At 42.4% G+C, this 259,340-nt stretch overlaps 1 protein-coding gene across 11 annotated transcripts; it reads left to right on the top strand.

Moving 5' to 3' along the window:
- The first annotated feature begins 39,271 nt into the window (after positions 1-39,271).
- Positions 39,272-223,279, top strand: ADD3 (adducin 3). 11 transcript variants are annotated; one of them, XM_074959380.1, is made up of 18 exons: positions 39,276-39,426; positions 54,010-54,078; positions 100,459-100,504; positions 135,879-135,980; positions 163,192-163,415; positions 175,244-175,382; positions 179,972-180,123; positions 180,276-180,356; positions 181,897-182,046; positions 183,122-183,265; positions 183,355-183,453; positions 185,801-185,983; positions 188,032-188,289; positions 189,573-189,692; positions 191,000-191,089; positions 208,361-208,484; positions 219,973-220,068; positions 220,953-223,279. In XM_074959380.1, exons 5-18 carry the CDS (start codon positions 163,221-163,223, stop codon positions 221,249-221,251), a joined length of 2,130 nt encoding a protein of 709 aa, XP_074815481.1. In that variant the 5' UTR covers positions 39,276-39,426; positions 54,010-54,078; positions 100,459-100,504; positions 135,879-135,980; positions 163,192-163,220; the 3' UTR covers positions 221,252-223,279. The 11 variants fall into 11 exon arrangements, with proteins under 11 accessions (XP_074815480.1, XP_074815479.1, XP_074815488.1 ...); XM_074959379.1 differs by lacking the exon at positions 54,010-54,078 and having other exon boundaries at positions 39,272-39,426; XM_074959381.1 differs by lacking the exon at positions 135,879-135,980.
- Positions 223,280-259,340: the final 36,061 nt, after the last annotated feature.

Below are 259,340 nucleotides of genomic sequence, written 5' to 3'. Positions count from 1 at the left end.
ATTTGTAAGCACGAGGTGGATAATAGGGTTATAAAGAATAGCCAGCCTCATTACTATGAGGTGGTGCACAACTGGTTGAAAGACCATGCTCAAAGAGTAGTTATCAATAGTTCACTATCAAACTGGAAGGGCATATCTAGTGGGATCCTGCCAGGGCCAGTCCTGGGCCCAGTACTATTCAATACTTTCATTAATCATTTGGATAATGGAATGGAGAGTATGCTTGTAAAATTTGCAGATGATACCAAGCTGGGAATGGTTGCCAAACTTTGGATGATAGGATTAGAATTCAAAACAACCTTGAGAATTGGAGAATTCATCTGAAATCAACAAGATGAAATTCAATAAATACAAGTGCAAAGTGCTACACTTTGGATGGAAAAAATCATATGCACAGCTACAAAATGGTGAATAACTGGCAAGGTGGTAGTACTGAAAAGGAATTGGGGGTTATAATGGGTCACATATAGTGGAATATGAGTCAACAATGTGATGCAATTGTGGAAAAGGACTGAGAATATCTGGGGCGTATTAACAGGAAAGTCATATGTAAGGCCCCTCTGCCATGTACATTGGCCATACTGGACAGTCTCTACACAAAAGAATAAATGGACACAAATCAGACGTCAAGAATTATAACGTTCAAAAACCAGTCTGAGAACACATCAACCGCCCTGGACACTCAATTACAGACCTAAAAGTGGCAATTCAACAAAAAAAACTTCATAAACAGACTCCAACAAGAAACTGCAGAACTGGATTTCATTTGCAAACTGGACACCATCAAATTAGGCCTGAATAAAGACTGGGAGTGGATGGGTCATTACACAAACTAAAAACTGTTTCCCCTTGCTAATTTTTCATCTTACTGTTACTCACACCTTCTTGTCAACAGTTTGAAATGGGCCATCCTGATTACCATTACAAAAGTGATTTTTCCTCCTGCTGATAATAGCCCACTTTAATTGATTTGTCTCATTAGAGTTGGCAAGGCAACCCCCATCTTTTCATGTTCTGTGTGCCTATATCGTCCTACTGTATTTTCCACTCCATGCATCTGATGAAGTGGGTTTTAGCCCACAAAAGCTTATGCCCAAATAAATTTGTTAGTCTCTAAGGTGACACAAGTACTCCTCATTCTTTTTGCTGATACAGACTAACACGGCTACCACTCTGAAACCTGTACTCTAGTCTAGTATTCCTTAAACTTCTTCTGTATATCAAGACACATGTTCTCTTGTGGACACGTCCCTTTCCAGTCCTCCTCACTGCACACTATTCTTCTCAATCCTGATCTCACAATTCTCTGAGGCAAATACAGTATTTGATTATTACATGAAAAAATTATTAAGGAGACAAGGTGAAAATAAACTCACTTTCATGCAACAGGAGTGACTGAATCCCACTTCCCTCCTCTGCCATTTTATATCTCTCCTGTATCCTTCCTCTCAGTCTTCTCATTTATTAGGACTGAGTCTCCCTTCGTTACCTGCCATTTTCTTCCTCAGCAAGTTTGCAGATGACACTAAACTGGGAGGAGAGGTAGATACGCTGGAGGGTAGGAATAGGATATAGAGGGCCCTAGACAAATTAGAGGATTGGGCCAAAAGAAATCTGATGAGGTTCAACAAGGACAAGTGCAGAGTCCTGTACTTAGGATGGAAGAATCCCACGCACCGCTACAGACTAGGGACCGAATGGCTCGGCAGCAGTTCTGCAGAAAAGGACCTGGGGTGACCGTGGACGAGAAGCTGGATATGAGTCAACAGTGTGCCCTTGTTGCCAAGAAGGCCAATGGCATTTTGGGATGTATATGTAGGGGCATTGCCAGCAGATCGAGGGACGTGATCGTTCCCCTCTATTCGATATTGGTGAGGCCTCATCTGGAGTACTGTGTTCAGTTTTGGGCCCCACACTACAAGAAGGATGTGGAAAAATTGGAAAGAGTCCAGCGGAGGGCAACAAAAATGATTAGGGGACTGGAACACATGACTTATGAGGAGAGGCTGAGGGAAGGGGGATTGTTTAGTCTGCAGAAGAGAAGAATGAGGGGGGATTTGATAGCTGCTTTCAACTACCTGAAAGGGGGTTCCAAAGAGGATGGATCTCGACTGTTCTCAGCAGTAGCAGATGACAGAACGAGGAGTAATGGTCTCAAGTTGCAGTGGGGGAGGTTTAGGTTGGATATTAGGAAAAACTTTTTCACTAGGAGGGTGGTGAAACACTGGAATGTGTTACCTAGGGAGGTGGTGGAATCTCCTTCCTTAGAAGTTTTTCAGGTCAGGCTTGACAAAGCCCTGGCTGGGATGATTTAGTTGGGGATTGGTCCTGCTTTGAGCAGGGGGTTGGACTAGATGACCTCCTGAGGTCCCTTCCAACCCTGATATTCTATGATTCTAAGGTTCAATTGATTATATTACATTATAAAACTGTAACGGGCAAGGACCATGTAAAGGACCATGCGCACTGAATCTTTACCGATGTGACGATATCTGATCAATACAACCTAAGCTAATAAATATACTTACTGAACAGCATTATTGTTGACAGATTTCACAAGGGCAGACTGAAGTATGGCTATGTAAACGTTCGGACTCTCCCCTACAGCGCCTCCTGCTGGTAGTCGTCAGGAATTAGCTCATCCAGCCACCGGAGCGCCCTCTGCAGGCCAGTGATCCACCTTACCGCCGGCCCCTGTGTCCCTCCCAGGACCTGGTGCCCCTTTCTCTGGGGTGCTGCCCCCCTGGCAGTACTCCTACACTCTGCCTCTGGGTCTCCCCTTCCTGGGGAACCCCCAACCCACTATCCTCACCTTGCCTCAGACTGGGCTACTGCCAGTCATCACCAAGCCCCTGCTCCCGGGGCAGCCTGCAGTGTAAAGGCCACTCATCATAGGCCACTCATCATCCTTCTATTTTAGGAGTAGGGTAGCCACCCCACTACAGGAGAGGTGACATGTGGGGCCGAGCGTCACACTGGAAGTTGATGGAGGAGTCAAGAATGCAACCCAAAACCCTTTACTGGCAGTGGTATGCTAAGGGACACCACTTCCTTCTTAAGTATTGTAATGAATAAGGTGTTACACAAACTAACCAGTTATGAGGCTATAATTTAGGGCAGCACCGTGATTCTAATCCTTTAGGTTATTAAAACGTATTTCCTGGAGTTATTCTGCATCTCCAGAAAATTCTTTTGATGTGGGTTCTTTTGCATGAACCCGGTGGGGGCAGGGCAGATGCAGCCAGCTATTTACAGCAATGAACTGGCAATGCTGATCTGCACCAGCAACTTCAGAGTTCACACTAGCTAATTATCCTTTCCTCTTTTGGAGCAGCCATTCCACATCCTGACTGCAGGCAGATTTGTACTGCATTTCACCAAACCCCTCCATGGGAAAGTGCAGCTCCTCTGTAGCCTCATACATGAAAGGTGAGGAAGAGAGGAAAGACTGAGATGCTTGATGCCAGCCACATTGCAAGACTAAGATCTTGCTTCTCTCATTGATCTCCTTGGTTGAAGCTAATTGCTCTTCCCCAGTTTTTCTCTCCATAGTTTCCTATCTTTGCCCAGAAGGAATACATGTAATTGTAGTGCTCAGAGCTGAACAAGACCTCTTAGATCATCAGGTCTATGTCTCTGCCAGGGCAGTATATAGCTTAATGTATGTGTTTGTATCACAGAGTTTATTACACTCACCATGCAAACTATTTGCTGCGAAGGCAAATTTATTGAAAACATGACTAAACTGAGTGACAAGGGGGCCATTTTTAAAGCACATGTTATGACATTTTCAATGCACTGGAATATTCACTTAACAGCCCCAGAGATAATTTGCTGATGTTGAACTGTGCAACAGAATCCCATCAGCATCTGAAAGCATCAGCTGATCTGCATTGTAAAATGGCCTCTTTCATCTTCCTCTCACTCATAATAATGCAGGGTGAGATTTGGCATTGAGTCACAGCTCGCAGTAAAGGGCTATTCAGAGTTGCACCTTCCGGAGCTCTGTCATTGCCCTGTGGGGAAGCACATGCACCGTGAGAAACGCTCCTTTAAGGGGGTCGTCATCCTCCCCCATATGGCTGTGCAGCTCAGCAAATTGACAAGTCCAGCAGGGAGCAGAGACTTGACTCGGCCTTCTCCCTATCTGCTTAAAGGTGAGCTGTTCCCAGGGAGGGGTATTTTGGTAGCAGTCTCTGTGCTGCGACTCTGACAGACTATTACACAGACTACATAAGGTGGAGTGAGGCTGCTTATTCCTTCCCCCACGCATAGCATGGCCCCATATCTAGCCCACATTATATAAAACATACTGGCCATAAAAATATTGCTCTGGTGGGAGTTACTGGATGGCTCTGTGGTTATACATGTTCTTTTTCCGAGCATTTGACCTGTGTCCAGTCTTTGAAGAAATGCTGCATTGGTGTTAGTTCTGTAATGCGGATCTTGTACGGGGAGCTGTTGCAAACATCCAGAGTTTATTTTCGGCCTCTTTCTCTCTAACTGGAATTAATTCACGGGGCATAGGTGCTTCTTGGGATGCAGGTATTGGTGTTTGAGCAGAGATTTCTGAAAGATGGTTTTGCCTACACACTGTTTGTGACCATGTTTGTTCAGGGACTGGTGTATATAGTGTAAATAAACAAGTTGCACCACTAAAATAACCAGGTCCTGCATCACTCAGCTTTCCTCACCTCACCTCAGTCCCTGGAAAAATCATGGAGCAGGTCCTCAAGGAATCAATTCTGAAGCACTTAGAGGAGAGGAAAGTGATCAGGAACAGTCAGCATGGATTCACCAAGGGCAAGTCATGCCTGACTAATCTAATTGCCTTCTATTGCCTAATCTAATTGCCTTCTATGACGAGATAACTGGCCCCGTGGATGAGGGGAAAGCGGTGGACGTGTTGTTCCTTGACTTTAGCAAAGCTTTTGAAACGGTGTCCCACAGTATTCTTACTAGTAAGTTAAAGAAGTATGGGCTGAATGAATGGACGATAAGGTGGATAGAAAGCTGGCTAAATCGTGAGGCTCAATGGGTAGTGATCAATGGCTCCATGTCTAGTTGGCAGCCGGTATCAAGCGGAGTGCCCCAAGGGTCGGTCCTCGGGCCGGTTTTGTTCAATATCTTCATAAATGATCTGGAGGATGGTGTGGATTGCACCCTCAGCAAGTTTGCAGATGACACTAAATTGGGAGGAGAGGTAGATACGCTGGAGGGTAGGAATAGGATACAGAGGGCTCTAGACAAATTAGAGGATTGGGCCAAAAGAAATCTGATGAGGTTCAACAAGGAGAAGTGCAGAGTCCTGCACTTAGGATGGAAGAATCCCATGCACCGCTACAGACGAGGGACCGAGTGGCTCGGCAGCAGTTCTGCAGAAAAGGACCTGGGGTGACAGTGGACGAGAAGCTGGATATGAGTCAACAGTGTGTCCTTGTTGCCAAGAAGGCCAATGGCATTTTGGGATGTATATGTAGGGGCATTGCCAGCAGATCGAGGGACGTGATCGTTCCCCTCTTTTCGACATTGGTGAGGCCTCATCTGGAGTACTGTGTTCAGTTTTGGGCCCCACACTACAAGAAGGATGTGGAAAAACTGGAAAACGTCCAGCGGAGGGCAACAAAAATGATTAGGGGACTGGAACACATGACTTATGAGGAGAGGCTGAGGGAACTTGGATTGTTTAGTCTGCCTATTGCTTGGCAGAGGGGAGACAATAAAAATGTTCTATTGTTCTAAAAGCATGTGGTCTGCTAACTATGTATGGTGATTGTTCAAAGCAATGACAGCAACAGAATATTAATATATTTGTTCTGTATCCGACATGGAAATTTAATGAAATGTACAAATATTCTATATAATATGGATCCCACTGCCACCGTTAATTAGCTATTCTTAGGTAACTGGTGAACAGTGACAGCACATAGGATCAAAATTAACAATGCTTAAAAAGAACAAATGCAGAAATAAAGATAAAAAAAGGAAATTTATTTTCCATCTGGAATAGCGGATAGGGGAGCAGCCATAGAATTAAGTAGCCAGATTGCTCGCTGAGCTAAGGGTACTGGGCTATACAGAAGGACTGAGAATTGATGGGCAGCTGAAAAGCCTGGAGCTCTGTACTACTGCTTTGATCTCCAGTTCTGCAACAATAAGGGTTAGAAACATGTGCTGTATATTATAAATGGAAGTTTAGTTTCTGGAGCACAATTCTAAGGCATGGGGTAGATTCTGCATCAAGTTCTGGAATAGACAGGGCCCCGGTTATCAAATTAATCAATTTAGTTCTATGTTTCCTCTGATATCACATACAAGACCATGAAATAATGAATCTGAGGTACATGTTCTCATGGATGTGGATGTAATGAAGGGAAAGAGAGCAAATACCTGATAAACTATAAATAACATGGAACCAGGCAGCAATCAAACCTAATGATACCGCATTAATTCTTCCAAGTTTGCAAACACTTAGACCTGCATCCACAAAAGGACTTAGGCACCTAACTCCAGGAGACGGGTGAGGCTTAGGACATACTCTTCTCAACAGCATCTCCCATTGGCTGACTCCCCACCTAGCAGGCTGGCTTTTTTGGATCCCATACTTAGGTGCATATGTCTCCCCGTTCATTGTACAGAGCCTGGGTGCCTACGCTTTGCAGATTTTTCCAGGTGTCTAAAAGTTAGGCACTGTGACAGTCAGCTTCGCAACTCCTGAGACCCTTTATAGATCCAGTCCTTAATACCATGCCTGTCACTAAGAAGTATAAGAAGCTATTACAAAAATGGGGAGGAAACATTTTGAGGGTATTGTCACGGAGTCCCTGGGCGATGCTCTGGAACTGCTCCCCCCGAAGCCAGTCAGGACTCTGGGGAAGTCTCCTTTCTGTGAGCAGACTGTCTTCAGGACACACAGCTCACACGGCTTCCACCTTCCTGGGTCTGACCTCGGAGCATTCAGCATCCTCTGCCCCTCCGTGCGCTTCCCACAGCGAGTCCGCCCAGGCGTGGTCCTGGGGAAGCCAGAGGGTCCTGCACCCCAACTTCGCAGTCAGACGTGACTCTCAGCCAGCCAGTAAAACAGAAGGTTTAATAGATGACAGGAACATGGTCTAAAACAGAGCTTGTAGGTGCAGAGAACAGGATCCCTCAGCTGCGTCCATTTTGGGGGGGGGGGCAGTGAGCCAGACAACCACATCTGCACTTCACTCCATGTCCCCAGCCAGCCCCAAACTGAAACTCTCTCCAGCCCCTCCTCCTCTCGGCTTTGTCCCTTTCCCGGGCCAGGAGGTCACCTGATTCCTTTGTTCTCCAACCCTATAGCTCTCACCTTGCAGGGGGGAAGGCCCAGGCCATCAGTTGCCAGGAAACAGGGTGTTGGCCATGCTCTGGGTCCAGACCCCTGCACACACCTGCCCTCTAGGGCTCTGCAACAATCATACACCTTTATCCCACCACCTAGATACTTAAGAACTGCATAGGGGAAACTGAGGCACCCCCACAATATTCAGAGGAAACATTAAGAACAGCCCCGCTTCGTCACATGTATAAACACAGCATTTAAATTGGTCTAGTCTGGATGGTATTGCTGTTTATACAACCTGGAGATCCTGTGAAGCAAAACTACAAGTAATATCAGATTTTAATTAACAAACTTGCTCTATGTTGATTTTTGCTGAGTAAATCCTAATTAATGAGCCTCACAGCAGATATACTATCATCATTTTACTGATATCTCTCTAATTTAAGATGAAGGAAACTAAGCCACCCTGGGAAGCATCTTAATACATTGTTTGGTGACCAATAGGTGCTCGCATTATTCTTGTTTCTTCCTGTTTAAGGTCTTGATATAAGAATCTATATGCACTGAGTGATAATGAGGCCAATTTCCTTCCCTGCCTAGTGAAATTAATAATGACAAATTGATGTGGTACTTTGGTTAGGATCTTGTATGTCATTTCGAGGGGACTCAACTACAGCAAACTGTATTTCATAAGAACATTTATATAAGAATCTGAAAGTATTTTGCAAATATTAATAGATTAAGCATAAAATCATCCATCTAAAGTAGGTAATATTATGCCCTTTTTACAGATTGAGAAACAGAACAATAATGTGAAATAATATGTTTTGCCCAAGATCAAACAGGCAACATAGCCTAAATCCAGCAATATAACCTAAATCCAGCAGGCCCTGATCCCTATTCCAGCCACCAGATGACAATCCCAGTACTGGATGTAGCCAACATTTTTGCCATGCAGAAAACACTTACACATGTGCTTAAACTTTAAGCAAAGTGACCAATCCCACTACCATCAATGGATCTACTCACATGGATAAAGCTAAGCATGTGCATAAGTGTTTGCAGAATCAGAGGTTCATTTAGAGCTCACACATAAGCATCAGCCAAAGGGACATGGGTGGTGGACAATGATGAACTCGACCAGGGAGGAGAGTTGGTCAGAGCTTGCTCAAATGAACACACTGGCAGGTGGCATTGCTATTTATTTTATTTGAATAATACATGGATAAATTAAATAACAGAAAGTGGAATTAGATTTCCAATTAAATTCAAAATGTTTGATATTGGGTCCTGTGCATTTAGAGCCTTTGCTCGTCCTTGAACTGGCCTAATGAACTATCCGGTATGTATAATGTAAAATACTTAATAATTCATTTATCAAACAGTACTTTATATCATATTTAATCTTAATTATTAAAAATTTGAAACTGTACTTTTAAGCAGTTACTTGATCTTGACTAAAGTGACTGGGGAAATGTACCATTGAAAGAGATATTTCGTGAATGTAATCCAAAGTGTGTTGCTTTTTTAGTTTGAGCTGTATTTGTTTGAGTTGTTTTTTTCAATTCTTCTTATAAGGGTATCTGATTTTTTTTTTTAAAAGAGGGGAAGATGTAACAGAAGTCACTGGAATCAGCAGAAACTAATCTCTGTCATGTGACGGGGTTATAAACCTTTCATAATCCTGACCCATATCAGATGTACAGAGCCTGGGAATAAAAACCAGCCTATTATCAACGCACCTGCATGTCACACCTTTATTATCACTGGAACTTCCATTTCCCTCAGCCTCACTAGTCATGTCATCACATCTACAATGTAGACCTTGATCCTGCAATCTAATCCTCACGGGTGACCCTTACACCACTGCAGAACCCCATTGACTTTTAATGAGATTCCATTCAGACATAAATTTCTGCATGCCTGGTTCAGATTGCAGGGTCAGGGCCTTAGACTCTCTGCTCTTTGAGGAAGGGGCTTTAATTCTGAATGAGAGTGTCCACATGGGGGTTTAATGCAGTTTAACTAATCCACTTTAAATTCACACCTTTAGCTCATTCAGATTAATTGTCCTGAGTGTCCCCGTGTAGACTAGCTCATAGTTTCAAGTTGTTCAACACTGAGTGGAACAGAAACTTTAAAAACTTATTTTAAAATAGTAAATTTTTGAGTAATAAACAATAATCACTCAAAAATGTACTATATATCTCACTGCATGTTTGGGGCGGGGGGGATTACCAGGCTAAGAAAGACCAAGTGTATGTTTTTCTTGAGAGTCCGGCCAGCCCCGGAAACTGAAACTAAGCTTTTGTGTGATTCCCACCGTTTGTATTTGTACATTCAGGGGAGTGTTTCTAGGTGATTTTTTATTAGGAGTTGGTTCTTTTCAACTGACTACCAGATGTGGGGATTTAACTCCTAAAAAGATAATGGCAGTGATTAAAACTAGAAGTTTACTGAATGCTCTGCCCAGCTCTGATTTCATATAGAACAATGACAATGCACCTCTGCTCACCTGTGTTTTGTAACTGAAATGTGAGCTTGGTGGTAATTTCCAGAACTCTTTTAGCTTTCCCAGATTTGCCAGGACAGGAAAAGCCCACATATAATATAAGTAAAATGTTTTAAAAAGAGAACAAGGTTGTCACTGCTTCTATAATAAGCCACTGTACGGGATAATTTGTTCAATTATCATAAAACTTAGTACTGCTAGGGACGTAGGTTCTTATGGATTAGATATATTGTGTCTTTAACATTTAAATACTAAGTTATGCTTATTATAAAACAAAACCTTTTATTCAATCCAATCACGTCCCCTTTCCTTAAGTGTTTGTTAGCACAAATGTAAATAGCCTTCAGTGACAGGCAAGCCTGTGTTTTGTCCTGCATACCTGGAAAGCATTCTTATTACATGAGGTTTCCGTACCTATTGTGGATGGAATACATAATCGGAACAGGCAGGAGAATAACAAAGTGGAGGTAGATGCAGTGTAATGGCCCAACCAGGCTCCTACCTCATGTTCAATCCTTCAAACACTTAGGCACATGAGTAGCTTTTCACACATGAGTAATCCCCCAAATAAAACTGTGCACATGTATAAGAGCGGGCAAGATCAGGGCCTTAACTGCATCGTACATTGAGAGAGAGAACCATCAGCCCCAGATTTTGTTTGAAGTTATTATGAATCCTTGTATTTCAATAGCAACTAGAGGTTCCTAGTAAGGTCAGGGTCCCAGGCTGAGATACTACAGTGAGGAGCACTATAAAAACCTATATCGAATAGAATAGTGCGAGGCATTGCACGTACACCTAGTAGGAAACAGTCCCTGTCCCAAAGAGCTTACAGTCGAAGGCTATGTCTACACTATGAGCAAGGAGTGTAATTCCCATTTTACACACACATACTCTCACTAGCTCAGTGAGAGCTAGCGTGAGCATAAATATCAGCGTAGCCACAGGTGGCAGCAGCTCAGAATAGCCCTGCCAAGTACCCACCCACTTGAACCCAGGACATATGTACTTGGCGCGGTTCAGCCAAGCTGCCGCTGCTGCCCATGCTACTGTCACTACACTAGCGTTTATACTCTCAGGAGCGCTCATCGAGCTGGCGCAAGTCCATTGTGGGAGCTGGGAATCACAGCCCTAGCTCATAGTATAGATGGAGTTTAAGGGCCTGATCCAAATCCCACTGAAGTCAACGGGAAGTCTTTCCATTGACTTCTGTGGCCTTTGGATTAGGCCAGGGATCGGCAACCTTTGGCCCGCGGCCCGCCAGGGTAAGCCCCCTGGCTGGCCGGGCCGGTTGGTTTACCTGCTGCGTCCGCAGGTTCGGCCGATCGCAGATCCCACTGGTCCTGGTCCTGGGGGCTGTGGGAAGCGGCGGCCAGCACATCCCTCGGCCTGCGCCACTTCCCGCAGCCCCCATTGGCCTGGAGCGGTAAACTGTGGCTAGTGGGAGCTGCGATCAGCCGAACCTGTGGACGTGGCAGGTAAACAAACTGGACCGGCCCGCCAGGGGGGTTACCCTGGCGTGCCGCATGCCAAAGGTTGCCGATCCCTGGATTAGGCCCTAAATAGACAAGACCAGAAAAAGCATGGGAAAGGAAAAGTCACCCAGAGGTGGAGTGACTTGCCCAAGGTCACGCGCATTCAGTGGCAGAGGTGAGAATAAAACCAGACCTCCTGAGTGCCACTCCAGTGTCCTATCCACTGGACCATGCCTCCTTTCACATTCCCGATCATTTGATTTAACTTCAGGAACTAAGGACAGAGTCTGCAAACCCTCGCTCATGGGTGTAGTCCTTCATCCCATGCGTAATCCCATTGAAGTCACAGGCCTACATGTGTGAATAAGAACTGTTCACCCCAGTAGAGATGATGTGGATCTAAATTTGTCAAAATAACTTAATTCTGTATAGAATTTTGAATGAACCCCATTATTTTAAAAGGAGGTTTATTGTAATACACACACACTATATTCATACACACACACACACAACTATATTATTCATATGAATGAAGGGTCATGAGAAAACTCTGGCCCTTTGACCATCTTGTCTTTGATTCTTATTCCCAGTTCGGGCTCCATTGTGCAAAATAAGCTGTAAGGAGAGCCAGGTGGCAATGTGCGGGTTTGGTGAAGTCTCAGACTGGAGGGGATGGCCAAGGAAAACAAATAACCTTAGGACTGGGAAATGAATGGATAAATATTAGAACTAAAGTCAACAGTACAGGATAATAGCAATCTAAGCCCCTAATTCTCAACAGTTTCAACATGTGTGAATTGAGCTTTGAAACTATGAAACTTCTTTTTTAAGACACAGTCAGAGTGTTGCACACCACCAGGAAAAAATTCCAAGTGAACATAGAAAAATAGGAGTTGGGCAAGGGTATTCAGGACAGAATAGACCCATAAGTGACTACAAAATTTGGCCCCCATCCTGTACTTGTATCTACACAGGCGGATTCTTGCATTCCCAAAGCTGTGATCACTACTTATATTATGCAAATCATAATAATTTCACTATTACTTTGTGTTCTGCTATCTGTTGCTAAATCCACCTGTTGTCTCCTGTCATATACTTAGATTTTAGACCCTGCAAGTCTACTCAGTCCTACTTCTTGTTCAGCCAATCGCTCAGACAATCATATTTGTTTACATTTGCAGGAGATAATGCTGCACACTTCTTATTTACAGTGTCACCTGAAAGTGAGAGCAGGCGTTCTCACGGCACTGTTGTAGCCGGTGTCGCAAGATATTTACATGCCAGATGCGCTAAAGATTTATATGTCCCTTCATGCTTCAACCACCGTTCCTGGGGACGTGCGTCCATGCTGATGACGGGTTCTGCTCGATAACGATCCAAAGCAGTGCTGCCCAACATGTTCCTTTTCATCATCTGAGTCAGATGCCACCAGCAGAGGTTGATTTTCTTTTATGGTGGTTCAGTTTCTGTGGTTTCCGTATCAGAGTGCTGCTCTTTTAAGACTTCTGAAAGCATGCTCTACACCCCGTCCCTCTCAGATTTTGGAAGGCACTTCAGATTCTTCAACCTTGGGTAGAGTGCTGTCGCTTTGGAAATCTCACATTGTTACCTTCATTGCGTTTTGTGACATCTGCAGTGAAAGTGTTCTTAAAATGAACAACATGTGCTGGGTAATCGTCCAAGACTGCTATAACAAAGTATATAGCAGAATGCGGGTAAAACAGAGCAGGGGACATACAATTCTCCCCCAAGGAGTTCAGTCAAAATTTAATTAACGCATTTTTTTAACAAGTGGCATCAGCATGGAAGCATTTCCTCTGGAATGGTGGCTGAAGCATGAAGGGGCATATGAATGTTTAGCATATCTGGCACGTAAATACCTTGCAATGCCCTCTATAACCGTGCCATGCAAATGCCTGTTCTCACTTTCAGGTGACATTGTAAATAAGAAGAGGGCAGCATTATCTCCTGTAAATTTAAAGGTTTCAGAGTAGCAGCCATGTTAGTCTGTATTCGCAAAAAGAAAAGGAGTACTTGTGGCACCTTAGAGACTAACTCACTTCATCGGATGCAGCTGTAGCTCACGAAAGCTTATGCTCAAATAAATTTGTTAGTCTCTAAGGTGCCACAAGTACTCCTTTTCTTTTTGTAAATTTAAACTAACTTGTTTGTCTTAGCAATTGGCTAAACAAGAGTAGGACTGAGTGGACTTGTAGGCTCTGAAGTTTTACACTGTTTTGGTTTTGACAGTTTTGTTTTGATAGTTATGTAACAAAAAAAATCTACATTTGTAAATTGCACTTTCACGACAAAGAGACTGCACTATAGTACTTGGATAAGGTGAATTGAAAAATACTATTTCTTCTGTTTATCATTTTTACAGTGCAAATATTTGTAATAAAAATAATACACACTTTGATTTCAATTACAATATAGAATACAATATATATGAAAATGTAGAAAAACATCCAAAATATTTAATAAATTTCAATTGGCATTCTATTGTTGAACAGTGAGATTAAAACTGCGATTAATCATGATTAATTTTTTTGAGTTAATCACGTGAGTTAACTGCGATTAATCGACAGCCCTAGTACACATTAAAATCCGTGTAAACTGATAGACCTCCACTTGTGTGTAGTGTTTGTCTGCATGAATATGTTCTCTTACAAATCTTCATTAATTATCCTCTTGTCAGCAATGTCCCCTGATGTGGGGAGCTGAGAGCTTGACTCAGAGAAAAGGAAAACCTGCTGCTTCTTCCTGTTTGCATCTAGGAGCTGCACTTGAAATATGCCATATCCTGTTTTACATCTGGCTTTTTATTTTTAAACAAACCTTTCCATTGTTTGACTCTTTGGTTGTGACTTATGCTCCTCTGAAGAAATGTGGCCATTGTTATGGAAAATTTAGAGTGGCACAGAGATTGCATCGGGTATTCATTGTGAAAGGCAGTAAAAGGATGAATACTTTATAACATCAGAGTGAATGAAACTACAGGCAGGCCGTATCCTGGACAGAAGACACACATTTCTGGGAATCCCTCCCAATTTCTAATGTAGTACAAATGTAATGTACACTCCATTACCAAAGATACCCTACAGTACTTTAGTAGCCATAAAGCCTTACTTGCTAAAATGCCTATGTTGCAAATTATAAAGCTGCTCATCTAAACAATGAATGAACTTCTTGAAACATCTTGGCTTCGGTTCTGAATTGTGTCAAAGCAATACTTGGGATAGGTTGGGGTTAGAGGTTATGTCCCCATGATTCTAGGGACTGTGCCTGTCCCAACGTAAATTTGAGCAACTTTAGAGCTGCTCTAACTTACATCCATTGCCCCAACGGGCCAACCCAGCAGCTAAAGGTAGATGACTAGCCACACCCCTTTTTACCTCGACATGTCTCCTACATGGAGGCACAGAGGGGAGTGGCATAGAAGCGGCTACCGTGGTTTTATGCCACCTGGGAATGCCTCAACACTGCAGCAATCCTCCACCTGCCAGTAAATTCAGTGTCATGTGGATGCCTTGTGCCGCTCTGAAGCACAAAGCAACCATAGCTGAGGCCAAGAATATTGCTGCTTGGCTAAATCTACATGTGAAGGGCCAAATTTCGTCTTTCTGTCTTCATCCTCTCCAGGGATGTTTTCAGACTCAGAATTTTACGTCATTGTTGCGGAACATTCATGGAAAGCCATTTTCAAATTTGTAATCACAACGGTTAGCACCCGAAACCTGCTTTCTTTAAACATTATGTTTTTCCAGACTGGGAACAAAAACATTGTGACGTTCATGTCCAGTCAAAACGGTAAGCATTTTGAAATGTCGAATCGTTGGAGCAACATTAACAGAGAACAATTTGTGAGTGGCCAATGGCTCAAATGTGCTGAGGAATTTTGGACAATGAGGGAAATCATGATCTCTCTCTGGTCAAACAGACAAACAAACAAACAAACAGAAAAAGGGCTTACCACGACTAACAAATTGGTTGGTGCAAATAGTTCACCCAGATCTACGTTTAATTGACTTTTGATTGTTTCAATTCCTTTATTAAAGACAGTCATGACTTCTAAAAGGAATCTAGTGGACTTCTGTGGCTCAGATCATGTGACCGCATACAAACTTCTTTACACTGGGATTTTTTCTTAATATTTTTTAGCAGTAGTTCAGCCCCTGTCACAGGTCGTGGCCCCTCTCCTGCCTTCTGTCTGCAAATACTGCACAGACTCCCTTTGGCTGTGCTTTCACTGCATCTATTTATTTTGTGTTCCCTCCACTAATTTCATAACAGTCCTTGTGAAACAGCCTATTTAGAATATTCAGCCTCACTTTTGGCCCTCTCACCAGGGGCCGAGGGTAACAGAGTCTCTGTCTGGCTAGGCTCAGCTAGCCCTGTTCCTCCTTTTCTCTTTCCCTCTGCACTTCCTTCCTGTGCCACCTGTTAGATACAGTAATTGGCTCTTCCAGGCAGCCCAACTGAGTGATTACCCCCATCAGCTTCCTAGTGGGGTACTAATTAACATTTAAGTGATCAGAGTGCAGGCTCACCTGTTTGCGCCCTGTACTCTGTCACAGCCCCACTGGCATTAGCAATAATGGCAGAACTAGTGCAGAGAAAGCAGTGGGGGCCAGTGACATTTGTGTCATGCAGACCTGCTTTGAACAGGGTTACACAATGCAGGACTTAAAGCACCAGCAGCCACCAGGATCTCTGTCTACACTAGAGCTCCCACCATTGCTACCACTGGGGGAGCTGCATGAGTGTTAGTGAGAATGGGAAATTTCACAGAAAAGAGGCTAGCAAGGACACCGTGTGACATTACCCAGGGTACAGCCTGGACTGATGAACAGCTGTGTCTCTCAGTTCTCCAACATGGGTGCCTTTTACATTGCTCTGCTGTAAAAACTACCATTCCTGGTCTGCTCACACCCAGCCTCCAGCATGTAAATTACTCCCAGTAATACTGCAAGAGTGCTATGGCCAGCCACTCTTGAATTACACTGCAGAGTAACTCCAGCAAGTTCCAGTCCCAGACTTTCCCCCAGAAATGTGCATCTTATACTGCCCAGCCCTCTCCTGGACAATACAAGCTCATATAAAGTCTGTCATTTTATTACTAGTAAATTATATGCACAAATCCTGTTATTCCAAATGGAGTTTCCCAAACACTTCAGTCCAAACACACTGGTTTAGATAAAACAAGTTTATTAACTACAAAAAAATAGATTTTAAGTGACTACAAATAATGAGGCATAAGAGTTAGAATGGGTTACAAGTAAATAAAAAAGTATAACGCAACAAATTCCTAACTTAAACTAAGGATATGTCTACACTTGCTGAGTTTTTGTGCTGTAAGTTTCACCAGTGATAGGGAACTGGTGAAAGTAAAGCGCTGGTTTGTGTCCTCACTTCATTCCTCAGGCATCAGAGTGTTTACCTTAGCAGCACTTCCATCGCTGATGAGAGCAGCGCTCTAGGGCAGCTATCGCACAGTGCAGCTCTCTCCATTTTGACGATGGGTCTTGTGGGAAGGGGGCGGGGGCAGTGATGAGCTGCCAAAATCTTAACAACGGGTTCCTTCCTCACCCCACGAGGGGGTCGTTGCCCACCCCTGCCCCTCGGGACTCCTGCCCCATCCAACCCCCCCCCCACGTTCCTTGACACCCCCCCCAGGACCCTTGCCCCATCCACCCCCCTCCCCTGTCCCCTGACTGCCCCCAGAACCAGGCAGGAGGGCCTCGTGGGACACCGTAGTGGGTGCCCACCCCACCCCTAAGAGCCAGAGGCACCTGTCAGGGGGCGAGGTGGGGAGTCCCGGAGGTGCTTACCTGGGGCAGCTCCTAGGAAGCATCAGGCAGGTCCCTCTGGCTCCTAGGGGCAGGGGAGCATAGCTCGGAGGGGAGCAGGGGGAGCGGCCGCTCTCCCCACTGATCACATCAAAAGTGGCACCTTAGGTGCCGACTCCCTGGATGCTCCAGGGCTGGAGCCCCCACTGGGAAAATTTGATGGGTGCAGAGCACCCACCGGCAGCTCCCCACCCCGCGCCCGGCCCCAGCTCACCTCACCTCTGCTCTGCTTCCGCCCCTGAACACACCGCCCCGCTCTGCTTCTCCGCACCGCACCCCACCGCCGGCTTCCCACGAATCAGCTGTTTGGCGGGAAGCCTGGGGGGGCAGAGAAGCAGGCGGTGGCTTCACACTCAGGCCGAGGGTGGCGGAGGTGAGCTGGGGTGAGGGGCGGTTCCCCTGCGCGTGCCCCCCTCCCCCGGGTTACCTGCTGCGACGCGGCGGCCCTCCTCGCGCCCCACCCCCACCCCAGCTCACCTCCACCTCCCTGGGCCTGAGCGGGAAGCCGCCACCTGCTTCTCAGCCTGCCCCGGCTTCCCGCGCGAACAGCTGATTCGCAGGAAGCCTGGTGGGGCGGAGAAACAGAGCGGGGGCGGCGCGTTCAGGGGAGGAGACGGAGGCGGAGGTGAGGTGAGGTGAGCTGGGACCGGGGTTGGGGCGGGGAGCTGCCGGTGGGTGCTCTGCACCCACCAAATTTTCCCCTTGGGTGCTCCAGGGCTGGAGTACCCATGGAGTCGGTGCCTAAGGTGCCACTTTAGGCTGGTTAAATTTAGAAGCCCTTTTAGAACCGGTTCTCCCTCGCGGAACAACCGGTTCTAAAAGGGCTTCTAAATTTAACAACCGGTTCTAGGGAACCGGTGCGAACCGGCTCCAGCTCACCGCTGGGCGGGGGTGATGGTGGGGCATCCTAGGTCCCTGCACAGCCCCCTCTCCCCAAACACTGATCAGCTCCAGTAGCTCAGCATTGCTCCAGCAGGGGATCGTTTGCTCCGTGGAGCAGACATTGTCACCTGGCCAGATGATAAGTGAGCACTTGCCAAGAAAACAGGAAGGGAAGTTTCAAAGTTCCCAGGGCTTTACAGGGGGAGGGGTGTGTGTCTGTTTACCTGACATCAGAGCAGCAGAGGTTCTGGCCAGAATGGTCACCTAGGCATTGTGGGATAGCCTCAGGAGGCTAAAAGCTGTGTAAACAGGAAGAACGTGTCTTCATAAAATCATAGAATATCAGGGTTGGAAGGGACCTCAGGAGGTCATCTAATCCAAACCCCTGCTCAAAGCAGGACCAATCCACAATTTTTGCCCCAGATCCCTAAATGGCCCCCTCTAGGATTGAGCTCACAACCCTGGGTTTAGCAGGCGAATGGTCAAACCACTGAGCTATCCCTCCCCCTGTCCTTCACTTGCACATCACTGCAAAAGCATCACTGGTAAGAACTGTACGCCTCTTGTGGAGGTGGTTTTCTTTCTGTGGTGAAACTTCTGAGTTTCACCGCAAAAAGTCATTGGCAAGGGTAGATGCTCCCATGGTTTTGGCACAAAAAAGGGACTTTTTCCGCTTTAAATGGCAAGTGTAGACTTGCCCTAAGTGAATTCAAAGCAAAGGTCTCTCTCACCACGTTTTAGCAGTCTTAATGGCTGAATTCCTTTCAGCCAGGATCCCTCCCTGTCCAAAGCTATGTATATCCTTTGTTCTTCAGGTGTTGTGGGTGTCTTGGGTAGAGAGAAAGGAGGAATAACTTGCGGCATCTAACACTTTTTCTTCTTCTTTGAGAATCATCATCAGCTGGGGTTGAGGAGACAAGTCTGTGTGGATGGGAACCTCCAGCTGTTTCTTTGCAAAGATGTCAATTTCTCGCTCATACACTTTTTCCTGCCAAAGAATGGCCACTAACCAGGTGGTGGTCCATTTGATTTTGTTGACACCTGGCTGAGTCAGTTTGCCTTTTGTCTCTGAGGAACTGGTTTGTGGCTGCTTTTCTAAAATTGGAATATGTCTCAGTAATATCATACAGTAGCATTTTATAAATTTACATACACTGTTGCCATACATATTTTACCAGGACAATAATGACCAGTGAATTATGAGTTTTCAAATGCATACTTTGTACAACAGTTATCATAGTCCTATAACAGGGGTGAACATAGGGGGACAGACTGTCACACACAGCCATAAATTGCCTCTTTTGTTCTCCTTCACAGGGCACTCATAGTACTGACTGATCTGGTCAAATGAGACATTTCCACAAGCTAAAGCTTTCTGTGTCCAGAGGGGGGGCAGGGGAGAAATCAGAGGACAGTCACAAAGGGTCTGATCCTCTGAGAGACAAAGCAGTCTCAAAAGATACTCAGCATCCTGCAGAATGGAGCCCAAAGTTTAGAAGGGTCTTGGGAATGCAGATTAGGTTGCATGAACACACTGTGCTAACAGATTAAGCTCAGTACTATACATTGTACACACAGACACTTAGGCTTTTGTTTGTTTGCCCTCTTCCTCAGCATCTGCAGCATTGGCACTCCCATTGTTATGCTCTGCACTGCTTTACTCTACTATCCATTGAATTAATGACCCAAATTGCCCATCTAGCTCCTTCCCATTTCTTTGATTATTTAATTATTTGAATCATTTAAAAAAAACCCTCAGACCTGGGATTCACATAATACAGACCCAGATCATCTCGGAAACTAACAGTAAAAGTTACTGAATTTAAAGCAGAGAGATGAGTTTTATTGTTAGTAGTTGTCATGGCAACCTGATGTGCTGGACAGTAATTCATGCTGGGCGCACATTGTTACAGACTCTGACAAGTTCAAGGCTGGTGACTTGCTGCTAAATCTTGTTGCCACGGCAATGCAACATAAGGCTAGAGCCTAGTGAAGTGAATACTACTGACAGCTCATGCCAGCAGGCTCTAGCTGATTAAAAGGGAACTCTTTAAAAAAAGAAGGGGGTAACCTAAAGAGAGTAGAACAGGAAAAAGGGGGACACGGAGATGGGGAAAAGAAACCAAAGAAACAGTGGGTTAATGACAAGAAACAGGTAAAGAGAAACATTTGTTTTAGAGGCAATGTTACTGTTTATAATGCTCCAGCCAGTCGTACGTATGAAAACTTGCAATGTACACTGTGAGGGTGCAAAAATTCTGAGATCCTTAGTCAATTTTTATTCTTTTTTTACTTGACTTGAATGAGCGTTGTAAATGAGTAGGTGCTTTAGGATTTGTCTCATGGCATTTTTAACAGGAAAAAAAATGAATCCTTAGTCTAGTTCTCCCATGACATGGGTAGTTTTGGCTGCTCTCGTTCATTCCATGGAACAGTTTAGTTAACTTTCAATTCCAAGTTAATTTCCAGTCTTTTTACCATACTTAATGGAAAAATGTCAGCTAGAAAATGCTAACGCTTGAAAGCTGGTCAGATCCTCATCATTCATTAAACGTTGACAATGTGTTTACTACAGAGTAGGAGAAAAGAGCTCTGTCGCAGGCGAAGTACATAAGCAATAGACAACAACTCAGAAACAACATACATTAATCTCATCTACTAGTATGAGACTTTACTACATAAAACCTAGAGCTTAGATACCAAGAAATAGGTGTTTCAGAAATACCTGAAATAAACAGTCATCTCAATCTATGATGTTGTCTTATTTTTTAAATTTGTGATGTATATAGCATAATGTTACTTATATGGGTGACATAGAAGTCATTTGTTTGGCTCTTACTTACATCCCATGTATCATAGATTTTCATGGCAAGTCAAGGGAACAAAGTGACACTACGTAGTTTTTTTGCTCAGGAACATTTCGGCTAAATTCTGACATCAGATTCATGTATGCATCTTGCATTGAAATTATAATGCGATATTGTGTATCTGAGGACAGCATTTGGCCCACTCTTGGTATTTGTTTTCCTGGATTTTGCTGTGCATTGTGGGCAACTTGTCAAGTTTGCAAGCATTTTGTGCATTTTAAAAATTGGCTGGAGAAACCAGGAAATGGGAAGAAGCTTGCCAGTTGTGATGAAGGTTTTTATGTAAGATCACGAACTTAGTTGACACAGGTTCATCTCTAGTTGTTCATTTTAAAGAGGCCCTTCATAAAGCTATCACTAATATTTAAATATTGAAACCTTAGCTACGAACCGGAGGTTCCTAAACTGTGGTCCTTGAAGCATTTGCTGGTGAACTGCAAACAGCTAACTGGTCACATGCTGCTGGCTCTTCCTTTCCCAGCTGTTAACTTAGAATCATAGGGTTAGAAAGGACCACAAGGGTCATTTGGTCTAACCTGCTGCCAAGATGCTGGATTTGTTATGTCTGAACTATCCAAGACAGATGGCTATCCAGCTTCCTTTTGAAAAGCTCCAGTGAAGGAGTTTCCACAACCTCCCTTGGCAGTCTGTTCCTTTGTCTTACGGTTCTTACAGTTAGGAGGTTTTTCCTGAGATTTAATCTAAATCTGCTCTGCTGTAGTTGAACCCATTACCTCTTGTCCTGCCCTCTGTGGCAAGAGACAACAACTTTTCTCCATCTTTTTTATGGAAACCTTTCAAGTATTTGAAGACCGCTATCATGTCCCCTCTTAATCTCTTCTTTTCCAAGCAAAGCATATCCAATTCCTTTACTTATATGGCTTGCATTCCATCCCTTTGATCATCTTTATCACTTGTCTCTGGATCCCTTCCAGTTTCTCCACATCCTTTCTATACATTGCTGACCAAAACTGGACACAGTACTCCAGCTGAGGCCTAACCAGTGCTGAGTACAGCGGTAATATCACCCCCCATGACTTGCATGCTATGCCTCTGTTAATGCAATCTAAAATTACATTTGCTTCTTTTGCATCAGCATCACATATCTGACTCCTGTTGAGGTTGTAATCGACCACAGCTCCCAGATCCTTCTCAGCAGTGCTGGTGCCAAGCCATTCTGTATTCGTGCATTTGGTTTTTCTTCCCTAAATGTAGCAACTTACATTTGAATTTGCTGAATTTCATTTTGTTGACTATAGCCCAGTTCTCCAGAATTATCAAGATCCCTCTGAAGTTTACTTCTGTCCTCCAAAGGGTTGGCAACTCCCCCAGCTTTGTCATCTGCAAATTTGATCAGTGTGCTCTCTCTTCCTACATCCAGGTCATTAATAAAGATGTTAACACCAGGCCCAGCACAGATCCCTGTGGAAGCCCACTTGAGACCTCCCTCCAATCTGACATCATTCCATTATTAGTTACACTTTGTTTGCAGTGGTTTAACCAATCATGTACCCACTTAATGGTAGTTCCACCAAGCCCACCTTTCTCCAGCTTACGTAGCTTTCTTTACTGCAAGGAATGACATTCTGATACAACACATTCTGCTCTTTCCTATGACTACATTTCTACATGTAACCCTTCTGCCAGGCCAAGTTGATAGCAGCAAGGGCCGGGTTCAGTACACAGGGGTTCCCTCTCATCAAAGCAAATACAAAACTGGCTCGAGCCCCCACCCAGTGACCTGGGAAAATCTTACACACCCCCTGGGCGCCTCAAAGAGGCATTACTTCCCCTCTCGCAAGCACGGAGTCTCGGTGTAGTAGAGAATCTTTAATAACATGAGGTAAACGACATCAGCATTAAATTGGGAAAACACCACAACTAGTGTTCATTAACCAAACCATGAGCAAAGACCCACCCCAGAAAATTGGGCCACATCCTTTCCCTCGGGTTCTTGAGTCCCAGAACCCAAACGTCTCTTGAGTCCAGCAATCCTCAAATCACCCAAAATCCAAAAGTCCAGCCCCAGAGTTCAAAAGTTCATCTGCAGAGTGTTACTCCCCAGTCTGGCTAAAATGTGCCTGTGTGTGGGGGGAAAGAGGTAAGGGGTACCTTACGTGTCCTGAAGCTGACTGCCCCACAGGGCTCTGCTCTGCTACGCTGTCTCACGAACGGCTCCGCTCCACCACGACCGGCTCCGCTCTGCACAGCTCGCCGTCTCACGAACAGCTCTGCTCAGCTCGCCGTCTCACGACCGGCTCCGCTCCACCACGACCGGCTCCGCTCTGCACAGCTCGCCGTCTCACGAACAGCTCTGCTCAGCTCGCCGTCTCACGAACGGCTCCGCTCCACCACGACCAGCTCCGCTCGGCACAGCTCGCTGTCTCACGAACAGCTCGGCTCAGCTCGCCGTCTCATGAACACACCGCTGTCTCACGAACGGCTCCGCTCCACCACGACCGGCTCCCTCTGCACAGCTCGCCGTCTCACGAACACGCCGCTGTCTCACGAACGGCTCCACTCCACCACGACCGGCTCCACTCTGCACAGCTCGCCGTCCCACAAACAGCTCTGCTCAGCTCGCCGTCTCGCGAACCCGCCGTTGTCTCACGAACAGCTCCGCTCCCCCACGACCGGCTCCACTCTGCACAGCTCGCCGTCCCACGAACAGCTCTGCTCAGCTCGCCATCTTGCGAACGGCTCCGCTCTGCACAGCTCGCCGTCTCACGAACAGCACCACTGCACTCTAGATCTTCCGGCTCCCCACTACTTGACACAGTGCTCAGTGATTTCAGCTCTTAGTGATTTCAGCTCATAGTAGTGGGGGCCTTAGTGCTGGTGCACCATAAGGCCAAAGTGAATGCAGCACAGTACCTGTAGCAAGACTCTTAATAGACCCAAAATTAGCTCTGACATTCCACAGTGGAGAGAGACAGAGGTGCAATTGGTGCTTCAGGCCCTCACAAAGGGGCCCACACCACCAGGTACTAATACCTGTCTCGAGTCTCTCTCCCCTCACAGAGTTTTGGAACCCATGTCCCTTGCCTAGCGAGTGCTACTCAGTTGATGGTGAGTCCCTCCATCATAACAAAAGGCCAAGTACAGTTCCAAGCACAGTTCCCATAATCAGGGTAATAACAATTTACTCTTCCCGCCCCAATAACAAAGACACTGGGGATCCCACAACAGCCAAAGTGACCATTTGGGCAGTTATGGCCTCATTCTAGGCGGGGTGGGTGTGCCTATGCAAATTGAGATCAGCCCCTGAAGTTCTTTTCCACTACTTGCCACACCTCACCACCAGATGTCAGGGTGGAGCCCATCCTGACTCTGCTTACATCCATAAGTGATGGCTGTAGTTGCCACAGGAATGCTATGTGATTGTAAATGGGAGAGAAGGTGGTTCAAGAGAATGCCTTTATTAGGATGTGGTCCACACTATAATGAAATTTGAGAACCCCTGTATTATTAACATTTTCTTTGATTATTAAAGCAGAAATGAAACTATATTTTTAGTCTCTGTTGAATTTCTGTACTGGTAGTGTCACTAATGGCATTCCTTCTTCCTTATTTGTCCAGAAGAAGGTTTCAAAGTATCACTGAAGATGTTTACTTGACTGTGGGTAGGATATTCAAGCATTGACCTAACTCTCTGCTCACACTGAAGTTAATGGTAAAACTCCCATTGACTTCAATGGGAGCACAGTTATACCAAATCTGAGTGCTTTCGAACATCCCATCCTGAAGGCCTTATCACTCTACCATAAAAGGTGCATTTTCAAAAAGGTTCACCTTGAGCAGGGAATATCTGTTGAAATACAACTGCCCTGTCTACACTAGAATTCTGAAATGTGTTAGTTAAAGCATGTACTATACTGTTTTAAAAGTTCACCCTAGTGTGGGAAGTCCTTCAGCTAGATAATATTATAGATGAAAGATGGGAAATTTAGTTAGTATTTATAATATTTTTTCCCTAAGAGTTTAATTTTGATGCTCTTTCTTCTCATATGTAAATACCCTCAGGTCTGTGATGATAGTGAAAGGAACGGTATAGTGACTACACAATACTCTCGTCTACAAAAATGTTTGTGTAATTAGTCATGGAGGCTGTTTTTTCAGTTAGCAAAATTGTGTTACAATTCTTTAAAAATAATTTTTCCTCTTCTGATTGGAGACATTTTGAAAGATAAATGCACCAATGCCCGATGCACTAAAATTTGGGTGCCTATTAGGGCATGTGTTTTAAAGTTTAACAAGTCCAAAGTGTTTCTGTGCAGTAGTTGATTCATACTTTAATTCCTCCATAAGGTCCCCCTTACCTGTTTTTCCTTATGTCCTCTGTGGAATGTAGCAAATGGTTATAGGGGAATTACTAGATCTTGGCAAGACTTGTTAACATATTAGCAAAGACTCGTTAGGGACCAAGACATCAGTGTCAAGCTATTTTCTCTGACACATCATGGCATGTACAGTAGCTTTTCAGTCCTGTGTCAACAGAACCTCTTTGACTGACACAAATGAAAGCTACATACAAAGAAAAACAGCTATGAGAATACAGTTTTTAGGATTGACTGCTAGGGAGCTTTTAAAGAAAACTGAGGTGTTACAAATGTTTAGAAAAATCAATGACAAATCAATCATAACATCCAAATCTAGTGCAGGATAATGGGACACAAGAGTACAAGAAGTGTCAGACAAGATTATCAGGTACTGCATTATGACTTGAAAGTTTTTCTTTATATTAAATCAGTGGGGGCATCAGGTGCTCAGTACCTCTGAAAATCAGCACATATGTGTCTCAGAATGTGCGCCCGAGTCAGTGGACAAGTTTTAACTAAATGACTTGCCTATGGTCATATAGGAAGTCTGTGACCGAGGTAGAGATAGAATCCAAGTTTCCCACACCTATTCAAGTTTTTCCGTTCAAAACTATCATTCCAGTACCATAGGAAATTTGAGAGTGGGCATCATATGTGTGGCTGGATTTGTTTGCTAGGCAGCTGGTTGCATAGCATGGAAATACTTTTGCTAGCATGTTTTGAACCACTGATAACAATGTCATAGGTGAAGTGTCCATGTGCTGAAATAGGAGTAATCACAGCTGCCACCTTTGTGTACATACATCCTGATTCTCCACTCATATGGGTGTAAATCAGCCGTCGTTCTATTAAAATGTCAAAGGAGTTGCACTGGCAAAAGTGAGAGGAGAATGATGTCCAGAGGCGGCAGACCATGAAGCTGATTCATCGCTGTGCTGGTGAAGGAAAAAAGGGCCATTCCCCAAGCTATGCAGGTGAGGGCAGCCTTGAGAGTTGCCCAAACTTGTGCCCATGTCCCAAATGGTTCCTATGGGACACTGCAGGGGTACAGAATTACTAGGACACAGGACCTCCCCACTCAGGCCTACTTCTGTCCCCCGCCTGCCTCTCCCTCCTTCAGCCTGCCCTCCCCTCACTTAGAATGGTCACTGCACCAGTTGGAAGGGCTTCTGCAGAGATGAAGTAGGACCACTAGAACTGGCTGTGTGCCTGATGGGATATGGGGCCCTGTTACACAAAGAATTTACTAGAGAGGGTGAGGGGTGGGAATGCAGTTCCTTTCTGGTCACTTTGCAGTACAGGGGTGAGTTTCCTCCCCACACACATTATTCTACCATAGCAATATTATTCTACAGCACACAGTCCAAGCTAGCACTCCAGGACACCTGGACAATCTCTTTGAACCTTGTAACTTGGTACAGAATGAAGTGCAGCTGAGAGAGACTAAGCAGTTTTTCTACCCGGAAATGCAGTTCGTTGTGAGCAGCAGCAATGCTCCTTCAGACACCAGGTGTGGCTGGAAAAACCAGTTATAGATAAGAGTATCAGTCAGACTATTCAAAAATTCCCAGCAGACTAAGAGCCCTTTTGCTGGCCTGCATCCTGGCCCCTTTACACTATTCTATTGTTGTCAAGGGGGAGGAAACCAACCAGAACTTCCCATTTATGTGAGCGTGACCCCTCCTTACCCCAGAAGTGTGCAAAGTCCCTAAAATGCAAAGGTGGAGCTGAGCTGCAAAGTCTGGATCTGGAATCCGATCTAGCCTTCCTGAAAGTTCAGGAAGGAGTTTGGATCTGGGGTTCTGGGTTGGCTCATTATAGATAAGGGACCAGCTGCAAAAATCCAAATTTGCTCCAATTTTCCCATCCCCACTGAAAACCCACTGCATGTTTCTTATGTCACTTCACATTTGTGTCCTGCTGTACGTTGTTAGTTCACTATGCTATCTAATTTCTGTTATAAGGATTGGCAGCATAAACTGCAGTCTTGTACAGTACCATTTGGTGTCACCCTGCTTCGCACTTTTGGCACTGGGTCTAAACCCAGGTCCCAGTTCAGCAAGGTACGGAAATCCCATTGGGACTACTCACATCCTTTAAGTTAGGCACATGCTTAAGTAACACTGAATCCAGGCTTAAATGTTTAAATATTGATAAGTGCAAGTGTAGAAGGAAGGAGAACCAATTTAAACAAGGGTACTCAAATAGACAAGTTTGAACTAGCTGATTGATAATCCTGTGGATACATGCAACAAAGCCACAATAAAATTCACCTTCCTGTTGAGAAAAATAGGGTCATCACCTCTTGGGAAACAAGCATTCATGATCAAAGAATCTCTGTAAAGTAAACAAGCAAACAAAAAAAAAAGGTGTGTATATAAATAAATACACACAATACTCATGGATTTATATGACATGTTGCATATGTTTATGCCAGTCCATTCTTGTGTGTGGAAACTGAGGGTGAAATCCTGGCCACAGTGAAATGAATGGGAGTTTTGTTATTGGCTTTAGTGGGACCAAGATTCCCCACTCAGAGATTATCAAAAGACAAGCTTCTTATGAAACCTGATAAGTATCCACTAGCTTGACCTTTATCACTAATCAAATCAACAGTAAATATATGCACATTTTAATCTAGACATCTAACATCTCTAACATCTTTCTAGATAGTTTGCAAAACTGTAATGGGCCAGATGATTAGCTGATGTCAATCACTGTAGTTCCCTTGAAATCAGTGGAACTATGCCGATATATACTATCTCTTCACCTCCCTTCTTTAGATAAACATCAGGAAATTCTGGATTTTCCTGCAAAAATCAGTGCTTGTTTCTCTGTACATTTTCTGCCACCTCCCCCACTACACAGAAATTATGTTTTTTTAAAACTTTTGTCAGATGATATGTTTTGTAGCATACAAATTATTCAGTTCAAAACTGTCATTATTGTTACGGAAGGTGTTTAATTCCCCCTACCCCCCTCACCCATGTCTTATGTATTCTACTTAAATGGCTGCATCAGTTATGTCTGGTGGGTGGATTTGTGTGTCTCCTCCAAATGGGAGATATGCCGCTCATTTGAGTTACAGCATCTTTGGAGCTGGATTAGGATCGCTGCTCTACTCCCAATAAGGGAAAGGACTAAGTCTGAGCATGGTTAAAACACATTTTGAAAAATGACCTGGACTTGTTGGACAAAGCAGAACAAAGCATTTTAACTCCCTCACTGCATGCATGCACACATACACCTTAACCATTGATCTGCTCTGTTGGAGTTTCCCTCTCCCAGCCCCTTAAATCTCCTGTTTGTGGCCACATTACCCCCCTCTTCCTACTGCCTGAGAGCAAAATGAAGATGTCACTCGTGGAGATCCCAGCATCACTGAAAAGTTATTCACTGTGGGCATGATCCTGCAAAATGCTGAATGCTCTTGCTCTAATTCAGCAAAAAAAGTTACGTGCAAGTATGTGAGTACTCCCGTTGACTTCTTGAGAATGACTTTGAATGGTTATCTGAGTATGTGCTCAGTGACTTCTAACATCAGGAGCTGTATTAAACTGAGCACATGCTTAAGTGCTTGCTGTGACACAGCCAGAGTGCTCAGCACCCAACAAGACTGAGACCTATTGGTCTGATCCTGCACCTCATAGAATTTTAATGGCAAATCTGACTTTGGCGGTATAAGTTTGAACTCTAACTAGCTGAGAAGAAACTCACTCCTGACATTAACAGTCACTGGGCACATACTCAGTTAAACCCATCCACAAAGTCTGTTTGGAGATATAGGGCCCTTGAAACTGTGATGAGCTAAAGATCTTAGGTTGTGATTAGTCGATTGTCAAGGAAACTGCAGCTCTTTCTATGGTACATTACCAGTTTGTTAGCCTCCAAAGAATAAAGGATTTAGTATCTCTAAAAATTGTTTACTCTTGTCATTGGAAATCACGCTAAAATATGGGCTTGAATTTTACTTGCTTCAGATGGACTCTAGGAGTAGCATTTGAGTTATATGTGCAGAATCTGAAGTCAAGCATTACTTCTCTTTGGAGCAAAACAATGCTATATATTGTCTTAATGACAAAAAAGAAGCAAAACTTTTCTTCACTGTGAAAATAACAATTTAGGCAATTCATCTATTTTTAAAAGCATTTCACATAAACTTATTTTCATCTGTGACAAAAAACCAATAGATGTCAGTGCTGATTTTATCTCTGTATATTACCTTCAAGTAATACATCAAAGATAATAAGAATTACCTTACCCAGAGGGCCTTGTGCTTAAATTTATGCTCTAAACTCGGCAAAGTTTGTGTGGTGAGGTGTAACGTCCAGGTCCCTGATGTATCCAGAGTAGGGCTGTCAATTAGTCGTAGTTAACTCACGTGATTGACTCAAAAAAATTAATTACGATAAAAAAATTCATTGTGATTAATCGCACTGTTAAACAATAGAATATCAATTGAAATGTATATAATATTTTTGGATGTTTTTCTACATTTTCAAATATATTGATTTCTATTACAACATAGAATACAACGTGTACAGTGCTCACTTTATATTATTATTTTTTATTACAAATATTTGCACTGTAAAAATGACAAAAGAAATACTATTTTTCAATTCACCTCATACAAGTCTGTAGTGCAATCCCTTTATTGTGAAAGTGTAACTTAAAAATTAAGGGTTTTTTGTTATGTAACCCTTCTGCCAGGCCAAGTCGATAGCAGCAAGGGCCGGGTTCAGTACACAGGGGTTCCCTCTCATCAAAGCAAATACAAAACTGGCTCGAGCCCCCACCCAGTGACCTGGGAAAATCTTACACACCCCCTGGGCGCCTCGAAGAGGCAATACTTCCCCTCTCGCAAGCACGGAGTCTCGGTGTAGTAGAGAATCTTTAATAACATGAGGTAAACGACATCAGCATTAAATTGGGAAAACACCACAACTAGTGTTCATTAACCAAACCATGAGCAAAGACCCACCCCAGAAAATTGGGCCACATCCTTTCCCTCGGGTTCTTGAGTCCCAGAACCCAAATGTCTCTTGAGTCCAGCAATCCTCAAATCACCCAAAATCCAAAAAGTCCAGCCCCAGAGTTCAAAAGTTCATCTGCAGAGTGTTACTCCCCAGTCTGGCTAAAATGTGCCTGTGTGTGGGGGAAAGAGGTAAGGGGTACCTTACGTGTCCTGAAGCTGACTGCCCCACAGGGCTCTGCTCTGCTACGCTGTCTCACGAACGGCTCCCCTCCACCACGACCGGCTCCACTCTGCACAGCTCGCCGTCTCACGAACAGCTCTGCTCAGCTTGCCGTCTCACGACCGGCTCCGCTCCACCACGACTGCTCCGCTCCACCACGACCGGCTCCACTCTGCACAGCTCGCCGTCTCACGAACAGCTCGGCTCAGCTCGCCGTCTCACGAACACACCGCTGTCTCACAAACGGCTCCGCTCCACCACGACCGGCTCCCTCTGCACAGCTCGCCGTCTCACGAACAGCTCTGCTCAGCTCGCCGTCTCACGAACGGCTCCGCTCCACCACGACCGGCTCCGCTCGGCACAGCTCGCCGTCTCACGAACAGCTCGGCTCAGCTCGCCGTCTCACGATCACACCGCTGTCTCACGAACGGCTCCACTCTGCACAGCTCGCCGTCCCACGAACAGCTCTGCTCAGCTCGCCGTCTCACGAACAGCTCCACTCTGCACAGCTCGCCGTCCCACGAACAGCTCTGCTCAGCTAGCCGTCTCACGAACGGCTCCGCTCTGCACAGCTCGCCGTCTCACGAACAGCACCACTGCACTCTAGATCTTCCGGCTCCCCACTACTTGACACAGTGCTCAGTGATTTCAGCTCTTAGTGATTTCAGATCTCAGTAGTGGGGGGGCCTTAGTGCTGGTGCACCATAAGGCCAAAGTGAATGCAGCACAGTACCTGTAGCAAGACTCTTAATAGACCCAAAATTAGCTCTGACATTCCACAGTGGAGAGAGACAGAGGTGCAATTGGTGCTTCAGGCCCTCACAAAGGGGCCCACACCACCAGGTACTAATACCTGTCTCAAGTCTCTCTCCCTTCACAGAGTTTTGGAACCCATGTCCCTTGCCTAGCGAGTGCTACTCAGTTGACGGTGAGTCCCTCCATCATAACAAAAGGCCAAGTACAGTTCCAAGCACAGTTCCCATAATCAGGGTAATAACAATTTACTCTTCCCGCCCCAATAACAAAGACACTGGGGATCCCACAACAGCCAAAGTGACCATTTGGGCAGTTATGGCCTCATTCTAGGCGGGGTGGGTGTGCCTATGCAAATTGAGATCAGCCCCTGAAGTTCTTTTCCACTACTTGCCACACCTCACCACCAGATGTCAGGGTGGAGCCCATCCTGACTCTGCTTACAGTTACATAACTGCACTCAAAAACAAAACAATGTAAAACTTTAGAGCCTACAAGTCCACTCAGTCCTACTTCTTGTTCAGCCAATCACGAAGACACACAAGTTTGTTTACATTTACAGAAGATAATTCTGCCCTCTTCTTATTTACAATGTCACCAGAAAGTGAGAACAGGCATTCGCATGGCACTTTTGTAGCCGGCGTTGCAAGGTATTTACTTGCCCGATATGCTATACATTCATATGCCCCTCCATGCTTCGGCCACCATTCCAGAGGACATGCTTCCATGCTGATGATGCTCATTAAAAAAATAGTGCGTAAATTAAATTTGTGACTGAACTCCTTGGGGGAGAATTATATGTCTCCTGTTCTGTTTTACCCACATTCTGCCATATATTTCATGTTATAGCAGTCTCAGATGATGACCCAGCACGTTGTTCATTTTAAGAACACTTTCACAGCATATTTGACAAAATGCAAAGAAGGCACTAATGTGAGAGTTCTAAAAATAGCTACAGCACTCGACCCAAGGTTTAAGAATCTGAAGTGCCTTCCAAAAATCTGATCAGGACGGGGTGTGGAGCATGCTTTCAGAAGTCTTAAAAGAGCAACACTCTGATGCGGAAACTACAGAAACCGAACCACCAAAAACAAAGAAAATCAACCTGCTGGCGGCATCTGACTCAGATGATGAAAATGAACATGTGTTAGTCCACTCTGCTTTGGATCATTATCAAGCAAAACCTGTCATCAGCATGAACGCATGTCCTCTGGAATAGTGGTTGAAGCATAAAGGGACAAATGAATCTTTAGCGCATCTGGCATGTAAATATCTTGTGACACCGGCTACAACAATGCCATGCAAACGCCTGTTCTCACTTTCAGGTGACATTGTAAACAAGAAGCAGGCAGCATTATCTCCTGCAAGTTGTAACCAAACTTGTTTGTCTGAGCAATTGGCTGAAGTAGGACTGAGTGGACTTGTAGGCTCTAAAGTTTTACATCGTTTTATTTTTGAATGCAGTTATTTTTTTGTACATAATTCTACATTTGTAAGTTCAACTTTCATGATAAAGAGATTGCACTACAGTACTTGTATTAGATTAATTGAAAAATACTATTTCTTTTGGTTTTTACTGTGAAAATATTTGTAACCAAAAATAAAGTGAGCACTGTACACTTTGTATTCTGTGCTGTAATTGAAATCAATATATTTGAAAATGTAGAAAACATCCAAACATATTCAAATAAATGGTATTGTATTATTGTTTAAGAGAGCGATTAATCACGATTAATTTTTTCAATCGCTTGACAGCCCTAATCCAGAGTTAGCAAACCTGACTGCCCTAGAGGGGAGACTTACCTCTATAGAGGACAGATGGTGATTTCAGCTGTCTCCTATGTTGAGTTTCTACAGAAGGCAGGATTAATTTACAGCAAACTCCAATACAAGCATGCTGGAATGAACCTCCTCACAGAGCCACTTAATCAACATACATTCCACTGCCCTGCTCATGACCTTTTGCACCAATACTTTTGTGCTCTTCTCCCACAGCTCACATGCAAATGTAGGTGTGTTAGACTTCCCACGGGCAACCTGCTCCCCAGGTGCAGTACTAGATATGGCACACTCTAATTATGGGTGTTGCCTTTGTTCAGAATCATAGCTCTCTTTCAACAGATAACTGTTAAAATGGTTTACTGTTGAACTGATATGAACTTTTGACTGAGTTTATATGTGCTGTGTTCATTAATAGGGATTCCTGGACGCAAAAAGAAGTATTGTGCTCCTAATACATTTATTGAATAATCTGAATCCTGGATTAGAGTTGCCTTTAAAAAATGTACTTTAAAAATGAATTTTTTTTTGCCAAAAATAACTACTATTTTGCTCACAGTATTAGAACAACAGGATGTTCTGTCCTGCCCTAAAGGGACAAAGCGGAAATGAGAAGTATGTTTTTCTTACATGATCTGAGATACTATTCTTCTGGGCCAGTGCTGTGAACTAGTGGTACTGCTTTGAGAAAGACACAGGCTTGATTTTTTTTTCAACCTTGGTATTTTGCTCCCTACGGGTCTGTTTCCGATTCTGCTCACATTGATGTTACACCAGTGCAACTCTTTTTGACTTCAGAAGGATTGCTCCTCATTTACACCAGTATAAATCAGATCCTAATTAAGACAGGAGTCATTGGAAGCACTCTGGCAAGATCTCACACTGGAGAATAGTGGTTGTATACTTCTCAGTTATAGCTACTGCTGGTGCTTGGGTGTCTAGTACTCCGCATCCAAGAAACGTAATTCTGCTTTGGCTAAAAGAACGTGCAGTGGTTTGTAGAAGAGAATACAGAATAGCTTGAAGAGAATACAGAATTGTCTTGCTTGAAGAGAATACAGAATAGCTGTTTTAAATTTATAAAATGCAATTGATAGACGACGGTGGAAGCAAGGGGGCATCCTTCCTGTCCTCTTTATCCATAGGAAGGGGTCTGTGGTTTGGAGGAAATGTGAAAGTAATGATTTGTACCTTTGTGGTCTGTTATACTAAAGTTTGACAGGAAACACTTAGGACTTGATTTGGGAAAAAGTAAATCAGCTCTCTATGGTATTTACACACCCCCCATTACTGTAGCATCTGAAGATCTCACAGTCCTTAGTGTATTTATCTTCACCACACCTATGTCTCCCCAAAAGCCCAGGAAGAAATCTGGGCTTTGCAGGAGCAGGGGAAGGGAGAGCTTGAGCAGCAAATTCCAGAGTCAAAGGGCCTTCAGCAGAAATATCCTGCTAGCTGCTATCTTTCTTTTAAACCAAGGAGACTCCAGATAAAGGAGACGCCATAGATCTCAGCTGTGGCAAGGTATGTTGGGGAGAGAGGCAATCCCCCAAGTAACCAAGTCCCTAACCATTTAGAGTTTATAAATTAAACCCAACACCATGAATTTCACCTTGAAGCCTGCTGGAAACCAGTGCAGTGTGTAATATGCTCTGAGTGCGAAACTTCCTTTAATAAGTGATCTACCACATGCAGCAGTAGCTGTGATTTCTGAATGGCTCCCACACATAGCCCATCCATAGCGCATTACAGCAATCTAGTCTCAAGGTGACAAAGGCATGGATCACGCTGGCAAGATCTCACACTGGAGAATAGTGGTTGTATACTTCTCAGTTATAGCTATTGCTGGTGCTTGGGTGTCCAGTACTCCGCATCCAAGAAACGTAATTCTGCTTTGGCTAAAAGAACATGCAGTGGTTTGTAGAAGCTTAGTGTTCACCTGAGAGACGCCTCTCACATCCCCCTGATGATGGCTGCCTTTATATGACCATTAGTAATGACGTCAAGAGAGAGATCATGCTTGGGGAGCTTTTGAGGTCATTTGTGCAGAGAGAACACACAGCACCATTACTGCTTGGCAGTTTGCCATACGGCTGTCGAAGCTGTAATGACTTCAAAAGAAACCAGAAAACAGAAGAGATGGATTGAGGACACAATGCCCTTGATTGGAAAAAAAGACACCCAAGAAACCTGATAGTAATTTCTTTTTAATTGTACTAGAGTAATTCTGCAAGAATGTCCCCTGAGCTGCCTCCTAAACCACAGCTGTGTGAGGAATTATCCAGCTCTTCGTTGAAGTAACTCTTTACAAAAATCTATGTAGGTCATTAAAGTGCTAATTTTTTTTTTTTTATGAATCTCTGGGTAATGTTCTGATTATGTCTCCATGGGGAATGAAGAACTCAACATGAGATCCATGCCACTCCCTCCTCCTTTCCTGGAGCACTCTCCAGACTGGCTTGGCATAAAGCAGAGAAGCAAATGTATGTGGCCTGGCCAAGTTTCTAATGAATAGCTTAGCTACATCCACCAATTAGATGCAAGGCCTTGTACCGTGTGAAAGGGTTTCAACACCACATAAAGTGGCACCTTATTCCTAAGAAAGGTGAATATCGTAATTGCCTCTTGGATTTTTTTAAATACATTTTGCTGAATACAGAAAACGTGCCAGGAAAGAATGTCACTGACAGCAAAAAAAAAAAGGAGAAATGGGAGTTAACTTCCAAGGAAGTCTTACAGCTGTATTTATTTCTGACTATATTATTATTAGACTCTGTGATGATGTGCTTCTATCTCAGTCTACAATGGTTTTGATTTGTTTCACTTGTAAAGGATTTTGAACTTTGAGTCTGAACCTCAAAGAAGAACACTTCTGGCTGGAAGAATCTATTACCAGGTCCTTTTATTCTGGATCAAGCGGTTGCATTTCCCACACAAGGCCTAAACAATTATTTTTCCTGGTATAATACATCCCTACTATCCTCCAACTGGACAGAGATAGCTATAAAATATCTCTATTTACTGCATCACCCAAAGAATGCATTGCATAACATGGAATTTGCCAAACTAGAACAGGTCAAGTTTAGCTAATCTATGGTGCCCCATGACAAATCCTTATAATGAAGGAGCAAAACCTCTATAATATAACTAACCGTGAAATACTATACCATGCAGGGAAAGTTTCTTCTTGGGATCTGCTTATAATCAGCCTATGTTCTGAATAATTAGCATTGGTCATCCCTGTAAATTTGTTCCCCAATTAATGTAACTGCAGAAGCTATCTTATGCACAGGAGATGCAATTTCATCCTATAGTAAAAACCCAAGCAAGGACCTTCACAATATTAAAGCCCCGCTGTGAGGCTGCCTACACGTGAGAGGGATGCCTCTGAAAATCAAGTTCTGAGGGGCTTGATCAAGGTCACACAGGAAGTCTGTGTCTCAGCCTGTAATATAATCTGATTCCCGGCCTACTGCTTTAATCACAGAACCATCCTTATACTCACAACCATGATTGAACTTCTGCATTTCTCAAGTTTTTCATGGTCAAAGTTGGAATTTTAATATTTTATGAACATAGGAATTTGCAGTTGATTTCTTTTATTTTTAAAGACAAAATAAAAAGGGAGGAAATAAATGTGCAAGATGCAGTGATATTATTTTGCACAATTCCATAAATTTTACACTGCATTACTCTACGAGTACGCAAAAATCCTCACCACTTCAAATCTGTACAGAGCAGCAGGTGAGCTCGATATTGTATACATATACATATTTACTGTCCATGCCAAAGGTGGATTTTAATTGCTTGTAACTTTAAAATATGTAAATGTTTTAATTTTTAAATATATAACTTTATTTTCAACATGTTTCAAACTTCTCTCTATATATTCATTGTAAATACTTTTATGCCCCATTAATGCAGTATCTTAGCATCCCATTGGGATCTAGCCACACGTGAAATTAGAAGTTTTTGTCCTTCATCCTACAGTTTTGCATGTGAGTCATTTTACACGTGAGCTGTCCCATTGATTTCAATAAGCACTGGTGCATGTTTGCAAGAATGAGACCTTTAAGAGCAGCTATTTTTATGTCCCATGTGTAAAAAGTCTCATTTTTTAAAAACATGAAGAGTATATTTTTTCCACCTCTCAAAATGGCTTATGGATATTGCTCAAACTTTCAAAAAAACACAACAAAACAAAAATTTAGTTTGAAAGAAATCATAGACAATTTCAGCCCCAAACTGGAATTTTGAGAAAGTTATAAGCAACTGAAAATGGTGTTACAGTAAAGGCTACATTACCATTTCAACTACAGAGCCTTTTCTATAATGAGAATATTCACATATCTTACACATTCCTTATACATTTAACCACCTTGCCTTTTTTGCGTGCCTCCCCACAATGTCACCACTTTTGGTGCCAGAGCCTTCTCCTCTGCAGCTCGTTCCATTTGGAACAGCCTTCGGCTGGCTTTCAGCTTCATCAATTCTCTATCTCGTTTCAAATTTCATCTCAAAACTTTTCTCTCTATGCCTCTTAATGTCTTTTTCCCTCTACTATTGTGTAACACAGTGTATCTCAAAGACCGGTCCATGGACAGGTGCTGGTCTGTGGTAGCTTCCTTACTGGTCCCAGAGATTTCCCTGACACAGTTTAGGAAGGCAGCAAGTGAGACTCTGGTATCAAAAGGCTGAGAAACACTGTAACATATTGCATATCACACGTATATTACATAGGTAACTTTTTATTATTAAATTTATAATTGCTTATGTCCATAAGTAGGGCCTTACCAAATTCACGGCTGTGAAAAACGAGCCACAGACCATGAAATCTAGCTATTGAAGGGGGGGTCTCAGTATTGCCACCCTTACTTCTGTGCTGCCTTCAGAGCGAGGCAGCTGCCAGCCAGGCGCCCAGCTCGGAAGGCAGCACTGCTGGCAGCAGCAGTACAGAAATGGGGGTGGCACAGTATGGGGGTCGTCACTTTTGGGGGGCCCTGGACTAGCCTTTTGGGTGGGAGATGTGGGCAACCACCCAGGATGCCTTGGTCGGGAGGGGGCATCACGGTCACCCACACACACACACACAGCTAAGGCTCCTTTAACCCCTGAGCACTGTGCCTGGAGCCGGGGAGGGGCAGGGCTGGGAGCTCTTTCCATGCACTGGGCTGCAGCTGCTAGTCCTGGCTGGACTGGGAAGGGACAGGACTTCCTCTTCCCCTGAATGGGTCACAGCCACCTCCGGGAACTCCTCCCAGCTGCAGGAAGCTCTGCGGCTGCTGGCTGGGAGCTTAGCTTTGAAGGCAGCACCACCACGAGCAACAGTGCAGAAGTGAAAGTGACAATATCATATCACGCCACCCTTACTTCTGTGCTGCTGCTGGCAGCAGTGCTGCCTTCCGAGCTGGGCGCCTGGCCAGCAGCTGCCTCGCTCTGAAGGCAGCACAGAAGTATAGGTGGCAATATTCAATAGCCCCCCTTCAATAGCTAGACTTCATGGTCTGTGACCCGGCCAGCAGCTGCCACTCTGTGGCCACCCAGCTCTGAAGGCAGCAGCACAGAAGTAAGGACGGCATGGTATAGTATTACCACCCTTACTTCTGTGCTGGTGGTGGTGGTGGTGGTAACTCAGGCCTGGGCTCCCAGCCAGCTGCCGCCACTCTCTGGCCACCCCGCTTGGAAGGCAGTGCCACCATCAGCAGCAGCGCAGAAGTGAGGGTGGCCATACTGCAATCCCCTTACAATAGCCTTGCAACCCCCAACAACCTGCTTTTGGGTTTTCTGGGGACCCCCTCAGTTACGACATCATGATATTTCAGGTTTAAATATCTGAAACCGTGAAATTTAAGATTTTTAAAGTCCTACGACCCTGAAATGTACCAAAATGGACTGTGAATTTGGTAGGGCCCTATCCATAAGGCAATTCATTCATATGGAAGATGATACATATTATTGTTTGTTGTTATTCCCTGGAACTGCATTGCACTGTCACTATTCTTTACCCATACACAGTAATTTAACAAGTAAAGATGGCAAGGAAAATATTCAGGCAGCATATTTGGCAGTTTATAAAGTTTATCTGAAGAGTAGCAAAGATTCTTTTGAAAGTGGGCAATTCCAGCTTTTCATTGAGTCATGCTCAAGCTTTTATTCAATTACTCCCTTAATATTAACCTTGACCTCCTCTGTTTATGCCATTTTCCCAGTCCAACCTCCAACTGTTTCCCGTATTTTGGGAAGGAAGTGGGGACGGGGGCGGGGAGCGGAGGAGAATCATGTCTCTTTAAGAAAAATGCTTCTTTGCTCCTGCCAGCGCCTAGTGGTAATATAGAGCCTCTCTAGTAAGTAACACACTTTACTATCCTCCAGCTTTGGAGCTGCTGCAGTGTGTCTGTGCAGCACTGCAGAATCCCCACCTACAGAAGAGAAAAAAACACACACACACACAGACAGACATTGGCCAAACAGGAAGCCCTGGACGGCCGTTTGGTAAGTAAACTAGCAAATCTTGTATTCATTTCTTAAACAAATATGTAAAAGGTGTGTGTGGGGGGGGTGAATGGGAAAGGTTGTTCATACACATTTGAAATAGATTATGCTGCATGCTGTTTTCTGCCGCTCTCCCTGTGTCCCTCAACTGCTGGAGAGACAACTCCCCCTCGTCTGCCCTCAAAGCACTTTTTGCAGTATTAATCAGCATAAACTTTCATGCAACAAGAAATTTGGGAAGAGCGAGATTTTTTTTTTTTTAATGAGAGAAATATCTTGCTTTTTCCTCCAATCGCAGAGCCAAACATGGCAAGTCAAACGACATAATGCCATCATGTGCCTGGCAAAATCCCCATGTCCTAAAGCATCAAAAGGATGTGCTGATTTCCCGCCCCCCCCCCCCGCAATTTTCTGAAATAATCTGGGGGTAAAGGGGAGAATGAAGGGGAGTTGAGCGCTAAAGTCCCACATCTTAGGGTCAGCAATCGGGGGGGGGGAGTGAAACTGGGGGGAAGATCGGTGTGCCAAGACAAGCCTTATGCTTTCCTCCACCCCCTCAAAATACAAGAGGGTTGGGAGGGGGAGTTGCACCATCCTGTGAGGGAGGATGGAGCGAGTAGTGAGTGCTGGGGGAAGGAAGTGTGGGTGTGCCGGTGTCTATGTGAGTGGTATCTGTGCATGGGGGAGATGGAAAGAGTTGTATATGGAGGAAATGGAGTGCAGTGTGTGCATGCTGGGTGTGAGCTGTGTGAGGCGGAATAAAATTGTGAATGTTATTTAGGACGCAAGGGAGAAATGGATTGAATTTGGGGGAAGGCAGAAAGGTGCCTGGGGAAATCATTCGAATTTTGGGCAGGGGTTGGACGGTGCCTGGATGAAATGGCTTGAATTTGGAGAGGGGGAATGAAGTTTGTAGGGGGAATATGAAATTAGATGGGGTGGGGGTTGATTCAATATATGCGGATAGAGTGTGAATAGGAGAAATGGGAGAGAAATTAAGTGAATTGACAGCTGGATTGAGGAACTGAGTTGCGTGTGGGGAAAACGGTGTAACAGTGGGGTTTTTAGGGGGCATGGAGTAAGCGGTAGGAATACAATGGGTTGGGGTAACTGAAGGCGGCGTGCAATGAGGGGTAGGAATCAACTGGGACGAATTAACTGGAGTAACTGGAGGGGTTGCGGGGGGGAGAGGGGGTAGGAATTAACTGGCTGGGGGTAATGAGGGGAGGGAGGGGTAGAGATGAATTGGGTGGGGGTAGCTGCAGGGCTTGGGGCAACGGAGGTGTAGGAATTGACATGGGGTAATGCAGGGCTAAGGAGTGGTGGGGCAATGGATGTGTAGGAATTAAGTGGGGGCTATGGGCAATGCAGGGGATGGAGGGGCAATAAAGGGGTAGGAATTAACTGGTGGTAGGGGCAATGGAGAGGCATTGGGGTATAGGGGCATTGCAGGGGTTGGGGCAGTGCAGTGGTGGAAGGGGCCTGGAGGGGCAATGCAGGGGATGGGGAATGGAAGAGCAATGCAGCGGCTTGAGGGGTCGGGCAATGCAGGAGCTGGGGGGGGGGCAGGAGGAGCAATGTAGGCGGTGGAGGGATTGGGGCAATGCAGGTGCTGAGGGGGGGAGCTGGAGGAGCAATACAGGGGTTGGACTTGGAGGAGTTGGAGCAATGCAGGGGCTGGGGGGCCTGGGAGGGTGGGGCACTGGAGGAGTAGGAATTAACTGGATGATAGGGGCAATGCAGGGGCTGGGCAGGGTGTCTGGAGGAGCAATGTCGGTGGTGGAGGGATGAGGCAATGCTGGTGCTGAGGGATGCGCTGGAGGGCCGGGGGGGGGGGCGATGGAGGAGCAGGAATTAACTGGTGGTAAGGGCAATGCAGGGGCTGGAAGTGGTGGGGCACTGCAGGGGAGGCTGGGGGGCGGGAGGAGCACTACAGGGGATTGAGGTGGTGGGGCAATGAAGGGGTAAGAATTAACAGTGGTGGGGGGGGTTGGGGTATTGCACAGGGGCTAGGGGGAGCACTGTAGAATCTGGAGGTGGTGGGGCAATAGAGAAATAAGAATTAACGGTGGTGGGGGGGATTGGGGCAATGCCTGGGGGGCTGGGGGAGCACTATAGAGGCTGGAGGTGGTGGGGCAAAGGAGAGGTAAGAATTAATGGGGGGGTTTGGGGCAATGCACGGGGGGCTGGAGGTGGTGGGGCAAAGGAGAGGTAAGAATTAACGGTGGTGGGGGGGATTGGGGAAATGCACAGGGGCTGGGGGAGCACTATAGGGGCTGGAGGTGGTGGGGCAAAGGAGAGGTAAGAATTAACGGTGATGGTGAGGGGGTTGGGGCAATGGAGAGGTAAGAATTAACGGTGGTGGGGGGGTTGGGGCAATGCATGGGGGGCTGGGGGTGCACTGTAGGGGCTGGAGGCGGTGGGGCAAAGGAGAGGTAAGAATTAACGGTGGTGGGGGGATTGGGGCAATGCACAGGAGCTGGGGGAGCACTATAGGGGCTGGAGGTGGTGGGGCAAAGGAGAGGTAAGAATTAATGGGGGGGGTTGGGGCAATGCACGGGGGGCTGGAGGTGGTGAGGCAAAGGAGAGGTAAGAATTAACGGTGGTGGGGGGGATTGGGGAAATGCACGGGGGCTGGGGGTGCACTATAGAGGCTGGAGGTGGTGGGGCAAAGGAGAGGTAAGAATTAACGGTGGTGGTGGGGGGGTTGGGGCAATGGAGAGGTAAGAATTAACGGTGGTGGGGGGGTTGGGGCAATGCACGGGGGGTGGGGGAGCACTGTAGGGGCTGGAAGCGGTGGGGCAAAGGAGAGGTAAGAATTAACGGTGGTGGTGGAGGTTGGGGCAATGCATGGGGGGCTGGGGGTGCACTATAGAGGCTGGAGGTGGTGGGGCAAAGGAGAGGTAAGAATTAACGGTGGGGGGGGGATTGGGGCAATGCACGGGGGCTGGGGGAGCACTGTAGGGGCTGGAGGCGGTGGGGCAATGGAGAGGTAAGAATTAACGGTGGGGGGGGTTGGGGCAATGCACGGGGGGTGGGGGTGCACTGTAGGGGCTGGAGGCGGTGGGGCAAAGGAGAGGTAAGAATTAACGGTGGGGGGGGATTGGGGCAATGCACAGGGGCTGGGGGAGCACTGTAGGGGCTGGAGGCGGTGGGGCAATGGAGAGGTAAGAATTAACGATGGTGGGGGGGTTGGGGTATTGCACAGGGGCTAGGGGGAGCACTGTAGAGGCTGGAGGCGGTGGGGCAATGGAGAGGTAAGAATTAACGGTGGTGGGGGGGTTGGGGCAATGCACGGGGGGCTGGGGGAGCACTATAGAGGCTGGAGGTGGTGGGGCAATGGAGAGGTAAGAATTAACGGTGGGGGGGATTGGGGCAATGCACAGGGGCTGGGGGAGCACTGTAGGGGCTGGAGGTGGTGGGGCAATGGAGAGGTAAGAATTAACGGTGGTGGGGGGGATTGGGGCAATGCACAGGGGCTGGGGGAGCACTGTAGGGGCTGGAGGTGGTGGGGCAATGGAGAGGTAAGAATTAACGGTGGTGGTGGGGGGGTTGGGGCAATGGAGAGGTAAGAATTAACGGTGGGGGGGGATTGGGGCAATGCACGGGGGCTGGGGGAGCACTGTAGGGGCTGGAGGTGGTGGGGCAATGGAGAGGTAAGAATTAACGGTGGTGGTGGGGGGGTTGGGGTAATGCACAGGGGCTGGGGGAGCACTGTAGGGGCTGGAGGTGGTGGGGCAATGGAGAGGTAAGAATTAACGGTGGTGGGGGGGATTGGGGCAATGCACGGGGGCTGGGGGAGCACTGTAGGGGCTGGAGGTGGTGGGGCAATGGAGAGGTAAGAATTAACGGTGTTGGGGGAGGTTGGGGCAATGCACGGGGGCTGGGGGAGCACTGTAGGGGCTGGAGGCGGTGGGGCAATGGAGAGGTAAGAATTAACGGTGGTGGGGGGGTTGGGGCAATGCACGGGGGGCAGGGTGAGCACTGTAGGGGCTGGAGGGCCTGGGGGTGGGGCAATGGAGGAGTAGGATTGAGGAGGGGCAGGGGTAATGCAGCTGGCTCAGGGGAGGACATGCGGCCCCTCGGAAGCCGCCCGCCCGCCGGGTGTGGAGGGGCGAAGGCCCCAGCGATCTGTGGGGTGCGTGCGGGGGGGCGGCTGTGCCTGTGAGGGGTCAGAATTAACGGGCTGGGTAGGGCCAGCGGGGGGGGAGGGGGAAGAGGCGGGAGCGAGGGGCGGAGCTGGTCCGCCCCGCAGGCCCCGTCCTTGCAGAGCTCCGCCCCCCCGCCGCCGGCCGACAATAACAGACAGCCCCCCCGCAGCTCGGCTCCTCAGCCCGGCGCGGGGCCGGGAGAGATTCAAACTCGGCCGAGCGTTGGCGGCGCCCGCCGCGGAGAGGGACGGGCGCGAGCGAGCCAATGGGGGAGGGGCCGCTGCCAGATAGGGAGCTGCCAGCGCGGGTGGCGGGAGGAGGAGCCCAGGTGTCCCTTCCTGCCACATCCGGAGCTCCGCCGCCCCGCCCCCGAGGTGCGCTGTAGCCGAGGAGCGTCGGGGACGCACAAAGGCGCGCTAGCTCCTGAGGTAAACAAGCGTCTCTCTCCTGCCCCGGCCCTGGGGGGCGCTTCAAGACTCACCCCCCCCCTCCACGGGGGGGAGCTGGCCGGGACGCCATGTGCCCCCTCCCCCCGCGCATAGACTTCTTTCCCTGAGGGATGGTCCCCCAGCGGGGGGCTGTGTGGGGGGCCGTTGGGAGGGAGTAAGGGGGTGGTGGCGGGGGTGTGAAGGCTGTGCTTATCCCTGGCCGCTCGGCGGGGGGGCGTTCACATTGTTACACGCCCCACGCGGGAGACGCTGTGCCCGTGCTCTGCGGAGCTGTGGGGTGTTTGCCTGGGAAGCCAGTGGGGCTGGGGGGAGAGTTTCAAGGGGGGCACCTAGAGAGGCATTCACATTGGTGTATCCCACCACGTGGGAGATGCTCCCCCCCGCCCCCCCCATTAGCTCTGTGGGGTGTTTGTCTGGGAAGTCAGCGGGGCCGGGGTGAGGGTTTCCTAGTGTGTACGGGTGAGGTGTGATTTACTGGGCATCGCATGTGGAGATCCCCTTAAGGAGGGTGTGAGTCAAACGCTTCCTGTTCTCCCCCCTCCCCATCATTCAGTCCTGGGAGCTAGTTACCCTAAAATCCAGCTGGGATGCATGTTCTGGGTGTATTTTTTGGGGGGGGGGTGGATGTTTGGGTGAGAAGGATGGCTTTTGGAGGAGGGAGAGGAGAGAAGTGGGGCTTTATGGCTCATCCAAATTTAGTTCAAAACATTGGCTCACAACCCCACTGGGTTCAAAATTAATGTGATGGTTTGTGGGTAATCATCTTCGGGCGGGTGGAATTGTTTCTGGGGCTGTTGCAAGATGTTGCAGTTTGGATGAGGAAATCCTAAATAAAAAGGAGGTATCTAAATGTCTGAAACATACCTAACAAGCTTCCTTTGTGTTCCTTTATAAAATAATCTAAAGTCTGTTCCCTCCTGTTTCTTCCCAATTCATAGATTCATAGAATATCAGAGTTGGAAGGGACCTCAGGAGGTCATCTAGTCCAACCCCCTACAATTGAGTGTTTATGTTTGGATAGATCTAATGCAAGCATGTTGTGTTTACATGTATGTGTGCATCCTGCTGGGGCTGTTGGGCTTGGGGCTATGTAAATAAGTGGACTGAAGGGATTACTTGATGCCACCAGTATTTAGGGGAAAAGAGCATATCACTGTGAATTGGATGATCTAGGGTCCCTTGCACCCTCTGTAATTGTAAAACCTTTGCTCGCTCTATTGTTTCCATAAGTATAAGAACCTAGTAGTTGCCCATGGGCCAGAGCCATCACTTTCACAGGTGTGAATGAATCATTTCCCATCCATATTCAGAAAAGAAGTGGTATTCATGTCGGTCCTTCCCCCCCATTCTTGTTAGGCTGAGTAATATGATAGAGGTTGAAATGCAGTTGTTACTTTCATAGATATGAGTGTTACAGGGCTAATGTGGAACTTTATCTCAGTGAGGGTGTTTTCCTAGAGAGGAGCTGATGATGGAAGCGTCTTTCTCTTTACGGCAGTGCTGATCTAAAAAAAATGTAGGATTTAAATAAAATGTCATCTCTGTTTGGAAAAATGTAGTATCAATATGTTGAGGGTCTTTAAGCTACAGTGATGGGAAACTTTGGAGAGCTTGTAGGTCTGTATCTAGGAGAAACTTTTCTAAACCTATGTTCAAAGTGAGTAATAGTTCTTATTACTTAAACTTAGCAGCAACTTTTTCATTGGCATGGATACAGAGATCTTAAAAATTCTATTCTATTATATATAGGTTCTTATACTCTGCACCATAGTATCTGAATGGCTTCCAGTAATGCATTAAGTGATGTGACTAACATCTGTCATGTACGGTTCATTCTCCCTTATCCCCTCCCCAGGGGAAGAACTGTGTATGTAGAGCAGTGTTTTGGTAGGGTTTGGAGTCTCATTTATTTTTAAACAGAAGGAAAGGTCGAAGTGTGCCTGACATTTGGAATGCAAGGTCGCGAGGTTTTCGATGGTCCTTAGTTTCTGTAGGAGTTTGTTCCACAGTCTCGGCTTGGACCCCAAGAAAGCTCTGTCTCCTCCAGGCCAGAAGTTTCACTGTGCCTGAGGAGTGGATATATCAGCTATGGTTTTCATTGCAGAGCTCTAGGCAATCTTCTAAATATGTTGGGACCACCAGCCTATTGATTACGTTTGAATACAAGTATGGAGACTTGAACTTGACCAGAGATTCTATGGGAAGCTACTCTAGAGCTCTCCTAAACTAGGAACTGAATTGGCCAGCTGTGGCTATGTATCTTTAACCAAAGGAGACTGAATAGTTTACAACTATGGTGCAAAATGCTTTCCTCTACCTACTAGCATCATGTTGTCATACTCAACTCTAGCTTCTACCAGCTTTTTCTTCATCTGTGATCTGATCTTGTCCAAGCACCGGACTATCTTGGTGGTAGTGCTATGGTTGTGTGGGGTGAAACAAAGGTAAAGCTCTATGTAATCCACATAGTGCTGGTACTGTAGTTTATGGCATTTTACCTGTGTCCCTTGTGGATGGATATAATTGTTGAACAGGACTGAAGAGCGAATTGATCCTTGTGGGACTTGACAAGTGAAGGGTCTAGTGGCAGAGGCATAGTGATCCATCACGATTCTTGGATTTAAATTATTTTAGTATATTCTGCTGGACCTCTGCCACCTCTCTTAAGTAGGACAACAGTTTCTTATGGTCAACAGGGTTGAGTGCTGTAGAAAGGGGAAGCCATTCATTTTCATCCTCCTGGACATCATCCGTTAACAGCAGGAGATCATCCTTCAGTGCCACTAAAGCTGTTTCTCTCCCATGTCCTAGCATGAATCCGGATTTGTGCCAGGCGTAGCATATTGACTTCAACTAGATAAGCTTGTACAGTGGAGTCGCATCTTATGCGCGGGTTAGGTTCTAAAGTCAGCGCATAAGGCGAAAATCGGGTATAGTCAAAAAGAGAGAGACGGAAGAATGAAAGAATAAAAAAGGGAGAAAGACAACTTCAGCGTCGTTATGTGCAAACCAGAGTGCCTCAGGATGGCCAGGAGCATTGTCTATGATCAGTAACACTTTAAAATCAAGTCCTTTCTCTTTGAGGTACCTCTTGAGCTCCGGAATGAAACACTTGTGGAACCAATTCAGAAATAATGGTGCCGTCACTCAAGCCTTTTTATTTGATTGCCAGAACACAGGCAGGAGATATTTGTTCTTGCCTTTTAGGGCATGGGGATTGGCAGCCCTGTAGAGCAAGTCCAGCTTTCTTAAATGCCCAGCTGCATAGCCACAAGACAGCACAGTCACATGGTCTTTAGGTGCCCTGAAGCCAGGGGCTTGTCTTTCTGATTTTTGAAGTGTAAGTGCAGTTGGACATTTTTTTCCAGAAGAGCCTAGTCTCGTCAGCATTAAAAGCTTGTTCCAGAAGATATCCCTTTTCGTCTATGATTTTCTTTACTTGTTCGGGGTAGGCTTTTGCTGCCTCTTCTTTGGCAGATGCAGTTTCACCAGTAGTCTGCACATTTTTGAGGTTGAAGCAGTTTCTAAAACTGTTAAGCCAACCTTGGCCGGCTTTGAATTCCTTCTCATCGGAAGGCTGTCCATCTTCAGCAAGAGGTTTGAACAGCGCGTAGAGGCTAAGAGCCTTTTCTCGCAACGCGTTGCCATCAATAGGCACACGTTTATGATTCATGTCTTCCAGCCATAAGTTTAATACCTTTTCAGTCTTCACTAAAGTCTTATCACGCACCTGGCTCATCACCTTAGCAGTTATTGGAGCACTTGATGCCACGGCTTGATGAATTTCTCTCTCTCAAATCTTGATGGCACGGATGCTAGATTCGTTGCGGCCATATTTACATGCTATGTTGGAGACTGACGTACCATCTCTCAATAAGTCCAACACAGTCAGTTTTTCCTCCAGCATTGGAACAGATGACTGTTTCTTTGGTTGAGCACCAGATGAGGTAGTTGGCTTGCGTTTAGGGGCCATGTTGTACGAAAAATAAGTATCTTTAAACAATAGAATCACACTCAGTGCGGCGAGATGCTCACCAGATCGGTGGGCAGCGATCGATCCAATGGGGGGCAACTTATTGCGTCTAGTCTAGACATGATAAATCGACCCCTCGAGTGCTCTCCCGTTGACTCCTGTACAGTACTCTACCGCCGCGAGTTACTGTTTTTTCTTTTTTTTTTTTTTTTCCTGCCGAGCTCATATAGTTGAATTCACGAAAGTTAAATGTACGTATGATGCAACTCCACTGTAGTTGGCCTTTGGCTTGATCCTCGGAGCTTGCTCAGAAATTAGTCTGATCCTGGGCAGTAGCTAGCTAGAACTGAGGTGTCCAGGTGAGTTTGCATGTTTGAAGGCAGAAAGGAAGATTCTTTTTCTAAATGAGGCATTGGCTATTTCAGCCACAAGTGTCATTGATTGCTCATGACCTTTTCACCTGTTAGGGTATTCACAGGTCTTGGGTTGAGACGCCGTTAGTGTGTCCAGTATTTCACAAGGAATGAAAGTACCGGACTTGGAGAATGCAGACAGGTTGGTTGCTGGCTGATAGGCGGAGTGAAGCCATGCTGTTTGAAAAGCCTTTCTCTGTGTGTGTGATCTGATCAGTGAAGTAGGATGATGGATTCTGTTGTGGCCTGTAGGTGCTCCAGTTTCATGAACCGGTTTATCACCGTAGGATAGCTCCTTAGGTGGGATTTGGCAGCTTCAGTGGAGTGATAGGAAGGTTCTGTTGGTGGCTGTAATACTGTCTCAGCACAGGCTTTGAGAAATTTATATTTTATCCTGTCTGTTTCAGCCTTTGATTTCTGCCATCAGTCCTTGAGTTTCTGACCCCCTCTCTTCACCTGGTGCAGCGTGTCAGAAAACCAAGGAGATCTATATGGGAGATGGTGAGGGAGGGGCTATTTGGGGGGGGGCAGTGTATTGATGGTCGAGGCTAGTGTAAGTGATGATGATTCACTAGATCCTTGATTCTTTGTCCTACAGGCAGAGTTCTTGCTGTACTTTAGCATGCTTTGGAATTTGATGAGTGGCTAAGAGTCTTCATGGTCTAATCAGAGTCATTGGTCTTGTTGCCTCGGAGGTCGGAGAGCTCCGACTACTGTTTTAATGAGGTGATACGGTGAGTCCAAGACCGCGTCCTCTGTTGACATTTAATCCAAAAACCAGGTCCAGACTGTGACTGGCTACGTTGGCTGGAGCAGAGGTAACCCATGAAAGTTATAGGGAGGCAGTAGAGTTTTTGCATCTGCAGTATTGTTTGTGTGAACGTTGAAATCTCCTAGGATGATGAGCCTGGGATATTACCTTGTCAGCTATGGAAATGAATCGGGGAGCCCCTTTATGAACCCTTTAGTCTTTGGTGTTCTGTAAATGAGCACAGAATCTTAGCTATGGTTCTGTTTCTGTTGTTCATTCAAATGTATCCACTGAACTTGTCTTACCTGAGGCACCTCTTTTGGATGTTTGAAGAGAAGATGAGTGCAGTGATTCTTGCCTTTTCTGAGTCAGTGATAGGCTGAGCAGCCCAATACTACTCAATAGTCATGAATTAGCACAATGATTCTAGCCTTGAATTGCAAATGATGCAGGGGAAACTATTTTAAATCCAGATGTAGTCACTGATTTTTAAAAAAAAATATATATTTCATTAGTGGATTTTTCCTAAAAGCTTTCTTAAACAAAATGAAAATTTTTGTCTTAACCTACCCAGCCATGACTCATTTCCATTGAATCCAGCCTTTAAATGTACGTGTGACTCACCTGCTGGTGCATCCTCTGTTGGCTGGGCATGGTGTAGCATGCTTTCCTGTTTTAGCACACCCTGCTGACTGATAGCCCTTCCAGCCATGCGGTGGTCTGCTGCTTCTTGCAAATTGGTCTTCTCTCTGGGTGTCAGAGTTCCACCCCCCCTCCTAGTGTATCAATAGTCCAACAAATAGTAGTCTGTCAACTTCACATTGGCCCTTCAGTCTGAGTCTGGGCTCATTAGTCCTTACCCCCATGGTACTGGGGGGTGTGTGTGAATGTGGTTTTTGCTCAACCTTTCTTGGTAGGGGAACCCAGGGCTTCCCTCTCCACTATCTTCTGATCCAGGGAACCTTGGAGAAGCAGTCAAGGCCTGACTACACCAACCCCATCTGCCTCCCCAGACCACTTTCTACCTTGCTGTTTCTTGGACTTTTGCCTTAGCCTATTTGTGGGCTCCCTTAGCCTCTTCCAGAGCTGCTTAGCATTTTCTGCTATCCAGCTGGTTCTGCTGGAGGGCTGTTTTCTCCACTCACCTCACAAGATAGCCCCTACTCAGCAGGAGTCTTCTGCTCTCTGTATGTCCCTCCATCAATGTAAAGAATCCTGGGTGTAGTTGAGTGAGGCTGATTGTGGCCACAGGCTCTCATTAACCTCTTCAGGCCTAGTGTGAGGTTGGTACACCCCATCACAAAATTGTTCAGTTTTGTGTAGCAGAAGATGATAGGGTTAAGATAGTGCCTTATATCTCAAGGTACACTACAAATTTCAGATATACAGGAATCATTTCAGATACCAATGAAATATAACCACTTCTGGAGGAGAATGTTAAATAGCTGCAGTATTACACAACACCACTACATAACCGCGTAGAGCAGAAAATGGAGAAATCTATCCATTTGAATTTACAAAGGAAATTAGGGTCCCAGTCCTACAAACTGACCAAGTGGCCAGACTTGAGGCTATCACAGAGCTTTCCTGCTGCATCAGCGTTTTCCTTGCATTATGTTTTGTAATGTCGGTTGCCTTATAAACAAAACAATGTGTTTGCTATATAATTTGGCACAAAGTAATGAATAAAAGCTATATGATGACTCCTAGGGAATGAGAATTTATGACTTGAACCATTAATGTGCTTCGAGTAACCACTGTGGCATATGGTCTTGGTTGTGTATCTACTTCTTACAGTAACTTTCAGATAAATGGCATGTAGAGGAAATGCTTCCATTCCTGCCTCTTTCCCCCCCCCCCCCCCCATTTCAGATGCACTAGTATTGTATGTTGCCTAACCTCTAATGAAAGTGTAAAGTGGTGTTTGTTTTAAAATATGTCTCTAATTACCTTACTCATGTGTTTTTTATGAACAGTTTGTGGCTTGGGTTACTAGTTAGCTGTGAAAAGATTATTAAACAGGAAAATGCTTAGAGGCTAATAGCTTCCCCCCACCCCCATTTAAAAACATTAACTCTTATTCTTGTACTAACTTCTCAGTTTATACTTGAAAGTTTCAACCTGTTTGGGTACTAGGGTTGGATTTCCCCCTACTCCTCCTCATACCTTCACAATTCAGTATCTTCCACTTAATCAGAATAAAGAAAAGGAGGACTTGTGACACCTTAGAGACTAACAAATTTATTTGAGCATAAGCTTTCGTGAGCTACAGCTCACTTCATTGGATGCATTCGAATAGTGTGCATAGTGATGCATACTATTATTTATTACATGCTCTTTGTGATATAGGTCAGAGGCCAGCCAGTTCTGGGACTCGTGGTAAATGCTGTACAGATTTATGGTAAATGACTGTCCCTGCCCCCAAAGAGTTTACAATCTAAATGCGGTTGCATGTGTATTTCCCTTATAAATGGTACGGTGACTACCTTGTAACTCTCAAAGTTGTACTCTTTTGGTTCAAATTTGGTATGCTTGCTCTTTAGCAGGAAGGGGTTTCTTTTAAGTTTAATCAAAAACAGTCAAGCCCTTTTTCAATATAAAGTGGTCTGGAAAATGCTTATTGTCCTTTGCAGAAAAATACTTTTGAATTTAACAGCCCTACCATATCAGTGGAAGTTCACAGAAACTTGAGATTTGGTAGTGATATAAACCCTAGGATGTAGATTTGCCTTTTCTTGGTCTGGGGATGATTTTGCCAGATTATAAAAGCCTATAAATGTTTCATTTATATTCATTGTTACTCTTAATATTTGACATCATTCAATCTCCCAAAGTTTCTTGGCAGTGTGTATACATATGTATATAATGCACAAAATATGATGTGTACGGTTGCTCTAAGCATAACATGCCTAACACACAACCACCAAAGCAAAGAAATAATAATAAAAAAAAAAATTTAAGGCATCTAACATGACATAATTTATTCCTCCAACCAGACTCTCTCACTTTACCACTAGAATAACCACCATGCAGCATGAACAATAAACTGTAGCAGTAACTCTGTTCTAGTAGGGATGCCAGCCTTCCAGCATCCCGTATCCCAAACTGCCTGCCACCATAAACAGCCAGATTTCTCCTAGCCTTCTCCTCTGTTTTGCACTATTCTGGAAAATTACACTTACACATGTTTGTGAATCACACTTACACATGCCTGAACGCCGCCCGAGTAAGGTATGTTCTAGTCATGAATGCTCTCATGGAGCTCCTGGTCTCTGACAAACCAGCAGTTACTTCAGAGGGGACCACGGTCACTTTGAAATTGTTCAGTGGGCTCAGGAGCTTTGCTCAGGAGCCCGCAGAGGGTCTAGGTGAAGCTGTTTAACCCATTCAGTGACACATCTCCTAATCTAGTTGAACGGTTTCCCATAGATCCTGGTGGTCTTCAGCAAAACAATACTGTGTTGAAGAACCTGGTCTCATGGACTGAAACTATTCAGACGATTCAGGAGCACTAGTGAACTCGCTGAATAGTTTCACTAAGCTCCTGGACAACGATGAGCCAACGGTAGCTGCTTCGTAGAAGATGTAGGTTGTCGTCATAAATCATAATCTCCCTCAGCTAAGTGTGACACAAACCAAGTTGTGATGTAAAAACCTAATTATTTTGTTAATTATTCCATAACCCAAGAGAATCCACCAAATTCTCACAATGTACTTTTTTTTTTTTTTTGTAACTCTCTACAGTTTGCGGTTTTTAAATTAATGGGGCTCAAAAATTTTGAGACTCAGAATGTGAACTTCTGGGAGGCCAATTTGTAATTGACTAGAATGCAAACTAATTAACCAATTTAAAAAAAAAACTTCAGAAAATGCAAGCTTTACTCAGAGAAAGTGGTAGAGATTTGGGGGGCAGATATTCTGTGGGTTTTTTTGTTTTTTCATACAGAGAGCTTGAACTTCTGCTTTAAATGCAAAACTGAACATAAATTTAAATAGGGTGATGCGTTGGCACTGCCATAACAGGAAAAAAACTCTGTTGAATAGATGATATTTTGGTCTAACGAGGTCTTCGATGGTTCTTTCCACAGGGACGACCTGACCATGTGCAGCTATCTACAGTGGGTGATCCCAGCATAAGCCCAATCTACCAAAAGGGGGCAGAGGCAGGGGTGGCTCTGCCCTTGGTGGGCCTTCTTAAGTTTCTCCAGATAGGTGATCAAAATGAAAGTCACAAACATTAATGTATTCAGGGATACTCCCTCCCTGTGACTCCAGCAAAGGGGGGGGGGGGGGACAGTGAGTCTACAGTGCTGCCTATGATTCAGCTCCAACATGGGGGGAGGTGGGGTGGGTTGTGGAAGTTGCTCTGGCTGGGTTTCTGAGTCAGGGTCAGTGTCCATCTTTTCCTGGTAGTCCGTTGTACTGTCCTCAGGGTCTGGGTGAAGGTCTCGTGGGTAGGAGTTGGGAGGCAGAGCCAGCTCTACCACGAGGGCCTCTCTGGCACCTTCTGTGTCCAGTGGGATCTATACACCCCATCACACTTGGGATTCTGCTGAATGCACACGTGTTTAATAAAGTAGAGTGAAATTTCAGGTTTAATGGGTATTATAGTGGTGCTCAGAGGGTCCAGTCAAGATTGAAGGCTCCATTGTGTTAGATGCTATACAAGCCCTGTAGAGCTTACAGTCGATCAAAACCATGCTGCACGGTTCTAGAAGCAGATGTGGTTCTTTGGGATTTCATATAGCAAGAATCCTCAAATGCATCTTTTGACTTGAGTGTATACACACACAGAGACAACGTTCTTCAAGTGATTTAAAATCTGTTATTTTCCTAAATCTTGCAGGATGGAATTCAGAAAGTTCACTGTCTACAATATTTGCCTATCTAACTGCCGAAGATATACTCTCCAAAGGTGACTCTAAAATAAAATTATCATACAGAAATTCATGCTGTCTTCTATTCTCCATTATGTAATCTCTGTCCCCATCAAAAATTTAAAATGATTTTTAGGGTATGAAAGAATATATCTTTTCTATTTGATGGATATTATGGTGAATACAAGTTAGAATTCTTGCTGGCCTGCTGATGGTACGGATTGAATATTTAAAATTTGTTGTTAGTCTTTTATACTTGATGCATGGCTGGCTTGGCATTCAAAGAAGGTATTCATATTCTATGTTAAATATCTTTAAAAGACTGAAAGAGCACAGTTAAAATGCTTTGCAGATCTCTCCAAATATGTGCTTAGTTGGAACAAAGAAAATTCAGTTTCTAAGACTGAAGGCCAAATGTCCAAAGTACATCATTCTAGTAAAATTTTTATTATTTTTTTGTAATAAAAAAGGACAGTTAACTCGAGCAACTGATTACAAAAAACTATATCCAGATGTCATGTGTTTTCTTCTGCAATAATAGGCAGTGCTGTGCTTTTGAAAAACAATTGGTAAGAGACAGGCCAAAGTACGCCTATAGCCAGCAAAACATGTTTTGAGTTTTTTCTGATCAACATAATCAAACATCAAATAATAAACTAAACATTTGAGGGAGGGGAGCAGGGAGGAATCAGCAAGTATATCAGTTTTTTATTTTATTTTTGAAAATCGTAACTTCTTTTATATTATCTTCAGTGCATTCATGTTGCTGGGCTCCAGATAACATGATGAAGAGATACCTTTTGAAATAAAAGACATGCTATTTAGATCCCAAATAAAAGCTTCCTGGTGAGGTTTTGCAGGATGTGGGGTTTTTGTTGTGTATTTAAATAGTGTTCTATGATGTTGTGTACCTGAACACAGCAATATAGTGCTAGCATGAGAGAAGCATGAATCAAAACTGACTAGAAATAATATTTGAAACTAAACAGTGTAGCTTTCTTGTCCAAGCAGAATGAAGTGTAAATTATAAACAGCATAAAGTAAATTCAGTTTTTAAAAGTCTAAGGTTTTGGTGTTACACTATTCAGATCTAAGATTCTTCCTGTATCCTTAAACAGGTGGCATAGTGGGAACGTGGATTCAGTTTTTACATCCATTATCTTCTGAGCCAACATACTTGAAAAAACTGAAATGTTTGATTCTGTTCTTCTCTTTCCGCTTAATGTTGACATTTTTGTTGTGTTTTGCTTAAAGCTATGGTACTACTATAAATATTGGTCTGCTACTAATTAAAGTAATTTAATCACTAGGGGAAGTTAAATTCATTGTGTCAGGTAATATCTGATCTAGCTCATAAGAGAAAATATAGCCTGCAGCTTTGCATATATGTGTTATGACACCATTCTTTTTCCAAACTGACAATACTGGTTGCTGTAAGTCTGTAGTACTACTTACACAATAATCCACCTTTGTAATATAAATCTAATGTTGTTGCCATTCCCGGGAGTAAAATTGAATTTCACCGACTCCCATCTCTACCTGTGCCAACAAAGGTTTTGTTTAAGTATACATGCAAACAATAAGGCTCTTTCATACAAGGTGACCTTTGATATATTTTTGCCTTGAGATATCACTGGGACATGTTGTAAAGATTTTAGTTACAGCCCCCACTTAACTATACCGTGCCAGTGGCTAGCTGTCAAAACTTGTTTGAAGATGACAGTAAAACGTTTTATTTGCCTATTAAGGTTATGTAGAGGTCATTTGTTACTTTTTTTTTCTCCCTATAGTATACACGGAGCTCCCATTGATGCTAATGGTTATAACATGAAATATACCTGACCAGGTTCATAATTACAGAAAATACATGGGTTCAAAGTACAGAACTGGCAGGTGCAATATTTGTATATCTTTTTAGACTGATCTGCTTATTGATTAACATGGGGAAATGTGTATGATGCCTATATTTTAAATGAAAAGCTGTCAAGGGTGACGTAGCACAAAATGCAACCCTTCCATTCCCATCTCTAACTCCCTTTCCTTTTCCCCCATTGTCCCCCAGTAAAAGAAACTAAACATAATCCTATTTTTTGTTCCAGAAACTTATTTGCTCTCAGGAACAGAATGGGCAAAGAGAAACTTGCAAATGAGATTCACAATGTCAATAAATCCCAGATTATTTTTTTAAGTTGCCCATTTTAATGCTGGAATTTCAGCAGTGCTAAAGCCCTTCGTTGAAAGGGCTGTTAAAGGTTTTTGTATCCTCATTGGAGACGGAAAGGTTTATTTTACCCAGTTTATTTTAAAAAATATTGGTTCTACCAATCTTTAGACTATACCTCTGAAGTTGCTACCATAAGTCCCCATCCTGAAATCAGATACACACAGGCGCAAGGGTCTACCTGCATAGATAAGATTGTAGGACTGGGATATAGTTTGTGAGTATAAGAATGTAAAGAGATCAGTTGCTTAACTGTAATAAAGATTGAGTCCTTTGTGAAACCCAGCCAAAATATGGAAAGAGTCATTGCTACGTGTAGTTTGGTAGATTTTTTCAGGTAAGAAGGGCTTCCAAAAATGGAAAGGCCTGGCCACTTATATGAGGCATGGAGATGTAATATGGCAACTGTTTGGTTAAAGTTGTTCTTGGTACAGGACGCTGACAGAAAAGCTATTTTGGTGGTGGTAGAAGCACTTTTTGGTGGGTCCATATGGATAAAAGATCCCCCCCTCCCCCAATGCAGAGGCGGTTTATTTGATTTCCCCATCGCTTGAAAATGCAGCATGGTGGCAGGCTTATCAGAGTAGTTACTTTAGGACAAATGTGACACTGGTGAATCTATGAAGGTTTGAGATTACTAGAGGAAAATCCACAAGGAGATGCATGGCAGCTTTCAGGAGGCTGAAAGAGAGATGGCACTTTCTTGCAGAGTTTGAAAAGCCAATTCTGCTCTCTGAGTTTGTCAGAGTTTGGAGAGTTCATTCCTTTGGAGCACTGGGAATTTAAGGGGAAAGTGTGAGAGAAGTTTTGGTTCTCCTCCCAAATACCAGGACTGGCTGGGCAAGAGGATATTCAGGGACTGAAGAACCTATATGTATTGGCACCAATGTGGGTGGAAGATAAGGAGTGGTAAAGCTGCCATTTCTGTAGTAGTAAGTGTTAGAGCATGTATAGTGGCTTTACTCCAGTCCTTTAGCGGTTGTATCTTTTAATGGTTGGTTTTTTGTTTTGTTTTGTTTTTGTTTGAAGTTTTCTGTATTTCTAAAGGACTTGAACCAGGAATAGGATCTGAAATATATTTTATGTGTATTCTGGAAAATGTTTGGTTTACTTGTGGTCCTCCGCGGCGCTGCCCCCCCACATTGGAGAGTGAAGTTTTTTCTATAGAAAAGGAGCTACAGTAAACTTTCTCTGGGGTAAGAACACCATCCGCAGTGAAGAAGTCCATCAAAATTTTTCTAACTGTTCCATTCATTCAAGTCTGTCTGTACAGGATCTCCGCTCATCCTGGTTAGTATGAGGGCAGGTAATAGCACCAGAAAGTGGCAGTAAAAAAATCGGTCCCTTCTTACTATGAAATACTGTAGAATTGAAGTGTGTTCGTTATTATCAAAACTGTATAGCTTGTTAGTGATCCTGCGTTTCTTGAAAGTTCTCCCTGAGTAGATGGCAGAATCAGACCCACATCTGACTGTTACTTTGCGTGCTTGATATCTTCATTTATGTGTTTTGCCTTGAAATTTTGTGTCTGGTTACAGCCTGCTGACATTTGCTGCAATGACACTTCAGAATGCATTTGTGTTTGGAGATTATGGTGAGAGATATTGAGCTATAGCATGTGGATGAGCAGATTAATAGCTTGCATTAGAACTCCATCAGACACTTCAAACTGCACGGGAGTTAAATTGACATGAAGTTATAGATATACATTTTCAGAATCCAGCTACAGCTGAAATACAGACAAGTTTGATGTACATGAGTAGAAATTTTTTGCTTGGGTTATTTTTGGAGATGCAGACATAAAATACGAGACTCAAATGGCATATGAATGCATATACCAAAGTGTAATACTTTGTCTTTTGTCTGCATTATCCACATAATTGAAATCTTTCTTCTACAGCCCAAAGGGAAATCCATAGTGTAACTTCTTGGAAATAGCAGCAAAGAGTCCTGTGGCACCTTATAGACTAACAGATGTATTGGAGCATAAGCTTTCCTGGTTGAATACCCGCTTCGTCGGATGCATATAGTGGAAATTTCCAAAGGCAGGTATATTTATATATTGCATATTTATACCTGCCTCTGGAAATTTCCCCTCCCTCCCCGCACCTCCTGATCAGCTGTTTCATGGCATGCAGGAGGCTCTGGGGTGGGATGCGGGAAGAGCAAGGGCACTGCAGGCTCAGGGGAGGGGGCGGGAAGGGGTGGAGTGGGGGCAGGGCCTGTGGCAGAGCCAGGGGTTGAGCAGTGAGCACCCCCTGGCACGTTGGAAAATTGGCACCTGTAGCTCTAACCCTGGAGTCGGTGCCTATACAAGGAGCCACATATTAACCTCTGAAGAGCCGCATGTGGCTCCAGAGTCACAGGTTGGCCACCTCTGGCCTAGCGTATATTTGCTTCCTTTGCTATTTGTCTCTACTCCAAAGAGTGTATCAACTAAATTAAACATGATAAATGAATTAGGGTCATAAAAAACCAATTGGGCGAGTAGAACAGTGACTATCACATGGTTGCTCAATAAGGCATGTAGCTATCTTGTTGGCTCAGTGGTGTTTTTTTGGTTTTTTTAGGTGCACATGCACATGTGACTCTCTTGCTCTTCCTCTTGCCCCATTTATCATGTTCTTCCCCATCAGAGGAGATGGCAGGTTTGAGTGTTCATACATGCAGGAATAAGGAGCGCAACGTGAAGAACACCTCTTGGTGCAAATATATGAGGAACACTTTTTAATATACAGAGATCTGTCAACTCTTTGAGGTCAACTTACTGTTACAGCAAAATAGCTTTAACTTATTGAAACATTTGGTTTAAGTACAATGGTACTTCCCAACCTGGAGGCTGGTGAATTTTCTGTAGAAGAGTGGATTGTGGGTGGGGAGGGGGGACTGAGAAAGCTGCATCATGAGTATGTGTACTCCTCACTACTGGAAATGTAATCTCCGAGATGAGGATAAGGTAGCAGGTAGTTCTGTATTCTGTCCTTCCGTTGTGGCCAGCAGAGTGATAGCATTTCACATGCACAGGGCCACAGACTACATACTGGGCCAAACATTTCTTTTTTTCCCCACAGAACTCAGCTTGTTTACAAGCTGTGGAACCACCAATGGATGCCCCTCTTGAGCAGCATGTAGCTTTCTGGAACTTGAGGAAGTGAAGATGGGTATACAATTGATTGCCTTGTTAAATTTTCTTCCTGAAATAGCCCATTCTTTGCTTTCTTTACTTTATCTGTCTTTACCAGTGTACATAATTTATTTTTCCTTTTTGTAGATTTGTTTTTATTCTTTTTTTGAGCAATACATAGCACCAGGTCCTTTTCCCTTTCTGTTGCACACATTCATTTGTGAGAAGCACAGGCTAACTATTGCCGTAGCGAAACTTTGTTGCATCTTGGTAGCTGAGTGAGTCTTTGTCCACTGTGTAAAATGTATTCTGCAACATCTAGATAAAAATAATTTCTCTACTTTTTCCTTTGGTCTTAGGAATGGATGTGTAGTTCTTATTTATATAAAATTGGTTTAAAACAATGAAATGAGGTAAATTAGTACGCGTAACATTGTTGAAGACAGTGCTTTCCTATAATGTTAGTCTGATATCTCACTTTGCTTGAGTTCTGTATTCGCTAGGTGTTAGCATTTTGTCAGTAATGTTTTTTGTGTGAGTTCAGGAATCTGCTTCAGAGTAGCATACAACCAAAACTACTAATGGCATGTATGCTTCTGAAAGTAGTGAAAATCTCTCTTCTCTTCCCACCCAGACACTGATCCAAATAAAAGGAATAGAGGCTGGTAAATTTGGATTCTCCTATTGTTTAACACAATTTCTAGAGATGACAGACAGCTGTTAATTGTTTACTTTCCCCAAGTTAGGTCAGTTAGTCTCTGTGTATGTGGCGAATGACACTCCCAGTATTTATACTGAATGTATTATCTGCCCTATAAATAGACCTTCACATCATTCCCATTCCCATTGCCCCCAGATTTCCAATGTCTCTTTTCTAAAGTGGGAACCCCTTCAAGAAGGATGTGGTGATCATCTTGCAGGCATGAGGTGTGAATATTTTTTTATTGCTCCTTGTGAATTCATTGCATATGAAAAGTCCTGGAATATCAGTCCTAGAGACTTGTAATCCTTTATCTGCAGAACAGATAGAACATGGACAATGGCTTACCACTCATCAGCAATATACCTCAATTTTATTTCTGAAGAGACCATCCTAGGGTGGGGTAAAGTAATTCAGTATGCATGCTCATTCATTCCTTGCCATAGCTACCAAGTACCAATATTGGTATGATACAGACACTAATGTCCTAGGAATTGGATTTGAAATTACCTACCTTAAATTGCATACGTTGGTTTGTCTGAATGATGGTAATGACATTGTCCATTTCTGACTACACATGGATTTGAACTAGTGACCCTAGAAGTGAAAATGTCATGTAAATTTCTTAATAATTCTGTGTCATCCTCTCTCCTCCTGAGACAGTGGTTTTATTTGCTGTCCCAATGAGAATTTAGCAGAGTTTCTAGCCATATACTTGTAGCCAGTATAATTCACTATACACATTTCTAAAGCAAAAGACAGATATTAGGAGCATGAATATCTGCCACCAGTGCAGACAGTGGGTTTGCTGTTCTCACATGGTAGGTATTTAGAGATATTAATAATTCATAGATTGTAAAGCCAGAAGGAACAACTGTGATAATCTTGTATGACCTTGTAGCAGGGTGGTCACCTGCTTCAGCCTTAAAGGGCTTAAAACAGCCCAGGAGAGGGCTGTGGCTGGAAGCAAGCAGTTCCCAGGCTGATTGGGGGAAGCAGGCTCAGCTGTGGCCATGCTCCAATCAGGGCTCAGTTGGCCCTTATAAGAGGGCAGTGGACCAGGAGCAGACACTCTCACTCTCTGCCTTTAGAGGGAGAAGGGCCTGGCTGCTGGGGAGCGTACCAGAGTACCTGAGGTGCAGCAGGACTGGAGGAAGGTCAGAGGAGCTGGGGAGCTCCGGCCTGGAAACCCCCCAGGCTGCAGGCCTAGTGGAAGGCCAAATAGGTACTGGGGTTGCAGAGGGCAGCCAAAGGGGTAGGCAGAGGCAGCAAGTCCAAACCACCTCTGGCTGTGATGATTGGCTTATACACTGCAGTCCGCCCCAGTGTGCAGGGGATCAATGGTGACTGGCAGTAGCCAAAGACTGAGGTGAGGTGGGGATAGTGGGTGGGGGCTCCCTGGGGAGGGGAGACCCAGAGACTGGTGGGGGTATTTCCAGGGAGCAGCACCCTGGGTAAAAGGGGCACCGGGGTCCAGGAGGGATACAGGGGCCAGCGGCAAGCGGGGCACTGGCCTGCAGAGGGCGCTCCGGAGGCTGGGAGAGCTAATTCCCTGAGACCAGTAGGAGGCGCCGCAGGGGTGAGTCTCACGCCACTCCAGACCTCCTATATTACAGACCATAGAACTTCCCTGAATTAATTTCCATTTGAAATGGAGCATATCTTGTACTTAGCACCCAGATATCTTTCTTCTTTCCCTATCTCATCCAGCAGAAGGGCTTCCTTAGTTGGAAGAAAAAAAGATCTACTTCAGGTTAAGGTAGATCCTCTGCCCTAGAATGCGTTTGGATCAACATGGGGCTTATAAAGGGAAAAAAACAGAGGAGGAAAGGGAGAAAATGCTCCTCATGTTTCTCTAACTGCCTCTTTTCATCGTGAGCCCTTTCTGCTCTGTCCAGTATCGGTATTTATCACGCTTGTCTGGGCCTTCTCCAGTCAAACTACAAAAGCAGCTGCAACTGGCCACAGTGAGAGTGGTATGTTATATAGAGCAGTATAAACAAGTCATTGTCTGTACTGACTTTGCTAGTTCTTTTTATGTAGCCTATTGTAAAACTAAGCAAATATCTAGATAAATTGATGTACTCTCCTGAAGACCTCTGCATACTGTGGTTGAGAACCACTGACCTAGAAGGTTCCTAAATCTTCATTTATAAGTTCCTTTTGTTTCTGGAATATCCAACACCAGATCAAAAGTAAAAACTGGAAGGCGCTGATTAATTTTCACCTCATGTCAGCAGAAAGCTCTTGACTAATAGAATCAAAATATTGGTAATTATGGAAAATAGGCTTTATAAATGTGATAGCTAAAGGCTTTTTTGTCAGAAGTAAGGATGGCAATGGTGTTTGCTGTCAATTACATTCAACAAAAATTAATATGCTGTCAAAGAGCTAGTCTCTGAAACCTGCTGCTGAGGTGTCAATTTCTGATTGTGTTTCAGGGTCTCAAGAAGTTTCACTGTGTTGTATTATTTAGTTAGACTATACAGTCTTCAGTGTAGTTGCTTAAGGAACATTACCAAAATAATACTGGTTCAGTCAAACAAAAGATGCTTTAGTTAAATAGACTATGGCTGTGTCTTAAAAATAACAGCCTTGTCTGTGTCAGCACATTTTACAGCTTTGGACAATCTGCTACTGACTTCTAAAGGCAAGAGCTTCTGAAAATGGTTTTGTTTTGTCACATGTATTACCTACGGTAAGCATGAACTTGTTTTCTGTTGGTAAGCATTTGGCACTAGTTGAATCAAAAAGGCAGATTTTGAAAATTGACACTGGTTGACCCACAGTAGCTGAAATATGCCAAGAACTTGACTAGATTGTTATAGATGTGGCCTAAAAGAAAACAAGGAAATGCCAAATTATAAACTTAATATAGTGACTTAATACACTTTTGTTTACATATTGCTTTTTTTACATTAAATGAAAAAGGTTGATTTAATAGTCATTTTCTTTATGGCTAGGTATAAGAATTACTTGCATTCTTGAAAGCATAATACTGAAAGGAAGAGAGCATAATAAAATACAAGTTAAAAAGCAAATTTATTGCATGTTAACTAGCTAATTAACTTTAACACAGTGAAGCCTAACTTGAGTTTCAGGCAAATTGGTAGAGACTATAGTAAAAATAGAATTATCAGACAGATAGATGAACACAATATGTTGGAAGAGTCAACATGGTTTTTGTAAAGGGAAATCGTACCTCCCCAATCTATTAGACTTCTTTGAGGGAGTATATGTGGGCTTTCAGAGAGCCTTTGACAAGGTCCTTCACTAAAGGCTCTTAAGCAAAATAAGGAGTCATGAGATAAGAGGGAAGGTCCTCTCATGGATCAGTAACTAATTAAAAGGTAGGAATGAATGGTTAGTTTTGATAATAGAGAGAGGTAAATATTAGGGTTCCCAAGGATCTGAATGCTACTTATTTGTAATACAACATGGGAAACCCAAAACTGACTCTTTTCCATGTTGAACATAAACAAACCACTTTCAACTTAAGTAACCAAGAAATGTTGAATGTTCACAACTCTAATATTTGCCACACACTAACGATTATCCGGCTTCTTTGCCACTCTGTAAGTGGATTCACATTTATTTGATCTTATGTCTTTTTGTTTGGTATTTTTCTCTCCTTTTGTTCTCTGTTGCTTTCCACGGTCTTCCCCCACCCTACTGCTCTTCTTGACAGTGGCTATAGTACAGACACAATGTAGATAGCGAAGCTGCCTGAGCTGCTGGGTTTTTTTATGGCCATATGTTTATCTTTCTACTAGGGTGTGGGTGGTGGTAGACGGAGGGTAACGGTAGATAACAAATTTTCTCTAGGCATACTTAGTGTACTGTTTAAAATATTTTATTTTTAAATATTTATAAATAACTCTTCTGCATGAAAATTATTTTCTTTTTAAATTACATTTTGATATCTGTGTAATAGTACTGTTAAAGGGGTGACTGGCCTCTTTAAGGGGAATCAGGGCCCAATTTGTCTTCTCAAGGCCCACCTGGGGGTAACTGGCAGCCCAGGTGGCTATTCAATGGTTAATTGGTAAACAATTAAGGAAAAGATTAACTATCTTAACCAACCCTAAGATACTTTCAGGGAGAAGGTGTTTCTAGAGAAAAGGCTCTTACAGAGGGGAGGTGTGAGTGCCATAGGGCAGTGATCCACAAACTTTTGATGTCAGGTCCCTTCTTACCCGTAATGTAATCTGTCTGCAACCCTGGACTTGTTTTTTCAAATTGTCATACTTAACTGGTATTTATTTATGATCTTCTTGCTTTGTTCCTGAAATTTTGGGTTTACATTTCATTTTTATATCAAGCAGTAGTGTATTAAGGTCACTACTACGGAGTAGCTTTTTATCATCAAAAGTAGTTTTTCTTCTTGCCCAATGCAAATAGAATGTTTGGCTGCTGTTGGACTTTCCAGTAGTTTATTTTTAGCCATTCATTGACTTTGCTTTAAGTGTAGATTAAAACTGAAAGCAGTGCAAGTGCCTGCAGTAAATTATTGGGAAAGTCCAGTGGTAGCCAAATCTAGTATTACTCCCGTCAACTTATGTGGCATCATTGTATCATGTCTTTGCTTGTTCATTATACTCTAATTTCCATCTTACTTGGGAAGTCTCCCATGTAGATGCCCTAGGAGCAGTAAATTCAGCAGAGGGCATTCAAACTACAGTAATACCTCAGTTACGAACACCTTCAGAATGTAGACTGTTCAAAACTCTGAAATGTACATAACTCTGAACAAAACTTTATGGTGGTTCTTTCAAAAGTTTACAACTGAACATTGATTTAATACAGATTTGAATCTTTACTTTGCAGAAGAAAAATGCTGCTTTTTAACCATCTTAATTTAAATGAAATAAGTGCAGAAACAGTTTTCTTACCTTGTCAAATCTTTTTTAAACTTTCCCTTTATTTTTTTAGTAGTTTACGTTTAACACAGTATTGTACTGTATTTGCTTTTTTTATTTTGTCTCTCCTGCTGCCTGATTGCATACTTCCTGTTTCAAATGAGGTGTGTGATTGACTGGTCAGTTCGTAACTCTGGTGTTCATAAGTCTGAGATTCTGTTGTAGTCACAATGATTGCATGTAATTGAAGCCAGCCTACAGGATATGGCTATGTCTGAAGTCTTCATAAACTTACTCCCAGCATTCCATTTGCACTGGACAAGAAGAAATTATATATTCTAGAATAGCATTGCCTAGGAGTTCAGTTGCAATAGATTCCTGCTTTAGCTCTCATTTATTATAGATGTCAATAAGCCATTAAATCATCTCTTCCACTGTAGTAAAACAGTATCATATTCCAGTGAATGTTTTACGGTAAGGGTAGAAACGTATAGCTCATACTTCAGGGTGTAAACAGATTGTGGAGGGGATCAGTAAAGGGATGTTGGGTTTTTTTGTTTTACTTTTTCCTTATGTAAAAGCACAGCATTCCACAGTAGGCTAAGTGTAATCCCTTCCCTTCCCTCACCACCTTCCTTTGAAGCATGAGATTGGCCACTGCTGGACAAAGGAGGCTGGATCAGTTGTCTTTGTTTAAAATGTTTTGTGGCATTGCAGGAAAACTTGACTTGCTAAAGTGAATGTGTCTTCAGCCGCTGTGGTGGGGAAACATCAATTCCCAAGAGAACTTTTGAGACAAAGATTTTATGGGCCTAAACAGCTGTGAACTGGGATTGACTTCAACTAGATTTGAGTAGAGGATGTATGAATTTTAGAAGTACAGTAGGGCTGTTATACTTAAAATCACTGGTGCCTTTTTGTTCATCTATTTCTAATGTTCTTTAAATACCATCCAGAATTTCCCTTTGGGTACAACATTTCTCATGTTTAATCTTAATCCAAAAGAGGCTTTTGTGTGAATGTTTCAATAAGAACAAGTGTAATATCTTTGTAAAATGCATACATTCAAATCACAAATCCATCCTTTGCACAAAAGCCTTAGTGGTTTCCATCACTGAAAATTTTAGCCAGTGGTTTTGCTGATCCTTTCTTTTTTGGTTCGTGTCAAACTCCATAACTGCCTGCCCTAAAAAGTTGAAACTTTGAATGACTCAATCCTGCAATGATCACTGTGCAAGTGTGTGATTCTGCCTACATGGAAATCACTCTTGGAAGTGGGTCTGAGTTAAGAGAAGGCAGTATGGCGATAGGTAGGGCGGGGAGGGTAAGTATGAAGACAACATGTGGGTCACTTATGGTAGTGTCTGTGCTAATGGTTACACATTTTATATCTTTTTAACTTTTTAGATCTTTTTAAATTTGTAGTTCACCTCTTAAATTACGGTGTGATCCTGAAAACATGAGTAAATTAACTCATTTGAGTAGTCTCATTGATTTCAAATTAACAGATACTCTTAAATGTTTGCAGGATCTTGCCCTCTGCTAACAGTGGATGTGAATGTATTCTCAGGGCATAAATTAATTTAATATACTATTAACACAAACAAGATTTGGCTTTTATGTAGCTTTTAATAAACTTGGTTAAAGTGGTGCTGTATATTCTACACATCTTGATTAAATTGGTTTGTAAATATGGAACAGTAATTTCTCAGTCTTTCACTTGTACGAAGATGATGAGGTGTGTTCATTGTGCTTGTGGTCCGAGCATTGGGCTGGGATCCAGAATTCCTGAGTATGACAATGTCTTTCTTTGGCCAAGTCTTTCTTATGTCTCTGTGCAGCACCTGGCACAGTGGTGTCCTCATCCTTGATTTGGAGTCCTAGCCCCTACCATCAGAAAAGAAATAGGTTACTAAAATCCTGTGTCTCTATCCTTGTTTAGTATAATTCAGGTCAGTATAATACTTAACTACCTTGCATAGATGTTGAGGATTGAGTCACATGCATTTTTTTTGTTTGTTTTTTTGGAAGATGAGCATTATTTAAATGCTGAGTTATTTGCTTTCTCAAAATAAAAAGCTGCAGTGATTTAAATGGAATCTGCCAGTGCTCAGTACCTTTGCACATCAGAGTACTCTTAGTTACATGTCTAACTTTGGGCACCTAGGGTGAGATCCCTGGCCCCAGTAAAGTACAATAGGAGCGATGCCATTAGTGTTAATGTGGCCATGGTTTCACCCCTAAATTTCAATCTGATCCATTCCTTTGATTAAAAGAAGTCTTCTTCTAAAACTAGAAGTAGGCAAGCAAATCAAAGTTTGAGCTAGACTTACTGCCACTCTTCAGGGCAGGAATCATCCCTTTCTTTTGCTAGGTGCTTTCCAGATACACATTGGGGGTACTACTACAAACAAACAATAATTGCTAATTCTCATTTCTTGTTTGGCTCTACATTTCTGAATGAAGATGATTCATAATTGAATTGAACCAGACTTAATTTTTATTCATTATAGAGCCAGTAGCTGGGCAAAGTCGCTAGCCTACATCATGTGTCCTGGCTGCCCTATGGTGTGTTTTTATTTTTTTGTTTTGAAAAACTTAAGGCTTGAATAACTGCATTATTTAGGATTGGCATTATACTGACTAAACAGTCTGCCTCCGGCTTAAGTAACTCTCTTGCTTACAGACCTGAGACACATGCTTCCCTCAAAGATTTTTCTAGTTTGTTTGTTTTGTTTTGTTTTTTTTGTTCTAGTGTAAATTCTGCTTTTGAAAGCACATCTAAAATCAGTTCTCCTAGTCATGATTAAAATTAATTTGATTCTGCCACTAAAGCAAAGAATTCTTTAAAATATATACAACCTTCAGAATCTACTGGTGGTAGAACAAATGTGAAATAAATTTTAGTTGCCTATTAAAAATAGGTGTTGGGCGTTTAAAGGAACAATGGAAGAAAGTTATTGTTTGACTTTTTTCACAACTAAATATAGTTATACATCTACTGGCTCTAATTTTGAAGTATTCTCAAAACTAGGCTGTTGAAAGTTCAGGATGGGACTTTATATTCACCTAGAAAATTTCTTGTGGGATGAAGAGGTCTTTTTAGGACCATAGCAGTGGGAATCTTAGAAAAGAGGATTCCCTGTAGGGAAAATAATTCCTTACACAAATAGAGAAGAAAAGTCTCTGGTAATGATGATCAACAATACAGGGTCCAAATTTGATTAGTTTTTTTTTTTTTTTAAGACTGCGTGGTGTGACTTTAATCATTGTTAGCCTTTCAAATGTAAGACTGACCTTATTCTTCCAACTCATTTTTCTTCTAATTATTTTAATATTGGCCTTTTCTTCCTGGTGCTCATAAAAGTAATTTTTATGTAATTAAATTATTTAAAACATTTGCTTTGATCCTTAAAAGTAAAAAGCTGAACTTTCACAGCATGCTTAAGTGATTCATTTTAAAAAGATTACTTGATTTTCTTCTTTAAAGGCTCAAATAAAATATAATTGCTCTTGTTTTAACTGCTAAATTAGGTGATGTAGTTGTGGCAATTTACTGACTTAACTTGATTAAGATAATTGCAGCTAATAGAATAAATACTGGGCCAAGGCAGTAACCTCAAGAATACAACAATCTTCTCTCTCTTTTTTTTTTTTTAATTAAGCATTTAAAACTGTCTAATCCAATTTGGAAGTGCCCTGGTTTCAGGTAAGGATAAAAATTTTATATATTAAGTACCTGGATAGCTAAAAATAGAAGGCTTTCACTATATTTGATGTTAAACTCTATACAAAGCCTTGCTCTGCTGTCTCCAGCATGTTATCAAGGCATAGTATAACTAATTTATCAAACTTTATGAACATTATTTGAAAATAATTGCTACAAAAATGTAACGGTCTGTAATGTTTGATAATTACCATGTTATAATAGAACATTGTTAAGCATTCTTTCTGAAATTGATTTTAATGTAATAGTTTTCTGTAAGAAAGATTAATAGGGACAGGTTAGTAATTTTTCGGACTGGTCAGGTTTTTTAATGTTTCATAATCCAGAATTCAGAAGAAGAAAGAAAGTAAACCAATATCATATTTTGAGTTACTCAGTTTATTAGTCAGATTTGATAAATTAATGTTAATCAACTTTTTCATAATTTTTCTTACCTACAGCTAGCAAATGAAGTTTCACCATGCTTAAGATTTACTGTTGGTTTTTCTTACGATCGCTGATAATAACTGGACATAAGATTTTAAGTGTTACAAGATTTCTTACTTTCTATGTTTACTTAAAAAGATTTCTGTAGGAAGGGAGTTTCCAGACTGTTACTTAAAGGTTTTTAATCCTTTACTTAATTTTTAAAAATAAAAACATAGACTTATTTTAAGAAAAAATATTTTAAATGTTCCATTAAATGGTACGGAGACAAAATAAATACTTTTTAAAAATAAGTCCATTTTGACCATTGATTTCCATATAGACTGAAATATCTCCTTGTTGTAGTTGATGATCTGAACTGCAATAGAATGTATTTCATAAGAATGGCCCTACTGGGTCAGACCAAAGGCCCATCTAGCCCAGTATCCTGTCTTCTGACAGTGGCCAGTGCCAAGTGCGCCAGAGGTAATTAACAGAACAGGTAAACAAGTGATCCATCCCCTGTCATTCATTCCCAGCTTCTGGCAAACAGAGGCTAGGGACACCATTCCTGACCATTCTGGCTAATAGCTATTGATGGACCTATCCTCCATGAATTTATCTAGTTCTTTTTTGAACCCTGTTATGGTCTTGGCCTTCACAACATCCTCTGGCAAGAAGTTCCACAGGTTTACTGTGCGTTGTGTGAAGAAATACTTCCTTTTGTTTTAAACCTGCTGCCCATTTGGTGACCTCTAGTTCTTGTGTTATGATAAGTTGTAAACAACACTTCCTTATCTACTTTCTCTACACCAGTCATGATTTTATAGACCTCAATCATATCTCCCCTTAGCCGTCTCATTTCCAAGCTGAAAAGTTCCAGTCTTATTAATCTCTCCTCAGACAGAAGCAGTTCCATACCCCTAATCATTTTTGTTGCCCTTTTCTGAACCTTTTTGAATTCCAATTTATCTTTTTTGAGACGGGGCAACCACATCTGCACACAGTATTCGAGATTCAGAGTAACAGCCGTGTTAGTCTGTATTCGCAAAAAGAAAAGGAGTACTTGTGGCACCTTAGAGACTAACCAATTTATTTGAGCATGAGCTTTCGTGAGCTACAGCTCACTTCATCGGATGGGCGTACCATGGATTTATATAGAGGCAGCATGATATTTTCTGTCCTGTTATCTATCCCTTTCTGTTTGCTTTTTTGACTGCTGCTGCACATTGAGTGGATGTTTTCAGAGAGCTATCCACAATGACTCCAAGATCTTTCTTGAGTGGTAGTAGCTAATTTAGACCCCATTTCAGAAGTGGCATGCTTAGCTTTTCATAGGATGGTGTTTACTTCATCATTTACATGCTCTTTTGACTGATATATGAAATGGCTGTTTCTTTGACTTGCCTCTAGTTGCAGGAAATTCACTGTATTTTTATGTTTAAGAAAGAATTAAAGGAGAGATGGGGAAGAGTGAAGGGATTATATTGAGTGAATGCTTTGTAAACACTGGATATATGTAGACCACATTTGTAGTACAGTAATGTTCTTAGAAATCAGTCCTATTTTAAATCAAATTATCTGCCAACAGCGTCTGGTTGTACTTTATATAAAGTGTTTGTTGTTTGCTTTTTTTCCCCACAAAAAAAAAATCCTATGACACATTCGTTTTTATCTGATTGACGTTGTTTATAATAATGCTTCTGCAATTATTTATGCAGCACCACAAGATGAAATAGGTTATCTGAACATCTCAAAGTGCTTTACATGGGTGAGCAAGTAGTGTATCCGTTTCAAAGATGGGCAGTCTGAGGCACAGAGATTGTCTTTTGCAAAGGCGACATTCAGTTAGTTCAGTGGTTCTCAAACTTTTGTACTGGAGACCTCTTTCACATAGCCTTTGAGCAATTTTTAATATATTTAACACCATTATAAATTCTGGAGGCAAAGTGGGGCTTGAGGTGGAGGTTGACAGCTCATGACCCCCTCATGTAATAACCTTCCCTAACCCCTGAGTTAGTGGCAGAGTTGGAAGTAGAACCCAGATGCCCTAACAACTAGACCAAGTGAAAAAGTTCTGAAGTAGCTAGTGCAGTGCTAACAAGATGCATGAAGTGTCATGTGGCCTCAGACAGTAATCTTTCCGATGGCAAATTTTGTAAATATTTGATAACTTTTTAAGATTTACAATAAACCCCTAGTTTACTACTCATTAGAGTTGGGGGCAGTTTCAGAGGCTGTAATCTTTTTTTTTTTTTTTTTTTTTTTTTAAGAGATGTAGGTTGCAGAACAGTATTTCAGGTGGATTGATGGACTAGGTTAAATATTTAATCTTAGTTTTTCCCATTTTTATTCTGTGTAGCTTGCAGTTTGAGAGCACTCTAGACAGTGAGAGATTTCTCCTTATCCACAGATTCTGGAGCAACACAAACAAAGTTTTTGTGAGGAGACCCAGAGCTCCTTCACCCTTTGAGACTGAAGCAGGTGGCAGCAGCAGAGGGAAAGGGGAGAAAGTAACTTGTATACGTCACAGGAATGATTCCTGTGACAAAAGTGCACATGACTGTGATGGAACCAGGGAAAACCTTGTAGATGTCTGTCATCGTAGTTTGTCAGCACTGCCCTTCTTCAAGATTGTCCATCTCTGTCTTTTTAGCATACAAAACATGAGCAGGTCATTGTGTGGTATGGGTTGGGGCCAAATCTTTTCTAACTTGAGAGTAGATCACATACATTAGAGGAGAAACCTGTGAGTGGAGTAAAGAGTCAGGGAACATACAAGATTCTATTTTTTTTCTACATCAGTCTCTCTAGTAGGAGAGGAGTTGAGGGGGGTGGGCTGTGGCATTAGGAAGAGCAGTGAAACTTTTCCAAATATATGGTTCTTGGGGATCCAAAGAAAAGAACACTTCTAGATCCACAGAGGCTGAATTGCTCGTGTGAGGTTCTACGTGCTGCCTCCTTGCTTTTGGCAAGGAAGAGTTATCTGCTATTGATATTGGAGGGAAAACATGAGGAATTAATACAGCTCCGAGCTATGTTGTTCTTGACTCGATTGTCATGGAGGCATGACAGAGAGAACTCCCTTCAAAACTAGCCAGTCTTGTTCAAACCTGGCCTCTAAAGACACATCTACACGGGAATAAAAGACCCTGTGGCATGACCACAGTTGACTCAGGTCAGCTGACTTCGACTTGTGGGGCTCAGGCTATGGTGGGTTGGGGGGGCGTGGGGGAGGGAGAGAAACTGTTTAGAAGCTCGAGCTGGAGCCAGGGCTCTAAGACTTCTAGATGTCATGTCTTATGGTCCTTCTTTCCAATTCTTGTTTTTTGTATATGTTAAAATCTAATCAAGGATGCTGATAATATGTAATGCTGCACAAAGGAGTGTGGAGCAGTTCCATTTCAGCTAATTGGGTCAACTGCTCAAGAAGAGTACCATGTGGCAACTTCTTTTGATCCAGTGTTGGAGAACAGACTTACCTGTTTGTATAGGGTTTTTATATACAATATTTGCATGGTTTTAGTCCATATATTTCAATCACTGCCATGTAAGTGTTAGACCCAGCAAGATTTGGTATCCAGAAAATAACTTTAATAGATTGTTCAGTTATCAGTCAGATGGAAACAATGTAATCCTTTTGAATACATACTCATTTCTCACGTTTTGTAAGATGGCTAGCCAGAGACTTTCAGCCAAGTACCAGCTTTTTTTGGGAGTGGCTACCCTTTAAAATACTTTGAGACTCCATCCAACTGGCAAGTCCGCATTACTGCGTAAATGTGGCTAGTCTCTGGACAGCTGAACTCTACTGCTCACCATGTGAATTCTTGAAATGTATAGAGATCTGTGAATCCAAACAAGGAGAACAAATGTAAATATCTTACAAAAGTGATGTTTGTTAGAGCATTTCAAGTTAATTGTTGTGTGTTTTTAAGATACACTTGGCAGGGCCATAGGCCTAATATTAGCCTTTCCAGTTTTTACTTGGTTTGTGGGTATGTGCCCATTGTGCTGTCTCTTGGTTTCGTGTTCCATTCTTACAGGTTTACGTGGCATTGAAATGTACAAAAATCATGCTCTCCAAGCACTTCGGAGACCAGGAGTGTTGCATAATTCAGTGCACTTCTTGTTCACAAGAATGAAGCAAGTAGGGTGGAAGGATGGTCAGGCTTTATAAAAATGCCCACAATTGCCAAGAAACACTCTGCCTTGGGTGACTGTGAACAGGTCTCATTGCTGAGGGGATAGGATTTTTATTTTGGAAAATTATGGTACTAAAAAAGTGAGTGACATTTTGGGCTTATTGACATTACATTTCAATAGTGTACACAACAGCTGCAGTTTTATCCCCTCTAGAACCAAATGTTTTTGATGGGGAAGCATGTATAATAATAACTTATAAGATTAGTGAGCTCTAGACTCAAATCACCGTTACCAGTTTTTTCGTGGTGGTGGTGGTATCCTTTGTGACCGAAGATGATGATGACTACAGGTTTATGTCTTGTGAGTGCAGTTATGGCTAAAAAGGCTACTGGATGAGCGGCAGTCCTTGCTGTGTGAGGAACATAGGTAGCTTAATGCCTAGGAAGGGATTACAGCAGTGGTGGGCAACCTGTGGTCCATCAGGGTAATCTGATTGCAAGCCGTGAGACGTTTTGCTGACGTTGACGTTGTGTGAGGAAGATGCTTGTTTGAATAAATGTTTCCGTTTGAGGATAAAATCTTCCAAATAGAGAGAAGAGCCACAGTACTGCAATAAGAGTTGTCCTATCATGAACCTGTAAACACTGTGCAAGAACCAAAAGACAATGCATGTGACTGCTTCTCAGGAAAGTGATTGACCAAATCAGTTAATGCATCATTATACAGCACAAATCTAGTTTACCAGTGAACATGTAGTAATATCTTTGTTTACATCTCTGAAACTGCACTGAAGAGCCAAATACTGCTAAAAATAAACTGCAGTTATTTTTTAAATTAGAAAAAGATATTCAAGGTTAGAATGAGTTGGTAATTATTTACTTGTCTGATGGTTGAATACATTTTGGAAGTGGTGAATTAGTTCTGTCCCAGATTTCAAAACACCTGTGCGTGCACACTTTCACGTGCCCTGTTCGGTGCACAAATTGCCTGCTGTGATAGTATAATGCATTTAAAGAACCTGTATTTTAAAGCAACATCTCAGAATGGTACAAAAACACAAAATATTGAACATGGGGGTACATGCGTGGTTTATTTTTATTTTCTATTAAATACAGTACAAATATGATGATACAGATGTGTATGGGAGCTCCTGTTTTTTCACCTGAAGAATCTCAAATGAAGGGGCTGGCTTAGCATTTGACTTCACATTGCTACAGTAGAACTTGTTTCACAAGTTGTCACCATGAACCCTTCTAGATCCCTTCACAAAGCACATTAGTCCTCACAATCAGCATGGTAATGGAGGGTGAAACCCAGAAGGCAGGCCATACCCCAGGAGCATTGCAATGGAGCCCCTTCATGCTTTGCTATTTTCAGTTGGTTGCCAGATTTGGTTTGCATGTTGTATTTGAGTTTAGCGGGTATTGGAGTGGTAGTTAATTGTTTTGCCTAGATCAGCTGGATTGAAGCTTTTTGTGGATTTTGTGGTGCAGGTACCCAAGGAATTTGAAGTTAATGACATAGCTATCCAGGGACTTCCAAGTTACACAGGCTTCTGGAAGAGATTTCGTATGGACTTGTGTTCATTTTGTGCAGTACTGTCTGCTTAATCAGTGCAGGGGTTTCTTGGTTTCTTCAAATGTTGTTTGTTTCAAAGGGGATCAAAACTTTAAGCAGTAGATCCTGGTTGCAGAAGTTCAAAATCTCTTTAGAGGGATTGCTATCAGCGGCAGAGGAGAGACATTGCATGGGTTGATTCTTCTTTAACCTGCAAAGGTTGGAAGGGTGTGCTTCAGCCCTCTTTCCCTGCAAATTAGGCATCAGTCCACCTTTCTAAGAAAGGAACATGGGATTTTTTAGGGGTGCCTGAGTATTATTATGAGGCTTTGTTTCACCACAGGAAATCACAAGGATGTGATCTTGTGGAATACTCTTTCCCCCGATACTTTCAGTAGTGAAATATGCTAAATTAAGTATTTTTTTTTTTTAGTGTTAGAAGTATTCAGCAAAGCAGGGTTTTAGCTTATTACTAGAACAAGTACATTTGATAGCCTTTTGTTTACATTTTCTATAATTAGGGCCCTATCAAATTCACAGTCCATTATGGTCAATTTCCCAGCCATAGGATTTGAAAATAGGTAATTTTCATGTTTTCAGATGTTTAAATCTGAAATTTCAGTGTTGTAACTGTGGTGGTTCCAACCCAAAAGGGGATTGTGGGGGGGGGGGATATACAAACCTGTTTTAGGGGGTCATGGGATTGCCACCCTCACTTCGCTGCTGTCTTCGGAGCTGGACTCTGAAAGCAGCAACCGTGGCACTTCCTACAACCCCAGGAGGTTCCTGGAGGTGGGTCTGAGGTCCATCCCCTGCACAACGGCTCTCGGGGGGGGGGAAGTCCTATCCTTCCCCAGCCCCGCTGGAGCTAGGAGCCCCCTTAGCTGGGGTGCTCCTAGCAGCAGGAGAAGATCGGGCTCACCTCCACAAGCCTCTTCCAGCTGCAGGAACCTCTGGGGCTGCTGCCCAGTCCCCGAGCGTCTTGCAGCAGGGGGAGGCACCCAGAGGTGAGTCTGATCTCACCCATCCCTTGCACAACCCCTCTCAGAGGAAGTCCTGTCCCTCCCCAGCCCATGTGGAGCTAGGAGCTCTCTGGCTGGGGCACTCCTAGCAACAGGGGGACATTGGATTTTACAGGGAAGGGCTTATTTCACTGTCCCATGACACATTTTTTTACTGCTGTGAAATTGGTAGGGCCCCATCTATAATCCAGGCAGGCTGTGAAACCACCACTTTATGTATATAGTTTATAGTGATTCCATAGTTTTCTTAAAGTTTTGGGAGAATTTTAATCCCTCTGATAATTTGCAAATAGGAATTACAACAGTAGGCTTCATCTATAGCGGGTTTTGTTGTAATAACTATGGATGATGAAGCAATTTGGATCTGTCCTTTTGCTTCAGTGTGGCCACATCAGCTAGACAAAACTCTGCAAAGTCATTGTGTTTGCACTGAATTGGTTTCTAAACCTGTTTTCATAACCAGTTAGGAAGTTGTGCACTTCTGCGCTTGTGATAGTTGTTTATGGCCTTTTTTCTCTTTGCATTTAATCTGACTCAGGATTGAATTCATTATCTCTCTGCTCCCCATATTATTTCCCATTCTGAGGAATTGATTGCGATTTTTTTTTTTTTTTTTTTTTACAATAAAGTAAAAGATATACATACTTGCTCCACTACACATAATTGCAGACACTATTCTAGGTAAACAATTTTAGAATTGAGTTTCTTTAACTGTCTTTTTATATCTTAATTTTCAGAGGAAAATAGGTAAATTCAGATATACAAATCAATAAAAAGACTAACTATAAACACAACACCCAATTACAAATAATCATTACTTCATATCTAGTTGTTCTTCACTGGCCTGTGTATTCTCATTTATGGGCTGTGTTGCCCTTTGTATTGAGCTGTGGAACTGCCTTGAAAAGCTTTGTCCTCGAAGAGGTACATCTGATATTCTGTGCAAGGGTGATATCATTGCCTTACTTCGTCTCCCAATCACCTCATCTCTTTTTCTGCCACCACAGAGAGAACAGAACTCCCTTCCGTGGCCTCGGGCTAGATTTCTCCTTTGTATAACTTATTTTTTTCTTATAAATAGTGTGGAGCACTATAGAATAGTTTAGCATACATAGCATCCTCTTGTCCTAGAAGCCTTCGGCCCCTCACTGGAACAGTGTTGGGCCCAAGCCCTATTATGGCTTCAAGAAGTGCACTTTCTGCTCATCAATCATGCTGGAGACCAGCACCTGCATCGGGTACCGTCTATGACTGGTTGAGATCTGCTCAGTAATCCAGTGAGTGTTTGGTGTGCCTTCACTCACTATGCTAGGAAGGAAGACACATTTGAGGCTCCAGGCTTATCTGGCTTCTCACTATCAACAGCTTGTTACGGTGACTGTTCCATAGAGTACCAAGGCAGCCTCTATGCCAAGGTCCTGTGACACAGGCCTCAAAACACATTTTGCCACTCCAACCTTGTGCTGCCTTCTGTCATGGGCCTAAGACAGGAATCTCTTTGGCTTTGTTGTGGGAGTGAATTCTTTACCGGGCACCACTGGGGTTAGCCAAAGACCAAACCAACACCAGCTATTCAAGCTTCAATAGCCTTAAGACGGGCCCATCCCAGCACCTACTCCTTATTTGGCACCATTGCCCTTGGTGCTGACTCTGGATCTATCATCTGGCACCAACACTTCTGTCTCAGCACCACAAGTCCACCCAGCTGCCTGTAAGGGTAAAAGGAGGGAGGAGAATCCTAGAAATGTAGGGTTGGAAGAGACTGTGCCCTGAGGCAGGACCAGGTATACTTAGAAAAAGCGGTAGGTCTCCACACAAGAAGGGGAATAAGAAAAACAAGCAGCAGCTACTTCTCCTTTGTATTCTTTTGACCCATGAAGGCCTCAAAGACCATCAGCATAGCAGTCCTGCTCCTCCACACTCCTCTAAAGGTAGACATCTTGGCACTGACTGACTTGGGATCTGAACTGGTAAGAAGTCCAAGAAGACTATCAATCTCTCTGTGCCCGAGTGGGAGTTCACTGACAAAGCTGTTGACCACCACACACTATGCTTTTTTGCTTATCTATGAGCCTGAACTGACTTTTCTGGCTCCAATCCAGAACTGCCTCAAGGTACCTTCAGAGATGAAACTAGGGGGTCTCCTAACTTGACCTGGAAACCCTAATCCTCTTCCCTCACCTCAGATTCGTTCATCGTGGAAGGATTTTATTCAGGGCCCTCTCCAGCTCTTCATGTGGCTTACATACAAGAGTCTATGGAATTCCCTGCTGGAGTCTGCAAGACCAGCTCTGTCATTGACACTAATACCGCTTCCAGCACTATGTCCTCCTTTGGTAACTTTGCCTTTACAGGCGCCTATTCCTTATCTGACACAGAGGTGACTCTCAAAGAGCAATTTTAATTTGCTAAGTAATCTCCTCTGGTATCTTCTTCAAACTGGTTTAAGCTTGTTTGTTTTCAACAGATGCTATTAACAAGTTCTCCAACATAAATCCATAGTTTTCCATCCTAGCAGTAGATATTTTTGGGCATCTGTGATGGGGCTTAATCCCCATCACCGGCAAGGCTAGTGGGTGCACCCAGTGAGTCATGCTCTTCTCCTGGGGAGGTGAGTAGCTAACTGGCCTCCTGGCCAGAACAGGTGGAGCCTAAGCCATAATAATAGGCTAAAGGAGAGACTGCAGAAGAGACAGGTCTCTGACTGAGAGAAGCCCAGGGTTAGGGTAACAGACATCGATAATGGGGGCAGTGTACTACAGGGGCAGAGTAGGCTTATGCACAGAAAGCCCTGAGACAGAGTTGGCGCAAGTACAAGGCAAATATTTCAGTAGCCCCAGGGGGCTGGAAAATTATCCAGATTTATTTGGACTTGTTTGTGATACCCTGGAAGTCATCTGAACTTTGTGGCTTGACCAGAGGGATGACCGACAGAAAATCTGGAGTCAGAAACAGGCATTCAGCAGGAGGCACTGGAGACAAAGATAGCAGCAACATCCCACACCAAGTCAAGGGGATGCTTCAAGGGTGACTGACCATTGCCACAGGGCTTGGCTACACTTGCGAGTTAGAGTGCATTAAAGCAGCCCCAGGCGCCCTAGCTCACTACCCGTCCACACTGGCAAGGCACGTAGAGTGCTCTGACTCCATGGCTAGAGCGCTCCTGGTACTCCACCTCGGCAAGAAGATTAACGCTTCTTGTGCCTTGGCTTAAACACCCGGGTGGCAGTGTGGACAAGGTGTTGCATTACTGTGCTCTGATCAGCCTCCAGAAATGTCCCATAATCCCCTTACATCAAGTGGCCAGTCTTTTTCTCATTGTTTTGGAATCACTGCAGGAATGCGGTTTATGCCCTTTGAAAGCTCCGTTTCTGACAGCTGGCATGCTTATCTGCTCCGAGACAAAAGCAACCATTACTGTGGGGGGGGGGGTTGCTGCTGTTGACGGACATGCTCTCAGCCTCCCCCCCAACCCCACACTCTCTCCCCCCACATATACACAACATGCTCACTGTCACACTCCACCCCTCCATTTGAAAAGCACGTTGCAGCCACTTGCATGCTGGGATAGGTACCATAATGCACTGCTCTCTGTGGCTGTTGCAAGAGCTGCTAATTTGGCCACACCAGTGCGCTTGTAGCTGTCAGTGTGGACAGATTGCAGCGCTTTCGCTACTGAGCTCTACAAAGGCCGGTTTAACTCAAAGCGCTCTACATCTGCAAGTATAGCCATGCCCACAGTGTCAAAACTTTTTTTTTTCTTTTTTCAACAAATGTGACCTGGATTCAGGTCAAACTGGGCAGGGAGAGGTAAATAAACTGGGTTGCACATCCTTTCTTTAAAACAAACTTTCTCCCCTTTCTATCTCTCTTTTTTGTTTAGATACATAAATGCAATTCCTTCTTGAAGGGCTATCCTACAGGGTGCTGAGCACTCTGGCCCAATCCAGCAAAGCACATAAGCACATAGTTAACTTCAAAGCCCATTGAGATGAGAGTACTCAGATACTTAAGTGCTTTGCTGAATCAAACCATGGTGCTCAGCATCATGCAGGATCAAGCCCGTAGAGTTGGATATATTGAGCAGTGTGCAACCATTTTTTTTTATTCATTCCACAGGTATGATTTTTCTAGATTATTGCCTCTCAAATGGGCTTAAATATTTATAGACAAATTTGTATAATATGCAATCTGACTTCAGTTCCAGAGTAATAGGCATGGAGTTTCCAAGTAAGAACCTTAAAAACCGTAAGTTCCTTTCTTCATAGGATGCCTCCTGTGGTTTGCTCATGTCTGGAGTGTTGCTTCGCATGTATCACTCAGAAGTGTTGGTAAAATACCAAACTGGATACCAAATGTCTGAGTTGGGAAGTAAGAAATGATAGGCTTACGTATCTTGGCGTTTCCTTTGTAGAGGGGATGTGGTTATTCTTGAAGTATACTAAACAATTATGGCTAAAGATACTTAGAAAATGTGTACTTCTTGAGGAACTATAGTATTTGAAAGGAGGAGGGGAGGACAGATCTTGCATCCCTGAGTTGAGGCTGTGTTCCCGCCATTGTTATGCAAGTTGTGAAACTTCAGGGCATCCACAGAAGACTGTCTTTGCTCCATTTCCATCGCAGTATTATGGCTCCATTAGAACCTTTTCAGCCAATCTTCCTCTACCTCACTTCCCCTATGCTTGGTCTGAAGGAGTTTTAAGACTTTAGGAACAGGTGCAGAAGTAATTCTCACACCTTTGCTGGGTGATGATGCCCTATAGACTGGCTATGCCCCTCCAAAGTCAGTGCCTCAAACATATAGTATCATGGGGAGCAGTTGCTAATCCAGCAAAATCCATGTCTTTTTACTAAACATCAGGCCAAAACATCATTGATCATTCCAAGTTATGACTCTCTTTAAAAGTTGTTTTAGATCGGTGACCACCCATGCTTAGAATCATGCTCATTGAGTCAGCTTTAAACCAGAAGTGAATGGCCTTTGTACACTATTACAGTACGAAGAGATTGTTTTTAGTTTAAGAAGAAACTAACTGATAAAAGACCATTCACTTTTTTCCACTTTCATTGTTCAATGCAGAGTGCAAACAAAAAGCAGAAATCATCAAAATGTATGTTAAAATATCTTTCAGTTTTAATACTAAGTAAAAGTAACACAGGTAGGAATATTAAAATTACTGAAAATGACTGTGTTCCTTTAAAACAAATATCCCTAGACCAGGTAATAGGTTGATACAGTTGTCAACTAATACCTCCTACCTCTTTTCTTTTTACTAGTTAGTTGGTTAAGTTTGGTTAGTTGGTTGGTTAGTTCCCATTACGCCTCTGGCGTTTATGGCAGTGTCGTAGCTTCTCCACTCCTGTCTGTTTCTGGCAAGTCTTGCAATGGTTTCCCAGCTGAGCCCCAGGTTTTTCAGCTCCGCTTCCACAGCTCTTCGCCATGTTTTCAGGTGGCCTCATTTTCGCTTGCCTTCAGGTGTCCATGTTAGTGTGGTTCTAGTAACAGAATCAGTTTCCATCTGAAGCACATGGCCCATCCATCTCCAGTGCCACCTGGTAATGATGATGCTCCTATCTTCTTGGCTGCACTGTATGAATAAGTCTTGGTTTTAGATTGAGGATTTTTCTGAGGCAGGTTGTATGGAATGAAGAAAGTTTGAACATGTCATGCTTTTTCATTCCCTAGTATTTTGCACTATAAAGTAGCATTGAAAGTACGCAGCTCTGATAAATCTTAATTGTTTTTGGTCTTGGTGTTTTGTATTTTGATTTCCATACTGTATTTAAGCTCCTAAAGGTGTCTCATCTCTGCTGTCACCTGAGCTAGCTTCCCCGTTTTGTACATTGTCTGTACGTTCCAAAAACCAAGTTTGGTTTTTTGTCTTGGTGAGCATTTCAGTCTTCATGCCAGTTGCTTTAGGGTTGCCACGTGTCCGGTTTTCAACCGCAACACCCAGTTGACAAAGGACCCTGGCAGCTGTGCTGACCCATCTGTTAAAAGTCCGAGTGCCGAGAACTGTGGCCACTGGGAGCTGTGGGGGGGGGGGTGCCCACAGATGAGCGCAGCACGTGGAGCCCCTGGCCACCCCTCCACCTAGAGGCCGGAGGGACATGTCGCTGCTTCCTGGGAGTTGCCTGAGGTGAGCGCTGCTCGGAGGCTGCACCCTAACCCTCTGCCCCAGCTCAGAGCCCCCATCTGAACTCCTCAGCCCCAACCTAGAGCCCCATCCTGCACCCCAAACCCTTCATCCTTGTCTCCACACCAGAGCCCGCACCCCCTGCTGGAGCCCTCTCACCCTACCCCAGCCCAGAGCCCCTTCCCACGCCCTGAACCCCTCATTTCTGGCCCCACTTGGAGCCTGCAACCCCAGCCCGGAGCCCCACCCCAGAGCCTGTACTCCTAGCTGGAGCCCTTGCCCTCTCCCAAACCACAATGCTCTGCTCCAGCTCGGTGAAAATGAGTGAGTGGATGAGTCAGGGTGGCACCGCCTCCAGCAGGGGACAAAGAAGGCTTGGTCATACCCCCATTACTGTAGTTTCTAAATGCCTCACAATCTTTAATGTATTTATCCTCCAACACCCTCGTGGCACTGTGAACACACACACACACACACACACACACACACACACACACACACACACACACACACACACACACACACACACACACACACACACACACACACACACACACACACACACACACACACACACACACACACACAGGTTTTTAAGGGTATTTATATACCTAGTGGGCTTTTCAAAAGCATCTAAGTGCCTACCACCCAGTGGGTGTTAGGCATCTGGGTGCTTTGGAAAATGCTACTAGATACCTAAAGCCAGATTTTTAAAGGTATTTAAGAGACTTGCTCAAGATCTCATACGAAGTCTGTGGTGGAGCAGCATCTTAAATCCAGGTCTCCCAAGTCCTAGCTAGTGCCCTAGTACCAGATTAGACCTGGGGTCTATACAGTCAAGTAGCCTGGTACTGGCAGTAGCCAGTACCAGATGCTTCTGAGGAAGGTGCAAGAACATACGCCATGCCCACCAGTAGAAAGATCTGCAATAATCTGCTTCCCATGAAGGTCTCATCCTAAATCTTAAAAGTTAGAAATTGTTTTACACCCTGAAGCATGAGGTTTTCTTTCCCTTCCAAAACTTTTTAACATTAACTATTATACTGCTATAGCTTGGAAATAACCACGGTAATATGTATGCTGGGAGTGTCTCCTCTCAACAATCAAATGACAGCTGGTTAAAAGCCAGGATTTCTACATCCAACCCCTCTTCTCCCAATAGGTGGGCAATCATCTAGCTGTTTTTGCAGTTTTTAAAACTTGGTCTTAAACCTGAGTTTAAATATGAGTAGCTGGCATGTTTCTGTCTTTGCCCTTGTCTATGCTGACTGTAAAATCATGATCTGCATCATGTTGGTTACCTTGACTCTTCAGTATTTGAATGCTAACACAAAGTTTTGTAATGAAGTCAAGACCTCACTGGAGCAGCTGCAGCTGGCACGTTTCTTTCTCCTGGAGTTCTGTCTTTGCCTGCAGGCCTTATCTCCACAGTTTCTGTAGAAAAGCCCAAAGAATCTTCAATAAAAGGAAGGGGAGAAAATGCTCTGCTTGTGCTTCAGCCTTCCGTTAGAGTTCGTTCTGCAATCCACCTCCTTCTGCGTTTCGTTTACTCATGTGGTGATCCTGTAGCCAAGCTCATGAAGTTGGGAACAGGAGCAATCTCGACAGAGTGCTTGCCTGAGCCACAAGCCTAAAAAATAAAACCACAACCAACAATCACATAGAATCATAGACTATCAGGGTTGGAAGGGACCTCAGGAGGTCATCTAGTCCAACCCCCTGCTCAAAGCAGGACCATCCCCAAGTTTTGCCCCAGATCCCAAATGGCCCCCTCAAGGATTGAACTCACAACCCTGGGTTTAGCAGGCCAATGCTCAAACCACTGAGCTATCCCTCCCCCGCCCCTGTTTTGTTCTGTTTTTTTTCCCCCCACCCAATGTCACCTACCCTATATAGGCTGTGTCATGGTAGAAGCATTGGCAAAGTGGAAATGTCCTGTGAGATTTCCATAGAAACGATCCTTTTTCCTCCTCACTCCACACTGATACTCTTCTGGAAGTGGTAATTCTAGGAGTGGCGTACTTGCTTTACTTTCTCTTTCCACTGTGGTGTGCATCAATTAGATGGTGTGTGTTTTAATTGCAGTGTATATTGATCTTCCTTGCTTTCATTGAGTTCTGGAAAAGCAAGCTTAATTTAGTCTGTATTGGGACAAATGCGTCAACATCTGGAAGATGGAGCTGATTAAGCTGTGATTATGTATTCATTTTGATGAGCTGTAAGAACTTGCCATAGCTTGAAATGAAATTTTATTGCCCAGTTGGATAGCTTGCATGAACATCTGAGCTAGATGGTTGGTGTCCCAAGAAAAGGAAATTCTTTTACGTAATTTTATTGTTCATGCCAATTCTGTTAGCAAAAAAAGATTAAAAGTTCTGTTCACGTTTTTTCTTCAACTCATAATAGCTTGAAAATCATGTCCAGGCATCCTTTTGATGATAGTGAAATTCCTCAACTAGTGAATGGAGTTCCTGGGAAATATTATTTTTGATCTCTTGCATTTGCTTATGAAGAATGTGTGAAGTATTGAGGCCCTACAGAGTTCCTTAAGCAGAGAAGTATATCTTCCCTGTTTAGTATATTAACAGGTTTTGTTCACCCAGGTGCTACTTCCTGGGGTGGGGGGAAATAAAGTTGATAAAACAAGCTCAGGAACTGGAAACTTGCAACTTAGGTGAATATCACTGCTTTTATTGTTGCTTTACTCTTCTTTACTCTTCCAGTCTCACAGCAGGATAGTGCTTTGGATACCTTTACAACCCTCACTATACTATACATTTAGCTATCTGTTTCTTGTAGCATTTTTGAGGAACTTCCTCTACGCTTTAGTTTTATTATTTATGGCAGCCTGCCTAGGTTTTGTTCTCTTCCTCTTTTTTGATATTCTCGCTATTTAGTTATTCTGTTCACATCAAAAAATCTTTCTTTTTTTTTTTTTTTTAAAAGAATTGCTAACAGAAAACCAATGGATTTTATTTTATTTTATTTTGGGGGGGGTGGTGGTAATTCCTTATATGGACAAATTTTATCCCATTTTTAAGTTAATTCAGATCTTTGTACTACTTCATTTCCTCTCCTCTCTTCTTGGAAATAAATCACTTTCTAGAATGCAGCCTTCTGCGTTTGAAGGACTGCACACTTCCAATCTTTCAAATTCTAAAAAGAACCAGAAATGAATAACAAAACATTTTGGGTGGTAACTCAAATACGCACCTTTGGTACATAGAATACTTTTACTTAAATGAGGGAACTAAATTGGGGAATGAGAATCAGTTACTTTAAACTTCATTATTAGAAAATTACTAGAAATATTGTAGCAATTAATGGAAAAAGCAATGAAAAAGTTGTGCGTGTGCACCTTAATTCTGTCTGAGCCTTTCTGACTAAAGGATAATTCCAAGTGCAGCACTTCATCATTTTAACTTGCTGAATAAACGCTTTCTGATTGATGATTTCAGTCCAGACTATTATGGATGATATTTAGTGTTTGTAAAATGACTAATAGGACAAAAACTAGAGAGTTTCTTATGTCGCAGTAGAAAACAGGAGAATCTGATGGAAGAAGTCATGTTTCACCTCAGTTGAGATAATAATGAAGGCCCTAAGAGGGTAGCCTATAGGGCATAATAATTCTACTAGGAAAATAAGAACTAATGTAAATAACTGTGCAAACATGACAAGACTTTTTATTTTTTTCATTGTTGATGAGTAAATTTTAACTTCCTTCATATTTAAGTAAATCCAATCCAGATGGTTGGAGAACACAAAGTCCTGGTGGAAGGGGTGGGGTGGTATGGGGAGGGAGAGCCAGCTACAGAATTAAACTTAACGGATAGAGGTGAATTGCTAAGAAACTTGTGGAAAATATAGGTTTAAAGTTAGAATGTGAAAAGTACTCTTGTCCTTCACTGCCCCTCTTGCAGCCCAGGAGCAGATTTGAGCCTTTAGGATAATATTCAAAGTAAATCCAAGTGTATAATTCAGTAATTTTGGATTAGACAGGGTTTGTTTATGTATTCCTCTTGGACTCAAAATAAAGAGATAATACAAATCTGTTAGCTAGGTAGTTGGTGGACAATAAACAAATCATCGTAAGTCTTTTAGCTTCTCAAATATATGCTGTTGAAACAATTGTTTTCTTGTAGCACTTCATCCTTGAATTTTTTTTAAAACCTATACGCATAGTGATTGTCAAGTGCTTTGAAAAAACTAAGTACTGCACTATAAGTGCTAAGTAATAGTCATATTGTCAGTATGTATACTGTTAGTGTACTTACATCGCTTCATTAAAGCTACTTTACCCAGAAATTATTACTATAAGACACTGGTATTTCCATTTAAAATTAATCTTGTAAAATGTTTTCCGGTCATTTCACAGCAATGAAGTAGAGACCACACACAGAAAACATTAATATGTATTGCTGGACTGATCTCATTGTGCGTTTTTGTATTTTTATTTTACTGTTTTAATTTTTTTTAATTGGGCATAGGGGTTGGGAGAGGAATGGAGGGGAGTGGGTGGGAGAGTTAGTAGGGTGAGAGAACAGAAAGAGGGATAGTCTTAGCTCATCACCTGCTTAGCCACCTGCAGGCAGGTTTTGTAAACCTAGCAGAGGTGAGCATTTTCCCTCATGCCTAACACCAGTGTAAGCATGAAGGTATTTAAGAGAGAAGCTGACTAGTGCGCTGTAAATGCTGGCACAGTTGGCAGAGTGAAGCAGGCTTCGACTTTGCAACTAGATCAGATAGATAAGCTATTAGATCAGCTGGGGTGTGAGGCTAATTTATGAAGAACCTAAGGAGCTTGTGTTTGATGTAGTGGTGAAAGGGGAGCAAGAAAAAACATCAGCGTGATTGGTGTTGTCAAGACGACAAGACGGAAAGCAAGATCTTGGCAGCAGCATTTTGAATGGACTTGAGGGGAACAAAGTTGCAGTAATAAAGGCTTGGAAGGAGGAGGTTGTACTCAAGATGTGAAATGAGGGCTGTATGAGTTTTTGCTGTGTGTCGAGACGAATGGTCAGATTTCAGTTATGCTGTGTAGGAAGAAGTGGAAAGATTTATACACAGTCTGTATTGTGAGTCTAGAGAGAGGGCTGAGTCAAATGTGTCCAAGTTACAGGCTTGAGTGTTTGGGAAGATGATTGTGTTATCCACAGTGATGGAGAAAAGGAGGATTGGGGAATGGAGACTGAGAATTCAGTTTTGGCCATGTTGAGTTTGAGATGACTACGGACATCCCTTTTTAAGGATGGCAGAGAGAGGTCAAAGTACTGGATTAGATGAGTGAGGCAGCTCATCAGTAGGGAAGTAGACTTGTGCGTCATTGGCTTAAAGATGGTAGTTGAAGCCATACTTGTGGATAAAAGTACCAAGAGATAAGAGGGGAGCCAAGGACAGAGCTGCTGGCGACATCTACTGAAACAGGGAGTTAAGGCTATGACTTACCGGATAAAACACTGAAGGAATAAGAGGATGAAGTCATGAAAGCCAACAGGACAGGATTACAAGAATCATTGACCACTTCAAAAGCTGCCAAGTGGTCTCAGGTTGAGAATGGAATTGGGAAATGAAAAGGATAGAAGAGAGATTGTATGGTAGTTTGAGGCTGAGGCGTTGAAGGATTGTTGGGGGTGGGGGACGGGGAGGGATGGTGGTTGTTTTTAGTTATGTGGAGAATACAGAATGCTTGTACTGGGAGAGGAAAGAACCGGATGTGAGTGAGAGGCTCACTAGAAAAGTGAGATGGGGTGAGAATATGGGTATGGAAGGCTAGGAGATGTGCAGTCAGAGGAGGAGAGAAGTCAGGAAGTCTCTATATTAGTGACAGGGCTGTTTTGACCATTTTTTGGCAGAAATTAAAACCAGAAAATTGTTGGTTCCTGAAAACTCAGTAGCATTATGTAAAAGGAGTTAGAAAAATTAGTATTGGAATATATGGAAGTTTAAAATAAACTTGAGAGCCAAAAAGGATTAGTTAGTAATTGTATAGCATTTAGAAGATGTAAAATACTATATAAGTTGTGGTCTCTGTGCTACCAATTTTACTTATTTAAATCTGGATAAATATTTGGAAAGTATTTATTTGAACTTAACGTATTATATTGATTCCCCCCATCCCTAAATTAGAATAAAAGGGCACTCAGCCAATGCTTTGGGAGCCACTGACAATTGTTACAAAAATACACTAATAGAAGTTTGTATATTGCCATCTAGCACTTGTCGTCTAGGGATTTCAAACCATTTGACAAATATTAATGAATTAAGCCTGACCAAACCCCCCCACCCCTCTTGAAATCTGGAAACGTTTTCAGTATTTAGAGTCTGATTATAAGCTTATATCAGTAATATTTCATTACAACACTATAAAAGGTTTGTCTTGATGCAAACTATCCCCATGAAGGTACATGGTTTCTCGCAAGAACCCCCAAAATTTCCTTCTTATGAGCAAAAAAAGTTTCGAAAAGCCACTTACTGCACACTTTATCATCATAGTGATGTTTCATTACAATTCTTTTTATAAAAGTGTGGAATTGCCTAATTTAAGATGAAACCTTTGTATTCTTTTACTTCAAGATATCTTATCAAAACACATCCACTACCTAGTTTCCATTTGCTATTGTGTTTAATTCAGACTTGTCCCACAACGTTATTCTCTTTCTGTAGCCCATTCTGTAGCCCAGGAAAGATTAAGTTGTATCCGAGAAAACAGTGTCAGCTAGTATGACCAGCACAGTGTATGTTAGAAGATTCTGCCTCAGTTCATGATTGTACTTTGTATCTCTAGAAATGACTGTTTTCTAAGTCCATAGAACCTTTTTCAGTGAAATCATATGCATTTGAACAACTTTAGTCAAAAAATGAACCAAATCTAATACTTAAGATGTGACAGCTTTAGTAAATGTTTGTTGAGGTAAATCTTCAAGTATTCTGTTCAAAATGAGATCTGTTAATGTTTATGATCAAAATTTTTTAGCTGTTTTAACAAGTTTTTAAACTGGGACAGAAAAAATAATCTCTAGCATGTTTTAAAAACTGTTCAGTATCCTTCTATAATATCAAGCAATTATCTCTCTAAGGGCAAAATTGTGTGGTCTGTAATTAGGAAAAACTTCCATTGATTGCAGTGGAAGCTTGGCCTGAATAAGAATTGCAAGATTTTGCTTAAGTATATGTTCAAAATGGCAAGAAACTATAACCTGGTGTGGTGGCTCGGTAGAGAAAATAGTGGGGGATGAATTGAAATGAAACCAGCAAGTCATTTTTGCATAGTTTTCCATTATCCAGCCCTCATTACACAAAATATGCAGGCTTTAAAGCAAGGCAGTATTTAGAATTCACCACATATTTCTGTAATCTAAAACTGAATAATCCTCAGCATGGCATTGTCAACAAAATGAGATTGAAAAGCTTTGGTATATGCTTTTCCTAAGATATTGGTATTCATCATAAGACTGTTAAGAAGAGAGGTTATAATCACAGTTGCCAACTTTCATGCAGTAAATAAGCACCCCAACTTTCACAATAAACCAAAAATCAAGCTAATCCCATTTCAAAACAAGGCCAAAACAAGCCAATCCCTAAGAACCCCAACACTCTGACTAGATTTCCCCCCTGCATGCAGTCTGTGACTGAGGTGGGTCCACTGTTCACCCCTGACTCTTCTCTTTTCCCCTCCCCCCACCTCCGTGCTCCTACTTGCAGGAGCTGATTTAAAAAAAAAAAAGCAACAAGCCAAACAAGCTACAAGCCAAAAACTAGCCAACAAGCAACTCACAAGCCAATTAAGCCAAAAACAAGCCCAATTTCTGCTTTTTTTTTTTTTTTTTTTTTTTTTGCTGTGGGTTTGGCATATTTGGTTACAATCAGTGGGTTTTGTATTCCTGTAAAGTGCTTTTGCTGATTAGGTGGTGCTTTGTTACCTTAACTATATAGGAAAATACTGATGATACATTGTTTGTTTGTCATTAGATAGTCTAATAGCTATACTCTGTTAAAGTGTATATTTGTCTCTTGCATTTATTACTGGCCTGGGACCTATGGTCTGCAGGACAGACACTTGTTGCACATCCCCCCACTAGTAATGGAATTGGTCCATGCCTCTCCTCCGTTACTGCACGGTTGGCTCAGCAGAGGAGGTTGGACTGAAAGTGGAGCTGGGGGCAGAACTGGGGAAGGGGGAGGAGCTGGGACTGGGGGCAGAGGTATGTGGCACCCTCTCCTCCCCGCATGTTACTCAGTCCCCGCCTAGTGGTCCCACAGTTTAGGGACCACTGCACTAGTGTGTCTTGATGATCCATATTTTAATGAAAAGGCTTCCAAACCTTCTAAAGTTTACCAGCTATCTGTGTAACACAGAACAAACTACTGCCCCTCAATTCCTAGGGCTGCAGAACAGGGATCTTCTTTGCTTTCCTCAGTTAATTTCCCTGTCTAACTCCAGCAAAGTTGTCAAGTGCCTGGGAAAACAGAAAAATATCAGGGAACAGTAAATAGAAAACGAAAAGTAAAAGTGGACAGAAAAAAACATGGAGGCTTCTCCAGGGAAATTGTAATCTTCAGGGGCTCTATCAGACAGTGATATGTGTTCTCCTGTTACTCTGGAGATCCAGGTGTGGGCTTTTTGCTTCTTTTAACATTTTTTAATGACACAGCTGATATTCTGCTTGAGAAGGCTGAGAATCAAATGCTCAGCTCTGGCATGCTGTACTCCTTTACAGGGTGCAATGTCGTCAATCTGTGCTTGTGACTTCTCCCTCTGCACCCACAGATGCTTTCTGCCTGCCTCTCTCCTCTGCTAACAGAATGCCCTGCAATTGTGCTGGTATGGTGTCCTCCTACACCACCTTAATTAAACAATAGTTTAAAAACCACAGTGTAACCCTATATCTGAAGGAATCCCATCAGGCCCCTACCCTCTGGTGTGAAACATAATAGCTCTACCTGTTGTGTTTTTCTCCTAGATCTTTTGATATTACACTGCAGAAAGCTTTTGAAGTTTGACAATTGGAATCTTAAACCAGAATATTACATGCTGATAAAAATTAGTAAACTTTTAAATAGGGTGAATATCCTTTGTCAGTGCTGTTTAGAGTACAATACATGTTCTTTTGACAAAGGTAAAGAGCAAGAAATCCAGAAGTTTAAACAAATTTCTCAGTGTTCAATTTTCCTTTTAATAACCTCTAGCAAACTGCATGTCCTATTTCAAAATTATTGCATATATGGAAGGAATGCTTTTCCTGTTAGCCAGCAAATTAGTATATAATGCATCTTTTCATTTGTAATGGTAGTCTTTGCTTCCCAAGGCATCATCAGAGCATAAGTTTCTCCCTTGTCATATTTAAACTCTTGTGGAAGCTTGTCCATTTACAGAACAGCCGAGCTGCAGTTTCACTTTGGTTTTTGGGGAGAGTCAGGAAGAATTCTTTCCTATCCCTGAACACTGTCAAATGGGGAATATAAATATTTCATATAGGAGGTTTTAATATTTCCTTTGGCTATCAATTAAACTCACACTGTTTAATTAGATTGGGAGCCAAAACACTTTTTTAAATACTATTTCTACCTAAAAGTAAGTTGTTTTTTTGTCTTCCTTTTCTGGCAAATAATAGCTATATAATTGCACGCTCACACACCCTCTCTGCCAGTCTCTTTCCTTCTGAGAATTGTTTGCGTCCCTTCCTGGCAACTTCTCTCCTCTCCTCTCCTCTTATTCTGTTTCCATCATTCTGTTTCCATCTGTTTTCCATTCTATAACCCTGTGCCCTCTCTTGTCCTGTAGGTGTGGTGGAGTGAATATTGTATATTTGCAGTCCTGTGTCAAGCTTTGACACAAAGAACCTCTGCAAATCTGTAACAACAAATGTATATTAAAATACAAACAATATATATCTTTCCCCTAGCTGGTCCCTGTCTGAATCCTGATGCTCTCATTTGACCCCTATTTACATTCCTTCGCTTTCTCCCCATGTCAGACCGAGCACTGAGTGTCATCCTTCTAATGTAGGGGTGGCCAAACTATGTCTCGCAAGTTGCATGTGGCTCTTTCATAGTTAAAATCCACTTGTGGACCCCCTCTCCCATTCTCCACTATGAGACAGTGGGGATGGGAGGGGAGCTTGGGACCTCGTCCTGGTGGTGGGGTGGGGCTTCTGCCCAGTGGGGAGGGGGACCTTGGGGCTTCAGCCCTGCAGGGCGTGCCTTTTGGGGCTTCAACAGGAGTGAGGCTGAAGCCCCAGGCCCTGGCAGGTGTGCGCTGGCTCTCGAACGTCTAAAGATTGTCCCATGTGGCTCAGAGGGCAATAAGTTTGGCCACCCGTGGATGACAGCTGGTTGAAACTCCCTTTATTATTTCAGTGACACGTATTAATTAGCTTCTAAAAAGATGTCTGTTCAGTGTAAGGCACTCCCTATACTAGTGCTCTTTACTATTTTTGAGGTGGGGGTCACTTTGGCAAAAAACCTTAGTGTCAGAGCCACATCAATGCGACACAGACGGTTGAACACTCTGAATTCGTTGTTGATATGGTAATATTGCTTGGGGTGCAGGATGGGGTATGGCTCTGGGAGGGGGCTCAGGGCTGCGGGAGGGGCTTGGAGTGCAGGAGGGTGTATTGGGATCTGGCTCTGGGAGGGGGCTTAGGGCTGGGGCAGGGGTTTAGGGTGCAGGAGAGGGTATGGGGGCTGGCTCTTGGAGGCTGCAGGTTGGGTGGTAGAAGAGCTATTCAGAACCTGCTCATCGAAGGGTGCAGCACTTACTTCAGGCAGCCCTGGCCCCACGTTGCTCCTGGAAGGGGTCAATGCTCCCCTGCAGCCACTGTGGGGGGACGTGGCTCTGCGCGCTGCCTCTCTCTGCAGGCACTGCCCCCGCAACTCACATTGGACACAGTTTCCCGTTCCTGGCCAATGGGAGCTGCAGGGGTGGTGCTTGCAGGCAGGAGCAGTGTGTGGAGATCTCTACTCCCCCACTTATCCCGCTGGGGTGTGCTGGCCACTTCTGGGAGCAGCGTGGGGCCGGGGTAGGCAGGGAGCTTGCCTTAGCTATAGCCCCACTGCACTGCTGGAGAGTGCGATCAACAGGGAGCCGCATTTAGGGTCCATGGGAGACACCACTGGCTCGTAGGCCTTGCAGTGAAGAACACTGCCCAGTATCCTGATGGCGGCTGAGTTGCTTTTCCTCTACAATGTTTTTATCCCTTGTGTCCGAGTACAGGTCTGGCAAATCAGGAGGCTAGCCCAGTGTCAAGTCCACCCGCCCCAACAAAGAACAAACATTCAGCTATCACCCAGCCCTCAAAAACTATATACATATGTGTGGGGTTCTTTGTGCCCAGAAAGTAGTGTTTGCTAATGTGGTGAGTTTGTAGATAGCCTGAGACTGTAGCTCTTTGAATTCTGAAACCTAATGAAAAGTTCGGTAGCAACAATACTACTCTCTTACTGTCAGTCACTGTCAAACATTAAGATAATGGTCTTATCCATTGTAGGATGCATTAGAGATATTTGTATGATACATAGTAAGAGAACCAAAAAAGAGCCACCATGGTTAAACAACAAAGTAAAAGAATCAGTGAGAGGCAAAAAGGCATCCTTTAAAAAGTGGAATATAAATCCTAAAGAGGAAAATAGAAAGCATAAACTCTGGCAAATGAAGTGTAAAAATATAATTAGAAAGACCAAAAAATTTGAAGAACAGCTAGCCAAAGACTCCAATTTTTTTTAAATACATCAGAAGTAGAAAGCCTGCTAAACAACCAGTGCTAAACAATCGAGATGCTAAAGGAGCAGTCAGAGACGATAAGGCCATTGTGGAGAAACTAAAGGAATTCTTTGCGTCAGTCTTCACTGTTGAGGATGTGAGGGAGGTTCCCAAACCTGAGCCATTCTTTTAGGGTGACAGATCTGAGGAACTGTCACAAATTGAGGTGTCATTAGAGGAGGTTTTGGGACAAATTGATAAACTAAACGGTAATAAATCTCCAGAACCTGCTGGTATTCACCCAAGAGTTCTGAAGGAACTCAAATGTGAAATTGCAGGACTACTAACTGTAGTCTGTAACCTATCATTTAAATCAGCTTCTGTACCAAATGACTGGAGGATAGCTAATGTGACCCCAGTTTTTAAAAAGGGCTCCAGAGATGAGCCTGGCAACTACAGGCCAGTGAGCCTCACTTCAGTATCGGGCAAATTGGTTGAAACCATCGTAAAGAACAAAATTGTCAGACACATAGATGAACATAGTTTGTTGGGAAATAGTCAACATGGTTTTTGTAAAGGGAAATCATGCCTCACCAATCTACTAGAATTCTTTGAGAGGGTCAACAAGCATGCGGACAAAGGAGATCGAGTGGATATAGTGTATTTAGATTTTCAGAAAGCCTTTGACAAGGTCCCTCACTAAAGGCTTTTAAGCAAAATAAGCAGTCATGGGATAAGAGGGAAGGTTCTCTCATGGTTTGGTAACTGGCTAAAAGATAGGAAACAAAAGGTAGGAATAAATGGTCAGTTTTCAGAATGGAGAGAGGTAAATAGTGGTGTCCCCCAGGGATTTGTACTGGGCCCAGTCTTATTTTAACATATTCATAAACGATCTGGAAAAAGAGGTAAACAGTGAGGTGGCAAAATTTGCAGATGATACAAAACTATTCAAGATAGTTAAGTCCCAGGCAGACTGCGAAGAGGTACGAAAGGAGCTCACAAAAGTGGGTGACTGGGCAACAAAATAGCAGATGAAATTTCATGTTGATAAATACAAAGTAATGCACATTGGAAAACATAATCCCAACTATATATATACAATGATGGGGCCTAAATTAGCTGTTGCCACTCAAGAAAGAGATCTTGGAGTCATTGTGGATAGTTCTCTGAAATCACCTGTTCAATGTGCAGCAACAGTCAAAAAAGCAAACAGAATGCTGGGAATCATTAAGAAAGGGATCGATAATAGGACAGAAAATATCAATTTGCCTCTATATAAATCCATGGCACGCCCAGACCTTGAATACTGCATGCAGATGTGGTTGCCCCATCTCAAAAAAGATATATTGGAATTGGAAAAGGTTCGGAAAAGGGCAGCAAAAATGATTAGGGGTATAGAATGGCTTCCATATGAGGAGAGATTAATAAGTCTGGGACTTTTCAGCTTGGAAAAGAGGCAACTAAGGGGGGATATGATAGAGGTCTATAAAATCATGAGTGGTATAGAGAAAGTAAATAAGGAAGTGTTATTTACTCCTTCTCATAATACAAGAACAAGGGGCCACCCAATGAAATTAATAGGTAGCAGGTTTAAAACAGACAAAGTATTTTTTCACGCAACACATTGTCAACCTATGGAACTCCTTGCCAGAGGGTGTTGTGAAGGCCAGTACTATAATGGGGTTCAAAAGGGAGCTAGATAGTCATGGAAGATAGGTCCATCAGTGGCTATTAGCCAGGATGAGCAGGAATGGTGTTCTTAGCCTCTGTTTGCCAGAAGCTGGGAATGAACGACAGGGGATGGATCACTTGTTTACCTGTTCTGTTAATTACCTCTGGCGCACCTGCTATTGGCCACTGTCAGAGGACAGGATACTGGGCTTGATGGACCTTTGGTCTGACCCAGTGTGGCCGTTCATATGTTCTTACGTTCTGTCAGAGTGGTGGAACAGCTAGCTGCAGTTAAGTTCTGCTGAAATGAAGAACCAGGAATTCAAGTCCCTCCCTCTTTCGCACCCCTACCCCCCCCCCCCCAAAACACCCCTCACCCTCCCCACAAGCTAGAGGGAAAGGAGAAACATATCTTCTCACCTATATCATATATTTCATTTACCTCTTGGGGGGCCAAAATCCCCATCTGCACCTCCCAAGTTGCCAAAATCTTTAACTTCCTCTTGACAGCTTCTATAATGTTGTGCATTGTCCACAAAATTTGCTGCAAACTGAAAAAGTTTAGGAGAACCTAAATAAATAAAAATATTTAAAAATTAATGCAAGTGAGACTACTAATGGTGGGTACCATTTTTTTATACTTATTTCAGTAACAATCTATTTTTCATTCAGTGATTCTATTACACGATTTCCCATCTTGGGGATAAACCAAGGAGAAACTGTAATGCAAAAATAAATGTTGCAAAACTATTAGATTAACTTCTTCAGTAATTAAACATAGGCAAGTTCTAGCTACTTTTCTCCTTTTAAAAACCCCAGGGTTTGGTGATGGGGTGTTTTTCTGAGTTTGTAAGTCTGTCAGCTGCTGATTTGATTAAGGAAATCTTGCGGCCTTGATGGTACGACACTTCTATATCCTATTCTATCATATATTCTGTATGTTGAGGGTCTAGGAGTGGAAGAGGATGGAACCTTGTTGGGTGGTTGTCAGTTGTTTCCAATGAAGAGATCTCTCCTTGGTGCAGTTGTTTGCATTTCTGTGGTCAGTGGTATAAGGAAATACCATGTTGTAAAAATTTCCAATTGTTTCCTCCAGGGTTCTTCTCAATTGCACAATCGTTTGTTTTTGTTTGTAAAAAAAGAAGAAATTAGTTTTTTAGCTCATTACTTTGAAACTCAGAAATCTGTAAAATCTACTGGTTTTATCTTTGATTTTGTAACCCAATGTCAGGAATCAAACCAGAGGTAATATCTCTCTTTATACTGATCAGCCATTAAATACCAGTGGCTGTAGGATTTCTCTCTTCTCCACAAATGTTTCTCTTTGGGATATTTCCTTGTGCCCCTGAATATCTGGCATCATGATGACTCATCATGGTTACTAGATGGAACTCTAGAGAACTAGTCAGTGTTGCTTTGCCCAGCTTTTATGGGAGAGGTCACTAGAATAGCAACCTCTGTTGCATAAATATTCATCAGGAGGAACAGGCTCTTTGACCAACAAATCCTTTCTTGCCACTGAGTGAAGTACTTCATAAAAAATTTCATTTACAGTCTTATTTTCATTTCCACACAGTGTTAATTTTCAATAATGAATTATTAAATCCATTCCTATTAGAATTGCCTGAGTTTTGAATGAAAGTCTCTGACATTTCTTGCCCAACTTTGATGTGGATGGTGTCTTTCACAAATCAGCTGACGTCTAAATGTGCATCCAAGTTTAGGTGTTAAAGTCCACTGGTGATCCAGTGAATGTGGAGAAAATACCATAATTCTGCCAAAAGTCAGTGGCTTTCTTAAGAGAAAATGAAAATATTTAAAGATATTTGCTTAAACTTAGGCCTTCTCACAATTTCTTCAGACCTTGAATCTTTTTTGTGGCTCTTTCCTGCACCCTCTCCAGTTTTTCAAAATCCTTTTCCAAATCGCTGTACTCCTACTCACTAGTCCCTTGTTTGTGCATCCAAGGATCATATTAGCCTTTTTTGCCACAATATTGCACTGGGAGCTCATATTCAGTTGCTTATCTGCTGTGATCCTTAAATGCTTTTCAGAGTCACTGTTCTCCAAGATACAATCTCCCCATTCTGTAGGTAGGGTCTGCATTCTTAGTTTGATGTGTAATTTTTCATTTGACTATATTAAAACACATTTTGTTGGAATTGACCACACATACCAAGTGAACCTGATTTCTAGGTGACTGTCCTGTCTTCATAATTATTTACAACTATGTCAATCTTGTGTCACATGCAAATTTTACCAGCAGTGATTTTTATATTTACTTCCAGATCGTTGATTAAAATGTTGAATAGCACTGAGCCTAGTACCGATCTCTGTGGAACCCCAATAGAAACACCCACACTAGCTGATGGTTCCCTACTGATTTACTACTTTTTGAGATCTGTCAGTTAGCCAGTTCTTATTCGTTTTAACATGTGCCTTATGATCTAGTATAATACTAATTTTTAAATATGAATGTTGTGTGGTCCTAAATCAAATGCCTTACCAAAGTTTTAAGTCTGCTACATCTACTCAGTTACCTTTTTCCACCAAATTTATAATCTCATCAAAGAATGAAATCAGGCTTATTTGACAAGATCTATTTGTTGTAAAACCACATTGACTGGCATTAATTATATTTTTTATCAGTTGAATAACATATCAGTTTTCCTATTATTTTGTCCATGATTGATGCTGGGCTAACTGACCTATAGTTACTTAGATCATGCTGCTTGCCCTTTTATGAAGATTGCCACATTAGGAGTCTTCTAGAATTTCCTTAGTATTCTAAAACTTAATAAAATTTAACATCAGTAGGCCAGAGATCTTCTCTTCAAACTCTTTTAGGACTCTTGGATACAAGTTATCCAGGCCTGATTTTAAAAATGTTTTTAAAAGTTTATCACTAGTAGGTATTTTATATCCTCAGTTACTAATGGACTAGCGAGAGTACTTCCTTATCCTGGCATGAGAGGAATACATCATCCTGCCTCATTCCAAATACAAAACAGATATTTATTGAACAAACATAGAAACCACAGTAAGCTGTATCAATAGAAACTGCATCTTATAGTGGCTTTGCCTGTCTGTTCTGTGGGTTTGCCCTGATGCAGCCACACCAATGGCTGGCCAACAATTGATGAAGTCCCCCCACTGTAAATGAGGTCTGAATTTAGAAGCAGGTGAGTAACTATCACTGAAGTAGCACTTTGTTATGTATTCGGCAATGAAGTGGTTAGAGAAGAGAGAATTATACTCACTGCTAGGATAGATGGCGACCTGATAGTTTTCATACAATTTCCTATAATATAGACTGCTCTTTTTCGCATTAAATTTCTCACTTGTCAGTCTTACAAGTAGAAAGAGAACAGATGAAGTTTTAAAATGACTATTGCTATGAGATATGTTTATATATTGGGACCGACGGTATGTTACCGAAAAACCTTCACATTTATTTATTCAGAATCTTGCCGTGTCATTAAGTATGCATGTGACTGAGAGTGAGGAATTGGTTTTATCCAGCTGAATAATTGGGGAAAACACATTACTTGATTACACATGGAATAACTGAATTTCATAATTATTTAATCACGTCTTTTTAAAAAAAATAAATATTGTTATGCTCTTGGAATAACTTGTTAATAGTAAGCCTTACCTGACTGTGTACATGGGTTTTTTTATATTCTTAAACTTTGCTTTCCTGGAAGGCCAACTCTTAATACAACTAAAATTATTAGAGAACATTGGACTGACCAAGAAGTAGTAATGGTGGGGTTAGGGCTGTCTAATACAGCCGAAAAACAGTGATGCAAGAAATGCATAGCGTACCGTTGTAGAGATCAAAAAAAATATTTTGGGAGTACTCTGGCCAATTTGTGAAACAGTAAGAAGGAAAAACTGGTGATGGCTGGAATAGGCTGTCACAGCCTTATGAATAAAAATACCATGGTTAATGAGAAATGTATATGTCTGGATTGCTTTGTACAAACAGAGCGTACTGGTTTCATAATGGTAAACCCTTATATTCATTTTATGAATCTATGACTTTATTGCTAAGTTTGAATCCTACAGATGTGCTCTTGCTGTCTTGTGGGGTTTTTGGTTTGTTTTTGTCCCCCGCTCCCCCACCCCTCCACTGTAATCTGCTATATATGGCGTGACTTCAGAATGTGAAGAGTGGTTTTGATTTGTTGGGAAAATGGTAGAAATACTTTGGTTTTTTGCCCCCTGTGAATTGCATACAGAGGAAGAGATTTTTACTGCAGAAAATAGTTCATACCAGAGAGAACAAAGATGTTAGAAACACGGGGATTTTTTTCTTGTGCCCTTTTTTCATACATTTTATTTAGGCATTTCACTTTCACATAAAAAGGTTAATTGGAAGCAAAGGGGAAGTTAATAGCATCCCAGCTGCCTTGAAGGACAGGGTTGAAAAGAGGCAGAAGTTTCTCTATGAACTTTGAACTCTAGTACAGTACTTATGACGTGGCCAAACTTCAAAGAGAAATGTTCCTCTTTCTCTTGCTCCCCACCCAAATTGTGGTCTGCTCACTCAACTACATCTCAGAGGCAGCAGGGCTACTTCACAAGTTTTGTTTTTTGTTGTGCTGAAAGAAGAGTATGGATCATACTTAAAATGGTGGTGACACTTTTAAGTATCTAATATTTTTTTTATTGAATTTTGGATTCAGAATTGTGAGAATTTGGCAAAATGTCAGGATTCATGTACTAATACATTCCTGACTGGATATTTATCAACATTCTCCAATTTTAAGGGTTCCCCTTTTCCATGACTGATGCTGTATAATTAGAGCCTTGCAAATCTGTGGATATCCGCATCTGCGGATGCGGATATCCACGGACCATGATTGCGGATTGCGGCTCGCGGCTCGGATGCGGATACGGATTTTGTATCCGTGCAGAGTTCTATGTATAATGTATTGTTCGTTCATTCTTTTAAATCTACATACATCTTCTCAAATTTCATAGTGAGTTTTTATGTAAATATTTTGAAGAGTTCAAGAAACCTTTTGATTAATACATCTTTAGAAGTAAGTATACAGTATGCTGAAAGGTAACACAACACAATTCCAACAATATAGAAATCCTCTCAGGAGACAATGATCTTTTTGTTTCACTTTACAGGTTAACTACATTAATAGAGCAAGGAGAATTGTGAAAAACATCCCAGGTAATTAAATGTTTTAAATTCTATAGCAATGTGTTCTTGGAGGCAGTTTAAAATAAATCTCCATCATTCTTAGCCAATACTGTCAAGATCATCATTATATTAAACGCCTGAAAAATTATTAAAATTGCTTTAAAGTGACAATGTGATACATTTTACGCCTCTGCCTATCAAACTCACTCATATTCTCTTGTTATATAATATATTATAGTAGGAAGCAATCTTGCATTGTCTAGGGATGGTCTAGAGCTGAACATACCATATAATACTCTTATGGCACCTTTTTATATTTGAGGATCTCAGTGCTTTATAAACAATAATTAAACTTCACTACACCACACTTAATAGGAAAGTATTATCCTGTTTTTATAAATGGGTAACATAAGTCACACAGCTTAAGTGCCAAAGAACACCTAGCAAGTGTTTTGACCATGGTGTGTCACTTTGCTAAATTGAAATAATTTCTGTAGTCAGCTTTACAATGTGTTAAATTCTGCTATTCATCTTATGTTCTTTTCCAAGAGAGTCTTTAGGCAGCAGAACCTGAGCAGTTGCCTGTGTTTTAGATACAAGGTGGCTGTTGTCATTCATACCTTCCTCCCCTCACAGCCTGATTATTTGCTGCCTCTTGGAAAGTGGCCCTGTGTGTACATCTAGGGAGATGGTATGTAATGGGTTTTCATCTTCAGGCTGGTAGGCAGCAAATACTCTAGCAGTGTATTTCTTCCTTTCCCTAAAACCTTGTTTCCACTGAAGGTGCTTCTAATTTTAGATGCCCTAGATCAGTGGTCACCAACCGATAAATCTCAATCGCTTGGTCGATCCTCCATGTCGATCGTGATCTCCAGCGGCGCAGTGTGACTGCAGTTAAGACAGACTCCCTGCCTACCCCGGCCCCATGGCGCTCCCCGAAGCAGCCCGCGCAGCCCTGCGGCTCTTGTGGGGGGGAGGGGCAGGGGTCTCCCCCCGCACACTGTTCCTGCCTTCAAGCACTGCCCCCGCAGCGCCCATTGGCCGGGAGAGCTGCGGGGACGGTGCTTGCAGAGAGGGGCAGCATGTGGAGCCACGTACCTCCTCACCCCCCAGGGGCTGCTGGGGCACATTGGCCCTTTCCAGGAGCTGTGTGGGGCTGGGTTAGGCATGGAGGCTGCTTTAGCCTTGCTGTGCCCACTGCTGACGGGGAGCCTCCAGAGGTAAATGCTGCTTGGCGGGAGGCCGCACCCAATACTCCCTCCTGAACCCCACCCTGAGCCCCCTCCCAGAGCCAGCACCCCATACCCCCTCCTACACCCCAACCCCCAGCCCTGAACCCACTTCCAGAGCCAGCACCCTGTACCCCCTCCTGCACCCCAACACTCTGCCCCAGCCTGGAACCCCGTCCTGCACCCAAACTCTCACATAGAGCTTGCACCCCTCACTCCCTCCTGCATCCCAACCCCCTTCCCCAGGCTCAACCCAGAGCCACCTCCCACACGACGAACCCCTTCCTGAACCCCAACCCCCTGCCCCAGCCCAGTGAAAGTGAGTGAGGGTGAGGGAGAGCAAGTGACTGAGAGACTGGGGATGGTGGTGGCGTGAGTGGGGGGGGGGGGGGGCTTTGGGGAAGGGGCGGGGTAGATCCTGAGCTGCCCTTAGATTCAGAAAGTGATCTTGGGTATAAAAAGGTTGGAGACCACTGCCTTAGATAAAATAAAATAAGCCAAAACACTTCATTATCTGTCTTATGTCCTGATGCCCACTGTGCTGGTAAACCAGCTACTTTAGAATTTATCTTGCCGTAGGGCCTGGCTACAGCCGTACTCTTGGCCTGCTACTCTTGCTTTGTTACTCAGTCACTTGTACCTTGAACAGCCCGTTTTTGGTGTGCCACATGTTTTCGTTCTCAAAATTCCACCTACTTTCCCAAACTCTGTTTTTAGTTACCTTTCTTTTGCTAACCTCAGCCCCAGTGCTCTTGGGCCTGATTTTCTTCACCTTTCTTAAACCAAAAGAAACTCATGTGACCAAACAGCATTTTAATTTCCTGTGATTTGTCCTCCCCATCCCCAACTCTTTCTTGCCATCACTTGCTATGTTATGTTTAATTTAGAATGTGAGCTCCTCTGGGCAGCTTATCACATGCTTCTGTTCATAGAATGCAAATCTGTATGCAATCACTTACCCGTCTTTCCTAAGCTTTGTCACCTACAGGAGTACCATGCCAGTTCATGGAGAGTTTGTAAAACTCATAATTTTAATTATTAAAAAATGTTCTTGGATGTCTATTGGTACTTTTTAATGAAATCAAATAGTGATGAAAACTTTTTAAAAAACAAAAACAAAAAAAGCAACCCCCAAAAAACTGCTTCACCAAGAATACCTGAAATTGTGACTTAGTAGTGATAAGAAAGGCATGATTGTTGAGCTTCATGCTGTATGTAATAGTTTTGGTTAATTATCTAGATTTCAGCTATACAGATTGTTGATGCAAATCGTACAACAGCAACTTCATGTATGTATGTAAAAGAACCATATTTACATATAAATAATTTTGTCTAGCATGAGTAATTGGTTTCCATGGGATTTACTTTGGTGACCAGCCTTCAACTCCCAGTACAACTGGTATATCTGAAGTGAGTTGAATATAGTTGTTTCTTGCCTGCTAAAGTGACATCAAACCAAAGTTTTTTCATATGTTGGAGGGGCAGGGGGAGGTGGTAGGGAACTCCAAATCCCCACTATTTCTCTTCATTATTTAGTAATCTTGAGTTTAGAGTCTCCTTAATTAACAAGCTTCTATACCATTGCTAAAACAGGATTTGACATCTGCCTAATTTCCCCATTTATCTGCTTTCTACCTCTTAGATCTCAGTTCTTGCTACAGTGTGGAGAGTAGCAGTATTAATATTTTGTTCCTGCCTTTTGATTTTTTTTTCCCCCTCATCAAAAGGTGTTTCTCTCTGGAACAGTTTCTCCAACATACAGGAAATCCACAAGAAAAGGCAGGCAGTCTTATGGGGCTTATATATATATATATTGACTATGCCTGAACTCCTGATCTCTTGGTGGGTGTCTCTTCACCGAGGCTCGAGGTTATGCCAAGCCTCCCTTGTAAGTCACTTGTGTAGACTTAAGAAGTCAGAGGAGAAAATCTTCCCCAGAGGTGGGGAAAATGTCAAGCCCACTATCAATAATATGCCTTCCCACTTCTGGAAGCAATAGAAGTATATCCAGTTGACTCTGTTTTGAAGTAATTCCTGTTGTCTTTTCCACCTTTCTTGATAAATTCAGACCTTCTGAGATGCCTGAGGTTGTCTGAAATGCAAGTCCTTTTTCCCCTTAAAACTTAAGGGCCTCCGATTCCCAGCACTCACTCCTTTCAATTCACTCTGGAAATTACCTCTCTCACAGCCTCCCGGTAAGATAAGAAGCTGGCAGGAGATAATATAAAGGAATTATTACATCACTGAAAAGAAAGATGCAAGTGAACCTCAACTCCTTCATTTGAATTTTTCCATTGCTGGAGGAGAGGTTTCTGTCTCCTTGCCTAATATGGAGGAAACAGATTTCTCCAGAGGCTTTTTGCCCCAGGAGACCTTCCTTAAATGTGCAAAACCCTGTCAGATTCTTTTCCTGACACTTCTGACCTCCCATGCTAGTCCCTCAAAAAGACTTCTAAAGAGATTTCCCATATTGCAGAGGAAGACCAGACATGGCCTTTCCTACTTACCCTGCAATTGAAGCATTGATAAGTAACATGTGGCTGGCTCCAAACTACAAGCTTTTCCCTTTTCCAGCCATTTAAAAAAACACTCTCCAGCTGAAAAGTTTGAACACTCTCTCCTGTGTGATTAATCAATTCTTTTTTTGCATAATATAGCTCAATGTTAGTTATTCTTTTGTCTGCTGCAGAGATAGTATCCGTAATCAAGTGAAGGAGTTCACTGTGGCCTTCTCCCTGGTTCATGGACAGAAAATTTAAGTCAGTTTCTCTTTTCTATAGTGTAGAGGCTGTTCCTTTGGGAGATTTCTCAAAGCTCCATTGTGAAATGCCTGTGAGAGACACTAGATACTGTACATTGCTTAGAATTGCTGATAAATTGAAAATATAAATGGTTACTGAATCTTTGGGGCTATGAATGAAAAGCGGATAAGAATATCTTATAACAATTCAAGAGGAAAAACTAATGGTAACCTTCTGGGAGGAGAGGTGACCATTACAATATAAGCAAATATAGGCTGTAATATTTGATATTCAAGCAAGTTTGAAAAGAGCTCTTAAAACTTTCAGGAGATAGGCACCCTACTTATTAATGTAGGGAAATTGTGTTCCATACAATGGTAAATGAAATGAGAACTGTTCTGCAAGTATTGTAATGGAATAGGGTAGAGATCAACCTACTTTCTAAAATAAATTAGACAGGCAAACATCAGTACTCCCAAAGAGAATACTATCTGCAACTCCACAGCTAGTAGGTTCATACAAGGTGTTTAAACTTGACATTAGAGGAGAAAGGGTAGGGAATATCTTATTGATTGGGACAGCCAAAGGTAGATATAGGCAGGTCACTTGATAGTAGGGGGAATCTTTGACACTTTGCAGTGATAAAGGATAGACAAGGTCTCTGATAGCCTGAGCATGAAAAGTGAACGTAGTATTTTTTTTCTTTATTCTGGTACGATAGGTTAGGGAGCCTAACAACTATAGGCATATTTGTGCCATCTCATTTTGATCTTTAACTTTTTTTTCTAATATTTATTTTCTTTAATGCTACTGGCTCATAGACTTTTCACAGTATTCATTTAGCACCTCACGAGAAGTAAATGATGTTTCAATATCTGAGGAGACTTAATAAAAGCGAGTCTGGAATCTAAACCCACTGAGGGTCTCTGAAGGCATGGACCAGATGGTCCTGTATCATAAAATGTAAGAGCAGAGTTCATTTGGGAGGCAAAATTGGCAATGTGCACCCCCCAAAAAAGGCAAGGGGGTTTCTCCAGTTCATTCAATAAACCCAGTCCAGAATATCGCCTCTAATTTCAAATGTGGTGGGAGAGCAGATTCAGTCAACCTTTTGTTTTGTTCTGTTCTGTTTTTGGAACAGGCAGTGGGCAAATTGCATAGCAAAGTGATAACACGGAAGATCACGTGAGCCTGTGTTGTCCAGATGTATTACCTGATTTCAGAAGGAATTGGCAAGAATTGGGACTAAACTGAGTATTGTCCATAGTTTCTCAACCCAATTCAACAGAATTCAATGTCTTACTATTTACATTCCACAAACTGCAATCTCTTTCCTACGTTCTCTTTCCTGATTTTTTTTTCTACAGTCCACAGAAAGGAGAATTCAACAGCCTTAAACTACCTTTGAAGCAGTGTCAGTGAGCCCTTTGTCCAAAAGTCTCAGGAGTCTACTCTAGTTTATTATCCCAGTTATGTCACAGTGGTTACTTTCATTAGATTATAAACTTTTAGAGTGGTGAGTCTCATAATGTACCTTGTATATAATCAAGCACACCTTGGAGCTTAATAAATGATGCTCCCAATTATAGGTTTAAAATCGCTACATGAATCTCTTGTGAAGGAAAAGATGAAAATGGAGTTGGCGAGAACAATTGCCTAAGTATTTTCACAGTTCACCAATGCCAGAAAGTTCCTCTAGGCTGAATACTTTCTGTATGTGCTACTAGATTGGTGTACTCATGAGTTTCTGCGGATTTTTTTGGTTGTACCCTGCCATTAGCATTTTTCTCCACCTTGAAGATCATAACAGAAAAGTATGGTTTCAGAGTAGCAGCCGTGTTAGTTTGCATTTGCAAAAAGAAAAGGAGCACTTGTGGCACCTTAGAAACTAATAAATTTATTTGAGCATAAGCTTTCGTGAGCTACAGCTCACTTCATCGGATGCATTCAGTGGAAAATACAGTGGGGAGATTTATATACATAGAGAACATGATACAATGGGTCCCCCCTGCTCTCCTGCTGGTAATAGCTCACCTAAGTGATCACTCTCCTTACAGTGTGTATGGTAACACCCATTGTTTCATGTTCCCTATGTATATAAATCTCCCCACTGTATTTTCCAATGAATGCATCTGATGAAGTGAGCTGTAGCTCACGAAAGCTTATGCTGAAATAAATTTTAGTCTCTAAGGTGCCACAAGTACTCCTTTTCTTTTAACAGAAAAGTAGTACGTGGTGGTATCACCATTGAGACGATGGACACACCCTCCTTGCAAAGATGGCTGTCGTAGCTTGAGCGGAGCTCCTCCTTTTGGATGTATACCACACCACTCTGTTTGTATCCAACACACTGGACACTGTGTTTTACAGCTGTACAAAGTCCAGGCACTGCCTCTGGGTTTGGGTTAGTATGCAGAGTCTCGGTGCAGATTTTCTTTCAGACACCCTCTTATGAAAGCTGAGACTCCATGGTTTGACTGCGTAGGCCCTGTAACTAGTGTCTACTTCCCCAGAATCCCTAGTCGTTTAAGCATACCCTGTCCCAAAGCTCTAACCTTATGGGCACTTCAATTTCCAATTGACCTCTTGAAGGTCATATGATTTGTTGAAGCAAACAGGCACAGACTTGAAAAAAAAATTGATACAACTGTTCTTTAATGTAGATAGAGCAAGAGAGTTTGCAGATCTAGGTAATGTTGCAGAAATCTCCCATTTTATCCACGCTGGTTAATTGGGATTCTTTTCCACCAGTAAAACTGGCAGTATGGGACACTTTGTGTGACTTAGTCTGATAATGAGTGAATTGGCCCTTTAAACAAAAGGAGGAATTTTAAAAATATGTTGATGTAATAAGACTCATCTTAGGAACATAGGTGGTGAGCGGGAAGATGGATTCAGAGAAAGACAAAACCCTTTTTGTACTGCTGCCTTTTGGTCAAGAGGATAGAGTATAAATCATCCATTTCTGGGTTGTTATCTGTAATGGCATTTCAGAGGTAATAATTCTTTTCTCACCATAGTTACACCCTGTGTTCATACAATTTCTTCATTGTAGTTTGAAAAGATGGAATTGTTACAATGCTGTAAGGACAAACTGTTTTTGTGGTGAGATCTTCTATGGAAAAGGAGAGACCAGTATTTTCACTTATTAGATTAGTTTCCTGTTCAGCTGAAGAAATTATTCTGTAACTTAGCCCATATTTGCTAGAATGATCACAGCCATATCCTGTGGTGTGCATGGAAATGATTTTATATCTCTCTTCCACCCACCCAGTTTTCTGTGCTGATTGTGCTAATGTGTTGAACTATATTATTTACTGTAACAAACTATGTCAAAGGATTGGAGCTCTGCCCAGATGTAAGTGTAAACAGTAGTTAAATATTGGGTTGGAGACACAAATGAAATATAATTTGGGGTGTATATTGTGCAAAAATAAGACATTCATATACACTGTTGAAACAAAAGCAGTATAGGCATTGGTCCCATTTAACAGGTTAAAAATGCATTTCAGCATTTCTCCATTATGTGCAATAAATAAGAAATGCCCCCTTTTTAAAAATACAACACTGACTAATGTGTAAACTGATTTTACTCCTTTAGGAATGTGAAAAATTGGAAAATGTATGTTTTTGCGCCCTCCATACCTCAATTTTATGTAGAAAGGAAGAAGCCTTTAATTAGACAACACATCAGAAAAGCTTCAGAGGAGACACTCGTTAATGTTTTTATTACCAATTGAAGGAGCCACTTTAGGTCACTTTTTAAAGAACCCACCAGTTTGATTCCCACCCTGATTCCAAACTCCTCCTACTAGAGAGAGTGGGACTCCTTTAGCAAATGGCCTTCCTTCAAGGAGTGTCTGACGGAAAGGTTCAGGGAACAACAGGTCCAGGTTTGAGAACTCAATAGGGTGTTCCATTTTTAATATGACCAGTGTCCACTTGTTCCTCATAGCCAAAGCCTCTGTTCAAAAACAAGATGTATCCCCAGTGAGAGCAAGAATGGGGGAGGAGGAGGAGGTTGCTAAGATGAAATGGTCCGAATGTGTTGTCCTGGAATCTTTTATGAGCTGCTTCAGTTGGGACTTACTGCACTGCTATGGGTACCCGCATGGCCCCACAGTATGCCAACATTTTTATGGCTGACTTAAAACAACACTTCTTCAGCCCTCATCTCGTAACACGCTCTTACTCTACTTATGCTACATGGATGACATCTTCATCATCTGGACCCATGGAAAAGAAGGAATTCCACCATGATTTCAACAATTTCCATCCCACCATCAACCTCAGCCTGGACCAGTCCACACAAGAGATCCACTTCGTGGACACTACGGTGCTAATAAGAGATGGCCACATAACCACCACCCTATACCGGAAACCTACTGACCGCTATACTTACCTACATGCTTCCTGTTTTCATCCAGACCACATCACATGATCCATTGTCTACAGCCAAGCTCTAAGATGCAACTGCATTTGCTCCAATCCCTCAGACAGAGACAGACACCCGCAAGATCTCGATCAAGCGTTTTTAAAACTACAGTACCCACCTACTGAAGTGAAGAAACAGATTGACAGAGCCAGAAGAATACCCAGAAGTCACCAACTCCAGGACAGGCCCAACAAAGAAAGTAACAAAATGCCACTAGCCATCACCTTAAGCCCCCAACTAAAACCTCTCCAGAGCATCATCAAGGATCTACAACCTATCCTGAAAGACTATCCCTCACTCTCACAGATCTTGGGAGACAGGCCAGTCCTCGCTTATAGACAGCCCCACAACGTGAAGCAAATACTCACCAGCAACCACACAACAAAAACACTAACCCAGGAACCTATCCTTGCAACAAAGCCTGTTGCCAACTCTGTCCACGTATCTATTCAAGGGACACAGTCATAGGACCTAATCACATCAGCCACACCATAAGAGGCTCGTTCACCTGCACATCTACCAATGTGATATATGCCATCATGTGCCAACAATGCCCCTCTGCCATGTACATTGGTCAAACCGGACAATCTCTACGCAAAAGAATAAATGGACACACATCAGACATCAAGAATTATAACATTCAAAAACCAGTCGGAGAACACTCCAATCTCTTTCGCCACTCAATTTCAGACCTAAAAGTCGCAATTCTCCAGCAAAAAAACTTCAGAAACAGACTTCGGTGCGAAACTGCAGAATTGGAATTAATTTGCAGTCTGAACACCATTAAATTAGGCTTGACTAAAGACTGGGAGTAGACAGATCATTACACAAAGTAAAAACTCTTTGCCCATGCTAATTCTCCCCTCCCGCCCCCCCACTGTTGTTCACACCTTCTTGTCAACTGTTTGAAATGGGCCATCCTGATTATCCCTACAAAAGGTTTTTTTTCTCCTGGTGATAATAGCCCACCTTAACTGATTGGTCTCATTATAGTTATTATGGCAACACCCATTTTTTCATGTTCTCCCTGTGTATATGTGTGTATCTCTTCCTACTGTATTTTCCACTGCATTTATCCGATGAAGTGGGTTTTAGCCCACGAAAGCTTATGCCCAAATAAATTTGTTAGTCTCTAAGTTGCCACAAGTACTCCTCGGTTTTTTTTGGGCTCTTTTGCTGATCCAGAAGAGTGATAGAAGAATGGGGTGCCTTCCTTTAGATTCTTGGAAGTAAGGAATGGCTTCTCCAAAGGCAGGCAGCCTTTCAGGCAAGGAACTTGTCTTATTTATACATCCCCATTCTTTTCCAGTATGTTCCCTTTGTGGTTGTAGGGTTTATAATTACAGACACAAATTCATCATCTATAAGTGCTGTTTCACTAAACTGTAAGGGTGTTCTGACTTTTCTCCCTTACCTTGTGGAGGCATGTCTCATGGTTTTAAATTAATCAAACACTGATATTACTCTTCTTTCTAGCATCTGGAGAGTGTTGAAGAGTGTTTTTCCCCCTCCTCTTTCCAAAACCCTATCATGGATGCAGTTTTCTGGCAGCAGATAAACTTCCATATCACGTTCACGGTCAGATTCCTGGTCTATGAGATAAAGCAGTTTCATGCTAGGCAAAAGGAGGAGGATGACAATGTAAAGCTTCTCATTGACCTGGGGGTGAGAAAAACTAGGCTGTTTCAAGATTGAATTATGCAGGCTTGAGCTGTGCTTGCTATAGTGGGGAAAAGTTCTGGATTTTCACCAAGCAGAAAATTGAGGCTTTTTTCAGGTAAATACTAGTGGATTGTTCAAGGTTAGTAACACAGATGTGTGTTCTCTTATTCATTTAATTCTTAAATCATGAAGAGAAACTCTCAAGAAGCAAATATAAAGGATACCTTAGTTGCAGCAGTTCCTTGTTTACATCCTGAACATTAAGTTTCCAACCATTTCTAAATAACACTGCAATGTGTGTAGAAAATGCTGATTCAGAGCTCTAGGCTAGAGCACGTTAACTTGTTAACATGGCTGATTGCTTAATTTTGCCCTTTGGAGAAAATATTTAAATTTTAAATGTGTATTATGTTTAGCTAACATTATGATAATTATCTAAATTGGGTGAAAAATGGACCCACGTGTATTATTACCACACTATATATTTTGATTTAAAAATTGCTTAGTGGTTTTACTGTCTGAGAAGCAATTATTTTGTTTGATTACAGTACTTACAAAACAAATCTGTATCAGTAGAAAAGAAACTGCAACTTAATATGCAATTGCACAGTGCTATGATATTGGACTGGGGATTGTTTTTTTAACCTATAACCCAGTCTGGCTTATTCAGTCTTATAATTGACAGAATGTGGTGAATGAAAAATAATTGTTTAAAAAATTACTTTTTTCCAAGTTTTAGTCATAAGCCTTAAAGCTTTGTTAAACAGGCAGTTAGTCTGTATTCTTTAGCTTTTTTCCTCCATACCCATTGACATGCAGCTACTAGCAATGACCTCCTTAGCAAATGTTGATATTTAGAAAGGCAGTTTTACAAACATACAGCTTTTTGTGTTTCCTTTTGTCAAAACAGGTTTATCAGTAACAGTTATGCAATTTTCATAAAATGAGGATTTGTTTTTACTACTGACCAATAGCTGTGTGTGGAGAAGTTTGTGTTTAACTACTAAAAGTGGAATTAGCTTAAATATTTGTTTTAGTTAAATATCTTGGCCTCTGAGCCTAAAATGATGTCATTTTTGTAAGCATTGTTCAGTAGATTAAGTCACTTACAGCTGGATGCCTCTCAGTTCTTGGTTTTCTGCAGCACTGGTTTACAGACTTTCTCTAGCTTTGTTTCAGTATTCCAGTGGTGTATTTATTCACTTTTTGCAGTAGAATAATATATCAGTCATGTGTTGGGTGATTCGGAGGATCTGGTGGTGTTGCAACGTATGATCTTAAGGCTGACTTAACTTTTTTTTTTTAAGGAAAAAAGACACTAACCTATTACGTATTTCAGAAACACTTGAGTAAATGTGAGTATGATCACATATGCCTTGTCTACATTCCAGAATAGCCTCATTTCCACAATTAGTGGCCAGCAGTCGTTGTTGCTGCTGCATCAATGCTGACCCTCAATATAGAAGAGAATGTGCAGGGGTTTGTGCTGATCAGCTCAGTTGCACTGTATTTGAAGTAAACTCTGATTGGCTTAATTGGTGTAAACCTCAGCTTGCCCTTGTTTATACTTCAGCGTTAACACTGGTGCAGCTACACAAATTGCTGGCTATTGAGTACTTAATCAAGTCTAGTCCTAAGTTCTCCTTCAAGTGATTGTGCACGTATACATTCCCCTTCAGGTGAATGAGTGCCAAGTACAACTGACTAGGAGATTTCTGCCAGCAGTACTACTAGGTGGCATGTGTCCCTCTGCTCTCCTAGTGCATTGAGCCAGTGTCATAAAATGGGCATCTCCACTACCTCCCTCTGTTCCTTCTCCCCACCCGTGGTGAAAGTCAGAGCTTCCCATAGCTGTTTGCTTCAGTTAGCCAATGTTTTATGAAAAACTTTATCTAGTTTAGATAGCTCTTAGTGTTTTAGTTAGTTTAGTGCTCTGTGTAGATATCTAGCAATTTACTAGTTTAAAAAAAACCAAAAAATCCAGCTTTCAAGCAGTGTGCTATGTTCAGGGCAGTTACCCTTGTCATGGACAGGCAAAACAGCTACGTAAACTACCTGGGGGAAGAACATGTGAGGGACAAATATACAATTTGTACATTAATCCTTCCCTACTAGAACAAAAAAGCAGAGGGCCTACCACCTAAAAGTTCACCTAATAAAGGAAACCTTGTATCCTGCATCAAAACTGGATCCTGAACGTGAAGTGACAGAAGGCGACTGATTCCAAACCAACAAAAAATGCCAGCTGGGGCACTGCTGGTGCTCTCAGTACAGTTGACGCACCCAACACCCTCGATGCAGACACTTCTGGCACTGCTGGTGTTTTTCCCATACCTGACCCATCAGTGTGATCAGCACCACTGAAGTCTTCAGTGTCGTCAGTGCAGTTGGCTTCAACACTGATAGTAGTGATTACCTCGTTGGCCTTCAGATCTCCTTGTCCTATACTATATACATACCCGAGGGTGGCTCCCTATCAAAACCCTCACATATAGGAACAGCCCCTCTGTTTCCTGAGGAGGAATTCTAACTTTCCTCTTCAGACTTGGAACTTGAGGGGCACATGTCACCATCCTGATTTTTCAGATCAACTTATAGACATGACAGGGCACAGGTTGTAAGGACTTTGAATGATCTTCCTACACGGAAGCCACAAGATGGTACGCTACATTGTGGGGGACTCAACTGGAGAGTATCCCTCTTGCCATACTGGTCTTGGCCCATTCCAAAAGAGTTGAGATCTCCTATCAGAAGGAAGGTCCCCAGTCTCCAGGCCAAGAAACCTCTTACCAAACTCCACTGATTGTTTCCCTTCCCATGGGTTTGGACCCTATTGAGGATGGTGAGATACTGGAGGAACCCCTGGATGTCTGTCCACATAATTCTTCCTCTCCACATGAGGCTGTTCTCTGCAGGTGGACTTGGATGACTTTGAGATCTTCCAGAACCTAGTGAGAGGAGTTGCCACTTCTTTAGGAATACAGGTGGAGCTCATTCAAGAAAATCTGCATAATCACCTCAATATTTTACAAACCTCCACTCTAGGAAGGGTTGCCCTTCCCATTAATAATGCCCTGTTGGAGCTGGCAAGAACCCTGGTGGCAGACTCTAGCCTCTATACAACGTACAGCCAAGAGATCACACAGATGCTGCCAAGTTGCTCAATAGAATTTACGTTATTTTTTCACACGTCCTCAACTCATTGGTGGCCACAGCTGCCAATGACCGCTCCCACCTATCACATTCCAGAGCCCCTCCTAAAGATACAGAGCTGAAGAGACTGGATATGTATGGCAGGAAAGCTTACCTCATAGGTACTCTGCAAATGAATGCGGCTAACTATCAAACTTTCCAAATACAGGGTTGTTAATTTTACAGCATTAGCAAAGCTTGCAGACAAACTGCCAGAGGCGTATAAGGAACAGCTTATTACTCTTGTCTGCAAAAGGCACCTTATGTCAAACACAACTGATTTGGCTTCATGGTCCATGGGTACTGTCATTGCCATGAGACATTCTTCTTGGCTGTAGGCATTAGCAAATTACAATCAAGGACTTGCCACTTGAGGAGTCTAAGTTGTTCTCTCAAAAGACTGACTATGTGATGTATACCCTGAAAGACTCCTGGGCAACTTTGAGATGTCTTGGGGTTTACATCCCAAGCTCAAAGAGGGGAAGCATTTTAGACCTCAGCTGTCCTACAGATCACATGTTCATCAGAAATTCCAGGACTATACTAAGACAATATAGGCCCTCTTGATGTTGCAAGACCACTTCGTCTTAAATCAGGCCCTTCTCACCAAACATTGACCGCCTCTGAGCAGTCATTTTGAATGCCTCCTTGAGATCGGCATACTAATCTCACTCCTTATCCCAGCTTTTGGAATACCTGTATCGCTCTTTTACAGTGTTTGGAATGAAATAACATCAGACAAGTGGGTGCTCAGCACTATAAAGGAGGGGTCATGTTATCCAGGACACCTCTCTTCCTTTCTCCAACCCACCTTACCTGTCCCTCTTTGGGGACCCACCTCACAAGACCATGTTGCTTATAGAAGTACAATATTTTCTGAAATTGGGAATGATAGAGGTTCCTGGCATCACAGAAGGAAAGGATTCTACTTCTGTTACTTCCAAATTAGCAAAGTCTGGTGGCCTATGTCCAATTTTTAGACGTCAGGAAGTTGAACTTAATTTAGCAGTTCAAGATGGTTACCCTTGTTTCCATTATCCCTTCCCTGGAGCGTGAAGATTGGTATGCTGCCCTTAATTTCCAAGATGCATGCTTCCATGTGACAATACATTCTGGCCACAAGAAGTACTGTTGCTTTATGGCAGGAGATATCTACTAACCATACACGGTGCTCCCCTATGGCCTGTTGTCAGCCCCAAGGGTCTTCACAAAATGCCTGGCGGTAGTAGTGGCCTACCTGCGCTGCCCAAGTGTCCACATTTTTCCTTACCTGGATGATTGGCTAATGTCGGAACCCAGTCTTTTTTTGACGAGTTTGTTTTTTGTTGATAAAAGTGATCGTGTTGATGTAATATTTAAACTTCTGTAAGGCTTTTGACTTAATACCACATGACATTTTGATTTTAAAAATAGAACAGTTAAAATTTAATGTGACACTCATTAAATGGATTAAAAGCTGGCTATCTGATAGGTCTCATGATGTAACTAGAAATGGGGAATCATCATTAGGTGGTGAGTGTTTTTAGTGGGGTCCTGCGGGGATTGATTCTTGGCCCTCTCCTATTTAACATGTTTACTAATAACTTGGACAAAAACATAATCATTGCTGAAAGTTTGCAAACACACAAACTGGAGGAGTGTTTAATGAAGAGGACGGGTCACTGATTCAGAGCAAACTTAGTGAGCAGAGCTCAAGCAAACAGTAGCCATATTAAAACTCATAAATGTATACTTCTAGAAACAAAGAATGTAGGACATACTTATGATGGACTCAATCTTGGGAAGTAGTGACTCTGAAAAAGATTTGGGGGTTCTGGTGGATAATCGCTGAAAATGAGCTCCCAGGGTGATGCTGTCGCCAAAAGGGCAAATGCAATCCTGGGATGCATAAGCAGGGGAATCTTGAGCAGGAGTAGAGAGGTTATTTTCCCTCTGTATTTGGCACTGGTGTGACTGCTGCTGGAATATTCTGGCCAGTTCTGGTATCAACAATTTAAGAAGGATGTTGCTAAAGTGAAGAGCCACAAGAATAATTAAAGGATTACAAACCATGCCTTACAATGATAGACTCAAGGAGCTTGATCTGTTTTGTTTGACAAAGAGACAATTAAGCGGTGAATCAATTACAGTCTATAAGTACCTACATGAAGAACAAATATTTAATGATAGGCTCTTCAGTCTAGCAGAGAAAGGTGTATAACAATGTCCAATGGCTGGAAGTTGAGGATTGACAAATTTACAGTGGAAATAAGGGGTACATTTGTAACCGTGAGAGCGATAAACTATTGGAACAACTTAGCCTTAGCAAGGGCTGTGGTGAATTTTCCATCACTGACAACTTTTAAATTGACGGATGTTTTTCTAAAAGATCTGCTCTCAGAATTATTTTGGGGAAGTTCTTTGGCTTGTGCTATATCGGAGATCAGACTAGATGGGCATTATAGTCCCCTCTGGCCTTATAGAATCTATGAAGTTTACAGCAGTATCTTCATTATCAGACAGCTGTTCTCTCATCTAGGCCTGAAACTGAATTTGGACAAAAAGTTACAGCCGACGCAGCGTAGGAGCAAACCTTGACACCATAACCACAATAGTTTATTTTCCAATGGGCAGGTTTTAGTTCATAGTCACTCTATCCGAAGGCCTGAAGTCCAACCCAATGACAACAGTGTGTTCCTATATATAGCTGTCAGGCCACATGGCCTCGTGCAGGTACATAATTCCACATGCCAATCTTCACCTTCGCTGTCTAAAGGCCTGGCTTTGTTTGGTCTGTTGTCTGACCAGTCATCCTGTGGGCATGCTGGTTTGTGTACCTGCATGAGTGCTTCAGCCTCTGAACTGGTGGCTGAACCCTTGCAACGTGCGCAAAGTGTCCCTTTTCTATCTCCAGAGCCAAGCTATGACTCTGGTTACAGATGTGTCTACCAAAGGCTGGGTAGCCCACCTCTGCTGCCTTTCTGCACAAGCTCTGTGGCCACCCCAGGATGTCTCACTGCACATAAACAGGTTTGAGTTCCATGCACTTCATCAGGCCTGTGAGCTGTTGTCTCCCATCAACAACCAGGTTGTGCAAGTCCTTACAGACAATACCATTGCCAAATTTTATCCCCACAAGCAGGGGAATGCAAGATCAACTCAGCTGTATCGGGAGGCTGTTCATCTGTGGAACCTATGCATAAGAAACAAAGTTGCTCTGAGAGCTTTCCATTTTCCAGAAGTGAGGGACACCATTGCAGATTCCCTCAGCAGGAATTTTACAGACCACCATGAGTGGTCAATCGGGACATCCTCCTCCAGATCTTCTATCAGTTGGGCTACCCAGAAATAGACTTTGTTTGCTACCAACCTGAACGACAAATGCAAGATGTTTTGCTCCAGGGCAGACCGCATTCCGAGTTAGTTAACAGATGAATTTTTCCTCTCATGGTCCAATTATCTCATATTCTGTTTGGCTCACTGGACCTGGAGTCTAACAGTCTTCAGGGTGCAGTGCAAGACAAATTTATTTGGTGTAACATTTTAGTGTTTTGTTTGTTTGGTTGTCCTTATTTTATTGAATTTAATGTTTCTTTGACTCTAAACGAGTGCCTCACTGCTATGGTGACAGATGTTTACAAAATAAATAATAGTCTGAGGTCCCAAATCCATTTACAATATGCACAAGCTTTAAAATTACAAAAATAAATACATTTTAAAGGCCTTTTACCATCTGTAACAGGTTGTGCGCACCACCACGGTGCCTCCTGCTGGTTGCTCTGGGAATTAGCTCTGTAAGGCTCTGGAGTGCCCTTTGCAGGTGGTGTCTCACCCATTGTCTGCTCTGCAGTTTCCTCTGTCTCGGGGGGCCTGTGTCACTCCGGACCTCAGCATCTACTTCAGGGCACAGCCCTGCGGCTGTGCCCCAACTCTGTCTCCCCCCATTCCAGGGAAACTGGCAGTCCTTTGCCCAGCTTCTCGCCGCAGTGGCGAGCTAGAGTCCATAGTCCAGCCCCTTGCTCAGGGCAAGCTGCGGTCCTTTGGCTCAAGCCTGCACTCAGGTGGAGCTGCAAATAATCAGTTAGGCTAGACTCTGGTTCAGAGCGGGGCAGTAAGCAAGGTCTCTCCGCTCCACCTGTACTCAGGTGGGGCTGCAAATAGTTAACGAGCCCAGGCTCTGGTTCAGAGCTGGGCAGGAAACAGTACTCAGCTTGGGCCTATACCATAGTTACCTCAGGCTTTCCTTCAGCTAGCCTGAGGGAGGGGGAGATTGCCACCCACTACTTGGGTGGAAGGGGGAACTGCAGGCCCTCCCACTCCACTGCGTCCTGGCCCAGGGCCCTAAAGGTGGCGGAGGGGTCTGCCACCTCATCAGCGGGGATCCAAGCTGCAACACACTGACTCACCCTCTGCCAGCGTTGCAGCCCAACAGGGGTCTACTACCCCTGGGCCACTTTCACACTCCCCCTCTAATGGTACCTGCTGGTCCGGTGAGGTAAGGTGATCTGCAGGGGCCTCAGTTGCCAGCAGAAGCTCGTCCGGGTGACCCAGGCCAGTGGTCTGCTTCCCCCGGGATCAGGTCAGTCCAGGGTCCAGGAGGTCCGGGCCAGTCGCCTGCACTCCATGGGCCTGTTGCCATCTCCCAGTGCAAGAGCTCAGAGGAAACATCTGTCCCCTCCAGGGGCTGGCTGCCCACTGAGCTTCCAGGTCCTGCCTTTATATTCCTAGCCCCGCCCCTTCGCTTCTGGGAGGGCAGAGCTAGGGGATAGGGTTCTGCCCACAAGGGGGTGGAGCGACCCTCTTCCTCTGTGTCTGGGGAGGGCCAGTCTACCTCACTACACCATCCCAAACCAAGTTTCTGTTTTTCCTGCACTACTAGTGACCTCACTACATTAAAGCAGGGATTAGCATTCTGTATGATGTTTAAGGTGTTAGTGTCACTGTCAGCTCTTTCAGAGGGGAAATCAGGAGGAACTGATTTTCATATACTTGGTTGTAAATGTTTTTGCATTTAGTCTTTGTGTCCCCTTGATCTTGGCTCTTGCACAATTTTTAAAATGTTAAGTGTTTCATATCACTGTTCTGTAGATGAAAACAGCAGCTGCAAACACTTTGAGAAAGTTATGTAGGATACATATGCAAATTTTATAGTTAATCACTGCCTTTTAACTTTTAGTCTTGCTGTCTTTGCAGGAGCAGAGCTCTATAAGGCTGTACATAAACAGAGGCTATAAATTCGTGGTGATGGTTTAAAAATTCTCTGCAACAGAGTTGTGGATTGACACTTAAAACCCAGAGTATATTTTCCAGTATCTTTTAATGGTTTAAAATGTATGTCCTATATTGGGGTCTCTGATAGTTTCTTCTTAAATACATGTACAACAACTGTTAAAATAATATTGCATTTGTCTTAAAGTGATAGAAATAGAATTCAGAGTAGCAGCCATGTTAGTCTGTATCCGCAAAAAGAAACGGAGTACTTGTGGCACCTTAGAGACTAACAAATTTAAATCTGTTAGTCTCTAAGGTGCCACAAGTACTCCTTTTCTTTTTTAGAAATAGAATTAATGCTGAAGCTGTTTCTCAGCTTTTGTTGTTTTGTCCACAGCCAGTATTGTAGTTAAGATGCTGAACAATCTGACCTGTTCTTAGGTCCCCTGATGTGGGAAAAGATCAGTTACAATATCTGCTCTCACTGAGGCAATTGTAATTGCATGCTTAACCCTGAATTCTCTAGTTCTTTTTTCCAGTTCTTCAGCCCCTTAATATTATTTTATTATAGTTCTTTGAATATGTTTTGGGGTTTATAATGTGAACAGAAACTGAACTACTCTTTCACAGGCTTTAAAACAAACTACAAAGGTTCTATTTTTGTTCCCCTTCCAGTGTCCTCTTTCCATGTGCACAGAGTTTCCATTTGACTTGATTACTTGTAACTGAGGATCAAATTGGATAAGTAGCATTTGCTTTCTATACCATAATGAGTCCATGTGCCCTAGAAGCCATGTAATGCAAAGCGCATATTTAGAAGCAAATACAAACTGTCATTAAAGTGCGTATTTAGAGACTGCAGGAGTGCACCACATTTGGCAGGTAGCTCATAATTGCTCTGAAGAAGCCGTCAGTCTTTTGGGGTTTTTTAAAAAGATATTTCTTCTAAAAGAGGATTGTTTAACGCTGTAGATCAGCAGTTCCCCAAATGTGGTCCACAAAATACTTGTTAGTAGACAGCTTGCTGGTTACGTGTTGCTGTATTTTCTGTATAAGTGGTTGAAGTAGTTACTGGAGGCTGTATGTTCAGTCGCTTATGGCAGAAAAATTATTTTAGGAAGTAAAAAGAAGTCTTTTAGACAATCTCTCCAAGATGTAGTCCATCCTATGAAAATGTTGTGACTTACTACTGTAGACCATAATGGTTTGCCTGGGCACAACAGCTCTAATCATTTACTATGTGGGGAGGTTTATCACATAGATATGCAAGACCATAGCGGTTACTTTGGAGCAGTTAGCGTGCCGTTGTGCTGTCTTATATTCACTGAGACTATGTATTATAATGTCCTGTTAGCTGGGTGTCTTTCTCTTATTTAAAATTATATTCTAAAATTCATATGACAAGGTGTATCTGACATTTCAAGTTTATTCTCTTAATCTTTAGGGGATATACTTAGTGTTGACTGTAGTTATTCACTAATTAGCCAGGATGTGGACCATAAACAGTCTTGTATTTAATTAAGATGGAATGTCTCTAATTAAAATAGACTAAAAGAAATAGTTGCCTAAAATGAATTGTATTACTCTATATGGGTGTACTTGTCTTCCGCAGCCCACATCCAGGATCAATTCTTCCATAAGCTCCAAAGTGACATGCGTGAAGGCTCCTTCAGTATTGCTACAGCTTTGATGTAGGAGATTTTAGCTAATAATTCACCATATCGCACTTGGTCAGTATTAGTGAAGAGTGTGACATGGTTAGTATGTAGACCCAAATAATTAACCTTTCTGCCAAGTTTAAACTTTCTAGGGGCTTCACCCATGATGACATGTTGCATCTGGAGTATGACTTCTTTGAGCGCTCTGAGTGAGGCTGCCAGATAAACGTTCAACAGCAGTTTAAGACCTATAGTATTCCAAATAAAATGAATAAAGCACGAGTCTCTCTTCCCACTGTAAAAATTCTCAGAACAAAGATGATCCAAAAGTAAACTGAGCCTAACTTTATCCAATGTGGTCATAGTTTATAGGGTCTTTGTGAGGTGGCTTCCTAATAAATTCAACATACTACTTCAAGATTGTGTCTAGGTTAAATAAAACATTTGGGTTAGGATGTTGTAATTTGTTTTTCTCCACTTGAGAGATTATAATTATGGAATGAAAGAAGATAAGATCTGTTTATGTGAAATACAAGACTTCAGCAATGAAGAAAAGAACAGCTGAAGAAAGTAAGAGCTGGCCCTATATCCAGTCCCATGTACTTTTATTTACGCAGTATCTTTCCTCAAAAGATCGATAAGGCTATTTGCTAGGAGTTTTTTTAAAGTTAGTTATCTTACTAAACGGCTGGAAATTGTATTTCATTAATGTATATGAAGCAGGATATACCAATAGCATACAAAGAAATTATAACAAGGAAAGAATATATAGAAGAGAAGGACTGTTTTAAGATATCAGGTTTTTCATTGGCAAAAGACATGTTTGACCAAAATCATCCACTAGGCTTCAGTGGAGTTACACTCTGGATCAACTTAGCCCTTTCTCTTACTATATAGAATACAAGATATACGCACTTGTAACTAAAGAATGTGCTACTTTGAAGCAAAGAGATTTGTAGATGGATATTCTAGGTTGGCATACTTTCTAAACAATACAGAATGCCTTGCGCATTCAATGAAATGTATGTATTCATAAATATGGGGTCTGATTGAGTATTTTCCATGAATCGTGTAGAATCATAGAATCATAGAATATCAGGGTTGGAAGGGACCCCAGAAGGTCATCTAGTCCAACCCCCTGCTCGAAGCAGGACCAATTCCCAGTTAAATCATCCCAGCCAGGGCTTTGTCAAGCCTGACCTTAAAAACCTCTAAGGAAGGAGATTCTACCACCTCCCTAGGTAACGCATTCCAGTGTTTCACCACCCTCTTAGTGAAAAAGTTTTTCCTAATATCCAATCTAAACCTCCCCCATTGCAACTTGAGACCATTACTCCTCGTTCTGTCATCTGCTACCATTGAGAACAGTCTAGAGCCATCCTCTTTGGAACCCCCTTTCAGGTAGTTGAAAGCAGCTATCAAATCCCCCCTCATTCTTCTCTTCTGCAGACTAAACAATCCCAGCTCCCTCAGCCTCTCCTCATAAGTCATGTGCTCTAGACCCCTAATCATTTTTGTTGCCCTTCGCTGGACTCTCTCCAATTTATCCACATCCTTCTTGTAGTGTGGGGCCCAAAACTGGACACAGTACTCCAGATGAGGCCTCACCAGTGTCGAATAGAGGGGAACGATCACATCCCTCGATCTGCTCGCTATGCCCCTACTTATACATCCCAAAATGCCATTGGCCTTCTTGGCAACAAGGGCACACTGTTGACTCATATCCAGCTTCTCGTCCACTGTCACCCCTAGGTCCTTTTCCGCAGAACTGCTGCCTAGCCATTCGGTCCCTAGTCTGTAGCGGTGCATTGGATTCTTCCATCCTAAGTGCAGGACCCTGCACTTATCCTTATTGAACCTCATCAGATTTCTTTTGGCCCAATCCTCCAATTTGTCTAGGTCCTTCTGTATCCTATCCCTCCCCTCCAGCGTATCTACCACTCCTCCCAGTTTAGTATCATCTGCAAATTTGCTGAGAGTGCAATCCACACCATCCTCCAGATCATTTATGAAGATATTGAACAAAACCGGCCCCAGGACCGACCCCTGGGGCACTCCACTTGACACCGGCTGCCAACTAGACATGGAGCCATTGATCACTACCCGTTGAGCCCGACAATCTAGCCAGCTTTCTACCCACCTTATAGTGCATTCATCCAGCCCATACTTCTTTAACTTGCTGACAAGAATACTGTGGGAGACCGTGTCAAAAGCTTTGCTAAAGTCAAGAAACAATACATCCACTGCTTTCCCTTCATCCACAGAACCAGTAATCTCATCATAAAAGGCGATTAGATTAGTCAGGCATGACCTTCCCTTGGTGAATCCATGCTGACTGTTCCTGATCACTTTCCTCTCATGTAAGTGCTTCAGGATTGATTCTTTGAGGACCTGCTCCATGATTTTTCCAGGGACTGAGGTGAGGCTGACCGGCCTGTAGTTCCCAGGATCCTCCTTCTTCCCTTTTTTAAAGATTGGCACTACATTAGCCTTTTTCCAGTCATCCGGGACTTCCCCCGTTCGCCACGAGTTTTCAAAGATAATGGCCAAGGGCTCTGCAATCACAGCCGCCAATTCCTTCAGCACTCTCGGATGTAACTCGTCCGGCCCCATGGACTTGTGCACGTCCAGCTTTTCTAAATAGTCCCTAACCACCTCTATCTCCACAGAGGGCTGGCCATCTCTTCCCCATTCTGTGATGCCCAGCGCAGCAGTCTGGGAGCTGACCTTGTTAGTGAAAACAGAGGCAAAAAAAGCATTGAGTACATTAGCTTTTTCCACATCCTCTGTCACTAGGTTGCCTCCCTCATTCAGTAAGGGGCCCACACTTTCCTTGGCTTTCTTCTTGTTGCCAACATACCTGAAGAAACCCTTCTTGTTACTCTTGACATCTCTTGCTAGCTGCAGCTCCAGGTGCGATTTGGCCCTCCTTATATCTTTCCTACATGCCCGAGCAATATTTTTATACTCTTCCCTGGTCATATGTCCAACCTTCCACTTCTTGTAAGCTTCTTTTTTATGTTTAAGATCCGCTAGGATTTCACCATTAAGCCAAGCTGGTCGCTTGCCATGTGTAGCTAGAACCAAAAAGACCTAGCTATGATTAAGGCTACATTTTAGTCATGGGTATTTTTAGTAAAAGTCAGGGACAGATCACAGGCAGTAAACAAAAATGTACGGCCCGTGACAAGTCCATGACTTGTACTATATACCCCTAACTAAATCTTGGGTGGGGGTGTGGCCCAGAGGTGCCGCGGGTGCTCTGGGGGGGCCAGTGGTGCGCAGCCCGGGATCCCTGCTGGGGGGTTTGGCGGGGCCGGCAGGCTCCCTACCCGGCTCCTCGCGGCTCCCCCCCCCCAGAAGGAGGCGTGGCCAGATGGCTCTGCACACTGACTCTGCCCTGAGCACCAGGTCTGCAGCCCCCATTGGCCAGGAACTGCAGCCAATGGGATCTGCAGGGGCAGTGCCTGCGCGCGGAGCCATCAGCTAGGAGCTGAGGGAGAGACGTGTCACCGCTTCCGGGGAGACCCCAGAGGTAAGCGCTGCCCAGAGCCCCCAACACCCTCCCACACCCAAGCTCCTGCTGCTACTGGGGGAGGCGGGCATGGTGGCCCGAGACTGCCCCAGCAGTAGCTGGTGTGGCTGGCCCAGGGGCTGCCTGAGCTGCTCAGGTGGCCCCCGGGCCAGCCACACCAGCCGCTGCAGAAATCACTGGAGGTCCTGGAAAGTCACAGAATCCATGACCTCCGTGACAAAACTATGATATAGTTAAAAGGAGCTGTGCTTAAACATAGTTTCAGTCCATATCTAAACTTAATTGTAATGTGTGTGTCAAATTTTAACATATGGACTAGCCAGTAATTTAAACAAGATTCTTTTATTTCTTCATATGCCATGGGAGATATAAGTGGCATTTAAGTGTTACATAAGCCTTGAATGGGCTCTCTGCATAGGGAAGAATTTCACACTAAAGAAGGAAGGGGTGGGAAAGCTATAGGTGATAATTAGCGCCCCACCAAATTCACAGTCCATTTTGGTCAATTTCACAGTCAGGATTTTAAAAATAATAAATTTTATGATTTCAGCTATTTAAATATGAAATTTCATGGTGTTGTAATTGTAGGGATCCTGACCCAAAAAGGAGTTTTGGGGGGGGGGGAGAGTCGCAAGGTTGTTGTAGAGGGGGTTGCTGTACTGCTACCCTTACTTCTGCGCAGCTGCTGGCGGTGGCACTGCCTTCAGAGTTGGGCAGCTGGAGAGCGGCAGCTGCTGCCCGGGAGCCCAGCTCTGAAGGCAGTGCCACCGCCAGCAGCAGCGCAAAAGTAAGGATGGCATGGTATGCTATTGTCACCCTTACTTCTGCACTGCTGCTGGCAGGGTGCTGCCTTCAGAACTGGGTGCCCAGCCAACAGCTGCTGGCCGCCCACCTCTGAAGGCAGTGCAGAAGTGAGTGTGGCAATACCGTGAGTCGTGACGCCCCCTAAAATAACCTTGTGACCTCTGCAACTCCCTTTTGGGTCAAGACCCCCAATTTGAGAAATGCTGGTCTCCACTGTAAAATCTGTATAGTATAGGGTAAAAGCACACAAGAAGACCAGATTTCACGAAAGGAGACCAGATTTCATGGTCCATGATGCGTTTTTCATGGCTGTGAAAAGGGCCTTAGTGATGATGATACATGAATACTCCGTAAGACTCATACATCTTGATGGTTCCACTGAATTTTTGCCACTTCTTTGCACATTTTAATTCTTGCAATGAAATACTGGTACAATACTATACCACCATTTTTATTTTTACCATATTATACTGCATGCTATTTTTTTTTTAAAAAAGCATTAATGCAAGATTGAGGTTGAGAAATAAAGAACTCACACCTAAGGAAATGCCATCACCTTGTAAGTAATTACAGGAATTTAAAATTTTGGTTAAGCCTTTTTGGAAATCTGGGATATTGTAACTTTTGATAGTGCTTAACCTGGGCACAGCTGGGGAACCATTGAAAGACTTGCCAGAAACAGACAGGCATGGAGGAGCTTGTTTCTGCCATTACACCTCTGGCGTTTCTGCCCTAAACGCCAGAGGCATAATGGTAACATGATGATGACAATGACTTCAGAGTTCCCTCAGTGTTTGTATAGCTACTTTTTACTTTGCATTTTTATATTTCTGATAAGTTTCTAGCATTTGTTTGCGTTACAAAACTTCCATTGCTCAGAACTAGTAACCCAGTTTCTTTCAGACCCAGTTTGTGCTTTAGACTTCATTGTGATCTGTCAAACCAGTCTGACCGCAGTTAGTACCAATGTTAAGTTAGGCACATATGGGAAACAAGGTTCTTAAAATTTATTTTTACATACACAAAACTCAAAAATGGCCATGATTTTTAACCTTTCCAAAAAATTCTCTGGCAGAACTTAGACGAAGCATAGAAAAAAATCATCTCCAAAGGAATTTATTTAAGAAGGTTATGAGCAAATTAAAACAGTGGAGGTGGGGCCAGTGGCATGCAATGGATGTTGCTACCCATTAACTGTGGGGCCACTCCTGCTGTAATATAGTGAGATCTTTTGTGATTACAGGAATTGAATAATTTAAAGATAGAGATTAAATGTTGCTCTCATTCACCTACTACTTTTTGACTGATTTGGTTTTAAGGGGATGACAAGGGAAGGTGATATAAACAATTCATCCTTTTTCTGTGCCTCACTCCATTCCCAGTCAGTTATGGAGACTGATTAGATCCCAAGGGAGACTGTAAACAATTGAAAATTTAAATGACTTTGAAGTTTCCCAGCTAAGGTAGCCCTCCACTCTGAGTGTTTGAGACAGTGTCAGTCTTCTGGAAGCATGTCTGAATTGTACAAAAACTCCATATAAAAATGTACTATTTTAATATAAAATTTATTTTATATTAATTAAAGTGAAAGTGTATTTTTTATGTTAGTCTTTATTCTTTATTTCCTCTGGCACAGACACAATGATACAGGCTATACAATTTCTAACAATGGACATCTTTGTCATTTGTATGTGGGTGGACTGATTACCATATAAAGTACTTTCCTCAAGGTGAGTCCTAAGGTCACTTAAAACTACATGTAACCTTATTTTTAGGTTATTCCCTTTCCCACTTCTGCAAAACATATTCTCAGACCCACTGACACACACAGGTAGTTTACCTAACTAACTATGAATCCAGTAAAACATACAAGCTACTACCTATTGACCTTTTAAAATTAAAGGACACTTCTTTCAAATTGAGAGAGCACATTTTGACAATTACTTTACTGCTTGGCATTGCCTCTTGAAATTGTGAAAATGAAATATTTCCTTACTGCCAACAATTTGTTCTAGGCCGCCTTCTCATGAGTAATTATGCAGTGAGTACCTCTCCTGAACTCTAAGAACCCATGTGATTAAATAAAAAGGTACACTACATTTAGAGCATAATGAATTTGTTCCAATGGGACAAAGTATTGTTTTCAGTGTATAACATGGCTGTGTATGCTAACCAGAGAGAACCTGTATTTTCATGGTAAAAGCACTGGTTCCACATAAACTTACGTACTGTAATGAGATGTCCTGGAATTGACCAGTTTGGCAATGAGCTATAAAATACTAATGTCTTGGCTGAATTTAACATGCCATGGACATGTGGATTCCTGAGAATGTCGCACCTTGTCTTTGCCAGTAAATCACAATAGTGTCCATTCTAGACACTTAATCTGACTTTGCTGGCAATTTTCCATTCTTATCTGGGGGAATAGAAGGAGAGGGATGGGATAACTTTATCTTAATGTAGATATGCAATATGTTGGCAAGCTGTAAAGAGAATCAGATCTGGATTTCATTTCTTCTTCAACTTTGTGATCTAGTGCACATTCCTAACATGTTACAAACAGCTTGTGTCTCTGAAAGCGCAATATCAGTTTTCAGTGGCAAAAGTCCCTAAAGGAAACAGTCTGATTCTTCCATGTGCAAACAGCTGGGCGGTTGTGGATGGAATTAATTGCTTATATATACTGACTGTGTGGGTCTTTTTTTTTCCTTTCCCTTCTCTTGTCATTTCCTTTGCATCTGTGAAAGGCAAGTTTTTTAGACTTTGAAAACAATGTACACTTTTTCAGCAGTAATAATTCAAGATTACTGAAATTATATATTTATTTGGCTAGAAATAGAACATACCCACGACTCTCCTGAACTCTAAGAACTCATGCTATTAAATAAAAACTGTAATGCAAAAACTCTAGCGAAGATTTTCAAAGGTACCTTGTGACTTTTGGGTGCCCATCTTGAAAAACCTTAAGAGGTTTGACTTGCAGAGGGTGAGCACTCAACACTTTCTTAAAATAAGGCAGCTTTAGGGTGTCTTGAGTTGGGCATAGAAAATTAGTAGTTAGTTTTGAAAATCATGCCCCTATATTTGTAGCCTTGAAGCAGTAATAGTAATGGGATGACCCTACTACATTCAGATATGATAGTCACACAAGTTTAATTGTTTAAAGTCAGGAATGCTCGGTACTTAGAACAGTCGGGGGATTTTAATATTATCATGGGATCGGAAAGCCCCACATTATCAACAACATTGCATGCCAAACCAAAGGCTTGTCAACCCTCCATCAACAGATCACAAATCAAAAAGTGGATTCAAGAGCAGCTTCCAGACACCGAAGGTGTGAGAATCTGTGACATGCTGATTTAGTGTTAAAATTCAGTGGAAAAATCTATGTATTGTAAAGACAATACTTTGCTAGTTTCCACCCTGTAGCTCCCAAAGACATTTTCCCCGCTGTCTATAAAATGGTTTTAAATTAATCTTGCAACAGAGGGATTTTTAGGCTTAGTCTACATTACAAAAGGCTTGCCAGTATAGCTTATTTCATTTGGGAAACAAGCAGCAGCTATACTGGCAAAAACATTTTTCATGGTAAATTGCATGTACACTAGAATATCTAGTGTAGATGCAATATAGTGCTGGTATGAAATGTAATTTAAAAAAAAAATCACCCCCTCCTCCAACTGACATTTCTGTTCAGAAAATAGTTTCAAGTGTATACCTGGTCTTATAAATCTGAATAACTTTAAGCTTTATAAGCATTTCACGTTAGAATATGTCCTCACCTGTTTGTGTTGAGTAGCGCATTGTACCTCAAGTGGTCCTATTGGAGCCAGTGGGACTGCTTGCAGTGTGAGATGCTGCTTACTGTGAGTAGGGGTGACAAAATTTGGACCAGAATGCTTTTAAGATTGTGGAAAACTACAGTAGGATTAAGAATGTCCAGGTTAGTAACAGTAAATACTTTCTTTTTAAAGAAGTTGCAAAAAAGTGAATCTGTGCAAAGTTAAAGTCCTTATGTAAAACAAGCTTATGTACATATACAGAATTATTTTATTTTAAACATGCATATATTTTTGAGCCCGCTGTAGTGGATATCTCATGTTAAGTACTTTTTTGGCAGGTAATAAGAGTTATGGAAACAATTAAAATTCTTACGCAACATTGGATCACTTGTTTATTTGGAAGAGTGGGTGGTGTTTGGGAAATAAAGAACAGTTCTTTGCTTTAAAACAAAAATTGTTTGCTTTGGAATGATATGTATCTGGGGAGTTTTCACCAGAAAGCTTTGCCTTTTTTTTTGGTCTTGTTTTATGTGTTCTGTTTTTGTAAATTCCTATCAGACAATCCTGAAAATAAAGCATAGTTTGATTTATGATGTATATTTTGTCTAATAAATACAAATACTGTATGTTGCTTTACTGGTAAGTATTAACATATAAAAGGACTACTGTATTTATTTTAGTTGCTGGTAACATGTTTGTGTTCCTGTTGACTTGAAATCACTACAGAATTTTGCAGACAAGATGAAATTTTCATTGCAGCAAAGAGCATGTGAAACCTGCAAAGGCTCAGCTTAGAAACGGGCCAGTTTCTGTTCAACCTTCTTGTCAGTCCTTTCCCAGACAGTTTTCTTCTAATGCCCTATCTGCCTAACTTAAAGGTCTAAAGGTGGGAAAATGCACTTCTCCTAAGAATTGATGGAGGTTACGAGCAAAAGCCCACATTTTTAGGTGCGGAATTTTCCAGTCTCCTGGTATGCTTGCAGCTGGATGTTCCTGTAGATCACATCAATACTTGGTAGCATTATTTGCTTGCCAAGCTTGCAAATGAATTTGCATTCTGTGAGTCTTGTAGTCGTGGGTTCTTCTTCTGAAAGTGCTCCACCGTTGCTTTTTTTGCATATACAGTACTTTGGATAGTTTGAAAAATGATAAAGGTCATCTTTAGGGCAAGGTTTCTTCAGAATTGCCACACTACATGATATCAGTTTAAACGGCAGCTTTTTTTTTTCCAGAGTAGCAGCCGTGTTAGTCTGTATTCGCAAAAAGAAAAGGAATACTTGTGGCACCTTAGAGACTAACCAATTCATTTGAGCATAAGCTTTCGTGAGCTACAGCTTCACTTCATGAAGTGAGCTGTAGCTCACGAAAGCCTATGCTCAAATAAATTGGTTAGTATCTAAGGTGCCACAAGTACTCCTTTTTTTTTTTGTATTTTTTTTAAGCAACGGGATGTCTGTTGCAATATGCTTCTGTGTAAACAAACACAGGTGGTATAGATTTGTTAATTGTATGGCAACTGTAAACCACACAAATGACTAATACTGTACTTGGGAGGAGTCTGTGGCTTTGTATCTCAGTAAACTCCTTAGTTTCTCCATGCAAGAAAGTGGCTCTGAAAGAGAACAGTTTTCAGTTAGTAGGGGTGAAGCTCTTGTTGTTTTGGGGGTGGGGTGGGGGGGGACTAGAAGAACATTGTAAACATTTTACTGGCTGCTAAGTATCATAAAATGATGGTATATTTTTAATCAACCACTTGATTACAATTTAATTACTTGATCCAATATAGAAATTTCGTACATACTTCAGATTGCTCTGTTTGTAATTTTACCAGCATTAGCAGACTGACAACTCCATGATCTCGCAATACTGAAGCTTGAGACATTGTGGCATGAACTTTGTGTAAGAGTGGGTTCATTCAATAAAAAATAAAAGGAGCATTTAAAGAGCCTTTTATTCCTGCCATAAAGATGCTTTTGTGCTGTTGCTGCTGTGTATTTCACAGAACAGTTGGGGAGGGATGCAGCAGAAAGTTGTTTGAAGCATATTTTGATTCTCTTCTATTTCAAAAATTTTTGTTTTCATCCTTGATGTAGTTAGGTGAATGGTGAGTTGAATTTTTGTGTCTGAATTATTGGTTTCCCCATGCAGTCAGTGTTCAGTTAATCTATGTTTACCTCTAAGATTTTTTTCTCTATTGTTACTGTTCAGTGGGGGGGGGGAGGGGGGGGAACATGGCGCCTGCTTGTGCTTCCATTTCAATCAATGGAAAGCTTTTACTTCAGTAGGAGCTAGATGGGACTCTTGTTTTGCAGTACGTTACGGTGTGCATTTCCACACTATACGTTCAGAAAAGGATTCAGTAGTGATATGGTACAGTGAGTTATTGAAGCTACCTTTTAAGATTTACAGTTGAACGATTATAAAACAAAATGGATGTGTTTAAAACTGAGCAAAACGAGTATATATTATGAACTAAATCCAAATTACATAATACATGGCACTATAAATAGGGACTTATCAGAGGGGTGTGTTCTGATTTAAAAGTATAAGAGAAAGTTGTATGCAAGGAGGGTTTTTTAATAGCCTTGAGCGTTGTACGTAATGCCATGCATTTATATTTCCTTAGTTCTTGTGTCATGAGCAGATTCTAAAAACAAAACTTCTTTTTTTAACGTCTTTTAAACTAGATTTTCTTGTAAAACTGCATTTAAAATTACATATTTCTCTTCGCAAAAATATATTCTATTTAAAAAGTTTTTCCTACAGGTAAATCTTGTTTCACCATCTGGAAATAGGTTTCACTTTTTATATTGCGTTTTTTAAACTTAATTTATTCCATTAACTTCTATGAAGTCGGGCATATAAAGCTGAGCCTGGGAGCTTGATGCTCTGTTTTGGCATAGTTGTTTAACATTGTTTCCACAGTCTAGCACTCTAATCCATTTCCTTGCCTCATTGAGCACTGAAAGTGACATAAATTGACATAACTAGACTTTGCTGATTGGTGCTGAGGAAGCAGCCTGAGAGGTGAACTTTACCCTACCATCCTGCCAATACATTTACATGGTTACAGAAGCAGGAATTTAAATGTCATGATGTTTGCTGTGGAGTGAATCAATTTTTTAAAATGTACAGTGTGTGTATATTTATAATTATGTGTAGGATTGCCTGAAAGACCAGAGTTTCACCATTTGGTTTGTTTAGCCATAATTTCATTACAAAACAAAAGCTGCGTGGGAGTGTCTTTGCTACCCAAAGGTCTGAGCTTCTAAACTGCGGTGTAGGTAGAGGACACTGATTGGGAATCTTCTATGAAAGAATTTTCTCTGTTATAGTTTACCTTTACTCCTGGGGAAATTCTGCCACAAAAAATTAAATTCTGCACATGATAATTTAAAAGGTTGCATATTTTGTTTTGTCAAAAAACACAATATAATTGTGTGCGGTTGGGGCTCCCGCTGTCTACCCTGGCAGAAAAAACAAGAATTAAGAATTTTGGTGGAAATAATAAATTCTTGTCGGGGGGGGGGAGGAATCTGCAGGGAGTATTCATTCTGTGCTGTGCAGTGGTGCAGAATTTCAGCAAGAGTATTATTTTGCAGAAAGTTTGCTTTTTTTTTTTTTTTAGAAGTCCATGCTACATCTCAGGCATGGTGCAATTTAGTTATGCAGTCTCCTGGAGTTTATTCTGCCGTTGATTGCATTTACTTCATTCTCATTAAAACTAATGAATCATGTGTGCATATCAATGGGAGGACAAACCCTTAAAAATGTTGCTGGTAAATTTGATGGAGACAGAGCACATTTTCATTATTACTGTATTATGGCAGACAGTCCAATGTCTTGTTAGCAGGATGTTAATTATCTTTAATGGTCTTGTTAATTGGAAGAGAGTGTATGATGAAAATTTGTAACAAGCAACTTTTTTGATCTTATCATAGTTACTATACTGTTGGATTAATTTGTCTGTTTAGGTATTTATTCCATGGGCTGCATCATGTCTGAGCACTTATCTACAGCATATGTTACTTAAGCAATGTTACCTACTAAAAAGGCACACAATGAATGAATAAATAAATGCTATTTAGTACCAATAATTTCACTGTAAATTTGATACCATGTATATTGTAACATTCTAGAAAGGATACCAGACTATCGTATAGAAATAATTTTAGGTTGAGAATGATTGTCACTAAATTCTAGAAATAGTCAGGTCTGATCTTAATCCTGAGATGTAACATACAGAGTATAACTATAATTGGGGATGCACTTTGATATATTAATTAGGGCTGTCAAGCAATTAAAATGTTATTGTGATTAATCGCACTGTTAATAATAGAATAGCATTTAAGTACGTATTTTTGGATGTTGTCTACGTTTTCAAATATATTGATTTCAGTCTCAACACAAAACAAAGAGTACAGTGCTCACTTTATATTTCTTATACAAATATTTGTGCTGTAAAAAACAAAAGAAATAGTATTTTTCAATTCACCTCATACAGGTACTGTAATGCAGTCTCTCTCATGAAAGTTGAACTTACAAACGTAGAATTATGTACAAAAAATAACTGCATTAAAAAATAAAACAATGTAAACTTTTAGAGCCTAAAAGTCCTCTCAGTCCTATTTTTTGTTCAGCCAGTCACTCAGACTGACAAGTTTGTTTGTTTTTGCAGGAGATATAATTCTGCCCGCTTCTTGTTTACAATGTCACCTGAAAGTGAGAACAGGCGTTCCCATGGCATTGTTGTAGCCGGCATGGCAAGATATTTATGTGCCCGATGCACTAAAGATTTTTATGTCCTTTCACACTTCAGCCACCATTCCAGGGGACATGCGTCCTTGTTGATGTCGGGTTTTGCTCAATAACGATCCAAAGCAGTACAGATTAACACATGTTCAGTTTCATCATCTGAGTCAGTTGCCACCAGCAGGTTGATTTTTTTTTTTTTTTTTTTTTTCTTGGTGGTTTGGGTTCTGTAGTTTCCATATTGGAGTATTGCTTTTCTAAGACTTCCGAAAGCATGCTCCACACCTCATCCCTCTCAGATTTTGGAAGGCACTTCAGATTCTTAAACCTTGGGTCAAGTGCTGTAGCTATCTTTAGAAATTTCACATTGGTATCTTCTTTGCATTTTGTCAGATTTGCAGTGAAAGTGTTCTTAAAATGAACAACATGTGCCCGGTCATCATCTGAGACTGCTTATAATATGAAATATATGGCGGAATGCGGATAAAACACAGAGCAGGAGACATACAATTCTCCCTCAAGAAGTTCGGTCAAAATTTAATTAACACATTTTTTTAATGAGCATCATCGCCATGGAAGCATGTCCTCTAGAATGGTGGCTGAAGCGTGAAAGATGCTAAACATTCGTATGCAATCTGACTCGTAAATATTTGGAATGCCCGGTTCAAAAGTGCCATGTGAACGCCCATTTTCACTTTCAGGTGACATTGTAAATAAGAAGGCAGCATTATTGCCTGTAAAATGTAAACAGACTTGATTGTCTTAGTGATTGGCTGAACAAGAAGTAGGACAGAGTGAACTTCATTTTGTTTTTGAGTGCAATTATGTGTAAAATTTTTTTAAAAATCTACATTTGTAAGTTATGCTTTCATGATAGAGATTGCATTATGGTACTTGTATAAGGTGAATTGAAAAATACTATTTCTTATCATTTTTACAGTGTAAATATTTGTAATAAAAATATAAAGTGAGCACTGTATACTTTGTATTCTGTGTTGTAATTGAAATCAATATATTTGAAAATGTAGAAAAACATCAAAAATATTTAATACATTTCAATTGGTATTCTGTTGTTTAACTCAAAAAAATTAATCATGATTAAAAAAAAAACCCGCGATTAATCGCAGTTATAATTGCACTGTTAATGGTGTGAGTTAACTGCAATTAATTGACAGCCCTAATATTAACTTTTTTCAGGATTGGTAACATAACTGTAGTTGAACGGTAAGTCATGCAGAATACAATGCAATTTGCATCTTGAGCTGCAATATCTACAGACTACATAGTTTGTTTAATAAACGAAAACCATGATTTCTTTGTTATTCTGCAATCACAGAATCACAGAATCCTTCTGTGAAGCAGAGATCTTGGCTGGAGTCACACACAGTGGGAATTCACTTCCTGTCAGGAAATGCTCCCCCCCCCCCCCCCCCGCCAATGTTTTATCTTGCTGAGGCAACCAAGAGTGAACAATAGGCTATTAAAGTATTAGAACAACAAGTGTCATAACTAACCCAATATGTACTTTGTTCTGAGTATTATCCCGAAAGAAAACATTGGCTAGTCTTCAGGATTAATTCAGAAATCAGTAGAAATAGTGTGTAAAGGCCTTAACCATTGTTTTTCAAATATTAAATAAAAACTTAGTTTTGTGTTGAACTTTGAGAGCTTCCTGTCATAGTTTCCTGTAGTAAAAACGATAAAAATAAACTTAGTAATTCAAGAATATTGGCAAAGAAAAGTTTTTTTGTTTCCTTTTTGAAAATCTAAATTCATTATTTTTGAAAATAAAACACAACTATTTTATGGAATTCTCATTGCATTTTGAAGAATGACTCTGACTACATAAATGGTGTCATGAGATTTCATTTTTGGTGTATCAATGTATAATTGAGCAGATCTGATACAGAAATCAGAATATCTTCTAATTACCAGCCCCTCAAATTCCACCTGGGATCACAAAGTCAAGCTGAATTATTTCCATCTCATGGCCCATTACCAGTGATGAAGAGTCTACAAGGCTAATTACTCTTTCACCTTTCTACCCTTCAGTCACATAATGTTTAATGACTTTGCACAGACACAAATGAATGGAATTTAGTAAACAACGCTGCTGAGGCACCAAAAGGAAAATAATTCAGTTTGCTCTGCCCACACAGCCTCACAAGTAGTGAAATGTAGTGAAAGGACATTTTAGTCAATACAACAGAGAGACAGGGACTCCACATTATACCCATGTGAAGTGGATCTCTTGAATAAAAAGGTGTCATTTTTATATAGATGCTTTCTTCAGGGTAGAACTGCTCTTTAAAGAAAGCTAAAGTTAAAGCTTGTTTCACATTACAATCTCAGTTTGCACATAGACACATACCCTTAACTAACAAAACCAATCCTCCTGAAATTTCATACCACATCTCCTTCCAGGGTAGAATTTTTCTGCCTGCATTGTGGTGGATTGAACAGATCTAATCCATGAGTAATGTCCAGACCAGTGGATGCCTTCCATTATGAGAAATAAAAATTAAGGTAAGGAGACTAGTTTTCTGTCTTGCATTGTATTTGTTTGGCATACACATCATAAAAACAAATTTTCTGTTAAATTTTTTTTGAAAATATTTAATATTGTGGGATTGCTAGATGTATTTTGGGTTACTCTCCACACACTAATACTAAGTTGCTCATTTAGACCCTCATCCAAAGTCCATTGAAGTAAGTGGGAGGTGTTTCACTGACTTCTATGGGCACTGGATCAGGCTGTTAGAGATCAGTTCTGAAATGCTGGGACTTTCCCGATTGACTTCATGGGGACCAAAATCAGGCTCTTGTTGCAGGAAAAAGCATTTAAGTCACTGTGTACATACTCTCCAATTCCATATGGGCATATAAAACAAATCTATAGCAGTAGCTGTACCATGAGATATACAGTGTGTCATGCCTCTGCTGTATTGGGCATAGTGAAGGTCGTCATAATTTCATTAGGTGATTGACGCTGGTTGTTGGCCTTTTTCACAAAGGAATTTCTGTTCAAAATAAAATGTAACAAGAACATTCATATGTTAGTAGCAGGTTCCCATGGAAACTTTGTAAACTGATGTTCACAGGCAGAAGCAAAGGTCTTACTATTTTGGGAGCCCTACTATATTTTCTGTACATATTTGATAGTAATTTTCTGTTGTGCTATTCTAGTTCTACATAATCCTAAAACTTTTTAATGATTTTCTTTAGCGAAAGGGCACTAACATGCTTTTTGGATGTATGGATGATGGATTTATTGTCATTATTGCAAAATAAGGACTAACTTTCAGTACATAAAGTATCATAGAATCTCAAGTTTTGAACTGGTTACCTTCATATTTAGAAGATATAATTTAGCAAGATATGGCCAGAAACCTTTGAAATATTTTTAGCTCAGCAGGTATCTGATCTTGTTTGAGTACAGGTCCCTATATACATTCCACCCATGGATATGTATGTGCTCCATACACCTGAGACTGAAGATTTGTAGTAAGTAGTATCTGTTCGCCCGTGCATAAGTAGTTGCTCTCCTCATGCTTCAAAACAAGAGCATAAAGGGTGGCACGGACTGATTCCTCTCTGGTTCCTTCTTACGACCGCATGGCCTGAGTTGGAATTTGCTGCTCCCACTATGATCGTCCTCTACTTGTATACTTGTAAATACATACTAAAAACTACTTACAATAAGTGTAGACTTTGTGTTTTAGTGTCGTTATACTTAACATAGCTTAGTCGTCTTGCCTCAGGAAGTTTCTCCCCATGAAGGAGGACTATGCCAATATTCCAGGGGTTTAAGAACTATCTCCTGCCCCTGTTTTTTCTGTGTCAGTAACTAACCCCAGTGCTGCCTTTATTGCCTAGGGGAGGTTCATATTGCCACCAAGTGTAGCATTTGCTGTTCCTCTGTAACATACCAGGTGTAATGCAGCAGGAGCGTGATAGATGAGAGGTATATAAGCCCTAGAATGATTAGAGCCTTATTCCCTGCAGGGTGATTAGAGCACCTGGAGCCAATTAAGGCCCTGCCCCAGACCTAATAAAAATCCCCTGTTTGTCAGACGGGGAGGGGAAGGAGAGTTGACTAGAGTTGGAGTACTGTTAACTAGAGTACCAGGGGAAGGGAAACCTTTCCCAAGCAGGAAGAGGGTAAGCGGTCCACAAAGCTGAAGAGCAGGGGGTGGACCTGGGGCCCTTCCCCACTGGGCATGAGCAGAGCCCACAGTGCCCAAGAATAGGGGCAAGGGGTTGCACCCTGACCCACCACACTAAGGACAAGCGTGGGATCCACCATAGTAGCATCGGCCATTTGCCACACAGTGTACAATCCAGACTAAAGACCAGCTGTGTCACCTCTGCCCTAAAACCTTGGGTTCTTTATAATGCCTTGCTGAAGGAGCTCCTACCTGTGCTGCTCACAAACATCCTTCCAGCATGCAAGCCATATCCTGAGTATTTGAGTGTAACTGCAGCCTGCGAGCCATACTTGGGTTACACTCTGGCTCTCACCAGCCTTGGTTGAACCCCTAACACACTCACATTTCTGGGGGGGAAATGTAAGACTGGATGTCCTGTACCACCCAGCCTTCTCCTGGACAATAGAAGCTATATTAGGTCCATTTATTTCTTTAATAGAAATAATATGCACACAACTTGCCACCCCAAATGGAGTTTCCCAGACACTTCAATTTAAACACATTAGAGTAAATAAAAAAGTTTACTGACTACAAAGAGAGAACATTTAAGTGAATAGAAGTAATGAGACCTAAAAGTCAGAAATGGTTACAAGAAAAATAAGGATAAAACACTATTGGTGCTTACCTTAAACTGTATTAAATTCAAAGCAGTTTTCTTACCTGGTGCTTTCAGCAGCCTTACTGACCAAACTTCTTAGCTCAGAACCCCTCTGCCAGTCCAACAGCTGCTTCCTTTTACCATTCAGGTGTAATGAATCAATGAGCAGAGAGAGGGGTGTGTTGGGGGTGTTTGTCCCCCTTTTTTATAGTTTGTTCCCCTCTTGAAAAATGTGTCCAACTAAGTAACAGGAGACACAAGGTCTATGTGGAACAGGGATGGGCAAACTTTTTGGCCCAAGGGCCACATCTGGGTATGGAAATTGTATGGTGAGTCATGAATGCTCATGAAATTGGGATTGGGGTGTGGAAGGGGATGAGGGCTCTGGCAGGAAGTGTGGGTTCTGGGGTGGGGAGAAATGAGGATTTCAGGGTGCGGGAGGGGGCCCTGGGCTGGGATGGGGAGGATGAAGTGGGTGGGTGGGGGAGTGGGTGTTGAGGGTTCTAGCTGGGGGTGGGGAGTTTGAGGTGTAGGAGGGTGCTCTGGGCTGGGACCAGGGCTGGGGCAGGGAGTTGGGGTATGGGGGGTGGGAGGGCTGCAGCAGGGGTTTCAGGCTCTGGGGTGGGGCTGGGGATGAGGTGTTTATCTCACTTCCCTGCCACATGCCCCTTTCCCAGGTCCTTCTCAGGGACGACTCTCATGAGGGGATCCTTCATCAGGAGGTGAACTCTCTCCTCCAGAAGGGGGCCATAGAGCAGGTGCCATCCCAACATCAAGTGAAGTGGTTCTAGTTCTCATTTTTCATAATTTCTAAGAAAAATGGAGGATGGAGACCAATTCTTAAGCTATGCCAACTAAAAGTTTTTATTTGCAAATCAAAATTTTGCATGGTCACACTGGCATCAATAATTGCCTCCTTGGAAGAGAACACATGGTTCATGCCCTCAACACGAAAGATGCTCACTTCTGTGGGACTGGTGAATATCCACATTGAAGACTTCTCAAATTCATGGTAGAACAAGAGCACTACCAATTCAGGGTACTTCAATTCAGGCTGGTGACTACCAATTCAGGGTACTTCCCTGAGTCACCAGCCTGAATTGTCTTCACAAAAAGTAGTGGCCTAGATGAAATGCAGTGGTCATACAATCTTCCCATATCATGACAACTGACTAATCATAAGCAGATCAAACCAGGAGGTCCAGTTGGCAGCCCTATGCTTACTCCACTTCTGACATTGCTGAGAGTCTGTAAAAAAAGAAAAGTCCCATGAGGACTATAGATTTCATAGGAGTGACCCTAAACCATCCTCCTGAAAAGCTTACCTTCCTATAGACAGATTTTAGGCTATGAACAGCCTGGTAAACCAAGTCACCCTCAGACCTGAAACCACTATCAGGGTCTGCCTTTCCATAATAGACCACTTGGCTGCATATACATACGTAACGCCATTCGCCAGACTACACATTTGTTGCCTGTGGGACTGGCTTCAATCTGTTTACTTTACCGGATAAGGACAACATGAATACTAAGGTAGCAGTCTCAACCAAAAGTCAAAGCTCTCTCATATGGTGGACAAAACCAGGCCAGGTGTGAGTGGGAGTCCCCTTTCTTCCATCCACCCTGATGTAACCACAATGATGGATGCATCCCTCCTGGTATGGGGTGGGGGGGTGTCTCGTATGGACAGTCGCACTACGCAAGCTCCATGGTTTCCAAGGGAGGCCAGAATGCATATCAATCTGCTGGAGATGGTGGCAGTTCTCCTAGCTTACAACACATTCCTACAAGAACATAAGAACGGCTATACTGGGTCAAACCAAAGGTCCATCTAGCTCAGTATTCTGTCTTCCAACAGTGGCCAACGCCAGGTGCCCCAGACGGAATGAACAGAACAAGTAATCATCAAGTGATTCATCCCCTGTCACCCATTCCCGGCTTCTGGCAAACAGAGGCTGGGGGAACATAAGAATTCCTCCTCCTCCTCATACAGTCCTGCCACATCCAAATAATGTCGGACAACTTGATAACTGTCTTTTTTTAATATAAAATAAAGAGTGGAGCAAGATCTCTTCCTCTGTGTATAGAGGCAGTGGACTTGTGGAACTGGTGCATGAAGAACCACATCATACTTTCTGTGATGTAGGTACCAGGTGTGCAGAATACTCTGGTGGACAATCTCAGCAAGCACTTCGCTGTAGACTGAGTGGGAAGTACACAATTTTATCTTGACCAAAATCTTCACTGAGTGGGGAACACCATGTTGGTACTTGTTAGTCTCCCAAACAAACAAGAAATTAAATCTTTACTACTCTGGATCAGGATTAGGCCAAGACTGCAAGGGTGATGCTTTTCTTTTCTCCTGGATGGACCATCCAAAGTATGTCTTTCCTCCCATCCCCTGCTACCTCGGGTTCTCCACAACAGGGCCAGTAGTGTTCTCATTGCACCCAATTAGCCCAGACAGTTTTGGTTTCCAGACCTTCTGCAAATGTCACCCTGTCTTCTCATCTATATTTGACCTTTTCTGGATCTGTTAACTCAGGGCAAGGGCAGGATCAGACATTCCAACCCAGACTCTCTTCATTTCATAATTTGGTGTTTGGATGGGAATCAAAACTGGAATGTTCATGTTCAGAGGCTGTCTGAACTATCCTAAACCACAGAAGAAAAATCTCCACTAGAAAATGCTATTTACGTAAATAGAGGTGTTTCTTTACTTGGTCACAATGGAATCCATTATTAGAATCAGCAGGTGTCCCTGTCACTTTAGACTATCTCCTGTCCCTCAAAATGTCAGAGCTTTCTCTTAGCTCATTGAAAGTCCACTTGGCAACATTCAGTGCCTTTCATCCTTTGGTGGAAAGCCACTCTATCTTTACTCACCCGACTACTATTCAGTTCTTGGAAGGCCTCAAGACCTTCTTGAAAGGACCTTCCTGGCAGTTATGAAACACATCACAATGGGACCTCAACTTGGTACTATCAGCTCTAACCAGACCACCTTTTGAACCAATGGCCACGTGTTCCACATCTCTATGAAGGCTGCCTTCTTAGTTGCCATCACATCGGCCAGACAGAGGGGTAAACTGGAAGTACTCATAGCAGTCCCACTGTTCTCGTATTTCTCTCTTCGTCTCCACCCAAAATTCACCCCCAAGGTCATTTCAGAATATCACATGAACCAGCCTATTCACTTACTGGTATTCTTCCCAAAGAGTCATTCTTCTTCGAGTGGTTGCTCACGTCAGTTCCATTCTAGGTGGGTGCGTGCGTGCCCACGTGCGCGGTTATCAGAGATTTTTGTCTTGGCAGTATCTATAGGGTTGGCAGTGGCGCCCCCTTGAGTGTCGCAGTCATGCGTCAGTATATCAGGGGCCGCTAGCTCTACGCCCTCTCTGTTCGTTCTTACCGCCCATGGTGATTAGTCGGAGCGCCTTTCCTTGCATAGCAAGGGCTAGCAGTTTTTTGTCTTTACTGACTTCATGCCTTAGGGCCTTGTAAATAGTTTTTTATAGCTGTAGTAATTAGTGCTAAGTAGTTGGTGGTGGTGGTTGTTGTAAGTGTAGTTAGTAGTTTAGAGTCCCAGCGGAGACTTCCCTCCAGGTGGGGCATGCCCTGCTCTCCGGGGTTTAAGCCCTGCGTGGACTGAAACAGGGCTATGCCTGTAAGTGACCCCCCCCCCCCCCATAGCAGCTGCCTCAAGTGCTTGGGGGAATCACCTGTGAGAGATAAGTGCTATATTTGTAAAAACTTTCGGCCCTGCACGCAGAAAGAGCAGGATATTCATTTACCGGCTCTCCTCTTGGGGTCCGCCCTCGGTCCGGCTTCAGTGCCATCCCACCAGGACTCACAACTGCTTCGGTGCACAGTGCGCCCCCGGCACTGGGCTCCTTCTGGCACCATTCCCAGTTGTCGGTGCCCCAAAAGAAGGTGAGGAATCGCAGCTCCCCAGCACCAGGCAAGAAGGGCCATGGGTCATCAGGCAAGGGTCCCACTTCGGGCCACCCGGCCACTCTGGAGCCACGGGTTTGTGCCTTCCTGGTTGGGGCCAAAGCCCCTTAAAAGGTCCACCACCAACTCCCGGGAGTGGCATGGGACCAAAATCCCTGACTGCACCAATGCCTTCACAAGCTCTCCCAGTGCTGAGAGAACAAAGGCCTCCGCCCACGCTGCTGATGCAGCACTTGCCACAGGAATCGGCAAAGGCTCCCCACGAGGGCAAGCCAGCCTCTAAGACCCCTCGGGGGCAGTGGAGTGCTGCTGATCCCCCAAGACAAAGCAGTGGTCTCTACCTCCATGCCGCAGATCGCCTGAGTCATAGCCTAGATCCTTTGGGGCTTGCCCTCGGTCACCAGCACCGCGATTGTGGTCCCTGCCATCCCAACGCGAATTGCCTAGAGGGAGATGCTGATCTCTGTACTACCGGAACCGTTCGCCCTCCCAACGGTAGTCCTCTTGGTGCAGGTCTGGGTTGCCTACCCTGTGGGAGTGCTCACCGTCACATCTCTGGTCCCCCTGGCACCAGTCCCCTCAATACCAGCACCAATCCCCTAGCTCTGGGCACTGGTCAGCAGACAGACTCAGGCATCTGCGGCCCCACCATGGTCAATGGAAGGGGATTCCTCCAGCGCAGAAGGGCAGGTCAGCCCTTCGCCGAGACTCCACCAGCGTGAATGAGTACCTGAGGCCGCGTCAACATCGGCACCGCCTTTGCAGCACGGCCAGTGGCCAGTGCAGTATCCTTATTGGAGCATATGGGGAATGCCAATCATGGCAATGCTCCCTTCACACCGCTTATCGGACTCCGCCTCATAGCAACAGCTGGCAACACCGGTGGCACTGGGCTTGGTGTATGAAGCATGCTCAGAGGTCGAGGCAGAAGAGACTGCACCCACCCCTAAGCCTCCCTCCCCCAGGGTGGAAGATGCCCCGGGGCCTCCCCCAATGGTACAGTCGTCATCCTCGTCCCCAGATGAGGTGATTGCAGGACCCTCAAGGGCCAGCCCCCCGGATGATTTTAAAGAACACCAAGCCCTGCTTCGACGGGTGTCCAAGGAAGTTGGAGTTGGAGGAAATGGCTGAGCAGGTGGACACCTTGTTTAACATCCTGTCAGGCTCTACCCCGGCCCATGTCGCACTACCAGTGCATGATGGTGTCCTCAAAATTGCCAAGGGCCTTTGGCAAACTCCTTCATCCATCCATCCCACCTTTAAAAGGGCCAAAAAGAAATACTTTTTCCCAACCAAAGATTTTGGGTACCTTTACACCCACCTTTCTCTCCCCCCAACTCCCAGGCTCACCGGTGGTCTCTGTGGCCAATGAAAAAGATAAGCAAGGGCATACCAGCTCAACTCCCAAAAATAGAGGCCAAAAAGTTGGAGCTGTTTCTGCTCATCTCCTAGGGAGATACAATTTCGACTTAGGATACTCCCGCCATAAGTTCAAGAGTCCCTCCACAGGGTTTGCCTCAGGAACGGCACACTGGTGAAAGAGGGCACCACGGAGGCTCGGTGCGCCCTCCAAATGGCATGGGACACAGCTGACTCAGCGGCTAGGGTGGTCGCGTCAGCAGTGGTTATGAGATTGAGCTCCTGACTTCAGACCACCGGCCTCTCCAAAGATATGCAGACCTCCATCCAAGACCCCCCCCCTCCATTCGATGGGATTGGTCTTTTTTCAGAGCAGATGGATGCAATGCTGCATGGGTTAAGACATTTGGGCCACTCTTTGCATGTTGGGCATATATATGCCGCCGTCTGCAAGAAAGCAGTTCCGGCTGCCACCTAGGACTTGGCAGTCTTGTCTAGGGTCTGCAAGTAGAAGGGACAGGGATGTTAGTTTCAGCTGCTGCTGCCCTTTCTCCTCCTGCTCACCTGTGCAGCCCGGCCCAATGATGCACCCTGGGGGCCAGAAGCACTCGTTCTGAGGGTGCGGTCGAGAGTGATGCCCCAGTCACCTCCCAGGATCCACCCTCGTCTTTCCCCCACCATCTTCATCCCTACCATTCAGCCTGGTTGCGGATCACCTCGGACCACTGGGTGCTGGAGATTTTTAAGAGCAGGTTAGACAAACACCTGTCAGGGGTTGTCTAGATAATACTTAATCCTTCAATGAGTGCCGGGGACTGGATCAGAGGACCTCTCGAGATCCTTTCCAGTCCTATGATTCTACTCTATGACGAGAACATATTCATTCCCTGGACAGTACGAGGGCCCACTCTACGATCGCACAAGCAACTTCATCAGTAGCTGTTTGAGAAGTTCCAATACTAGACCTTTGTAAGGTGGCTACCTGGAGTTCCATCCACATCTTTATGAAGAATTACTCTCTGAACCAGGCTTCCTCGTCAGATGCAGCTGTGGGAACAGCAGTGTTAAACGTTCATACCAACTGCATTCTCGCACCCTCCTCCTATTTGAATACTACTTATCAGTCACCAACATGTGGAATTACACATAGGGGCCCCCACTCAAAGAAGAAATGGAGGTTACTTACCTGCAATTGTAGGTTTTTCAAGATGTGTGGTCCCTATCTGTGTCTTGCTATCCACCTTTCTTCCCCTCTGCTTTGGATCCTATCTGATTTGCTGTAAAAGAAGGACCTGGAGAGGTATTAGTCCATGCCACCCTTTATTTCCTCGGTTTGGAGCATAAGAGAAGCAACTGCACATGTGCGGACCAACAGATACTACTTGCCCCAAATCTCTGATCTCACTCTAGTGCATGGAGAGCATGTGTACCCGTATGTGGAATACAGATAGGGACCACACATCTTGAAGAATCTCCAGTTGCAGGTAAGTAACAATTTCTAGTAATTGCCTGTTACACTCCCACTTGTTGTGTACTCCCTATTTTGTTCAACACTACAGTCAGTCCAGGTAGGATTAACTCTTCTAGATCAGCACCCAGTGGCAATTGTTGGGAGTTTTGCATGCTTGTCATCCTTCAGTCTTAAGCCCTTAGAAAATTGAGCAGCTATGCTGTTTACTACAGAAATCAAGTATTCATTGTACAACTACTTTTCATTTGCTAAGATTGTCCCACCAGCCTTAAATTTGTTTTCAGATTTTAATTCCTTCATATATTCTTGCATTAAATTTATGAAACTTTCCCCATGCAAGCCCAGATATATTAGATAATCTTTATCATAACAATGATACAACCTCTTACCAAAATATCTCGTTAAGATGGTTATCTGAGGAATTTTGGCAGCCGTAAGGTGGCTGTACATGTTTGAAAATTTAGCCCAGCATCCTTTGTCGTATGTCAGACTTTATTGCAGTATCTTGAAGAGCCTTGTAAAAATATGTACTACTTTATTTCCCCTGAAAAAATATTTTTTTGTTTAGTCTCTGTCTCTAAAAAAATGATTTCACAAATGGTCCTTATTTTAAACAAAAAGTGTCCAGTATTTACAAGTAGCCTGTGGTACAGATTGTTGAAAAGGCATGGTGTCAGAGTCTTGCATAATGACAGGCTTCAGAGTAGAGCCGTGTTAGTCTGTAAAAAGAAAAGGAGTACTTGTGGCACCTTAGAGGCTAACAAATGTATTAGAGCATAAGCTTTTGTGAGCTACAGCTCACTTCATCGGATGCATACAGTGAAAATATAGTGGGGAGATTTTATATACACAGAGAACATGAAACAATGGATGTTACCATAGAGACTGTAACAAGAGTGAATATTAGAGATTCAGGAATTAAAGAAAAACATTTGTAATGATAACTTGAAAAGAATTAGGAAATGGAGTTTTTCTTTTTTTAAGAGACATTTAGTTCTCCCTTAAATTATTATGGACCAAATTCTGCCTTCAGATGTGTGCACATCTACCATTTATTTCAGTCAGAATTACAGGCATCAGTTTATTATGCTTTTTTCCTAGAGAGCTCTGCATGGCTTGTTGGATCATACATTAAAATCTAATGTATTGCATAGGGGCTCAATAACAAACTACGGTAGTTATCTTGGAGGCAGGTTTTTTTTTCTCCTCTGAAGAGAAATTCCATTGCTTTACTCATTACATTTCTTCATCAGACTTGCAAAATTGCTTTTTTGTTGTAAATTGCCCAGGTATGTATCCAATTTTTAATCAGTCTCAAAGAAATGGACCACTTAAACCATTTCTAGTTTTTAAATGGATTTAATTGAACTGGAAGAAATTGCACTTCAATTTGGAAATATTAGTGTTTTGAGGCTATTTTTCCTGGTTATGTCTTAAACCTCTTCTGTATATGAAGAAGGTTCTTTGTGATTTATAGATAAATAACTTCCTTAAAGCTTGCAACATATTTGCAGTTGTGCTATTGTGTTTTACAAAAGGTCCACAAAGATTTTGTATACTCAGTTACATAAATAGAAATACCACAGTGACAGAGGCCTTAGAAATACCTGAGATATATTATTATAGGTGATATTTTCTGATATATCTCACCCTTTTGTTAAGAACGTCTAACTTAACATAACTGTTAGCTGATATGCTGTTGGGCCATCAGAAGGCCAAAGGACTACCCAATAGCCCTTGGTATTCTCTGTGATGGAGTTAGGAAGAAAGGGTGTCTTTGCCCTCATTTCTAGTTATTTTTAATGCATTCCCTTTCCTGCCCCTTCTTCCAGTCATTTGGATGATTGTTTAAGATGAGGTACGCTGCACCTTAGCCTAATAAATTTTCATATGGCTTTAGCATTGGTCAGCAGCTCTACATAGTTGCTTCAGGAATCACACCTGAATGTATTCTCTGTGACCAATTGTCTGCCTTGTGGAAGGTTATGACAATTTGAAGACAGTATGTAAGCAGTTTGCACAAACAGTCCAGACCAGACACAACGTTATGTGTTATCCCAGAGCAATCCTCCTCTCCTGCCAACAAAATTAAGTCTAACTGCACATAAAACTGTTGTTGCCAGAATGCCATTTCTTTGTATATATTAATGAGCAAAAAAAGGCGGGAAAAGGAAAAGTTGAAGCTCAAGAATATAACGTATATACCCTGTAATTCTACCTTTTCATCATGAAAATAGGCTAATCTGAAAATTGTTTTGAATGCTCTCTATGTACAAATATTTTGAGGTTATATACATTATCTTTACCAGCGTAACTGATATGGGTCACCTCCTGAACCTGCAAAGCAATAAAAGCCTTTTCCACATTCCAAATACATTGTTTTGTCAGGCTTTTGGGGGATAAAGATCTATTCTGAATCTATTCATTTGAATTAATACAAAAATGAATATGGCTCAAATACACTGCAAACTTATCAGCAAGTTCCATGTAACTTAATGGCATGCCGATGCTTGTGAGGCAAGGGTTTTGTGGGCCATGTTTGGAGTGTTTTATATTTGTGATTTCTGGCTTTTGAGGTTAAATTGAAAATACATGGAAAAATATCAGTCAGTCGACATAGAGTGGAATTTAACAAGCTTCTTCTCATCTCTGTGTGGCTTCTTTGTAATCCCAATCCTGACCAGTTTTGAGTAACTTCTAGCTAAGAAGGCGAATAAAACTGATACAACAAGTAGAAATCTGGATGGTACAACTACTATAATTTAAAAAACAAACAACCAAAAAAATCCCAACCTGATAACGTTAAATATTTCTTTCCAATCTACATTCATTTGTATCCAAACTCGAAGTATTGCCCAGTGATCAAAACCAACAATTGTAAACTCCCATTCCCATCCCTTCCCAAAAATACAAACACAATGAACTGCCAAGCTAGGGACATACAGTTTCAAATACTAAAACCACCAATAAACCACCAACCGTCCTCCTTCCAACAGTCTTTAGCTTAACCCTTAAACCAGATTCTCTTTACAGGTTGTTCTTTGGAGTAGACAGTACTTTCTAAAAACATACAATGCACTCTCATTATAATGAAAGAAAAGCCTACGTCTTCCTTGATTTTATGTGACTACACACAGTCTCCCAAAATGCTTATGGAGCCTGTTATAAATGTGGCTTCTAGTTTGGGGCGTTCTTTTTTTTCTAATAAAAAGACAACGGAAATCATTGGTAGGCAGCTGTCACCATCTATTCTACACACTGTAAATGATCTAAATTTTTTTTTGCATGTTCTTAGGCTAAGGTGGACATCTCTAATTCTATGAAAAAAGTAAAAGCAATGTTAGATTTTTTCCAGAAGTATAAAAAACAGATGCATGAATCAAATAATAGAGTAACATAGAAAAGATCAAACATGCTTTCTTCTTCTGTAGAGCAGACTGTGGTATGTGCCTTCAAGCTTTGATGACAGAGCAATGTTTTCCTCCTTTATGCTGTAGCTAGAAATGTCATGTTTATCTGGGATAGGCTAACAAGGAGGCTGAAGTGACTCGTTTCCAGGCTTAGCATGGGCATATGTTACTTTTATTTTGATTTAAGCAAGAGTAACAGTGACTCTTTCACATAATAGAATAAATATTGAAACATTTCTACATATTTTTCTGTTCTGTTGGAAATTAGAAAACAAAATAACCTGGAATAATTGTTTAGGGAAGAACTCTTCAGCAGCAGTGACTGTGACTCTCTGTAGGTTTGAAAATGAGCAGGGGCCATCTGTTGTATTTGGTTAGAAATAATGAATTTATTCAAAACCAATCCAACATTAGTGGTTTACAGTTTAAGTCAAACTTTTAATGTGCTTGGTTTGCTTTTCCTTGAGGAGAGACTGTGAAAGAGATCCTCTCTCCCCCTCATCTTGGCCCCCAGTAGAATATAAATGCAGTTTATACACTGCATGTATTAAAGGGTACCCATTTGTGCCACCCTGGCTTTTAGGATGATTATATCCCTAACACATGGTACAGGCTTCCCTTCAGCTATGTAGACATGCTTCTGTTTTTTTCTTTAAATTGAATAAGTCCAGGTGAGAGAGAAGACAGTTTAAATCACAGGGAAAAAGGTTTGTAAAGTGAAGCTAGTTTTGCATCCTGAAAAATGTTTGAAATCCCTGCAATGTCCAGAATGTTTTGCTTAGCATGTCAGGCATGTAGCTTACGTGGTATGCTATTTGTGTGGCTCATTTGAGAGCATCTTTTGTTTTGCCCAGACGTGAGGGAGAATTACACGAGAAAACGAGATAATTCATGACTCTCACTGGAAAGCAATAGTAACTTTCACCTGGAGTATTCAAAATGTGTGGGGAGGACAATATTATTAGTTTTCCTTCTTATAGCTGATCGACTGTATCAGTCATTGTTTGTGTTCTAGCAAGGCTTCTAACAGTAAGCCTTCAGCAGTTGTTCAGAATTCAGGGATACATGTGCTCTTTGGTTTGGGCTACTGATCATTCTGTATTCTCCATTCACTGCACTGGCTGCCTCTAAATTGATGATTTGACTTTAAATTGGCTTCCTTAAGAACTAGGTTAAATTATCTTCTATTATCGAGGCTTATGAGATTCCAGGACCCCCATTCAACTCTTAGTAGTATTTACATTTGTAATCACTTCAGTGGATGGTGTTGGAGAGGGGAAGAAACCAGCTCAAGCCCTCTAGTACAATGAATCAGTAGCTCAAAACTTTGGGATTCTTATGCACATTTATGTAAGTAGAACTTAATCCAGAACAAGAAGGGGTGGGGCTTTCTTAAGGCATCCTGTGTTGCTTCTGAACTTATTAGTTCAGGGGTTTTTTTGTTTTGTTTTTTTAGCTTTTAAATGATTCGAGGAAACCTTTGAGGGTGTAAATCGACCACAGAAGAGGTAGTGTGTGTCCTATCATCAACCCTCAGGGATTCCACTAAGGAAGACAAATTTAATTTGCAATAAAAGGCTCAGTAGGAGTCTGGTAAAATATGGCTCTTACGTGGCCAACTGCTTCCTGTCCAGCAGTGCAGCCATGCACAGGAGCATTTGTGAGTACTTTTGAGCAACTACAAAACCCTCTGAGTGGAATCACTGGAGCATGTTGCCCTAGGAGAAGCAAGCCACCCCCTTGCTGAGTCAAGAGAAATACATTGCACACCAGAATGTTGTTACTCCTACTTACCTAACGTTTTTGTTCTGTTTTATTGAGAAGGTAGCACAGTGTTGTTCACTGGATTCAACTGGCACAGGCTTAGGAATTTTATATTTTAATGTGTCGTATGTGTGTGACTTTTTGCCTTTTAAACAGGATGCTTCTGTTTACATAGTGAAGCAAGATGTTTTGAACTATGAAGTTATGTCAGTGGTTTTTGAGCAGTTATTAAATGTGTCAGCATGACCACTGTAAACCTTGTCTACTGTGGTTTGCAAGTTACCTATCAAAATCCCATTTTGTGTCTAAACATGCATCCCAATTTCAACAGCATCTTCTAAAGATCATAGAATCCTAGAAATGTAGGTCTGGAAGGGAACTTGAGAAGTTAAGTTCAGCCTCCTGCTCTGACGTAGGACCAGATAAACGTAGTCCATCCCTTACCAGTATTTGTCCAACCATTTTTTAAAAACCTCCAGTGTTTGGTATTTCACAGCCTCCCTTGGAAGCCTATTCCAGATCTTAACTACCCTTCTAGTTAGAAAGATTTTCCTAATATCCGTTGATGCAGGTTAAGCCCTTTATCATAGAATCATAGAATATCAGGGTTGGAAGGGACCTCAGGAGATCATCTAGTTCAACCCCCTGCTCAAAGCAGGACCAATCCCCAGCTAAATCAAACTTACTTTCCTGGTGTTGTCCTTCCCCACTAAGTACAGGGCCTGTGCTTTCTTTTGGCATGTTGGTCAATATAAAAAGTATAAATGCAAAAAAACTGGTTTTTAAGTTTGTTTGTTTGTTTTGTTTTCTCCTTTCTGCTGCATAACTCTGTTGTCTCTGGAAGGAACGTTCCTCAGCGCAGCAGAAGGCTAGTGTAAATGCTCTGAGGCTGAGAGTTCCAAATGAGCTACCCTGAAGGGGTGTATGGGGGTGAGCAAAGGTCACTGGATCTGCTTTGTAAAAATCTGCTGTCAGGGAACATATATGTAGGAGCACAAAAGGACTCAACACTGCACCTCTGCATCTTGCACTCAGGTAGGGGCATGGATTCAGACCTATTCAACCCTCATTGAGTTCCTTCCTCCAAAACCTGTTTTTTCTGATTTTGTGCTTGGAGGAATAAACTGCGTCTCTATAGAAGCAATGGATAGGATATTGATTAGAAAGGTTATACAACACATCATCAGATCTCTTTGGGTTCAGTGAGGGTTGTTCATTGCCTTCCTGGAAAATTCTTCACCACCTCGTCTGCTAAATTCTTGAAACACTCCAACTCACACATGAATAGATTTAAGTTCCATTAGGGCAAATATCCATTTTTACAAAATACTTATGTATTAACATGATTAAATTCACTATGGTCTTTCAGTTGGTGTTTTAAATTAGTATTTGTGTTAAAATATGTATTTACAAATAGTTGGTATTGTTAAAAAATATGTAGACTAAAATGCTTCACTCCAATATAGAGGACAAGTCCAAGTTCACCTGCACCACTCCAAACCAACCATTGGCTTGTGTATGATGATGCGTGGTGGTGCCAGCACTGGAGGTGGAGTTCAATCACCATGAAATAGTTGTGCCTGTAAGGGAAGCTACAGGGTTTGGATCCAATAGCCCAAAAGTAATGTTTTAAACTACAATTAGAAACCTTGAGTCATCCTTAACACTCCTTTTGTCACCTTTCCTTTTCTTATTCGTATGAGTTTAAGGGCGTATAATTATATGCTTTTTACCTTAAAATGTCTTAGCTTTTGGCTAGTTCTGTCACAAATGTAATGTTGTTTAAATATACAATTTTAAATATACAATTACTTTGTATTTAATATGTAATTCAGCTTCACAAGATTCTCAAAAATATGTTTCTATTTACAGAAACATGTTCCAATACCTGTTTGAAAAAAAGTGTGACATTTTACCAGCTTAAATTTAGATTTTTCATGAATTTTATTCATCTTATTTAAAATGTATAATACAGCAATATTCAGAGGTCCCAATCAGGACTGGAGATCCATTGTGTGGAGTGCTGTATAAATACACATGAAGACACAATCCCTTTCCTGAAGAATTTATTATCTATGACTTGTTGCAGTTTTATCTTTGCCACAGATTTCCAGTTAGAAATGACCTTTGTAGAATACACTGCTGGCTGGGTTTCCAAATCCCTTCTTTGGGAACATTTAAACAGTTGAGTTCTACCTCTAAACTATCAATAGGTGGCAGTGTTTAAAAAATCATTAGTGTTACCTTTAGTTGAGGCATGAGGTTGCTAAACTGGTAACTGTTAAAGGTCAGTATTGCTACTATGTTATGAAGAGGAGATGGTCCAGAAGTTTGGGCTATAAAAAGAATTGGCCACATATCGCAGTGTGCAAGATCAGTTGTTCATGTAAACGTTTGTAAAATGTACCAGTTGCTTCATGTCTGTCATTTGGATTGCCCACCCGTCACAACTTTTGACCCTTCATTAAACCAAAGGAGCAGCTGTTTTTGCCATGATATTTCTAATGATAATCAAGACCACCATAAAATCAAAAAGACTTCTGATGTGATGTGGAATCAAATATAAGCTTCCCTAAAACTGAAAGGAATACCTCCAAGTAATGAAATAGAAGAACTTTTATTCTATTGTATCCTTCCCAGTTCAAAGTGGTGCCTTTTTAGGGGACATATGAAAATCTGTAGGATGTTTGATTAACTACTGTAATAAATGCAATCCTTCCAGCATGCACAATCAGCATGCCAACTGTGCACATTCACATGAATATTAAAGCCCTCTCTTCTGCTACAGAGTGGACTTTGGAGTGAGCCTGAAAAACTTGATATTGCAAGAGGATGTTAGGAGGCCAGAAGGTACCAGAGAGGATATATTTGTAAAACACAGAATGCTTGGCTTCTAAGAATGATGTTCATAATTAAAACCAAATGTATGGTAAAACATGTTTCTTGCACTTGTCATAGTTATATCTCAGTGGAATCTTAGATACATTTCACTGCCCATAAGAGTAAGGGAAATTGTTCTGTGACCGTTTACAGATAAAACTGCAAAGACCGATAATGAATTATGTTCTGTTAAAAGTTGAATTAAAGTATATGACTGTTGTCTATCACGGTAATTTTAGCTACATTCAATTATATAATGAAGCATTGTCAGGTTAGAAATACTACTTTTTAAAAGACTTATCTTTTAAATATTTTATAGAAGCTGAATGAAATTGAGTTAACTTATTCTTTCACTGGAGCCGTGTCCAAGACCCTTCTCAAACTAGATCAAGTTCAAAATCCTGGTCTGGATCTTATGTAGGCCTGTCTCTCCCGCTTTCCCTTTTTGCTGATGCTGGCTTTCCTATTTCACTCGGTTTGGACAATGAAAATAAGTTAGGTCATGAGAACCAAAAATTGAAACTTTTGCAATGCTGCAATGTTTGTGTTGCCAAGACTGCATCAGAATCCTTAAATCAAAACAAAGAAAAACAGCTGTTTTTATTAAAATGTGAGTTATTAAAAATGTTTGAGAAGATATTTCTATTGGTTTGTTTTTAAAAGCTTTTCTAAAATGTACGTTTGGGGCTAGAACTACCTGACACTGTTCTGAGACTTTTCTTCAGCTTTAAATAAAAAAAAAAAAATCATGAAAGTTGCATGATCTATAATAAAGAGAGTACATAAGAAACCTAATTCCTTCCCTCAGATTTGACTGTATCTATTAAATCAGTGACAATCCATCAAAATAGCAATAAGCCATTTTGGGAAAGGATTAAGGAAACTTGGACGTTGTTAATATTCAGTAAATATTTACGGAGATCATTGACAAATTCTGAATGTGAAATATTGAATCATAGTAATTCTGTTGCAGGGATCTCTGTGCTTTTACAGGGATGGGTAAGCATTATTATCCCCATTTACAGATGAGAAAACTCAAGGCATTGAGAGGCTAAATAGATTGCCCAAGGTCATGCAGAAAATTCACCACAGCCAGAGTAGATCCTGGCTCTTGTGAATCAGGCCCCTGTTCAGGAAGGTACTTAATCATGTGTAATTTTAAGCATGTGAATAATCCTGTTGAAACAAATGGGATTACTCACATGTTTGAAGTTATTCCCATGCTTAAGTATCTTCCTTGCACAGAGCCTGTCTGCTCTTCCATGCTGCTTTAAAATGGTAATGTACTATAAATGTGCTTATTGTAATAAAATATTTCTTCAATTATATTGGATTTATTTTTATTCTGCAAAATATAATGCCTAGGACTTAACATAGTGTTAGTAAAATGATCTTTAATGTTTATTGGGCTTTAATGCTAGAAACCATTTATAAATAGTGAAATTTTATTCCATTCTGTACAAAATCAAGAGGTTAGGTTATCTAAATGCCTGCTGGAAATGGTGCAAGAGAATCCTGCATGAAAACAAATGGCACTGCTGACCCATCACATCTTTGCTTAACCTGTCAACAGTTTTATAAAGCAGAGGGAGTAGACTGCAGCACTCCTAAAAATGGTGCTGGAAACTAGTATTAGAAGACTTACCATTTGATTAATGGACATTTTGTAACCATTCATGGCACACTGTTTGTCAGATTCTTTTGTTTGCTTAGCAGAGCAAACTTGAGAGTTTAGCTGTTCAGTATCTGAGCCTTAGCAGATTTCTCTTCACACTGCCATAGTTTGACCACTTCTTTTCCCAAGCTATCCCAAAGTCATCTCCATGCTTTATTCTGCAATTAAAATAATAATAATCTTTTGTTGACATCGGTGGTGGTGGTGTTGTATAGAAATGAATGATAGAAATCTAGTATTAGGATTTCACCGCACAATCACCTACAGTAGGGAAGAAAAGACAGGCTTAGTAAGAGAAAAATGTTCAAAAATCATGTAACAGTCACAGAAAAGAGAAAATGGCACTCAATAAAAGTGTAGTAAAAGCTGTTATACTGTGAACTTGAAAGGGGATGAGGGTAGGAAGAACAGAAGAAAACGGTACAAGAGAATAGTAGCAGTGTTGTATGCATTATTGCGAATTACAGTTCTAAATGAAGTTTGTAATTTAGAAAGAAATTAATCTGTTTACCTTTTCAGATGCTTTTAAGCTTCTAGAGAGATGCATTTGAAAATTTGCATTCAAAACAACACTGTGGTATCTACAGCTATTACATAGCAACAATCATCCTAGCATCTAAGCACGGACATTAATAATCAGACATGGCTCTTAGAGTGCAATCTGCATACACAAATTATTTTCAAATTATTGTTTGTTTTTTCTTGTAATGTCCATTGTGTGCCAGGTGCTTTCCAAAAATAAAAGAAGGCAAGGTACCTGCCGAAAAGGAAAATACTTTTTAAAAAAAAAAAAAGATAAAATATAGTGAAAGGGAAACAACAAATTAGTGAGGTAGCCATGTTGTGACTGGCCACTTCCTGTTAACATTAAGCTTTAACAACCCAATTTGTTTTGTGTTTTAATAGGTCATCTTGAATTACCATGGTGTAAGGATCATTGTAGTCATTGTGATAGCGGGAGGTGTTCGGTAGCAACAAAGAAGGCATAGAGATGTTTGTGGAGTGGACAGATCTGTTGTGGCTTGAATCTTGGAACTTCCCCTTCCCCCTCCTCTGTTGATATTATCCACGCTCACCCATTTCTCACCACAAGACTGTATTGTTCAATTCTCTCTTCACTGCACGAATACCTGTTTTACTTCCGTATGCTTATGCATTTCAGCTTTCCTTCCTCATCTCTGCAGTAATTTTGCCTATATGACTGTCTGTTCTAATCTCCTAAGTGTTTTATATAAGAATGGCCATGCTGGATCAGATCAATCAAACATCTAGCCCAGTATCCTGTCTTCTGACAGTGACCAATACCAGGTGTTTCAGAGGGAATGAACAGAGCAATTATCAAGTAATCTATTCCCTGTCATCTGCTCCAGCTTCTGGCAGTTGCAGGCTTAGAATGTCCAGGGCATGGGCCGCCATCCCTGATCATCTTGGCTAATACCCTTTGATGGAGCTGTCAGGGTTCCTTCCCCTCTCTGAACTCTAGGGTACAAATGTGGGGACCTGCATGAAAGACCCCTTAGCTTATTCTTACCAGCTTAGGTTAAAAACTTCCCCAAGGTACAAACTTTGCCTTGTCCTTGAACCCTATGCTGCCACCACCAAACGTTTTAAACAAAGAACAGGGAAAGAGCCCACTTGGAGACGTCTTTCCCCCAAAATATCCCCCCAAGTCCTACACACCCCCTTTCTTGGGGAGGCTTGAGAATAATATCCTAACCAATTGGTTACAAAATCATCAAAGACCCAAACCCCTGGATCTTGGAACAATGGAAAAACCAGTCAGGTTCTTAAAAGAAAGGTAAAAATCATCTGTAAAAGCAGGATGAAAATACTTTACAGGGTATTCAGATTCAAAACACAGAGGATCCCCCTCTGGGCAAAACCTGAAAGTTACAGAAAACAGGAATAAACCTCCCTCTTAACACAGGGAAAATTCACATAAAACAAAAGATAAACTAATCCGCCTTGCCTGGCTTACCTATACTGGTTGCAATATTGGAGACTTGGATTAGGATGGGTTGGAGAAGACGGATTTCTGTCTGGCCTCTCTGTCCCAAGAGAGAACAACCACGTAAACAAAAAGCACAAACAAAAGCCTTCACCCCTCCAAGATTTGAAAGTATATTGTCCCCTTATTGGTCCTTTGGGTCAGGTGCCAGTCAGGTTAGCTGAGCTTCTTAACCCTTTACAGGTAACAGGATGTTGCCTCTGGCCAGGAGGGATTTTATAGCACTGTATACAGAAAGGTGGTTACCCTTCTCTTTATATTTATGACAGGAGCTATCCTCCATGAACTTACCTAATTCTTTTTTGAACCCAGTTATACTTTTGGCTTTCACAGCATCCTTGAATTCCACAGGTTGACTGTGTATTGTGTGAAGAAGTACTTCCCTTTGTTTTAAACCTGTTGCCTATTTATTTCACTGGGTGACCCAGGGTTCTTGTATTATGTGAAGGGGTAAATAACATTTTCTCCACACTATTCATGATATTGTAGACCTCTATCGTATCCCCCCTTAGCAGTTTCTTTTCCAAGCTGAACAGTCCCAGTTTATACACCCCAATCATCTTTGTTGCCCTTCTCTGTACCTTTTCCGATTCTATTCTATATTTTTTGAGATGGGGTGCCCAGAAGTGCATGCAGTACTCAAAGTTTGGGTGCATCATGAATTTATACATTAACATTATCATTAGGGCTGTCGATTAATCACAGTTAACTCACATTAATTGCAATTAATTGCAGTTTTAATTGCACTGTTAGACCATAGAATACTAATTGAAATTTATTAAACATTTTTGGATGTTCTTCTACATTTTCAAATATATTGATTTCAATTACAACACAGAACACAAAATGTACAGTTCTCACTTTATATTTTTATTACAAACATTTGCACTGTAAAAATGATAAACAAAATAAATGGTATTTTTCAGTTCACCTCATACAAGTACCATAGTGCAATCTCTTTATCATGAAAGGGCAACTTACAAATGTAGATTTTTTTAGTGGGAGTTGTGCTGCTAAATCCCCATGTGTTGTTCTGAAAATGTGGCCTAGCAGTAACTGCACCTGCAATGGATTGTTGCTATTGCTGAGGTAAAGTGACAGGCACTGGATCCACCACAGAGTGTCTCTCTCAAAAGACTAAGAATTTCACACCCTCAATTAAAGGGGCAGATATCCTTCTCATATCCACTAAAGTCAGTTCAGTGTTATCTGGCTTGAACCACAGCTAGCTAGCCCTGGTCTGTGCCCCAGTTTCAAGCAGACACTGAGTAAGTCATTCAGTCTAGCCTCTAAAGTAAATTTACTTAAGTTACTGTTCTTATTTTCAGGGTAGGTTGTCCTGCTAGTTACAATTAAGACAGATAATTCAATTGCTCTTTACGGTAAAGTAACAATGGTTCAAATACTTAAAAATTGGACCTGGAGAACTGTATTTTTGTGTTATTAATGCTCTCATTACTTAGAAAAAAGTGTAAACTGTCATACAGTGTCTGGTCTGTTTTAAAGTGGAGTTTCAAAGGCGAGGAAAATTATTCCATCAACTCAGTCTAAGTGGAAAAGAACTATAGGAGATGGATCAAAAGTGTAGTACTATATTAAGCTATTCTGTTGGTAACCCTCAGGCATTAGTTTGCCTCGATTTACTTTTATGAAACCAGATTTAGGTATACATTTTCTGCAAAATATTTATGGAATTATGTTAGTCTGTATTTATTATATATTGGCTAAAGCAGATCTACTTTTGAACAAATGGTAACCTCCCTCTAATATTTCATGGATCTTTCCAATTCCACAAATGATTTGGGAAAGAGATGATGCTTGGACATGTAACTTATTCGTCTTGTTGATGTACAAGAGATTTGGTGGTGGCAGAACAGACCTGCTGTAACCTGAGAGAAATCACATCACCTTACTGTTGGAAAGAGATTTAGTTCTCAGTTAATTTTTTTCTCTTGGTAAGGAAATCAAAGACTTATTGAATTCTGTTCCTTTGCTTAATTAGATTTTGTTATGCTCTGGAACAAAGCTAATTATAAGGCATAAATCACCATTATGGTTAATAATCAGTCAGATTGGATGTTTAATCTCAAAGCATTTTCAAATGAAATCCAAAGGCTTCAGTAATAGCAGTGGTTAATTTGGGGTACTGAAAAATTTCAGAGTGGGGTTTTTGCTACATGGTGGAAGTGAAGGTGCCTAATGGTAATGAACAGTTTGATTCAGAAATTTGTTCTACTAGTGTCCTAAAAGGAAGAGTTAAGTCTGAATATTTTCTTGTAGGTCAGTTGATTTGGCATGTCCCCTGTAACTCCTGTCATTTCCAAATGCCACAATTGACTTTCCTGAAGTCCACGCTTCTTGTGTTCACCACCAAGGCACTGTCTTTGGTGAGAGAAATTTTCTATGTGTCTTAATCTCTTGATTTCAGTCTTCCTCTTCCACACCTCTGTTTATCTCTTACCTCTTCTCTCTTCTTACCACCAACCTCTTTGTCCACAAATTGCTTCTAGTATTTAATACAATTATTATTAACAGTTATTCCAGGTAAGACAGTGGACCACGCTATTCTGGGGGATAAAATCTACGAAGTATCAGGCTGGGAATGTGTGACGAAGGCTCAGTCTTGCAGCCTGAAATGAACTTTCTGTTGTATGTAATTAATTGAGAGAGTTTTTATTGTATAAAGTTTCATTTTCAGTGGAAAATTCTATATTGTAGTAATAAAGTTAAAACACACTCTTAAGTTTCCAGTCCAAGACAGATAGAAGCAAAACAGGAAATCCAGTGGAAATGGAGTGAGGAGGCCACACAGAGAAGTAATACAGCCACGTAAGAGCATCCTCCCCCTCCCCGCACCCCAAACACACACAGAGCCATCTCTCTTCCTTCTCTTTTTCAACACAGGAATTCAGCTCCATGTGAATGAGGACATAACTAAATGGAAGGGAGGTAGAGCAGATGTTAGCCGACTCTGACTTTCTCCACCCCCACCCCACCCTTCAAATCCAACCAACCAACCAACAAGAGTTTTATCTTATACCAATAAGAATTCAGGTGTTGGAAAAGCCAGATGCCTTGGGTATCTGAGTGAGTACAACCCACAGAGGGTAGGGATACACACTTTCAGGTTTGATCCTTGTGTCCATTTGTTGTTACTGTCCTTTCTTGATCCAGTGGCAGGTTGCTATTTATGTAGGCAATGCTGTCTCTGCCATTTCTCTCCTTTTTTCCCCGTGTTGCTCTATACCAGTGGCTCTCAACCTTTCTAGACTACTCTACCCTTTCAGGAGTCTGATTTGTCTTGTTTACCCCAGGTTTCACCTCACTTAAAAACTACTTGCTTACGAAATCAGATTTAAAAATACAAAAGTGTCACAGCACACTATTACTGAAAAATTGCTTGCTTACTTATTTTTACCATATAATTATAAAATAAATAAATTGGAATATACATATTGTACTTACATTTCAGCGTATAGTGTATATAGAGCAGGATAAACAAGTCATTGTATGAAATTTTAGTTTGCACTGACTTTGCTAGTGCTTTTTATGTAGCGTGTTGTAAAACGAGGGAAATATCTAGATGAACTGATGTACCCCATTTACCCAACTTGGGCAGCATAGCATGAACAGGAAACAGATTAGCTAACACTATTCTGAGAGGTACTTAACACCACTTTCCTTTTTTCCTGACCACCAGTGGAAGGGCCAGGAACCAATAGCAGCACAGCAACTGAGCTGACCTTGCTGCTAGTTGGGTTAAGGGACCCTTATATAAGCACAGAGAGAGAGAACCCCCTCATGCAGCTTGCCCAGTGATTCATGTAGCTTGGGTCTGGGTTTCCTGCAAGTCCCCAACCTTTATATCCTCACCAGCCCTGTGCTAAAGGGGAGAGGATGAGGCCGTCGTAGAGATCCAAAAACCATGCATGTTTTTCAGTGTGTCTGTCTGCACTTTTTTATTCAAGATGGGAAAAGAGGAATTACTACTTTATATTTCCAAAGCATCTGTCAAACTGGATAATGTAGGAGCCTTTCCTTTCACCACTGGAAGATAGCCATCTCTGTGGGTGGAATGTGGGAGATGTTTAAGAGTGAAAAGCAACCTCACACAAGTTTAGGACAAGGTATGAAGTCAGTTGTATTGTGCAGTTTAAAATGCAAGCAGAATGTAATTTGCCCAAATGTCTATTTGGGTAAATTATGAAATACTGAGATTAACTTGCCTGCTCTGTGAAAAATGCCATGGGATATTTAGTAACCACAGGTGTTCAGGCCTTCAATTTTATATCCATGTGAAAAATGGCACCTCCAGTACCATGTGGAGAGTCTTTGTCTGTTTAGAGACTCGGAAGGAAGAGTGACAACTATTAAGTCAAAAATGACATGTCATGCAGCTGTCTGTTTGAGGTCTCCCATCTAAGTTATGGCCTGAAATGATATGGCTGCAGGCACTGTACACAGATAGTGCATATGTCTAGTTGGAGTTCCAAGGTTTAAATGTTACACCTTTATTGACTAGGCAACATATTAGAGAGAAAGGAAGGGGAGTGAAGAAAAATGTGAAGTTTCCCACAATTAGAAAATATCTCTTGGGAAATCTAGGTATTGCCAGTCACGTATTTGATTCTTTTCTTTTTACAGATGACTAGACTTTACTGTCACCACAAGAATGTATTGTAAAGTAACAGACTAGAACTAATTATATCCCATAGACTTTTTAAAAAGTTAAAGTATGATGTGTGTGCTCTATTTTTTTCTGAGACCAGCCAAGTGAATTAGCAGCAGAGCAACAATTTGCTACTTGGTTACCAGGGTGCAGGAGCATTTTAGGAAATCTAATTCTTGTTGATGTGCAGCCCATGGGAAGAAAAAAACAAGCACAGAACAAGATTTATAGTTTGCCACTCTTTCAAGATGGGCTGTTGCAAGCCAATTTACAGAATAGCTTTGGAGGTGGTCTCTGAGGCTAGTTGGTTGGCCAAAGCATGAGTTCAGCAATTTTGGATCTGTAATAGAAAGAAAAAATACGAGGGAGCAGATCCTCAGCCGGGGATCTGCCCCAGAGTGTGAGTCTAGAGAATCTGATGTAAATCTGTTGTAGTTAACTTTGTGTTGTGGAAGGGATTAAACCCATATTTTGAGAGGGAGCCTACTGTGTATTTTTTTTTTAGTCCTCTATTTATCTAGCACGAATAGAATACATAAGGATTTTTTGAAATGTTAGTTTCTTTTCCTGAACAAGAGGACAGAGAAGCTGAAATGCGATGAATACCTAGTTCATTGTAAGCCAGTTTGTGCCCTTGCACTTGTCACAAGTCCCCACATCCCTCTATTTCAATCATGAAAGCTGGAGTTATTTCTTCAGAAATAACGCAAAACTGAAAAAAAATCACTGAGTCCTCTCCAGCTTGAAGAATAAGATTCCTGAGTTTGCGTCTGAACCTGGATCTCCATGAGTGGTGATTCAGATTTCTGCTTAAGACCAGTTCTATAACATTTTCACAGATACTCTTTTGAGGCTTTTAAAATCATATTTTAAAATCAAGCCTTCATGAGGTTTTTTCCCAATATAATTTATCAAATTTCAAGAAAGTATCTTGTAACAACACACAAGTGGAAGAAAATTAGCACTGTGTATTTATTTTTAGTGAATATTAAAGCTGCAGTCCTGGGAAACTGATCACATGATCTCCCCCCCAGTTTCTTAACAGTTTTTGATTAGTCTTCTCAGGGTTGAGGCACCATTTTGGGGGCTGTTGAGATCTGCTGAGAATCTTTAATGCGACCAGAGCTTAATCTTCCCTCTGAAGTTACAGGATGGTTTGGAAATGCTGTAATTGAGAAATGCCCTTACTTCCTTAGTTAAAGTTAGGCAGTGAGCTATGAGCATATAATTGTGTTGTATACAAAGGGTCCAGTATTGTAATAGGATTTAGCAGAAGTTCAATGTGTCAGAAAGTGGAATTACACAGGATGGTGGGCTGGGGGCCAGAGAGTGAATGGATTTTTATGAAATGTTGAGGGGGAGATTTGTCAAAAAGTGCATTATGAATATTCTCAACATTAACACTTGTTTTGTTGAAATGACTGGTGCATTTTAAAAATTTGAATCAGAATGATTGATGATGATAAAGTCATAACTGAGGACTTTAAAGGGCTTTTAAATAAATAAATGAATAAATGGTTGTGTTATATAACTTCTGTTTTGTGTGTGAATTTTTTGGTACACAGCTCCTCCCACCCCTGACCCCCCAATTGCTGATTGTGAAGTTGCTGCATTTTAAGTAATTGTCATTTGTCTTCTTGCTGGGGAGGAGAGAAGATTGTATTTGTCCAGTTTTGTAAGGACTATTTTTTGTCTTGTTTTTAAATGGCATTAATTCTCTCCTGGCCTCTTATTGTTCCAGGTGACGAGCATAATCTGCAGTATTGAAGCATGAGTGCTGATGCCAGTCAGGGGGTGATCACCACCCCTCCCCCTCCCAGCATGCCTCACAAAGAGAGGTATTTTGACCGCATCAATGAAAATGACCCAGAGTACATCCGTGAGAGAAACATGTCTCCTGATCTGAGACAAGACTTCAACATGATGGAGCAAAGGAAGAGGGTCACTCAGATACTGCAGAGTCCCGTGAGTAGGATTAAGGAAACAAAAGATTCCCCCTCCTCCCCCCCCCTTCCAGAGATTAACTCAAAAACAAAACAGCACAAAACAGAACTTGAGACTGCATCACAGCTAGAGGGCCATGAAGCTTTTCATAAGAACAATCAATAAACACTTAGGTTATACAACATTTTGTTTGCATAGTTTTAGTGTATGAACAAACTGCCCATTACTGGTTTTCAAATGATGTTTTCATGGTGTAATGCTTCATTAAAGAAGTACAAAAGTAGCTAGCCAGCTACAAGGCACTTGATTAAAACTTAAAAGCAGGGAAGAGAGTGACAGAGTCACTGGCCAAATGTGAACAAACTAAGACATTTATACGCAGATCTGCATTCCAATTTTATTTTGAATATTTGACTTATCAGTTATATCAGCAACACTCTTACCTTTAAAAAAAATTTTTTTTTTAAATTGTGCTTTCAAGGTGTGTTTAAAAGCTAAATTGTTCTTTGGGTACTTGGAAGGAGTAACGTGCATACTTTACACCACCAGCATTCATGTACACCTCATGTAAATTCAGCACTTGTACAACTGGCATATAGGTCTGTTAATTCCATCAAAAGTCCTGGGGGGTGGGGGGGGAAGGTCTCCGTAACCCCTTGATGGAGTTAGTCTTAGATTAATGCCAAACAGTACATAAATTATCGAGTACTCTTGAAAATCCATGGCATGTCTGAAAATAGTAGGTGTGTCAAAAATATTCTGAAGCAATTTTTCTCTTTTGAATTTGTTTTCTTTTCTCATCTGTTTTTCTATAATTTGGGAGGGGGGGTAGAATTTTAATTTGATGTTTTTCCATGCATAATAAGATTGCAAACAGTGGTTAGTAATCACCATATTATAAGGAGTACTTGTGGCACCTTAGAGACTAACAAATTTATTAGAGCATAAGCTTTTGTGAGCTACAGCTCACTTCATCAGATGCATTCTTGCATCAGATGTATTTTTCTTTTTGCGAATACAGACTAACACGGCTGCTACTCTGAAACCGACCATATTATAGACACTCATGAATAATAGGATTGATCACTAAAATGTTACCTTGGAGTGCTTTTCAGATTCTGCATATAGATTTGAATCTACATGTTCAAACCCCATGACTCAGGAATTTATTATGTTCAAGTAACTTTGTGCAACTTTAATTTTGCAACCAAACTATTCAGTGTTCAGGAAATACTCTAAGGGAGTAATGCATAATCATACTAAGTTGTTAGAAAAATAATTCAGTTCTCAAAGATAATGATTGGACTCTGACCTGTACTACTAAACTATTCACAAAGGAGGGGAAGTGGATATCCCAAATTCTTAAAACAATCAGAACAAACTCACCAAATTTTCAGCTGATTGAGAGGCATAAAATGAGATCCCAATAAATTACACTGGGCCAATATGGTTTCTTACAGTGTTCTTTTATTAATTTAAATGCAGAAAAAGTGCTGAATTTCATAGGCACAACTGACCTTAGCCTTATTGGATGAAAGATTGTTTTCCAATTTGCCAAATGTAATCAACTCCTGTTTATTGTGATCATGCTACTTTTGATATGCAAGGTCAGCCTGAGGATTTAGGGAGGGTGGGAGAGATGGTACTCCCAAGTTTAGCTGACTTGTTTAATAGAAAATTGGAAGACACAGGAACCTAGAGGTTACTATCTGCCTCCTGCTGTGGGAGAAGCTGAGCCCACAGCTGGAGCCAGGGACCATTTATAGATGCCAGTATTTTAAAAGTTGGACAAATAAGCTAGGTGCTGGAGGCTGCTAGGCCTTGAGATGCTGAAGAAGAAAACTATAGCTGTGTGTGCTCAGTGTCTGACAATCTAGTAAAAAATGAGAAGCTGTGCTTGACCTACAGACATCTGTCAGACCTGAATCCCCTTTCCCGCGTCTCTGTTTCATTGTTGAAATGGAGAATATTTAGAGATCTCTGCTACAATTCCTTCTCTGATAGAATAAACAATTTTTAATATAGTGTCCAGAGGAGAGAATGTCCTTAAAGTAAATCTCTTCACAGATTTAGGGACAGTGATGGAATTAAGTTTCTCCATGGCTGTATCAAGTGGATTACTTGAGATTTAGCTTCAGTTTCTTTTGGGTCAGAAATGAAAATGACGTGGCCCCTTCTGAACGCTTTGTGTCACAAAAATACCAGAAAACTTCTGTTCTATTGCCAGTCTGCTCAGTATAGGTCCAAGGTTGGAATGTCCTGGGTATTGCAGGTGATGTTTTTGAGAGACACTGGAAGAGTTAGCTTATGCAAGAAGCTTGCAAGGGCATTCATGTATTTTCTGTCTGGTGTCTCTGGGTTATACCTTTTTGTAAGTACTAAATTCTTTTTAGGAATTTAGAAAAATGAGAAAAAAAATTATATATATATATATATATATATATATATTTTTTTTTTTTTTAAAAAAGGCTTCTTTGCTGGTAACGTTTTAAGCCAATTCTAGCATGTGAAGCAATTAAAATATATTCAGGTTAGAGAAATATAGTCTTTAACTATGAAATGCATGTAGGGAGAAATTGTCTTCCTTTCCTTTAAAATATAAAGCTTATGTGCACAGGATTGGGTTGTCCAGACATCCCTGCTCTTTGTGGGGGAGGAATTTTGGATTGAAACACTAACTAAAGGTGACAAGATGATGATAATGTAGGCCGTGCTGGTAGAATCTCTTATGCAAAACACTACAAAGTGCAAGGGAGCTCAGTTATTCAGATTTTATCTTCAGTACCAAGAAATCTCTTACTGCTTGTAATTGGAGAATCCAAATAATTTAGTAAGAAAGCAAATTAGAAAATGTTTCAGAATCTGCTGAGGATGTAAGTTTTTTGGGAATGATGCAGTCACCGCCGCAATGTTTTGTACAACACTTGATATATAGGGACTCAAATTTTGATAGGAATCTTTGGATGGCATTGCAGTGGCAGTACTAATAAAAGGGGCCTATCCAGTTGTCATCTTCTCTGAGGCTTCTTTCTTCTTGGCATACCATTAATTCTCAGACAAAGATAATCATTTAATACTCCAGGTTTATGCCAATGTTTGACATAGGCTAGAAACCTGTAGAAAATAGTGACTCATGACATTCATTGGCGTAGGTGCAATGTGCCCAGCCATTTAATGGCGTCGTCATCAGCCAGGTGGAGAACCGGTAGCCCACCACTGAAAATAAGTCAGTGCGCACTCGACAGTTATATATGCAATGTAGTCTGATGTTGACCGCAGCTGCATCATGGGTCATTAGAAAAACCCCATTTAAAGAGACTGGCTGCACAGTTGCCCTGTCCTGTTCGAAACCGGTTCAGAGATGACCACAGTTTCTTGGCCGGCCAAAACCTGGCAGACAGATAGTTGGGCCAGTGATGAGAGAGTGATTAATGACTGTCGTTGACCATTAATTGCGCCAAGCAGATTCCAACGTCATGTCCTGTGGTGGCATAAATGACCATAAAGGACTTCTAGAAGTCAGGCAAATTGGTGGGTGGTTGAAGAGGTCTGATATGGCATTACTTGCCATGTTAACCAATGCCATTCCTGCTTGGTGAAAGACACACCAGATATTCAGCATTCCTCTGAAGCGCTCTGCCTGTGTGTTTGAGGCATTATTATACCAACATTGGATGCAGCCAGCCTCACAAGCTGCAATCTGATATTCAATTTCCAGTTTCTAAGTAAAACAATTTAGAAGCTACTGAAAAGCCATCCTTATTACACCTGCCTTTTCTCAATGTCCTGCACCCATCCTGATCCAGTTTTAGATCAGGAGATAGCACAGAAACAGATTGATTATGCTTCTGGATGATCTCTACTTGTCCATAGACAATGAAAAAACATCCTTCCTTATTCTGCAGGATCTTTGCAGTGGGTGATGCTGTTTTATTTCTGAACTGGCAGGAGTGAACAGCAATTTGCTGAGAGAGTTCTTCTGCACCTCATCTTCTATAGCTCTCATCCATTCTCTTCCCCCATTCTAGTCAAACCTCTAACTGAGACTGTTGGACACCAATGGCTTAAATATGCAGTTGACACACAGCAAAGTGTCAGATGTCAACACCGTTCCCCAGATATCATAGTGCCTGAATGATATTCTCTTTGGGATGAAGAACCCCGGCTGAATTTAAATTCAGGCAAAATTGAGCTGATGCTAATGAGTAGTCTGAAATGTTTGTCTATATGCCCCACCCTCTTCAAAATGCTACACAGTATACGAGTCCACCTGTATTCCTCATTATACTGAGTACCCAAACAGCAATAGCAACAAGAATTGTCATCTTACACTTTTGTTTTGCCAAGAGACTATGCCCCATCCTATCAGATCAGACTTGGCCATATATATCCAGGCAAGATTAATGCACTTTACTGGGAATAAAACCACAGACTAAAGAAAGTAAGTGGTGTAGAACATAGTGACTCACAAGGGTGCTGTTAGTATATTGCTCCAGCTACTGCCTTGGCTAGCCGTTACATATTGGATTGGGTGTAAAGTCTTGGTATTTGATTTTGAGAACTCTCAAATAGACAGGACCCAGGATATCTCAGAAACCACTTCCCCCTCCATGGTAGCTGCAATCCTGAGAAACAATAGATTTCTCAATGGCCAGGTTGATACTAGTGAGAGCTGAATTCAGAGTCTTCTAACACACAGCTGTGACCTCCCTGCCACAAGAATTAGGAACAACCAGAAAAGTGGCCACCTTCAGAAAAAAATGCAAAACACAGCTCTTTGCCACTGCTTTTCCACTAATAAACAGTTTAAAATTTTCTTCCCATTCTTAAAGTAGAGGAGTTGAGAAAATTGTAGCTTTGTGTAGGTAACCCATTTGGAGTGTTGTAAAATTCTAAGATTCTTATGTGACAATCATGAAATAAACACACAGCTATCTAGGAAGGCTAGCATGCTGCAGTTGGCAGTCTCAGGTCAAAATTATTAATCCATATTTGCTAAAGATTGACACTTATTGATGCTACATGGAAGAATGTTTGGAAATTTGGAAGGAAGAACTTCAAATTAAGAACCTCCAGAACAGTGAAAGCTCCTCCACAAGCTTCCACTCGTTTATACTGCTTTAAAATGGAGAACATCTGCAAAGTTGTAGACCAGGAAATAGGATCATAGTATCCTTAGGAGACATTTCAAACTACTTGGTAACTGTTTGTTTATGGTCTACAACTCAGAGGTTTTGGGGGTACGAGTGGTGACCGTATAAGCCATCTGCACTCCGCAAGATTATTTAAGGCCTTGAACGTTACCCGCTGCTACCTATTTGTAACTTTCTTATGCCTTTCAATCAGCTAGGTCTCAGTACCCTACTAGCACCTCACGGTACTACTGACAAACTCTTAATCTAAAACTGTTTGAACCTATTCCAATAGTACCTACAAATTTACCATTAGAAGGTTCAAATAATCTCAGCGTCATTAATTATATAACTGCCAGGACACTGTGCTTGTTTGAAACTGCATCTTTATACCGAAACAGATTTTATTGCTTTGTGTTATATGTGACAGCAGCTCTCATCTATATTACATTTAAAAAAAAAAAAGTTGAGGAAAAAAACTTTTGAAGCTGAAGAGTCAAGTACTCATAAATTAGGGAAATACAGAATCAAGGCTGCCTGTAGAAGATTAATTTGATCCCCTTGTGCACATACATTATAATTACAGGATTGCATACTATTTTTCCCATAACACACCTTCTTCATTCAATTTTTTTTTTTCATTCAGTCTGTTGCCTCAAGCCTTATTTAATACACACCATCCAGCTTCTGCACTGAATACAAAATGTATTCATTTTCTTTTGGGTGTTTCTGCGGCGCTCTCATAATATTTTGACTGCTTCACAAACAATAATGAATTCATCTTCACAGCACACCTGTAAGAGTAGGTGGTATTAATGTTGTCTTCATTTTACTATTGGGAAATTGAGGCACAGAGATTAAAGCTAAATTTTTGAGACCCCAACTTGAAATGCCTAGGATTTTTAGGGTATATAACATCTTTATTGTATAATGGAGTATACTGTGTATTTTACATCACTGTGTTTGAAGAAAAGCTGAAAATTTGAAGAAAGTACTGTCTATGGGAGCTAAGATAGGTGGAATGTACGTGTAGATGTATTTGGAGAGATTTGGTCTTGCGTTGAGATGATATGAAGTATTTAAAATACTTAAGGCTTATTATAAAATGTTACCCCGATGATCTAGTTGAGGTCATTGCAGAGATCAGAACTAGAGGATATTTTAAAATTAGTATCATACAAAGGTTGTGAGGAATAAATGGAATGAAGGGATTTCCAGATGAGGTGATGAGTCTAGTAGTAGCAGTATTGTATGTAAGCATAACATTGTAGGACTGTATGCAATTTAATAAGTTAATGGGGTTTTGTGTTTAGGAGTAGCCAAAAACTGTTCTTATGGTCAGTCAAGATTTTGCTGATCTGTTTGCTTTTCTCTTAGCTATTTTAAATCAGCCCACAAAGTTTGTTTGTGGGATTTTGCTTTAATTTTATATTGGATATAAATAGCAGTTATCAAAACATTCCAGATCTGAAGGGCTTGCAGCCTGATTCTGGTCCTAAGCTACTATTATATAACTAATCCAGTTTTAGTCCATCTGTACTGCCAGGGCCTGCCTTTCTCACATGTGTAAAAGTGAAAAACCTGTTGTGTGCTTGTATCCTCCTCCCCTCCCTGCTAGCATTGTGGCCAAGGAATGGAGGCAGAAATGGCAGTCCCATCCACCAGCCAGTCAGCCCCAAAATGCTGGACAAGCCATTTTATTTCATAAAGAACAATGTCTAGCTTTTGAAAGTAACTGACGGTGAAAGCCTTGGTAATTGTGTAGCAAGGATTACCCAGTCTGGTTTTGGGTCCTGCCGCTGCCTCAGTTTACTTTGTCTTGAATCAAACCACCACACCTGGTGTTTTCACAATTCCAATCACCTTCCATATTTGGTTTGTTATCATAAAATAGTAGTCAAAGCCTTCCAGCTCTCTTCCCTGGACTCAGTGAGACCTCTCAGTTGATAATGGGCTTCAGCATCCAAACAGCCTTACTTCTAGGCTCAAAGGTCTTTCAGGTCCTTTATCAGGGCTTCCCTTTGCTTAGAGCCCTCCCGTCAGGCTCACAGTCCTTTGCAAGTCTTCTAGCTAGAGCTTCTCATCCAGGAGGCACCTGCTTTCTGTAGGTCCCTCAGCTGAAGCTTATCCCTCAACAGGCTCCCATTCTTAGGGGTCTCTCCCAAACCTTTTTCCTGGGAGCTCTGAAGAATTGTCTGCTGAAAAGAAGACTGGGCAGATGACCTGGTGTCTAGTCATATGCTCCCACCACATAGCTCTTGGTGTCATTCCTTTCACCTGGGGAGGCAGGCTAAATTTGGCACAGGTAACATAGAGCCCCAATCCCCTTGCAAGAGATGACTTACCATGTGAAAGTACCCTGTTGAGGACTGCAGAAACATTTCTAAGGATGCCTCAGAAGCTCAAAATTTTAATCTATGGGAGTAGTCACCTGGACTGGTGCTGCATGAACTCAAGGGTAGTAATCCACAGACATGTATGTCTTGCAGAAACAAGAACTACAGGTACCCAACTACCTTTTCTAGATGCATTTACACCAAGGTGGTATAGAGGGAAACTCTCATATTCCTGTCCTGCCACATGATGCCTCTGCACATGCAACCCAGAATTGCACTGGCCTTTTTTGCTGCAATGTCATGTTACAAATGTATCTAATTTGTTGTCCACCATTAGCTCTTATGCCTCTTTCAATAGTGAATTGTAGTTTTACATTTATTTTTCACCAGCTATACTAGCTTGACGTTTTTTTTCTGTGCTGAGCCTATCCATATATCCCATCCATATTTCTGACCTCTCTACATACTGCTGTATTTCTCTGTTCTCACAGGTGTCTGCAACTCCTCCTCCAAATGTAGTATAATCTATAAGTTTCATTAACAAATTCTCCTCTTATTGTATATTATATGAGCTTTTCCTTGTCCCATGTCTCAATTTTCTATAATTTTGTGGGCTTGTCTTCAATGCAAAGTAAATTGGAGTTATTACTCGAATGTTGCTCTTCGCTTGAGTCCTAGTCATGTACTAAAACCCTTAATTTGAGTGTTTTATGGTGCTTTTAATTCAAGTTGGCTGGCCTGTGAGGAGGTATAGGCTAAAGCTCAGGGTGGCAAAACTCACCAGCTGTTAATGTGACCACTGTACAGAGTGGATGCAGGTTAGCTGCACTCAGTGCCACTAGTCCTCCAATTCCTTCCCATAATTCCGCTAGTGTGCCCTGAAAGTACAAATCAAGTTCTCTCATAATTCACTGGGAAAAAATTCATAGAGTAGCTGAGCTTCCTGCAGCACAAAGAGCCATAGGATATGCCCCCGGAGGTCTTAGTGCCACAGACAAGTGAGTGCAGCATCAGTGTGGAAGCGGCGGCTTGAGTGTTATGTCATAGCATGACCGCTCTCACTCAAGCTAGGCTAACTTAACAGAAGTAACTTAAGTGTAGATAACTTGAATTAACTCTGCAGTGAAGAGGTATAACAAGGAAGTAATAGATTATCTATTTTTAAAGGTAGGAATTTTATATTTCTTTCAAAAAGAACTGTGACTTAAAAAAAAGACAGCTCTCTAAAATGTTGCAAGGTTGCAAGGTTTTATGGTTGCAAGGTTTTATGATATATATTACATTTTGCATTAGTGGTAAAGTTAAGGGATCAAATTCTCATCTGGTGTAAATTAATGTAGCTTCATTTACTTCAGTGGAGTTATGCCGACATACTCCAGCTGATCTGATCCAATAGCTCCAAAGCATTTCGTCCTGAGACATTTCATTTTGCTCCCATGAAAATCAGATTCATTATTGTGACCTTAGATACAATGTACCAACATATTTTTCTGTCTGGAGATTTCCAGGTACAACTCTGGTGAGCATTAATAGAAGTTGAGTTCAGAACTCATCTCATAACAGGTGGATGTTTTGTTGCTGAGTGAATGAAAGCTGCAGAGTCGGTCTTCACCTCAGCTGTAATGGGATGGTTTTGAGAGGATTGTTCATCCTGCTTTTGTGCAAGTGTCTTAAGCTTGTTTTACCTCCTTCTCGAGTAGCTGTTTTGGGCCACATTTTCAAATCATGTTTCCCATTTTATATAGAAATGCTTGCCTGCACGTTTTTAACACTATTCCATGTACAGTGATTAAATCTATCATTTGGCTGCACTGGTGATCACAGGTGTTTTTTTTAAAGAGGTGTACATACGAGTAGACTTGTTAGAAGATCCTGTGAAATGTTAGTCCAATATATCTGTTTCAGCCTGAAGCACTTATATAAATTTGAAGCCTGTGGGAATCCTAATAAAGAATTTTCATGTAGGCCGAAACAACTGTTTTAAATCCACACTTAAAACATTTTCTTCATAGGACAAAGTGTTGGGTGCACACAATTTGAATAACATCATTTTTCATTCCTCTGACAATTGCTACTGTTTGTTTTCCTGATTAAGTGTTCTATTGTCAAATCTTAGATCTGAAATGACTCATGCCTTTTCCACTTGAAAAATGTGTGCTTTGTGCTGTATGTGGAGTGTTTATATCTCTTCTAAAATGTAAACTTTGAACATAATATTTCAAAATAGATCTACCTGTGTTTGTAACTAATGTGGAATGGTCTATAATGTACTCATGAATTAAAAAATTATAATAGGTAACTGAAACAGGCAAAAAAAAAAAAAAAAAAAAGCCACTTGGACTCCAGTCCTGCATAGGTGGACATTTGAACCTGCAGGGATCCAATTGCAAGATGCCCCAGTCACTAATATTGGGCTAGGTCTTATGGGAATTTGTCCAATAAAAAGACACAAATGTTATTAGTATCTTATAAGAAGTATGCACTCGAAGAAGAAAAAAACAGTTACCTACCTTTTGTAACTGCTGTTCTTCGAGCTGTGTTGCTCATGTCCATTCCATCACCTGCCCTCTGTCAGAGTTGTCAACAAGAAGGAACTGAGAGGGTGTAGGGCCAGCGGCACCTGATCTACCGCGGCATGAGGGCGCCACAGCCAGCCCTACAGATACCGCTACAGCAAAAGTTTCCAATAGCTGTGCACATGTGCCCATGCACACGCAGAATGGAATGGACATGAGCAACACATTTTGCAGAACAAAAGTTATGAAAGGTAGGTAACCGTTTTTATGTGATTGTTTTTGAGTTCTCTGAGTTTTTATGCCTTTCATTTTAGACAATGAGTCAAGAATGATCAGAAATAACACAAAAACAGTTTTTTGAATTTGTAGAATCTTTATCTTAAAATCTATGGCACACCACCACCATTAAAAAATACTGTAAATTCACAACAGTGGTGGGATCGCATGAGAGTCATGTATGACTCCCCACTTTTTGTAGGAGTCTGAAGGTAATGAAGATATCCATAAATATGTATGGAAAAACTTAGTTGAATGAATCATTACAAGCTTGAATCTGCATGACACACAGCAACTTCCAGTTTACTAAAAAAGACATATGCTTTGATATTGTGCATTCTGTACTTGATTGTGAAAAATCACATGCACACAGTCACCTCTATTTCACAAGTTGTAATGAAGATGTACTTTCTTCAGCAGCGCACTCTGGCTTTTACCTATTCTGAGATTTCTTGAAATTAACATTGATACAGTTTTTCAAGGACACGTCCGTTTAATAATAAAACAAGAAATGAATTAAAGGATTATCACTAAAATCAGTTGCCACAAGGATAAGCAGTAGTAAGTGTGAAATAAACTACCTCTAGCACCAGACAGCAAATTTTAGACACACAGCACCAAAGTGAAAATAACTCTCCTGTACTTCAAAACACCAGTGAGCTATAAAACAGACTTATGTCAGTATAACTGTGTTGCCCAGGAGCATGGAAACTCCAAACTCCAGAGCAAAACAGTTATACTGACCGAACTCCTGGTGTAGACAGCGCTGTGTCAATGGGAGGGCTTCTCCTGTCGACATAGCTGCCACCTCTCAGGGAGGTGGAGTATCTGTGCCAACAGGAGAAGCTCTCCCATCAGCATAGGTAGCATCTTCACTAAGTACTACAGCAGCTCAGCCTCATCATTGCAGCTGTGCCGTTGCAATGCTTTATGTGTAGACAAGCCCTTAATCTGACCATTCTATAACTGCAGGGGTTTAATGAGGATTAGAATGAACATACAATAAATTTAAGCATAGAAGAGGGGTTGTAACATTGCTGATGGTTTTCAAAATGAGTTTCAATATAAGTGCTATGGGTTTGCCAGAATATTACATATTTTGAGAGAGATACTGAATAGTCCCTACTGTACTGAAGTTATTATGATTGCTCTAGTCAAGTTAGTATTGCTTCCATTGTTTTTTAAGTTTCTTTCAAATAAATCAGTTATATAAAATTGCCTCCTCCTGTCCCTAAAGTAACTATATTTTAATAGATTGCCATTCTTGAGTTCATGAACTGCTGAATAGGCTCATAGTTCTGAACTTTTAAGCCATCTCTCTGGTGAATAGCATGTTCCTGCACAAGGATGATCTTGTGGAGAAAGCAAAGAACTGGAAAATAGGAGATCTAGGTTCCTTTTTCAGCTGTGCCACAGACTTGCCCTGTGACTGTTAAAGTTTTTCAAAGTGATGAGCAACTAAAATAGGGTCTTATACTGGGAAGTGTTGGTTAACCTTAATAAGTAGTGATACCTATACCCTGCCTATAGTAATCATCTCACTACTTTCGAGGAAAGTTTATCATAGTGATTCTCAAATGTTTTTGCAGGCCTTCCGAGAAGACCTGGAATGTCTTATTCAAGATCAGATGAAGAAGGGCCGTAACCCAACTGGACTGCTTGCATTACAACAGATTGCCGATTACATCATGGCAAGCTCTTTTGCAGGTTTCTCTTCATCTCCACTGAGTAAGTGAACAATGTGTATAATTGCCAGTATTTTTCTAAAATTCTGTCTATATTGGGACCTCATCCTTTCAACAGAATTTTTGCCATGTTTTTTTTAATCTGTAAAGCAATACAGAGTGTGGTCTTAAATAATTTTACTCTTAAACTTTCTCTGTCTAATATTTGGTATCAGAAAAGTTATAATTTCTAGAAACTGCTTATAGTCAATAAGTTTGCAACTTATTGCACCAAAACTAATACCCAACCTCATTATCATTTTACTATGATTCACATAAATAATAACATGACAACTAACCTAAAAACTTGGCAGCAATTTACCATAGTACACTTGTCTTTAAAGTTTGATAGGAAGGAGGAACCTGTTCAAATGCATGATTAGATATTACTTTCATGCTCCTGGCAGCTGTGTTTTTAGTAAATAGCAAAGTGTAGTTTTTTAAAAAAAAAGATTCTTGCCAGGATCATGCGATCAAGTTACAGCCTTCACAGAAAAAGTCCTCTGGCTAATTTCCAAGGTCTTTAATCGTTGAAACCTTATTAAAAAGTCATATTCGTGTTAAACATTCATAAGAGTGTCTGAGTGTAATAGACAAATCTGTCTTTCTAGACTGTTCTGTGCATTGCCTGCAGACTTAAAGGTGCAAATGGGATAGCCATTTCATGAAGTGATTTAAGATGTATGGTTGAGAACATAAGAATGAGGATGCTTGTTAGACAGAAATTAAAAGGAGCTAAATGCCTGCAAGCAGCATGAGGACTATTTAAAAACACCTTAATAGAGACTCAGACTAAATGTGTATCCCAAATCCAAAGAGACACTGAGGGCCAAAAGAATGCCACCATGGCTAAACAGAATCGAGGCTGTTATTGGCAAAAAGGGATCTTTTAAAACTTCAAGGCAGATCCTAGTAAGTATAATAAGAAGGTCCACAAACTCTGGCATGTTAAGTGTAAAAGAATTTGAGAAGCAAGTTGCTAAAGACACAATAAATATTAGTAAGAATATTTTAAGTACATCAGAAGCAGGAAGGCTGCCAAACAGGTAGTGAGACCACTAGACAACGAAGGTGTTAAAGGTTCATTGAAGGAAGACAAGGCCATTGCAGAGAAGCTAAACGAATTTTGTGTCTTCACTGCAGAGGATATGGGGGGAGATACCTAAATCAGAGCTATCCTTTTTGGGTGACAAATCTGAAGTATTGTCCCACATTGATGTGTCAGTAGAGAAGAGGTTTTAGAACAAATGGATAAATTAGACAGTAATACGTCACGCAGGACCAGATGGTACTCACCGAAGAGTTCTTAAGGAACTCAAATGTGAAATTGCAGAACTACTAACTGTAGTATCTAACCTATCACTGAAATCAGCCTCTGTACCAGATTACTGGGAGGTAGCTAATGTAATGCTGATTTTTTCAGTACCGGGCAGATTGATAGAAACAAGGATCTGTACTGGGACCAGTGCTGTTCAACATATTCATTAATGATCCTGAAAAGTCAACAATGAAGTGGCAAAGTTTGCAGACGATACAAAATTATTCAAGGTAGTTAAGTCCAAAGTTGACTGTGAAGAGTTCTCTCATAGACTTTAAGATCAGAAGGGACCATCATGATCATCTAGTCTGACCTGCACATTGCAGGTTATAGAACCTCACCCACCCACTGCTGAAATAGACTGCTAACCTCTGCCTGAGTTACTGAAGTCCTCAAATCATGGTTTAAAGACTTCGTTACAGTGAATTCACCATTTACACTAGTTTAAACCTACAAGTGACCCATGCCCCAAGCTGCAGGCGAATGCAAAAAACCTCCAGGGTCTCTGCCAATCTGACCCAGGGGGAAATTCCTTTCCAGCCTCAAATATGGTGACCATTTAGACCCTGAGTATGTGGGCAAGAGTTATAGGGGGATCTCACAAAACTGGGTGACTGGCGGCAACAAAATAGCACATTGATAAATGCAAAGTAATGCACATAGGCGCAAATAATTCCAACTACAGGTATATAATGATGGGTTCTACATTAGCTGCCACCACTCAAGAAATATCTTGGAGTCGTCATGGATAGTTCTCTGAAAATTTCTGCTCTGTGTGCAGCAGTGGTCAAAAAGCTTAACAGTATTTTAGGAACTATAAGAAAAGGGATAGAAAGTATAGTGCCACTTGTGACAGGGTTGGGCCAGATGGCTACAGGAGAGTGATAGAAGGCAGATATATTAGCCCCAGGTTAAGCAGGTCCCTTTTCCTTGGGTAAGGTAACGGGCAGTTCCAGCACAATCAGGAACTTACTGGAACCAATTAAGGCAGACAGGCTAATTAGGACACCTGGATCCAATTAAGAAGCTGCTAGAATCAATTAAGGCAGGCTAATCAGGGCACCTGGTTTAAAAAGGACCTCACTTCAGTCAGTGTGGCGCACGCAAGGAGCTGAGAGTGAGATGGCATGCTGCTGGGGGACTGAGGAGTACAGTTGCTATCTGGCATCAGGAAGAAAGTCCTGTGGTGAGGATACAGAAGGTGTTGGGAGGAGGCCAGGGAGTTGTAGCTGTCACACAGCTGTTACACAAAACACTATAGACAGCTGTGATCCACAGGGCCCTAGGCTGGAACCCGGAGTACAGGGCGGGGCTGGGTTCCCCCCATTTCCCCCAACTCCCTATTGGATACAGGAGGAGTTGACCTGGACTGTGGGTCCCACCAGAGGAGAAGGTCCCTGGCCTGTCCCCCGACCCACTAGTTGGACAAGCAGAGACTGTGGGGATTGTTCTCCTTCCTTTTCCCCATGCTGGCCAGTGATGAGGTTAGCTGGGTGAACAGCAGGTTTGAGCCACTAGCAAAAGTGACCAAACTGAGGGCTGCCGTGAATCTCTGAGGCAAGCAAATCCACCAATAAGTGCAGGACCCACCAAGGCAGAGGAGGAACTTTGTCACACACTATATAAATCCAGGGTACACCCACACCCTGACTACTGTCTCGTTCCAGTCCTCCTATCTCAAAAAAGATATAGTGGAACTGGGAAAGGTTCAGATGGTCAACAAAGATGATCACCGGTATGGAACAGCTTCCATATGAGAAGAAACTAAAAAGATTAGGGTTGTTCAACTTAGAAAAGAGATGATGGGGGGGAATATGATAGAGGTCTATAAAACCAGGAATGGTATGGAATAAATAAATACAGAAGTGTTATTTACTCTTTCCCACAATACAAAAAGAAGGGGTTGCCCAATGACATTAATAGGCAGCAGGTTTAATACAAAGAAGAGGAAGTACTTTTTCACACAGTGCACAATTAACCTGTGAAAACTCATTGCCATGAAACTTTGTGATGGGCAAAATATAGCTGGGTTCAAAAAAGAACTGGATAAGTTCATGGAGGATAGGTCCATCAGTAGCCATTAGCCAAGATGGTCAGAGATGGAACCCCATGTTCAGGTGACCCTAAACATCTGACTGCCAGAAACAGGGAGTAGAAGACAGGGGTAGATCACTCCAACTGCCATGTTCTGTACATTCCCCCTGAAGCTTTGGTGCTGGCCGCTGTCAGAGACAGGATACTGGACTAGACGGACCATCAGCCTGACCCTGTGTGGCCATTCTTATGTGTTGTGTTTTTAGGGGCCTGATTTTCATCACTGTGAGCAGTCGCATCTCCCAGTGAAATCCAGCGGGAGCTGATAATACTCAACACTTCTATTGTGTGGCTTTGGACAAGTCACTTGGGGTCCAATTTAAAAAGTGAGTGGGAGAAAGGAAAATAGAACTCAAATGTCCTGACTCCCCGTCCTGTGGACTATCCGCTAAACTAGATGTTCTCAAACTGTTGTCCTTGAAATATTTGTTAGTGGATTCTGAAAAGGTGGCTGGTCATAAGGTACTAACTCTTCTTGTTTTATCAGGTAAATCATATTAAAACATAGTATTTAGTATATTTTTAACTTTCCTAGTAGTAACTTTCTGTGTATTCAAATGTTGTAGTTGCCATAGGCATATTATGTATTTGTGAAGGGGAGAAGGAATGGTCTTACCAGTCATAAACGAGCTGGGAGGTGTCCATGATACAATTTCTCTATTAAAATGTGTTCTGTGCTATTAAACAGTTTGAGAACTTTTGCAGTAGTTCTTATATCCTCCCTCATGACATCCCTAGAACTAACTACAGTGACTCAGAATGAGAAATCTATTCAAATGGCTATTCAAGTTTGCAAAGCCCAGTAGGAGTGTTTTCAAACAGCCTGTAAACCTGATCTTAGCTCAGGAGGTCTTAAAACATTGGAATCTGTCCAGAGCACATTATCTTAAAGCAAAGGATAGTTCAAATCTGAGTGGTACTTCAAAGTAGTCCTCTGTCACTAATTCACCCTTCCTTCCTTCTCTCAAAATTTGGAGACTTTCATAATATTTTAGGGTATGGTATCTAGGGCCTTATATTACAAAGGTTGCTAAGGCAGTTCGAGAAATCACTAAACCTCTGCTGTAAGCGTAGTCTAATGCTATTAGCGTTTGGCAGAACTGAGGTTCTATACTACTAATTTAAGTATACTGCTTTTGGAGAATCAGAGAACTTAATTTACCACTTTTTTTTTCTTTCAGGCCTTGGAATGGTTACACCCATCAATGACCTACCTGGAATAGACACCACCTCATTTGTTAAGGGAGAAAAACTTACTCGTTGTAAATTAGCCAGTTTGTATAGGTTGGCTGACTTGTTTGGATGGGCACACTTAGCAAATTCCTACATCACAGTGAGTATTTTTAAGAGTAAAACTGATTAGTTGCTTCTTTGTGTTTTCACCTGTATGTTTAAAATTAAACCATACAAAATTAGAATCAATTTTCCAAATGTTATTTAAGTAAATTCAATAATAAATCAGAAATCATTTTTCTTCCTTTTCAGGTAAGAGTAAGCAAAGAACAGGACCACATTCTAATCATTCCAAGAGGCCTGTCTTTTTCTGAAGCTTCAGCCTCCAATTTGGTATGTGCTTCACTTACATTAATAATAATCACAGAGACTTAGATTGTTTTCTGACAGTTTTGCAGCTACTGAAGTAGGATAGTGGCATCAGGTTTTTGTTTTACCTGTTCCGAAATTCACGTAAAATCATCTAGTGAACAGCAGATTAATTTTTGGGGTTATACAATCGTCTGCTCCTGAACACTTCTGTCCAATTTTTGGATCCACTTTTCACTGCTTTGGTTCCACTAAAGCTTTAATGTTGTCCAGCAAGCTTTTTGTATTTTAGCTGGGGTCCTACCTGGTCCACAAAAGGAAGTCAAATAGAATTTGTCAGCTACTTTATTAATATAACAGCAACCTCTTATCAGTAATATAGTGCTTTGATCTTCAAAGTACTTTGCACGTATTATCCACATGACATCCTTGTCAGGCATGAGGCATGTATTATCCCCATTTCACAACTGGAAAACAGCAGAGTTAAGTAATTTGTCCGAGGCCAAAAAGGGAATTGGTATAAGGGCTCTTAATTCAGTGTCTAGACTACCAAATTAAGCATCTCATGGTGTGAAAGAACTGAAAAGTTTGTTACCCAAATTGTCATATCTACTGGTGAGTCTTGCTGACAATTTTTAGAAGGGAACCGAAGGTAGGTGACACAATATGGTCAATTTCCAAAAGCAGAGCCAAAAATATAACCATAAGAACTGGATCTTATATGCTGCTTCTATTGCCTCTGTTACTCTTTCCTGCCCACCCCTTAACAGTTTGGAGAGATTTTTTATTTCCACGACTTTCATTTAAAATGCTTTAATGGCAGTTATTCTGAGATCGAATCTTTGTTTTCATATTAAATTGTATTAAATTTTCAAATTCAAATCTGAGAAATTAGGAGGTTTAATTTATAATATAACACAGTACATTAATAGGGTGTAAAAATATGTAGTTCATCTGAAATGTTCAGTTTTAGCATCTATTGCTCTTAACCATTTTAGTTTGAGAATTTATTTATAGGTATCTGTATGCTAAATATATCTATGCAGGTTGTGCTTTGAACAGAAGCTTGTTATTTGAGGTTCTCTTGCAGGCTTTCTACTCCAGTTGAGTCTGCTTGGTGTGCTATACTACCAACTCTTCCTTTAGCTAAGGGGCAGCCAGATCAAAGAGGAATTTCTTTATCTGTTTATCATTATCTAGCCTTTACCTTTTTTCATGGCTATTTCCACCATCTGGCAAGATCTTAAACAGCAGGAGGATTTATATACTTACTCCTGGCTACCCTAGTACTTCTAAGCGTTATTTCACTGATGAATGTGATAAAAAAAAAAAAATCTTAGCTTGTTTAGGAGAGGTCAAACTAAGCATAAGTTTAAGATCGGATATGATCACTGCTAAATTGATTCTGTTTCCTCTCCCCTCTCCTCCCATGATGGTACCTACTGAGCTATAGGTTTTTTGGTTTGGGTTTTTTTGGTTTGTTCCTTTCAGTTGGTTCATGGCCAGTTAGTCATGGCCAACTTACAGTAGTTCCATGAGTTTCCTTTGTTTGATTGTTTTCCAGGTTAAATTAAATATCTTAGGAGATGTAGTTGACCAGGGGAGTACCAATCTGAGCATCGACAATGCAGGATTCAGTCCACATGCTGCCATCTACTCCATGCGCCCTGATGTCAGATGTGTGATACACATACACACCCCTGCAACTGCAGCTGTAAGTCTGTACAATTCCTAACGTGGCCTAAAGAGGAAACCGTTTCAAAATATAAAATATATTAAAGATGTATATTATGAATGTAGATCTAGTGTGTATGGATCAAACTTACCTCTCCACAGTTTTATACTTGTGTAATTCCATTGACTTCTGTTCAGTTACACCTCTTGACTTACACCAGTGTAAGGGGCTTATTCTTCAAGATCCTGAGTGATCTGAAGGTGCTGAGCACTTTGCTGGAATAAGCCATGCATAAAATGAGTATTGGACCACCTCAGTCAGAGTGAAGGAAGAATATGTACAATTTAGGCCAACACTTATTTAAAATCATCTCAGTACTACAAAATGTGTTCTAAGTCATGATGTAGATTACACTAATTGCATTTTTAAGAGGTTATATTATAAATGTTCTGGGTATCTCTCAAAAAGTTATAGCTAAACTAGAAGGTCAAAAAAGGGCAAAAATGAGTAAGAGGCTGGACTGAACTAACTAATGAGAGAAACAAGGAGATAAATTTATATAGCTGGCTAGAGATGAGAAAAGGAAGACATAACTGTTTACCAATATTTGAAGCGTGTAAACACCAGGAAGGAAGAAAAATTGTTGAGGGTTGATGTAGTGTGATGGGAATGAAATGAGGAAAAGATGCATTAATATCAATTGCCAGGAAAAACTTGCTTATGGTTTCATCTATTATGTGGCATAGTCCCCCAAGTGAAGTGGTAGCAGTGCTCTCACCGTATTTTAAACTAGACTGAATAAAGCAATACAACAGTGTCTACTCCATATTGAGACTCCTCTTATCTAGCTAGCATATAGTCAAGACTTCACTATCATTTAAGAATATAGGTGGGACAGAATGGTTGTGATCCAGAGGTAGAGAACCCATGTACTGGAAAAATACCATTGGGAATAATCTCCCACTGATATGGTAAATTTCTGGATGACCTAATAGTTCACTTATAACTTTGGAAGACTAACCAGGAAACTTGTGGAACATGGCACTTTTGCACAGAACCCTGGTTTAAATGTTTGTTTTCAGAATCTTAAAAGTGTTCAATTTTCTTGAAACAGGTTTCATCTATGAAGTGTGGTATCCTTCCAATCTCTCAGGAGGCTCTGATTCTGGGAGATGTTGCTTACTACGATTACCAAGGATCTCTTGATGAACAGGAAGAGAGAATTCAGCTTCAGAAGGTTCTTGGGCCAAGTTGCAAGGTAGTCAACCTTTATTCATGTTTTTCTTTAATCATTTGCATGTTCTGTACCAGTTTCTACCATTTAACATTTGTGTTTTCACTCACTAGGTGCTGGTCTTGAGAAATCATGGTGTGGTAGCCTTAGGAGAGACATTAGAGGAGGCCTTTCACTATATTTTCAATGTGCAGCTTGCCTGTGAAATACAGGTAAGAGAGATGATTCGTCGTTATTTAATTTCTGAAGGAAATACTTATGCCATAACGAGTTATTGCAATGGATAGACCTGACTCCATAGGGAGGAAGCTCCATTATTGCAAAGTATTCAACAGAATCTCTGCTATTAGACACAATATTTGTGTAAAACAGGAGTAGTCAATAGGCGGATCATGGGCCAAATCTGTACTACCAGACGATTTTGAATGGACCCCAAAATATTTTTATTTACTTATTATTATTATTTTTTTATTTTCTTCTTTGGAATCTTGGCCTTGCAATATCCCAACCAAGAAATTTGGACCTTGACAAAAAATAGACTACCGCAGTGTAGAAGTTCTGTGGAATAAAGAGGAGACTTGTTTCTATTATAGAATGAAATTAAAAGCATGTTTCTGTTTACCTCCTTGTATGTGCACAATTAGCAATATCAAAACCACTCTGGGTATGAGTGTAAATTAGTTTAGGCATCATGTGTTGGCTTTGCTGTAGAGCACATTGTGTTCACTTGAATGAGTTTGTCCCATGGGACAGTATCCTTTATTAGAAAGCTGTCTTATTGTAGTGCAACGGTCAAGGTTCCTTCTCCACTCTGAACTCTAGGGTACAGATGTGGGGACCTGCATGAAAGACCCCCTAAGCTGCTTCTTACCAGTTTAGGTTAAAAACTTCTCCAAGGTACACACTTTGCCTTGTCCTTGAACCCTGTGCTGCCACCACCAAGCGTGTTAAACAAAGAACAGGGAAAGAGCCCACTTGGAGACGTCTTCCCCCAAAATATCCCCCCAAGCCCTATACCCCCTTTCCTGGGGAAGGCTTGATAAAAATCCTCACCAATTTGTACAGGTGAACACAGACCCAAACCCTTGGATCTTAAGAACAATGAAAAAGCAGTCAGGTTCTTAAAAGAAGAATTTTAATTAAAGAAAAGGTAAAAGAATCACCTCTGTAAAATCAGGAAGGTAAATACCTTACAGGGTAATCAGATTCAAAACACAGAGAATCCGTCTAGGCAATACCTTAAGTTACAAAAAGACACAAAAGCAGGAATATACATTCCATTCAGCACAGTGTATTTTACCAGCCATTAAACAAAAGGAAATCTAACGCATTTCTAGCTAGATTACTTACTAACTAACAGAAGTTCTGAGTCTGCATTCCTGATCTGTTCCTGGCAAAAGCATCACACAGACAAACAGAAACTTTGTTTCCCCCCCTCCAGCTTTGAAAGTATCTTGTCTCCTCATTGGTCATTTTGGTCAGGTGCCAGCGAGGTGATCTTAGCTTCTTAACCCTTTACAGGTGAAAGGGTTTTGCCTCTGGTCAGGAGGGATTTTATAGCACTGTATACAGAAAGGTGGTTAGCCTTCCCTTTATTTTTATGACAGCAACATTGCAACATGATACCATTTCATGGAAGTTATTTTGGGGGCCATTAATATTTTGCCAACTAACCTGTTGAAAGCCAGGCAATATGGGGGGAAATGCAGATGGATCTGTAATATTACAGGGCAAATCTGGAGTCCATCTTCTCTAAATGCAGATCATCCATGTGAAACTAACAGTGCTTTCCGTGGTGGACAGAGTAAACTTCAGGAGCCTGTGTCCAGGGGTGCATACTTGTACACCCCACAGAGCATAGCTCCATGAACGTTCCCTGCAGGGCTGAACACAGTGACTAGGGCTAACACAGTTAGAAGAGCAGGAAGGTAACAGATCCATCACTCCTTACTCTGCATAGAAATGGGACGCAAAGTCTGTGGGTACCACTAGATCCTCTGTGGTCTGATTGAAGAATTCCTTCCACCCTCTGTCCTTGTGGAGATTCACAACGCCCAACTCAGTTACTCAAGCTCAATGTTGGGATGAGAAAAAGAGGATTTTCCACTACAAGCACAAAGCGGAGGAGAATGGTGTATTACTAAATAAATTAAGCAGAATCCAGAAATCACTTGTTAGTGTCTTAAGTAATTAATCAGACTTACAGTTGCCTTTCTCGCCAATGGTAGGGTACATCTGTGTCAAGATTAAAGATATTTCTGTGTCTTCTACAGTTAAAAGTACATTGTTGAGCACTTAATAAATAATTGATGTTTATTGCATTTACTCCTTTTTAGAGCCATAATTATTAACTGATACTGTCATTCATACAATAGGAATCATTCTCTGCATGTCTTAATGCAGTTGTCATAATTTTAGTGAGAAGAAAAGTAACCTGAAAACATAATTGCAGCCAATTTTATGTTTACAATTTTTCCATTAAATTCAGACAAGCTGAGAATTCCACACCCCATAAAATTATCTATAAGCAAGCAGATTACTGTGTGTATATTGTTGCAGGTTCATGCATTAGCTGGTGCAGGTGGAATAGACAATCTTCTTATACTAGACCTGCAGAAGTACAAGCCTTTCACACACGCTGTGGCAGCAGCTGGAGGAGGTGGAGTTAATATGGGCTCCCAACAAAAATGGAAAGTTGGGGAACAAGAGTTTGAAGCTCTCATGAGGATGCTAGACAACCTGGTAGGTACACAATTATAACAATACAAATGCAACCCTTGAGAGTTTTGGGTGCCTTTTACTCCTCAACTCTTTGTGGGATTAGGCCCTAAATCAGGGGTGGGCAAACCTTTTGGCTTGAGGGCCACATCAGGGTTCCAAAACTGTATGGAGGGCCACGTAGGGAAGGCTGTGCCTCCCCAAACCCTAACCCTATCAGCGCCCTCCCAATTCCCGCCCCTTGACTGCCCCCCTCAGAACTCCTGACCCATCCAACCCCCCCTACTCCTTGTCCCCTGACCGCCCCCCTCCTGGGACCTCTTGCCCCTAACTGCCCCCCCAGAACCCCACCCGGAGGACTCAGGAGGAGCAGGGGCAGCTGCACAGCTGGAGAGAAGCAGCGGTTTCCCCTTCAAAGCTCCACTACTCTCCGGCCGGCTGCGCAGCCACCCGGTGCTCCTCCTGAGTCCTCCGCCTGTGTTCGCCATACTTCTGCCACCCCCACCGCCCGCCTGCTCCCCTGAGGCTGGAGGTGAGCATCCCTTCCTGCTCTCCCCTGCAGTGCAGCCCCCTCCCGCTCTGGCGGCGCAGCGCGCTGAGGCTGCGGGGGGAGGAGCCGGGGACTAGCCTCCCCGGCCGGGAGCTCAAGGGCCCAGCAGGATGGCCCCACAGGCTGGATGTGGCCCACGGGCCGTAGTTTGCCCACCTCTGCCCTAAGTAAAGGAATTGTCTGTTTTGATTTTCTTTATAAACTTGAAAATGAAATATGTAAATGAAAAGTAGTTTTTATTGAATATTTAATATCTCCCATATCTGAACATTTGATTTAGGACAGAATATATATATATATAATATAATATATTTATTTTTTTTTTAATCTTTCCATTTCTGAAGCCTAACACAGCAGAATTGTAAGAGCTGGAGCTGGTTAAGCTAAAATTTCTGTCAGGACACTGTCACAAAGGTTAATAATTTCTCTGTATAAAGCTGTATTGCTACAACATACTTTTTCCAATAATCACCTTAGTAAATATACTTGGAAGCTTTCATTTTTATTTTGTTATGAATTGTAGTGTTTGTTTCTAACTTCTATCAGTTTTTATCTCTCTAATTTTTATGGACTTGGAAGAAATGAAGTTCAATACTAATTGTTCAAAATGTAACAAAATATTAATTTCAAATTAAGTTATTTATTGATAAAGTAAAAGCAAAGCAAAAGAGGATACCAGTCACACATTAGTGCAATGTATTAGACTCAGACATGAATTACACTATGTGCTCAAGCAGGGAGGTTAGATGCCCCCTTGCTTTCCTGTGTGGACTACCTATATCACAGGTCACAACACAGCAACCAGGGTATCTTCCCCCCAGGCAACTGTTCCCCCTTTTGCATGGGTGGGCAGGGAGTTGGTAGGCAGGAGTGAGATGTGGGTGGAGCTGGGGCTCCACTGAACATGCTGGCCAACACAGCTCAGCTGGCATGGAGGGGCAGGAAAAGGACTGGTAGAACTTACTTCTTCCTGTCCATCCTCTTACAACCCCCCCCCCCCCCAATGGAGCAAGGGCTAAGCAGAAATCAGATGATGACTGTAGGTCACCATTTGGTCCCTGCTCTGCTTCTGTGCTGCCCCTTACTCAGGGCAGAATTCTAGAGGTCAATTTAGCTCAAACTATATTGTTACTTTCCATCAGAAGGGAAATGTTATCTTTGTTGGCTCTTGAATGGAGGAAGGAATTGACCATTATAAACTTCTATAGATTATTCTTAATCTTTCCAGATTGCACTGTTCGTAAGAGAAGTGGAAAGACTGTCAAATATGTGAAAAACTGCAGTTATATGAATTTTTGACTGTCTGCTATGATGCTGACTGTAAAGGGTTTTTTATAAATCAATAAATGAAAAATATTTTGGAAAAGGATACCCCAAATCTCTTGCTTGGATGAGTGCAGATAGTTCATTTAATACATACACAGTGGTACAAAATTGCCATAATTTCTTATTCTTTGGACGTTATTGGTTGATCTCTCTCTTTTTTCTTTTTCTTTTTTTTTTTTTTTTTAAACCTTCTCAGGGATACAGAACTGGCTATGCTTACAGGCAACCTCTAGTCAGAGAAAAACCCAGGCACAAGAGTGATGTTGAGATCCCAGCCACTGTGACTGCTTTTTCTTTCGAAGATGATACAGTTCCACTTTCCCCTCTCAAATTCCTAGCACAAAGACAACAGCGAGAAAAGACAAGATGGCTGAACTCTCCAAATACATACTTAAAAGTGAATGTGCCTGAGGAGTCTTGGAATGGAGAGACTAGTCCCAGAACTAAGATAACGGTAGGAAGCTATTTTTGGTAGTCGGCTTGTTCTTACTCTGCCTGAGAGAAAGTGAATTATGCAGAGTTTATATCACTAAATCTGGTCCACTTACAAAATCTTTTTTAGCTGGATCATCTAATTAGTTAAAAGCTAGCAAACAAGAAGATAGGCTTGTCTGAGATTGAATGTGGGAAAAGCTGCTGCACTGAGATGCCCTTTCTGTTTGGGGGAATTTTGGTGATAGAAAAAGGGATAGCTTTGTTCTCCACTCTTTGATTGATTTTCCTCTTCCTTATTGGTTCTTGTAATGGGAGCTTTTTTGTTGTTGTACTGCATCTAGCATGCAAAGAATTACCCATGCATCAATGGCAGCGTCTCTCCTTTCCCCCCCTCTATGTTGGGGCCTCTCCATCCCCACAGGAGCGCTATTTTTTTCCAAGCTAAATGAATTCCCCCGTGCTTGTTGGGTCTAGGTCACTGTCACTATCTCTGTTCAAAGACAACTGATCAGGACTTTCTTTAGAGCCCATTAATGCCACCTGTTAACATATGTCTCTGAATGATGTGCAGGACTTCCTTCTCCCAGGACTAAGTGTGTTGCCTCCACCACATTCCCAACCAGCTAGGGGAGAGATCAAGTCTCTTGCAAAGCGGTGCCTAGTAGAGGTATCCCATTTGCTATACACCTGATCCCAGTTGCATAAAAGATTAAAAGCAGCAGCACCACCTGCTGGTAGTTAACCAATTTCACTGTTCCTTTAGTTTGATAGATATACCATCAGTGGCAGGCTTATGTTAAACTTTGCTTAAAAAGAAAAAATCCCAATACGAAACCTGCAATTAGCAGAGATAGGAGATTATAGTACAAATAGAGTAATAGGGAGAGAGAACCAATTCTGGAGCCATTAGATGCTGCATTAATGGAATAAAAAGTTCAGTGGTCTTTATCCCTTTTATACAGGATTTTTGGTAAAAGCAATTCTTTCTAAACATAATTGTGTTTAATATAATTTTGTAGTTCTGTATCATTTTTCAAGTGAGCTTTTCAATTTTTTACAGTCATTTAGTTAACCTGCCTTGTGTGGATATCGTGAGGTAAGTATTACATCCATTTACAAGTTTGTAAACTGGGGCACAGAATAGTTTAATAAATTGGCAGTGATCTGTTAGTGAGTGACTAGCAAAGTTGCTAATAGAATCCAGGAGTCCTTGCTCCTCCTCCTAACCACTAAACCATGCTTTTTCCAATGGCCACATTCTCCCCTTTTTTTCCAACTAACATCTAGACATTTTTCTTTAAGTGGATGAAAGCTGAAGACTCCTCCAAGATTCGTGGAGGAACTCCAATCAAAATTGAAGATCCTAACCAATTTGTGCCTCTAAATACAAACCCAAGTGACGTGTTAGAAAAGAGGAATAAGGTAAGAAAGGATTAATGAAGAAATCTGTAACAATACCTTGAGTTATTTACAGGTACCAGATATATTCTAAGTCGGCCGTCAAGTGATCATTAGAAACAGTAATAAAGTGGTTTACAGAAAGCATCCTAGCTTTACCAAAATGTTTTTTTTTAAGTTCCACATGCTATTGGAATTGAATAATAAAACTTGTATTATTATACCTTGATTATAATACTTTGCTGGATGATCAGCAGTTACGCTAGGAATGAGAGATCGGAGATGGCCCCAAACTGTAACACTTGGCTTAGCACAAAACTTAGTGGAAGTTTGAATCTAGATCTGAACTGAACAGCTCTGACCCATCTCTCTATGTTGTAGGTACCCTTTCTCAAAAGACTGCAGAAATACTCATTAAAATGTTGCATAGGTAGTTTCTGGGAATTAATATTTATTTTAAATGTACATAACTAATAAATATCATGAATGTGAAAAGCAGTCATTTTCAGAAAGCTGACCTGAACTCCACCCCAGTCTTGATTATTTTGCTAGACATGTAATGCTGTTTCTGTGAAATTATGGGATTTACTTACTTGGAGTCTTTTAGGGGTTAAAGGGCCATACTACCATCCCTGAGAACTTAATATGATTCAGAAGGAGCAACTCCCTTCCTCAAAAAGGATAAATAGAACAATGCCCTGTAATCACTCAGACATTAATTTAGACTACTGTTATCAGTCCCAGACACTAAGTTTTCTCTTCCCAGGCAGATTCACAAGCCTTACTGTCTCAGAGAGATGGGCTAGAGTCCTGGGGTGGTTTTTTGTTTGTTTTTTTCGTTAGTTAAATACTGACAGTGTGCATCATGGCCGTGTAGACAGGGCTGCTGGTTGAGGAAAGGAGCAATTTATTCAAGTGGGGCAAATTCTATCAATACTGCTGTGACCACACGTGGTATTGACCCATTGGGCAACTGAGCCTGTGTGATTCTACCTCACAGGGAGGAAGGCAGATTCAAATGGTGTGCAGTCCCTCTGCAGAGCTCACTTCCACTGGGGTCCCATACATGGTGGCTCACAACGGGTGCAGGTGGCTGGGGTTGGGACCAGGGGTAAATCTTTAGTGGTGCTGAAGTGGAGTCATAGGATCAGCAGGTACTGTACAGTCAGAGGCAGGAGGCACCTTATCCCAGAGTAAAGCAATACGAAGTCCAGTGCTCCAGTTGTGCTCCATTGCCCAATACATTGGCCATACAAAGTTGATGGTGAGAAAGGGGTTTGCTATACAGGTACAATAGATGCTTCAAATAAAGTTTGTCTTTTTCCGTATAGATTCGTGAGCAAAACCGATATGACTTAAAGACAGCAGGACCACAGTCTCAATTACTTGCTGGGATTGTTGTGGATAAAAAGCCTAGTCCAGTAAGTGTACATCATGACTTGGGTTAATTTACTGCCTTAAATGGGTTCTATCAATCTTTCTGTCAGACTTGAAGGCTTGGTCTTCTCTTTTTAAATGTTTTTTGTTAAATGTGACATACTATATCTGGGAGATATTTTAGTCATTCACAATACAAGTTTTTATCTACAATGTTTAAAAAAAAATACATTTGGGAGGCTTCTAGTTATTCAGTCTTTGTCTACACCTAAAACACTACAGCAACACAGCATTGCAGCTATGCTGCTGTAGTGCTTCAGTGTAGACTCTCACTACAGCAACAGGAGAGGTTAATCCTCTTCCCCGAGAGGTGGTAGCTAGGTCAATGGAGAACTACTCATAGCTCCTAATAGGACTGTGAAACTCATTGCCATAGGACATCAGTCAGGCCAAGAATTTAGCAAGATTCAGATAGGGATTGCACACTTACATAGCTAAAAAGAGTATGCAATGTTGTTCTAGCTAATGCTAGCAAGAAGAGTTTTGGAAAAGAGCTAAAAACTCATGTTTCAGGATTTAAGACTGTCCCTAACTACTAGTGATTAGGATGAATCCTTCATGGTGGGACAGTGTGATGGGTTCCCCAGCATACAACTGGGACTGTGGGACTGTTGAGCCCTCTGTCCCACCAATCTGGGGTATCCCTCTCATCCTGTGATGTTGGTAAGATACAAACCTCTGGCCGGCACTGCACTCTCACAGACATCCACAGGCAGGGACACACCCAACTGAGTTACATGAATGCTTCTCCCAGCCACTCATGAACCAACCCATAGAGAGGCTCCAGCCAATTCTTCCCAGCCTCACTTCCCGCCACAACTTACCACCTGGAAACACGTCTGGAGGATAAAGACTTTGAACTGGGGAGGGTGGTGGCGGCAGTTCCAGCCTGTGTATTGAAGATCTGTGACCCATTTGTACCATTTGTCAAGGAGCGGCACTGCTTGATTCAAATCCTACTCAGTTTGTAGAACTCAGGCTGTGAATTTATTTTATTTCTTAGATAACCAACTTTGATCTCTGTGCTTGGTACTTATAATCACTTAAAATCTGTCTTTCTGTAGTTAATAAATCTGTTCTATATTTTACCTAAAGCAGTGTGTTTTGGTTGAAGTGCTTGGGAAATCTCAGCTCAGTTTACAAAGGCTAGGGTGTGCCCTCTCCACACTGAGGGAGGGGCAGACTGCATAATGAACTTACATTGGCCAGGCTTCTGACCAGTGCAAGGCTGGGGGACGGGGGGCGGGAATTGGCTGGAGCCTCTATTGTTGGTTCATGAGTGGTTGGCAAAGTGTTCATGTAACTCAATCGGGTGTGTCACTGCCTGTGGATGTCTGTGTAAATGCAGAACCTGTCAGAGGTTTGTAGCTTGGCAACAGCATCACAGAATGAGAGGGATACCTCAGATTGGGGGGACACAGAGCTCAGTGGTCCCACAGTCCAAGTTGCACCCTGGGCACCCCATCACAGATATATTGCCCGTCTTTGGCCTACTTTAGGGTTTCTTCAACCTTCCTCTGAAGCATCTGGTGTTGGACCCTGTCAGAGAGAGAATATTGGACTACATGGAATGTATGGCAATTCCGATGTCCTTATGAACTCAAACTAATTTCACGGGGAGGTTCTGAATGGTAGAAAGCTTCAACATCTTGTTCTTTTTCCTCTCTCAATTCATTTACTTTACAGGGCTAATCAGTTTACTCTTGATGACAAAGAATAACCCCCTTTACTCCTAGGGGAATTCTGCGCCCTGTGGGGGGTGTAGAATTCATACCTTCCGCAGATTTCTTGGCTGCCCTGCAGAAAAATGGGGAAGCAAAGATATCTGTGGGGAACATATGCCCCTTCCGCAGCAGTATCCATTTGGTGTTCAACTTCTTACTGCCTTCTCTTTGGATATGGGACCCCCTCATATCCTTGCTACTCATACATACCTGTCAGAAGCTCAACACTAGTAACCAGTCTAGCTGGAGGGGCTACCTGACAGCAATGTGGCAGCGAAGTGCAGCAGGCCAGGATCCAGACTGGAGGACTCCTTTGCAGAAATAGGTCCAAATCTCCTCCTCAGGGAGTGAATAATTTTTACTGATGCGGCTTTTAAGAGCTCACATGATCTACATAAACAGTGAGATGGAAAACTGACATTAGATACACTTGTATTCTAACCAAGTGCATAGATAGTGCGAGCAGCTATTTTTTTTTTTTTTTTTTTGGCATGGTCACTTTTCACTTGATCAAAACAGCATAGATGCGTAGCTCTCCATTAGCCTGGGTACAATGACTTTGTTTTATGGTGGTAGTTTTCTTTTCACTTTTTTATAACTAAATTTATAAACCAGTCAGACCCAGAAATAGAAAGCTGTAGTACATATTAGTAATTTAGTATCCTGCTAACCGTATTTGTAGCTATTAGCAGTGTGATAAATTACAACATTGGCCTAATTCATATAAAATTAGCCACCCTAGAAGTCATCTCTCAATTTTGTTTTAGTTGTTCCCAATATATATATTTTTAATACAGTTACAATAAAAACTATTTGTGGAATCTCCATCATTAGGGATTTTTAAGAGCAGGCTGGACAAACACCTGTCAGGGATGGTCTAGATAATACTTAGTCCTGCCATGAGTGCAGTGGACTGGACTACATGACCTCTCGAGGTCCCTTCCAGTTCTGTAATTCTATTCTATGATTCTATTTGCAACAATGTATACGATTAAGTATTTGTAAATGTGTGATGTCTAGTTTGTTCTTGCTAGTTCTTATTTTCGTATATGTATGTGTGTTGTATATTTATATTTTAATCATTCTTTTCCACCTGTAACTTCTGTGATAGCAAAAAGAGTGTGAGATTAAAATGAGTAAGACTCACATAATCATATTCAACTGTAGTAAAGAAATTTCATGAATCATAGAAGATTAGGGTTGGAAGAGACCTCAGGAGGCCGTCTAGTCCAACCCCCTGCTCAAAGCAGGACCAACCCCAACTAAATCATCCCAGCCAGGGCTTTGTCAAGTCGGGCCTTAAAAACCTCTAAGGAAGGAGATTCCACCACCTCCCTAGGTAACGCATTCCAGTGCTTCACCACCCTCCTAGTGAAAAAGTTTTTCCTAATATCCAACCTAAACCTCCCCCACTGCAACTTGAGACCATTACTGCTTGTTCTGTCATCTGCTACCACTGAGAACAGTCTAGATCCATCCTCTTTGGAACCCCCTTTCAGGTAGTTGAAGGCTGCTATCAAATCCCTCCTCACTCTTCTCTTCTGCAGACTAAATAAGCCCAGTTCCCTCAGCCTCTCCTCGTAAGTCATGTGCCCCAGCCCCTTAATCATTTTTGTTGTCCTCTGCTGGACTCTCTCCAATTTGTCCACATCCTTTCTGTAGTTGGGGGCCCAAAACTGGATGCAGTACTCCAGATGTGGCCTCACCAGTGCCGAATAAAGGGGAATAATCACGTCCCTTGGTCTGCTGGCAATGCTCCTACTAATGCAGCCCAGTATGCCATTAGCCTTCTTGACAACGAGGGCACACTGTTGACTCATATATCCAGCTTCTCATCCACTGTAATCCTCAGGTCCTTTTCTGCAGAACTGCCGCTTAGCCAGTCGGTCCCCAGCCTGTAGCAGTGCCTGGGATTCTTCCGTCCTAAGTGTAGAACTCTGCACTTGTCCTTGTTGAACCTCCTCAGATTTCTTTTGGCCCAATCCTCCAATTTGTCTAGGTCACTCTGGACCCTGTCCCTACCCTCCAGCAGCGTGTCTACCTCTCCCCCCAGCTTAGTGTCGTCCACAAAATTGCTGAGGGTGCAATCCATCCCATCATCCAGATCATTAATGAAGATGTTGAACAAGACTAACCCCTGGGACACTCCGCTTGATGCCGGCTGCCAACTAGACATCAAGCCATTGATCACTACCCGTTGAGCCCAACAATCTAGTCAGCTTTCTATCCACCTTATAGTCCATTCATCCAATCCATACTTTTTTAACTTGCTGGCAAGAATACTGTAGGAGACCATATCAAAAGCTTTGCTAAAGTCAAGTTATTCTTCGAATGATGTTCACGTCCATTCCAATTAGATGTGCGCGTGCCGCGTGCGCGGATGTCGGAACTTTTTTCCCTTAGGAGCTCCCATCAGGGCGGCAGAGGAGCCCCCTGGAGTGGTGCCCTCATGGTGATGTCTATAGTACCCTGCTGGTCCGACCCCCCTTCAGTTCCTTCTTACCGTCCGTGGCGGCATTGGAACGTTCTCTCTCTCTCGCTTGCAAGTGATCCCTTAGCCTTTCAGTCTTCTAGTTAGAGTTGTTCTTAGATAGTTATCAGTTAGTTAAATACCATTGTATTCAGGTGTCTGGAAGCTAGTTCCAGCACCAGCCTTGGGCTGCGGTGCATGCCACAAGCCCCGGGTTTCAAAGCTTGCACCACGTGCCGCAAGTCTATGCCTAACAGCGACCCTCGCGACTCGTGTCTCCAGTGTCTGGGAGAGGCTCATCAGGCAGAGCACTGCAAAATCTCCAAGGCCTTCAAGCCGCACACCAAGGAAGAAAGAGACTTCCTCCTTAAGCAGTTGCTTATGGAGGCCGCATTACAACCACCGGCCCCAGACCGTCTAGCACCGCCCCCAGCTTCCTCGGTGCGAAGTGCCCCGGCATCCGTGCGTGATCCGGCACCGCCCAGGCACCATAAATCATCGGCACCGACATGGCACGGCCAGCCTTGGCACTGGTCGACCTTTCCGGCACCAACTAAGCGTCACAAGAAAGGGGAAAGAGGGTGCTCTCCCCAAAGAGCCACTAAGCAACTCAAAGAAGCTCCCAGCGCGCAAAGACAGATTGTGGGCCCGAGCCAGGAACTGGCACCGTTGACTCCGGCACCACAGGCCCTATTGAGTCTGGTACCCAGCAAATTTAGTGCCGACGAACGTCTGGAGGAGGTCCTGGAACACCCGTCCACCCCTGACACTTTCGAGGCAGCGAAAGACCTCATTGAGCTGTTGGTGCCAAACCCCCTCCCATACAGGGAGAAGCCTCTGGCACCACCAAAGAGGGTGCTATCCAGAGGGAAGTCGGCAATGGTGTGCTGCTCGAGGTCACCATCTTGGCACTACTCATGGCACTGTTCCTGTTCAAGCTCGGCATCCCGCTACTCCCCGGCACCCATGACCCAGAGCGAGGTTACGGCACCAGAGGCGAACCTGCCAGCCTTACCTGCAGCGACTATACGCCGATCCACGATGCTATCGGTCGCCTGGCACCGGAGCACGGCACCGACAACCTCACCAGCTCCGAGTGAGAGGCACCGGTCCCAGACCCAAGACTCCAGGTACCGTTCGCAGTCCAGTCAGGCAGGCACCACTCCACGGCACCCTACGGCCACTCAATGTTTGGCACTGCCCTGGTCCTCTCCGTCAGCATCCTACAGCTCCGAGGCCGACTCCGGTTGCTCCAGCTGTAGCAGACGTCAGACTGTGGCCAGCAGAGAATCCCACTTGGCATGGCAGCCACAGTGGCCTCCTCCGGGTCAGGGGCCCTTCTGGACCCCATGGGCCTAACCATCAGCAGTAGGGCACCATATCCAGAGCCTCCAGGTCCAGGCACTCTATGCATCGCCATTCCAGGTCGCCACACAGACATGCATCAAGGTCAATGGAGAACACTCTCTCCAGGCCGCCGCGGACGCCCAAGAGCAACCAGCGATGCCAGGCCCGAGCCTGTGCCAAGCAGTGCGACACCTAAAGTGGTGTCAGCCCCGTCAGGCCCTGAGGTGACCCAGGCCTATGGGGATACACAAGAGGGTGTACATGAGGACAACCAGCAGCACTTCACTTCCTCCTCTTCCCCAGATGAGGCTGTGGTGGGTATGTCAGCCTCAGGACTGCCACCAATCGACCACAGGGCTCACCAGGAGCTGCTCCGCAGAATCGCCCTCAATATGGACCTTCAGGTGGAAGAAACAGTTGAGCAGGAGGATCTGACGGTGGTCATCCTGGCTCCCGAGGGTCCCTCAAGAGTTGCCCTCCCTCGCATAAAGACCACACAGTCGAACTACATCACTATATGGCAGACCCCGGCCTCAATCACGCCGACAGCCAAGGAGGTAGAAAGGAAATACTTGGCCCCTTCCAGGGGCTTCGAGTTCCTATTCTGCCATCTGACTCCCTGCTCCCTAGTCGTTTCAGCAGTCAACAAGAAGGAATGACATGGCCAACGAGCCTCAGCCCCAAAGGCCAAGGAGGCCAAATGTTTGGACCTATTCAGTAGAAAAGTCTACTCCTCCGGGGGCCTTCAGCTACACATAGCCAAGCAGCGGGCGATCCTTAATAGACATAACTTCAACTCTTGGATGGCTGTGTCCAAGTTTAAGGATCGCCTGCCCTAGGACTCGCACTCTGAGTTTGCTGCGTTGCTTGAGGAAGGAAAGGTGGTAGCTAAGACTTTGCTACAAGCCTCCCTCGATTTAGCTGACTCTGCGGCCAGAACCATTGCTTCGGGGGTGGTCATGCAACGCTCAGCATGGCTCCAGGCATCGGGCCTCCCTCCAGAGGTCCAGAACACCCTCTAAGACCTCCCCTTCGAGGGCTCGGGCCTTTTCTCGGCGCAAACAGACTTCAGGCTGCGCGGCCTTAAGGATTCTAGGGCCACCCTGAAGTCGCCAGGGATGCATATGCCGGCAACCCAGAGAAAGCCCTTCAGGCCTCAGCCTCCACAGCAGAGGCAGTATCAACCCCACACCAGACAGGAGCCGTATCGCAGGTGGGGCAGAAATAACAGGCATAGGCAACAAAGTAATGCACCTAACCAAGGCCAGAATAAACCCCAGCCTGGAAACAAGCAAAGGTTTTGAAGGCACCCTGGAGGACAGTGTACCAACCCAGTACCCGGATCCATCCCCTCGGTTTTTAAACCAGCTATCCCACTTCTACCGTGTGTGGTCCCGTATAACATCAGACTGCTGGGTCCTACACACGGTACAGGTGGGATACTCCCTACAGTTCTCCTCCTCTTCCCCCCCCCCCCGCACCTTCCCTGTCCCTCTTCAGGGACCCATACAAGCATGGCTCGCACTATCTTACCGTGCGTACAAAGACCCGCTGGACCTTGTGGTGACGATCCCGGCAAAGGTACTAGAATCCCTGCATTGGTGGCTGGACCGACCAGTGGTCCGTGCAGCGGTCCCCTTCGCCAAGTCCCAACCTTCTCTGATGTTAGTAACAGATGCATCAGATCTGGGCTGGGGTGCACACTTAGGGGATCTGAGGACACAAGGCTTGTGGTCGAGGGACAAGATGCCTCTCCATATCAAGAGCTCAAGGGCTGTTTGTCTGGCCTGCCAAACCTTTCACGCCACTTTGCAAGGTCACAGCGTGACAGTCCTGACAGACAACACCACCACCATGTTCTACATAAACAAACAAGACGGATCCCGCTCCTCACCTCTCTGCAGCGAGGCTCTTCTTCTCTGGGACTTTTGTATAGCCCGATCCATTCAGCTGGAAGCACCCTATCTTCCAGGAGTACAGAACGAGCTGGTGGATTGCCTCAGCAGGTCACACCACATGTACGAGTGGTCAGTCAGATCAGACATTATACAGTCAGTCTTCCAAAAGTGGGGTTATCCCCAAGTAGACCTCTTCGCCACCAAGAGCAATAGGCAGTGCCCTCAGTTCTGCTCATTCCAAAACCACAGTCCGGGCTCGATTGCCAGTGCGTTCCTTATACCATGGGGCGAGGGGCTAAAGTATGCCTTCCCTCCTATCCTGCTTGTCCACCGGGTCCTCCTCAAAATTCACAGGGACAGGGCGACTGTAATTATGGTTGCCCCATCTTGGCCGTGGCAGCATTGGTACACGACCATCCTAGAGTTGTCCGTAGATGCCCCGATAGCCCTGCCCCTCTACCCGGATCTGATCACACAGGACAACGGGTGCCTCCTCCACCCAAACCTACAGTCTCTACATCTCATGGCTTAGAAACTCCACGGCTAAATCCCATGGAGAGCCAGTGCTCTGAGTCAGTGAGATAGATTCTCCTTGGTAGTAGGAAACCTTCCACTAGGGCTACCTACCTGCCGAAGTGGAAAAGGTTTTCCTGCTGGTGTGAACCCAAGCGCCTTCAACTGCTGCAGGTTCCTATCCCGGTTATTTTGGAGTACCTCCTGCACCTTAAGCAACAGGGTCTGTCCCTTTCCTCCGTCAGAGTGCACCTGGTTGCCATTTCAGCTTTCCATCCAGGGGAGTCTGGGCGCTCTGTGTTTTCGAATCCCATTGTAGGGTGATTCCTCAAAGGGCTGGAGAGGGTGTTCCCGTACTGTCACCCGCCAGTCCCAGCCTGGAACCTGAATCTGGTCCTCTCCAAACTCATGAGCCCACTGTTTGAGCCCCTGGCCACTTGTTCCCTCCTCTACCTTTCTTGGAAGGTGGCGTTCCTGGTGGCCATTACTTCGGCAAGGAGGGTGTCTGAACTGAGAGCTCTCACCTCCGAACCCTCTTACATTGCGTGTCATAAGGATACAGTGCAGCTTAGACCACACCCCAAATTTCTTCCCAAGGTGGTCTCCCAATTTCACATGGGTCAGGATATTTGCTTGCTGGTGTTCTTTCCAAAACCCCACACGAGTTTGAGACACCGCAGCCTACACACGCTGGATGTCCGAAGAGCCTTGGCGTTCTACATAGAGTGCACAAAACCTTTCCACAAATCAACCCAGTTGTTCGTTGCCATAGCTGACAGAATGAAGGGCCTTCCCGTCTCTGCGCAACGCATATTGTCCTGGATCACAGACTGCATTCATACGTGCTACGAGCTGGCCAAGGTCCCAGCGCCAGCGATTGCGGCCCATTCAACCGGAATGCAGGCATCTTCAGCTGCCTTTCTGGCTCAGGTCCCCATCCAGGAGATCTGCAAAGCAGCCACCTGGTCTTCAGTGCACACGTTTACAGCCCACTATGCTTTTAACCAACAGGCCAGAGATGATGCAGCGGTCGGCAGAGCTGTTCTTCAATCAATCGTTCCATGACTCCTACCCTCCTCCAATGGTAAGCTTGGCAGTCACCTAATTGGAATGGACGTGAACAATCACTCGAAGAAGAAAGGACGTTACTTACCTCTTGTAACTGTTGTTCTTCGAGATGTGGTGTTCACATCCATTAAAATACCCACCCCTCTTCCCCTCTGTCGGAGTCAACGGCAAGAAGGAACCAAAGGGGGGGTCAGGCCGGCAGCGTACTATATACACCGCCATTAGGGCGCCACTCTAGGGGGCTCCCCTGCCATCCCGACGGGAGCTGCTAAGGGGGAAAAGTTTTGATGTCCATGAACGCAGTGCGCGCATGCCTAATTGGAATGGACATGAACAACACATCTCGAAGAACAACAGTTACGAAAGGTAAGTAACCGTCTTATATATCACATCCGCTGCTTTCTCCATATCCACAGACCCAGTTATCTCATCATAGAAGGTAATCAGGTTGGTCAGGCATGATTTTCTCTTGGTGAATCCATGTTGACTGTTCCTGTTCCTGATCACCTTCCTCTCCTCCAAGTGCTTCAAAATGGATTCCTTGAGGACCTGCTCCATGATTTTTCAAGGGACTGAGGTGAGGCTGACCGGTCTGTAGTTCCCTGGATTCTTCTTCTTCTTCCTTTTTTTAAAGATGGGCACTATATTTGCCTTTTTTCAACCGTCCGGGACCTCCCCCGATCATCATGAGTTTTCAGAGATAATGGCCAATGGCTCTGCAATCACATCAGCCTACATCCTCAGATGCATTAGATCCGGACCCATGAACTTGGGCATTTCCAGCTTTTCTAAATAGTCCTTAACCAGTTCTTTCACCAATGAGATGAACTTTGTCAATAAAATCAAGTATTACTTCTGTCCACTATCTATAGTAATGCATTTGTAAATTAGATAATTGACTTAGAACCATGTATCAATTGACCATGTTTAGGAGCAAGAAGGACTTCCAGTTCTGTGGTGATAATTTCTGATTTTTCTTTAGCATAATTGTATTTATTTCTGAATTATACAGATGGCCCTAATTATGCATAATTCTGCATGCCTTGGAAGATAAACACGGAAAATCCTCTTATTCTGACAGTGATCTCCTGTCATTATTTTTGAGAGTGCAGCTGTTCCACAATGGTTGGGGTTATGCCCATTTCCTCACTTTTGTTCCCTATACTCTTGAAATGGTACTCCATTTTTTTCTTTTGTTATGTAGTGTAAGTGAATGTCATCTTATTGACTTGGACATTGTTTTCAGAACAAAACAACCATTCAGTTTCTCCATCTCTTATTTCATAAAATTGAACTTGAGAGTAGTTTGCTTGCTGTAGAACAATCATAAACTGAAAGAATAAAATTATATTGAAGTGTAGATGGAGGAATTATACACTTCTTATTGTAGGAATTGTAATAAGCGAGGACTGAATAACTCAGGCTCCATATTCCTGTAAATTACTGATGTAAATCTAGCCTGGGTTGATAGTGAAGTCCTGCTATTTTGATCGCTGTCAAGTGGCCAGTGTAAAATAAGTTAGAGTATGTCTACACTACGAAATTAGGTCGAATTTATAGAAGTCGTTTTTTTAGAAATCGGTTTTATATATTCAAGTGTGTGTGTCCCCACAGAAAATGCTCTAAGTGCATTAAGTGCATTAACTCGGCGGAGTGCTTCCACAGTACCGAGGCTAGAGTCGACTTCCGGAGCGTTGCACTGTGGGTAGCTATCCCACAGTTCCCGCAGTCTCCGCTGCCCATTGGAATTCTGGGTTGAGATCCCAATGCCTGATGGGGCTAAAACGTTGTCACGGGTGGTTCTGGGTACATATCGTCAGGCCCCCGTTCCCTCCCTCCCTCCGTGAAAGCAAGGGCAGACAATCGTTTTGCGCCTTTTTTCCTGAGTTACCTGTGCAGATGCCATACCACGGCAAGCATGGAGCCCGCTCAGCTCACTGTCACCGTATGTCTCCTGGGTGCTGGCAGACGCGGTACTGCATTGCTACACAGTAGCAGCAACCCATTGCCTTGTGGCAGCAGACAGTGCAATAGGACTGGTAGCCGTCATCATCATGTCCGAGGTGCTCCTGGCCACGTCGGCCAAGAGCGCCTGGGCAGACGTGGGTGCTGGGACTAAATTTGGAGTGACTTGACCAGGTCATTCTCTTTAGTCCTGCAGTCAGTCCTATTGAACCATCTTATGGTGAGCAGGCAGGCGATATGGATTGCTAGCAGTCCTATTGCATCATCTTCTGCCGGGCAGGCAAGAGATGAGGATGGCTAGCAGTCGTATTGTACCATCTTCTGCCGAGCAGCCCTGAGATGTGGATGGCATGCAGTCCTTCTGCCAGCCAAAGATGTAAAAGATAGATGGAGTGTATCAAAACAAGAAATAGACCAGATTTGTTTTGTACTCATTTGCTTCCCCCCGTCCCCCATCTAGGGGATTCATTCCTCTAGGTCACACTGCAGTCACTCACAGAGAAGGTGCAGCAAGGTAAATCTAGCCATGTATCAATCAGAGGCCAGACCAACCTCCTTGTTCCAATAAGAACAATAACTTAGGTGCACCATTTCTTATTGGAACCCTCTGTGAAGTCCTGCCTGAAATACTCCTTGATGTGAAGCCACCCCCTTTGTTGATTTTAGCTCCCTGAAGCCAACCCTGTAAGCCGTGTCGTCAGTCGCCCCTCCCTGCTTCAGAGCAACGGCAAACAATCGTGCATCTGAGTTGAGAGTGCTGTCCAGAGCAGTCACAATGGAGCACTCTGATGGGGCTAAAACATTGTCGCGGGTGGTTCTGGGTACATATCGTCAAGCCCCCGTTCCCTCCCTCCCTCCGTGAAAGCAAGGGCAGACAATCATTTCGCGCCTTTTTTCCTGAGTTACCTGTGCAGATGCCATACCACAGCAAGCATGGAGGCCGCTCAGGTAACCGTCACTGTATGTCTCCTGGGTGTTGGCAGACGCGGTACTGCATTGCTACACAGTAGCAGCAGCCCATTGCCTTGTGGCAGCAGACGGTACAATACGACTGGTAGCCGTCATCGTCATGTCCGAGGCGCTCCTGGCCACGTCGGCCAGGAGCGCCTGGGCAGACATGGGTGCAGGGACTAAATTTGGAGTGACTTGACCAGGTCATTCTCTTTAGTCCTGCAGTCAGTCCTATTGAACCATCTTATGGTGAGCAGGCAGGCGATACGGATTGCTAGCAGTCGTACTGTACCATCTTCTGCCAGGCAGGCAAGAGATGAGGATGGCTAGCAGTCCTACTGCCCGTCTTCTGCCGAGCAACCATGAGATGTGGATGGCATGCAGTCCTTCTGCACCGTCTGCTGCCAGCCAAAGATGTAAAAGATAGATGGAGTGTATCAAAACAAGAAATAGACCAGATTTGTTTTGTACTCATTTGCATCCCCCCACTCCCCCATCTAGGGGATTCATTCCTCTAGGTCACACTGCAGTCACTCACAGAGAAGGTGCAGCGAGGTAAATCTAGCCATGTATCAATCAGAGGCCAGACCAACCTCCTTGTTCCAATAAGAACAATAACTTAGGTGCACCATTTCTTATTGGAACCCTCCGTGAAGTCCTGCCTGAAATACTCCTTGATGTAAAGCCACTCCCTTTGTTGATTTTAATTCCCTGTAAGCCCACCCTGTAAGCCATGTCGTCAGTCGCCCTTCCCTCCGTCAGAGCAACGGCAGACAATTGTTCCGCGCCTTTTTTCTGTGCAGACACCATACCAAGGCAAGCATGGAGGCCGCTCAGCTCACTTTGGCAATTAGGAGCACATTAAACACCACATGCATTATCCAGCAGTATATGCAGCACCAGAACCTGGCAGAGCGATACCGGGCGAGGAGGCGACGTCAGCGCGGTCGCGTGAGTGATCAGGACATGGACACAGACTTCTCTGAAAGCATGGGCCCTGGCAATGCATGCATCATGGTGCTAATGGGGCAGGTTCATGCTGTGAAACGCCGATTCTGGGCTCGGGAAACAAGCACAGACTGGTGGGACCGCATAGTGTTGCAGGTCTGGGACGATTCCCAGTGGCTGCGAAACTTTCGCATGCGTAAGGGCACTTTCATGGAACTTTGTGACTTGCTTTCCCCTGCCCTGAAGCGCATGAATACCAAGATGAGAGCAGCCCTCACAGTTAAGAAGCGAGTGGCGATAGCCCTGTGGAAGCTTGCAACACCAGACAGCTACCGGTCAGTTGGGAATCAATTTGGAGTGGGCAAATCTACTGTGGGGGCTGCTGTGATGCAAGTAGCCCACGCAATCAAAGATCTGCTGATATCAAGGGTAGTGACTCTGGGAAATGTGCAGGTCATAGTGGATGGCTTTGCTGCAATGGGATTCCCTAACTGTAGTGGGGCCATAGACGGAACCCATATCCCTGTCTTGGCACCGGAGCACCAAGCCAGCGAGTACATAAACCGCAAGGGGTACTTTTCAATAGTGCTGCAAGCTCTGGTGGATCACAAGGGACGTTTCACCAACATCAACGTGGGATGGCCGGGAAAGGTACATGACGCTCGCAACTTCAGGAACTCTGGTCTGTTTCAAAAGCTGCAGGAAGGGACTTTATTCCCAGACCAGAAAATAATTGTTGGGGACGTTGAAATGCCTATATGTATCTTTGGGGAGCCAGCCTACCCCTTAATGCCATGGCTCATGAAGCCGTACACAGGCAGCCTGGACAGTAGTCAGGAGCTGTTCAACTACAGGCTGAGCAAGTGCAGAATGGTGGTAGAATGTGCATTTGGACGTTCAAAGACGCGCTGGCGCAGTTTACTGACTCGCTTAGACCTCAGCGAAACCAATATTCCCACTGTTATTGCTGCTTGCTGTGCGCTCCACAATATCTGTGAGAGTAAGGGGGAGACATTTATGGCGGAGTGGGAGGTTGAGGCAAATCGCCTGGCTGCTGGTTACGCGCAGCCAGACATCAGGGCGGTTAGAAGAGCACAGGAGGGCGCGGTACGCATCAGAGAAGCTTTGAAAACCAGTTTCATGACTGGCCAGGCTACGGTGTGAAAGTTCTGTTTGTTTCTCCTTGATGAAACCCCCCACCCCTTGGTTCACTCTACTTCCCTATAAGCTAACCACCCTCCCCTCCTCCCTTTGATCACCGTTTGCAGAGGCAATAAAGTCATTGTTGCTTCACATTCATGCATTCTTTATTCATTCATCACACAAATAGGGGGATGACTACCAAGGTAGCCCAGGAGGGGTGGTGGAGGAAGGAAGGAAAATGCCACACAGCACTTTAAAAGTTTACAACTTTAAAATTTATTGAATGCCAACCTTCTTTTTTTTGGGCAATCCTTTGTGGCAGAGTGGCTGGTTGGCCGGTGGTCCCCCCACCGTGTTCTTGGGCGTCTGGGTGTGGAGGCTGTGGAACTTGGGGAGGAGGGCGGTTGGTTACACAGGGGCTGTAGTGGCAGTATGTGCTCCAGCTGCCTTTGCTGCAGCTCAACCATACCCTGGAGCATACTGGTTTGATCCTCCAGCAGCCTCAGCATTGAATCCTGCCTCCTCTCATCACGCTGCCGCCACATTTGAGCTTCAGCCCTCTCTGCAGCCCGCCACTTACTCTCTTCAGCCCTCCACCTCTCCTCCCGGTCATTTTGTGCTTTCCTGCACTCTGACATTATTTGCCTCCACGCATTCGTCTGTGCTCTGTCAGTGTGGGAGGACAGCATGAGCTCAGAGAACATTTCATCACGAGGGCGTTTTTTTTTCTTTCTAATCTTCACTAGCCTCTGGGAAGGAGAAGATCCTGTGATCATTGAAACACATGCAGCTGGTGGAGAAAAAAAAAAGGGACAGCGGTATTTAAAAAGACACATTTTATAAAACAGTGGCTACACTCTTTCAGGGTAAACCTTGCTGTTAACATTACATACATAGCACATGTGCTTTCGTTACAAGGTCACATTTTGCCTCCCCCCACCGCGTGGCTACCCCCTCAACCCTCCCCCCTCCCTGTGGCTAACAGCGGGGAACATTTCTGTTCAGCCACAGGCAAACAGCCCAGCATGAACGGGCTCCTCTGAGTGTCCCCTGAAGAAAAGCACCCTATTTCAACCAGGTGACCATGAATGATATCTCACTCTCCTGAGGATAACACAGAGAGATAAAGAACGGATGTTGTTTGAACGCCAGCAAACATACACTGCAATGCTTTGTTGTACAATGATTCCCGAGTACGTGTTACTGGCCTGGAGTGGTAAAGTGTCCTACCATGAAGGAAGCAATAAGGCTGCCCTCCCCAGAAACCTTTTGCAAAGGTTTTGGGAGTACATCCAGGAGAGCCGCGAATGCCAGGGCAAATTAATCCTTTCACATGCTTGCTTTTAAACCATGTATAGTATTTTAAAAGGTACAATCACCGGAGGTCCCTTCTCCGCCTGCCGGGTCCAGGAGGCAGCCTTGGGTGGGTTCGGGGGGTGCTGGCTCCAGGTCCAGGGTGAGAAACAGTTCCTGGCTGTCGGGAAAACCGGTTTCTCCGCTTGCTTGCTGTGAGCTATCTACAATATCATCATCATCTGCTTCTGCTTCTTCTGCTTCTTCTTCCCCAAAACCTGCTTCCGTGTTGCCTCCATCTCCATTGAAGGAGTCAAACAACACGGCTGGGGTAGTGGTGGCTGAACCCCCTAAAATGGCATGCCAGCTCATCATAGAAGCGGCATGTTTGGGGCTCTGACCCGGAGCGGCCGTTCGCCTCTCTGGTTTTCTGGTAGGCTTGCCTCAGCTCCTTAAGTTTCACGCGGCACTGCTTCGGGTCCCTGTTATGGCCTCTGTCCTTCATGCCCTGGGAGATTTTGACAAAGGTTTTGGCATTTTGAAAACTGGAACGGAGTTCTGATAGCACGGATTCCTCTCTGCATACAGCGATCCGATCCCGTACCTCCCGTTCAGTCCATGCTGGAGCTCTTTTGCGATTCTGGGACTCCATCATGGTCACCTCTGCTGATGAGCTCTGCATGGTCACCTGCAGCTTGCCACGCTGGCCAAACAGGAAATGAGATTCAGTTCGCGATTCTTTTCCTGTCTACCTGGCCAGTGCATCTGAGTTGAGAGTGCTGTCCAGAGCGGTCACAATGGAGCACTCTGGGATAGCTCCCGGAGGCCAGTACCGTCGAATTGTGTCCACAGTACCCCAAATTCGACCCGGCAAGGCCAATTTAAGCGCTAATCCACTTGTCAGGGGTGGAGTAAGGAAATCGATTTTAAGAGCCCTTTAAGTCGAAATAAAGGGCTTCATCGTGTGGACGGGTGCAGGTTTAAATCGATTTAACGCTGCTAAATTCGACGTAAAGTCCTAGTGTAGACCAGGGCTTAGTCTTGATTAAGCTCTCTGTGTAGAGAGAGGTCCCCGTTTCAGTGGTGCGTTTGTTAGAATTCTCAGCAGAATGAGCAAATATTAACTAGATAAAGAGTTATCACTCTTAGGGCTGGACCCTACAGAAGAGAGCTTGGGCACCGTGGTGAGAAAGGAAGAAGGAAGCTCACAATGCTTCATTGTCTATAGGTATTCTGTAAATTAGAATTTTGCATGAGATTTTCAAACTTGCATACATGATCGAGGAGTACAAGTTCCTGAAAGTCAGTGCAATTTATAGTCTTGAGTCACTTGGCATTTTTGAAAATCCCACCCTTCGCATCCAGTCACTATCAATCAGGCATTTTTCTCAAGCATTAAAATTCACTTTTATAAAAATGAATTATCATGAGATTTTAGATCAATGCATTGATTGAAATGGACAAAATGACATTTTCAAAAGAACTTAGATATTTGGACCACAATTCACCAAAGCACTTATATATGCTTTTAAGTGCTTTAATAAATTGGCACCTTGGTGGCTTATCTGAGATCTTATAAAATAAACAAGCAATAAATGCCTGTTGCCACTTTATATCAACAGCAATAGGTCAGTCACTGGACGTCTCACCTAGTAGTTTCTTGAAGTAAGTCACCACACATAAATGTTCTGATTATTTGAATTTAATACCCAACCCACAGTATTTAAATAAGCAAATGTTTATAATATGCTTGGAAGCAAATGCTTATTAATTGAGGCAATTCCCATTTGATTATTTTTTTTTTTTTTTGTATTCCTTCCATCCATAAAGCTTTCTTACTTGTAGGTCTGTTGTCCCCAAACCTTGGGGAAAGGAAGGAACTGATATTGTAAATATTTTCTGTTACTTACGATGTCTGATTTTCTCTTTTTCCAGCCCATGCAGTTTGAGGAAGATGAGCATGCACCACCAGCCCCTCCCAATCCATTCAGCGATCTTACAGAAAAGGAACTGGATGAGTACAAGAAGACAATTGAGCGCAAGCAGCAAGGAGTGGAAGGTCAGTGGTCTAAACTGCCTAATGTTGGGGGTTAAGTTTGTGATGGATGCTTCTTGGAAGCTATTCTGAAATAATTAACTATATATGAAGTGGTTGAGATTTTTAATTGTAATTAGAACATGAGAACATAAGAACAGCCATATTGGGTCAAACCAAAAGTCCATCTTACCCAGTATCCTGTCTTCCGACAATGGCCAGTGCCAGGTGCCCCAGAGGGAATGCACAGAACAGGTAATCATCAAGTGATCCATGCCCTGTCACCCATTCCCAGCTTCTGGCAAAATGAAATCTTGGTGGGTTGTTTTAAAAAATCTACTATAATCAGTAGATTAAACATATCATATACAAAATCAGAAATGAGAAGGATATTCATCTTACTGCATATGTACTGAATCCCATTACTCTCTTTCTAATGTTGGGTCTCTTGGATGTGTTGTATTGGAAGCATTTTCTTTATTGAACTGAGGAAGCTGGTGATACTAAAATGTGATATTCTTTACTATCCTAAAGAAGAGAGTTGCTAGGGAATTATAGTGTAGTAATAAACATATCCAAAAGAGAAGAAACATTTCATAGAATAATTCCAAAGCAGCTGAAATATTACACTCTATTGGTGTCATATTTCTTTGACAGATTTATTTGTAATAGTCATTCTGTCCTATTTAATTAGGGCAGCTAACAGTCAGAATATGTTTAAAGATTCCCCAGTCAAACAAACCACAAGTTAAACCAGAATATGTCTGTCATTAACTGAAGTGCTATTATTAACGATAATGAAAGGGCACTACATTGACAGGAATTAATCTAAACAACACTCATACTTAAATATTCTAAGTATTATTATTACTATTGGTTTATTATTTGTATTGTGGTCTCACCAAGGAGCTCTAATCATGGACCAGAACCCTATTGTGCTAGGCGCTGTACAAACACACAACAAAAGACAGTCCTGTTGCAAAGAGCTTACAATCTAAGACAAGAGACAACCGATGGATACAGACAAACTGACGGGAGTACAAGGAAACGATGAGTCAGTATTGGTCAGCATGCTAGGCCGCTGTTTCAGTACACCACCAGCCTAATAATTATCAAGTTTGGGGGTTTTGGTTTTTTGGGGTTTTTTTTTTAAGACATCACAGCAGAGGAGGGATTTGAGGATACTGAGGTAGTTTAGTGGGTATTTATGGAGAGCTCCTCCCAGTTGTAAGGTGCAGCATGGGAGAAAGCACAGAGGTGCTTGTTTGAAATTTTAACCCATGGGCAATGGAGACTGACTGGAGGCAGGAGCTGACCCCTCAATTAGTGAACGAGAGGTGATCAGTCGGGTGGAATAGTGCCTAAAGAGCCTTGAAGGTGAGTACAAGTAGCTTATGTTTGAGTAGAGAAGGGGGACCCAGAGGAGGAATTGAAAGAGAGGCGATGATACGTTTAAAGCCACAAGCTAGGAAAATAATCTCTGCAGCACCAGTCTGAATGGATATGAGTGGTGGTGTTTTTGTTAAGAAGGCTTAAGATAAAACAAGTAACCCTGCTGGAAACTGCTTCCCTGGATTCTGTGAGAGCTCAGACAGAATTCCCCTAGGGAGTGAGCTGGCTCAGCAAGATCAAACCTTTATCTGGTAGGAGGAGGGCACTATAAAATAGGCCTCAATCCTTTACAGGGACCAAGGACAGAGCCCTGTGAAACCCCCGTGGAAAGTGGGAGTGCGAATGAGAAATTAGGAAGGTAGGAGGAGAACCAAAGAGGAGAGAGTCACAGAAGCCCAGGGGAGGACAAGATTAGGCTGGTTGACAATGTTAGTGGCAGCTTGACAGGTCAATGAGGATGGAGTACTGGTTGTGAAGATTTGGCTAGGGAGTGGTCATAAGAGACTTGGTGAGAGCAATTTCAGTGGAGTGCAAGGGATGGCGGACAGATTGGAGAAGGTCTAGGGTGGAATTAGAGGAGAGGAACAAACACACATACATCTTATATCAGGAAAAAATATGAAAAATCTCAGATCTTACAATCTGCATTGAAAGCTTTGTGCATCTTAAGGTGTGTCTGTCTGAATGAATTTCCAAGGGGGTTAGCTAAGGCTTTTCAGTAGTATGTTAGACACTCAAAATAATAAGAAAAAAAAATTTTACAATATACCTGAAAGATTCATTTCAGTCTGGAAACTAATTTATTATTGTTGTTAATTGATACGTCTCAACAATAGAAAATTTAAAATAGTACTTTTATTTAAAAGGCTCAGCAATCAAGTTCATTTGGATTATTGTATGTTTCCAAAAGGTCAGTGTCCCTGCCATTAACAAAGCAGCTTTACCATGACCCCCTCAAAGCATCTGTGCTAGACTCAAACTGACAGCTGATGGCAGGAGTGTTGGGGGACAAAGCAGGTGTATTAATTCTTGTAAACACGGACTGAAGTCAGTGTCAAAACTCTCAGCTTCAGTGGGAGCAGGAGCAGCCCCTAAAACTGTAATATTGAGACTTGAAATTTGAAGTTAAGTTTAGAAAGGAATAACTTATAATAATTTAATATAGCAGGTCAGTTAATTGCTAATTTTTATCTGAACAATTCTCTTGTATGAATCTGACAATAAAAGGACAATTAAACTAAAACACAATTTAAAAGCAAATATGATATGGTCTGGTATAAATAAAACATTCTATGTGTGGAGTTTGGCTATGCCTATTTATTTCACTTGTTACTTGCTATGACATTGGGATTGACTAACTCCTAGTGACTTTTGAAATATAGAGTTGTGGGGTTTTGTCCACTTTAACTGTAGTCATCAAAATAAAAGATGGAAAAGGCCAACTAGATTCTGTCTCCCTGCAAAGGCAAGATCTTTGCAGTGCTTAGACACTCTTTCTATAATGCATAAAAATTAATCTGAAAAATCAAATTCAAATGACCTAAAAGACCAATAATAGACACTGCTGCATCAAAAATATGACATACTCCAGTGCCAACCCCACCGCCGAAATCTAGCTGACACAAACACCGATCTTAGGGATGGGATGGGTCTTTCCTTTTAACAGCCAAGTGGGGTCTTGAAAAGGAGAGGGCATCCTCAGATCTGGGCCTGTTGGATCGATCATTTACATTATATCTGTGTGGCCACAGCACTAAGAGTCAATCCTCTTTAGAGGATGTGAGAGGACACAGAATAATCGTCGGCGCTGATCCTGTCAAACCCCCCCCCCCCCTTTAGGTAGGATCTATTGACGCCGTTAAGGCGAGATTGTCTCCAGAATAGTCTTCTCTCCTTATCCCCTAGTACTGTGTAGACTAGGTCTCCGTGGCATAGGAGGCACAGTTCCAGACTAAATCAATGGTATCTTCAGATCTATGTTATGTACCATTCCTGTGGGGTCCCAGCTAGATGAAGCTGGCTTCTTTGAACAAAAACACACACAAAAAGCGGGATTCTGTTCCCCTACTGTACTGAAACTCCTCTTCCAGGGAAGCCTAGTTAGGGCATAGGAATATCTTGGACACCTCAGGTGATATCTGGGTCAGGACCAGGGTTTAAATTATACTAGGGCTGTCAAGCAATTAAAAAAATTAATTGTGATTAATTGCATGATTAAAAAAAAATAGAATACCATTTATTTAAATATTTTTGGATGTTTTCTACATTTTCAAGTATATTGATTTCAATTACAACACAGAATACAAAGTGTACAGTGCTCACTTTATATTTATTTTTGATTACAAATATTTTCACAGTAAAAAACTAAAGAAATAGTATTTTTCAGTTCACCTAATACAAGTACTGTAGTGCAATCTCTTCATCATGAGAGTTGAACTTCCAAATGTAGAATTATGTACCAAAAAACTGCATTCAAAAATAAAACAATGTAAAATTTTAGAACCTGCAAGTCCTCCTCCTTGTTCAGCCAATCGCTCAGACAAACAAGTTTGTTTACATTTGCAGGAGATAATGCTGCCCACTTCTTGTTTACAATGACACCTGAAAGTGAGAACAGGCATTTGCATGGCACTGTTGTAGCCAGCATCACAAGATATTTACATGCCAGATGCGCTAAAGATTCATATGTCCTTTCATGCTTCAACCACCATTCCAAGGGACATGCGTCCATGCTGATGATGGGTTCTGCTTGATAACAATCCAAAGCAGTGTGGACCGACACATGTTCATTTTCATTGGCTGAGTCAGGTGCCACCAGCAGCAGATTGATTTTTCTTTTTTGGTAGTTTGGTCTTTAGCTTCTGCATCAGAGTGTTGCTCTTTTAAGACTTCTGAAAGCATGCTCCACACCTCGTCCCTCTCAGATTTTGGAAGGCACTTCAGATTCTTCAACCTTGGGTCGAGTACTGTAGCTATCTTTAGAAATCTCACATTGGTACCTTCTTTGCCTTTTGTGAAATCTGCAGTGAAACTGTTCTTAAAATGAACAACATGTGCTGGGTCATCATCTGAGAATGCTATAACATAAAATATATGGCAGAATGCGGGTAAAACAGAGCAGGGGACATAAAATTCTCCCCCAAGGAGTTCAGTCAAAATTTAATTAACACATTTTTTTAACGAGCATCATCGCCATGGAAGCATGTCCTCTGGAATGGTGGCCGAAGCATGAAGGGGCATAGAAATGTTTAGCATATCTGGTACGTAAATACCTTGCAATGCCAGCTACAAAAGTGCCATGCAAATGCCTGTTCTCACTTTCAGGTGACATTGTAAATAAGAAGAGGGCAGCATTATCTCCTGTAAATCTGAACAAACTTGTTAGTCTTAGCGATTGGCTGAACAAGAAGTAGGACTGTGTGGACTTGTAGGTGCTAAAGTTTTCCATTGTTTTGTTTTTGAGTGCAATTATGTAACCAAAAAAAAAAAATCTACATTTGTAAGTAACTTTCACCACAGAGATTGCACTACAGTACTTGTATGATGTGAATTATTTTTTCATGTCCTGTGTGTGTGTGTGTGTGTACACACACACATCAGATGCATGCAGTGGAAAATACAATAGGAAAATATATAAATGCATGCATCTGCATGCATCTGATGAAGTGGGTTTTAGCCCACGAAAGCTTAAGCCCAAATAAATTTGTTAGTCTCTAAGGTGCCACAAGTACTCCTCGTTCTTTTTGCTGATACAGACTAACACGGCTACCACTCTGAAACGTGTTACTATTTCTTTTGTTTATCATTTTTACTTTATCATTACTTTACGTTTATCATTTTATCATTTTAAATATTTGTACTAAAAAATAACATATACTTTGATTTCAGTTACAACACAGAATACAATACATATGAAAATGTAGAAAAACATCCAAAATATTTAATACATTTCAACTGGTATTCTATTGTTTAGCAGTGCGATTAAAACGGCGATTAATCCTGATTAATTTTTTTAATCCTGATTAATTTTTTGAGTTAATCACATGAGTTAACTGCAATTAATTGACAGCCCTAAATTATACTCAGGTTTTCTTTTACATGGGTACTATTCACCATAGGGTTTTTGACCCTATGGTTCTCCACCTCTTGAATTAGTTTGTCTACGCTACGAAATTAGGTCGAATTTATAGAAGTCGTTTTTTTAGAAATCGTTTTTATATATTCGAGTGTGTGTGTCCCCACAGAAAATGCTCTAAGTGTATTAACTCGGCGGAGTGCTTCCACAGGACTGAGGCAAGCGTCGACTTCCGGAGTGTTGCACTGTGGGTAGCTATCCCACAGTTCCCGCAGTCTCCAGAAATGAGATTCAAAAGTTCACGGTTCTTTTCCTGTCTACCTGGCCAGTGCATCTGAGTTGAGAGTGCTATCCAGAGCAGTCACAATGGAGCACTCTGGGATAGTGTCCACAGTACCCCAAATTCGACCCGGCAAGGCCGATTTAAGTGCTAATCCACTTGTCAGGGGTGGAGTAAGGAAATCGATTTTAAGAGCCCTTTAAGTCAGAAAAAAGGGCTTCATCGTGTGGACAGGTGCAGGTTTAAATCGATTTAACGCTGCTAAATTCGACCTAAAGTCCTAGTGTAGACCAGGGCTCAGGCTATGTCTATACTACAGTTTATGTCAGCAGAATTTATATTGCTTAGGGGTGTGAATAAAGCACCCCCCTGAGCATCATAAGTTACGCCGACACAAGTGCCGGTGTGGTCAGCACTACATCCATACCTCTGCAGTGGGCACACCTCCGCGAGTGGCCGAAGTTGGTTTTATTATGCCGACAGGAGAGCTTCACCAGACACACTGTAGTGGCGCAGCTGCATCAATGCAGCTGCAGCGCCACATGTAGACATGCCCTTGGTCTCTTCAGGGAGTGGTGACAAAAAAACAAGTTATTCTCAATACAATGCAAAGTCTGGGCATAATTGCTTATTTTACAAGGTCTGCAGCAGCTTCCTCAAGGAAGCCTTGCTAGAGAAAATGAGCAAAGCGCAGCTGCCTGTCATTCCTTGCATGCATTCATTTAACCACTGCAACTAATATGACTTTTCAATGCCAGGTGCTGAGAGCAATACTAGCTCAGCAGGAGATTTGTTCTTATTAATTAGCTAAATTATTAATTAGCTAAATTGTGGAATTCACTTTCAGAGATTAAGATCCTGATCAAACATTGAAGTCCTCCTATGGAGAGAGGCCTGTGGGAGGTCATAAGGGATTACAAAGGAATGGTTGTATGCAGTGGTGTTGTAGCCTTGTGGGTCCCAGAATATTAGAGGGGCAAGGTGGGTGAGGTAATATCTTTTACTGGGACAACTTCTGTTGGTGAGAGAGACACGCCTGTGTATCTCACCAACAGAAGTGGTCCAGTAAAAGATATTACCTAGATTCATAGATATTTAGGTCAGAAGGGACCATTATGATCATCTAGTCTGACCTCTTGCACAACGCAGGCCACAGAATTTCACCCACCACTCCTGCGAAAAACCTTTCACCTATGTCTGAGCTTTTGAAGTCCTCAAATCGTGGTTTAAAGACTTCAAGGAGCAGAGAATCCTCCAGCAAATGACCCATGCCCCATGCTACAGAGTAAGGCGAAAAACCTCCAGGGCCTCTTCCAATCTGCCCTGGAGGAAAATTGCTTCCCGACCCCAAATATGGTGATCAGCTAAACCCTGAGCATATGGGCAAGATTCACTCACTCACCTTGTGTCTTTTATAGAAATGGCTGATGATTCACTGGCCACCTTTGCCAGCTTGACATAAGAAGAAATTAACCCTTATGTTAATAGCAATGGTACAGCAGTTGCCCAGGACTATTGTGATCTCTTCTCTCTCCCCTCCCCTCCCTCTCTTCCCCCCCCCCACGCCCCCCAATACACACACACTTACTTTTGTTTGGTGCTTTGATACCCAAGTTACATAGGCTATATTTATGCTATTTATAGGGTGCCTATACTGGCGTAGAAGGACCATCAACATCTAAATCTATTGACAGTTGAGGAAAGTATATACATTTTGCTAGATTATAATTTATTCTTTTGCAGACAGGGAGGCTGCCTAGTTACTACTTAGTCTTATATTCCATTGTCATTGCAACTCGTTCTACTTACTCTTACAATTTGTGGTACACGCAGAAACCCTGGTTTAATAACTTAATTATCCATCTCCATGTATTTTGCTGTGTACTGCATATAGTTAAGTGTAGTTTTATAAAAGCCCATTGAAATGAATGACAAAGCTGTTTGAAATTTGTGGTTTTGTGGTAAATTTATATTTTGAACTGCAATTCTTTGGTTCAGATACTGTCAGGCCAGTGAATTATTTCAAGAAAATTGTGTGGTTCAGCACTAGATGCTCAAGAGAATCACTAATTGCTTGCATCATTTTTGGTGCCTTTTCTAAATACTTTAAATCTTTTTCATTATAAGGCTTTTGTATTTTTGCACATTTTCCCTTTAATCTAAAATAGCGGAAATATTTTTTTAGTGAAAAACAAGTACTTGTAAAGTATGAATCTTTGCTTTTGTTTTAAATATGGGACAGCCTCCCTTAGTTAAAGTAGCTGGTTGATTGTAAAACCATTGTCATCAGTCTGACAATGAGCTCCACTAGTTCAGCCCTACTGAATTTGCCCTTGGGGAGGACCTTTCTACGACAGGAAAAGTCCCCTCTGGTAGAACACATTTCAGTACAGCATGTCAGCGGTAGAGTGGTGGAAGCAGTTGCCAGATTTAACATTAAAGGAGAGTTTTAAAAGTGAAGAGGAATTAAAACTAAGAACTTCTCCTTTCCTCAAATTTTGCTATTTCCCTAGCTAATCATTTCTACTTCTCCATCCTGATTGACTCCCATGGCCACAGTCCTAGTCACCTGTTCTCCACCTTTGACTACATCCTCCCCACTTCCCACCCTGCACTTTTTCTCTGCAAAATACCTTGTTAACTTCTTCAAAGAGGAAATTGACAGGTTCCAGCATTACCTCCTGCATCCCTGCTTGCCACCCTTCCATCCCATCCTATAACGCTCTCTCTTCCACCTCCCCTCTCAATGACACACACGTTTCTCATCTGTTCTCCTCTTCTGCCCCTTCCATGGGCCTCAGTGACCTCATCCCATCTCCAGATCTTACCTCTGCTCCCATTCTCTCCTCAACATCCTTCCCACTGAAATGCAAGCATGCCTTAGTCTCCCTTATCCTTATCTCCACTTGCCTATACTGTACAACTACCGCCCCATCTGGCTTCTCCCCTTTATCTGTAAACTGACCGTGTCATGTACAATCACAATCAGAAGTCCTTTGCCAATCCAGCTTCTACCTTGCACTCCAATTCAGTGGCTCTCACCAAGCCTCTAATGAACTTTTCCTGGCCAAAGCAGACACAATACTCAGTCTTCACTCTCCTCAGTCCACCAGCTGCCTTCAACTAAGTTAACCATTCTTGAAATTGTATCCTCCCTCAGCTTTCATGACTGTCCTCTCCTGGTTCTCCTACCTTTAACTACTACTTCTGCATTTCATTAGGAGGATCTTCTTCATTCCCCACTAACCTTCTGTCGGAGTTCCACAGGGCTCTATTCTTGGCCCCCTCCTCTGGACCTTGTCTCTGGGCAATCTCATTTGTAAATGATATCAACTATCAACTCTCAGCTGACAACTCGTGTATACATCTCCAGTCCTGTCCAGTCCTTTCTGTATACACTAAAATCACTGTCAGTCTTTCAGATGTCTCCTTGTGGAAGTCCAGATATCATCTTAAGCTAGAGGTGGCCAACACAGAGCTTTTAATCTTCTTCCCATGTCTCCCCTCCTCTCTGTCACTGTGGAAAACCTCCTTATCTCTGTCACACAGGCCTATAACCTAGCTATCCTCTTCAGCTCAACCATCTCTCTGGATCAGCACATGCAGGCAGTGTTAAAATGCTGCCAGTTCTTCCTCCCTAACATTTCTAAGCTATGACCTTTGATGTCCGTCCACACAGCTACATCTCTTGCCCAGGCCCTGCTTATCTCACGTCTTATCTACTGCAACCTATTCCTCTCTAGCATTGATAGATGCAATCGTTCCCCACTGAGATCTGTTCATAATACTGTTGCAAAGATAATTTTCCTGGGTTGTTGCTTTGACCATGTCACTACTCTCTTTGCATTTCTTCAATGGTTCCTCCTGCTCCACTGCATCAGACACAAACTATTCATCTTCACTTTTAAGGCCCTTCATGCCCTATCCCCACTCTACCTCTTGTATGCTTTTGAGATGTCAGACTGCCTCCACTCTGCCAATAGTTCAAGCCTTCAGCACTCATTTGTTAAACTTTCAAACAAGTACCTTTGTGCTTTCTCCCTTGGTACCCTCATGCATGGGAGGTCCTTGTAAATATCCTCATTGCCCGCCTTTAAATCCCTCCTTAACTCTTTTGCCATGATCCCTACCAAAAAAAAACAACCCAATCCTTACACTATTGGTTAGCTAATGTACTGAGACCTCTGTTTTTCATGCTAACCAATGTTTTCTTGTGCTCTCCCAGTCTCTCTTGTCTCTGTTTATACTGAGGGTTTATCTAGTTGAACAGTAAGTTCAGGGTAAGATGGGGTACAAATATACCACACATTAGTGTGCCAGTCCCTAACAGTCCATGTGGATGGACCCTGTTACCACACACTAAAATTTCCCCAGTGTGCTTTGATCTACTCTGCTTTGAAACATGAATAGGTCACTGTGCACTAGGGAACCTTTAGTGCACAGTAGCAGGATCTACATGAACAGTTAGTATGCAGCACACTGCAAACCTTTAAGTTCTGTGGGACAGGGACTGTCTTTTGTGATGTTTGTATAGCTCCTAGCACAATGGAACCTTCACCCACAATTGGGGCCCCTAGGCACTACTGCAATGTTAATAATAATTAATAATAATAATAAAAAACAGATGTGGAGTTAATTGGGTTGACAAACTGGAAAACAGTAGGCGGATGCCCTTATTGAACTTGATTTATTGCATTATGGTCATACTGCCATTGTTATGTTGGGGCAGGATAGCACATCTTGAAACTTTGTTATGCTATAGTTCTTACTCTCACATGATACAGCAACCATCCTGGGAAAACTTAAAAATGATTACTCCTTGAGAACTGTAGAATTTTATCTTAGTTGATTTTACTTTGTGTAGGAACTAAAGCACCAGAAGACTTACACAACAATGGAAGTCGAATAAATACATTAACATGTTCATTTTGTACTGTCTTCTGACGCTGTGTATTGCAGATAGGAATAGTTGATCCTTTGAAAGGAGAGGTATGTCACCATAAATTGGGAAACACATACCAAGAAATAAAATTTTAAACATTTACAGGTTGATTTTTCCCATCAATACCGATGATAGGAATAGAAAGTGAAAGCCTTCGAACCCTCATTTATCAAAAATAATATTCTTAAATGGTATAGTTTTCTGTTTGCTATAAACTTGGCAATATCGTTGGCAATGTCTTAACTCTGAAATGCCAGTATTTTAAAGCACACCTTTGTAATTTCTTATTTTCAAAAGCTTAAAGATTCAAAGGTAAAAACAGTCTTTCAGTAATCTTTCCTATATCCCCAAGACTTTCATCCACTTCAGTTAGAAGCATTTTATAACTTTTTTTATATTGCTACTCCTTATCAGAATTACTAATTCAGTATTGCTTAACAATAACATTTTTAATGCATTCTCCTGCACTAATACTGTATGATTGACTTTCATAGATTAGACTTTTTAAAGGTATGAATAGTATCATGATTTCTTGTATGTCACATAGTTAATGGTGAGATGAAGCCACATATGCATGGGCTGCCTGCTCCCTTGTGTGCAGCCTTGTTTTTAATCATTTATATAGAAGAGCTAACATCTGATAACTGTTAATGACTGTAATAACTTCCTAATAATGTGTTTAAGCTATTGTACGTTAACTTCTTGACAACATTAGCATGAACAGTTCAATGCTAGCAGAGCTGTAAATATTGTATATACTAACACTGATACTCTTGCTCATTTTTATTTTTGCATGGCTACTAATTCAAATCTTGTCCTGCAGATGCTGAACAGGAATTAGTCTCAGATGATGCTTCATCTGTGTCACAAATTCAGTCACAAACACAGTCACCGCAAAATGTCCCTGAAAAATTAGAAGGTATTAAATATAACTTCCTATAAAACACAAAGAGCTTTAGTAACCTGGGTCACTGATTTGTTTCATTATAACCTTTAAGTAAGGTGCAGTATAGCCTGCTTTCAGTATTTTAGAAACTGGAATTTAAGTATTTCAATACGAGATTCTTGCTTCTTACAACCAGTGAGTTTATGAATCCTGCATCTTTCCAGACTTTACTCAATTTAAATGGAAAACTGGAATTGATAAGACACATTCTCAAAGTCGGTTGGTCAAAAACTGACCTAGTTAACTACAGTGTCATGTGTGAGTCCATCTTAGTCTATCAATGAATTATTGTCCCCAATAAACATTTTTCCTGTTGTGTGAAATCCACACAATAAAATCACACATTAATAAAATGGGAGGCATATACGTTGTTGATTGCTCCCTGTTATGTAGCTATTATATTTTTTGTATAACAATCTTCCAGAAGAGAGCCTCTGTTAATACATAACCAACAGAAGCAATACAGCATATTTGTAAAGGTTTGTATTCTGAAAGTTACCCCGCATAGTGGGTGCATCTTCATATGTTGGCCTAATGCAGGCACAAATAATTCTAACTGCACTTTAGGCTGTTTAGTCTTCTAAGTACTTGACTTACCATTGGATATGAATGGGCTGAGAAGTTGACCCTGTATCCTTTAATGAAATTTGCACACTATTACTTTTGTATCGTTTGACAAAAACAAAATAAAGAGCAGAGAAGACGGGAAAACCCCACATCTGAGCGCCTTAAATTTTGCAGCAGTTCTTATCTGAATCCAAATCCAAACTTCGTATTCCAGGCCCATTTCTGATTTTTTGCATAGACATTGCTCACAAAAATAAGAATAATAATAGTGGAACTCTCCATTTTCATAGAAAATCATGAAGATATGTATGCCCAGAATGCTAACCTCATCTCCACAGAGGTACCTGTTGTGGTGGTGAATGGCAAGGAAGATATGCATGACGTGGAAGAAGATCTCACCCAGCGGGTCAGTCAGTTAACCACTAGTACTGTGGAGAGCATAGAGATTACAATTAAAACCTCTGAAAAGATTGAAGAGACCCTGTCCCCTGAGGGCTCCCCTTCCAAATCTCCATCAAAGAAGAAGAAGAAATTCCGCACTCCATCTTTTCTGAAAAAGAACAAAAAGAAGGAAAAGGTGGAAGCATAAGTGCAGCTCTGTTGTTAAGAGAAGGCATTGCACATTTTAAAACCACGTTTTAAGTTGAACATTAACAAAGTAGTGTTAGGGGTGTGCAGTAAACTGGACCTTAACCTATGAACAGAACTGGAAAAGGTTTTACTAAAAACAATTTTATGTTAAATAAGAAATTAATTCATCTCTCACTTAATGTCCAAAATTACTGAGGGTTTGAAACATTCAGTAGTTTCACATAGAGCTACACTGGCAGGTGCTCTAATACTATCATAGTGAGATCAGATACCATTGTAGTACGTTGTTGTGGCAAGTTACACTTGGAGTATTTTGCAGACCTTAAAATCTTCAGCACAGTTGAAGTCTCTAATAGAGCTACTGTTGAGTGATTATATGAATTTTCATTTTTAAACTGCTGCCTCACTTGGTAATCATATAATACTTTTTTGTATTGTGATTCAGACCATATATTTTATTTCTGTACCCTGCTTCAGTGGGTCATATTAACAGCACACCTTTAAATCTTTTAAGGTTAGATTATATAGAATATTATACACTGGCACATATTAAAAGAAAAACTGTAAGAGAAATTTTATTTGGAATTATACAAAATGTGTAAGAACACCATTCATCAATAACTTTTTTGCCAAATATTTCATTTTAGTGAAATATAATTTTTGAATACTTCTTTTTTATTCTATCAGTTGGGAAAAAACCCTTATTTTTCAATAAAGGGGATTTTATACACTTAACATTGATAATTTAGTTAAACTATGGCAAAACAAAATAAGATTTTTATATGTTGAAATGTTTGTATACCATTTAGTATAAAAGTATTATACGCATGTAAACCAAGCGTCTAACAGTAGAGTGTATTTAAGGATGCTTGGTTTAGAGTATACTTAAATATAATTCAGGAATCCAGGGACTCCGCTATCAAAGGATTAAAGCATATAAAATTAAACTGGATTCATGTTTAAATCTTACTGTGTTTTTTCCCTCATGGCATTGCTAATGAATGAAGAAAAATAATCTCTTAACATAACCAAATGAAGGAAACAAAACTGTTAAAAGGGAAAGTGAAATAGTAAGAAAATAGAATGATGCAAAGAAAGTAAAAGTTTGGTGATTATTTTTTATTAAATATATGATATGGATTGTGAGGTATTTTTATTAAATCAGCAAAATCACATTTCCATATTAGAAGTTAAAATAACTTGCATGGTTTCACATGGAGATCTACGCTTTTTTCTCACTTTCAGTTTAATTTTAAAAGGGTCTTATTAATCTGTGTCGTGTCCTTCAGACAAACCCAGAACAAATTAGATCTTAGTGCCATGGGTAGTGGCAGTCGTGCCACTTACTCATTTTTGCTGATATTTTCATTTTTGCTTTTTACTGTACTGTAAAAACAAACTAAACATAGAAATTAACATAAGGTTTTTTCTTCTCAAATTTGTCATAGTACATCAGTCATTGCAATAGCAAATAAATTTAAAAGATCAGTGTGATTCCCAGATTGCCAGTTGATATATATACAGTATATAGATTAAGTATGGCTGGAGAGTGGTTTGGCATGCAAAAATATTGACTATAGCATGTTCTGGGGCTGGTTAGCTTTGACCATGTAAGTGTGACAATGCAATGTTGGAATGGATCCTGGAAATGATATTCTAGTTATCACTAAATACTGGAAACAGTGTTTTTAATCTTAGTGGAAACTTCCAGTTGCTTAACTTGGGGGGTTTTTTGTTTTGTTTTTTTTATGTTCTACATTATTTGTGTTGTATTACAACATATGTAGAAACAGTAACCTGTGAACTATGCTTTTCATAACTTTTTTTAAAAAATATATCTAAATGAATGCAATGTGCATAAATATTTTTTAAAATGCAACCGTGAACTATTTGCACCTTTTGCTAATGCCTCTATTTACTTGCTTTGGCATAAAGAATGAGCCAGCCAACTCTGTGTCCTGTGGAAAATATATAAATGTTATCTGAAATTGCTCATAGATGTAATGCTAATTAATGTTAAATCACAAATAAACAGTATTTTAAATAGATGGATTTTGCACTGCGGTCTTTCATTATGTGTTCATTTTCCTGTCAAATGTCATTTTATTTTTGTATATTACTATAAAGATTACATAAGCCAGTGGTTTTCAGACTGCGGGTCGCGACCCAATACTGGGTTGCGGAATGTAAGGCACTGCATCATGGTGGCTCTGATCAGCACTGCCAACCGGGCTGTTAAAAGTCCTGTCGGCGGTGCTGCCCGGCTAAGGCAGGCTAGTTCCTACCTGTTCTGATGCCGCGGTGTGCCCTGGAAGCAGCCAGCAGCAGGTCCGGCTCCTATGCATGGGAGCTATGCGCCCCAATCCTCTACCCCAGCCCTGAGCCCACCCAAACCTGGCGCCCCTTCCTGTACCCCAAACCCTTCATCCCTGTCCCCACCCTAGAGCCTGCATCCCCAGCCCAAAGCTCTGACCCCCTCCCGCATCCCAACCCCCTGTCCAGCCTAGAGCCCCCTCCCATACCCGGAACCCTTCATTCCAAGCCCCAACCTGCAGCCCTCACCCCCGCACTCCAACCCGCTGCCCCAGCCGCCCCTCCCACACCCTAAACCCCTCATCCCCAGCTCCGTTGGGCATCAACAATTTTCTTCAACTGGGTTGCCAGAAAAAAGTTTGAAAACCACCAACATAAGGGGAAAACTGCCTTAATTATTACTTCAACTCTTCTCCCAGCCTAAACCTAAAGCCTAAACCCCTAAAACCTGCAAGGAAATAACGTGGACTTTAGCGATTTGGTTAATGTTTCTGTCATTAATTTGTAGGCCACATTGGGGAAAAAGGGCAGTCTTGCCACCAAGACACAGGACTGGTCTCCAGATTTCTGTCTTTCCAGCTGTGCCACAAACTTCCTTTCTTTCTCGGGCAAGTCACTCCATCCCTGTGTCCTTATTTCCTTCTCTACAAAACGAGTTTAATAATACTGACTTCACAAGTGTAGTGTGAAGTCCTTGAATGGAAAGTGATCTATAAGTGTAAAATATTACTGGTTTTTTGGGTTATATAGAAATATTTTAGATAAATTTAGCTTCCCTTGTTTTATGAAAAGTAACAAAGAAGGCCATTGCCTAAAGTTCTTCATACGAAGTGATCTGTGTCATGTTCTAGCAACCTACAGCATACCTCAAAATCTCTGCCAAATTGCCAGAGTTCATGTGTTGCTTTTTTTATGGCCTCAGTCACTGTAGAGAGCTGATAAATGGTGTTGAAACTTCCTGTAGCACACTCTGTCTTCCACAAATCTGCCTTTGACACTTTCTTTCCATGAAAGCCAAATCCAAGCTCTTCATCGTTCCAGTGATCTTTGCATGAACGACATCAACCTCAGTCTAGCAGATAAATTGCTGCAGAGTCAGAGATCTTAGATTGGGTACCCATACCTGTTGTCTTACTATTTATCTTTTGTGCTCAGTGATGTATAAACACAAAAGAAGGCATGAAATCTGCCCCCAAATAGCTTATTCGCTAAATGCTTTTGTTGGTTACTAGGGATCTCCCTTTGTTTCAGGGTGTCCATGAACCATGGGTCCTATCTATCTGGTTATCTAGAGCCAAATTCTTCCACGGAGTTACAAAAGGGTATGATTCTGTGACCCTGAACATGTAAAATAAGGCAAGTGTAAGTCAGGCACAGAGGCTGTGCAGTCCACAACAGTGTTAGGAAGCTAGGAATGCTGGAAAACCCAGGTTGGACAGACTGCTAGGAAAGTTGTTCGTTGGCCCAGCAGACAGCAATTGTGATGGAACCAAGGCAATAAGAGAAAAAAGTAACCTTCCCAGCTGTTCAAATCACCATATGCAGGAACCCTACAGAGGATCACACAGACAGTGCAGCATCACCATAGGGCCTAATATATGCAATGGACATGTTTTTAACATATCAAGTACTATTAAAAGAATGTTATCAATACTGAGAATCTATTTTGTAACCTTCTTACATGTAAAGTGCTCAAACTATATTGAACTGTTTTACGTTCTGTTAAATTCTTTTTGAGACCATGGCAGGATTGCATTAGTAGAATCTTCTCCTTACCTGCTCTCTTTAAGGCTGGCTTTCCACCACTTGTTGCTCCCGCAGAATGTAAGTGCACTTAGATGCCTTTTTGCACTGCTGCAGATTCCCAGGCCTGTGCAATCAAACTCTTTCATTTCCGTCCATTTCTTACCCCAGATGTTTGGTTTACACTTTATCTTAAACTAATCTGTGTCTTTGACCTTACATTTGTATTTTTTCTTAAAATGCGGGTGCTCAATTTGAGGAGCTATAAAAAAAATTTGGAATGATCAGAGAACCAATGCCAATCAACTTGGAAATACCCCCTTCCTCATGACGACTTCAGCGGATTGATTGTGTAAGTATCACTCAGTAGGCATCACCGCAGCTATAAAATTGTAAACTATAATCATGTTTCATGTGTGTTCATCAGATGGGATTTTGGCCTGTACAGATGGGAAAAGGCTGGATATCGTTGAATGATCTTCCACGAATTGTATGGAGCCAGAAATCAAAGTCAGAGGACCAGTCATGAGGGATCTGTGGCCTGTGCCCTTTGAACCAGGAAACTTGAATGAATAAAGCCTGTAGTAATTGATCTCTGAAGTGGCTTTGTTTGCCCTTTCACCTTGATAAGGTATGTAATTCAGTTTAAGCTTCATTCCATAATTCCTTAAATCATTTCCATTTAAAATGTCATGGGTCTTACTCAACTTGTCAGATGTGCAAGAGTTTAATGTGTTCTGTCTCATGATGATGATCAAAATATATTAACATATGTGCAATTAAGAATTTAAATAGAGTACTGCATATCCAATGATTTGCAATACCAAAATTTTCCCACTGATTTCAGTGGCAGTGAAATCAAGCCCAGACAGAGAAGTTATTTTAGATGAGTGTGCAGCAGTGCTGCTGCTGTTGCAGTAGATTAGAGCCTTTCACCATTGGAGACTTTAAATCCTGGCTTAAATTATAAGTGAAAGGTCTCATCTTTGTCTCCATATTTCATATCTACCACAGACTTTGGCAGAATTGACAGTCTCTGCCTCAGGGTTGTGCAGAGAAGTCTGCCCTGTGCCAGGGTCCCTAGAAAACTCTTCTAGGCCCCTCAATTTCCTGAGCACTACAAACCAGGTGTGACTGATGTTAGTCATACCACTTAATGTACTACTGGAAAGCGCTCAGACACTATCATAAGAGTTGGTTTAAGAACTTATGTAGATTATTACACAAACACACACAAACAGTTATAAGAACACTAATAAGATTGTAAAATCAAGCACTCAAAAGTTAGGAATGCCTTTGCAAGCAAGCTTCATTCTCTCTCTCTCACACCCACACACACACCCTTGTTCATGCACATTATGACAGTCTTTAATTACATGATCACATTAATTTTTTTCACAGGACACCTGCTTCATTCAGTACACAGGAGGGACCTGCTCTGGGATGAATTAGGGTTATGTGGTGAAAAAGGCTGTTTTCTGACCCCTGCCTTGTTTGCTGCAGAAGCTGGAAGGTGTGTAGTGATTGAGGCAGGGGACTGCAGGAAGAGAGAAGATGATCTCATAGTTAAGGTAGTTGAATGCTGCCTTGGGAAATTGTGTTCTGTCCCTGCCTTTGCCAGCATTCAGACACTGGACACTTGATGCTGGGAAAGTCACTGGATTCCCGACTCAATATGCAGGGGTCACGGTTGCTGTGTGCGCTCTACACTTCTGCTGCAACTGAAGTCAATGGGAGCTGTGCTTTGAATAGACTAAGTGCTATGTAATGCTAAGTACTCTGAAAAATCCGGCCCATAGTGTTTCAAATTGGGCACCCAAAATTAGTGGAAACTTTTGACCTTACTCTCGCTGTGTCTCTTCCCTTCTGTAAAAAGGGGTAACAAGGTCCCCTCATCTCCCAGGGATGTTGGAAAGATAAGTTCATATTTGTGAAGCACTCATACACCGGAAACAGTGAGCATGACAGAAAAACCCCTAAGGAAACTTAATATAATTCTGTTTTCAGAGCAGGGTTTGAAAAGTGTGTTGTAAACAAGGTCTGGGGCAACCCATTGAACAAAGAGGATAAAAAAATAATGAATAGTTGCTCATTAAATCAGCACTATCCATCCTTTGCACTGAATGAGGCATGGATCCTGTGGAAAAAATAGTATGTAATCATGTAATTAAAGACTATCATGATGTATAGGCAACCTTAATAGGCAGTGTCTGTAATTATCCTGTCTAACTTAACTATGGTGGTTGTTCTTATCCATAGGATGTCTAATCCTTTTAAAAAATCCTTCTATACTCTTGACCTCAATAATATCTTGACAGTGAATTCCACAGGTCAATTATGTTGTGTAAAATGTTTTCTTTTCAGTTTTAAATGTGTTGCCTATAGTTTGATTGTCCCTTTGTTCTTATGTTATGAAAAAAGATTAATGAGAATGTCCAATTTACCTTTTTGTAACTATAATTATTTCATATATTTCTATCATGTCCTTCCTTATTAGTCTCCTCTCTAAACTAAACACTTGTAATCTAAGTCTCTTCATATGAAAAGACTGTCCTTTTTTAAACAAAATTCAGGCCTGTGCATCTTTGGAACTTCTATCAAGAGACCAAACTATAGCACAGTGTTCTGTAGCTGAACATGCAAATGGCCATTAGGTGGCATCTGTCGACTTTCACTTCTGATACATTTGTTCTACATTATTTGAAAGCCATTAGCAAACACCCTTCAAAGAAAGCATTTTGGTGGAGATTTTGTGGGCATGATTCCAGCTGCATGGCAGAGAGATGAAAGCAGACATCTGGCTACAGAACTGATTTCATTATCAGTTCAGTTAAAAACCCTGAAATGGAATGTGGACTCTGGGAAGTGAGCTCCATCCATTTTATTCAAAGTTTTTGAGACTATTTCCTAACTTTTCCAACCAGCAACAGGTGCAAAAATATAGGTATGAATATTATTAAAACTGTACCCTCTGGTACAGAGGATTATACAAGTCTCATATTCAACTTGCTGCCTTCCAAGAACTTTCCTCCATCAAAAAAAAAAACAAAACATGTCAATATCACCAAAACCAAACCAGTACGTGAAATTGCTTTTGTTTTGCAATGACTTGTGAGTTTTTTATGATTCTGATGATCCTATTGGATTGCAATCCAGTGGGTCAGAGTGTCTTGGCTCACTGGTTCAGCTTCCATGGAAAATCATGAGCTCCAAACCCTAATATGTGCACTGCAGTGCACTACCAATGCTGTCACAGACTCCATCCTTCAGATGTGATGTTAAACCAGCCCGGCAAAATGACCACGAGGTGTGAGCATAGGCACAAAATGTCTTCACATGCTATTACTAAGATTTTTAGCATGACATTAGCCCTATTGGGTGTGTGTTGGAAGGTGCATGGTGCCTGGAAAGTACCAAGCATGTTGCGGGCATTGTCTCAAGCAAATAATAAATATGATTCCCATGTTTGTGTCACTAGCTGGTGAAAGTCCTTTTGGGAGGAAGATGATGGACAAGGCAATGGCTGCTCCAGATACCCTCAAGGGAAATTGTCCATTTTGACAATCTGCCAATAACTTTTCAAAGTAAGTCAAAGTGGATCAGTCAGAGACTGTTTTTATTTGGGATTCAATTATAAATAAAATCAGGTTAGAGGAGAACAATGGCTGGAAGTGTCTGAACAGATGTTTAGCAGAACTTTCTTCTTGGCCAGTCTTGCTCTGAATTTTCTTGTTGTTCTTGTCCCCAGTAGGCTTCAGACCTGTATCAAAACTGGAGAAGGAAAATCAAAACCATGAGAGAGAGAGAGACTTTTTTTTTCTCTTTTGGATTTTATGCTTATACATGAACTACATTGCTTTCCGTAGTACAAAAGTGCTTTTTTAAATCTAATCACATGATGCCCAAATCTATTGGTGCACACAAGCTTTTGCTTATAGTTTTTCCTTTCAGGCTACTGTACATTTCCTTGGCACAATCCTAGGTTTTATTTAATATAGGATTTGATAGTACAACATGTAAGTAAATGAGGTCACTGTAACAGCTTGCAGAGCTATATGACTCAGAAGTGAGTGTACAGTTGCTGAAATCAGCAGAGGCAGGCACCATAGAGATAAGGTGCTGTTTACCCTGGTGCTCAACTGTCAGTCGTAATCGCAAGTAGTCTGTCCCAACAAGATAACACCATGGAAAAATGCGTCCATTCTTCCTCACTGCTCCAAATATAGATTTTTCTTCCCCTACCTGCCAGATACCGCCTGATCTGTTGTCAAAACCAACAGTTTCTCCAAACGTTATTTGCTCATGAAGTGAAAGCAAAGGTCAGAGACGACTGACCATATCAGAGACCAATAAACGTCTCTGAGCAAAGCTTTCTGAATCCTTGTCCTTGTCAAACAATACTCAGGGAGAGAGACTTCCACATGCCAATGGGCAAAAATAACAACGAAGTGGATGGGTTTGCTTTTAACAAAGCTGACTAAATATTTACTCTACCAAAAACAAAAATGTATTTAAACCCATGTTAACACCCACACCACTGAGGCTCTCTGCTCTTCCCTTCCAAACCACTTGGTTCCTGTTTGTTAGGAGATGAAATGGACCAAAGGATTGATAACACAGTATGGAGTCTTTCGTTTCCCCGTTTCCAGTTTTGAATCCAGCTCAGGTTAGTAGTGATTGAAATCTGTGACCGTGAACTACGTTAAATGAGCTGATGGCTTCAGTTCCTAGTGAATAATCTACCCACATCAAAAAACCAGCTCCTTTGTCTTTGATGGATAGTTGGTTGCCAGTTTCAGCAGAAATGCCAAGGAATGAATGGACCAAGGTTTTCCAGGTCAGGAATGTGGCATACATTAGCAATGGGGAAGCTGCCCACTCCATAGATGTATTGTGGATAAATTAAAGCCTCAAAGCTCTAGTGATGTTGACTTGGCAGCTTCTCAGATGGGGGAAAAAAATGAAACTTCTTAAACTTTTGGTGAGAGAGCTCAGACTTTCTGATGTGGCTGTTCCTCAAAGCTTTACCTTAATGCTCCAGCCCCAAGGACAAGGGCATTACACAGTCCCCATTTTAGCCAGTGGTTCATCTCAGTAGAAAGGTGAAATCATGTCCTGGGCGAGGTAGCTTATGTGAGATTTTGAGCCCACAGATTTCCTCCCTTCACCCTGCCACAGTTCAGTCATTTCCTCCAGTGAGCCATCAGTTGCCCAGTACTGAATCTGCACAGCTGGACACAATACCTGCTGTCAGTGGTAGCGGAAGCATCAGCTGGAGAAGAGCCAGTGCCCATTCATGCATCTAATTCATGGTTGCATGCAGACACCATAGTCATTGGCTAATCTGCACACTTGCTGCTTGAGGAAGAGAACTCGTGAGTTTCAGCTTGATGGAGTAAACACGCCTTTGTGCCTCTGTGGCAGAGTGCACCCCTGTATTCACACCCTACACACTATTGTATTAATCTTTGTACAAAATATGCCTTGTCAGGTATAATTGGAAAACTCATAACTTGCTAGTCAATAATATCATGGTGAAATGTATGTAGCAACACGATAGGTAAAGTGATGAATATAAGCTGAAATCATGACTGAGGTGTGTTTACCGGACAAGTTTGGGGAATGAGTAAATCAGTTGCTCAAAACAAAAAGTTGGTGCCCCAGCCAGGTGTTGCCAAAGCTGATGGGCCTTCACCTTTCACGTGGCCATGATTTGGCAAGGAAGTGGGATAGGAACAAACAGGTCTGCATCTTAGCAAACGACAGCATAAACCTCTCCCCCACCAGACTCCTTGTGTCCTTGCTCAGCTGGAAAGAACTTTATCTAGGGGTCACTCTCAGGAAAATGCATTTCAAAGGGTGACTGAACTATAAAAGTGAGGGGCAAAAACATGCCAAGTTATCTTCCCCTACCCTTCTCTCTCTCTTTCTTTTCACCTAAGAAGAAAAAAGAAACAGCAGCTGGACTTTGGAAGCAGATCCTGGCCTCAGAGTTTGGTCAGCAGCATACTGAAAACATGTGGTAAGGGATTTCACCTTGAACGAAGTCTAGGTTAAGTTTAGGAAACGTTTTATCTTTATTTATAGATAATGGCACAGAGAGTACACTTATAAAGTTTGTGGACGATACCAAGCTCAGAGGGGCTGCAAGTGCTTTGGAGGATAAGAGTAAAATTGAAATCAGTCTGGACAAACTGGAGAAATGGTCTGAAGTAAATAGGATGAAATTCAATAAGGACAAATCTGAAGTACTCCACTTGGGAAAGAACAATCAGTTGCACAAAGACAAAGAAATGACTGCCTAGGAAGGAGTACTGCAGAAAGGGATCTGAGGGTTATAGAGGATCACAAGCTATATATGAGTCAGCAGTGTCACAATGTTGCAAAAAAAGTGAACATCCTTCTGGGCTGTATTAGCAGGAGAGTTGTAAGCAAGACACAAGAAGTAATTCTTCCGCTCTACCCCACACTGATTAGGCCTCAACTAGAGTATTGTGTCCAGTTCTGGGAGTCACAGTTCAGGAAAGATGTGGATACATTGGAGAAAGTCCAGAGAAGAGCAACAAAAATGATTAAAGTTCTAGAAAACATGACCTATGAGGGAAGATTGAAAAAAAACTAGTTTGTTTAGTCTGGAGAAAAGAAGACTGAGGGGAGACTGAGGTTACAAGGAGGAGGGAGAAAAATTGTTCTCCTAAACATATGAGGATCGGACAAGAAGCAATGGGCTTAAATTGCAGCAAGGGTGATTTAGGTTGGACATTAGGAAAAACTTCCTGTCGGGGTAGTTAAGCACTGGAATAAATTGCCTAGGGAGGCTGTGGAATCTCCATCATTGGGGACGTTTAAGAGAAGGTTAGACAAACGCGGTCAAGGGTGGTCTAGATCGTACTTAGTCCTGCTGTGAGTGCAGGGGACTGAACTAAATCAGTGGTTTTCAAACTTTTTTTCTGGTGACCCAGTTGAAGAAAATTGTTGATGCCTGTGACCCAACGGAGCTGGGGATGAGGGGTTTAGGGTGTGGTAGGGGCTCAGGCAGAGGGTTGGGGTTCTGGAGGGGGTCAGGGCTCTGGACTGGGGGTGCAGGCTCTGGGGTGGGACCAGGGATGAGGGGTTTGGGGTGCAGGAACGGGCTCTGAATTTGCGGGGGGGGATCAGGGCTGGGGTAGGGATTTGGGGCACAGGCTTACCTCGGGCGGCTCCTGGTCAGCGGTGAAGCGGGGATGCAGAGGCAGGCTTCCTGCCTGTCCTAGGACCGTGCTTTGCCCCAGAAGTGGCTCTTGCCTGCAAGTACTGCACCTGCCCCCGCCCCCCCCCGTGTGCGGACCCGGTGCTTGGGGCAGGGGCAGCACATGGAGCCCTGTGGCCCCCCCACCTAGGTTCCGGACCTGCTGCTGGCTGCTTCCAGGGCGCAGTGCAGTGTCGGAACTGGTAGGGACTAACCTGCCTTAGCTGGGCAGCCCTGCCGACGGGACTTCTAATGGCCTGGTCGGCAGTGCTGACCAGAGTCGCCGCAACCCAGTCCCTTCCATTCCCACGACCCACGGTTTGAAAACCACTGGACTAGAAGACCTCTTGAGGTCCCTTCTGATCCTAGGATTCTATGATGCCTCTTGTAACTATTTCTGACTTGAATGCCTCATTACTGGTACTCACTTAAAATCTCTCTTTTGAGCTTAATAAACTTGTTTTATTCTTTAATTAAAACTGAGTGTTGTGGATTGGTTGGATAACTCCATTTAGGGTAGCAGACTGTTGTATGTTGATCCCCTTAGAGGGTCAATGGACCTAATAAATCTGGACTGTCCAGGAGAAAGATGAACAGTGCAGAACACATGTTTCTGGGGGGAAATCTGGGACTGGAAATGTGTTGGGGTCACCCTGCAAGTAGTAACCAAGGCTGCCAGAAGCCAGAGTGTGGCTGGTGTTTGCTGACAGGCTGCTGGGGTCAGAGCTGCTGGACCAGGGCTGTGGCTGTACACAGACACTCAGGGTGGAACCTGCACGCTGTTTGGTTACTTGTGAGGAGGCAGGGTTGGGAGCTACCACAGCAAAGCATTGGGAGGCACCCCAGGCTGCAGGGCAAGTGGTGACAGCCCCTCACTAGGCTGGATGCACCCTGGAATATCATAACCTCGACCCTTTGAGCTAATGTTGAATCTTTTTTCTTTTCTTTTCTTTTCTTTTTTTTTCTTTTTTTTTTCCAGGATTGTCACAAGAGGAGGATAAGCACTTTCAGATCCCATACAGGTGAACCTGTCTGGATACACCCCCCCTATATCTCACCCCCCACCCTCCCATCTCATTACACCAGGGCAGGCAGACTGCACAGGCCTGCCTACACTCTAGGAAAATGTGTTGTCGGCTCTGATGACATCACTGTAATTCAGTGACATTGTGTGTCAGATATTCCTTCTCTGTGCAAACCATGCACACGCAGTGTCTGCCAAGGCACTTCAGGACGCTGGCTTTGCAAAAGCTGCTGCCTCGGGACTGCTTTTTATTTATTTATTTTTGCTTCTCCTCAGACTGAAAAGGTTAAGAGAAAAATACATTTTTCTTTTTTAATTGTGTGAGAACTATGTGTAACAATACAAAAAAAAAAAAGAGAGAGAGAAAGAAATTAGGGGCTGAATTAGCTGCTGGCATGCAAACAAAAGCTTTTCACTCCAGTTGCTTCTAGGCCCGACAGTTTTCACAGTTAACATGCGAGTGTCTCTTCAAACAGACTCTACATTTTTTTCATCATTAAAATGCTGCCAGAGTTTCTGAGCAGGTTTTTGTGATTCTAATGGTGGGTGCAGTCGATGGCTGAACAGTTAAGGCTGGATTCTGACCCTCATTTACACCAGTGTGCTGTAAATCTAGAGTAACCCCATTAAAGCCAGCGGAGTTGCTCTGTCTATACACCAATGGAACTGAGAGCAGCATTTAGCTCCAGGTTCATTGGCTGTTTCTTGATTAGTTCTTTCACTTTGGACTCATGTTTGAAGCCTCAGAGTCTGACCTACATCTCAAACTCCCGCTGTACCAACATTGTGGCATGAAAATGCCCTTGGACTCTGCTGAGCTAGTGTTTTGCTAAACTCCAGCAGGAGTTTTTGTTTGAAAGTCTTAAGGGCCTTAATAAGTGGATTTGTTGGCCTAAACTGTGTGCGTGTGAGGCATGTGATATTCCGCTCTTGAACTATTGGTGTGCATTGGCGCACAGCTGGCACTGATTGGGTGTGAGGAGAGATTCACCCCCACCCTCTTCATTGTTTCATTGTCTTCCTAGTTTTTAAGTGCATGTTATTTGTCAAAGGGATCTAGGTAGCAAAGGGATGCAAGGGAGATGGGTCAACTGATTTGAAATTCCCAGGTCTGCCATAGGCTACCAGTGTAACTTAATCTCTGTGCCTGATCTGTAAAATGGGGATAATAATTAATATGTGTGTCACACTTACACCTAGAGGCCCTACCAAGATTCCCCTATTTTTCTAGGAGCTGTACGAATGCACTGTAAGAGACCATCTCTGCCACAAAGAGTTTACAATCTAAATAGACAGGCTAGTGGGTGGGATGGGAAATGAAGTAACTTGCTCCAGGTCATGCAGCTACTCAGTAGTCAAGTCAGGAACAGAACCAAGTCTCCTGGGCCCAGCCCAGTGCCCCAACCATTGGTGAATAATGCTTCCTTTCCCTCACCCTTTCTCTGCCTTGTCGATGTAGAATGTTTGCTATTCAGCGCACGGGCTGCCTCTTACTACATGTCTATAAAGCACCTATCCTGATCTTCATGGAGGCCTCTAGGTCAGGAGTGGGCAAACTTTTTGGCCTGAGGGTCACATCTGGGTATGGAAATTGTATGGTGGGCCATGAATGCTCACGAAATTGGGGTTGGGGTGCAGGAGGGGGTGAGGGCTCTGGCTGGGGGTGTAGCCTCTGGGATGGGGCCAGAAATGAGGAGTTCAGTGTGCTGGAGGGGCTCTGGGCTGGGGCAGGGGGCTGGGTTGCGGGGGGGAAGAGGGCTGGAGATGAGGGATTTGGGGTGTAGGAGGTTGCTCCAGGATGGGACTGAGGGGTATGGTTGCGGGGGGGAGGTGAGGGCTTTGGCTGGGGGTGCGGGCTTGGGTGGGGCTGGAAATGAGGAGTTATGGTTGCGGGAGGGGGCTCTGGGCTGGGGCAGGGGGTTGGGGTGTGTGGGCTCTGGCTGGGGGGTGCGGGCTCTGGGGTGGGGCTAGGGATGAGGGGTTTGGAGTGTAGGAGGGTGCTCTGGGCTGGGATCGAGGGGTTTGGAGGGTGGGAGGGGAATCAGGGCTGGGGCAGGGGTTTGGGGGGAGGCTCAGGAGTGCAGGCTCTGGGCGGGGCTTACCTCAAGCAGCTCCCAGAAGCAGCCGCATGTCCCCTCACCATCTCCTACATGGAGGCACGGCCAGGTGACACTGTGCGCTGCCCTGTCCGCAGGCGCTGCCCCTGCAGCTCCCATTGGCCGGGAACTACTGGGGTGGCACTTGGAGTGGGGGCAGTGCACAGAGCCCCCTGGCTGCCCCTAAATGTAGGAATTGGAGGGGGAACACGCCGCTGCTTGAGGGAGCCACACAGAGCCGTGGCACACACATGCGGAGCAACCCCCAATCCCACTCCCTGGCTGGAACGCGGGAGCGGGGCAAGTCCCAGAACCCCCTCCCCAGTGGGAGCTTGAAGGCCGTGTTAAATTGACTAGCGGGCCACATGTGGCCTGCAGGCCGTAGATTGCCCACCCCTGCTCTAAGTGCTACTGTAACATAAATAATAGCTTGTGAGCAGTACAAGTTGTGTTTCCTGCAACAAGCCACCTGAAGAGACAGCTTGGGCTACACGTACATTATCAGTGACTTGTTAGGCTTCTCAAGGAAATAATAAATATTGATGATCTCTCTAGGGAGACTGCATGGCTCCTGGTATTGGTAATGCAACTAGGAGCCTTTCCCCTCTTGGACACTGAGCCGATGTAGATCAAGTTGGTTGTGACAAAAAGCCTTTCCCGTCTCATCCAATGGCTGTTTGTTGGCCTCTTGAGCAAGGCGTTGCTGATCTCAGTGCAGTTCCTAAAGCCCAGAATGTTCAAACTGGATTGCCTAATGTATGGCCTGATTATCAGACATCTGAGCATCCACAAAACCCACTGAAGTCAGTGGGAGCTGTGGATGCTCCACAGCTCTGATGCCTAGAGCTTTAGGCATCCAGGTTTGAAAGCTGCATCTAAATAGGTGGCTGGATTTGCAAATGTGTTGAGCATCCGGAACTCCTACTGAAGGGAACGGCAAAGAGTCAGAGCTGCAAAGTCCACCAGAGAGCGGCAAATCCATCTGTGGGCGCTCTGCCTTACATCGCTGGCAGTAAATACTCTGCAGTTGGGACTGTGTTCACAGTTCTGTTGATTTTGCATGGGAGGACTGAACCTATTTCACTCTCCTATAGCTGCCAGGGCAAGAGGAATAAAAACTAGTTTGTCACCTGACCCAAGGCGAGCCAAGAAAGTGCCTTTTCTACATAGTCACCTTGCTGAATACAACCTCCCTTTAAATGCCCGATTTTTGCAGACCCCTCTGGAGTCTCTCAAAAGTGGAAAATGCAGCATGCACTGAAATGGTTGATGTAATAAGGGCCAAACTAAAGCAGATGCTCTTAGCACTCGCCAACCCACTGCTGTTGCATCCATGCACTTCGCAATATCCCTCACGCTCAGGATAGGCTCCCTCAGCCTCCCAAACAAATGAGATCACTGTAACAGCAGATCACTGCCTTTCACCCAGTCCTTCTAGTATATGAGATCATAACCCCTTTGCTGCATAAGAGGCTCACAATGGGCCCTTTCATAAAATATAGGAAGTCATTGAAAGGGAATAAGCAAAACACAAACAGTTTGGGTTGCATTTACTGTTTGAAGGTCTCATGGGGATCAGGTTTCACAGCTAAAGTTCTGGTGATTGAGCCCCAATTGGGGATAGGGAAAGGGTGATTGCTATGGATGACTGATTTTCTATTTCCAATGTATTGAGACCAGCTAATTGACGGTTAGTAAACATGTCCAAAGAACCTTTGGCCCTGTGTGTGGATGGGGGGGAAGGGATATTCCTAAAGGAATAGGTGGCACTCTGCCATGTTCTGTATGAGTGGCTCTGTGGCTTACTCATAGACATTAAGGTAAAAAGGGACCATTGTGATCATCTAGTCTGACCTCTTGCACAGTGCAGGGCACAGAATCTCACCCACCCACTCCTGCAATAAACCTCTCACCTATGTGTGAGTTATTGAAGTCCTCAAATCATGGTTTAAAGACTTCAAGGTGCAGAGAATCCTCCAGCAAGTGACCCGTGCCCCATGCTGCAGAGGAAGGAGAAAAAACCCCAGGGCCTCTTCCAATCTGCCTTGGAGGAAAATTCCTTCCCAACCCCAGATATGGCAATCAGCTGAACCCTGAGCATGTGGGCAAGATTCACCAGCCAGATACTGAGCAAAGAATTCTCTGCAGTAACTCAGATCCCACCCCGTCTAACATCCCATCACTTGTTGTCTAGCTGTCTACATTAACCTTGCAGCAAAGTGCAGCCTGTACGTTCAAACAAAGACTGTGCATATGAAGGGAAGAGGAGTGGGAGGAGAATGCTACTTTGTGGCAGCCAGATGCAGGTGAAGCACATGTACGTGGTGGTCATTAGCAACAATGAGCAAAAATTCCTTTTTAAAACTCTTTCTGGCCCAAAAGAAAATCCTGCAGGTTGGATGCCGGGTCTGTCTGATACTTTGGCTCGGATGGTATCTCCTCTCTGCTCTTCTCATGAGCGCTACTGGACTTTTTTTTTCAGGCCTACGTTTATAGTGCTCCTTATTTTCTCACTGCTGTCCCCCTGAGAAAGGCCTAAAGCACTGACGACAGACAAAGACAGGCTGGATCAGACAGCAAACACACTCTGACAAAGCTCAGAAGGGAGTTCCATTCCAAAAGGCCAGATCAGGTTCACTGGCGCAGGACTCCAACTGAGCAAGGTGAATACCTCCCTCAGGAGCAAGGCGGGAGCATCAGTTGGGGGATATGAGCACCCACCCTCACCCCTGCAGGTATCTCCCCTTTGTTCCCCTGCTTCCATTTAATAATGTATTCAAAATTAATTAAAATGTCAATGAGGGGAAAAAAATTAAGTCACCTAAGACAACCTCAACTCTGCCCTGTAGAGAGACTATGCAATAGCCATGTTATTATGATTAAGCATTTTATTGTCTGCAAGCCCATATTAGATTAAACTGACTTTTGAAGATAGATCAGGGCCGGGTTTTTTCCTATTTTTCTCCTGGTGTCACTGCAGGGTAGATTTAAAGGTGTTTGGGTGCCTTACATGAGTATTTCCTCCACCTGTAAAATCAGGCATCCTTAGTACCATGAACCCAAACATATGGACCTGAGAGGGAGAGAAATTACAGCTAATACATTTTAGAAAACTCTAGAAAGGATCTAAACCAGCTTTTCTGTCAACCACATTATTGGGATTTTAATGTTCAGTATCTCATGATCTGCCAGGGCTAGGAATACAGACAGATTTCTACTTCCTTGTCCGTGATACCTGTTTGTTGCCCAAATGGATCATGGAGTTTTTAGCATGGCACTTAATCCTCAAGGACTGTTGCCCACCCAGTACCACCAGGTAGTGTAATTTGGATGGAAATAAAGATACGCAATTGTGGCAGGTTGACTTTTTTTCAGTAGTGGTAGCTGTTTGGATTGTCAGAAGCAATCCATGCAGGGACAGGATCATGCACAGAGTACAAGTGATACCCCAGGAAAATAATAAATGTCCCTTATCACATGACTCTGCACTTTCTCATGTGAGAATCACTTTCACATAACATGGTGTGTGTGTGTGTGTGTATATATATACACACGTACATGTTGGCAGTGTGTGCGATTTATAGCCTTTTGCCCAAGGATCTCAATACTTTTGTAAAAGTTGGTACATGTATTATCTCCATTTTATGGATGGGGGCAACTGGGAGATGGAGAAATGAAGTGACTTGCCCAAATTCAAGCAGCAAGACAGGGAAGTTAGGAATAAAAACCCCAGAAACTTTAAATCCCAATTCCGAGCTCTAACCCCAGTAAATTACGCTGCTTTTCTGTTGTACAATAAAATATTTTGTAAGTTAAATCTTAACTACTCTTCAGTATGTGGGTATACAACAATTTCTCACATACACAATTACGTCTTACACATTTAATTGTAAGCCACTGACACTGAAAGTCTTCTTACCCATGACTGCTTTTTATTTTTCAGCTGTAAAATAAAATTAGAGTCGAGGCACAAACCATTTTTTTTTGTTCAAGCAGCGTAGGGCAATATTGTGCAAATACTTACAGATGAAATTCATTGATAAATAGATTCATAGATTCCAAGGCCAGACGGGACCATTGTGATCATCTAGTCTGACCTCCTGTATAACACAGGCCATAGAACTCCCCACAAATAATTCCTAGAGCACATATTTTGAAAAACATCCAGTCTTGATTTAAAAATTGACAGTGATGAAGAATCCACCACAACCCTTGGTAAATTGTTCCAATAGTTAATTACTCTCGCTGCTAAAAATGTAGGTCTTATTTCCAGCCTGATTTTGAATCTTCAGCAGAACTATGAATCACTATCTGAAATTATAAAGTTACTGAATATGTAAGAGTAATAACCATTCATTTCTATCCTTCTACTCTTCTCTCTTCTGGTATATTCTCAAAAAAATTTCATTCTCCTTCATCTAGACTAGTTGATCCTTCCTAGATTTGATGAATCTGGTTACATCCTGACTTTACCTGAAAGGAGCAACTTGGGAGACTTTGTTCTGCCTGCGTTCGGGTAATTTGAGAAGCTAACTTATGTTTACTCAAGTGGCTTCTGATAGTCAGATGCTACTTGGGGCTTACTTAAGCTGTACTGAATGTGCATTAATTCCTAGGCTGACTGACTGTCCAGTATGAGGATGGAAACCATGAAGAACTTTGCATGCTGAAAGAAAAGGAGTACTTGTGTCACCTTAGAGACTAACCAATTTATTTGAGCATAAGCTTTCATGAGCTACAGCTCACTTCATCGGATGCATGCAGACTATTTCTGTGCCATCAGGACAACACAGCACCATGCACATCATTTAGTATTGAAAGAGCAGCTATATGTTTGTGTTCATTGAATCTTTATTGAAAATTTCAACAAGTTCCACAATGCAGTTTCTTTTTTAAAAAACAGAGAAAAGAAACAGGGTGTGGGAAGGAGGGAAATGTACTTGTCAATTGTCCTACATCAACCTTTTTGGATTTAAATGCAATTCACAGCTAGTAACAAAGTCTGACTGTTTTTGTCCTTTCCTTTCAGTCTTTTTCCCCACAATATAACTTAAACTGGAGAGACAGTGGCTCTTAAATTCTGCCAAAATCCTAGTTATTGTCTCAGAATGGTGAAGTGGAAATGTTAATTTGATTATTTATATTATAAATCGTGTGTAAATGAATACTGTATTATATATAATTTAAAAACCATTTCCCATTCCATAATGATTACATTACATACAATATATTATATGCCCCACACACATGGCCCCCCCCATACACACACACACACACGTATATGGATGGAGCAGAGGGGTTGTGCACATGTTTGTGTGTATATAGTCATAACTTCTTGCTAAATGGGAAATTGGATGTTAGCAAGAGACAGCATGCAAAGCAGGCTAATAAAAGATATAAAATTTGGCCCGAGAAACCAGTCTGTTTTACAAAGGGGATCAGCACCTTTTATCTGCATGACAATAATCTTGTCTGAGCTCTCCCTTGACCCTGCTGAGTTTGTGTGAGCATCACAAGCAGTTGCAGACACAGTGCAGTGCATTTCAGCTGTGGATCCCAATACATCTGCAGCCCCCTACCATCTGCACTCATTGTCTGCTCTGCGACCTCACCGAGCATGCATGGCTAAGCTAACGAGTTCTCACTTTGTGCTAAATCACATGTGTTGGCTTTAAAGGAGACGACAGTACAAATGGCCCTTTCGAATGAGCACCTTTTTAAAATGAAATTTTCTTTACAGCTGGTGAATCGAGCTGACAGCCCAACAGAAATATATCACTTTTAGATGGAACCTGTTTAGGAATGGGCAAGAAACAGTAAGATAAATCACAATCGAGGATCAGAATTTCTTTTGTTTTGCCAGTGACAAGGAGATGCTGTTTTGGGGTTAATGGGTGGGGAATTAGTTTTGAAAATTGTTCTGTTTCTGTTTGGGAAATGTCTAGAGAGACAAAGTGGGAGCGGTAATATCTTTTATTGGACCAACTTCTCTTGGAGGAAGACAAACTTTTGAGCGTACACAGAACTCTTCTTCAGGTCAGAGTAAGTGCCAAAGCTTGCGCCTCTCACCAACAGAAGAAGTTGGTCCAATAAAAGATATTACTTCACCCACCTGGTCTCTAATATCCAGGGACTGACCCGGCTACAATAGCACTGCATACAACATGGAAAAGGTCGATCACTTATGTACTGTTTTGGGCCGTCTTTCTGTTATGGTAAATCCTCTTGGTCAATTCACTCTCTGCTCAAAGCTTAGTCTTAGAACAGGCTTGTATAATCTTCATAGCTAACCATATTAATGCCACTTTTTCTAACATTGTCTGAAGTCCATCCTGAATGTCAGTGTCCTAAAACAACTAGGATTCATCTTCATAGATTGTAAAGAGCTCTCAGGGTAGCTCTGTGGGAGAGGGACCATCTTTTTATTGTTTGTACAGTGTACTGGTCCGTGGCTGAGGCCCCTAGGCCTACTGCAGTACAAGTAATAAATAATAATAATAGCATGGTCTAGTGAATTGACCACAGAGCTGGGACTCAGGTTCTAACTTTCCTGTGCCGTTAACTTTATGTGGATTTGGGGAAGTCACTCATGGCATTGCCTCCCCTGGAACCAGGACTGGGCTTAGAATCTGTGCGTGCATTTTGTTACCTGGAGATTGTGAATAATTCTGAAAATCCTGGTCCTGTAGTCACATTCACATGGGGTTAATGGGTAGGGAATTACTTTTGAAAATCATTATAATTCTGCTCAGTGTAGTGGTTCAGTGGTCATCCCTCTCAGTCAGGCTCAGAGGGAGGCCACTCTGCCTCACCATGTCAGATAGCAAGCAGTCAATTAGCAGGCATTGGCTCTGGCTCTCAGGTCGGACAGAGCAGCACACAGTCTATTGTCCAGTCTCTGGCTTGGGCAGACAGCAGTTGACAGTCTAGGGGCTCTGACCCTCTGGGTGGGGCAAAGCAACGAGCAATCTTTAGCTGCAGACTTCAGGCTGGATCAGACAGCAAACACACTCTGGGGCTCGGACCCTCTGGGTGGGATAGAGCAACAAGCCACAAAAAAGGCACAAGTCTTCCAGCCTAGGGTGACCAGACCAGACCCAGGGATGGGGTTGGCAGTAGGGGGACCCAGGCCCACCCTATTCTACCGGGGCCCAGTCCAGGGCCCTAACAGTGGTGGGTGCTCAGGGTGCTCCCGCCACTGAGTCGGGGGGAAGCTATTGAACATGTTGACTCGTTTCCCAGCAACATCACCAGACTAATGACTGGTTCCCTGGGCCACTTCCTACCCCACTTCCTTGGCGTGGCTCCGTAGTTTTTGGGGCCTCAGACTTCTCAGAGTAAACGGTTGACGGAAGTCCCAGCAACTCCATTCCGCACTTGGTCTCCTCAAGGGCATGGCGCTGCACAGCTCGGTCCCTGGTCTGGAGTTCCACAGAGATGTCTGCCTCCTTCCCTGGCTCCAGCCCAACTGAGCTGGAGGGCCCGCCTCATAAACTTCCTGTCTTGCCCCTTTGCTTCTGTTGCAGTGGGCAGGACTGTCTTGGCTCCACCCACCAGGGCCTGTGGGATGGTTCCTCCCCATCAAGATTGGAGGGAGGCCACTGTGCCTCTCTACACTTGGAAAATGTCTAGAGCAGGGGTTCTCACAACAATGTTTTTGGTGGCCTCAGAATGCGGCCACCATCTCTTGCTGGTGGCTGCTCTGACAATTTTTCCTAAAATACTTAAGTAACTTTAAGAAAAACAAATAAATATGCACATATCCATGTCCAAATCATTGTAATTTATTTCATCATCATCATGATGTTCCTATTAAGCCTCTGGCGTTTAGGGCAGTGACCAAGCTCCTCCACTCCTGTCTGTTTCTGGCAAGTCTTCCAGTGGTTCCCCAGCTGTGTGTCAGATTTTTCAGCTCGGCTTCCATAGCTCTTCGCCATGTTGTTTTCGGGCAGCCTCATTTTCGCTTGCCTTCAGGTGTCCGTCCTGTTGCTACTCTGCTGATGGAATCAGTTTCCATCCACAGCTCATGACTGATCCATCTCCACCGCCTTTAATATTGCCTCACCATCACCAGTACGGATAGCGGGTTATGTTCTCACCTATGTAGAAACGTTCACGTACTTGGGGAGCACCATCAGCCGGACATCTGGAACCAAATCAAGAAAGCCAGGAACATCTTCAGGAGCTTAAATACAGTCTGGAAATCATCAAAATACAACACCAAACTCAAGATTTATCAGAGTTGCGTACTTTCAACACTACTTTATAGTGCAGAATGCTGGGGAATGAGAAAGTCTGACATGTCCAAACTGTCTTCATTCCATACAACCTGCCTCAGAAAAATCCTCCGTATCTTTTGGCCCAGAACAATCTCAAACCAAGATCTATTGACACAGTGCAGCCAAGAGGATCTGAGCACCATCGTTGTAGTTTATTTATGTAGGATTTTTATTGCAGACTCAATAATAAAAATAATGTACAGTTGTCTCTATTCTTTACTGGACCTAAACAGAATAGAAACACAAATAAGTGCTTTGTATGTTCTTGTCTTTTGCTTTTTTTTTTTGGTTGCTTTTTTTTCAAGATGTGCTAGTTAATAAGTCTGCTGTGAAAAGCGATATTAACAAACATATACATATATCACTTTTCACAGCAGACTTACTCAGCCCTGGCAAGCCGTGGATGGGGAGGTGGATATGGAAGTAGCAGGGGTCAGGGGCACTGGATGTGGGGGAGGTGACATTGGGGCCAGAGCCCGCCACCATATGGCCAGGGAATGGAGCCTCCCACCCACCACCCAAGGGCTGAAGCCTGACCCCCACCAGCCCTGGGAAGGTGGGGAACCCACTGGCTGCCTGCTCCTCTAGCTTTTGTCTCCAGAGATGAGCAGGGCCCAACCCCTGCTGGCAGCTCTGGAGGAGGGGGGCCCCCCGCCACCTCCCCCATCACTGCCCAAGAAAAGTCCCTAGTGGCCGCATTTGAGAAATGCTGGCTAGAGAGACAAGGTGAGTGAGGTAATATTGTGCTAAGTTCCATCATAGTGATTTCCCTGCAAGAATTGATTAGCTGGTGGTATCACCTAAAGCAGAGCTATAGCCTCTGATAAAAGCAGTCCATTCTCTCATTTGGATACAACTGATGCGATCAGTGTTTTCTATGCACAAGGCATAGCCATATTCTTATGGGAAAACAATAAAACAAGAAAGAACAAAAGTAAACCTCCAGAAATAAAGGACAGTGTGCGCATCTCCTCTGTAACAGGTTGTACCTGAACTGAACACAAAATGGCATTTGCCTCCAGCAGGCTTCTAGAAACGTAAAGGTCCAGTATGCAAAATGATTAAATAACAAATACATAGCTTACATGCGCCACAAAACTCTCTGCAGAGGAAACACAGAATCTTGCAATCCAGTCTAGACAGGTAAGTGAATTAGATGTCTATTTGCAACTTTTAGACCATCAACCTACATTATGTTCCATTATTAATTTGTGATCTTAAACAGTTTTTGAATTTTTTTGTAACCTTTGCCTTTCATGTTTAATGAAATCAGCAAATGAGGCTCCACTCACTGATTATCCCAGTTCAGGGAATCTTTGAGAGAGAGAGAGAGAGAAAAGTAATTCTTGCTAGTGTTCAGTAACTTTGAGCCAAAATCTGTGATCTGTAATCAAACAAAACTTTGACTGACTGCCAAATATGACTCAAGGTTGAGCTGGTGAATAACTGATTTTTTCAGTTTCCTGGCAGTTTCAAAAATTCAAAAAAGGCTATTTTGGGTCGAACCAAAATATGGGTTTGTTTTTATTTTTTTTAATTTTTGGCAAACTGGAGAATTTAAAAAAAAATCAGGTCAAAAAATGTTATACAATTTTGAGGTATTTGGCATTTTTATGTTTAATAAAATTCAAGGAAATTTCACAACAAAAAGTCATCTTGAATCAAAAAATGAAAACGTTTTGTTTTGAAACTGTCAAAATGAAATGTTTAGGCTCTTTTCAGAAATTTTTTTAGGTTTGTTTTTACCAAAACAATTTGGCGAAATTGACATGAATCTGCAAAATATTGGGGTCAACCCAAATCTTCATATTTAATCAAAAAAAATTTTTTGCCAAAAAATTTCATCCAACTCTATCCCAGAGACATTGTCTGTATGGGCAATTTTCAGGAAATCTAGTATCAGTGCAGCTCTGCTGGTGATGCCAATGGTGGGAGAACTAGTGTAGACATGATGCCAGCAAATTTTGTTCAGATCTGCTCTTTGTAGATTATTCGGTTCTAAAACACTGGTGCCACATTAGCAGTTCTGATGGGAACTGCTAACGTTAGCTGGACTGATGGGAAATTATTCCACAATTGTCAGTGCAGACACAGTTAGTGTCTCATAGCTGAGGAACTGAGGCCCTGACTGAAAATGTGTTTTAGTCCCACTGAAGTCAAGCTGAGGTTAAGCATATGCTTAACTATTTTGCTGAATATGGACCTGAATAAATACAGAAAAAAGTGGGTGAAGCTAAACTCTATGATTCTACTCAAACGCGTATAAATTCCATCTTAAAATAAAACTGTAGGTAAACATCTCCAAATAGTATCTCTAGAACATAGGCTTAAATCTGGCCCGTTACTGTCTGATAGAATTTCAAGACATCTTCTCCATGTGCTGCTGGAGCTACAGTGCCCTAGAGGTGTGTCTCCATCCTCCCCCACATGTGATGCTCATTGCATTTTTGGGGAGTTTTGTTTTCAAATGGTGTAGTTTTGTTGTCATTACTGCCAGTTATAGGTCTCCTGGATAAACCACAAGGGAAAACCTTGTAAGGAACAACCTCCTGAAGCCAGACATGATTTTTTTGTCCATCTTCTATCTATTTTCCACCTTTTTAAATATGCTTCCCCTCTAATCTATTTTGGCAGTCATGCTTAGAAGATCTTTTCTGATGTGTTCGTATCTTTCACAGTGCAATTATCATCATAGTATCTGAACACTGACCATAGGTACTTGCCAGAAAACAGGCAAGCCCTGAGTGGCATGGGGTGGTGGTGGTGGTGGTTTGGGTTTTTTTGGGAGGGAGGGTAATGGATTTGGGAGTGGGTTGTATGATCAAGGAGCTTTTAAGCTTACATCACCTGACCCAGGAATAGCTATTATGCTCTGCTTCCATATATGTGCTCTTGGGGGAATCTTCTGTATGGAGAACATGAACAGTGAGGGAACTGAGATTGTTTAGTCTGCGGAAGAGAAGAATGAGGGGGGATTTGATAGCTGCTTTCAACTACCTGAAAGGGGATTCCAAAGAGGATGGATCTAGACTGTTCTCAGTGGTAGCAGATGACAAAACGAGGAGTAATGGTCTCAAGATGCAGTGGGGGAGATTTAGGTTGGATATTAGGAAAAACTTTTTCACTAGAAGGGTGGTGAAGCACTGGAATGGGTTACCTAGGGAGGTGGTGGAATCGCCTTCCTTAGACGTTTTTAAGGTCAGGCTTGACAAAGCCCTGGCTGGGGTGATTTACTTGGGGATTGGTCCTGCTTTGAGCAGGGGGTTGGGCTAGATGACCTCCTGAGGTCTCTTCCAACACTAATATTCTATGATTCTATGAATGAGCAGTCACTGACCACACTACAGATACACAGTAAGGATAACTTTGCATTGTTCATCTGTGCCTGCTTTGGGAGCATGGGCCAAACTATGTCCAGTAGACTTAACTTTCCAAACTAATTTTTTAGCTGGATTTTAAAAGGGCAAATTCATCAGACTCATGGTTTGGGTCTGACCAGCTTTTCATTTGCCAGCCAAGCCCACAAAGGCGAATTTCCCTGACTTAACTCACAAATTTCTGAAGGACACAAATGGCTTAATATCCGGAAAATTTAAATTAAACATGGCAGCATCCCATAAGAAGAGAAAATAAATTCTAGTATGCATGGAACATTCCTCCATGTTAGTCTGTGTCCAGCATCTGAATGAAAGACCTTTGTTTTGTGTACACTCAGCCATGCTCTCACTGAGGCATTTGTGTGTGTTATTTTTTGACAGTTGCCTCTAATTTGAAAGATGTGATTAAGGGATTGATTTTAGGATTAGCCATCATTACTTTTCTGGCCTAAATGGAAATACAATACTCCTTAACTCTCTTTGTTAACCAAAAGGCTGTCAAAGTTATAGCTAGTTTAGCCCTTTATTTCTGCTATCTGTCTTCAGCAACCTAAAAGGACATTTCTGCTGGCCAGCCAGCTGCATGGACTGAGGAGCTTGGATATAACAATCCCACACATTTTCTGGACAGATGGAGATAATGTCAGTTTCTTGACATCTCCTTTTATCCCATTACTCCTCCGTTGTGCTGCATCTATTTTCTGTCTGTATGAATTACCTTGATAGCCTAGTTAATTCTGTGTACTATTTGCATTCACTTGGTTACAATTTAGTGGAGCAATTATTTAAAAATAATAGTAAAATTAGGACATTTTTTTCAGCTTCTAGAATTCTTGATTAAGAGCATCTTTGCAGCTCCCACTTCATATTATTTCCATCAGGTTTCTCATCTCCATCAGTTGTTACTATTGTTTAAAAAAAAAGTTTGTTTTTGCACAAGATTTTTTTAAAAAACCTCTAATATTTTCCATGCTGCATTTAAGAAAATAAAATTAATGCCCTGGGTGATTAGGGCCTGATATTGCAACCTTTCCTCACTTATGCTCCAATTAGCAACATGTTTAAGCATGTGCTCAACTTTAAGCATGTTGTTGACCTGACTGAAGTCAATGGCACTACTCACATGCTTAAAGTTAAATATGTACTTAAGTACTTTGCTAGACTGAGGCCTTGAGTCCTGATTCAAAAAACATTTAAGCAAATGCATAAGTCCATTGCTTTTCAGCAGAATACTTAAAAACATTCTTAAAGTTAAGCATGTGCTTAAGTCCCTTTGACTTAAAACATATTTATCAATTAAATGGTCTCTGTTATATAAGAAAAGCCCTGCTGTTTTCTTGTATTCACCATCTAATCTAATTTTTATTCTTGTTGATGTGTTATCTCTAAATTAAAGTCATGGGTTGAGTGTGGTATAGTGGCTAAAATACGGAACTATGAATCAGGATTCCTTGGTTCTGTTCCCTGCTCCACCACTGATGCTCTGGTTCACCTTGGGTATGTCACTTAACCACTCATCTGCAGTGATAGTACTTACTGTCCTTAGTAAAGCTCTTTGACATCCATGGACAAAACTTGTTGCTGTAGAAGTGCTAAGTATTGTTTTAGCATAAAAATGGATCCCTTCAAAGTTTGTTTGCTACATGTATATTTGAAAGAATACTGTAGATGTTGTGATACTTACGATTAATTATTACAGAAAATTTAAAATTAAAAGGCTGAGGCAAAGCATCATAGAAGTTAGAGCTGGAAAAGACCTAATGGGTGATCCATTCCCTCCCGTCCTTAATTTGTGACAGGGCTTGACAGGGCTGAGCCCTGGCACCTCTAGGCGTGGCAGTTCGTAGCTCTGGCACCTCTGGGCTTGCTGCATCAGTTCTGAATGTAAAAAAATTGCTTGAGTCCTGGCACCTCTTTCATTACAAATGAAGCACTGAGTCCATCCATCTTTCAATATAGGTTCAAGCTCTCTTAATTTCTGCTGAGGCCAACGACATACACACACTCTGTAGCCTATATGCCTCAATATAGCTGTGTATTAGCAGTTCTTACAATAAGAGCTGCTATCAGAGATTTCCTTCAGTGTCCTTTGGACCTGCAATTTGCATCAGGGATCCATGTATAAACCTTTCTCCTTATTGTAGCAGTCTGCCAATGAGCGGCTGAATGTTTGAAATTATCTTGTGTGTTCATAGGCCCAAGAAATAGCATGATTTTGGTCAACCTCTAACTTTCAGTAAGCACCATAGGATTCTACAGGCCAACTTCTCAGCTAGCATAAATTGGCAAAATGCCATTCAAGTCAATGGAGCTGCAGCCACTTAGACCAGCCCTAGACACCAGAGATGGAAAGAATCTCCTGCTTTAACCCCTGGTAACAAAAGAACTTTAACCCACTGTAAGATAGCAATGCCTGCCAAAGTATCCCCATGGACTAGGCGGTATCACTTCCATCTGACCCAAGCCAGTTCACTTTCATACAGACCCCTGACAGGGTCTGGAACTGGGAATTAATGAGACTGCAGAGTGTTTCTGGATGAGACACTGAGCGGAGAATCACCTGTGTGATGATGACACTGTAGCATGTGTAGATAAAGCCTTAGACTTAAGTACCTTACTAATAGTACAATCAGTTTAATGGCACCTGTGGCTTAGTGGATAGCACACTGGACTGAGACTCAGGAAACCTGGGTTCTATTCCATTGGCCAGCAGGGTTACCCTGGGCGAGTCACATCGTCACTGTATGCCTCAGTTTCCCCGTATGTAAAGTGGAGATCATGATATAATCCTTCTTTGTAAAGGGCTTGGAGATCTTCTGATACAGGAGATATTGTTGCCTGTTTTCAATCTGACCAGCTCGTCAGAGTTCAGGGCCCTGGGGATGTACCAGTTCGAAGTAGAAATTGATGGAATCTGGTATTTTCTTTGAGACAATCTTGTTTATTTCCAAGGAATGTACAAACTCCTGTGTCTCCAAACTCAGAAGGAACCAAGAACAAAAGGAGCAGTTTCTTGGCTTACCAGTCCACAAGACTCTTTAGCCAATACCAGACCCAAAAACACTCTAGCTTTTTCCAGGGTCACACTGTGCTCACAAGCTCCTGCTTGGTTTTCTTGCCCTCCCTTCCCCTCCCTGTGTTGTTGTGTGATCTCTCTTCCCACACCTGCCTACCCAAAACAATACCCAGCCAAAAGCTCCTGGGCAGGTTCACATATCCCTTTTGACTTAGATTGGGGTTTATGCTTACAGTTATGTTAACTGACAGGTGAGTGCACACCTATCAATCTCAATGAGATTTTAACTCAACCCATAACAAGGTTTCAGCCAGCTCATAATGATATATTTAAGATCTAATTATTCCTGCTCCAGCTCAGCTTGGTTCTGGTCTGGGGCAATCTGTACTTGTCTGTTAACCCCTTTTTATGGGTTCTATCTTAGATATGTTTCAGTAAAGTAACTTTTTCTATATCTTCACCACTTTTGTTACAACTGGAATATCTCATGTCATTCTGTTGAAGAGGTAATTTTCCTTTCTCTGAGTTACATGCTGCTTGTTCCTCTAAGACACTTGCCTTTCAGATGCTCAATTGTGTTGTAAGTCCATAGGAGTCTTTGTTGTTATCAATTGGTAGGGTAGGGAGGATGGTTTTGTGGCTAAGGCACTGTACTGGGACTCAGGAGATCTGAGTTCAGTTTTCTGCTCAGTTACAGACTTCTTGTGTGACCTTGAGCAAGTCACTTAATCTCTCTCTGCCTCAGTTCCCCATGAGTACAGTGGAGATAATGGCCCTGCCCTACCTCCCAAGGAGGTTATGATGACAAAATACACTAATAATTAGAAGAGGCTTTGATACCATAGTAAAGGAGAACATGTGGCTACCTAGACAGATAGGATGAGGCCCTAAGTGCAGGGAACCCAAGTACAAGGCTAGACATTTTTTTAATATAAGCCATGCATTGTAAGAACTCTTTTAAGCAAACCCATGAACGGAAGCCAGAGCCCAGGACAGAGATTCTTATCACATTTTTCATTGTTTATGGCTTTTTAGGATTTTTTTTCCTACTCCCCATTGTTTGCAATGACTCTCAGGGAGCCTTAAAAATAAACCATATTTCCCCACCGGCTTTGTTCTTTTCCATTTTGGCAAGCCTTGATTTCCTGCCCTTCTAGAACAGCCTGAGACAAAAGCGGCCCTTTTTCTTTGTTCATTTACTTCCTCCCTGTTTGTGTTCAAACATCGCCTCACCTGTGGGAAGAGGGTTAATAAGGAGCTGCTGCTGCAGTACTAGCAGAGGGCACACAAGAGCACAACATTATTTTCATAGGGGCCTACATAAATTAACCTCTTGTTTTAGGGTGTGTGTGTGTGTGTGTGAGTGTGAGTGAGTGAGTGAGTGGTGGATTTTACCATGCATGGGTGACATTAATACTTAGATTCCTGAAAATGCTAGATTATGGTACAGAATAGCCTAGCCGATTCTGGGGCACTGGATTAGAAGAAAAAGGCTACCTCCACACAGCAATCAAAGACCCACAGCACCAAGTCTGAGCTCAGGCCGGCTGATTCTGGTTTGTGGGGCTCAGGCTGCAGGGCTAAACATCGCGGTGTAGCCCCTGCAGTTCAGCCTACACCTGTATGTCTTCACTGCTATTTTCAGCCTCGCAGGCTGAGCCTCGTGAGCCCCAGTCAGCTGACCTGAGTGCTGGGGATAGATCTACACGGCCATTATACACCCACAGCTGGCCCAGATCAGCTGACTTGGGCTCGTGGGGCTGTAAAATTACTGTGTAGATGTTCGGGCTCTGAGGCCCCATGAGGCAAGAAGATCCCAGACCCGGGCTCCAGCTTGAGCCTGTACGTCTACACCACAGGTTTTAGCCCCACAGCCTAAGCCTCAGGAGCCTGAGTCAGCTGATCTGGGCCAGCCACGGCCCTGCCTCAGATCTTTTATTCCAGCATAGACATCCCTTTGAGGCTCAGTGCTGTGGGTCTTTTATTTCTGCACAGATGTAGCCTAAGAGATCTGAGTTCTATTCCTGGCTCTGCCACTGACCAGCTGTGCGACCTAGAGCAAGTCAGCTCCCCTCTCTATGCGTCTGTTTCCCTCTCTGTACAATGGGGATAAACTATACTTATGCTTCATTTATAAACCACTGAGATATCTGGGGTGGAAAGTGCTATGTAAGAACTAAATATTTGCAATTATTCTGTAGACTGAATTACATCCCTTTCTAAATGAAACTTAAAATATACACAGTTGTTTTTAAACCAGATGACTTGTCAGTGAATTTCAGCAGCAAAACGCCTTGCGTCTGATTTGTTTTAAGGCTTATTTTGATTTTGATACCTAAAGTTATTTAAAGTGACACTGACTAACAACTTAGAATGTGTAAATATTTAAGGAATATTAAAATCCATCCAGTTATCTGCTCAACCATGTCTACCTCTCTATCAATATTGGATGTGTGGGTTTCTACCTTGTTACTCATGGTGGCATTATATAAAGTTAGGATGTAAAAACGTATGCATTGAAAAGGGAAGGGCATAGGCACAGATAGCTTTTTATACTGCCAGGCATTTCACACTGCAAGGAGGGATTAATTTTTAACTACCTGGCCCTTATTTATAACATCTTGGGTGAAACTGAATTCATCTGCCTACAACCCAGCTTATCGTATGATGGGAGCCAGGTCTGGGAAGGTGAAATTCGCCCTACAGCCTATGACAGGGAGTGGGGCTACAGCTGCTATTCTATCCTATGGTCACAGCCCCTCCTCACAGTCAGAGCCCCATATTCTCCCCAGCCTGCATGCGATGTTAGAGGCACTGGATTCGATATCCACCCACCCCAATGTCACCATCTCAGAACCTGCCCCAAAGATCCCAGTGGGTAAAGAGTCCTCCCCAGAGACAAGGGCACAGCTACTCCTCTCTGTCCCCACCTCTGGAGAGGTCAAATGTGGGTTATAAGTGGGAAGAGGACCTCCTGTGATTATCTCTAGCTACTCTGCATCCCAGGAAACTTTCCCAAGGTTCCCCTGAAGTTGTACAGTAATTCAACTGTTCACAAGGAATGACCTGCCTCTCATGTGACCTTATTCAATTTAACACACTCTTCTCCCCTTCCCATTCTGCCAGGACAGACTCCAACGCTTTGGGGCCCAGTGACCTTCAGGACCCTTCCCTCTGGAGAACTGACCCACAAAGCAAAGAATCATGAGTGCTATTTAGCTCAATCTGTGCTTTGCTGCATGTCTGTAATTCAGAAGAAGTGGGAGGATTTGCTGAAGACAGAGAATGCCCCTTATGCATAAGAATCAAAGAGGGAGTGTAAAGACTTAAAACCTGAGGGAGCAGCAGGTGTTTGTGTATGATGGCAAACTTCAGGGCAAGTGATGCAAAGCCAGCCAAACATCCAGCAAGGCCAGTGATTAGCCCAGACTGAGGAACCCAACTTACTTTGACTGTGCTGTAATCTTCGTATATAACAAAAGCCGTCCTTGCCTTCACTTCCATAAGCCACCTTCTGCTGCTGCTCAGTCCACTAATCAACCACTGGGTTTCTAACAACCTAATTATTCCCGCTACCTTCTTGCAATTTTGCTTTTATGAATTTAGTTTGAGTTTAGCTAGCTGGCCAGCTGAGCCTCTGTCCTGCTTGTTAAGCAGCCGCTCCTTTGCTTGTTAAAGAGATGAGTATCTCGCAAATGCAATGATTAATAAAATGATTGATACATATGGAACACCCAGTGAATGTTCTGCATGTGACTAATAGAAGCCAAGGCACGTATCATGTATGCTCTGTGCAAGTGACATGGCTTTCCTTTTCTCCGGGATATTATCTTAAAGACTAATCTTTATAAAAAGCAAATACATTTTAGTGAGGGTGAAAAATATACTTTACACATTGGAATTTACCTGTCTGGATTAGATGCATGGAATTGGTTGCATTACACAGTCTTGGTCCTGATATGCTTATAATATTGGCACTTAGTTGCATTTTGACAAGCCAAGTTAATTACTGACACTCAACCTGACTGAAAGGTCACCTGCAAAATCAAACAAAAATTGGGTTGAGTCTCTTTTATGTGCCTCTTTATGGTCCATAAAGAAGGACCAGGGAAGATTTTTGTTTGTATGTTCTATTTTTAACCGGGATTGATTTGAGTTTTCTTTCCTGCTTAGAACATAAGAATGGCCATTCTGGGTCAGACCAAAGGTCCGTGTAGCCCAGTATCCTGTCTTCCAACAGTGGCCAGTGCCAGGTGCCCCAGAGGGAATGAACGGAACCGGTAATCATCAAGTGATCCATCCCCTGTTGCCCATTCCCAGCTTCTGGCAAACAGAGAGGCTAGGGACACCATCCCTCCCCATCCTGGCTAACAGCCACTGATGGACCTATCCTCCATGAATTTATCTAGTTCTTTTTTGAATCCTGTTATAGTCTTGGCCTTCACAACATCCTCTGGCAAAGAATTCCACAGGTTAACTGTGCGTTGTGTGAAGAAATATTTCTAGGGCTGTCGATTAGTCGCAGATAACTCATGCAATTAACTTTAAAAAATTAATTGCGATTAAAAAAATGAATCATGATTAATAGCACTGCTAAATAATAAAATACCAATTGAAATTTATTAAATATTTTGGATATTTTTCCACATTTTCAAATATTGATTTCTATTACAACACAGAATACAGAGTGTACAGTGCTCACTTTATATTATTATTTTTATTACAAATATTTGCATTGTAAAAATGAAAATCAAAAGAAATCATATTTTTCAATTCACCGCTTACAAGTACTGTAGTGCCATCTCTTTATTGTGAAAGTGTAACTTACAAATGTAGATTTTTTTTTTGGTTACATAACTGCACTCAAAACCAAAACACTGTAAAACTTTAGAGCCTACGAAGTCCACTCAGTCCTCCTCCTTGTTCAGCCAATCGCTAAGACAAACAAGTTTGTTTACATTTACGGGAGATACTACTCCCTGCTTCTTATTTACAGTGTCACCTGAAAATGAGAACAGGCATTCGCATGGCACTTTTGTAGCCAGTATTGCAAGGTATCTACATGCCAGATATGCTAAACATTTGTATACCCGTTCATGCTTTGGCCACCATTCCAGAGGACATGCTTCCATGCTGATGATGCTTATTAAAAAAAAATAGTGCGTTAATTAAATTTGTGACTGAACTCCTTGGGGGAGAACTGTATGTCTCCTGTTCTGTTTTACCCGCATTCTGCATATATTTCAAGTTATAGCAGTCTCGGATGATGACTCAGCACATGTTTGTTTTAAGAACGCTTTTCACAGCAGATTTGACAAAACGCAAAGAAGGTACCAATGTGAGATTTCTAAGGATAGCTACAGCACTCGACTCAAGGTTGAAGAATCTGAAGTGCCTTCCAAAATCTGATCGGGACGGGGTGTGGAGCATGCTTTCAGAAGTCTTAAAAGAGTAGCACTCCAATGCAGAAACTACAGAACCCGAACCACCCAAAAAAAAGAAAATCAACCTTCTGCTGGTGGCGTCTGACTCAGATGATGAAAATGAACATGCGTCGGTCCGCTCTACTTTGGATTGTTATCGAGCAAAACCTGTCATCAGCATGGATGCACGTCCTCTGGAATGGTGGTTGAAGCATGAAGGGACATATGTTCCTAAAGTTTTACATCGTTTTATTTTTGAATGCAGTTACTTTTTGTACATAATTCTACATTTGTAAGTTCAACTTGTATTAGATGAATTGAAAAATACTATTTCTTTTGGTTTTACTGTGAAAATATTTGCAATCAAAATAAAGTGAGCACTGTATATTTTGTAGTCTGTGGTGTAATTGAAATCAATATATTTGAAAATGTAGAAAACATCCAAAAATATTTAAATAAATGATATTCGATTATTGTTTAAGAGCACGATTAATCACAATTAATTTTTCTAATCACTTGACAGCCTTAAATATTTCCTTTTGTTTGTTTTAAACCTGCTGCCTATTAATTTCAAATGGTGACCCCCTAGTTCTTGTGTTATGAAGAGTAAATACCACTTATTTCCTTTCTCCACACCAGTCATGATTTTATAGACCTCTATCATATCTCCCCTTAGTCATCTCTTTTCCAAGCTGAAAAGTCCCAATCTTATTAATTTCTCCTCATATGGAAGCTGTTCCATGCCCCTAATCATTTTTGTTGCCCTTTTCTGTACCTTTTCCAATTCCAATATATCTTTTTTGAGATGGGGTGACCACATCTGCACACAGTATTCAAGATGTGGATGTACCATGGATTTATATAGAGGTAATATGATATTTTCTGTCTTATTATCTATCCCTTTCTTAATGATTCCCAACATTCTTGATTCTTTTATTAGAAATTCAGAGCTTGTTTACCCTGAAAGATTCTGTGGACCACCGGAGAACTGTTAGGATTATGACAGCGCAGAATAAGGTGTGAAATCAGATTAATTGAGAGAGGAGGTAATTTTTAGTCAGGATCTTTAGAGTTCTTAGGGTTTGATTGCTTCTTGTAAACTCCTGTTTAATGCAGTTGCCCAAACAACTCTTGAAACAAATATCTTTGCTAAAGAATCAACACTTTGCTCCCTTTGGCCAATGGAGCTTTTAATCCACATCTCTGAGACCACCCCTACTCCCCTCCCAAGTTCTATGACAAAGGGAAGAATAGGCCTGACAGTCCTTATATTGCTAAGGTGAAAAGTATGGTGGGGGGAACCCTTAAAGATGTCTCTCATTCCTTCATATGTGATAAAGTAACAATACATAAATAATGTAAATAAAATAGGGGGCATAACCCCCTTTTTTCTCCCCTTTTGCAGATCATTGCTAAAGGGGATAAACTGAATCATACAAATGTATGGCCAGATTTTAGCTGGTGTAAATCAGTATCGTTATGGCAACTGAAATGGAGCTACACCAATTTACAGCAGCTGAGGATCTCTACCATAATTTTTGTTTAAAAGTTTTTCTTCCGGTGTTACAAGATTTTCCTACAACTCTCAGAAACATCTGAAGATGTGATGTCAAAACAGTGGTGTCCCACCCTTGTCTGGAGCCACTAACTACAAAGGACTCTAGAATTAGACAGAAACAATTCTCTGCTCTGGTAGCTGTTTGTGTAAACCTTGCTTATCTCTACGATCTGGCCAGCAATGTTAAATTACACTCTGTGTAATGTATAGTTAGGCGCAGACAATTAAATACCAATGAAACTAGTATCCCAGCCAACAGGGCAGAAGAGAAGCAGTCATAATCCACTTGGCAGCTGGGGGAGACAGGCAGAAAATATTAACCTTCCTCTTATGCCTTTTCTCTAACCTCCATTTTATCTCTGTCTGTCTGTCTTGTCTTGCCGGCATTGTCTGCACAGCAAAACCCCTACCTAGCACGACTGCCAGTAATTGATTTGGCTGAATTGCTACTGAGCATGCTAAAGATGCAAGTAGAGACAAAGAAACTGTGTTCAGCAATTGTGCTGAAGCCCAAATTCTAAGCATGGTCCTTCCTCATCCTCACTCGAAGTCTGACTGCACTCAGGACCAGTTTATGTAAACCAGTGGCTGACAACACGTTCAGCGGCCCCTTAATATTACAGTCCAGACAAGTCCTCTAGCTTTCATTGATTGGTTTCTAGCATGAAAAGCCCACTGGGCTCCTCATCCCATCCCAGTAAGGAAGTGTCTTGACTGCCAAGGAATGATAAAACTAGGTCTAAAGGGCCCGATCCAGTGTCCGCTAAAGTTAGTGGGATTGTTTTCAGTGAGATTGGATCAGAGCAAGAGCACGAGGAGAGTTGGTCTCCTACTGAAGTCAATGGAAAGGTTCTGTAAGGTACTTCCTATCAGTGATCAGAGTTCACACACGAGGTCTGATTGCCAGGAGATCCAATCCAAGGGGACGAGGCAGCTGGTAGGGTCAGGTGAGGCAGCAACACAGGGTCAGGAGCAGTGACAAGGCAGGGTCAGGTGGGTCTGAGTAGCAACTAGTGGGAAATTGCTCAGACAAGTCCAGAAAGGAAGAAGAAAGTTTATATATAACCACTAGCCAATCAGGGTCAAGACTATGTGGCCAACCAGGAGGCGGGCTGCAGAGCCCTGGACGCTGACCTAGCCAAGGAATTTGCTGGTAATCCGATGTGTCGGGTGTCCCAACGGCCACTGTTGCTTCCCAAAAATCCACTGGGCCTGGGTTTGAGACCAGGGTCCTGACAGGTTTCCATTGATTTCAACAGATGCTGGCCCTTAAGCCTTAGTTGATTTTCATTGGGAGTGGGGTGCCAAACTCACTTAGGCCCTTTGGAAAATCCTAGACCTAAAGCCATTTCCTGCATGAGAGTTCTGTACATTATTAGTTCTATTGTTCCAGACCGAGATACTCTGTGGGCATCAGGAATTTAGTTGCCTTGTAAACTAACCATGAATTGAGACCATCCGTGATCTTTCGCCTCCTGTTGGAGCCAGGGTTTATCATTAGGCTGAACTTTCACGCAAGAAAGGGATGTGAAGGCAGGCGTGTCCAGTATTCCCACAAATATAATTCCATATGCATGCAATGCTGTCTCCTATTCACCAAGCCCCAACCTATGTCACATTCAAGTCCCTCCTTAAGATTCACTTCACTTCTCCCACAATACCCATAAGAAGAGAACTGTGTCAAATATTTTAAGACATCAAAACCCTCCTGTGAGTTGTTTCTTCTTCTCGGCTTCCCAGTAAATCCCATTTTCTCCATATGGTAGGAAGTAACCCAGGGAAGTGAACTTGGACTTGCTGCATGGAGGACCCAGCCAGTATTGCTTCCCACAAGTCCCTGGGCTGAAACTCGGTGGAGAGGGAGGCCGTGGGTCCCCCACCGCACCTCTTAAGGACTGAGGCCTAGATGCTGGTGGAAAACCGAAGATTCCTGGCTTAAGGTCAGGAACAGGCACCACTACCATCCTGAGAGAGGGGCACATGGCCAGTAGTTGGGTGTGCTAACCACTAGGCTACTCGGCCTTCTAAGC

Source organism: Natator depressus, chromosome 7 (assembly GCF_965152275.1).
Source record: "Natator depressus isolate rNatDep1 chromosome 7, rNatDep2.hap1, whole genome shotgun sequence".
NCBI classification, from domain to species: Eukaryota; Metazoa; Chordata; order Testudines; family Cheloniidae; genus Natator; species Natator depressus.
This window is presented reverse-complemented; position numbering and strand designations above follow the sequence as displayed.

What these genes read in the sequence shown, in the direction of transcription:
- ADD3 (XM_074959387.1), top strand. Translation starts at nt 163,221, where the DNA reads ATGAGTGCTGATGCCAGTCAGGGGGTGATCACCACCCCTCCCCCTCCC. An exon ending in ACACCCCTGCAACTGCAGCT is followed by an intron (nt 182,047 to 183,121) that starts GTAAGTCTGTAC and finishes TTCTTGAAACAG; the next exon opens with GTTTCATCTATGAAGTGTGG. An exon ending in GTCCCAGAACTAAGATAACG is followed by an intron (nt 188,290 to 189,572) that starts GTAGGAAGCTAT and finishes TTTTTCTTTAAG; the next exon opens with TGGATGAAAGCTGAAGACTC.